The 244,094-nt window shown below is 40.3% G+C and overlaps 1 protein-coding gene and 1 non-coding gene across 4 annotated transcripts; both read right to left on the bottom strand.

Annotated features, from left to right (window-relative positions):
* Window positions 1-31,432: 31,432 nt before the first annotated feature.
* TMEM200A (transmembrane protein 200A) lies at window positions 31,433-240,900 on the bottom strand. 3 transcript variants are annotated; one of them, XM_089676299.1, is made up of 4 exons: window positions 240,705-240,900; window positions 238,822-239,174; window positions 78,667-79,768; window positions 31,433-31,565 (listed from the first exon to the last, which is right to left on the bottom strand). In XM_089676299.1, the coding sequence occupies exons 3-4, from the start codon at window positions 79,754-79,756 to the stop codon at window positions 31,507-31,509; spliced, it is 1,149 nt and encodes a 382-aa protein (XP_089532425.1). In that variant the 5' UTR covers window positions 79,757-79,768; window positions 238,822-239,174; window positions 240,705-240,900; the 3' UTR covers window positions 31,433-31,506. The 3 variants fall into 3 exon arrangements, with proteins under 3 accessions (XP_089532425.1, XP_089532423.1, XP_089532424.1); XM_089676297.1 differs by lacking the exon at window positions 31,433-31,565 and having other exon boundaries at window positions 78,253-79,768; XM_089676298.1 differs by lacking the exons at window positions 31,433-31,565; window positions 238,822-239,174; window positions 240,705-240,900 and adding an exon at window positions 236,298-236,487 and having other exon boundaries at window positions 78,253-79,768.
* Window positions 206,774-206,880, bottom strand: LOC149462838 (U6 spliceosomal RNA). The gene has a single exon (XR_016312569.1). It is a non-coding gene; the product is annotated as a U6 spliceosomal RNA (small nuclear RNA).
* Window positions 240,901-244,094: the final 3,194 nt, after the last annotated feature.

The raw sequence follows: 244,094 nt of genomic DNA, 5'->3' as shown, positions 1-244,094 counted from the left end.
ATTTATTAAACTAATTGTGTAACTGGTGAAAAAACACATTCACAGTTCTGTTCTGCGGACACTGTAAATTGAAGTTCATTCAATGGCTTATAGTAAATGACAGACAATAAAATGTGAACAAAAATAGATTTTAATATTATTTTTTTTTACCTAATTTAATTTTGTTTGAATAAAAATATCAGGATTATACAAGGGACATAATGCAGTTACATACATTTAGGCATTATATTCTTCATTACATGAGGAATATAGTATGTAGAGCCAAATGAATTTACATAGGAGACCCCACTCAATTCATAGAAACAAAGAATTGTGGCAGCAGATACATATAAAGATCTATTTAAAAAATCAATAGTGAAACTAAAAAGGATGTGCAAATGCAGTAATACATATCAACCAAACAAAATTCATGGTTTACAGATGTGACAGTGGTAATCGAAAACATGAAATTGTGCTGAACTTTTGCAACATTGTTCCTTGCATTGTAATTAAATAAAACCAGCAGCGTGACTTTGAGAACAGTTAATTAACCAAAAAAAACCCAACAGGAATCTTCTGGGAAATGTGTCTGTATGGGAAGATAATTACACAAGGAATATAGCATGTAAATATGACATGTTTTTATCTTTTTAGCTATAAAACTATATAGCAGTGGCTAATTAGTGAAAAAAAGGAACATTATTTTCCTGTTGTCCAAGCACAGCACTGGATGGGTTATGTAATAGATACAGCTCTACTGACAGGTGGGCCTTTTCACACTTCTCTGATCCTAGGCAATCAGTGGCCCTCACTGAGAAGATTGTCCTTCTTTAAATTGCTGCTCAGGGTTGCAACAGCTGCATGGTATATTTAGTATAAATTCTGATTTCTCCTAGGGTGAAGTGTAAATAAAGTATGTATGCTTTAAACTCAACTTGTGCTTAAAGGAAAATCGTACTACTAACATACATTGTATAATGTTCTATGTCAATGATTCATCCAATTCAACACCGCAATTTGGTTTAGAATTGCACTGTGATTTACCAATATTCCTCTTATGGGTGTAATATATTTTGATTAAAAAGCAGAGTAAAATCCCCATTGGGTTCTCCCAATCACTCCTCGGCCTGATCACCTAGAAAGGTGTTGAAATAAAAATAAAAAATGAATATCTAAGATGCAACTATGATCTCTGTACTGTATGTTTCTTTGCGATCTTACCTGATTCTCTTAAAGCTGTAACTTTTGGCCTTGGTCATTCTTAAAATTCTTAATAAAGGTCAATATTTAAAAAAAAAAAAAACAATCATGGTCATATAGCTGTATATAACTACCACTGATGAGCTAGGAAGGGAAACCTATGATGCAGAAGAGATTTTCTCCTTGATGAGATTTTTTTTACACATACCATAGCAGTATAAGGCCAAAGCATTTGTTGAAGATTAACATCTTTGGACTCAGCAGAAAGAAAGAGAAGAATAACAGTCAGAAAACATTTGAGGGTCTAGATGCAACAAGGCCAGTATCTGTAGATTATATACGGTACATAAGAAATATGAATATTTAATAAGTTATTTCTAGGGTGCCTTAGTATCAAGTAAAGTAACAATTTTTGGACTAGATGGGGCAGCAATACAAAAAATAGATCCGAAATATTTTTAAAGCAAAAATATATTTTAAGGTGCAGTGGCAGAAGAAGCCAATCATAAACATCACTGACATAATGTATGATATTTACCCAATTAGCCAGGCAGGATGGTTGGAATAAAGGACTTCCTATGGCAGTGTAAGCACTGCATTATGATGCAGCAAGATCATTTATGTATTATGTATTGACAAATTGAGTGAGCGGGGTGACCATGGATGAAGACGGTGAAGATTTATATGTATACATATTTTGGTGGCAGTTTGGTGGCAACACAACCTGAATGACTCCCTGAGCTCCAAACCTTTTTTGTCTTGAGTCTCTCGGCCATCGTACAGCCCTCTATTTAATTTCTCATTCATTTTTGTTTAGTGTGTGTTTAGTTATGGATCTGTTTTTGCTTTTGTCATATTTTGCATATTATTGGTTTTTCTATATTATTTTTTGTTGAATTATTATGTGTTAACAACTTCTTATGTATATATTTATTGTATAAAAAATTTTGATCGTTGAGACTATTTGAATATGTTGGATTTATTTGGAATGATTGTACTATAACAGCATAATGTAATGCCGTTTGACGATACTGATCCTATGTGACCAGATGCTTTGTGGACAGAATATTTTCTATTTTTCCCATTGTTGGTATTATCCTGACTGGTGCTCTTTGCATTGAGTAATTATGTATTTGGCAAATAGGGTGTTCTGATTAATAGGGTCCCTCCTGCCTACTTGTGTTTTTTGTTGTTCCATTGTTGATAACAGCTTTACTCCATTGTCCTGCATTGTGGGCTTCATTAAGATTGCCCTGATTCTTTTGTCAATTGACATCACGGAACGTATTGCGGTGACGTTGGATGTCATGACGTCATCACTATATGTCATTGGTGTCACTGCACATGTGTAGTACAGCATCAACACCACCATTTTGGTGGCAATTTACTGGTATTTAAGCCCAGTAGTATCAGTTTGATTCAGGACTACACTGGGGGAATGTGGGTGAGACCATTTTTCTCCCCCTCCCCTATTCCTGGAAGCAACTTTAACCTTCTATGTACCTTCACTTCTGGCGCACTTATTGGCTATTTAGCAACACTTTCCAACTTTACTGATTGTGGTATGTACCTGGGTGGATTTTGGGCATATATAGTTATAGATATTTTTGCAATATGTTGAACCACTTAGTTATTTTTAAGCTGATGTTGACTTGGAGGTTTTGAGAATACTTATTGCTGGTGATCCCCCCCCCCTCTTTGAAGGGTTCTAACTAATGATCAATATGGGGAGTAGGGGTGTAGTTGGGATTATTGGGGGTCACCACTGATCATTGTGCTCTGTAATTCTTTTGAATGATATTTCAGCTTTTCATAAGTGCATTCACAGTTCCTTTTGATTGGCAGTTGCTCCATACCACTTGCTGGAGGCCTCATTTTCGTGCAGGTGGGAGTGTCATGTCCCAAATACATTGCACTGACCATTTGGAAGGTCAACAATATCATCAACTGGTAAATGCTGTTAAGCCTTTTATTTTTATTGCCTTTCATGTATGGTCATATATCCATAATGTGTTCTTGGACCAATTCTTGCTTTATTGTAGGAACAAATGCTCCCTGAAGAAGAGGGCTTTGTCCCGTGAAATGCATTGGAATATATCAACAAAGCATCATTTCATATCTCAAGGCTGGAGCAACCTACCAATATGTAAACTGACATTTATGATGCTATCCTAATGTCCTAAGTATCAGTAACAATATGTACTGCAATTAGGCTACCATTTGTAGTTCTGTTCATTTAATACAACTGGATTTTTTATGACCCTGGATTTTTTCTTGCTCCACCAGTATGGTGGCTTTTTAACTTAATAAAAGGTGTTAAATTATTTTCTATTTTTGTTTCCCATTTTTTTATATAGATATGGTTTCATATGGTTTGGTACCTTTAAAACCCCATTAGTTTTTTCTTGTTAGGGCTATTTTTACTGCATTTCCAATTAGGGGTGTGGTACTAGTAAAACCTCTCTACAAGGATTTGGAGAGATTTTCTGTCCCACCCCACATATATTTGGTAATGATTTATATTCTGCCAGCTATACAGATTATTGGTTATGATGATGTAGTTTCAACATTTAGATAAAATATTCTCATTTGTACCATTCATAATGTACTACTTGACCTGACCTCTTCACAATGTTGACAGTAAAACTAGAACTAGATATACAGTATGAGAACAAAACTAAAAACAAAAATAATCTCATTGGATTACCTGTTGGTTTTTATGATTATTTATATGCTTTTGCTTGATGGGATGTGTGTACATAAGACTAACACAATGAACCTTGGAGCACTGCACTCACATTACATTAAAAAAAAAACATGCAGTGAAATAAAGATTCTAAAAATCATTAAATTTATGGAATTGCAGCTGTTTCACCCAATACACCATACTGTTAAAAAATTAAAAAAGTATGATACCATACCATTTGTGAGCATACCCAGAAACTCAAGTGCAGAAATCTCCCTAAAAATTTAAATAGTTTAGTGGATTATTTTTCTAACTATTATACCCCAGATTTAAATATAATTTTTAGAGGACTAATCCTTACTTTTTTCATTTTGACTAATAACAGGCAATCATTTCTGCAACTAGAAAACTGCACTGTTATAATGATAACCCCAAAAATGATGTTAAGAATAGCAGCCTCCCAGCACTGAAGACGTTGCTGAGCAGGTGTGTCTGGAGCATTGTACAGCAGATGAAGTGAACCCTTAGACCACAGTCATCCATTTGTTCTTTTTAAGGTTTTATTAGAAACCTTTTTAAAAGCAGATGAGGGAACATTTACATCTATAAGTGTTAACAGAGTCTAACTACAGTCCTTGGTTTTATAGAAAACAGCAGACCACTTGTATAATAAGGCAACTATTAGAAATTTTCATAATTATACACATATAAAGTACTTACCATTGTACAGAAAAATAGATACTTGTCATTTATATAATTTTGCAGTGTAGCCTGTTTTTCTTATTTATCTTAGCTGCCATCAAGGGTTTATGGAGATTAGAATGAATAGTCTTGTGCAGAATCACTAAATGAGCTCTGTCTGTTGTAGCACTAAAGCTGGCATTACACGTGTAGATTTTCGGATGAGAATATTCATAAGAAAAGTCATTCAAAAATTCTTTGAACATTCGGTGAATGGACGAATGTCGTTTGAAAATTGTCTTCTGTTTTTAAAATTCTACTTTAAAATTAATGTAATTTCTGAACAATAAGCACATACACTGACCGAAAATTCATTTGATCGAGAAAAGTTTTCCTTCCTGCTCCTTCGAATTTTTTTGTCACTGTTGTAGAAAACAAACATCAATCTGACCCCACTAACGATTAGAAAATAAAACGAATATTCTTGAAACGAAAATTCTCGCACAAAATCTATACGTGTATGGCCAGCTTTACTCTCACAGGAGAGTTGTTTCTTGTGTCCCCATTACAATGACTTTACAAACAGCACCACGTATTCTGACAAACCTGACCGGGTGGGGAATATATGTTGCAAATGTGTACGCAGTACCTCAGTGGCAAAAGAGATGTGAACAACAGTAATGATACAGCAAACAGCAATAACAAGAAATATACTGCAAATGGGTGAATAGTAGCAAGAATTATACTGCAAAAAACAAATCATTTTCATAGAGAGCAACTCCTCCTAAACCCTGTACTGGGGGCAACACTAGCTAGGGAGAGTTATGCACAATACCAGTTCAGCAGTCTGTAATATACTCTTTTCTGCAGGCCAGCTCATTGGGGCCGAACTCTTATTTCAGAATGCTCAGGATAATGTCCCTTTAAGCACTGATAAAGATAGTAGCTCTGTGATACCTGCAGACAGTACTGTTCCTCCTTTGTCAAATTATAGTGGGGACTGGCCAGCAGCCTCTCACCACTCCTGTGGTATCAAGTGATCTCCCCCTGTTTCCTGTTGGCAGCACAACCTGTCAGTGTCCGTGGTGTCCTTTCCCTTGATCAGGCAGCGAGCTTCATCAGTATCTGTAGCACTCTCCGGCTTTTCAGGATGTCTGGCGTTGCTCCTCTTTCCCTCCCAGGTGTGGTGGTCAATGGTCTGTTAGCAGCCTGAAGCACACTCAGAACATCTGAATGTTCTCTACACTCTTTTTCTACTCAGTCTGGGAACAAAAACACCATAGTTCTATAGTTTCTTTGTTTAGTCTACCAAGTCAGCTCAGTCTGTAAAGGACTACACCTGTCATGTACCTGGTTAGTGAGCCTGACATGAAGAGGAAGGCCTCTAATACAGCTCTGGCTCGAGGGATACTGGTAGTGAAACAGCAGATGCAGGAGCATGGCGAGGTATGAGTGCCTGTGATCAGTCCAGGATTGTGTATCAGTAGCAATCAGCAGGCAGGTGAAGCAGCAGGACAGGCTGAGGGCAGACAACCTGGCACAGATCTTAGCTGTCATCAGGCTATAGAAGTGCAACAGGAAGCAGGATCCAGATGCAGATTTGCAGGACTGATAAGCTGCAGTAGGCAGGACAAATGATGTAGGGTTAGATGAGCCGGGTCGGTAACAATTGGACAGATCAGGCATAGACAGTAGACAGCAGAGTAGTCGGGTCACAGGCCAGGTCAGCAGCGGAGGTTCAATCAGACAGAAACAGGAGGCAAAAAAGTAATCTAAAGACAAGCTGGGGTCAGGGCAGGTAGCAGACAAGCAGAGATCAGGAACAAGCCAGGTTAGTATTAGAGGTCAGGCACAGAAATCAGGAACACACTCAGAAGCTGTAGACCAAACAGCAATGAAGCAGAAACTACAGCTTGTTTAAATAGCCCTTTTGGTAGCAGCATTATTGACAGGTGCGCACCTGAATGTGCGAGAGTGCATGCACGCGTGCATCTGTGCTCCTATATCTAAGCCCATGCACATCTGTCTGGCCCGTTACTGTACTGCGCATGTGCATACTTATGCGCCCCAAACCTTCACCTGCACTATGGGCAAGCCTTTCCTGACAACACCTCCTACAATCTTCTATTCCTCCCAGTGTTTCTAGCAGTCCATGTCCTTTTCCTTCATGTATTCCTTTGAGTAGAGGGTAGGCTCAGCACTGGCTGTATACAGTTCCATAATAGCAGCCTCATCTTACAGCTGTGCTTGTGAATAGTTTCTGTCACTGATCAAATGCAGAATCCTGTCCATAGAAGCATTTGTTCATTATATAACTCTGCAACCAGAAACAAGGGCAGCAGCAGACACAATAAAACTGCTGCCACTCCTTTCTGCCAGCAATGCGGAGTGGGGCTACACCAGGGAAATGCCACCATACTACATTTTAAATATTATCAGTTCTGATAATATCTTAACATCAGTTTATGTATGAATGCTTTTAAAAATTCCTGTACATTAAGTAAGATGTAACTTATATTCAATGATCCCTAAAAAAGAGTTTTCAAGTTTTAGCAAAATAAAAAGTGGAAAACTCAAAAATACAGGAACCAACCAATCAACTTTTTAAGAGCTTTGTGGCAATCAGGGCCACTCTTACCTTGAAAACCTGTTGATTTCAATTACCTGAACTTCACTGGTTTGTTTTGAAGAGGTTATCTAGTACCTTATAAAGAGATCTTCTCTTGATTGGTATTCTGAACCTGTTGTAACATACTGGTGTTGCTTTCTTTCATCAGCAGCAAGTTCTGTAAGTATCAGATGTTCTTTTGAAAGTTCCTTACTACACATCTTTCAGTCTTCTAGTTATGAACCATATTTGATATAATTTTGAAAGATGTCCTTTGATATTCTTTGTTTGTTTCTATCAGCTGAACACTTTTTGCTTCTACATGTCTGCCTTACAAAAGCAAGAGATGCAGCATTTAAGTTTTCTTTTTATATATTTTAGTATAGTTAGTAAATTGCTTCTACAAAATTTCATGTTAGTATTTTGAAAACATAATTTCCTTTGACTCTACAGAGTTTTTAAAGCTAATGATTTATAACTGAATACAAAGCTGCAGTAATGAGTGACCTGATATGTTGCTTTTGGCACTGCTCAAAGTTGGGGTGAAAGTATATCCCTTTGTCCCAGAGCATGGAGTACAGGTTTATCCCAATAACAATCCAGAAGGCTAGTAAATGTAAAGAGGAAAAGATTATACCCGCCCAGATGAACAAACTATAAGGAGAGGTCTCAGCCTACATGTCTCCACCACACTGCATCAGGGCGTGTGGAGTGTGGAGTGGTGGAGTCATAAAGAATCAATAAGGATGAGCACTATGGCTAAGGGCCACAAGATATGGTTAGACCAACTGGATATCCAAAAGCATCAAATTATTGCCAAACGGACAAATATAATCCATTGTAGATAAACGTTTATTCAGTGATAAGGACAAATTATGTGACAGCAGTCAGTATAAAAACAGCTTGATAGAACAAAGTAGAGTATTCAGTGTGACTTCTAAACCATGCTGGTCGCAGAGGTAAATAGTAACATACCGGTTTTCTGTATGAAAGTAAAGGAAGCCCAAGCACACAACATGGAAATGGTGAATTAGTAGTGCCGCTATATGACCACTGCAGAAAACCGATCTGCTCCAGCTGACAGGTGGTATGAATTCCAGGGGCAACACAAGTGGGCAGCCGGCCTCCTGTCTGTGCAGCTGTGTTGGTGGAGACGCACACTGGGAGTGATGTCTAGGTGCATCGGGAGTGACTTCAGATGGAATGCAGACAACAGGAGCCATGGGAACTCAAACAAGCAAAGCTTGGTGTGTAGAGCCCTCTGGAATTGTGGTGGTTACCATGACAACATGTTTTGTACGATTGTGCTTTGTCAAAGTCAATAGGCAACTGGAAAGGACCGGAATTTTAAAGACCAACCGCGGAAGAGGGAGGACGTACTCACAGGGAGACGGTAAGAGTTCTAAAAGGCTCATACAGCAAATCCGTTGTTATCTCTGCCACACATAGCATTGCCCTGTAGTCTATTTTAAATGCACAAAACATAAAAATGAATACAATTATATAAATATATGTCTGTGATTACATAAACAAAAGTATAAGAAGAAATATAAAAAAACTCCTCCGTAAGGAAATATAAAAAAAACTCCTCCATGAGGATGTCGATGACAAAAAGCTTAGGGCGGTGCCTTTGGATGTGAGGTTCAGAATACTCCTGGTTCGTCTGCACGTAGCATGTGCATGTTTGGATGGGTCTGAGTCGCCTGTATTCATTACACATGCTGTCTATACTGGTGTCAGTCTGAACACCTTGCTTGTAAGTGCATTTCTTCATTAAAGTTTGATGCTTTTTAAAACATACTGCACCATGATTGTTCGCTTTTTTCTTTTGAGTGACGGTCTGATCATCTCTCAGTTTGGATACTAAATCACCTTTGGAGTGGATTTTCAACTCTGCAGCACATCATCTGTTGGAGTTCATCCCTCATTTCTTCAGTGTTGTTGTCACCATATTATTCATTTCTCCCAGAATAACAAGTACTATATGCTGGTTTTTCAACAATCAGCATATTACTCTGGTGAGTTCTATTTAACCATTTTTGGTGGTGGATTTACTTGGTGATGAATTATTTTGGACATTATTGATTATTTGAACTTTTGGACTTTTTTGTTTTTGCTGGATTTTATTTTGATTTAAAATATTGTTTCTTATTGTTTTTTTATTTATTTTTTTGTTACACTTTTGTATGTATTTAAGCGCAACCTATTTTTTTGAAACCCCAAGGAATTTGCTGAATGGCATGATGAGTCCATGGAAGGTTTTATTTTTTGGCACAAATGTTTGGAAAATTAAATTTTTTTTTAAACAAAGTTGTCACTTAAATGATATATTGCTCACATATTCCATGGCTATGTGTGGAATAACACCCCAGAACACAATTTGCTGCTTCTCCTGTTTTTTTTTTTGCAAGCCTAGCCACATACAGGCCTCCAAAATCCAATGGCCACCTTCAGGCTTTCAAAGGGTATGCCTATCACAGTTCTGGAGGCCCTAAAATGCCAGGATAGTACAACCCCCCCTCTCCCAAATGACCCCATTTTGGAAAGTAGACCCAACAAGTAATTTGATAAGAGGCATGGTGAGTATTTTGCAGATATTGCTTTTGTCACAGGGTTTTGAAAAAGAAAAAAGAAAAGAAAAAATAAATTTTTGTTTTCTTTCTTCATTTTCCAAAAACTTGTGGCAACAAATAAGATCTGCAAATTACTCACCATGCCTCTTAGCAAATAGCTTGGAGTGTCTACTTTCCAAAAAGGGGTCATTTTGGGTAGGGTGCTTTCATTATCCTGGCATTTCAGGGCCAACATTAGAAGCTTATGCCAGACATCACCCACTCTTCTAACCACTTGAAGAACAAGCCTATTCTGACACTTTTTGGTTAAATGAAAAACCATTTTTTTGGCTAGAAAATTACTCTGAACCCCCAAACATTTTATTTTTTTAAAGCAGAGGCAGTAGAGAATAAAATGGTGAGCGTTGCAATTTTTTATTTCACACAGTATTTGAGCAGCGATTTTTCAAACGCTCATTTTTTGGGAAAAATACACTTTTCTGAATCTTAATGCACAAAAACACAATATGTTGCCCAATTGTTTGATAAAATATAAAACTTGATGTTACGCCAAGTAAATAGATAGCAAACATCAAATGTTTTAAAATTGCACACGCCCGTGCACCAGCGACAAACTATGTATAATTTTAATATCAATAGGCGATGTTTTAAAAGCCTTTACAAGTCATCGCTTTATATTTACACGGGAGGTCTACTGCTAGAATTACTGCCCTCGATCTGAAGTTTGTGGTGATACCTCACATGCATGGTGCAATGTCTGTTTACATACCTACATGGGGTTGACGCTTAATTTTACATTTTTTTTAATTTTATTTTTACACTGTCCCTTTCTTTTTTTTTTTTTTTTAATCACTTGTGTTGTTATCACAGGGAATGCAAATATCCATTGTGATGGCAATTGGCAATGACAGATACTCTTTTTTGAGAAATCTGGGGTCTATTAGACTCTAGATCTCTCCTCTGCCCTTAAAGGAACTGATCATACCAGGATCAGTGTGATCAGATACTTTCTCATTTTAAAAATGGTGCTGTTAATATCTGAAATGATGAAATGTTCATAGCTTCAGGTATCTTAGACCATAAAGATGATTGCAGCCATTCTGGTCTCCCATCAGCTCTATGGTCAGCTGGCAGATCTGCTGGCTGCATTCTCGGATTCCCCTGTGGGGTGAGAGAGCTCAAGAAAACCGTGGAAGGCGGCAGGAGGGGGGAGGGAGTCACCCTGTTACCTGAAGAAATGATCCAGCAGCTAATTAACCACTAGGATTGTTTTTACATGAAAGCTAACCACCAGCTGAAAAAAAGATACCAGGATGATGCCTGTAGCTGCAGCCATATTGAAGGGATTAGAACTTGGATAGGGTAAGGGTAGTATAGGATACCCAAAGGTACCAGTACCTGATGACAACTTCCTGAGCTATTCACAAGCTTTTCTTCTCTGATGCAGTCTCTGTTGAAGTGCTAGCCAGCATCTCCATGTTGTACCACCCCAGACCATAGATGAACTCCCAGCAATCTGGAGACTTTTCCTGAGCAGGGTATCTTGCTCCTGTCCCTTTAAATGGGTAAACAGTCACTAGCAGGGTTTTACAGTAGAGTGCTCCTTCCCCTATCTGCCCAGGGGATCAGGTGTACTCACTCTCCTGTACCGCTTACGGGTGGCTTCTGCTACCAGGCTTATCAGCTGGGCTGCTCCTTGCCTACCATACAGGTGGTATTCTCTCAGGGAGCCAGTGTGTTCCAAGTTTTCCTTATTTTCAGCTCCAGGCTCACAGGCAGGCCCCATCTCACTAGGCCTCCTGGCAACATTCCTCCTCCATCCTCCCATCTTCTTCAACTCTCCTGCTCTTCCACCCAACTTCCCACAGTCTTGCTACTGAGCAGGCTCTAACACGTTAAGGGAGTCCAAGCCCCTTGCCAAGCCTTCTGTTGGGGATTGGCTGAGGTCCCTCAAGGGAGCAGCCAGCCACCCTTCAGATCCACCCTCTGCCTCCAAGGTGAAGCGTCCAATCAGGCTTGAGAAAGAAACGTCACGCAGTCCATCTGCCACTGACATCACATCCGCTAAGGCTCCTTCCGTGTTACATGCTGGTTTCCGCTGTTTCTGGCCGGCAATATTCTGCCACCCACTGACTGTGCCAGACAGCAAGAGCTTTGTACCTCTCGGAGCTTCATGGAGATGACTACAGGATATCTTTAACATTCAGACCCAGATGATCAGATATGCCTATCTGTCTTTTACATATGTGAGTTGCCAACTGACTTTTAATAAATGTACCTGTTTTCTCATACAGCACTTAGTCTGGTGCCCCCTTTTGTATCTTTACAGAGTTATTGTTTCGATTCATGGGGTGTTGCCACTGAAGCTGCATAGTCTTTCTTCATATGAATTTTATGGACACATGTTTATAGACTTTTATCTATAGACAATTGTTTTTAGTAGCCAGTAGCGTATTACTTTATCTCTCCAGCACCATCAAAATTATTTATACCTTTAATACAGGAAGCTCCTGCACAGAGGCAAAGTGAAGGAATTGTTTCATGATGGATTACTCCACAGATTTGGAAGGAATACACACAATTCAATTTAGTACATACATCTTTAATTTATAAAAACAAAGAATTTCTGCTGCAGATACATAAACAGATCTATTCAACAAATCAATAGCAAAAGTAACAAGGATGCACAAAATGCAGTAATAAATAGCAACCAAACAGAACTCATGCTTTTTTCCAGAACCAACAGTGATAATCTAAAAAAATAAATGTTTATGAGCTTTTGCAACATTGTTCCTTGCATTGCAATTATTGCATAAAACAAACAGTGTGGCTATGAGAACAGTTAACCAAAATACCAGGGATGTTCTGGGAAATGTGTCTATATGGGGAAAAAAACTGTTGAGGGAATACAACATGTAAATTTGACATGTTTATATCTTTTTGAATATAAGGCTATATAACAGTGGCTACTTTGTGAAAAAAGGAAACATTATTTCCATGTTGTCCTAGCACAGCACTGGAAGGGATAATAGATACAACTCTATTGACAGGTGGGCCTTTTCACACCTCTTTGATTCTAGGCAATCAGTGGCCCTCACTGAGAAGATTGTCCTTCTTTAAATTGCTGCTCAGGGTTGCAACAGCTGCATGGTATATTTAGTATAAATTCTGATTTCTCCTTGGGTGAAGTGTAAATAAAGGATATATCGTTGAGCGTAAAGGAATATTACACTACTAACACACTAATGGCCCGTATACACTATGCGAAAATTGTACGAACGTATTCGTCCGACGAACAGTCGTGCAATTTTCTGATGGTGTGTACATCATTTTCGACAGACGATTCTGATCTTACGAACGAAAATTAACGATGGTGCAAACATAAAAATTTTTGTAGTTTGTAAACAGAATGAACGATTTTCGTTTATTATGTACAGTTATCGTACAAAAAGAAGTGGATACGAAAATACCTTGCCTTACTGGCTGGATCACCGGGGAAGAACACCTAACAAAAGAAGACGGATGCGGCCACTATGTCTGAGAATTGTGGACCCTAGAGGTGTTGCCGGAGCGGTGGAGTGCAGGAGGAGTTCTGGATAAAGCTGCTGTCATTCCGGTTATATTGAGGGGATCTGCAGGAGATTGTCTGAATACTAGTAGAAAACGCTGGTTGGCCCTTGAGGTCATTGCAAGGAGGTGAGGGGGCACTCAGACCATTTTGGGATTTGTTTGGCACGCATGACACATCCACGTGTAAGAAGATTTTTCTCACCTGTGTGCTTAAAGTGGACTGATTCATCACCCTTTAGTCACCTATTAAGTGCGTGGCACTTTGGCACCTTGACATCAGTGATTGATATTTGTCATTCTATGTTATATACAGTCATGGCCGAAATTGTTGGCACCCTTGATATTTTTCCTGAAAATCAAGTATTTCACACAAAAAAGGTATTGCATTAACACATGTTTTGCTATACACATGTTTATTCCCTTTGTATGTATTGGAACAAATATAAAACAGAGGCAGAAAAGCAAATATGACATAATGTCACACAAAACCCCAAAAATGGGCTGGACAAAAGTATTGGCACCCTTAACTTAATATTTGGTTGCACACCCTTTGGAAAACATAACTGAAATCAGTCGCTTCCTATAACCATCAATAAGCTTCTGACACCTCTCACCCGGAATTTTGGACCACTCTTCCTTTGCAAACAGCTCCAGGTCTCTCTTATTGGAAGGACACCTTTTCCCAACAGCAATTTTAAGATCTCTCCACAGGTGTTCAATGGGATTTAGATCTGGGCTCATTGCTGGCCACTTCAGAACTCTCCAGCGCTTCTTTGCCATCCATTTCTGAGTGCTTTTTGACGTATGTTTGGGGTCATTGTCCTGCTGGAAGACCCAGGATCTTGGACGCAAACCCAGCTTTCTGACACTGGGCCCTACAGTGCGACCCAAAATCCTTTGGTAATCCTCAGATTTCATGATGCCTTGCACACAGTCAAGGCACCCAGTGCCAGAGGCAGCAAAACAACCCCAAAACATCATTGAACCTCCACCATATTTTACCGTAGGTACTGTGTTTTGTTCTTTGTAGGCCTCATTCCGTTTTCGGTAAACAGTAGAATGATGTGCTTTACCGAAAAGCTCTATCTTGGTCTCATCTGTCCACAAGACGTTTTCCCAGAAGGCTTTTGGCTTACTCAAGTACATTTTGGCAAACTGTAGTCTTGCTTTTTTATGTCTCTGTGTCAGCAGTGGGGTCCTCCTGGGTCTCCTGCCATAGCGTTTCATTTCATTTAAATGTCGACGGATAGTTCGCGCTGACACTGATGCTCCCTGAGCCTGCAGGACAGCTTGAATGTCTTTGGAACATGTTTGGGGCTGCTTATCCACCATCCGGACTATTCTGCGTTGCAATCTTTCATCAATTTTCCTCATCCGTCCACGACCAGGGAGATTAGCTACAGTGCCATGGGTTGCAAACTTCTTGATAATGTTGCGCACTGTGGACAAAGGCAAATCTAGTTCTCTGGAGATGGACTTGTAACCTTGAGATTGTTGATATTTTGCCACAATTTTGGTTCTCAGGTCCTCAGACAGTTCTCGTCTCCTCTTTCTGTTGTCCATGCTTAGTGTGGCACAGACAGACACACAATGCAAAGGTTAAGTGAACGTCTCTCCTTTTTATCTGCTTTCAGGTGTGATTTCTATATTGCCCACACCTGTTACTTGCCCCAGGTGAGTTTACAGGAGCATCACATGCTTGTAACATTCTTATTTATCCGCAGTTGTGAAAGGGTGCCAATACTTTTGTCCAGCCCATTTTTGGAGGTTTGTGTGACATTATGTCGAATTTGCTTTCTTTCCTCCCTTTTTTTGTTTTGTCCCAATACACACAAAGGGAATAAACATGTGTATAGCAAAACATGTGTTAATGCAATACGTTTCGTGAGAAATACATGATTTCCTGGAGAAATATCAAGGGTGCCAACAATTTCGGCCATGACTGTATATTTACTTAGGGGGTCATTCACCCATGCAGTTTGGACTTATTTATTTTTGCATGTATTTTTAGTGCTGGCTGTATATTAGTAGCACTGCACCATTTATATTTTATTTTGGATTAAGGTATTTATTGGTACTTAGTAGGTGCTAGCAGCTTTGTTAGGACCATCTAAGCGCAGGGGCTTTTTTTCACTACATTGTGAAGATGTTATGTTCCACCAAATTTTTGGTTCTAATCTGTAACATGTTCCCAATGCTGCTGTTGTTGATCGGTAACAACCCCCTCCTCTTTTTCAGAATTATGGGTAAAAGTTCCCCTACAGCTTTCACTTTTTAAAAACAACGTTTCTCTGCAATGTTGTTATGCCCAAAGGAGAACTTTAAGCCTTTCATAGAGTGGTCCTTCTACTGGCTTCACTAACTGCAATCACCATCCATATTTTATTGTAAATAAGGATAATTCACGCTTACATTCTCTAGATCATCAGTGCTCATGTGACATTTGGATATCTTACCTTATAAAACCAATCTTTCATCAGGCTTTCAGTTTCTCATATTCCTACAGTCCTTACATTCCCAATAATTACATTGAACTGCATCATGGAACATTTATGTGTGTATTTCCTTATTTTATACCTCTCTAGACTTTTATCATGTTCACACTGCATAAATAATCAATAACAACAATACAAACACATAGAAACATTAACAGCATTTTGCACATGTTTTTGTGTGTTTGTGCATGGGGCTTGTGGCTGCTGACCTAGGTCATTTTGACTGACATCTCTTACAAAAATTTTTTTTTTAAGAAGGATGTATGTACATTCATATAGCAACTGTGCTGGTGACATCTTGTCTACATCTGTAATGTGCATGCCTGTGAAAAAAAAATTGCACTTGTTTCTAAAAAGAGGAGATGAGAAGCTCCAAGTTTTGCAATGTGGAAAAAAATGAAAATCGATATTGTATTCACCAAATATGTTCTTGCTGTATTCTTTATTCTTCTTCACATGTGTTCATCACTTGTAATATGTTTCTACTTAACTTTTTTAAAACAATATGTGCATATGTGTATATATAATAAATATATATATATATATATATATATATATACATACACACACACCCATACCTATGCAGACAGCTCAAAGACAATTATTGGAACACACCTCAGAAAATCCCATGATGTATATCTACATTGATATGGACTGGGTAATATGTGAAATGAAGGATGCCCCACAATGAAAGTTATCAACCTACTGAAGTCATAAGCTTTTATTAACATTCAAAAAATAACTGGCTATTTTAATTAAACTTTTTGTACAAGGAACAAAACATGAATTTGTACAATAGTCGCACACAACCATTTATATGCAGATTTTTATCAGAATTATATAGTACAGTTTTTTGCTGCTTTAAACTTTATTTTGCCATTCAACTGCCCCAACACCATTAAAGTAGCTCATATACGTAATGCGATTTTGCCGAGCACTTTGTGTGAGCAAACGAGCATGGCCAATAGCAAGGGGTGCTAACCCCTCAATGATTTCACGATCCTCAGTACGTGAAATGTTTGCTGCCATTTCTGCTTCATTTTCAAAAGAGAGGCCAGTTATGTACCTGTCTGTATTCCTCCTTAGGCAATTGTGCAGTATACAGCAGCAGAGGACTAGGTTGTTCACTTTGTACAGTGCTAGATTGATGGAGGTGAGGAAAATGCGGAAACAGTTAGCAAATGCATTCTCCACCACCCTCCTTGCTCGAGATAATCTGTAATTGAAGATTCTTTGCTCAGTAGAAAGGTTCCTCATGGGGAATGGCTTCAGTACATTTTCACCCAACGCAAAGGCTTCATCAGCAACAAACACGAAGTTCATCCCCTCAATGTTTTCCTCACAGTTGGGTAGGTTAAAGGTTCCATTCAGCATGCGTTTTTGAAATTCTGTCTGGTCAATAACTCCACCATCAGAATTGCGACCGTTCTTGCCAATGTCAAGGTAGATAAACTCATATTTGGCATTTACCACGGCCATCATTATTATACTAAAGAAGCCCTTGTAGTGGTAGAAGTAGGAGCCTGAGTTTGCTGGAGGATTTATTCAGACATGTTTCCCATCTATAGCTCCGCCACAGTTTGGAAATTGCCACTCTTCATGGAATTGCCTAGCAACTTCCTTCCACTCTTCAGCATTGCTTGGAAACTGTAATCAACAAACGAAGAAAAAAAAACTGGTAAGACAATTTAAACAAAACACTTTAGGGTTGGCATTTACTGAACTTCATTAAAGGAATTCTTAAAGACATTATTTTACATAAAAATAATTGAGCATTAATGATTTATGATTTATATTGGGGCAATTAAAAAATGACTTGTACCTTAATGTATTCCTCCTGTAGAACTTTGATGATGGCCATGCAGGTCTCAGGAATTATTACTCCAAGGGCTTGTGGTGTAATGCCAGTGGTGAATTTCAAATCCTGCAGGTTTCGCCCGTGGCAAGATACCGAAGTGTGGCAATCAAACGTTGCTCCGCACTGATTGCCTCTCTGAGAATGGTATTCTGCTTGGCAATATGTGGCTTTACTGCAGTCAGGATTTGATTAAAGCAGCTGTCATTCATTCGCAAATAATTACGAAAATCATCTGGATTGTTCTCATGCAATTCTCTCAACAGAGACATGTGGGAATACTGGCCATGCCTAAGTAGCCATTTCTTGCACCACAACCTCCTTTTTGTCTTCTTCCTCTGTATGGCCAGAATTCCTAAACCCATAACGGCAATTGCAGTATCCTCGGAAAATTCAGATACGGTATCCATACTGTTCCGACAATTCATCCCAAACAATCCGTCGCTGTGGGAAAACCAATATGGCACCGAAAGGCGTGGCTACAGGGTCACACGTACATTACATCATTTCCGCAGCCGCGCTGCGGAGTTCATACGCAATGCCTTTTTATCGTACAATATTCTCATGCATAAAAGCACATCGCTTTTGACCAGCAGCGAGCGATCGATGATAACCGGACGATCGTTCGTCCGATTTTCGGATAGCGTGTACAGTGCATAAAAGAGATGAGCAAACATCTTATAATATTCTCTGCCAAGGATTCATCTAATTCAACTCCACAATCTAGTTTAAATATCAAATGTCATTTGACAATGTTTATATTACATTTTAATATGTATAATATGTTTAGTTGTTTTTAGTAAACAAAAAACAAGGAAAAATTCTTATTGGGTTCACCTAATCACCCCACTCGTGACTTAATCATACAGTGGGCATAGAAAATAATCACATTTTGTTGCTTTGCAGCCTGCAATGAAGACAGACACCATTTTTGTTTTATCCAGCTGCATTTGCTCAGTGCAACTTATAACATCCAAGTGAAAGATAAAACACCAACATGCCAGAAAAAATAATCACATTTTTCTTGCTTTGCAGCCTGAAATGAAGACAGACACCGTTTTTGTTTTATCCAGCTGTAGAAAACAAAAAGCAGGGAGAAATTCTTATTGGGTTCACCCAATCACCCAGCTTGTGACTTAATCATACAGTGGGTATAGAAATTAATCACATATTGTTGCTTTGCAGCCTGAAATGAAGACAGACACAGTTTTTGTTTTATCCAGCTGTATTTACTTATAACATCCAAGTGAAAGAAAAAACACCAACATTTCAGAAAAAATAAAAATAAAATCAAAAACAGAATTGGAAAAAGGATCACCCACCTCCTAAAAATGACTCGTAAACTCAGTTAGGTGTAGCTAATCACCTTTTCAATGGCACACAAAGTCTTTTTAACCAGAGTAAGACGCGGGAACCTGTTGCTGTAGGGCTGAGAGTGAGGGAGCCGAGCAGGGATGGACATACAGTGCTGGAGCTTGGAGGACAGATGACAGGAGGAGGGATGGGAGGGATGAAAGGGGAGGAGGCAACCCAAGCAGAAGAGGTGGTTGGAGAGAGCTCCCAGAGCAACAGCTGATAGAAGGAGGAGGACACAGCTGGAACCTAGAAGGAGGGAGTTGAGACACTGATGTAGAGGGGGAGTGGGAAGGGGCATGGTGCATGGTGTATGGCAAGGAGTGAGGCTATAGGGAAGGGCTGACAGGCCGTAGTGGTCTGGGAGTCTGTTATGTTGGGATTTGTAGTGCCATAGAGACTCTCTCCCTTCCCCCTCCCTCTTTTCTCTCTCTCTGCTCTCCTTCTCTCTCCCTGCTCTCCCTTTCTCTCCCTCCCTCCTTCCTTCCTCCTCCTCTCTCTCTCTCTGCTCTCCTCCTTTCTGTCTTTCTGCTCTCCCTCTTGCTTTCCCTGTCTCTGCTGTCTCTCTCCCCGCTCTCTATCTCTCTCTCCCTCCCTTTATCTCTCTCCACTCTCCCAGTCATTCTTAATGGGACCCTCGAGCATCTAATAATGAAGCACAGTTTCAGGAATGGAAACCAACAGGAAATTGCATGGTGGAAAAGCACCATGCAATTTCCCAGCCAATGTCATTCAAAAAATGTTATTACTCAGATAGGTACATTATCTATATAGGTGAATGTTAACTTATAGTCTGCCCAACTTTTTCTGCTCATCAGCTATGTTAGCATATTTTATGTGCAGCCCAAAACAATTCCTCTTCTTCCAATGTGGCCCTGGAATGCCAACAGGTTGAACACCCCTGGTATATACTGTATACTGGAATTTATGCAGCTTTAAAGCAGCTCTGACTTTCTGACTGCCTATCACATTTCTTGAGGTGCTAAAATGCTACGACAATACAAATACCCCCAAATGACCCTATTTTGGAAAGTAGACACCCCCAAAGTATTTGCTGAGAGACATGTTAAATCCATGGAAGATTTTATTTTTTGCCACAAGTTTTTGGAAAATGACCAAAAATATTTTTTCCTTTTTTTTTGTACAAAGCTGTCACTTACTGAAAAATTTATCACACATGCCGTGGATATTACACGCTAAAACACATTCTGCTAATTCTGCTTAGTATGCAGATACATGTGTGAGACGTTTTGGGAGCAACCTCATGCTTTTAATGCTGAGTATACATGAATGAAAAAAAAAGAGCAAAACAGATTCTTCCATTCGCATCAATCAATGTGGATGAAGACATTTCTGCCAGAAAAAATTAAAAAAGTACATGCCAAAGCATAGGAGCTACTGCCTGCTGACCACCCCAAGCACCTAATGCTGGGCATACAGTACATAAACAAAATAAAAGAACCTAACAGGTTTCTCCATTCACATCAATTGATGTGAATGAAGAAATCTCTGCCAGAAAAAAGTGAAAAGTAAATGTCAAAGCATTGGAGCTACCGCTTGCTGACCGCTCCATGCTCCTAATGCTGGGCATGCACGTTCTTTTTCTTTAAACTGTGGATGGAGAAATCTTCCCCTGCAGTGCTGCAGGCACTGACAATTGTATTCTGACAGCAGCACCCTGCTGCTGTCAGAATACACAGATCAGTGCTGCAGCTGATTTCTCGATTCTCGAAAGCAAACAACAGTTAACAATAATACACAGTAACAACTTTTTAGTAACTTCTTATTTATTTGAGTTACCTAGTTTACTTTTTTTTTGTATCTTTTTTGTAACTTAACTTTCAGCTTCCAGCTCTTGATTTTAGGGTCTCTCAAAATGTGATAGACAGTTTCCCGACTACCTAACATCTTTAGAGACCCTTTCAACTTCCAGCTCTTGATTTTAGGGTCCCTCAAAATGTGATAGACAGTTTCCCGACTACCTAACATCTTTAGAGACCCTTTCAACTTCCAGCTCTTGATTTTAGGGTCCCTCAAAATGTGATAGACAGTTTCCTGACTACCTAACATCTTTAGAGACCCTTGTTGTGCAGCATTGTGTGGACCCCTATACTGTGCCATGCCTTTCTTCTATCCCTGAACAAAAATAGCTCAGGGAGGAAGAACTGGCAAGATGCTGTGTGCTCTGTATACAAACAGACCCAGGGCTGTGCTGTGATTGGCTACAGTGGATCAGCAGGCTCATGGCCAAAATCATTGGCCGAAACCTGCTGTCAAACTTGTGCTGTAGACAATCACAGCACAGGTCAGCAAGGGCAGCTCACATGCATGCCACAAAACCAGGAAGTTCACCTCAATTTATAGGTACATTACGGTGCCTGGCTGTGCCACCCGCTTGCAGTAAATGTACTGTGAATGGGCAGCAAGTGGTTAAAAATAAATTAAATAACGTTTTCAATTTGTGGTGTTCAGCTACATTTATAGCAGTGAGAGCACTACATTATAATTCATCAAGGTCAGTTCTGCACTTTGAGAAATAGAGTGAGCAGGGTGCTCAGGGTTTAAACAATGTAATCTTTATGAATTGCAAACTATACTAATTGTTGGTTATGATGGAGACTCCTATTGGTGATCACTGTTGACTATGTTATAAATATATTTTTTTTAACATTTAGATAACTTACTACGTGGCCTTACCTCTCTTCATTTGTGGCAACATACTTACAGGATAGCACATATTGTCTACTGACTGTACTAGTTACCTTAGCTTGACATTTTTCTTTTCCTATAATTATTATTGAAGAATTGAGGAAAAATAAGATTCCAATACGTATTCACACAGAAAAAATAAAGCTTGACATTTTTAACTGTAAAACTACAGAATAAGAAGGCAATATATACCGTTGAACACAATTAACAACATAAATGAACTCCATAGGTTACCTGTTAGCTTTTAACTATGGTTATTTCCATGCTTTCTTTGATGCTAGATTCAACCCCAGTGTGTGTGGGTAAGACTAAGACATTGAAGCTTGGAGTATTGTCACCCACACTAAAATTAAAATAATACTGTGATCTAAAAACATTATATATATATCCCTGTATGTATATATATATATATATATATATACATACAGGTGAAACTCGAAAAATTAGAATATCGTGCAAAAGTTCATTTATTTCAGTAATGCAACTTAGAAGGTGAAACTAATATATGAGATAGACTCATTACATGCAAAGCAAGATAGTTCAAGCCATGATTTGTCATAACTGTGATGATTATGGTTTACAGCTCATGAAAACCCCAAATCCACAATCTCAGAAAATTAGAATATTACATGCAATCAATAAAACAAGGATTGTACATAGAACAATATCGGACCTCTGAAAAGTATAAGCATGCATATGTACTCAGTACTTGGTTTGGGCCCCTTTTGCAGCAATTACTGCCTTAATGCGGCGTGGCATGGAAACTATCAGCCTGTGGCACTGCTGAGGTGTTATGGAAGCCCATAACATGTCTCTTATCTTTCTCTTTGCAATGCCCCATAGATTCTCATCACAATTATGACAAATCACATCTTGAACTATCTTGCTTTGCATGTAATGAGTCTATCTCATATATTAGTTTCACCTTTTAAGTTGCATTACTGAAATAAATGAACTTTTCCTGACAATCCTCTCCAGGCTGCGGTCATCCCTGCTGCTTGTGCACTTTTCCCTTCCACATAACTTTCTATTAATGTGCTTTGATACAGCTCTTTGGGAACATCCAACTTCTTTTGCAATTACCTTTTGAGGCTTTCCCTCCTTATGGAGGGTGTCAATGATGGTTTTCTGCACAACTGTCAGGACAGCAGTCTTTCCCAAGATTGTGATTCCTACTGAACCAGACTGAGAGACCATTTAAAGGCTCAGGAACCCTTTGCAGGTGTTATGGCTTAATTAGCTGATTAGAGTGGGACACTTTGAGCCTAGAATATTGCACCTTTTCACAATATTCTAATTTTCTGAGATTGTGGATTTGGGTTTTTCATGAGCTGTAAGCCATAATCATCACAATTATGACAAATCACGGCTTGAACTATCTTGCTTTGCATGTAATGAGTCTATCTCATATGTTAGTTTCACCTTTTAAGTTGCATTACTGAAATAAATGAACTTTTGCACAATATTCAAATTGTTTGAGTTTCACCTGTATATACGGCTTTTTGTTTTCAGTGGGAACGTGGGGGAACTGAATGTGTATGATGGCAAGATGTGCTGTAGGGTCCATTGATGCTGGCTCCTGGGGGATCTATTGTCACTGGAGGGGATCTATTGTTGAGGGGGTCCATTATTGCTGGGGGGTATTGTTTCTGGGAGGGATCTACTGTTGAGGGTGAGGTATTTTGTTTCTAGCTTCTGGAAGGTTTAATAATGCTGGCTACTAGAAGATCTGTTGTTGCTGGTGGGGGGTCCATTGTTCCTTGGGGTTGATCTGTTGTTGCTGGGGGGTGTTTTGTTGCAGGGGGTCTGTTGTTGCTGGGGCAATCTGCTGTTGCTGGTAGGGGATCGATTGTTGCTGGGGAGATCTATTGCTGATGGGGGGGGGGGGCTATTGTTGCTGGCTGCAGGGGATCTTTTTTTACTGCTTTTCTTGTTATTAAAAAATTCCATGCAAATTACTTAACAGCACAAAATGATACTTGGTTTTGTTTTCTATAAAAGGGGCGGTACTGGGAGGTGATTCAGAAGTGGGAGTACCTGCACCTATTCTCTGAGAACAAAAAAGATATATATATATATATATATATATATATATATATATATATATATATACAACTTGCAAATGTCTTTTGACTGTAATGAATGAAATTCTGTATGACAATGAGTAATAATTCTTGTAATTTAGCAAAAAGATTATTATTGCTATGATGATGCTGATTAGTGGTTGCATACCTCCCTGATTTCGTGGGACTGTCCCTGATTTGGAACAAAGTACCTCTGTCTCTTTTTCCTCCTCATTTGTCCCTCATTTTGGTCTGATTTATATAGTTGTATGTAAAATGCACTATTTATCTTTTAGCGTTTCCCAGTGCTAAACCTTTCATCCAATTTCTAAGTTGTTGCCTTTGAAAATTCCAAAGCCAATATAAAGGAATAGTTGTGGTAAAAAAAAGTTTTTGTGGGTTTAACTAATCTTTTTTTTGTATAATTCTCCTTTAAGGGAGCGCTTCCTATGCCTACATGCGTTTGCTAATAGGTGTCCCTTGTTCCCATCTCAGAAAGTTGGGAGGTATTGTGGTTGAGTGATTTGGCTTGAGTTTTGTTTGTGGGCTATTCATCAAATCCATTGGAAAGTTTACAAATTGCAAACTACAACAGTTCTGGAGGTGAAGAACATTGTTTTCCAATTCACATCTGTAGACCTCGGCACAGATCCTTTGAGTTTCCTGCTACCTATTGAGATAATATTGCAACTCCCTTCTCATAGGCTTACCTCTCCATAGGCTATCATGAATCTATCATGAATGTTGCTGCCAGACTCATATACCCCAACCGTACAGCGTCTGCCACCCTGCTCTGTCAATACCTCCACTGGCTTCCGAATGCCCAGCGACTTCAATTCAAAATACTAACAACATAAAAAGCCATTACCATCTCTGCCCCGAGCTACATCACCAATCTTGTCTCCAAATATCAACCAAACCCCTCTCAAGACCTCCTTCTCTCAAGCTCCCTTGTCTCTTCCTCACATGCTCATCTCCAGGACTCCTCCAGAGCCTCTCCCATCCTCTGGAAGTCTTTACCTCAGTCTGCCTGGCTATTACCTACTCTGGCTGCCTTTAGGCGATCCTTGAAAACTCATCTCTTCGGGGAAGCCTATCACACCTCCAAATAACTGAACTTTTAACACTTTCATCAGATCATCCCCCACAGTTATAACCTTTTGCACCAGTTGCCCCATCCTATTATATTGTAAGCTCTTGTGAGCAGGGCCCTCTTAACTCTCTTGTATTTTATTTTATTGCAACTGTACTATCTACCTTTTTATTGTAAAGTGCTACGCAAACTGTTGGCACTATATACATTCTTTAACATACTAATATTAAGGTACTGCTGCACAATTTTAAGATTTCATTGACTACATGTTGAATGTGGCTTGCGCTTGCATCCCAGACATGTGGAAGCCAACTTCCCCAACCTTGGGCCATTGGTTTATTGGAGTGAATGAAATCAGATCCATGGAGAGCTCGACAGCCACACTTCATAATAGAGAGGACAATTTTAGGAACATTTGGCTTCCATGTTCAGCCTACAACTTTTTTTCTCAGTATGATATGGTATTTCAGACCTCTGTTGTGCATGGGACTTGATATGTGCAATAGGGACATGATCCTTAATATAGTATAAACACTAATTCTAATTAACCTTGCACAAGGGAGGGGCTGGGGGATGATAATTTGAGGATTTGAGGATTTTTCTCCCTTCCTCACCCCTCACATTTCACTACATTAACTCTTACCCAAACACACACTTTTTTGTGTTTTTCCTTTCTTTTCTCCCAATCCCCAATCTGCATTTTCACCCAATTCCAAATATAGTTGGGATCTTCCCCGTATATATTTTCACCTTGGTAACCCTGTCTTGGGGTATTGAGAAAAATAAAGTTGTACATGATGTTGCATTGCACATGTAGATTTAATTTAATCCAAGATCAGCATAGTTGCCATCGGTGCAAGTTCTGAATTTTAGCCCTCTTAACTACACCCTGTCTGATGTTTGGAGGTACCGAGTTGTGTTCTGCACCTCAGGAGTGTTGTATGCAGGGGCAGATTGACAACTCATGGGGCCCCCCAGGCAATAGGGGATCATGGGGCCCCTGTGTCCTTGCCCAAACTCAAAAAAGCCTATGAAAAAGGTACCAGGGGCATCTCATGGGACCCCCTACTGACCCCGGGCCCTCGGGCAGTGCCCGAGTTTCCAAATGGTCAGTCCACCCCTGGCTGTATGTTTCTAAAGTACACCCTAGTTTATGCCATTTTTTCTTCATTTGTTTGTTTTCTCTCCTGTTTGTATACTTATGTGACCTGTTGATGAAATGTCTATATGTGACTAATGGATTACATCAACTAATCATGAATAATCAATTCTAGCCATTTTCAAAGCTATTCACCAGGGAGTTGTAAAACAAAGGGCATAAGAAGCAGAGCACTGCTATAGGGGACATCTACTGCATAGGGGAAATATATTGTACAGTGAAGAGAGGGTACTCCTTTCTATGCAGCTTTGAGGGCGACTTGCAAATAACACAGGTTGCTGTCTACCACATGGTTGGAAGGTACCTTTAATCTATGGTGTTATGGAATAGTACAGTTCTCACAGATAATGTCAGCAACACCAAGTTCTGGCATCACATATTTTTGATTTTGTAACTTTTGGGGTTTTTTTACATTTACATTTAATTTGCTAGAAATAAAGCAGCACAGCCCCAATCTGAATCATGCCAAATTTACAAAAAGGCTTTTTAGGAGGTTTTGGCTGTGACATCTGTTTTTTTCAAACAGCAGTAATAGGCCTGAAATGACCAGTGAATTAGCAGCCGCAACAGACCTTAAAGGTGGCTAAAGCCTCAAACTTCCTACACATTTGTCAGTTTCAAAATTTAGTATAGTGTGTGAGGTTTTTTTCCCAGCACCACACTGCATTGTTTGAGTTTAATAAAATGTCAAACACTTCAAAACCACAGCTACGCATTCCCTGAACCTCCCTCACACCCCACATACTCAAAAATATGTGTCAGTGTGAGGGAGTTGCTATTATGTTATCCAGAATGCCAAATTGCAGCAACCATTACTCTGCACAAATAGCCACCTCTGCCCTCCACAAGCATGTGGAATGCCATGAAACAGCAGGATGCAGAGAAGGAACACTAGGAGAAAGGTTAGGGTGCTAGCAGTATAAAAAGAGTATTGTGGTGGTGGAGATGATAAGGAAGCTTCCAGCTCAGAAACTGGCCTTGCAGAGGTGATGATGGTAACAAGTTCTCTTGGCATTATCTGCACATGGTTCTCTGAGATAAATCAGATTTTTATTTTTTTCCTCAACTGTGTCTCTTAAATCTTCTGACAATGTAGATGGATGGTATTAATAATATAATGGAAAAATCTACAATGATATTTGAAAGGAGTTGAAAATCTCACTCAAGGAACCCCAAAAAAGAGAATAGGAAATAACACATACTGTACAACAGAGTCATAAAGTAGATGAGTGGAGAGAATTTACAGAAAATGTATAGTCAAAAACAGTATGTTAGGCCATAATTTCAACAGGAGAGGCAAAACAGGTTTTATAAGAATTCAAAATTAGAGCATGTTACTTACAAAAATAGCTAGAAATATTGTGCAGTCAATGTAAAAATGTAAGCAGATGTATTAGGCTGCCATTCAGTTTCACAGGGAGATAATAGACAGGTTTATAATCTACATATCCAAGTTAGAGTGAATTGTTTTACAGAAAAAATAGAAACATTGCCATGGGTCCATGCAAAGTACGATAGGCGTTCAAGTCAAGCCAGGACTTTTAATTTTACAGGCATAAAAAGGGATGCTAGCATGGCAATACTACAAAAGGGGCGGACTGACCATTTGGAAACTCGGGCACTGCCCGAGGGCCTGGGGTCAGTAGGGGGCCCCATAAGATGCCCCTGGTACCTTTTTCATAGGCTTTTTTGAGTTTGGGCAAGGACACAGGGGCCCCATGATCCCCTATTGCCTGGGGCCCCATGAGTTGTCAGTCCGCCCCTGTACTACACGCAGTATTAAGTGGCAAGTGTGTCCTATTACTGATAGGTGGTGCACATGTTGTGGGCCAGTCCAGAGAACGTTAATCAAGATGGCAGACAATAGTGTTAGTGCGTGCATGGAACAGCATGATATCTACAGAAGACTTCATGCACAGTACGGTAAAGAGACACTTAGCCTCAGTAAGACATTTGAATTATGTAGATGCTTCAAATTTGGCTATATATCTATCAGTGATGATCCCAGCTGTGGTGGTTCCCAGCCTACAGCAGTCATTCCTGTGAATATCCAGTGCATGGAAAGACTGATCCTGGATAATCAATGCATTACCTGTCATGAAACTGCACAAGAGACAAATCTTTCTGTGGGACCAGTGATCGCAATGATGACGAAGTGAAGCAGGCTGTCCTAGGATGGTTCAGGAATACTGATAAATCTTTCTATGCCAAAGCTTTCCAGGCATTAGTTAAATGCTGGGATAAGTATATAGATGTAGCAGGGGAGTAGGGTGAAAAATAAATTCAGTTTCCACTCCCTGAAATTGTTCTTTTATTATATAAACTCAAACGTTCCAGTTTGACTTGAACACCCATCTTACTTAAGAAATTTTACTAGGCTGCATTTTCACAGGGTGAAACCAGGCAGGTTTATAATCAATAAATCAAAAATTGGAGTGTATTATTTTACAGGAAAAAACACTGAAATATTTTAGTGTTCATGCACACTATGTAAGCAGCTTTTACTAGGTCAAAGTTTCTGTGGGACACATGAGAGAGATTTTAATGAAGAAATCAAAATTGTGTTTAATGAGTGTTTAAAAAAAAAGAGAAAGAAAAAAAAGACAAAACTATTGTACTGACCCCATGCAATGTGTTTACACACTTTAACTAGGCTGTATTTTTACAGGGAAGTCATATTTGCAATCAAGAAATCCAAATTAGACTGTGTTATTTCACAGAAAAAAAGCCAGAAGTATTTGTATTGACTCCATGTACAGTATTCAAATGCTCTTAATATGCCAGGGTTTCAGAGGGGAGAGTTGAGGCAGTTTTTAATAAAGAAATAAAATTGAAAGTGTACTATTTCAACAAGGAAAGGCATAAATATGCTACTGACTCAATGCACACCATGTAAACAACTTTTACCAAGCTGAAGTTTTACAAGGTGACACAAGGCAGGAGTATAACCAGGATATCAAAATTAGAGTGTATTTTTTCAGAGAACAAAACTGAATCATTGTTCTAACTCCATGCACGTTATGTAAGCAGATTTTACTAGGCCAAAATTTGTCAGGGTGGTACTTGGCAGGTTTGTAGACAAGTTAGAGTGTGTTGTTTATATGAAAGACAACAGAAATATTGTGCTGACGCTGACAGTATATAATCTTTTACTTACTTTAGCAGCTAAAATTAACAAACAAATACATAAACAAGAGCTTAGCCATAAAAGCTCAAGCCCTCTGAGCAAAATACCAAAAATTCCTAAAGGATTGCTCGCCTACTCACTTTATGAGTGACATACCTGCAATAAAGCATTTCACCACAACTAGGAAAGGGTAAAGAGGGTGGGAAATAGCTGAAAAGGATCAAGATGACCTGCTAAGGAAACTAGCTTCCACAAAATATTTTAAAGGTAGTTTTTAGACCATTGGTGACTTGAGATGTGCACAACATAAAAAAAAATTAATAGTTTCATATTTGTTTAAGTTAATCATTTAGTTTCAACATATTTGTATCGTTATGATTCGTTTTCAAAATTTGTTTTGTATATTCAGATTTGTTTTGCATATTCATTATTTTCAATCTGATTCGAATTTCAGGAGACAACTGTAATGGTTGGGCGCATTGGGACCATGAAAAACTGTATGTGGCAGCAATTTTGCTCAGTTCATCCTAGCCATTTTGTTAGAAAAAGAGGCATAGCCACAATGACCTTCCCCCCTCCCTTCTCCTTCAGTTTATACAATCCAGAACCTCCTAGTTGAATGCCAGACATCTCTAAACTGTCTGTTGATAGGACTAGCAGAATCTAACACCAATACACATCCCAGTGCCCTATAAAGCTGTCTGACTTACCTGCTTGAGTGACTGGAGTTTTACTAGATACCTAACATGCTCTTCCCCGTATCGTAAATACTGTCACAATACACATTCCTGAAAGGCTGGTTATCATCCAAGACTCTAAAACTTCAGTATATTTCATAACTCCAGAATTAATAACAGCACAATCAGAATAAGGACATATTCACATTTTAAATCCAAACGCCCTTATAGTAGATGATATGGGGAACCACTGGCACAGCTTATCGCTCCTAGGTAAAGCACACATCCCAAACCTGCCATATTTATATCCATTTCAAAGCTAATTTCATGCTGAACGATAATATGCAGATTAGCAGACTGTAACCTGTAGGTATTTAGAAATGTTAATACTTATAGAAAACTCTATCTGGGATACAGTCATAAGGCATACAGTCACATAGACATTCTAGGGCCACTCATCAGCCACTTAATTGGCCACATGGTCTTTGTTAACACCCCCTTGATGCCAAAGAAAAGTGGACTGCAACCACATTGGTGAGCTCTCGTGTACCATCAAATGAAGGAAGACCTGTCAAGTTATGAGAGCTAACATATCACCTTGCTCATTGACTGAAGTCTGCTGAAGCCAGGACTTGCAAGAATTTGTCATTTTTCACCCCTTTGTCTTGTTGTTGCATTGTTGTCTTTGTTTCTTTGCAAAATCTTTTTTTTTATTCAGCAAATATTTTATTCACACCATTTTGACCTCTTCATTATTAAACTCTTTTTTGAAAAGTGTTAAAACTGTCTCTAATGTACTAATACAAACTCAAAGAATCCCTGTCTCTTGAAGACTGTCTCCTGTAGTGTAACTCTCTGAATATACCTGTCTGTGGTGACAGTGTGTGTTACAAATGTTTACTCTAAAACCATAGCTGCTATAGTTAATATATATATAGTTAATATATATATATATATATAACCATAGCTGCTAAAATTGAGAATGATTCCTACTTATTGGTAAAAAAGCAGATAGAGGCAGTTTAAAGGGTTGATTGCTTAGTTAACTTAACACAGTGACAATTGCCCTCAGTCTCTTGCCACTTAGATTGGTTTCCACAAACTGGAAAATCTTTGTGCAGAGTGAGCCTGAGAGTGTCATTGTTGCGTATCAGTAACAGCGCAGCGTGTAGTTGACCAGTCATTTGTTACAGGTTGGTGAAAAGGGCAGTGGTTTGACACAGCGTTTGTCACAACAGCTATATTTGTTCTGTTTTATTCTATTCTAATCTTTTCTTATCTATTCTATTCTGTTCTTTTAATTTCTATTCTATTCTTTTTCCCTGCTATTCTATTCTTTTCTATTTAATTTCATTCTATTATGTTCTATTCTATTCTATACTATTCTATTGTGTTTTATTCTATTCTACTCTATTTTTTTCTATTCTATTCTATATAGCAGCCCACGTAAGAATCATCATCTTATTTCACTTATTTCAAAGTCTAATTCATTTTCTAATTCTAATTCAGATAATTTGTTTCATTATAATTTATTTTGGATTCATTGCACTATTATTGTGATTAGGAAATTAGGATGCATCTGAATAACGAAAATTTAGTCCGAATTTTGATTCGTAATGAAAACAAGCACACGTTTATTGGTGACAGCATTTCCCTCCATAATTCATCAGAAACTTCCTTAGTCTAGCAACAGCCAATCTGGGATGGCCTTCTGTGCATCTGAGGTGACCTTCTGACCTAGAAAATAGAAGAGAGAGAGAGAGGCCATAAATGATCCAAAGCAAATTATACATAATCAACTAACATAAAAGAGAATCAATAAATACTGAAGAAAAATCAGTGGATGGGGAAGGTAGGCAGCCCCATGTGGCCATGGTATAATTGCAGAGGCCCTAGCAATCTGCATTGCATAGGAGATGAAGTGAACTCTTATACCACAGCCATCCATCTATTCAAGGTTTCATTAGAAATTTTTTAAGACAGAGGAGGTAACATATCTTTTCTTGGCTACCCAAGTAAACCTTTACAGTTACATCTATAAATCTTAATGGACTTTAATTACAGTCCTTGGTTTTAATGAAAAAAAAAGCAGAGACTACTTGTCTATTAAGATAACTATTAGTAACTCTCATAATTACACGCATATAAATGTTCATGCACCTGTGAAGAAAATTAGATAATTGTCTTTTACTATATATTATTTTACTGAGTAGCCTGTTCTAATGTATATTAGCTGCTATTAAAGGTTTATGGGGCTTAGAAAAAATAGTCTTGTAAGGAATTAATTAATGATCGCTTTCCAGAGTCACCATACCATGTCCATTTTAAATATTATTGGTTCTGATAGGGTTCTGAATGTTGTATATATCTATCTATGTATGAATGTTTTCAAAAACTCTTCATGTACACTGGCAGCTCCAAAACTTGTGTTTAGGAGATTTTGATGTTTTTTTGCCAGAGCTCCTACACTCAACTCCATAAAAGCCTATGTGTCCATGTACACATAGGTTTTTAGCAGAGTTAAATAGCTGCCGAGTTTAGGTGAGGTTAAACGTCCCACTTTTGAATGCGGAAGAATTATGTTCAAGATATGAATGTTTTGACGTTGCGGCAAAAACACAGTGAGGGTAGGCTAGTGTACATGTAGCCTTACATAAAAAAGTTGTAGTTTAGATTCAGTGGCAGTCCTTGAGCGCTGGGTTTGTTGTTTTATTCAGGGGATTAGAACTAGGATAGGTTAAGGGTAGTATAGGATGCCCAAGGATACTGATATCTGAGGACAACTTCCTGGACTATTCACAAGCTTTTCTTTCTGGATGCAGTCTCTGTTGGAGTGCTATCCAGCATTTCCTTGTTGCACCACCCCAGACCCTAGATGAACTCCTCTTCATCCAGCAATCTGGAAACTTTTCCTAAGCAGGGGATCTGGCTCCTGTCCCTTTAAATGGGTAAACAGTCACTAAGAGGGGGCTAATTTCCCACCAGAGTGCTCCTTCCTCTATCTGCCCAAGGGTGCAGATGTACTTACTCAGATTCTCTCCTGTACTGCTTGCGGGATGGCTGCTGCTACCAGGTTTAACAGCTGGGCTGCTCTTTCCCTGCCATACAGGTGGTCCTCTCTCAGGGGGCAGTGAGTCCCAAGTTTTCCTCCTATCCAGCTCCGGGCTCACAGGCAGGCCCCATCTCACTAGGCCTCCTGGCAGCCTTCCTCCTCCAGCCTCAAATCTTCCTCCAATTCTCCTGCTCTTCCATCCGACTTCCCCACACTGAGCAGGTTCCAAAATTTTTACTGAAGTCCCAACCCCTAGCCAAGCCTTCTGTTGGGAATTGGCTAGGGGAAAGGTCCCTCAAGAGTGCAGCCAGACGCTCATCAGATGCACCCTCTGCCTCCAAGGCCCTCTCCTGAAAGCCTCAGAGCAGGGGGAAATTCGAGAGGGGCTGGCCTGCAGAGTCTCTCAGCCCTGACCACAATTTGATCCCTCTGGCTATCACACCTGAGCTGCTAACCAGCTCCTGACTAACCATTGGGATCTAGCTCACCCTAGCTAAACTAGGAGGGTGCTACAGCGTTTTCTAGATTTAGCATAAGAAGTGTAAAACCCATTAAGAGGGGAATAATACCCACCTGCTTCTGAGAGCTGCTTAAAGGCAATTAGGGCTGCTCTTACCTGTAGATTTAAATTACAGTATCTGAACTTTATTGGTGTGTTTATATGAGGTTATCTAGTAGCTTATAAAGATATCTTCTCTGATTGGAATTCTAATGTACTGATGTTGCTTTCTTTCATCAGCAAGATCTGAAGTGTCAGATGTTTTGTTGGAAGTTACTAACGACACATCTTTCAGTCTCCTTGTTATGAGCTAAATTTGTTATAATTTTGAAAGATGTTCTTCTTTGATATTCTTTAATTTGCTTTTTTCATCTAAAAACTTTTTTTGTTTTTAAGGCTTTATGCACACTAAGGCTTTTTAAAAGCTTTTTGCCTAAGCCGCATTTTTGCAAACGTGTTTAAGCGTGTTTAGACACACTTAGGAGCTCCAAGTGCATGGGTATTTATTTCATTGGGCAGACTATTAATTTATTCTGGCTACTGAAATGGAAAAAACTCTCAAGCACTAAACACGCTTAGAGCTTAGGCGCTTACGCACATTTCGGCACATTTTGGCATTTTTTTCTGCTAAAACACTCCTCTTTTGAATGCAAAAGTTATTTTTTTTCTGCCTCTAAACGTCACTGCCTCTAGACTCTAAATTCCTGTGAATTCCTAGGTGTGCATGGACACATAGGCTAACATAGGGGGGCACTCAGAGGCAGAAAAAAAATGTCAAACGCCTGTAAAACAGGTGTTTCTGAGCTCAGTGTTGCTGATCAATTGATTCCAATGGCACATGTTGAGTGTGGGCAGATACAAAGTAGTTCAATAAAAAGCAAGCAGTGTCCCCTACTGCTACATAAATCTCACCCTTTCTCCTTAAAATGTTACTAAACCCACAACAGTAAAATCAGTCTGTATATACAGTAAAGCATGCTTGGTATACTCACTGTGGACCCTAAGGGGTCATTACCCCACATTGTGTAAAAAGGCTGTCTTCTCTGATCCATCCCTTCTTATAGTATCTCCAATCCATCTGCTCTAGGAGTCACTCTGCACATGCTCAGTTTAGTGTGTATTGCACATTATTGGAGAATTGCATCAACATTCACATGTTCTTTCTGTGTCAAAACAACTAGGACCTGGCAGACATCTTCTTCTTTAAAAGCAGGTCCACCTGTCACATTTACAGCACTTGAAACAATTTGGCCACACTGTAAAATGCTCACTTTGCATGGGGGATATTTTGCTAATTAAATGGCATATAACGACCTAGTAAATAAGGTTTCACTTTCTGGAAAGATTACTGAAGGCAATGTCAAAGGGCCTTCAAAGTGTAAAAGAGAAAAATTAGGTGAAAGGTGAAAGTTAACTTAATATTTTCCAAGTTTTGCAGAAAATATTTTTTCCAAGTTTGTGGAGTAAAGTGTTTCAGTTAAAGTTTTTAGAACAATCACAAATGTCACAATCTCTTCCACACAAGGGTTTAAAGAAGATCTACTATTACAAATTCTTTTCCACTGTTCTGCTTATAATGGGGAAACATGTATATAGTATTTTGTCCCATGTAGTTATATGCTTTCTAAATGAAGTAAAGATGTCTGACCTGACACACCTTCCCGTTCCTCCCTTGCCTCTGGAAAGTATCAGAGCAAAGAGAAGCTGCAGTTTCCTTTCTTGCTGTTGTTGCATTTTCCATGCAGGGAGGGGAGGGGGGACAGGTCATAAATTCAAACCTACAGAAAGGAAGTACCTAGCTACATGGGACAAAATACTACATGTAACAGTAAAGAACAGTATAACAAATTGTAATGACAGACCTCTGCACCCTTGAGGAGAAGTTAAAACCGCATAAGTGGTTCTAAAAAAAATGGCTGTTATGTGTGCTTGAGGAGGAGGAGGAAAAGTGGGCAAGAGCAGCACCATAAAAAAGTAGCTGCTCTGTGAACTTGAGGAGGAGGAGTAAAAGGTTGCATAAGCAGTCCTCAAAAAATGGCTGCTCTGAGTCCTTAAGGAGGAGGAAAATTGTGTATTAGTACTTCAAAAGAAAATGGCTGCTGTTCACCCTTGAGGAGTTTGAAGATGAGGGCACCTTGGCAGTTCTCCAAAAAATGTCTGCTATGCATCCTTCAGGAAGAAGAGAAGAAGAAAGCATATTAGCAGCCCTACAAAAAAAGTTGCTATATGTCTTTAAGAAGGAAAAGGAAAAGTCCTTAAAAAATGGCTGCTATGCACTTTTAAAGAGGCAGAAAAAGACACATTAGCTGTCCCCAAAATAAAATAGCTGCTTTGCACCCTTGAGGAGGAGTAAAAGAAAAACATTATTTGTACAATTTAATTGCTCAATAAGAAAGTAGCTGTTATGTACTCTTCAGTAATAGGAGTGTGGGCCTTTTGCTGCCAACTTGTCTCATTGAGACACTGTTCCCACAGGCTTCACGGTATAGAGACGTGTTTGCTCATGCAAGTGGTACCCAAAGGGCTGGTACTTTTACCACAGCTGATATTCTGTAGGCAAGATGTGCAGATTACAACATTGGTGTTAAAAAATCCCATATTGCAGAGCTCATCCTATTTGCTGCCTATTCAAGTGCTTGCATACTATCCTGACACTAGCCAATTTCTACCAAACACACACCTGAAGTTCACATTTTGTATATGTAGCACCCTCCACGCCTAAAGTGCACATTTTGTATATGTAGCACCAGGGGTGGACTGACCATTTGGAAACTCGGGCACTGCCCGAGGGCCCGGGGTCAGTAGGGGGCCTTATGAGATGCCCCTGGTACCTTTTTCATAGGCATTTTTGAGTTTGGGCAAGGACACAGGGGCCCCATGATCCCCTATTGCCCGGGGGCCCCATGAGTTGTCAGTTCGCCCCTGTGTAGCACCCACCACGCCTGAAGTTCACATTTTGTATATGTAGCACCCTCCTAATTTAGTTAGGAGAGCTAGACTCCAATGGTTAGACAGGGGCTGAGCAGCAGCCCAGGTGTAATAGCCAGAATGTTGTCAAATTGTGGTCAGGGCTGAGAGGCTCTGCAGGCCAGCCCTTCAGGAGGCTGCGAGGAGGCCTACCGCAGGCCTGGAGCTGGACAGGAGGAAGGCTTAGAGCTCACTGGCACCCCGAAGGAGGACCACCTGTATGGCAGGGAAGGAGCAGCCCAGCTTATAGGCCTGGTAGCAGACTCTGACCCACAAATGGTATATGAGAGGATCTGACTGAGTATACCTACACCCTTTGGGCGGATAGGCGAAGGAGCACTCTGGTGGAAAACCAGATTAGCCACCTATCAGTGACTGTCTAGTTCTTAAAGTGGCAGGAACCGTATCCCCTGTTCAGGAACACCTTCTGATTGCTGGGTGAAGAGGAGAAGTTCATCTAGGTTCTGGGGTGGTACACTAAGGAGACGCTTGCTAGCTCTCCCACAGAGACTGTGCTGCAGAGAAGGCTTGTAAATAGTTTCAGAAAGTTGTTCTCAATTTATCAGTACCTTTGCACATCCTGTACGCCCCTAACCCTATCCCAGTTCAAATCCCTCAATGAAGCAACAAAACCAAAGCTCAAGGACTTTCTGACTCTGGATGCAAGCTTTTGTGAAGGTGTGCGATGCCTGGCTGTGCAGGACTATAAGGGTAACCAAAATTTCTAGCAACTCCTAAGAGGGTAGTGCTACATATATTTTAGGAATAATTGGGAATATAGGAATGTGAGTTTGTTGTTTTGTGAATTCTGTTTCAACATTTTATTTTAGGACAATGCAGTGCAGTACTACAAGACAAAGGATCTCACAAATTACTGCGTATGACCTGTTTTGCCTATGGTCAATTTGTATGCATTTGAGAGGTTTAGCTTAATCTGTTAGGAATACACTTTCCTATAGCTTTTTAATTCTGGTTTAATACCACTGCATTGGATTAAAAAACAGGCATCATAGCCAAAACTTCTAAACAGTCTGCAGCTCTTTAGACTGTAATGATTCAGATTGGGGTGCTGCTGCTGTGTTTAAGCAAAGCAAAAAACAAGCTAAAAAACATGACGCATCCAAAATGTGTGAAGCCAGAATATAGTGTCACTGATGCTGTCAGTGAAAATGTATGCTATTACTTAACATCACATGCAGCTAAAGGCGTCTCCCAAACATATAATTGAAAGCAGTATTAAAGCTAAAAGCAAACATTTATTATATTGCATCTTTCCCGTTCTTAAATATTATTGCTGAATATAATTTTCTTTTTTAGGCTTTCTTTCTTCTGTTTTTCATCTGGTGATCCAGACAGCAAGTCGGTTGTTTTTCAGAACTACAAGCTCTCAAGCAGAATGTGTCAGTTTACCTGGAGGAGACAAACCACTTAACACTGGCAGGTGTGGTTAAAATGATTAGCATTTATTTAATCATGCAAAACTTTTATCCCAAAAGGAAAAACAAGATTTGCTGTAATTGATTATAAAGTGTGAGCTGGAGTTTTGTTTCAATTTGTAAATGTATCTAAAAATGATAAAACACTGCTCCCCCCTCTATCCCCAGACTGACAATGCTGCTGCCTGCTGTGACACCTGTGCTCATTGATCCAGAGTTATGTCTCACTAATATTGGAGATGTGTTGTTGGCCATATAACCAGGTAAAAAACAGAGGGAAAAAGCCAAAGAAAAGAGAACTGATGCAGGCACCACATCTGATAATTGGTAAGCAGATTGAACAGGGAAAAAAAGAATAGATTCCCCCATCCACACATTCAAGGTGGATTGGGGAATCCTCCCTGCTGAGCTATTGTATTCTGACAGTGGGTAGATTTTTCTGCCATCAGAATACACTGATCAGTGCTGCTATAACCGGTAGTGCTGATCAAGCACCAAAAATCTGACAGGCTGGTTGTACTTCTAAAAAACCACCATGTCCATACAATCGACATTCAGCCATTCTGTGCTGAACATTTTGATCAATGTATGGCAAGAGTGATATAATAATTTGATAGAAACAGGACTACACACTTTTTCCAGCCAATAAAGTGTGGAATATTAATGGAAAGGGGGATTGGGGAAGGAAAGAATGGTACAGTATGTGCTACTCGGCTGGTGGGCAGGATTAAAGTAAATCTAGATTTTTTTTTACTGCATAGGCAAATCAAAATGTTGCTTTAAAACATGAATTACAAAGATTTTTTTTACTGAGTGAATAAGCCAAATGTTGTTTTTAACATTGCATTGGTTTTTATTTTTCTTTATGTGCCTGGCAATGATTTTTTTAGTGTAGCATTCTCCTAGACAGCTAGTGGGAGCTAGACATCAAATTGTTAGACGGGGGCTGAGTAGTAGCCCAGGTGCAACAGTAAGCAGGATCAAATTGTGGTCAGAGCTTGGAGGCTCTGCAGATCAGCTCTCTGAGACTTCCCCCTACACTAGAACTTTGGAGGAAGTTCTAGAAGCAGTGGGAGGAGGTAAGGAGTGGTTGATCTGCACTTTTGAGGGATCCTAGCCAATACCCAATAGCATGGGTATTGGCATGGGGTCAGGACAGCCCTTAAAAGTGACAGAGCCTGCTCAGCAGAAGGATACTTTGGGTGGAAGATGGAGAAGTGAGGCTGTTGAGCAGAAGCCTGGGTTTGAGCCCAGATGGGAGGGGGCTCAACTACAGGCAGGGAAACTTGAATGGAGGAAAGTTCAGGACTTCACCAGCCCCCATATTGAGGACCACCTGTGCAGCAGGAAAGGAGCAGGCCCAGCTAGATGGCCTGGAAGCACCCTGCAGCAGCACAGGAGAAAGACTGAGTGAGTAGACCTTCAGCCCCTGGGCCAGTAAGGGGAAGGAGCACTCTGGTGGGAAACTGGATTAGCTACTACCCAGGACTGTTTTCTCTTAAAGTGACAGGCCATGGATCTCCTGCCTAGGGATTCACCCAGAACAGCTGGGGTGGTACTACAGGAAATGCTGGCTAGCTCTCCAGAAGAGAATTTTGTGCTGTAAAGACTTGTATTGCCATTACCCTTGGGCATCCCGTACACCCCTTACCCTATCCTGGTTCTAATTCCCCTAATAAAAATCCCCCCCAAAAAACAAGCTCAAGGATCTTGTTTTTTTTTAACCAGCAGAAAACATTACAGTTGCGAGAAAAAGTATGTGAACCCCTTGGGATTACGTGGAGTTTTGCATGAATTGGGTATAAAATGTGCTCTGAACGTCATCTAAGTCACAACAATAGAAGAACACAGTCTGCTGAACATAATATTACACAAACATTAGATGTTGCCATGGTTTAATTGCACATAACATGTAAACATTCACAGTGCAGGGAGGAAAAAGTATGTGAGGCCCTAGCTTAATGACTTCTCCCAGAGCTAATTGGAGCCAGGAGTGAGCCAACCTTGACTCCGATCAGTGTGATGATATTGGATGTGTGGCTGACAGCTGTCCTGCCCTTAAAAAACACACACCTGTTTTGGGTTTACTGGTTTCAAGAAGCACTGTCTGATGTGAACCATGCCTCGCAGAAAAGAGCTCTCAGAAGACCTACGATCAAGAATTGTTGACTTGCATGAAGCTGGAAAGGGTTACAAAAGTATCTCCAAAAGCCTTGATGCTCATGTGTCCACGGTAAGACAGACTGTCAACAAATGGAGAAAGTTTAGCACTGTTGCTACTCTCCCTAGGCGTGGTCGTCCTGTAAAAATGACTGCAAGAGCACAGTGCAGAATGCTGCATGAGGTAAAGAAGAATCCCAGAGTGTCAGCTAAAGACCTACAGAAATCTCTGGCACATGCTAACATTTTTGTTGACACATCTACAATAAGGAAAACATTAAACAAGAATGGAGTACATGGGAGGACACCACGGAGGAAGCCATTGCTGTCCAAAAAGAATATTGCAGCACATTTGAAGTTTGCAAAACAGCACCTGGATGTTCCACAACACTACTGGCAAAATATACTGTGGACAGATGAAACCAAGATTAAGTTGTTTGGGAAGAACACACAACACTATGTGTGGAGCAGGGGCAGACTGACAACTCATGGGGCCCGGGCAATAGGGGATCATGGGGCCCGTGTCCTTGCCCGAACTCAAAAAAGCCTATGAAAAAGGTACCAGGGGCATCTCATGGGGCCCCCTACTGACCCCGAGCCCTCGGGCAGTGCCTGAGTTTCCAAATGGTCAGTCCACCCCTGGTGTGGAGAAAAAATGGCATAGCACACCAGCATCAAAACCTCATCCCCACTGTAAAACAAGGCAGAGGGAGCATCATGGTTTGGGGCTGCTTTGCTGCCTCAGGGCCTGGACGGATTGTTGTCATTGATGGGAAAATGAATTCCAGAGTTTATCAAGACATTTTGCAGGAAAACGTACGACCATCTGTCCGCCAACTGAAGCTCCGCAGAGGATGGGTGATGCAACAGGACAATGACCCAAAGCATACAAGTAATTCAACAAAACAATGGCTGCAACAGCACAGAATACACCTTCTGGAGTGGCCCAGTCAGAGTCCTGACCTCAACCCGATTAAAATGCTGTGGCATGACCTTAAGAGAGCGATTCACACCAGACATCCCAAGATTATTGCTACACTGAAACAGTTTTGTGAAGAGGAGTGGTCCAAAATTACTCCAGATCGTTGTGCAGGTCTGATCTGCAACTACGGGAAATGTTTGGTTGAGGTTATTGCTGCCAAAGGAGGGTCAAACAGTTATTAAGTCCAAAGGGTCACATACTTTTTCCTCCCTGCACTGTGAATGTTTACATGTTATGTGCAATTAAACCATGGCAACATCTAATGTTTGTGTAGTATTATGTTCAGCAGACTGTGTTCTTCTATTGTTGTGACTTAGATGACGTTCAGAGCACATTTTATACCCAATTCATGCAAAACTCCACGTAATCCCAAGGGGTTCACATACTTTTTCTTGCAACTGTAATGTTTTCTGCTGGTTAAGAAAAACAAGATCTCCATACTGCCAAAGGACATCAGAAAGCCAAAAGACCCTGGTATTTTCATGTTTGAGTGACAGATGAATGAGCAGTTCTCATACTACTAACCTGTTTGTTTGGAGGAGCCTCAAAAATGTTTACCCATTTCAAAACACCAGTAGCCACTGCTAATGGCACTGAATTTAACCTGCAGTATGGTGTTGCCATAGGCCTTGGGTTTATCTGTCTTGTGGCCTAGTGTCTTTTAAACCCTATGTAGCACCCTCCTAGATAGGTACTAGAATCTGTATAGTTAGGATAAGTATAGCTGTGTATCCCTGTTTAAGTAAACAAAGTTTGGTATTCTGCTTAACAGAGTGCTGTAATTGAATAGCTAGGACTGCTCATGAAGCTCTGATGCTATTTAAGTTTGTCTTGAGCTCCACCTGCCACCTGAAACATAGCCGCATTCCCAGCTGATGCTCAGTCTGCAGGGTCAGTCGATATACAGCACAGCATATCCAACCCTACCATCTACTGTCTGTCAGCCGCCTGAGGGGGAGAGGATTGCTCCTGTCCAGGGGCGGACTGACCATTTGGAAACTCGGGCACTGCCCGAGGGCCCGGGGTCAGTAGGGGGCCCCATGAGATGCCCCTGGTACCTTTTTCATAGGCTTTTTTTAGTTTGGGCAAGGACATAGGGGCCCCATGATCCCCTGTTGCCCGGGGGCCCCATGAGTTGTCAGTCCGCCCCTGCTCCTGTCTGTCAAAGGGAGGCACAGCCACATCCCCAGCTGCCACTCAGCCTTTAGAACTAGTCTGCACACCACACTGTTTGCCTGATCCCATTCACTCCTACCACCAGAGGGGGAGGAGTCAGCACACCGCACCCTGACTGCTGAACAATTCACTCCAGCCAGTAAGCGGTCATCATAGACTAGGTACACCTTGAGCATTGCACCAGCTTATTCCACCGGCCACCAAGCTGCTACAGGGGATCAGTGCATCCCACCCTTCCACCACCACGGTTCATCAACTTGAGTCAAGGAGCTGGTGAGCGGGTCATTAACCTAATTAAGAGTTATCTACCTACAAGAGTCATATTCCACTCAATTTTCTTTGTTTTTGCCTGGCTAGCCTGCAGTGACTTTGCATCTGTTCAGTCCATTGCCCTGTACCTTGATCTACAGTATATAGCCCACTACACCACAATGTGTGTAGGGGAAGCTATCTTTCTTCAAGCATGCCAACAGCACAAGGTTCCCAATGCATTTGGCAGATGATCCATATTGAGGACTGTATATAGTTAATTAATTCAGTTTTTACTGTTTCACAGTTTCAATTTGCAGAGAGGGAGAGAGCCTAGGTCTAGCCCACCCATCATTGGTACTCCCAAACTTCTTAGCTCTATATTCTTGGTACATTAACTATCTGTTGTTTGTTGTCATACCCTTGTGGGGAAGCTACAGTTTATTGTGCACGTGTAAAAGTTCAATTCCTATTACTGTGCACATTGTCAGTGAATTGAACACGTTACTACCTACTGTATGGTTATACTGTTTACACATACTTCTCAAGAGATAAAATACTGTATGCTGTTACCTACAGTATAGTCTCAATTTTGATTACAAGGTGAACTTAAGGTACTGCAAAGTTTGCAAATCCAAGTTGCCAAAGGTGCCTGAGGTGTCTGTGGGGTTGAGGTCTGCCACAGAGCAAAGTGAGAACAGAGGACCCAACACTATTTGCAGCTTCTGCGGGAGTAGCGCTAAAACAGAATCCCTGCTCTAAAGGGTCCACCAGCCAGAGCTACAATACAGTAGCATTTAGATTTGCAATATATAAAGTGCCTCTTACAGTATGCAATGACAACATTTAAGACTAGTTGTAATGTGTTCCATAGCTAGTTTGAACTCATTCATTATCAAAGCATAATTGTTCTTGTTGCCCTTAGTTTTAAAGCATATTCCAGACTGCTGTAAAATGTACCCATGCAGTGCGCTCCTCCTAAACTGCATAGGTTAAGTGGTTGTTTAGTGGGGCAACAAGACAAGTTATGCTTTGATTTTTGGGGGCTATGGCAGCACTAAGTCAATCTACTTTGCTCAACTTGTCTCACACTATCCCAGGGAGTAAAAAAGTATGTTTTCTGAAATATTTTAATATTCAGTTTGGGGACACAGTACTGTATATACAGATCAAAATATGTTTAACCACAATAAAAGAGGTTGATTTGAAAAAATGTAACTAAAAGATTTTGCTGCTTTCATCCTAATACATTTGCATGAATGCATTTATTTTCAATACACACAATACAACCTAATTTACATTTGGGTTAGGTTACATTTATTCTTATTGTCATGAAATCTGGGATGATGTTGCTATAAGATCTAAAAATGGCTTTTTCAATGAATAATATTTGACTATGAAAAAAATCTCAGTACGCTTCATAAAGCGTATCTCCTAAGAATTCAATAATCTTCAAAGATTTATTTTACCATCACTAATACTATCTGATAAAACAAAATGGAGTCTCTAAGACCTCATTCACCCACCTAATTGACAAACTTGCAATTATATTTATTGTATATGCATTTAAAAGACATTTCTAAATGCATAAACAGAAATAAGGTTTAATGGTATAAATCAGACTTTGTTTACCTGCCCTTAGGTGAGCCCAGGTGTCTGTGTTAAGAGAAAAAGGAATACTGTGCTTGCAGTGTCAGATGAGATATCCTGAACTCATGTAAAAGCATGTAAAAACACTGTAAATGTACATGAAAGTTTGTAAACACACGATAAGGCAAACACATAAAAATGCAGGGGAACTTGATCTGGGAAGCATAATGCTTGTTTATATTTTTTAGATAATTCCTCCTGCATTTGAATAACATAAAAGCAAATGGCTAGAGTGACTAAAGCCTAATGGCGCAGGCATATCCTCACTCACCTTCACATCTTTAGAAAAATTGTAAAATATATTTCCAAACTGTCATGCCATCATAGCAGCGTCTAGAAAAGTTAACTTGGCATGTTGTATTATAATAGATACAGATGCCTTGCCAGGTTCCCTATAGTGAAAGAATATGTCATATTGGTTTAGGTTTCATGTTTTATTAAAAAATCAAAAAGAGCCATTAAAATATATATAATAATGAATATGCGGGATATACATTTAACGAGTTCTGAAATATACAAATGCCAGACAGCATGTTACAAAAATTGAAAATAAGGAAAATAGATTGGTAACCATTTCAAGTTAATGACAGGTTGAAAAAAATATAAGACCAATATTGAAAAAAATATTTAATCAGTTAAGGACCTAGTATTTGGTACATCCAAAATTCCATTTTATAAAATGGAAAATTGTTATCGGATACTTACCATAATTTTCCTTTCCTGGCCTATCCCCATGTCAGCACACAACAAAATCCATAGGACCACCTCTTCCTAGCTAAATAAAAGACAACCCCTCACCAACTGAAGTGTTTGATAACCTAAAATGCAACAGGCCACTAGGAAGGAAGTCCTGTGCTGAGGTGAGGATAGGCCAGGAAAGGAAAATTATAGTAAGTATCTGATAAGAATGTTCTGTTTTCCTGGCCCTACTTCACGGCAGCACACAACAAGATATAAGTAGCAGAATAAATGGGCAGGAGAGGACACATGAAAAGAAACACTGATAATCAAAGAAAAGCTGCTAAAAACAAAAAGAATTTATGTCTCTTGTTCCAAACTTTAGAGAACTTGCTGACCGCATATCTAGCTGGTAAAGTTGAATGAAGGCTGCACAAGAACTTAAGCTAGCCTTCAGTATACTACAGTATATCTTTCACCAAAATCCTGGCATAGCTGCCCCATAGGCTGCAACCCCTCTGGTCAAATGAGCTTACATTTGCTCCGAACCAAAAAGGCCTACTTCCTGCATGCCAAACTAATCACCCTGGTAACCCAGCAGACGGTGACTCTTGAGGACCTGATGGTAAAATGAAAAGGTTGCCCACTCTCATCACGTCTTTGACCTTTTCAAGTACACTCTTAACAAGTTGACCATGTGTAAGGAACTGAAGGTTTCCTGCTGTGACTCTCTCTGTGGGATTGCCTCCCAGTTTTCCTGAAAACTGGATACCACTATGGTATTGAGCTTTGGAAATGGACGTATTATCACTATATCTGGTAAAAAGACACACAAGGGATCTTTTCAGGTGTTGCAATCTAAAACATCCTTCTGTCTGAAGCAATTGCTGTCAGAAGAACTAGTTTTACAAGGAACCTCAATGGAAATTAAGCTATTGGAGTAAAGGGTGCCTGCAGAACCAAATCTAAGTCCCATGAGGAGAACAAGGATTTCCTTGGGGGTCACATATGGATTACTGACTGCATCAAGCAACTTGTCAATGGTCCTTCCACCAATCTGCAGCCTGAGAAAGAGGATAAAGCAGAGATCTGTACTTTAATAGAGTTGTATACCAGACCAACCTCTAGTGCCAACCGTAAAAATGTCCAGGATATTGGCTAGAGCTGGGGACACAGGAGAGAAATCTTTTGCTGAGAAAAAAAAAACAAAACTCCTTCATACTGCTACCTTTCCCTGGTCTTCTGTGCCACTGACAGGTATGATGAAGTCATATCTGCACAAAAAATTAATCTCTCACCAAAAAAAAACAGGTACACTGTCCCATTAAGCCCTGACTGCTTTCATCCACTTACTCCAAAAGCAGTAGCAGGTAAGCCCTTCCAGGGGAAGACAGGAGACACAGAATCAGACTATCAGACCTTCAGGAACACACAGCACAGCAACCAAGTCTTCATCTCAGCAGACAAAACTGCAGAGAGAGGAGCAAACCCAGTTCCTCTGGCTTCTAAGACTGTTTATGCTGTTCTTGGTGACTGGCAGTCATTATCACATGTCGCCTATCTTCCTGTCCCCTATGACATCATCCACAGGTGCTTTCACCAGGAGAGCAGTGCAGCGTGCTGCCTATACAAGACAGGAAAACCCCAAATGGAGAGGCAAATGGTGATATTGCAGAGCTTACTAATATCACACCTGTACAATACCAGTGCTGTTTAAGCAATATTGCCTGCGCCCCAGCACACAGGGCACACAGTTTCAGGAAGGTTTACTTCCAACATTAATCTTCCAACACCAGGAGAGGCTAAACCTGGAGGGGTAAGTGTGGCGGGGATATACTTGCAGCCACCAAAGTATTTACCAACTGCAATCAACAGGTAGCATGGAGCGTGGCGCTCTGAGAAACTAATTGTTTCTGTTTTTTTATTACACAGGAGATCTTAGGACCAGTTCACACTAGGAACCACACAGGAATGTGTTGCATTCTACTGTGCAATTCTCATACTGTTCACTGTGGTGTGATTTTAGCCCATTCATTTTATGGCTACTCGGACTTTATGTTTTGTGATTTTTATCACAGTTTATTTGGGGATTTATTGGATATATAATTGCAGGTTGAGTTCTCCTACATGTGAAAACCATCATCTTTTGCTAGAAAACAACTTAGACCCCTTCAAACATTTTATATATATATATATATATATATATATTAGCAGAGGCCCTAGAGAATAAAATGGTGGGCATTGCATATTTTTATGTCACACAATATTTGTGCAGCGATTTTTCAAACTCAAATATAAAAAAAACAAAAACACTTTATTGGATTCTAATGTACAAAAACACAATATAATACCCAATTGTTTGGTAGACTATAAAAAGTTATATTCCTGTCTGAGGACATTTATAAACGTAAAGTACCTTGGATGGGAAGTGGTTTTAAAATTTACATTTTTATCAATACAAAAACAACAAAAGACATGAAAAATTCAAAGTATGTAATTAAAATAATGCAATGTTTCTAATACCATCAGCTTCACAATTGCCTGATACCTCTGAAAAATGCCTCCTATTTTCTTATACATATTGTATTTACTTATAATTAATATGTTAAAAAATTGGTAAAAACATGATCACACTTATATGCTGCAGGCCAAACCATAAAAAGAGTTTCTGATGCAACTGGTAAGCAAAGCCCTCCTTTCACCCACTAAGCAGGGAATTTCAAGGGGGAAAAAAATAAAAGGTCAAACTCTGAGACTGTAAAGATTGTTACCAGATACTCACACTAATATAGTCTAATTTGTACTATACTGTGCAAACCCATATATGCGGCCGCGCAGGCCGTGTTTTGCACGGGCACGACAGTCGATTCATTTGAATGGACTCCCATGCCCGTAACATGCAGGGAAGAAGTCCCTGCACTTTTTCCGAAAACGCAGCCCACACGGGAACCTTGGTTCCCAGTACGGTTGCAGTTTCCAGTGCGGGCAACATGCCATTAGAACTAATGGCACCTGCCCGCGGGTCCGCATTTCTCTGTGCGGGTGATGCGGTTGCACAGATTTTCATGCGGACCCGCACAGATGTGAACCTAGCCCAAATACTTGTACTTGTTGAACATTGATGACATAGTGGGAAAGTATGTGAGGAAGAAACCAGAATTAGTTTTTATACGAGCCACCTTGATGTGCGATTAGGTCACTGTTTGGGTGATAAAAGATCTTACCCCTGTTAAAATAAGCTAAGAAATACATTCCCTGTGTGGAACATGCAGCCAATGCCCATGGGTTTGTGAAGGGGCCAACAAACCATCACCAAATGGAGGAATACCAATAAACATTACGTTTATTGTCAAACTGTAGGTGTGCTGTACCTAATATGTGCTATTGGTGCCTTTTTTATAGGTAAACCAAAGGACAATTTCATAGGCGTATCAATGACCACGCATATCTGATAATAATAAAATGAGTACATTTGTGAGTTATCATGGGGGCTGTTATCATAATTTTGATGCATAGGTGATTACATTTTATGCACTAGTTCATATTCAAATCCACAAAGAGGTGGGGATTTAGACAAATCCTTCTTATGTAGTGAAACTGTATGGATGCAAATTCTGAAGGCTGCAAATGTACCAGGATTCAATAGGACCCTGACGTACAAACCATTAAAAAAACTATGTAAAAGTATGGATTAGATAAACATGGTGCACTGATATTGTCACAGCGACATATGAAATGTAGGATAAACTGGGGAGTTTTGTGAAATTTAGTATGTATCAGAGTCCTGCATAAATATCTCACCCAGCAATTTTTTGGTACGCAGCTTGTACAGATGTAGGCAGGTGCAGTCTACATTCTCAATTGTAGGTTGCACTCGTCCACAATGGTAATGCAGCTGGGGGGGGAGAACGTTAAGAGAAACTGAGCTCACTATGATTTCCTCTGTCCCCTGGAGCAGTGATCCTGTTGGGTGCGTTGGATCCAGGTGACCCTAGCAGCCATCCTGGGTCACGCAGAGACTTTTTATGTCCCTGTCCCCAGGTTTTGGTGCCCATTTTATAGGTGGATAGTGCAGGGACAGGACACCCATCTGTCAGGGACAGTACTAGCGGTAGGGAAAGGTTCCCGAGGAATAGGGAAAGCATAGGGCCTACGTCTGAACTTTAGATGGCTCCCTTTTGGATGGATCGGCCAAGCAGCTTTCCGCTCACTTGGTCCCTCGCTGTCTTCTGCCTTCACACTGCTGACTCCAAGTATTGTAAGTGCCCAGTTTGGGTAAGCTTCCTTGCCAGGCTTGTCTGTTTATAAGGTATGCAATTCATGTGTTCTTTGTGTGTACTGCACACGCTGCACCTACCCAAAATAGTACTATGTCACAAGAATTATCTGTATGCTTAAAGTAGTGAAAGTACAATGATATAGACAACGTATAATACAATTATAACTATGCAGGAATCATAATTGATTTTGCTTAGTTTCAGTCATTTTTTTTGCCAGGTTACAAAGTTTTGTCGTGTAACCATGTATCTCTTCTTTATAAACAATGGGAGGCGGGTACACCCTCACCTTGTAAAACAAGGGGGGTGGCGGATCATGTAACACACATGCTGGCAGTTCAGAGTTACAGGACACTGTGCAGACACAGTCTATGATGCAGGATATGATTGAACAGGAGGCACATGGTGCATGAGACAAGGTTGTGATTTAGAGGGGTTTGTGCTCCAGAGGCAGGCTGTGATTGGTTGGGGGTGGCGGGCTTGGCGGGTTTTTGGTACATGAAATACAGGTATAGAGCATGCATACAGGCATGTTGTTTGTCTCCATAGCATCCTGTACCTCTGAATGGCCAAACAAAGAAAGCAAATTGATCACAAAAGCACCGATCAGCATCGGTGCTTAGTGCAATCAATTTACAACAAGGAAGAAAGGTAATTGGCAGGATCAAACATGTGCTTCAAACAGAAAAAGTCCAGGTTACAGACTATGATTTATAAAATGTATACATATGTGAACACACACAGCAAAAACAGAAATAATTAGAGTAACATACAGTTGTGTCCAAAATTATTCAACCCCCAATGCTGTAAAGGGGTTTAGGGACTATAGTGTACATTTGGAATTGTATTCAGAATCAAATCCTACAAGGACGTTGTAACTACCCAAATGCAACTAAAATGACATCAATTGTTTATGTAATACAGTAGTAAATGGTTCTTATGTGGTTTCTTCATTGCCACAATTATTCAACCCCTTAAAGACTACCACTCTGAAGAACAGAGGTTCATACAGGTGCTTTCCATCAGGTATTGAAAACACCTGTGGATGTCACCGAGCAGCAATCAAGCATAATAAGCACCAATTAGGCAGCTTTAAAATGACTGTGATACTCAGCTCCTTCTAGACATTTACTGGTGTGGTTACAAACATGGTGAAGGCAAGAGAATGGTCCAGGAAGACAAGAGAAGAGGTGATTTCTCTTCACAGGAAGGGCAATGGCTATAAGAAGATTGCAAAGATGTTAAACATACCAAGAGACACCTTAGGAAGCATCATTCGCAAATTCAAGGCAAAGGGCACTGTTGAAACGCTACCTGGTCGTGGCAGAAAGAAGATGCTGACTTCGACTGCTGTGCGCTACCTGAAGCGTAGAGTGGAGAGAAGTCCCCGTGTGACTGCTGAGGAACTGAGAAAAGATTTGTCAGATGTGGGTACAGAAGTTTCAGCCCAGACAATAAGACGCACACTGCGTAATGAAGGCCTCCGTGCCAGAACTCCCAGGCGTACCCCCTTGCTGTCTCCAAAGAATAAGAAGAGTCGACTGCAGTATGCCAAAAGCCATGTGGACAAACCACAAAAGTTGTGGGATAGTGTTCTGTGGACTGATGAAACAAAATTAGAACTGTTTGGGCCCATGGATCAACGCTATGTTTGGAGGAGGAAGAACAAGGCCTATGATGAAAAGAACACCTTGCCTACTGTGAAGCATGGTGGAGGGTCAATCATGCTTTGGGGCTGTTTTGCTTCTGCAGGTACAGGGAAGCTTCAGCGTGTGCAAGGTACCATGAATTCTCTTCAGTACCAGGAGATATTGGATGGAAACGTGATGCAGTCCGTCACACACCTGAGGCTTGGGAGACGTTGGACCTTTCAACAGGACAATGATCCCAAGCATACCTCCAAGTCCACTAGAGCATGGTTGCAGAGGAAAGGCTGGAACATTTTGGAGTGGCCATCGCAGTCACCAGACTTAAATCCGATTGAGAACCTCTGGTGGGACTTAAAGAAAGCAGTTGCAGTGCGCAAGCCTAAGAATGTGACTGAACTGGAGGCCTTTGCCCATGAAGAATGGGCGAAGATACCCGTAGATCGCTGCAAGACACTTGTGTCAAGCTATGCTTCACGTTTAAAAGCTGTTATAACTGTAAAAGGATGCTGTACTAAGTACTAAGATTGAATGTCACTTGGGGGTTGAATAAAACTGATAATGCTGTGAGCACAGAAAAGACATTTGTGGTTATTTCATTATAACTGTTATGTTATATTTGTCTGACCTACAAGTGCCTCTTTAATGTAAATGTAAGCAAGATGACTGAATGATCAAAAGCAATGTCAAACTGGCCAAAACACTCAATTTCAGTGGGGGTTGAATAATTTTGGACACAACTGTATACTTTAAATTTGCGACAAGTTCTTATGAATGCTGAAGGTCTCGGCCATGGAGTCTTTGGCACCATGGTAATTGGGTGATGTACATTACCTCTTCAAGCAAATAGGGGGCCATATAGTTGCAGAGGGGGGCCTCCATATTTGTATGTCTTTTGTTCATTCATTCATGAGTTCATTCTTCCCTCTTGATGTAATTTAGCTGCCTGATATCAGGAGCATCCCACTATAGGTTATGTCCAGACCTTGCCGAGCCGGTCCCCACTTTGAGAGCCTGAGCCAGCCACTCCCACCCCCTCTGGCGCTGCAGTGAGCACCGGAGGGGCAGAACATAGAGCGAAGAATGACAGTCACAGCACTGTGTTCAGAGCGGACCTGAGAACCGAGAAATCTTTGAATGAGAGTAGTGGGAGCAGTTGTTTATTTGGATTATTTGTATCTAATTTAATTTTAGATATAAATCGCAGTGGCTTTTGTTCAACTCTCCTATTTTTCTCCTCCTGCTGCTTCCTGCCTGGCCGGTGTCAGGGGGCTTTGCTCACTAGTTACATGTACTCCTTTTATGGCTTTGGCCTGCAGCAAGTAAGTGTGATTATGAATTTATTAATTTTTTGAACATTGGGCTGTAGTATATGGCAAGATTATTTTCTTTAATCCTTCTTTTGAAAAAAAAAACCTTTTCCATGTACTTATTTGCATTTATATGATATTGTATATAACCTTTGTCTTCCTGAGGAAGCCAAAAGCAAAATGCCTGTCTTTCATTGTTTTGTCTGAATGTACATAGGGGATGTGGTGCCTGAGTCAATTATCAGTCCAGTCATAATAGGTTAAAATGAATCAGATTGGGTTGCTGCTGCTATATTTAAGCCAAGCTATATGTAAAAGTAAAAAAAGCCAACTACATATCCAAAATATGTGATGCCAGAATACAGTGCCACTGACACTGCACATGAAAGTTGTACTCTCCCGTATCACCTCTTCATTATAATAAACTTGATGAGTATCACTGTTCAGCTAAAAATGAAATAATGAGTGCACCACTTGTAGGTATGGTTAGCTGATTAGATTGATACTTGTGAAACAGCCGAGTGGTTCTTGAAATTAAAACATAAATAGGATCCCTCTCAGTTAAAAAATACAATTGAAATACATTATGGGTATAAATTTAGTTCATGGAGCCTCATAGTATAACTTTGATGGGGTCTGGAACAATACGGTCATTGAGCTTAACATAGATTATTACCAGATAGCAGTCCTGTCAGCATAGTCAGTACACTACTACACACTAGTGTTGCCAGGGAAAAGCAGCAGTGCAGAGAATTTAAATTTTATAATCAATTTTTCAACCAATTATTCTGTCCTCAGTAGCTAACAGGGGCGGACTGGGGCCCCTGTGTCCTTGCCCAAACTCAAAAAAGCCTAGGAAAAAGGTACCAGGGGCTCTCATGGGGCCCCCTACTGACCCCGGGCCCTAGGGCAGTGCCCGATTTTCCAAATGGTCAGTCCGCCCCTGATAGCTACTAACTTTTTTTAGCATCGGCTATAATTTTTAGGTGTATAAAATAATAGGCCTTGATGAAAATTGTAATCCTCTAACAATCCTCAGGATTGTGTTAGGCATACAGGGTTAAAGAATATGTAAACCCAACATTTCATATTCCTGGTATGTGCCTGCTGTACCATGTACTTGTATGAAAAAGTTTCCTGTTTTCTTTGTACTGCTTTCTTTGTGTGAAATACCTGGTGTTCCTGCCAGTCTCTCTGCTTTCCTATTTAAAACTGACCACACTAGATGGGAGAGCACACTGTGATCAGTTTTCTGGCTGTGCTGGAAGCTAATCCAATGATCAGACTTGTTCTGACATGCCCCCTCTGCACAGGCATTCACTGGGAAGATGATTGTGCTGCTCTTTTTCCTCCCTGAACTCCATACACAGCTGAGAACTGAGGGTATTTGGTCACTTATAAGAGAGATTCTTTTCCCCTAAATAATTTATTTTACATTTAGCTTCCACTGCTTTGCTCTTCCAACAATGCCAAATTATGTTCCATGTTATAACTTCCTCCAGGAATATCAGACTTATCTCACACCTTTGTGTCATCCGTAAAACAACTCACAGTACCTTGCCTACCAAACCTTCTGTTATATCACTTGCTAACAGGACGTAAAGTGGCTGTAACAGCTTGAGGGTTTTTTCTTTCATGCATTCTATGCATGAAGGTAAAAAACCTTCTGTGTGCAGCAGTGCCTCCAGCCCCCTCAATACTTACCTGAGCCCCATTGAGATCCAGCGAAGTGCACGAAAGCCTCAGCTGTCCCGGGTATCTGCCTCCTCATTGGATGAGACAGCAAGCGGGAGTCATTGGCTCCCACTGCTGCCAATCACAGCCATTCAGCCAAGGAGGAGAGAGGAGGTGGGGCCAAGTCATGGCTCAATGTGTGAATGGACACCTGACAGAATGGAGGAGCCAGGAGAGCCTGCAGGGGACCCGAGAAGAGGAGAACCCAGGCTGCTCTGTGCAAAACCACTGCACACAGCAGATAAGTATACCATGTTTGTTATTTTACAAAAATAATTAACATTTAGTATCACTTTAACACAGAACCTTGTGGTACACCACCAGTGACAAGTGTCTGTACTGAATTACCAACATTTATCTCACTCTGATATCTATACTTTGGCCAGGTGCTAATTTAATTCCTAGCTAGTACAATCTTTTTTAATGAGATAATGGAACCGTGGCAAATGCTTTGCTGAAATCAAGAAAGGTTAGGTCCACAGCACCACAGTGGTCTAAAACATTTGTGATATGCTGTAGTTAAAAACAAATATAATCCTTCATTTTAGGAGTGATTCTTTTACTTTTACTAAACAGTTGTCAAATTCACTGGTCTGTGGGAATGATGAGCTAAAGTTTGGACCGAACCAATGGGAAGCTGTCACATGATAGTTGGCCACACAGATAACAAAGATACTGGACTGCTGGTGATATCATTGACCTTATATGGCCACACAGCCATATTTGGTCAATGACATTGTCCAACTATGGTCATAGGGCCATATTAGGTCAATGATGTTACCAACATCCCCACTCTTTTTTCATTCCTGACTGTGGGGCTAGGAATTCCATGTTTTATTGCTGAATCACCAGGTGAAAATGAAAGAAACAAGCCTTAAATAAAAACAAAACAATGTAACAACTACATCTAAGAAGTGGTAATCTGCAATTTAATACATATTTATTTTTGGGTTTAAAACCACTTTAAGCCTTGAAAGAACCAGATCATTCGTTACCTCGGTCTTTAAAAACACTGAAAATGAACCTTCACTGCTAGAACCAATATGATCCTCCAACTTGTTTTTGTTAGTGAAATTTACTTCTGAGAAGTTTTAATTTTTCTGATCCCTTAGTATTCTTTCTTCCTGTCACTGATATACTGTACCTCATACTGGATCTTAGTTCTGTCTTTGATACTGTAGACCACAATCTTTTACTCTCTTGACTTGAAACCATACTTGGAGTCTCAGAATTGGCTTGGAAATGGATTAAATCGTATCTCACTGATCGCTGTCACTTTGTTTTTCTTGGTGGATTCCAGTCTGATGTTGGTCCACTCAACTATGGTGTTCCTCAATTTTGGGTCTCTTACTTTTCAGGATTTACATGTTTCCACTTAGCCAACTGCTTAGATCACATGGGCTCAATTCTCACTTCCATGCTCATGACACTCTGATATACTGTACATCCACGCTATACCAGACTCTACTTTGGCTGCTTCTCTCCTATTGAACTGTATTTGTGATATAAAAACTTGGATGGCCCACAATTTCCTTTAATTACACTGTGACAAGTTTGAAGTCATGATTATTGGCACTCTCCCCTCCATAAATTATGTAAGGCCAGTTCTGGTTAGCCTATCTATCGATGACACCAGACCAAATCTAAATTGAAGAATCTAAGGGTGATATTTGATGCTAGTTTAACCTTTGATCCATACATGTGCAAAATGTTGCAAGAACATCTTTTTTCCACTCGTCTGTATCCTACACTATCATACACTGTAGCTAAAAAGCTGATCCATACATTTGTGTTCTCCCGAATACAGGAATGCTTTACTCGCTGTTGTACCTAAATCCACTATTAATCAACTTCAATATGCCAGAATCCTGACTAGGTCTGGTACAAGTGACCATATTACCCCTATCCTAGAGTCCTTGCATTTACTATCCATCAGGTTTTGCATAGACTTTAAGATCCTCTTGCTCAACTTTAAGGCTCTTCATGGCTTGGCATCCCATTATCTCTGAACTTTTATCAACTTACTCCCCCTCTCGTAACCTCCACTCCTCAAGTTCTGGTCTTCTGTATGTCCCCCCTACTCACACTCGATGGGATACACTTCTGCTATGCTCCAAAACTCTGGAATTCACTTCCAAAGAACATCAGACAGTAATCTTCTCTAAACTCATTCAAATCAAATCTAAAAACTTTTTTCTTCAGACAAGCTTCCATCTAATTGTCCCTTTTTTTTCTTTTGTTTTATCCTGTGTATTTCTATGTAAAGCACTTTGGGAAGCTACCTTTTAAAGGTGCTATATAAAATGAAGTATATTATTGTTTTTATTATTATTGTAATTATTCTTTAAAAGCTTGGTCTGCTTTCTTTGCCATTTCCTCCCTTTTTGCACTTTACTAGCAATGATAACATGTTTGACCTCTTTTCTTTGTTTTTAATATTGTTATTTTTTTAGTATTTATTACTTCTCTGTTAGGTACACTTTCTGTTTCCTTTTATCTCCTAAATGCTGAGTTTTTTTGTTACCCTTTCCCCTATACTATCCTACTCACTTCTGTAATGAACTGTAATGGTTTTCTTTTACTAAGTTGCCTGATATATAATCTAGTTGCCTCCAGGATGGTAGACATTAGTAGTGCCCATTGATTATTTGATTCCCGCCATTTTGCTCCAAACCTTTAATTCATCTTTTAGAAATAGACCCATTAAAGCAAACTTTGTCCTTTTGAAATCTAAAACTTTTGTTTTAAGAGAAAATGGGGTGGGAAGACCCAGAGGGTTTCAAGCAGCACATTTGTTCCAAATGAATGTTCATTTTATACTTATCTGAACATAAATGACAAGTCTATATCCCCTCTTTCCTTATCCCTGGACATAAGAGTTGCAAGCTCACAAAGCTTGTTACTTAAACAACTAGCATTAGTGTATATGATGTGACAAACACTGCAATCTAATGTTGGAATTATAGTACTAGAATATTTACCTGCATTAACCACCCCATCAGCCAAGTCCTTAGAAACACATGCCCTCACATTTGTATACTTTAAATTTCTGCACCTGTAAGCTCATCTAGACTTCTAAATAAAATGTATCAACAGCTTCTTTATCTCTCTCCCAACCCCAGGTTGTGTAGAGGTACATGGACTGCAATGGCTATAGTTAGGCCAATGAAAAAGATTTGACCAGCTAGTGACAACTACAGCCCACAATTGCTTTGTGCGCCATGGTATATAAAAAAACACATTTTCTATTTTTTTGTATTGGTTCCTAGAATGTGCATTATATATAGAAATTGTAATATTTCAGTAAAGAAAAAAAATGATATCAATAATTTTATTGGCTGTACAGTTTAAACATTTTTTTTTCAAAATAGCAAACATATTAATTACATAGAACATATAGATATAGAAAACTCTCTTAACAAAATACTAAACAAAAGTAGTATAATACATTATGTTCTAGGAAAAAACAGCAAATCCTAAATGCACAGCAAATACTGCCCATAATGTACATTAGTGCGTGGAGCCTGTATTCACTTTGATCATTCAATCATTTTGCGCAAGGGAAATTGTTTTTTTTTTTTCCTGTACATAATTGGATGATTGAAGTGAACACATTTGCCTGGCTAAATGAAATTTCCTGAACCTTTTACTACTTTAGTAATTCAGTTTAGTTAAATCTGTGTTTGCTTTAAACATCCCAGTACAGTGAAATAATTTTTCTTTAGTAAAAAAGTAATTTTTTTTTGTTTTCATATACTTAAGCTGGCCATAGGTGGTTCAAATCTCGGCCAGTTCAGCAGGGACCAGCCAAGATTCAAAACGTGTTTGGGCAGGCTGAATGTATCCAAGTTGATCAATAAATCAACTTGGTTACAACCTGCCTGTCGGATTTTACATGTGATTTATTGTAGCAGCTATTATAACCGCTAGCAGAAATCACTGTGTTCTCACGGCGGGGGCAGTTCCCCCCTGCCCCCCTATCCCCACCAGAAGGAGACCTCAATGGCTCCATGAACATGATTCCCTCATCAACACTGACTGTGTTGATGAAGGAATCAAGTGATTTTTTTTTTTTCCATCTATGGCTCCATCTATGGCCGGCTTAAGTCATATGATAGGGATACAACTTAAAAATGTACAGTATGGGCTTCATGGGGTATTGCAAAGTGCAATGGTGATGTGTAAAGTGCAATTAACAACACCAAGCACTTTACTTTAGGTGGGTTTAATTAAGGAATAGCTGACATGAATGGATGCTTTGGTTTTTTGCACTTTGTACATTACTGTTTTTAATATAAATATTTATATGTAAATATATAAATATATTTTTTTCTTAATTTTGATCTCCATATATTTTAACTTGATCTTATTATTTTCTTAGTTTAAGAACAGTTGTTTTCTTTAAAAAAAAACCCATAGACCACCCTCTCATTGGGCATAACTGGTCAGTAGATAGCTGGCTGGTTCAAACACAGAAGAGACACTATCACATAGATTGTTATGTATACACAATGGCATATTAATGAGACATTGACATTCTTGCAATATCCAAAAAAGTCCAAATGTGCAAACTGTACAGTTTGTGATAAGGCTATATGGTATCATTTGTAAGTGCCTTCCGTAAAAGTAGATGCACTATTGGTGGATTAAAACTCCCAATGTATATTAACGAAATATAAAATTAAAAAAAAAGAGAAAAAATACAAAATAGTACATATAGTATACTCAGCAAAAAGACACCCTCATTTTGTGCTTTGACTTTAGTAGCAGGAAACAGGTTTCAGTTTTTTCACAGTTTATCATATTAATAAATCACCATTAAATAGCAAGCAAATATAAACACACTATGGGGAAATAACAGATAAGACAGCATTATGTATATAAGTTAAATATATATTGCACAATTTTAAATATAGTTACTAAGGCAGCAAGAATGTAATTATATGTACAGAACTGTGCAGCCTAATGCTGTGGCTGACCATTCCCTCCCAGTATTATGCGCTGCCAAGTAAATGGAAGTTGATGCAAGACCCAACTTGCAATGGTCAAAGTAAAAACCTTGCCTATTTTATCCCCTATGCCTATGACACAAATCGCCCAATTTTCAAATGCTATGAATGACTGATTCAAAAGGTGTTAATGAAATATAACATTTATTGCAAATAATACTGATTTACCTTACAACGAGTATTTTGTGGAACTTGGTAAAATACATCTGCTTGTGTTTAATGTCAAATGTAAAAAGGTAAGGAGGGCATAATCACACAAAGAACATTTGCTTACAATGATTTCACTCTCGCAGTGCTATCAGATAAGAGGTTCTTCTTCTAAAAGATACCATGTGATGTAATTATATGTATGGTCCTGTTTGTGCATCCATGGATGTATGGCCGCTTAAAGTATACATAAACCCTAACAATGTACTTCTCTTGTTTGCTCCATTTTGGTCTGTTTACTAGACCATTGAAAGAATTTTGTTATATCTATTTGACAAATGCAAAAAAAACAAACTATTGACTTCTGTTTCTCACTTAGCCCTCCCAGTTCTTGGCCTACAGAATAATTAACCTTAATTTTGCAAAGATCCGTGTGGGTAGGGCTGACAAAACTCAGTTTACAAAAATGTGTGTGTTGTTAGTTCACAACAGGCCTTGGGAGCTGACTGCATGTCTGGCAAATCAATGGGTAATTTCCTGTACTTGCATGGTATTTAAGGGAATAAAATACAGGAAACTGTTTGTATTGCACAGATATACAGCATGCAGGGGTGTACTGACCATTTGGAAACTCAGGCACTGCCTGAGGGCCTGGGGTCAGTAGGGGGGCCCATGAGATGCCCCTGGTACCTTTTTCATAGGCTTTTTTGAGTTTGGGCAAGGACACAGGGGCCCCATGATCTCCTATTGCCCGGGGGCCCCATGCGTTGTCCGTCCGCCCCTGACAGCATGTCTTTAATTATTTTGCTATGACATACATTTTAACCACTTGAGGTTCGGAGGATTTTACCCCTCCATGACCAGGCCATTTTTTGCTATTTGGCACTGCACTACTTTAACTGGTACTTGCGTGGTCATACAACACTGGTTTATAAACAAATATCATTTTTTTCCCACATCATTTATATAATTTTTTCACAAAAATAGAGCTTTCTTATGGCGGTATTTGATCACCATTGTTTTTTTTCTTAATTTTTGCGATATAAACGAAAAAATACCAAAACTTAAAACATAAAAAACTATATTTTACTTTCTGCTATAAAACATATCCAACAAAATGTTTTAAAAATCTAATTTCTTCATAAATTGTGGCCAAAATGTATTCTGCTACATTTTTATGATGAAAAAAAAATCCAAAAAAGTTTATATTGAATGGTTTGCGTGAAAGTTATAGCACCTACAAACTATGGTATATATACTGGAATTTTTATTTTTTAATTATTTTTCGTACTACTAATGGCGGCAATCAGCGACTTATAATGGAACTACGATAGCATGGAGGGCACTCTGATACTAACCGGTAATGGAGGGAACTAACTGCCACTGACATCACTAGTGACATTAATACAGTGATCAGTGATAATACTATCCACTGTCACTGTACTAATGACACTGACTGGGAAAGGGTTAACATCTAGGGCGATCAAGGCGTAAATGGTAAATGTGTGCCTAACAATGCGTAATGTGTGTAAAGTGTGCTGCTTTTACTACTAGATCTCTCTAGTAGATCTCTCTCCCCTTTGCAGGGATGAGAAACTGGCAGATCGCTCCCTCTGTACAGAGCTCTGGGTTGTTTACCAACACAGAGCTCTGGCTGTGATTGCACACAGATGATCAGCATGTCCTGGCTATGCATCAATAGCCAGAACTTGCTGACAGGCTCCCGCTGTGTACCGGGGTGCGTATGAGCATGCCCTAAACTGTGAAGTAGGCAGCAATGTACGGGTACATCGCTGTGCCTACAGCAGCCACTCACCCGCAGAACATTGCGGGCAGCCAGTCACCAAGTGGTTAATATAGTATGGATTCATAAAGATTAAATGCACATTTCTTAAATATGACACCAGGAGTGCTTTAAATTGAGGTCTTTCTACTATTAAATAAAAATATTTGTTTTAATCTTTATTCATCCTTTGTTGCATCTCAAGGCTTCATATTCCCTGCAGCCTCTTTGCAGCCACACCTACAGTATATCCATGTACCTTGTACATGCATGCATTCTCAGATGGCTGGATAGCATTTATTGCATTGGATTTCCTGATGGCAACAGCTGACCATGCCTGTATATTGTCTGTTAAATAAGATATTTGCCATTTCCATTGGAAGCCATGTGACAAGGTGACAATGCAAGTCCACAATTGGGAGAAAGTGACAGAGCGCTGTCACCCCATAACAGGAACTGTCTGAACAAGAACCTTAAAGGCAGTATCATGAATGAATATGTAAATCCAACATTTCATATTCCTGATATGTGCCTGCTGTACCATGTACTTGAATGAAAAAGTATCCTGATCTCTTTGTATTGCTTTGTATTGCTGTTTGTGAAATCCCTGGTGGTCTCTGCTTTCCTATTTAAGAATAAGTTCACCTTTCGTAACATGTTACATGTTACACCCATATCCAGGGTGTAACATTTCACGTTACAATCAGACCAGCCCCTGCTCCTCCCAGATCCCCACTTTGACAGCTAGCTGTCAATTTTTTTAAAAAATGGCCAAGCGGACTACGCCCACACGGCCCGCATCACTCATTCACAGCCATCTGTGATTGAGAGACTACAAGTCCCGACAGCCTTAGCGGCTGTCAGCTTGTAATCCTCAATGAACTACCATGGCACTGTGAAGCACCGTGATAGTTAATTTACTCTTCCTGTCAGTATATCTGCTTGCTCATTCATCCCGTATGGGCAAGCAGATATACTGACAGATGTGCAGGAGATCTACATGGAATCAGTGTTCTGCTGATCACTGGTGCAATAGTTTACAGGCTGACCTGCAAAAAATGTGCCTTTATTATTTTTTTCTAAAAGGTGAACTCATCCTTTAAAAATTGACCACACTAGCCATAACAGCAAAGCGTTGTCAGTTCTCTAGCTGTGCTGGGAAATCAGGCTGCTCTCCTCCAATGATCAGACTTCTGCTGACAACCCCCCTCCCCCCCATGCTCCCTTGAACATCCTTTCACTTGGAAGGTCAGTATCCTGCTGTTTCTCCTCCCCCAGTTCTTATGTAGCTGAAAACAGAGGGTATCTGATCACTTATAACAAAGAGGGAAAAGGTATATATAATGTTTTTTTATATCTATACACAAATGTTTTCCCTTCAATTCTACTTTAAAGTGAATGGGTTGTTTTACAAGGTGAGGGATTACAATCACTTTAAGTATTATTTTAAAGAATTTTAAAAATATTGCATATTACCTATGAAATTGCATTGACATGTTAAAGCTTTTATGAGATTTTTTTGTGTCTGGGTTCACATCTAATGAAATTTTATAATTTTTGTGATATTTTATATATTTTTTTACACTCTATACAGTATACACAATCTTTATTTTAAAAAAAGATAAATATTGCAAGAGAAAGGATTGTGAGTAATCTAAAAAGAATGAGCAGGAGCTACCTCTCTTGACATTTGAGTGAAACTTTGGATAACAAAATCCAATAAGAAATGAGTCACTCACTGATATGTGTATGTAAATTTTACCTTGACCTACTGAGCCCTGGTAATAACTGGCTTTTTACAACAGGCATATAAAAGGCTACAAAATGAATGCACAATATTCTATATTTACCAAATTAAAACAGTAAAAATAAATTTTAATGTTTTTATTTTTTAAGTTGTGACCATAGTAAGGACTAAAAATATATATAAAAACCAGTAAACATTTCCTTTAACGGCTTAGGGGGTTAGTTACTAAAACTGCATGGTGCAAAATCTGGCGAATCTGTGCATAGAAATTAATCAGCTTTCAGGTTTTATTGTCAAAGCTTAATTCAACAAGCTAAAGTTAGAAGCTGATTGGCTAGCATACACAGCTGCACCAGTTTTAGTGAATCTCCCTTCAAACTTTTTCCAATGAGGCCCTAATATTTCAAAGCCACATTTTGATGAAGGTGTCATTAGTAAAACGACACTTAACGTTAAAGTGATACTAAACCCAGGACCCTGCATTCACTATGTCTGGTCTCCTATAGTACACACAACATGGAAATTCAATTATTTTAGTAAATATAAACTGCTAAATACCTTTTCTCATCAACAGTTAGAGCAGTCTTGTGACTTCAGAAGAGCACTGGTTAAAGCTTGTAGGAGGAGTTTTCTTTCTGCTCTAGGAGGATGTGAAACCTCTGACCCTCTCTCTGCACAGAGCTGATCACATGCACTCTCCCAAGAAAAAAAAAACCCTCTCTAGCAATACACACCAAACTGAGCATGTGCATGTGACTACGGATTCAGTCTGTATCAGGTGGTCATTTCAACAAGAGGAGGGACAAAGAAGGGTGGATCAAACGGCCTTATTACACAATGCAGAGGATTATCCCCTTAGGTTCCACAATGAGTATAACAAGCATGCTTTACTGCATATACAGACTGATTTTACTGTTGTGGGCTTAGTAACTTTAACTACCGAACTAGCCAACAAAATAAAAAAAAGGTAGGTTATCTGTTGATCAATCACAATGTTGGGGAATACGGATAGGACAGTATATCTGCAAAGATGAGATTAGTGAAAACTGTGTGGGTATGATTGTATGAGAGCTCAGATGAAGAATTGTCATGCTGTCATACAATCTCTGAACAAAGATGAATGCTGGAAAAGAACTAAGGCTGCTCTATAATATTCTGAGTCATATTCACACAATCCTATCATAACACCTTTCCAAGGATCAGAGAATTTTCAACAGAATAGTGTTACATTTTTAATCTGTCATACAGAGCAGTTTAGTGACTGCATAATACATGCTTTCTGTTAATATATATTCAAAAATACATATTTTATCAAACAATCAACCGAATTTATACTTTATGGTATAACTAATTAATTTTCCTTTTTTCTTTATCCAGAATTGCAAATTTATTAATTAAAAATATATTCATACCAGTAAATTAGAAACAAATCTCCATATGTTATTATTATATACCTATTTGCTGTATGTTTTTACAATAAATGCACTCTTCTCAGCAAATCTGAATTTCACAGTTTATCTAAAAACTTTAAGAGAGTGGCATTAGCACATTATAATAAAATAACACCTTTTCTGAAAACTAGAAACAGAATTTTACTTTCTTTTATGTGCTCAAACATTTGTTAAAAGAAAAAAAAAGCAATTTTTTCAAGCTGGATTCCAGGTAAACAGCTAAATACACAGTTCACATAATATTTTATAAATTGGACTGTTTGCCAAAAATATTTTAATTGTGTTCTGCTAGTCCTGTGATCCAGACATCCCTGCAAAACAGCATTGACCGGTTAATGACCTTGATTTTCTCTATTGCAGATAAAGAAGAACTCAATTTTTTTTTTGCTATATAAAATTATTCCCAGAACGTATAAACATAAAGAAAAATAATTTCCCTGCAATATTAACATCCTGTACAACACTGTGGGCGAGATTTACTAAAACTGGTGCATTGAGAATCTGGTGCAGCTGTGCATGGTAGCCAATTAGCTTCTAACTTCAGCTTGTTCAATTAAGCTTTGGCAATAAAACCTGAAAGTTGATTGGTTTCTATGCAGAGCTGCACCAGGTTTAGTAAATAACCCCCAATATCTTGCAGACTCATAGCTCCAAGGTTCAGTGCCACATTATTTCAAAGTGCAGACCATCATAGACACACCCCTTGGTGGTGTATCCAATGTTGGCTTGGGCTTATATCACAGAATGACATTTACACAGCATTACATAAACACCATTCTATGTCACAGTAAGGACCAGGGGTGGACTGACCATTTGGAAACTCGGGAACTGCCCAAGGGTCCGGGGTCAGTAGGGGGCCCCATGAGATGCCCCTGGTACCTTTTTCATAGGCTTTTTTGAGTTTGGGCAAGGACACAGGGGCCCCATGATCCCCTATTGCCCAGGGGCCCCATGAGTTGTCAGTCCGCCCCTGATAAGGACCACCCACCACTAATTCTAGGCAAGAAGAAGGAGGATCTGTGACATTACATGATTGGCTGGAATAAAGTTGAATTTAAGGTATTATCCACTTTACTAAAATAATTGTTATTTTTGCTTTCCGTGTCTTCAAGAGGTGATTTCAGCTCACTTCCTGCTCTTTTTGACACCCATCAAATAGAAAGTTGATGGAAATTCCCAAAATTTTCAACACAAAAGTAAAGCAACCATGATTTTAATACTTTCCAAATCTAACAAAAGTAAAAACTCAGGTACAGATCAAAATTATGCATAAATAAAAATGATAAACTTTTTTATGAAACAATTTTATTTTGAGAGTATTTACATTATCATAAATGTTTTATATGAAATAAAATATAAGAAATAAGCAATTTGTTCACAAGTATACTCCAAGGCTATATAAAAATATCTATAAGAAATGTGATAGCAGTAGCAGTCTTTATTATCAAATTAATAAGAAGTTGAGAACTGCTCTGAAAAAGTCTTATTTAATGGAGAATTACATAAAACTCCAAACCCAACCAGGTGATTCAAAATCTTACAGGACATGTATAGTATTTTGGTATGGTATCCCAGGCAATAATTTAAATTGTTTTAAACTGTTTTTTGTTCCTTTTTTTTATTAGGCAAAAATAAAATAGTGCATTTAAAAAAAATATTTGCAGCTTGCAGCCAGAAACAGGTGAGGTTTAAGCAAGGACATCAGCTTAATGCAGGGTCAGGTAATAGTTGTATAGATTGTATTGTAGACTTACTCACAAAAAAGGGTTATGCTCCCACTTGGCAGAGATAAGTCACATTGACCCATTTGTGAAATATTTTTTAGGTTATTTATTTGTAAAATAGAAATGCAGTTAAAACAGTAATAAAAATGCAAACATTTATGCAGTAGTAAAAAAATAAATACAGTTAAACAAAAGGCAATATACTTTCTCTCCAAGGGTTACTATATCTCACCCCAAGCTCCTGCAGCTCCCCAGTATGCATTAACTGGGGAGTGACAGCATCACATATATATACGTTTTGGCACAAAGACAGTTACTGGTCACTAAATATGCTTCTTAAAGTGGAACTTTACCCATAGCAATTGATAAAAAATAATGTTCTTTAGCAAGGAATATACTGTACATTCCCCATTAATAACTAAGCTACCAAAATGAGTGTGTGTTGTAAATTGCCTCTAGTATTGCTCGTTTCTTCTTGCTGGAGGCTGCCATTTTGCTGAAGCCCAGATCACTTGAGCAGCAGTAAATCATAAAGTGAAAGTAAACCCATTGATTTAATGGTTTGAAAAACATTGTCATTCCCAGAATGCGGGGATTGATAACTGTGACATTTTCTTGAGTCCTCATGCAAACTGTTAAACCATCAAATGGCTGGTGTCATAACTGATCACATGTGCAGCACCATGGCAGTTGCAGATCAAACAGAAGCAGCTGCCTTGGCTGTAAAGGATAGGAGGGTGTAATTCCACTTAATTCCTGTTGTCAGCAGATCGGCCTCTACAATTTCAGCAGTGCCTAAAAATGTCTAAAAATGGAGAGCAACTGAGCATGTGCAGAGCAGGATGAAACAGTCTATTACTTGATTTTAAACAGTGTATGCACTTTAATGTGTTACATAGCTATACCTGCAAAAGGAGTCAGCCTAAAGTGATCTAGCTGGATTAAATTTTCTGAGTAAAGTTCGACTTTAGTATATTTTTATCCACTTGTATATTTTTTTGCTAAATTTGCTATAAAAACATTTGTTCATATTGTGTATAGAGCAGTGTTTTTCAACCTTTTTTGTGCAAAGGCACACTTTTTTCATGAAAAAAATCACGAGGCACACCACCATTAGAAAATGTTAAAAAAATTTACCTCTGTGCCTATATTGACTATATATAAAGTAATTCTCTTGAATAGGAATCAAACACAAAGAAATTATTTTATAATTACTTTATTATGAAATAATAAAGTATTTTATAATTGGACCCGGGGGCCGGACCAAGAGTAGATGAATGATGTGTATGTGTCATCCATAGTAAGTATAGTAATATTCCCCCATAGTAAGCATAGTAATTAATCCCCCATATAGTAATTCATCCTCCATATAGTAATTCATCCCCCATAGTAATTCATCCCTCATATAGTATTTCATCCCCCCATATAGTATTTCATCCCCCCATATAGTATTTCATCCCCCCATATAGTATTTCATCCCTCATATAGTAATTCATCCCTCATATAGTATTTCATCCCTCATATAGTATTTCATCCCTCATATAGTATTTCATCCCCCATATAGTATTTCATCCCCCCATATAGTATTTCATCCCCTCATATAGTATTTCATCCCTCATATAGTATTTCATCCCCCCATATAGTATTTCATCCCTCATACAGTAATTCATCCCTCATATAGTAATTCATCCCCCATATAGTATTTCATCCCTCATATAGTATTTCATCCCCCCATATAGTATTTCATCCCTCATATAGTAATTCATCCCCCCATATAGTATTTCATCCCCCCATATAGTATTTCATCCCCCCATATAGTATTTCATCCCTCATATAGTAATTCATCCCTGATATAGTAATTCATCCCCCATATAGTATTTCATCCCCCCATATAGTATTTCATCCCTCATAAAGTAATTCATCCCTCATATAGTATTTCATCCCCCACAGTACTATTCCCCCCCCCCCCTTCTAGTAAGCCAAGTCCCCCGTGTCAATTCACTTACCTTTTGCGTTCCTCTCGCTGTCTTCCCGCGCCGTTCGGGTCTTCAGGGCGGACTGTGAGAGGAGCCTAGCTCCCCTCCCCTCACGTTCGGCACGCTGCCCCGCCTACACACATCCTGACAGCCACATCCGCAAGCCGGATTAAAAGGTCCGCGCGGACTTTTGGGGCTGCCAACCGAGAGGAGGCAGGGGAGCGGCCGACCGAGAGGAGGGAGGGGAGCAGGCGCCCGGCACACAGAAGAGCCGCATTAGACTGGGTAAAGAGCCGCATGTGGCTCGCGAGCCGCGGCTTGCCGACCACTGAATCATTAGATTCTAATGATTGGTCTATTTGTGAGCCGAAGCCACATGTTACAGATGAAATTGGAATTTTTCCCACGGCACACCAGACAATATCTCACGGCACACTAGTGTGCCGCGGCACAGTGGTTGAAAAACGCTGGTATAGAGAATGCCCAATTATTTTTTTATTTTTAATTTGCTTTTTTGACTATCATAGGAAAGTCTGTTTAAAGTGGAACTTTAGTCAGAAAATTAAGTCTTGAAGACTGGCCCCTTTTGCAGGTATAGCTATGTAAAACATAAAAAATAAGTGCCTATATGGTTTAAAATCCATCAATACACTGTCTCACCCTGCTGTGCACATGCTCTGTTGCTCTCCATTATTAGGCATTTTTAGGTCTCGTTCACAACATACATACAGAAGAACTGATGGAAACTGACGCACAGATTTCACGTGCCGAGACCTCAGCTGTCATGCATGCTGCAATGAGTTTTATACATGTTGCAGATTCCTGCGCAGAAAAAAAAATCTGCATTTGATGCTATTGTTGTGGTGTGAACAGGGATATGTAGAGAACAATTTTTTTTTTTGGTGCCCTTGCAGAACGTGTGCAGAAAAACTGACATCTCTTCACTATGGTGTGAACAAGCGCTTAGGCATTGTGCCGAAAGCCCAATCTGGTGACAGTCTAAAGATTAAAGCAGAACTAAACCCATTGAATGCCGGCAATGCTCACTGTCACATTTGCTTGTGTTCTCAACCAAACTGTCAAACCATCAAAAGACTGGTGTTATACAGTAACTGATCATATGCACAGCACTATGTCAGTTCCTGATCAAACAGATGCAGCTTCCTTGGCTGAAAAGGATAGGAGGGTTTAGTTCTGCTTTAACTGCTGCTCAGGGCACTGGGCTTTAACAAAATGGCAGCCTCCAGCAAGACGAAATAGGAACAATGCTGGAGGCAATGCACAGCACACACTAATTTTGGTAGCATAATTATTAATCTGGAATGTATGTTCATTGCTAAAGAACATTTTTTTTTTAAATAAAGTTGTTATGAGTAAACGTCCACTTTAATTTCAGCACTGCTATTTAGCTACTTTTGGTTCTTCCACAATCAGACCTCACCCCAAAGCATTTTAGTTAGCTACAGTTATCACAGTGTCTCATGCATGTGAATTACAATTTGTGGCCTGGCTTTGATGATTTTAATGCCACTTACTATATTAAATACCAAAGGTACCCTGCACCATTACATCCATTGCCTGGTAGGGTCTTTCCTTGTTTCGCAGTTTGTGAGATGGGTCTAAGCAAACAATGAGTTGCGCTTCTAATTGGGATACCCTATTGCAGATCAGGAGCATGTTGGGAATAACCTATCAAGTTAACAATTACCAAGGGTTCATTTTTCTATTGAAACATTTTAAAATTATCCCTGGTGATTTGTCACTCTTGGAGTCAAGACTTTGCAGGGAACAAAGTTTATCAATTTATAGCATAAGAACCTTCAGCAGTACTGAAAGCAGAAAAAAAACACGTCCACTTAAAAGGTATAGGACATTAGCTAGTTTTCACATTCTTTTGTATATGGAAATAGTTCCATTGGAATAATCAATCAGGGACTTATTCAGAAACAATTATATGTAATACAGCTATCGCATGGAACTACTCCTTTTTCTAGATCTAAAGTAGACCAGTCATTTTCCATATTAGGAAAATACCAGATTGGCTTTGTAGGAGCTACCATAGATAGCATGTGCTCACTTCCTCCATTCTTCCTCACCACACTGACACTCAATGAAGTTTTTTTAAATACTTCCAAAATTTGAGAGAATCCATGACACTCTCCCTGCCATAATGCACCACTGGATGCTTGGGTGGCCAATCACCAATCCCAAACACCATGACATGGTGGTGGGGAGGTGCATGCTAAGTTCTGTGAAGCTTTGGACTTTCTGGAATTTGAAACCTGCACAGGACTATAGAAAATTCTCCACACTACCATTTGTTAAAAAGGTCTAATACTGCACAGGGGTTTTGTGATGCTCAGAAAACAGATTGGGGTGGTAGAAGAGTGAGGGTAAGGGTAATACAGCTTGCCCATGATGCCTCCTATAAAGCTAATGTGTTACTTTGCATACAATGGGTAAAATATGAGGTTAATTTAATGCTTATCATCCAGTGATTTGATAGGACTATTTATTAAGGCAGCTCAAGTAATGACAATGTTTAGTAGGGTAATAACTTAGCAGGCTGCATTCTTTGTTCAGTTCACATTAACAAAAGACAATTGGCTAATAGAAGTTGTATGTTTTATATTATTTTTATAGCACTAAATAAGTCTGAATGAATTTATTATTTCAGAAAGAATAAATTGTGAACCATTAAATCTTGAAATGAGGATGTGACAATGAAACAATTTTTTTTTTTAAATGAACCAACCTTGCAGGTATCCAGGAATATTAGACAATTCACAGCAGAGCCTGTCTGATCCCTAACCTTCATAACTACCCAAAATTCTATTTATTTATTTTTTATTAACAAAGCAGAAACTTAGCGAGTATAGGAAAGGTAGGAATCTTTTTCGGATTACTTTTTCACAATAAAGTAATGAACAAGAAGGCTACTTTTTTAACCAGTGTTTGCTTTTAATAGTGGTAAGAAGGTATGAGCCAAGTGTAGTCCTTTATTACATCTGTGAGGAAGGGAATACATTCCAGTGATCAGCAGCACTGGGTTAATGTTTTTGAGTTTGAGCCCAAATTTTTGGTCTTCCCTCTTGCATTACCAGCCCAGTGCTGAAATGCCTACTGGTTTGTACCAGGATAGCACAGCATACAAGCGCTCTCTTGCCATGTGGGCAACAGCCAGAATGCCTGATGACTTGTGCTGACCCAAACGTTTTAGGTCCTGTTGTCAGCAATTATTATACAGCCCCCAAAGCCTCCAAAGAGAGTAAGATAGTGTTCTAAGTTTTGGTGCTTACCCATGAAGGACAATATTCTTTGGACCGACCTCTAGTAAGAGAATTATTTGGTGTACTTTCACTCTTTCTATCTTATATTTTATGCATTGACCATTGCATTTAATACTTTTTACACTGATATTTTCTAATAGTTTTTTTTAGAGAAATATCAGATGTGGCAGATATTGTTTTTTTTTCTGGGGGGCTGGGGGTTTCACTAGGGAGCACAAATGTGGAAAGAAGCTATATTAGCATAATAGCAGTGATCGCTAACAGTCCAATGTATCTCCAGTCTCCATGTATTTCTATCTCTGACTGTCTCCTGAAGCATGTCTCCAGTCGCCAACAACACTTGTCTTAAATTCACAGTCAGTCTCTCACCATCCCCTGTAATATACATACAGAGGTTGATTTACTAAAGAAAATTACACTGTTCACTTTGCAATGGAAGTTGCACTTTTCATGGGAATTTTCCATCTTCCAATCATGTTCATGTTTTTTTTCCTGGGGAAAATTCCCATTCAAAGTTCACAGCCTACTTGTCCTTAGTAAATCAAACCCACAGTCTCTTAACATTTCTTGTAGCATGCCAGAGTCTCCCTTATTGCAAGTCCACATTTTTCTGTAATAATATATACACTGAATATTATGGGTTGCCCTTTGGTAATGTCAATGTCTTGATTCAAGGCCCCCTACACCAAATAAGTTGAGCCTCACTGTTTGAGGGGAATGTTGGAAGTTACCTTTAAAAATGCATGGACTTAGAAATATCCACTCATTGTGCTGATTCTGCATTCTGTTTGTGCTGAGTGTATGAAAAAGAGTTTGAATGTGGAAATCTTCCAGCAGCTATTCGTCAGGCCAAGCTTTAGGAGAATGTTTGATGCATTCATAGTTTATCTGCCCAGAACCACTTTTTTCATCCAATAATTTATATGGTCCCTCCATTTCTCACATACAGAATGCTTAATGTAATAAGAATGTCAGTTCCAAAATGTTTTTCACAGCCACCAATTAGATTCAAACCTGCCTTAGAAGTCCGAATGTGACTGGAAATAGGAATATACGCTATATTGCCAAAAGCATTGGGACGCCTGCCTTTACACGCACATGAACTTTAATGGCATCCCAGTCTTAGTCTGTAGGGTTGGCCCACCCTTTGCAGCTATAACAGCTTCAACTTTTCTAGGAAGGCTGTCCACAAGGTTTAGAAGTGTGTCTATTGGAATGTTTGACCATTCTTCCAGAAGCACATTTGTGAGGTCAGGCACTGATGTCCGATGAGAAGGTTTGGCTCACAGTCTCCACTCTAATTCATCCCAAAGGTGTTCTATCAGGTTGAGGTCAGGACTCTGTGCAGGCCAGTCAAGTTTCTATACCCCAAACTTGCTCATTCATGTCTTTATCGACCTTGCTTTGTGCACTGGTGTGCAGTCATGTTGGAACAGGAAGGGGCCATCCCCAAACTGTTCCCACAAAGGTGGGAGCATGAAATTGTCCAAAATGTCTTGGTATGCTGATGCCTTAAAAGCTCCCTTCACTGGATCTAAGGGGCCAAGCCCAGCCCCTGAAAAACAAGCCCACACAATATTCTCCCCTCCACACACTTTACACTTGGCACAATGCAGTTAGACAAGTACAGTTCTCCTGGCAACCGCCAAACCCAGTCACGTTCATTGGAATGCCAGACAGAAAAGCATAATTAGTCACTTCAGGGAACACATCTCCACTGCTCTAGAGTCCAGTGGTGGTGAGCTTTACTTTATGTAAGGCTTGAATGCAGCTTCTCAGCCATGGAAACGCATTCTATGAAGCTCTCTACGCACTGTTGTTTTGCTAATCTGAAAGCCACATAAATCCACATAAAGTTTGGAGGTCGTTAGCTATTAACTCTGCAGACAGTTAGCAACTTCTGCGCACTGTGCGCTTCAGTAAGCGCTGACCCTTCTCTGTCATTTTACGTGGCCTGTAACTTCGTGGCTGAATTGCTGTTGTTCCCAGTTGCTTCCACTTTGTTACAATACCATTAATAGTTGACCATGGAAAATTTTGTAGCAAGGAAAGTTCACGTATGGACTTATTGCACTTGTGGCAACCTATCACAGGACCACTCTTGAATTCACTGAGCTCCTGAGTGTGACCCATTCTTTCACAAATGTTTGTAGAAGCAGCCTGAATGCCTAGGTGCTTGACACCTGTGGCCATGGAGGTGTTTGGAACACCTAAATCCAATGATTTGGCGGGACGTCCCAATGCTTTTGGAAATATAGTGTATATGGCCATGGCCAGGCTTTATTATGTACACATCTAGCTCTCTAGATTCTGGTTGCTGTGGATTACTGAGAACTCCTGAGTGAAATACCTGATTTTAGCACAGTTTGCTAAAAGTAACATTAGCAGCTCACTGATTGGTTTAGGTTGTGTCATATAATTGTTCAATAACAATGTCCATGTAGCAACACTCCTATCAGTAACTTTGTCTACAATATGTGAAACAGACTATAGAGTACAGAATAAACACACAACTGCTTTGGTAAGAATGTCTTTGAAAACAGTAAATGAAAGGAATAGGATTTCATTGTTATTCTTCTTTGGCTTACACAAACCAAACTAAAGACTGTTTATTATTAATGTAATTCATTTGGTCACAATATGTAATTTCTGATAGTAGAAAAAATAATATATACACCTTTATATCAATATAAACACTTCTAATGTATAAACAGCTATTAGACATTTCAAAAGATAGCTAAATTGACAGTAGCACCTATAGAAAATAGAATTGGGTAATACTCATAAACATTTAGCATTGAATGCTTCTCTATATTTACATATAGTTAAAGTGAATTTGTAATTTGCCCAAAGTGACAGGTTCACTTTATAGTAGGCAGAATAAGCATGCTTTATTTACCCTCAACTCAAAGGGGTGACTACCATCACCATCATCCTAATCTGCTACTAGAGACCGGTATTTTCAGGTATGGGGGAACATGTGGCACCCTACCATTCCTGGTCTCCAGTGTTCTTGGTCCCTAAGGGGTCAATCATCTGACCCAAAAACAATCATGTGAGAGTGAAGCAACTGAGGAAACTTTGACTTCTGAGAACGTCAATACTTACTCTAGCTGTAGCAGCAGCTTAGGGATTTGTGAGAGCTTAGGCAAGAGATACGTACAGTCTTTTCCTCAGCTAGTAATGAAGACTTTTACATTTTAATATTTCATTGTAACTTTGCCTGTATTATTAATATGATGCTAACCGTGTAACACTGAAAATGTAAAGATGCAAAAGATAGGAATACATAAAGGCAACTGTTCATAAAAACTACAATTACAGTGCATTAAATACATTAATAAAAGTATTGTTATATTTTTGTTAACCCTTTTCCCTTATGTAAGAGAACACACAAGGGGCAAAAATGCCTAGCGCATTACCCAAGATTTATTGGAAGATATAAACAAAAGCAAAATGTATACTCACAAACATCAAAAGTAAAAAGCCTGACACGAATGACTGATGGTCAACCAATGTAGTGGGTTCCCAACTACTGGCAGTGTCGGCAAGTTAACGCGTTCCTGAGGAAGTGAACATGTCCCAGAAATGTGTCAGCTTGCTGACACTACTAGCAGTTGGGAACCCACTACGCTGGTTGACCATCAATCATTCATGTCAGGCTTTTTACTTTTTTGTTTGTGAGTAAGCATTTGGCTTTTATTGATTTCTTCCAATAAGTCTTGGGTAATGCGCTAGGTGTTTGCACCCACTGTGTGTTCTCTTTCAGTTTGTGTTTGGATTCCCGTCTGAGGAAGGCTGCACCGCCTAAACACTAACCCAGAGGAATACTATCTCTACTATATATTCCAGTCCACTGACTTTGATTTTGAGCGTTGGAGAAGTTGTTTGTGTACTTTCCCCTTTTGTCCAAGTACAGGGGCTAGGGGTACAAGTATATATCTAGACAAAACCTTTTTTTATTTTATTTTGGATAGTGTGGGGAAAGGTTGGACCCTCTGTCAGGTTTTTATTTTAGTTTATGTCCCCATTGGTAAGATTTACCATTCTTTTTGAATTGGTGGCCATTGTCACTGAAAAAGATAATAGAGGGTTGTCCCTAGAACAAAAGGAAATCTTCCATAGGGGACAACCTATTCTGGGAAGAGCATTCCAAGAGAGAAATTCCTCTCAATTAATTTGAGAGATGTTATCTAACTTTCTGCTGTATCCCTGGGACAGAAAATGAAAGGAAAGTTCTCAAACGGTACACAGATATTATAAAAAAAAATGGCAGATGTATTAGATGTACTACACTTCCCTACTCTATCCAAAATTTCAAAAAGGTTTTGGCAATACATACTCTTTAAGGTTAAAGTTATAAATAGGACATGGGTTACTTCACAATTGTTTTAATGTGTTCCTTAAACAACAAATGGAATTGAAATTATATGTATTCAAATATAACAAATGTCCTCTTTGTTGAAAAAAATAACTTGCTTTTTCACAAAATCTTCATATTTGAAGTCTACGTTTGGTCAAAACCTTTTTTTTCTTTTATTAGAACAATGAAGTGTCTTTTGTGCTACTGTCTAAAGGTTTAGTCCTCTTACCCCCCCTTCCCCCTCCCCCCATAACTGCAGCCATATTCTGCTGGCACTGAGGGGGTTAATAGGAGCTGAGCATGTTAAATGCACTTATCAACTGTGCAGACTATGCCTATCCATTCCACCCCTCCACCACTTATAGACACTCTACTACATCTCCCATGAATGAAATGCAATCTGTTAATGAATGGAGGTGGACCTTTCATTCATCTTCTGGTCCTCCATTCATAGAGCGTTTTTCATCCAAGGAAGCTATAGTAAAGCTTCTATGAATGGAGGAGGTAGACAGAAAGGCCAGACATTATTGTCACTCTTAACAAGTGCATATGACAGGTCCCTCAGATTGTATTAATCCTGCAATACCAGAAGATTACTGTTGCAGGGATAGGGGGGATCAAAGGATTTCAGCTAAAACCTCAGCCAGCTGCACAAGGGACATATCTAATTCACTGTAAGTAGGCTTTAACACAGTGGAAATGACTTGGGACATAAAGCTGTTGCACATTTCTTAACCTTATGTAAATCATAAGAATTTTTGTTTTTGCATCTATAAATAGCTTATTAAATTCATAAATGCTGGACAATTGCAAGTGTAACACAACCACAGAGATGGATGTGCATTTGTCTTGTTTGTCTCTTCTTGAGAAATATCACTTTAGCCTGAATGGAACATGTGACAGGTGACATAGGGGCAAATTGCTTTAAGATTATGTTTTAACTCCTTGTAAAAAAGTGCTTGCGTGAGAAGGGAGTATTATTAAGAATAACTCTTAAAATCATGGTGGTATGTTATATTTTAACAAAATACATATCTTGGTATGGGTTTTAAGAATCAACAAGACAGGAAAGAGTAACCAGATTGTACCCCCCCCCCGAGGTCAGCAAAGTTACCCATAGCCATCCCAACAAAAAACACTCCTGTGCTGATATCGACATATTGGATAGTAGCATCAATTGTCTACTATGCATATTGGATGATACCATCTATGGCAGGCCATAGACGATGCAATTTTCTTTCTTGCAAGAAAGAAAATCACAAGATCCCCTGAACACAGTGATAACTGCTAGTGGCCATAGCCGTTGGCAATAATCACATGAAAAATCCAACATGCTGGTTGCGCCTAAGTCGTGCAATAATTGAATTGGGTACAATCAGCCTGCCCATAGATGGTTCAAATCTCGGCCGGTCCCTGCTGAACAGGCCAAGATCCAAACCATATATAGGTGGCTTAGGTCTACTACCAGACTGGTATCCATTATTAAAAAAGAATAGACTCTTGTTCTTTTGAATCTTACAAAAAAACAGTAAATATGGGTGGCAGGCTAGATCCAACAATATTTAAAGATATCCAAAAATCAGTAAGAACATAATCTGCTCAAACTGGTTTCTTCTGCTGATAAGCCTTACACCATAAACTGTCCAAATAGCTAGAAAGCACAAAGGCTAATGATGAAGAGCAAAGTACAATAAGCCATAGCAATGAACCAAATTTAAAGTCAGTATCATTAGTTAAGGAGGATCCTTATTTTGGGTTAAAGTGAGCCAGTTATGTAAAATCTAAATATTTAGTCTTATTATAAATCTGAAGGCTGAAAGATATATATTTACAGTATCCCTTTATTTAGCTTTACTTATTTAGCCGGAGGATGACTCTGGAGGAGCTACGTATCAGAAGTGAGAAGCCCTGTGAATTCTGACTGTCCCATCAACTGGCTGAACTCCTGGTAATAACACTTTCAGGAAAATTAATAAAAAGTGTCAGAAGCAAGTTTAATCTTAACTAGTTCAATAGTCCGTAGCAACTAATTAGCTTCTATCTTTAATTTTTTTTCTACACAGTTTAGAAAATTAAAATGCAAAAGCTGATTGAATGCAATCCGGTTGAGACAAAGTTTGTCTTAGACACTTTTATTAACTCCTGCTGTGGTGTTTTGAAGTTCCTATGCAGCTTTAACAGTATAAAATGCAAACTCTTTTAGTTCTCAACATTTCTAACCCTATGTTATATTGAGTTATGGTATGTAACACTGGCCTGCACACTCAGGAGACAACATGCTATCAGCATAAAGTCAGGGAGAAAAATAGCAACAGTCAACCTTTTAAGTCACTTTGTTTTTATGTCACCTATGTTTCATTGTGTCAGATCTAACTATTTTATATTTAAGGCTATGCATTTATGATAATTTGAATGTTTAGATTCTTGCATGAGTGTTTTCTTTTAAGGGACGTGGTCTGTAGAACAATTGCATTTTTATACAGGTCTCTAATACATCACAATGATGGGCCAATAGGAGTGGGAGGAGGTGGGAGGAGTTATTCTAATGGCACTTACATTTTACAAAGAATATAATGGCAAATAAATGTTCTCCCATTGTTTCTTTACAGCTGTACTGTTCACAGCATCATCAATAATTTCATAAGGAATGACTGCTCCTTAAAATGCTAGATGCTTCAACTATCCATAGGTATGAGATGATTGCTGCTTGATTTACAACATAAGATAAATTAATTTGTGTCTGTGGGGCAAGTTGTGACCTCAGCCACTGGCCAGTCAGTTTCTGGAATAAGATCAATTATTCTAAATGAATTTTATAAACAATTACAATTGTTTCCCCTGGATAAGGCTGGCTCAGGTATGTCTGTCTGCAAGCTTAGCCAAAATGATTAGGGTAAATCAAACCAATAATCCACTAATGATGCTTGGTAATCTGTCATTCACAGAGCTGTGAACACAACATTGGAATTATCATCGGATGAAATCATATATGCTATTGAGAATTTCCTGCTACAGGCCTGAGAACATAAACAAGTACCATTAGCTCTATACTGTATATATATATATATATATATATATATATATATATATATATGTATATACAGTAAATCAACACATCCAAATTATATTTTATATGGGAGTTACAAGTTTTTAGTTAAATATTAGAATCTTGTTTCTGATGTACCCCTCTTAAGGTTATTACTTAAAAACTCATCATGTTCAAAACTTAAGTTATTGTGTGATCTTGATATCATGAGCAGTTTTTCCTTATTAGTGAAGTCTTTTTTTGCTGGAGGGGCCTGGGGTACAATCAACCTGTCCATTGGATCTTCTTTGTTCTCAAGTTTCATGTACCCCTTGCTGTTACTGCGGTCAAGCCTTGGCCAACTTGGATGCTTTCTTTGTTCAGCTTGAACTGTAAGTGTAGAAGGACCTCTGTCTAAGTCTAAAGATTTAGAATGTGAAGATAAAATATGCAAAGAAGTGTTGGATCCAAATTGTTTTGGAGCAGCACCTGGAGATAAAAGCTTACCATTATTTTGTGCAGGAGCTAAAGAAGAGTCACTTCTGAGTGGTTCCATAATAGAGAAGCTACGTGATAAAGGTGTATTGGGAGGTTTATATTGTTTGTTTCCATCATCTGGTATAGGTAATGCTAATGAATCCATTGATACTTTTCTCGGCCTGCTACTGCTGGTTTCTGAGTCTTCTGTAATGTTATCTATATCAGGCTCATCAATGACACAGTTATTCAGTTTTATTACGGGCAGTGTGAAAGCATTGATTGAAGATGACACTATGGACTTAGTTTCACATTTTTTTGAGCTGCTATTTTTATCATCTCCACTCCTGTTAGAATGACTATGAAGGCCAAACACTGAGCCTGATCGTTCCATAAGAAGCGGAGGCAGAAGATTAGTGAAACCTTTGCTCTCCCTGGGAAAGCTGTCTTCATCATCAATAGAGCTGCAACTCCTGTAGCTTCCAGGAAAAGATGCAATAGTATTGGCGGCCAATTTGGATGCACAAGGATTGTCAGAATGACGGAACTCAGCTTCTCCATAAAAGCCTGAAAAAGCTCCATTTAGATGTTTCTGTTCTTTGATCCTCATGCTATGAATGTCTATAACAGTTGAATATATATCCCTCATATGAATAACCTTTGTCTCCTTATCACGATTTTCATGAAGTATAGCATTAGCACAAATAAAGATAAATATTCCAATACCCATTGTGAAAGGACCCAACATTTTCATTTTCTCAGAATGCAGATGCTGCTCAAAAAATCTTACCATCATCCCAGTTTCTCGAAGTATTTCTGTTTTATTAACTTCTAAAGCAAGCTCTGGTGTTAAAAATGTGTCTTTTTGAGGCCAGTAACCAAGCACTGCCATTGCAATTCCTGCCACAGAAATCAAGACCCCCAAAATTAAGAAGAATCCAGAAGGAGAGTAAAGTCGAATCTTCCCTCTGACGATCACTACATCTGCTCTTGGACGACGTCTTACAGGCTTTTTCTCAGGTGGTGGAGATGTAGGTCGGGAAAGGAGGTGATGGGATCTGGCTGAATCTTGCCTTTTTAAGGCTGCCAGTCCTGTTATAACTCCACCAGTTGCTATCATAGTTCCGCAAGTCTGAAAAAGGACAAAAGTAAAAATATTTAGGTTTTTCTAACCCAATATTGCAGAAAATGGAAAACAGAAAATCCTTTAAAATAAATGAGTGAAACACATATTAGAAATAATAATGATATAGTCTAGTTTTCATAAAAGGAGATAAATTAATATATATGTTTTATAATGCAATCAAATCCATTGTAAAAGTGTGATTACTTTCTTTTTATAAATTGGATTGAAATAAAAAGCTATTTGTGAGAAATATACAGATCTATAAGTACATGTACAATGTTCACATACATTTCTAGACTACGCAATGGTGCATAATTAAAATGCATAGGCACGTAGCAGTATCACAATTCTCTGACACTGTAGGCAGAATTAAGTGTCTGAAACAAGTACAAAAGTATAAAAGCTAACTGTGTTCCAGCTGAGGCAACGTTTGTCTCAGACACCCTTTGTTAATTCCTCTGTGCTTAAAACACCCATGATGTTGCAAGTGATTCATCATAGGCAGGGCAGTGGATGGGAGGATTCTCCGGGGAGGTAATTTGTAGCTTATGAGCATTGCCTGAACAAAGTGAACAGAAGATGAAGCTAACAAAGTAGGTGGATAATGGAATAGACAGTGTTGATGATGGAGCCTCCAGTAGAGGAGAAATATGGAGCCCATAGAATTGGCAGACAATGAGGCAGGCAGAAACAGAAGAAGATGGAGCCAATAGAGGGAGTAGAAGATGGAGCAAACATAGTAGGTAGAAGATGGAGCAGACAACACTGGAGGTTAAAGAAGCAGATTGAGTTGGTAGAAGATGGACCCAACAGAGTTGGTGCAATATGGAGCATACAAGGTTGGAGGAGAATAGAGCATAGATCAGAATGATTGGGTGTAAAATGGAGCAGTAAGAGTGATGAAGATGACACAGAGTCAGTAGAAAATATAGCCAATACAGTTGCTCAGAGATGAAACAGAAAGAGTAGATGTGGAATGCACAAGGTGGGGTTAGCCTGATATGGAAGTTGGACAAACAGCAGGATTTTAATTTACAAACAGAATAGCAGAAATAGGAGTTACAGTGGTGCTCAAAGCTTGCATACCCTGGCAGAAATTGTGAAATTTTGGCATTATTATTGAAAATATGACTGATCATGCCAAAAAACTGTCTTTTGCATTAGACAGGGCTATCCACTTTCTCCACTGCTTTTCGCACTGGCGGTTGAACCTTTAGCTATGGCAATTCGTTCCCACCCCAATATCCATGGTGTCTGTTGTGGGTAACAGGAACATAAATGTGCTCTATTTGCTGATGAAGTTCTTATGTACAGTATATCACTGCATCTCAAATTACCATACCTAATCTACTGTCTCTTTTACGCCAGTTCTCTCACCTTTCTGGGCCATCCTAAATTCTCAAAAAATGACAGCTCTTAATGTTTCTTTACCCTCTTCAGTGGAACAAGCTCTCTGGAATACTTACAATGTTCAATGAGCACACGACTCCATACCATATCTAGGGATCCAGTTACCCACTTCTATCAGTTCTCTCTATCAAGCAGACTTAAAAAACTTAGAGATGATTTCTACACTAAGCAGATTACTCCTTATCTTGGTTCTAGATTACTCCTTATCTAGGTGAGTTACAACATTTACAGGCTGAAGTTCTCTGCTTTATTTGGGGCAATAGAAGACCTTGGATGAACAAAATGATGTTATATGCCTACAAGCCGAGAGGTGGGATTGGCCTCCCAAACGTCCATGCCTATTGCCAAGCTGTGCAATTCGCTCAATTGGCCGACACCACTGCTAAAGGGACTACTCCTTTTTGAGTTTCTATTGAAGCTCTTTCCTGTCACCGTATTGCCATTGGCTCCCTATTATGGCTTCCTAACAGGGTATGCCCTCCTATATTATGCTCTATTTTATCATATTCTTTGGCTGTCTGGGATAGAGTGCATCACCGTAAATCTCTGTATTCCCCGCATACACTTTGGCTCCTGTCTTTTGCAACCCGGAGTTTTACCTGGCTTGGTACCTGCATCATTTAAATGGTGAATCAATAAAGGGCTGTTAGGGATAGGAGACTACCTCAATGGGGATCGTATCTGTTCTCTGCAGCACTTTAGAGTTACACTACATATGCCCTCTAACAAGAACTTTAGGTATAATCAGAATGTCTCTTTTATCCGCTCTAAGCTCAAATTGTTAGATGGGCCACTTATGCTTACAGCTTTTGAACTCTCATGCCAAACAAGGGGTATCATGAGGGGTCAGGTCTCTGCACTAAACACTCTCTTCACTGATCTTCACTGACCCTTATATGATCCAGTGGGTGGGAATGGGACCTGAATGTCACTTTTGACCTATCTGATTGGCAAGATGTTGCCTTCATATTATCTAAAGTATCCATCAACCCTACCTTAATTGAAGTGAACTATAAAACATTACTACGGTGGTATTTGGTCCTTACTTGAATCGCAAAAATGCACTCCTCTGTTTTACCACATTCTTTCCGGCATTGCAGCCAGATGGGGATTATGTACCACATCTGGTGCCAGTATCCGATGGCGACTAGATTTTGGATCCGCCTGTTTAATTTAATCAATTCAGTGATGGATGTGAACATTCATAGATCCCCGGAGACAACCTTTTTTCATAAATTTCCTGAGTCCCCAGAAAATCACAAAAATTAATAACTTATATGTTGTTGGTGGCTAGAATTACCATAGCCGAGTATTGGAAAAAGTCAGTAATTCCACTTGACTATGTCAAGAATAAACTCAGCTGGATTATGTTTAACGGCAGACTCACCTGTATCCTCTGTAACAATACTAAAAAGTTTGATTTCCTATGGAACCCACAGATTCGGTATATTTCCATTCCTTGATGAGCCCTGGTTTGACCCTCTGTCCTTCCTCATCTGTTACTCTATTACCTCTACTCTTCCCTTTCTTTCTTTTTCTACTATATGTGATTGGTCACAACTTTGTGGTTTTACGATGCTCCTAATGCCTTAGATGACAATGACTTTGTCTGTAGTCTCAAACTAGTGACCAGTGGTTTTTCCCTTTATCCTATGTCTCATATGTCTGGCTTCCCTCATGATTCCCATCCCTTTTCCCAATCCCACCACTGTGTTAGTCCTCTATAGTACATTTCGACATGTTATTGCTACGGATTTTTTTAGATTGGGTTTGCCTTCTTCACACTAGGGTGCTCCGGTCTTCAATCACCTGATTTGCATTACTATAAGTGATTTACTCTCCTTTTGGGCATAGATTAAGCATTGCCTCAAACGTTTTCTGTTCAACCCATGTTCACTTTATCGCTCTGAGACTACTTATTATGTTGTGACTTTTGTTCAACCGTTGTCTCTGTTAATTTCTAAAAAATCTTTTTTCAATAAGTAACATTGAGATACAAAAAACTTTCTTTTATTTAAGGATAGTGATCATATGACATAATTTTATTATTACATAATTGTTTGTCTCCTTTTTTTTTTTATTCCATAAAAGTTTATTTAGAAGTGACAACATGTTACAGGAAAATATAAAGAAATGCACACACAGCATCAATCAGGCCATAGACACAGCTTAAACCAAAATACAAGACGAAACAACATGGTAGAGTGCGACACTGTGAAAAACATAAGCATGTCAAGGTACGGCAGAGATAGGCCTGTAGTACTCAAGTTACACAAATGTACAATATAGAAGGTAATCACAGCTTACTTCCAACAATTGAGTATTGGCGTACTGGCCTAAGCATGGAGGAAATGAACCTTCGGAGTCTAAACCAAAAGCAGTACGCTATCATAAGGCTAATTGAGCATCGCAGTATAAGAGAAGATGTCGTGAGTACCATTGACTACCCTAGAGGAGATAAGCTAACCATATACCAAGTATTCCTGAATGAGACGAAGACTAAGCCTGATCGAAGACTGAGAGCTTGTCGAGAAAGAAAGAAAGAAAAAAAAGAATAGAAAGAAAAGGACAAGAAAAGGAAAAGAATGGGAGTCATAGTAGAGAGAGAGGAGAGAAAGAGGAAGAAAGAGAAAAAGAAAAAAAAAGAAAAAAAAAAAAAAAAAAAAGAGGGGGGGGGGGGAAAAGGGGGAAAGGGGGGGGGGGAGAGGGAGAAGGGGGGATAGAGGCAAGAAAAACAAAAAAAAAAGGGGGGGGGCGAAGCAAGGGAAGCGAAAGGTCTGGGCTGCGAAGTTTGTGTCAATATAGCTATTGGAAATCATAAATGAGAGTGTCAAGAACTTAAACACTCACCAAAGCTAAGCAGGCAAATATAAATTATCGGAAAGGAGGTCATAACCACGCAGATTATGAACGAACCAAGGGCATAACCAGAGGTATGGCTGAGCTCAATCAGGTATCCCGACCCATGAGAGATCTGAATTCAGGGGTAGTTACAAAGTGGGTCCAGCAGGCCCAAACATGTGAGTATTTAGTTGGCATGTCAAGTGCAGTCGCAATCAGTTCCTCCATTTCCGCCACTCTGCCTACTCGATTGAGCCAATCGCGTATAGTTGGGGGGTGAGTGGAGCCCCACAGCACAGGAAGACAGAGTCTGGCTGCGTTGATCATATGCATAGCTAGGGACTTGAAATATTGACTCCTAGGAATGGGGGTATGATGAAGCAATAGCTGAGCAGGAGAGAAAACTATGGGCAGAGTGGTCACTGAAGTCACCAACCGGTGAACCTCCTGCCAGAATGGATGAATAAGTGGACAGGACCACCAAATATGTAAGAAAGAGCCATCAGGTGTCCCACATCTCCAGCACACGTCAGGGACAGATGAGTTAAACCGATGAAGTCTGGAGGGAGTACGATACCATCTAGTGGCCAATTTGTAGCCATTTTCCTGCGTCGAAACATTACTCGAGCAGGTGTGGGAGTACCTAAATATGCGGTCCCAATCCGACTCAGATAAATCCGTCTTTAGGTCTCTGTTCCACGCACGGCAAGAGGGGAAAGAAGTGCAAGTCCTGCTGTCCCCTAGGAGAGGATAAATCTCAGAGATCAAATGCGTCCGCGGTTCGGATTTAGAGCATAAGGATTCAAATGGAGTAACAGGGCGAGTCCAATTATGGCGGGATTTATGGAAAAGCAGGAAGTGTCTAATCTGAAGAAAGGCCCAGAGAGGGAATTCGCGGATATTCAAGCTAACCTTCAGCTCCTGTAATGATTTCACCTTGCCTGAGTGAATAAAATGTTTTACTTGAATCTGATCGTGTGGCCAATAATTTGATAAAAAATCCTTGTGCAACCCTGGGGGAAAATCTGGATTCAGGCGTATCGACGTCAAGGGACTAGGAGAGTCCGAAATGGACGACGTTTTACAAGCCTTGCGGAAAACTTCTAACGTGGGACCTATCAAAGGATGGGAGAGGAGAACCTGAGGTGTGTGTTTCGGCAATAGCCAAGGGATCGATGGAAGGGGAGTGGGCGAAAAGGCCTTCTCCAAAAGGACCCAGGCTTTGGAAGCAGAATGAATGTGCCAGTCGACTATGCGGGAAAGATGACACGCCCAGTAATAGCGGTGTAGTGTTTGTCTCCTTTTTAAATCATAATCATTAATCACCCAAATCACCCTGATCAAAAGTTTACATACCCTAGAATGTTTGGCCTTGGTAAAGACACACAAGGTGACACACACAGGTTAAACTAACAAATAAAGATTAATTTCCCACATCTGTGGCTTTTTACAAATAGTGTCTGTGTATAAATAGTCAATGAGTTTGTTAGCTCTCAGGTGGATGCACTGAGCAGGCTAGATACTGAGCCATGGGGAGCAGGAAAGAACTGTCAAAAGACTTGCGTAACAAGGTAATGGAACTTTATAAAGATGGAAAAGAACGCAAAAAGATATCAAAAGCCTTTAATATGCCATTCAGTTCAATCACTTATTAACATGAATAAGTGGAATATTGATACCAAGCCAAGGCCAGGTAGACCAACAAAGATTGCAGCCACAACTGCCAGAAGAATTGTTCAGGATACAAAGAAAAATGGTTGCATAGTACAATATAAGGAGGAAGAAAGCACTGAATGGTATACAATCAACCAAGACAACAGTAGCAATGGCTAAACAGCTAATTCTACTGATTAATAATTAACACATGAGAGTGGAGTAGACTTCAGGTCATTTATCAGACGACCAAACCTAGATGTTGCTGTGAAAATGAAAAAATGGCGCCTCTGGCAAACTCATACAGATGCAAACAGTGAGATGCAACCCGATATGACAGATAAAAGTAAAGGGTCACCAAAAGGATCCAAGGAGCCAAATAAACCCTCCCCCCAAAAAAAACTTTACGAAAATATATCGCCATGTAGGCTGGGAATACTGGCAAGAAGGCAGCATAAAGTTGCATATGTAAGTCTCATGACTAATCACAGGAAGTGGAGGGATGAAGGGGATTGAGGAAGACAGGAAATGGAGGAGGGGAAAGTAAGGGAAAGAAAGGAGTGCGGAAGAAAAGAATGAGACCAGTGGCCTTTAGCTCACAGAAAGAAAGTAGCTTGGCTGAGAATCAGAAAAGCAAGGCAGAAATGTTATCTCTCTCCCAGGGCCAGGTGTCGGTGGGTGAGTCCTGAGGACTTTAGCCAGATTGTGAAATCTCCTGTAAACAGGCATCAGTGTAAAGGTAGCATTGCCACAGTATCTAGGTGGCCTGAAAGGCCTTTGCAGCATTCAACAACTGAATCGTTAAGGAAGCCTTGTACTTTTTGATGTGATATTCCATGAGGTGCAGCAGACACACCTCCGGACTTTCCGCTAAATCAATGTTCGTCAGATGTTTAATGGTGCTAGTTACTGCTTGCCAAAATAGTTTAATTTTTGGGCGGATCCAGATAATGTGTAACTTCATGCCCTGGTGTGGTTGTTTTTACAGAGCACACCATGACAATACTTGAACAAAAATGAGGTGCATGGTTGAGTTGCAAGAAAGAATCCTTTACTGCACCACTGTAGGTCTCAAAGAACTATCATGGTGCTGTTGAGTGCTCTAGGTAGTTCATTGAGTCAGTGTATGTCTGCCTGCTCATACAAGGTACAAGTAAACAGATACACTGACAAAGCTGCAGGAGTCCTGCATGGCACCTAAAATCTGCTGATCACAGGTGCAATGCTTTACAGGCTCCAAGTAGAAAAAAATAATAAATGCACATTTTTTTTCATCTGCAAAAAAGATGAGCGTTTATTTATTTTTTTTAAAGGTAAATTAATCCTTTAATGAACATCATCTCTTTACTTTGTAACCAATTTCACTTCCAAAACTATAAGCCAAATTGCGCACTCTAGAGTCCCTTTTAAAATGCCTCTTTTATGTAAGTTAACAGAAGATTTCAGCGAGCACAGTCCTTGGAATTTAAATTTTTTAAAAATCTGCATATCTTCCTGTGGAAAAGGCAAACAGAGCAATGGTCAGTGCATTTGCCTCTGAGGAGTACTGCATTGCAGCAGTAGTTCTTACCTGTGTGCTAGAGAATGTGCTATGTACATTATAGTATCACAGACAAAGTGATTTCTGTCCCAGAATGGATTTACAGTGAAATAATATAATAGACTTACTAATTCATGGTAGGATTAACATTGTTTTACACATTGCCTGTTACCATTTTTACTGTACTTTGTGAAAAGGTTTCCAATAAATGGCAATGATCAGCGGGGAAACTGAAACATTGGCTTTTACTACACGATGTGGCTACAGTTCTACAAGAATACAGGTGAATCTTCTATCAACAAAGTCCCTAATTTTTTTCAGTTAGTTGTATCTATATCATATTCTTTGTTTGCATTCCTTAAGGGTAAGTCCACTTTCACAGGAAAAAAAAATAAGTAAAAAAAATATAGCATATACAATTGCAGCACATGTCTTATTGTTATTGAATGTATTAAAAATTACTTTTCCTTTTCAATCATCAGCTCTGTAATTATATGTAAAATGCAATGCAATATGGCTACCTAGAAGTGTTCTGAACACAAAATGTGTATAGAATGTCCCCCAGCAACATCATTTCCTGCTTGTGTGATTGGCTCACTAATTTTCCCAAAAGTCTGCACTAAGCATGCGTGGCTAAAGATGGCAGATGTTTGAAACATCAACTCCGCTCCATTTTTGTTTTATGACTAAGGCATGAACGCAGGCTAAATTTTACACCCACTCAGATAAGTCAGGCGCACTATTGGCCAGCAAGCTTACTCCTCAACCCCGCCGAATGATAATACCCAAAAGCAGACAATCTGATGGATCCGTGCTCAGAATCCCCAAAAGATTATGAAACTTTTTCACACCTACTACACCACCTTGTATAAGGAGCAATAGATGATTTTATAAAAGATTTGCCCTTCCCGTCCATTTCGGTCTCTCACCGTGAAACGATGGAAGGTGATATAACGTATAGAAGAGGTACTGTAGGTAATAAAACAGGTCAATGCATCCAAGACTCTGGGCCTGAATGTTTTCTCAGCTTCTTACTATACGTTTGCCCATTTTTTAGCACCTCATATAATAACCTTCTTTGCTGCCCTACAGGATGAGTTTCATCTGAACGAGAATTTAAATAAGGCCCATATATGTCTCTTGCCAAAGCCGGAGAAAGACCACAGCGATGTGGCTAATTATTACTCATTATTGCTCATCAATACAGACTTAAAATTACTGACAAATATCTATGTTAACAAGCACAATACATTTTTGGCAAGATACATTCATGTGGACCAGGTGGGTTTCTCCCAAGATGACAGGCCGCAGACCAGATCCACCATGCCATAGACCTTATATCTTTATTGCACTCCAATTGGGATGGCTTCAGAACCAGAGAGGGAATGTTGCTGTCTTTGGACCTGCATAAGGCCTTTTACTCCCTGTCTTGACCCTTTCTGTTCCACATACTATGGAAGTGGTATTTTGGACCTAAATACCTTACCTTGCTTAATGTCTTATACTCAAATCCCTCAGAACATATTCTGGCCTATGGGTGCAGGTTGGACCTATTGCATATCAGGATGGTAACCAGACAGGGTTGCCCCCTTTCACCCCTCCTCTTTGTAATGGTGATCGAAATGTTGGCTGTCACTATAAGGTCTAACCCCAAAATCCATGGGGTCCTTAATGAGGGAAAGGTTCATAACTGTGCTTTGTTTTGATCTTTTAGTATTTGTTACGAACCCTATTACAACTCTACCCAATTTATTCTCTCTTATGTCCAGTTTTGATGATATCTCAGGATTAACGGTAAATCAGTCTAAATCAGAGGCACTAAACATAAACCTGTCAATGTCTACTTTAGCTTCAGTACGTGCTTCCTTTCCTTTCCACTGGTATACGCAGGGTCTCCCTTATCTCGGAGTGAAGCTCACGTTTTATATTTCTGCAATATTTCAAGCCCATTACACCCTTCTCTATTCTGCCACAATGAGGGATTTACAAACCTGGCAACACAACACTCTTTCCTGGAAGGGCAGAATAACAGTGTTAAAAATTACAACTCTCCATAAAATACTTTTTTTCAGTCCTTACTGATTCCAGTACCACTAGTACTATAATCTCTAATTACCAAATGTATCTGGAGCTCTGGGTTGTAGGGTAGCTCACTCTACACTGTATGTATTTAAATAGAGGGGAGGTGGGGGGAGTTCCCCATTTCCTTGGCTATTATAGAGCCGTACAGTTGGGCCAGCTTTACCAAATTGTTTCTACAGCTTATAAACCTGATTGGGTAAGGCTGGAGTAGCAAGCTAGTTCTTTGCTCTCCATTGACCTTTTGTTATGGTTATCCCCTAGGGAATGTAGGATAATTCTTAGACCCTCTCTTTCCCATTTCCTAAGCCTCTGGACACAGTGTGCAAGATATACCCTTTGAAGTCACCACAAACTCTTTGGTAAACCCTGCTTTGTCCCTGGACAGAACCCTCAACATTTTGCATGGTGGGTCAACAAGGGCCTTTAAAGAATAGCCCACTTTTTAGACCACAAGGGAATTAAACAGCTTTCTTATTTCCCGGAGACCTTCTGGCTTTGTCAAATTATCCATTTTTTAAAGACATTGGGTCGAGATCAGGTAGACATTACCACTAGGACTTCCTATGAGCACAGGTGTCTACGCTACCCAGGCATGTACGCCAGCATTTTGGAGTTATACTCCCTGTTTGCAGACCAAGGCACTAAGCTTCATTACCAAATGGCTTGGGAATTGAAGCTAGGGAAAACCATAGAGCAGGACGTCTGTTCCCGATGGTCAACCATGGTGCACAGAACACTTCCCTGGCGGAGGTGAATTACAAAGTGCTGTCCCATTGATATCTTGTTCTGACACATTTGGCTAAGATCTAACCTGATGCCTCACTGCTATGTTTCAGGGGGTGTGGCCAAGAGGGCACTATGTTCCACTTTTGGTGAACATGCCCCAAGGTTCAATGGATCCAGACCAGAATATTCAATTTACTTTATTCATTAACTGGACTGAATATCCCCAAAAATGCCAAGACGGAGCTATTCTCTGACCTTTCGAGCGAGGTGCCCAAATATCTCAGAAATCTAGCTTTCTACATCTTTTCGGCAGCCAAGATCACTGTGGCATGAGTGTGGAAAACCCCTGTGGTCAATCATGCACTAGTATACAATTTCCTATATTATGATCAATGATAAATTGATCAGGATCCTCCAGGACAAACAGCACCAATTTAAAAAGATATAGAATCCCTGAATCCCAGATATCTCTAATCCCCCTAATGGCCTGGGGGTCGGTAGGTGGGAATGGGGTGATCAGTCTCATTCTTCACTTTTCTTTTATCTCTTTTTCTCCATTCTTCTTTTGTTTCTACTATCTGCCTCTTATACTGATTTTTTTATCAATGTATTGGTACAAATATGAAGGATTCCCTAGCCTAATATGGAGGTTGTTGGACATCGGGGACCTTACATGGCTTTATGGTAATTGTTCATTCTTTCTTCACATGTTTTAGCTCCATTCCATACAATGTGTAATCGTAAGATATTTTGTGATACTAGGAACTCAACGTTATCTATTTAGGCATAGCTGGGACCTCTCTGCACTATGAGTGAGAATCACCCTACTCCTTGTGCGCAGCTGACTATGGTTTATCATCTCCATGGTGACAGGCTGCTGCGTGATGAGTAAAAGGGGGTAGGATCCCTTTTTCTGTCTTACGATATGATACTGTTATTTGACATCTACCTTGTTGGCATCTGTATCATTCTGTCTTGAAAAACTTGTTTTCAATAAACTTTATTGAAAAAGAAAAGTGTGCACTAAGATACAAGTTAGATTTCATGCATCCACTGCAAACAAATTTCATTTTTGGTGAGATACTCCTGAAGAGAAATCCTGTCAAAGGGATGCAGATGCAGCAATTTTCCTCATTAAAGCCCTGCAGGTGTAGCTGCTGATTGATAATTAGTAACCACTCCCATTCCCATTCATTTTGCACTCAGACAAACATCTATCGCTTTCTTCAAAATAACAAGGTAGGAATATTCAACAAAGTATGTTAAAAGTTTTGCAATGTATATAGATCACTCAGAGGGAAATGTTTTTTTCTCAACAAAAGTGGAGTTACTCTTTAACCACTTCGTGTCCGTACACTTTTTCCCCCTTCCTGTCCAGGGCAATTTTCAACTTTCAGCGCTATCACACTTTGAATGACAATTCCGCGGTCATGCAACACTGTACCCATATGAATTTTTTAGCATTTTTTTGAGACAGGTAAAGCTTTATTTTGGTGGTATTTATTCACTGCTGGGATTTTTATTTTTTTTGCTATGTAAATGAAAAGTTCAAAAATTTTGAAAGTGTTTTCTTATAAAATTTAGCAAATAAATAATCTTTCATCATAAATCTTGGCCAAAATTTATTCCGTTATCTAATTAGTAAAAAAAATAAGCCAAATTCGTTTATAACCAAAAATTATAATTTTTAAACTTTTTTTTACATTTTTAATTTTTTTATATTATTATTTATGTTTTTTTTTTTACATACTGTCACCCTAGCAGTACAGTGTCACCATGGTGACACTGTACTACTTGTGGGGGGTGATGAAGATTTTTTTTTTATTTTTTTTTACAGTGATTGCTTTTACACCCATATAGGATGTAAAAGCAATCATTTTCCTTTCTCTCTGTCTGCATTCTTGCAGCCATTGAGAACTACTGAGTGAGCTGTGATTGGTCACAGCTTGCCACATGGTACAAGGCTGTTGTGAATAGCCTTGTACCATGTGATCTCTGTGATCAGTCACAGATTTCACACATAGTAAGCAATGATATCACAAGTGACATCTTGCTTACTACTTTGCATGTGATCACTGATTGGCCAATTAGTGATCACATCACCAGGACCTCGTACAGAGGTCCCATCTGATGATCGGTGTTTCACTGTGTCCGGAGGACAAAGCGGGCACCGGATTGCGGTGCTGCCCACTCCCAGGGAGCGCGCACAGCTAGAAATGGCGGGTGCCGTTTATGAACGGCAACCCACCCCTGGAGTGCCACCGCCCTGCCATTTATAAACAGCAGGCGGATGGCAAGTGGTTAAAGATATTTAAAATCTCTCACAAAGAACATAGTGTCATCTCTGACATGTCTTCATCCACTTTTTTTCTCTAAAAAGATGGAGCCTTCGTTGTTCAGGCATCATTCGGGATCTAAAGAACAGAGGTATATCGCTCAGGCAAACAATCCAGATCAATCCACAACAGATGCAGGCTCTGGCTCGCCACCACGCATGATGCAATAGGAAGAAGGGTCAGCCGCACACAGGAGGATAGATGAATATAGTGTGTATTTATTGATCCATAGGACAAACAAAACACCAGGACATGAATACAGGACCTGTTAATGCATTTCACATGCTCTCGTGCTTAATCATAACGAAGAAAGCAACAAAAGTGCTGTCTTATATAGGTGTTAATTAGTAAAGAACACCTGTCCTAATCAGCACTCCTGAATCCTGAGGATACGCCTACTAATACATTGTAACAAAACATATAAAATCATTGTATCAAAAATAGTGATCTCAGAGAACAATAAGAAAGGAGGAAAAGAAAAAAAGGAAAGCAAAGTGGAATAAAAGGAGAAACAAAGAAAGAAAAAAAGAATAATGGCTAAAAATAATTATGAAAAAATTATAAATGAAAAATAGAATAACATACACAAACACAGATAAAAGTGAGTAAACATCCCAAGAAGATATGGGCTAAGAAGCCACATTTGTAAATAATCAAAATTTAAATAATAATATATACTTTTTTGGGAGGGGTTTTCGTACGCGTTTTTTGCATATATTATTATTTAAATTTTGATTATTTACAAATGTGGCTTTTTAGCCCATATCTTCTTGGGATGTTTACTGCTTTTATCTGTGTTTGTGTATGTTATTCTATTTTTCATTTATAATTTTTTCATAATTATTTTTATCCATTATTCTTTTACTTGGCTGGAATTGGGCTTTAAAAGAAATGATTGATAATGATGTAACTATCATAATATGAATGTTTAATGATTTAATGATTATACATCTTGTATAAATAATACACTAAATATACATGTTTAAGGCTGACGTAAATTCTTAACATAACCTGTTTGATTTTTTCAAACTGAAGAATATCTCAGTCCATTTTTTACAGTAAATACTAATACATCACTCATTTCCTAAGGGCTTTATACTGTTGCTGAAAATGGGATGTGGTTGTTCTTCCTCTAAGCTAAATGATAAAAATGACTGAAGATGGATTGTCCAATATTACTCGGTTTGTTTGCGTGACTAGTATGTTTCAAGCATTACCCTGATGATCAAGTATATCTATAGACTTATTGCTACTTCATGTAGAATATTTTATTACTGCATGATGTTGAAAAACAGATACAATCAATATTCAATATCCTCATTATCATCTCCACTTCAGCAATCCCTTTCACCTTTAAATGTTCAGAATTATATATCAGCTGAACCGTGAACAACTCTTATGAATCATGATTAATTATACTAGAAGGTCAATAAACAAAGCCAGATACTTTCCCTTTCTAACCCACAATAGAATAATCTCACATTTTGCTGTGGGCACTATTTAGTGTTCTCCTGGATTTATTTTTTTTAATTGAAACAAGAGACTCGCTGTTTATAAGAGCTGGGGGCAAGAAAAGTGTTTATTAGCCCATGGCAGCAAATAAGATTCCAGCTGTAATTTGTCTAGGGTAAACTAGAGAAAGGCTACTAAATATAGAAGTGGGAGTAGTGATAACCTGAATAATAAACAACCATCAGAGCAAATTATTTCAGTGTGAAAGTGTATCAGAGTTGCTGTATCAGTCCAGTTCAGGAATATGGAGTTCAGTGGCAGGATCCAAATTATTGCAGGTATACATTGAGAGGAATTTGCTATGACTGGAATAGAGATTTTGTAGCAGTTTTTCATGGCAACCAATCAGCTTCTATTTTTCATTTTCAAAGCTTAACTGAACAAGCTGAGGCTATAAACAGATTAGTTACTATGCACAGCTGTTCTAGATGTTATATCATCCAGTTTTAGTAAATTCCCCCCATTGTGTTACCAGACATGACTCTGGTTTACTTCCTAGTGTTCAGGATCTCCTTACTGCACCTCCCTATGGGACAGCAGCACCGGAAGTCTTTCGTTGTCAAAGATAGCTTCTTGTCTATAGAAAAAATTTGTCCAGGAAGGTTGTACAAGGTGTACAACACAATCAACGAAGGTTCCTTTAAAGATGAACTCCAAAGAAATGAAACAGCTACTGTTTCAGTTGGGTTCCCTCAAACTGCAAGGGCTAAATTTTTATTTTTTCCTAGAGTCCCCAGAAGCTGCTTCTCTAATTCACTTTTGATGCTCTGTCCATCACCTGGACATCATCACATACATTGCAGAACCAGCAGTCTTGCATTAAAAGTGGGAATGCTGAGGACCAACCTACAACGAAAAGCATGAGATGGAAGAAGAGAGCACTGACTGCCAGGTGAATGAGGGATAAGGTAAGTAAAAGTGCTTTATCATGGTACCCTAGACAAAAACAAGCAGTGTGGGATGAGTCCCATTGCAAAGTTAGTTTTTTAATTTTCAATTTAAAGGATAAGCTCACTTAAAAAAAATGTCCATTTATTGCAGATACAAAATGTGCATTTTCTATTTTTTTTAGCCTAGAAAGCATTGCACCAGCAATCAGCAGATCGCTGGTGCCATGAAGGACTCCTGCAAACCTGTTAGTGTACAGAGAAAAAACTGATCACCTGCCCAGGTCTATAACTGGCTTTTTAAACAGTGAACATGGGGGGCTGTCACTACGTGAGAAAATTTCCAAATAAGTAAAAATATCCAGTTCAACTTGCCAGCCTACCCCAATCTAATATCGGCTTTTATTGGCAAGGAACAAGGATATGTACATCTTATCAACAAGGGGGATAAGAAAAGCCAGTTCAAACTGTCAGCCAGTTAGCCAACTATCAAAAACCAAATTAACCTGTCTGGAAACATGCGTTTAAAAACAGGGGTTTAGTTAGCACACATTTGCAAATACATACGTAAGCCACAGAGCCGCGTCACGGCACCCTGAGTATCTGTGGTCCTAACTCTACAAGTCTAAAGAGTCCTGACAGTGGAGGCACATGCATTTAAATGGATAGAAACAAGGGCAGATAAACATGAGGGGAGCCCCACCCTTCATTAAAAAGGTTATGGGAGCGCACCTGACACCCAGCCTATTGCACAACGGCAGCTAGGGAGTCCAGTGCACCCACTGAACCTACAAAGCATACAGAGAAAAAACTGATCACCTGCCCAGGTCTATAACTGGCTTTTTAAACAGTGAACATGGGGGGCTGTCACTACGTGAGAAAATTTCCAAATAAGTAAAAATATCCAGTTCAACTTGCCAGCCTACCTGTTAGTGTACCTGTGTGCCCATACATCCCATACGGGCAAGCATATACAGTATGATAGCAAGATTCAAAGAACTACCACAGTGCTCAACAGTGCCTTGGTAGTTAATTGACAGCTACAAGTCGACAGCAGCAAAAGCAGTCGGGACTTGTAGTTCATTTATTCACATAACTTTGTGAATGAATGATGTGGCCATGTGGGCGGAGCCCTGCATGGCTGCTCTGTTTTCAAAAATTGACAGCTAGTAAAGGTAACTTCTACCCATACTGCTGTTACAGGGAGAGAGGGCAGCAGTGGCACATAATATTCACATGCAATATTTCATAGTTATATCAACAAAAATATGTATTTTGACAATTTAATTTTTTTCCTAGGTCAAAAGAATAACAAAAAAAGCAGTGACTCACCACTTTATGAGTACATCCCGGGGGGAGTTGCACAGCACAAAAATATATATTTTTTTACCCCTCTCTAATTGACTAAAGGAGGACAGATTGATAATTTTATCAAACAAATGTTGACTTGGCTTGGTTAATAAACTGTGCTCACTTGATTACATTTTTACTGCTCTTGCACATGATTGGGCATTCACAGTAAACACCTTCATCTTGTATACTAAGGGAACATGTGCCCCCTAAATAACACAATGTTTTTTTTCTTACATTTTTTTTTACAAATATGTCAATGTAAAATAACTTCTACTGTCATAATTAAAATTTACAATTAAAGCTAAACTCCAGCAAGAACAAAAAAAACATGACAACCTAATATGGTGATATAGATGCTGACCATGTCCTTGGTAAGCAATCTCTCAAATAGTCCTTGACTGACTACAATGGTGGCATGTTGGCAACAGGACCATTTGGTGGCATGAGAACTGGATCATACCAAAGTAAATTGTGACCGTAATCGCTACTGGCGTGGTGGGAGATTAAATAATTATGAATTATGTAAATATATGGATTGTTAAAACTTAATAAAAAAAAGGAAAGGGGTAACCGATTGAGATTTTTTTTTTCTGGATTAAAATGAACATACCATTTAGACCTATATAAAACATGTCAACAAAAGCTGGACAGTGTGATTGTCAGGCAACATTTTAACAGACATTTTTATTTCACAATCTCCTACACTAAGCTGAATTGAAGAAGACATTTCTTTCATCATTTTTTTATTAAGCGATGTGTAAACAAGTCAGATTTCTGTTCATGGAAGCTCTTGAGCAAGCTCCATACTGGGACTGTCACAACCTCCAGTTGAGGTTTCTGAAGAAAATACAATGAAGGTTTTCACTGTTTTACAGCTTTGATGTTTGCTGTTCCTTGACCCCTGTTGTGATAGGCAAGAATCAGCCACCAGTAGCTGCTATTAGGCTTGTTCCTTTCTCCTCATTTTGTTCTACGTCTCCAGCAGCAATATAATATAATCTCTTCAGTAGTGTACAGAGACAGATATTTTAGGATATATGTTACAAAAAGGTCATATATGTGTCATTTTGCTCTTGTTAACTGCTTTCTTTAACACTGCTGCATTTAGGCTAATCATTATCTGAACTTAATATCCGGTATGTCTTTGTAACATGACCCCATTTATAACTGTTACTGCTTTGCTTTGAGATACTAAATACAGTAAACCAGTAAAACACTTACATAACACATTTTAAACAGATCAGGTAAATTCTAGGAGGAATTCTAGGGAGCGTGTGTTCCAGTGGCAAAAACAACTGGTTCAGTATTTAAATGATTCATGCTAAAACATTTATTATATCTGGCAAAGATTGTTTAATCAGAATACCAGATGAATACACTTATACAAAAATAAAAAAAATGAAAAGTTGTAGTGCCAGACCTATTAAAGATATTGCAAACAGTAAGTACTGTATGTAGCTGAAAACAAAGTCAATTATTAATACTAAACTCAACATAAATCACATAAGCTTTTGAACCACACCCAAATCTCATTGCTCCAAAGTCAGCATTGTGGTCCCTCAATTGATGGGCTTGGCTGCTGGAGCCCATTCCAGCTCCATGCACATGCTTTATAAAGGAAGGTCTCACTGCAATGATGTCACATCTTTCAAGATCTTTATTGAACTGACAGTGCACATCCAAGTCTCCATGTGAGAAATCCACTCATTTAGGAGATCTCTACAATTAAGTCTAGATGGGTGAAACACGTTACAAGGGTGGGTCTCTCAGCTGGGGCTTAGATGTGCGCTGTAAGTTCAATAAAGATTTTGAAAGCTTTGATGCAATGAGAGTGCAACTTGCCTTTACAAAGCTTAAATAATGCAAGACTCAATTCACTATAAAAGCTTTAAAGTGTTTTTTGCTATAGTAATCTTTATTTTACATCCATGTGATCCTTATTTTCAGCTTATGAAAATAACCATTGTTGTAGCTTTGTGAATTAAGTCTGCAGTCTATATAAATTCTGCATAAACAGTTTTCAAACATGGCTGCACAAATGATAACTTGACAGTGCAACTTGAGAAAAGTAAGGTGTAGGGTAGTCATATCTTAAATATTAATTTGTTAAAATTTTGCACTGGGCAAAAGTTTTATTTGCAGAGAAACTAATGTCAATAACAGATTAATCAGCTTGGAAAATCTCATCTGCTGCAGACATGAATAGAGTTTCGACATGCTCGTAGGCAAAAAAGGACAAAATTACCCATTGTACACCTCTTTGTATGAGGATCATACAAATACAGTGGGGGACATTTCTCAATCCTGCAACAAGGCAAAGCAGTGCTAAGGAGGAGCAGTGAGATGCATCATGAGTTATATTGAGGTTAAAACCCAAACCTAAGTCACAAATTCCTCCTTTGGCTCCTCTAACACTTCATAATTATGTGCCTGTTTAGAGTGTAAATCTGTCTCATCTACAGTAATAAATCTGTTTTTTGAACTTTGCAAACTGTTGCACTTGGCTGCCAAGGAATACAAACACACAGATCTATTAACCTGCCACAAATACTTTATTGAAGGAGACGCACATGATAAATGTGTGAGGAGGTGCAGCATTGTGCGACATCAGTAATCACACATTTTCATTTGCAGTAAAGAGAGCTTGTATTAAAGTGCATGTTTAAACTTCACAAACAACACAGTGGGAAGGAACCCGGCTGGGAAACTCACAGATGTAACAGCAATGTATAGTGGCGTAGGTTTCAGATGCACCAACAGCGCCTGTTTTTAAATGTAGAATGTGGCCTGTCTGGTCTGCACCCAAAAGGGAGGATTCCTGAAAAGATAGCATGTCCTTATCCTTTCCCTACTCATTTAGAACCTTTCCCTACTCACTGTCCCTGTCAAATGGGTGACCAATCCCTACACTGCCCACTTCGCAGAAATGCAAGCCAAGCCTGGGAGCCAGGGTCTTAAATAGACTCTGCCTGCCCCAAGAGTCACATGCACATGTTCCTTCTGACTTCCTCTCCCTCTGCAATTCAGTTGTGGTTGAGCGCCACCCGCAGTACAGAAAGTTGACTGCCTACAAATGCATAATAGTATATACTATATATACAGTACATACACACACATATATATTGTATATACATCTACATTTTTCTTATTTCCTGCTATTCACTATTCATCTATTCTGATGAGTTAAGGCACAGACAGCACAAATAAAGGGATCCAACAGCACAGAACAGTTGCCTGTCTCCTCCGTTCACATTCTGCTGCTATTAGAAACTCAAAAGCACAGTGGTATGAAAAGAAATAATAAAAACGGAGCTGTTTTTTCACAGAACGCCTGACAATGCATTGCTTCAAATAATTTAACTAGAGCCCACAAGCTGTTTTTCAAAGCTTTATTTACAGCATTCATCTTCCATTCCTAAACTTATATCTAAGATTTAAGCTAAACTAGATTTGATATATATTACCATCACACTCTGAAATAAGTCTTTTACATTGAATGTAATGTAGGCAGTACTCACACTACAGAAGTAGTGACCCTTTCTTGAAGCAGAACTCCAATCAGATATTTATATAAACACAAATTATTGCAGATATGTATTCAGAAAAAAAATTGGCCTATCATTTTCCCCTGAACAGAAGAGCATAAACTGGGGGAGGAAGGGGCAGCACATGTGCTAATAAGGAACACGGTGTCTATAGGTGAGAAATGTATTTTCTTAGTCTTCAGTTCCTCCATCACTAGGTGCAACCTAGCTGTACTAGTAAACTGCAGTCACCAACTTGGCTTTACTGGGCGGCAAGGCTGTGAAAACATCCATTATTTGATGGGTAGGACTGTACATTTGTATTGCAACTGAATATTTAGCTGTTTGCATGGAGTTGTAGCTGTTGCAGAGAATGTGCAGTACCACAAAACTCAATCATTTAATACAGTAACTAAAATGTGGACAGAAAAAGAATGTATTTGAGCAATAGCTAATTGTTTTCAGATTTAAAGCTGAATTCCAAGTATGGATGTTTTTACATAATTACCCAGCCCAGCTTGCAAAGTGTTTTCTGATTTGATGAGGAGGAGTGGTGGGACAAGATCTCATCTAAAAAGAGAATTATTTTCATTCATTCTGAAAATGCACAATGCAGCAGGGCAGCAACGCAGTATAGGACCCGGAAGCTGGTCTTTATCACTGAAGCATCAGTGCCTACTACAATGATTTAGAGCTTCCAGAGGGATTCCACAGGTATGATACATGCATAGTTACATTGGTCCAACCTGAACCATTGTAACTTTGTAAAAATACCCATACCTGGAATTATTTTATTTAATGTGTTAAAGGTAATAATGCTTTATGTAATTAATCTGCTCAGATTTAAATAAAATCACATCTGGTACACTTGCAAAGAGCTGCCTGTAACCTAAAAAGTATTTAATCTGCTTGAATTTCATCTGTTTCCTCCTTTCCCCTCTCGAAATGCTGACATTTAAAAAGAAAAACGAATAAAAACCTTCTGTTTTCATTACTTACCTTATTTTAGACACAGTGATACCATCACTGGGTCTCTATGCTTCCTGATGCAATGGAGACCGACAATGACTGGTTGGAGGGACTGTCAATGCGCTGTATATCGCTTCCTAAAACATCTCAGCACTCCACCTCGGTACTCTACCAAGAGCTCCCAGTCCTGGTGCTAGATCTTCTGCAAATATTAACCACTTCTCACCCAGCATATAGTAATATGAAGACTGGGCAGGAGTTCCCTGGTTCCAGGAGGACATCAAATGACCCTCCCAGCCGTGTGCCTCATGTATACTCTAGAAGCCGTTCAGTGGCTCAGTCGGTTACCCACTGTGTCTGCCAGTCAGCGTACTGGGTGCCCCGGTATTGTGATCATTGTGACCAATCACAGCGATCACATGACAGTTTTGCACAATGAATGGCTTTCATTCATAGCCATTCGTTGTGTACTATTATGATGATCTCTGTAATTCGACCATGTGATAGCTGTGGCCAATCACAGCTATCCCAATACAACATAATGGCTATGAATGGATGCCATTCATAAAAATTATTGCTTATAACAGTTATATAGTTATTGCTTATAACAGTTATCATCACTGTTATAAGCAATCATAGTGTTAAAAAAAAATCCTGATCACCTCCCTAGAGTATTACAGTGTCACTATGGTAACACTGCTCTGGTCACAGTATGTAACAAAAATAATATAAAAATGAAAAAAATGGTTAAAAAAAAGTAAAAAATTAAAAAAAATGTTTTTAATGTACTGTCAACAGTCAGTATTCCTGATCACCGCCACAGCATTCATATGATCATGCTGTACTGCTCTGGTGACAGTATGTAAAAGAAATAGTGAAAAAAATATTTATTTTCTTAATTTTTCCCAAAAAATTACAATTTCAAACTTTCCATGCCTTCTATTAAATACCTTAGCATGTCTACTTTACACAAAGGGGTCATTTGTGGGATATTTTTATTGTCCTGGAATTTTAGGACCTCAAGAAATGAGACAGGCTGTCAATACATCAGGATTAATTAATTTTCAGATGTACTGTATATACCATACAGTAGTTTGTAGACTCTAGAGTAAATAATATACACTTATTTGTGCCAATAAAATGTAGAATACATTTTGTCCTAAATTAATAAAGAAAGATTATTTATTTGTAAAATTTTAAAACAGAAACAAAGAAACAAGTGTTTTTCCAAAATTTGATAATATTTTGTTTATATAGCAAAAAAACAACAACAAAAACTGGTGATAAAATACCACCAAAGGAAAGCTCTATCAAAAATGTAAAAAAATGATAGAAATTTCATTACTACTGTAATTGGCATTCAAAGCGTGACAGCGCTGAAAGTTGAAAATTGGCCTGGGCAGGAAGGGGGGGGGGGGGGTCAAGTGTCCAGTATTGAATTAGTTAAAATGCCCTAATGGATTAATGTCACTCTTGAGGAATGGGCATTCCTACCCAGACAGTTTTTGATTACAACCTGCTTTAAGTAACATCCATATAAGATAAGAAGCCTCCATGTTTAAAAGAACTGAAATCCAGTGAATAAAAGGGACAGGTAGGTCAGAAGCAAGAAGGCTGGAGAGGTAAGTGATAGGTGATGCTGGATGTCCTCTATACAGAAAATGCGGCAGGCTCTATTTGACTTGCTGCAGCTTTTAAAGCAAACTGTGAGAAAATATGGAGGAAAATCAGAGTAAACAATTTCAGTACAGGAGAAGAACCTGTAAAACTTTGCACAACTGAAGGTAAGGTCAGAGTCCAGCTTTAAGGTTCCTATCACACTGCCTTGTGCAGTGTGCTCACGGTTTTCATGTAGGTTACCCGCGCTTTCCCATAGACTTTGATTAGATCAGGTGTTTTTGGTGCGTTATTTAAAAGCACAGCAAGAATGCTGCATGCAGGAATTTTGAAAAATGCACCAAAATGTCTGTTCTAATAGATGTCTATGGGAAAGTGCAGGAAACCCGTACTAAAACCACAGGTGCAATTAGCTGTACCCACGATGTGGGGAAACTGCAGCAGGGCAGTGTGAAAGCATCTTAAATTAAAAGAGGCATAAAAATACTTCATACTAAACATATATTTTGTATCATTTGAATGATTAGAGTTTGCCCTAAATATTTACACTTTGTTAAATTAAGTGCCAACGCAACACTTCTGTGTTTCCAAGAAAACCTACACAGATTGCTTAAGCAGATGTGTTGGCAGCAAATGAAAGGAAGATTATTTATAAAATAGAAATAGTCATGACTGTTTTCTGTTCAGCACTCATGTAAATAAAATAAACCAAGAAATGGCATCTTACTTTGATAATCCAAAGTGGTACTTCATTTAATTTCTTATATTTCCCTGACCAATTGAACTGACAAAAGCAGACAGTCATCAGAGCTGATCACTGCAGCCTTGTCCTGTGCAAACCAGGATGGGTTAATGATTTTTTTTTTATTTGCATGTTTGCCTGCTACTGGTGCTGCTTCTATACTGCAGCTCCTCAAAAATAAATAAGTAAATATAAAAAATTAATAAAAAAAAAAGAACAACAAAAAAGAAGGATATATATTTTTGTGTTCCTTTCCAGCTTTCTTATACTGTGACTTGTCCAGCGGTGCTGTTCCAAAATGCCAACAGTGAAAGGAAGCACAAACTGTAGAACATGTTTCAAGCTGTGATTCAGATTGCAGAACAAAGTGGAAGAACTTTAGCAGATTTTATAAGGTTCTTTCATCCCCAACTATGAACTTTCTTTCAGCTGCTGGGACATATTTTCTTTTTTATTCAAAGGAGGCACTGTCATAGCTCACAATGAAGTAACAATTACACTCACCGGCCATTTTATTAGGTACACCTGTTCAATTGCTTGGTAACACAAATTGCAAATCAGCCAATCACATGGCAGCAACTCAATGCATTTAGGCATGTAGATGAGGTGAAGACGACTTGCTGAAATTCAAACCAAGCATCAGAATGGGAAAGAAAGGGGATTAACCTCCTCGTCGGTATGATTCTTTCCGATTTTTTGTGCTGAAAGCGGTACCATTTTTTTGCATGGAAACATGTAGTTTTTTATTGTAGACTGTAATTTTTAGGAATAACTCACTGAAATCTGTCCGAACAAGAGTCTAGTAAACATTCCGGATATGATAAAACTTGAAACACGAAATCATAAATTATAATTTAAAAAATAATCATAAAAAATAATAATATAATAATAATACATTTAATTCAATAATATAATCAAACCAAAAACACTGAAATTTGAAATACAGAGGCAAATTCTCACATCGCTGAGCAAAGTCGCAAAATCGTTTTCAGTGTCTGATGACGAATTTCCCCACGAATCATTATCACTCAATTCTGCAAGTGGTTCTGATTTATTATCGTGTTCTAAAACCGCTTTTGACGTAAAGGGGGAGACTTACTAAAACTGGTGCACACATAATCTGGTGCAGCTGTGCTTGGTAGCCAATCAGCTTCCAGGTTTTATTGGCAAAGCTTCATTGAACAAGCTAAAGTTAGAAGCTGATTGGCTACCATGTACATCTGCACCAGGTTCTGAGTACACCAGTTTTAGTAAATCAATCCCATAGGGACGCTTTTTGGACGCCATGGACTTTTCTAAGTTTCCAGGCAGAAAGAACAGTCAAAATGCAGGCAGGGCACAGGACAAAGCAGTAGGGACAAAATATATTTGAAATGCATTGAAACAGCAAAAATTACATTTTATAAAAATTTCAAATTTCCCACCGGTCCGGCGCCCGTACGTCCCGACGTCACAGGGACCGAAACACGGAAGCCGGATGCCGGCATCGGCCGGAGGAGATGGCCGGGGACGCTGCAGGGGACACATCGCGGGAGCAAAGGACAAGGTAAGTGCTGCGGGGACCCCCTGAGGAATGCCGCATGGTAAGCCCGAGTGTAGCTCAGGGTTACCACTCTTGGTATTGAAATTTTACCCCGAGCTACACTCGGGAAAACCGCTAAGGAGGTTAAAGTGACTTTGAACATGGCATGATTTTTGGTGCCAGATGGGCTGGTCTGAGTATTTCAAAAACAGCTGATCTTCTGGATTTTTCATGCACAACCATATCTAGGGTTTACAAAGTATTGGTCCAAAAAAAAAAAAAAATATCCAGTGATTGGCAGTTGTGTGGACGAAAATGCCTTGTTGATGTCAGAGGTTAGAGGAGAATGGACAGACTGGCTCAAGATGATAGAAAGACAACAGTAACGCATGTCAATATGGACCAAAATCTCTGAGGAATGTTTCCAACACCTTGTTGAATCTATGCCATGATGAATTAAGGCAGTTCTGAAGGCAAAAGGGGTCCAACCCGGTACTAGCAAGGTGTACCTAATAAAGTGGCCAGTAAGTGTATATGTCAATGGACTGTATGTTAGGATAGTAGTCATTTTCATTCTGATTGCAGTTCCCCTTTAATGCTCTAATTCTACTGTACTTCAATTTTCTTCCTAGAGAATATTATTTCTTCTACAGATTCGACTTGTCACTTTTCTGCTTAGCATTGATATCCCCAGTGAAATGGCTATAGTGGCCAAGTACAGCTATAAAAGAATCTTGCTGCCTAACATAGAATTGCTTTACTGGAAATATTTCAAGAATTACAAAAAAGGTTCTCAAGAGCTATATTTTCATTAATCCATATGGCCTTATCCAGTGCTTATGACACAGTCAGCCCATTTTTTACAGTAAATGTCTCCTAGTAAGTTTCTCATATTGATGTATCTGCAAAACCTTTCAGCTCAATTATTTTAGAGTAATTTTAAACCATTCCTTATTTGCTGTATAGTTGGTGTACGGACCATCAGAACACTACTGTACACAGAATTCAGAGTTTATGTAATTATAACGTAGTTCCAGGCAACAAGGGAAACCAATCATCAAGCTACTAATGTCATCCAGCAACCACTGCAACTCTGCTGCACTCAGAAAGTTCTCTCATTGTACCTTAAGCAGAGTAAGGTTCAGAATGGCCCATCGGTCCTCTGGTGTGTCCACCTGTTACATGCAGTAAAATACCGCTGCTGCCAGCCTGCCATACTTTCTGTAATTGACAGCTTACTAAGGTGTCAGATACAAAACCTGCACCTCTGCACAGCTCTAGAGAAGACACTCACCTCTCCTGAAAGACATAACTTTACCTGGCAGCAACATGTGGTTTCAATGTTCACTTGGCTGGCAGTGTGTTGATGCCCAGCAGGGCACCTAGTCACTGCCCCTCTCCTGCTGCCAGCTTTAATGTGCTGTCCAGCCTTCACCTCCCCCTAGCAGTCTACAGTGCTTTAGCATTCTTAATCCTCAGCATGGGGAGGACTGAGGGCACCACCTCTGACTTACTTCTTATACTTTCTGCCCTTTGCTATGCCACCCAGTAAACCCTTCATCTCACTCACAAGCCCACCAAAGCCACATATGTCAAATTGTTGGCCAGGAACTGGAAGAGACTTAGTGGAAAAACTTAAGAACTTCAATAAGTGCTTCTGAAGTCTCACAATCCATCCATTGTTGCAGGCTAGGACATATTAAGAAAGCTCATTTCAAGATTTTGATTGGACAGTGACCCTGTCACCAAGCCTGAGCAGTGAAAGAATAGCATTTGTACATATTACCTCTCTAGGGGCCACAAGAGGTCTTTATTATCAGGTACTAAATTTCCAGGTGTCAAACACCTGTTCTCCCTCCCACATGCCATATTGTCAAGTCAATGTTTTATAATTGATTTATTTATTTAAATCACCATATTACTATATAATTTAAAATTTACTGTATGTGAACTCTTACCTTGCAAAACAACCCATTCAGTTTAAAGTGGAACTTTAGTCAGAAAATTATGTTGTGCTAGATCACTTCGCACTGGCCCCTTTTTCATGTATAGCTATGTAAAACATTAAAAATAGGGGCCTATACTGTTTAAAATCCAGTAATACACTGGGGTTCATTTACTAAAAATGGAGAGTGCAAAATCTGGAGCCAATTAGCTTCTAACTTCAGCTTGTTCAATTAAGCTATGGAAAAAAACCCTGGAAGCTGATTGGTTTTTATGCAGAGCTGCACCAGATTTTGCACTCTCCAGTTTTAGTAAATCAACCCCACTGTCTCAGCCTGCTCTGCACATGCTCAGTTGCTCTCTATTTTTTGGCATTGTGCCAAAATTGTAGAGGCTGTTCTGTTGTCCATCTAAACTTTGATGCTGCTCAGGGGCTCTGGGCTTCAGCAAAATGGCAGCCTCCAGCAAGAAGAAACAGGAACAATAAGAGCAATTTGCAGCACACACTGATTTTGGTAGCTTATTTATTAATGTGGAATGTATGTTCCTTGCTAAAGAACATCATTATTATCAAGCTGTTATAGGTAAAGTTCTGCTTTTAAGGAGAAACGAAAGGCAAGAAAGGCAAAACATTTGTGTGTGTGTGTGTGTATGTATCCAAATCATTGGATCCAGGTTTTTCAATCACCTCCATGGCCACAGGTTTATAAAATCAAGCACCTAGGCATGCAGACTGATACTACAAACATTTGTGAAAGAACAGGTTGCTCTCAGGAGCTCAGTGAATTCAAGCATGGTACCGTGATAGGTTGCCACCTGTGCAATAAGTCCATCCGTGAAATTTCCTTGATACTAAATATTCCACGGTTAACTGTTAGTGGTATTATAACAAAGTGGAAGCAACTGAGAACCACAGCAACTCAGCCTCAAAGTGGAAAATTACAGAGTGGGGTCAGTTCATGCTGAAGCGCACAGTGCGCAGACGTTGCCAACTGTCTGCAGAGTCAATAGCTAAAGACTTCATGTGGCCTTCAGATTAGCACAACAACAGTGCATAGAGAGCTTCATGGAATAGGTTTCCATGGCCGACCAGCTGCATCCAAGCCTTACATCACCAAGTGCAATGGAAAGCGCCGGATGCAGTAGTGTAAAGCACGCTGTTGCTGGACTCTAGAGCAGTAGAGACATGTTCTCTGAAGTGACGAATCACGCTTCTCTGTCTGGCAATCCGATGGACGTGTCGTGGTTTGGCGGTTGCCAGGAGAAGGGTACTTGCCTGGCTGCATTGTGCCAAGTGTAAAGTTTGTTGGAGGTGAGATTATGGTGTGGGGTTGTTTTTCAGGGGTTGGGCTTGGCCCCTTAGTTCCAGTGAAGGGAACTCTTAAGGCATCAGCATACCAAGACATTTTGGACAATTTCATGCTCCCAACTTTCTGGGAACAGTTTGGGGATGGCCCCTTCCTGTTCCAACATGACTGCACATCAGTGCACAAAGCAAGGTCTATAAAGACATGGATGAGTGAGTTTGGGTGGTGGAGCTTGACTGGCCTGCACAGAGTCCGGACTTCAACATGATAGAACACCTTTGGGATGAATTAGAGCAGAGACTGCAAGCCAGTCCTTCTCCTCCAACATCAGTGCCTGACCTCACAAATGCGCTTCTGGAAGAATGGTCAAGCATACCCATAGATGCACTCCTAAACTTTGTGGACAGCCTTCCCAGAAGAGCTGAAGCTGGTATAGCTGCAAAGGGTGGGCCAACTCAATATTGAACCCTATGGACTAAGACTGGGATGCCATTAAAGTTCATCTGCGTGTAAAGGCAGGCATCCCAATACTTTTGGCAATATAGTGTATGTATATATATATATATATATATATATATATATATATATATATACTGTAAATATTGTTATAAATACATCTCTTTTTTCTTTTCTGTTATAGATGATCATGCAATCTCTGTTCCCAGTTGTATAAGAGGCTTAGAGAGGTGGGGGTGGAGAAACAGCAGGACACTAATCTTCCCAGTGAATGGTTGTGCAAGGTGGGGGGAATGTCAGAAAAATTCTCGACCATTGGAGGACAGGCAGGCTGTTCTACCAGCACAGCCAGAAAACTGACCATGCTAGGATGGATGTGCTCTCATGCCTACCATGATCAGTTTTAAATAGGAAAGCAGGGGAGAATGGCAGGATCACCAGGTATCTCATACAAAGGAAGAATTACAAAGAGAATAGGATGCTTTTTAACACAAGTATATGGTACAACAGACAAACATCAGGAATATGAAATGTTGGTTTAACATATTTTATAATCTCTATAGTCTTCTCAATAGCTGGTCACAGCATTGGTAAATGTATATTTGGCCACTATCAGACCATTTCTTCTGTTTTAGTATGATGCTTCCACCCTGCCACTCATCCTTTTTGATTTTGTGTTTTACAATCATAATATAATGGACTATGGGCCATTGTATGAGGGGTGCCCAAGTCAAATTGGGACTTTTAATTTAACAGGTATAAAAAGGGATTCTAGCATGGAGGTACTACATGCAGTAGTGAGTGGCAAGTGTGTCCTATTACTGATTGATGGCGCACATGTTGCGAGCCAGTTCCAGAGACTTTTAATCAAGATGACAGAAACAATGTTGGTGCATGCATGGAACAAGTGTGGTGATGAAGTTTCTTGTGAATGAAGGCGTAAAACCCATGGACATCTATAGAAGATTTCAAGCACAGTATGGTGATGAGACACTCAGCCGCCGTAAGACATGATGTAAACATTTCAAAGATGGCCGTACATTCGTCAGTGATGATACTGGCCATGGTGGTTCCCAGCCCACAGCAATGGGTTTTCCTGTGAACAACAATCACAGCCAGTGATAAAATCGGGAAAGGGAGGGAACGGGGCGGAGCCAAGCCGTGGCTATGTGTGTGAATGGATATGCAGAGTTGTGGCTTGGGAGCACGCCTGCTCGGGTGCTCCCATAGCAAGCTGCTTGCTGTGGGGGCACCCGACTGGAAGGAGGGGCCATGAGCTCTGTCAGGGGATCTGAGAAGAGGAGGGTCCAGGCTGCTCTATGCAAAACCACTGCACACAGCAGGTAAGTATGATATGTTTGTTATACTAGTATCGCCTTAATGAAAGAGGCATAATGGTCACTTTTAAAATGGTTCACTGCATACAAAGATTGGAACATTTTTCAGAGAGAACCATTATTTCCTATGACCAGAACAAGCATATGGGCTAGATTATGAAGAGTATTGCATGATGTACCAGTAATCTAGCTGTAGTCAGGCTGGAAATTGTATGCCGCTATTAGCTAACATTGGAAATATGATGTTTGCCTTTATAAATTTGCTGAGCATAGAGCAGAGTGGAGTAGGGTGAATCTGGGTCTATAACAGCACTTCAAAGTGTACCTATATCCAAAAGGTTTATTTTAGTTTTGAATAGAAAAAAGAAGGGTTAAAAAAAACTACCAGGTAATTTGTTTGCCGTCTGTGAACTCCTTCCTGTCCCAGAGATCCAACAGAAAGTTAGAGGAAATCCCCAAAGTGAGGGGAATTCCCCTCTTAGACATTTGTCCCTAAGATTTCCCTCAGCAACAGTACAAATACAGGGGATACAGACGGCAATAAAAACCTGTAAAGAATATGGAAGACAAAGGCACCAATCCAGTGGTAGAAGTTCAGAACAGGCTGCATTTTTCCTCAAGTAGATACCCCACTGTGTTTCGGGAACTACAGGGATTCCCCTTTATCAGGGTGTTAAGGACTTTGTATATCAGCTGCTCCAGCTCGAGTTCAGACTTTTACCAGTGGATTGGCGCTTTCAATCCTTCAATTTCTTTCCCTGAATTCACAGGGACCAACCTAAAGGGTCCTCAGGACTAAAAGAGTTGCCTACCAATCTCCACATGCCTATCATCACAAACTACAAGACAGCAAGCAGTCCAACTACTTTCCCTAATATAGAAGGGATAAAAATGTGACAGAAGGTCTAGACACACAAAACACAAGATTGTTTTGCCTAGAGATACACTTTGTTTGAAAAGACATAACACTACAGAAGGAAAATAATTATTGGTCTCTCCAAGCTCAGTACTCAACCCTGATCTGTTAAACTGATTGGCTATTTACAAACTGCAAGTACTTACCTTGGGTTTATAGACTGTTATCTGCTGAAATTACAGTGATTAAATATTCAGGCACTGTGCAATTTCAAAGCAAATTGAAACCTGGGTACGAGTATTCATAATCAGTGTGAACACGATACAATAATGTACAATACTGAAAACAAGGAAAAAGAGAAAAGAATTGGAAAGCTGCCTGTGCAGCTAAAAGCCATAGAATAACCGCATGTAGAACATTACTTGAGGCAGCATAAAAAAGAAACAATTTATGTCTTGCCAAATTGTGTCAGGCTCAGCGAACTCATTTTTGCCAGTGTTATTGGTAATAGCTACTTAGGTGACAAATGACTTGCAAACTGAGCCAAATTTTTAAAACCATTATCGAGAATTCAAACTGATTGTTATACCACTTTTATCAAATCAGTGTCAATGTCCGCTATTTAGTCTACTACAACAGAATTACTTTGCAATTTATTGCATATTGTTTAGTAGCTGTCAGTTCTGTACATGATCTGAACTATTTGGATCTCAGGTTTAATTGCTGTAAGTAATTGATTATTTTCCTTACTGGTTTTGACAAGCAATACACAGCACTTATCTTTCCAAAATATAACACAATGAAAATATGATTTCATTTCACATCAGACACTATGGTCATACTTGAAGGGAAAAGACATGCTGGCAAAAAAGATGCTAGCCCCAGATTTGTGCAAGATCCATACTTTTCAAGGCCATGTAGAGTAATAGTGTTTATACACTATTATTACTGCAAACTGAACACTATTGTGGAATGATCAAGGGCAATTATTCTGTTCTATTATAACAGTGCTGATGATGATTAGTGGCCCAGATGAGCTCACCTCAACAATCTGTTTTAGACAAACTGGACTTTTAACAAACATTAGAATTAATAGATTTCTGGTCTAGGTTTGTCCAATTTTTCAGTGTTTATTTACTGTATGTATAGCTACTATACGTTCTATTAGGATCATCAAAGACAGGGAAAGTAGCAGGTAAAAGTTTGTCAACATCCCATTCATGTCCAAATCTACTTTTAGTACAAGTAGCTTTGTGCGGAGCTTAAAGAGGCCCTATCATGTCCCTCAACAAATGCAATTGGCACTCTCCTGCAATATATATAAGGTTGTATACTCACCTCTCCACCAACCCATATTTCCCACCTGTCTCCATTCCAAAGATGCAGCATCCATAAGACTACCCTGCATTCCTCTCTTCTGGAAGTACCAGATGCCTATTTCCCCACCATTCTGTGGCTTAATCTTGTGACCCTTACACCACAGGATACAGCAGTGACTTAGGAGGCAGAAGATGGACAGGAATCTGATCGTCCTAGATGTGTTGAATGCCAAAGAATTCAACAAAGGCTGCAGCATTAGCCAACTTCCATGGCCTCTGTTGGAATGGTCAATTGTCCAGTAGAACCCCACACTGGTATAGGGGAACATGTGCCCTTATATCAAGATGCAGTGTTTGAGGCTCAGTAGTCAAACGCCAACCCTGTGTAAGCTCTGACACCATCCAGCCACGCTTTTTGTCACTGTCTTAGGTAAGGAACAAAACAGAGGCTACAAATAAGGAGGGGTCCAGTGGGCAGCACAATAAGTGCCAAAGGGACAAAAGTTGAGTCCACAGCCTGCTGATCCAGATGGTCTTGCTAAAGGACCCTTTTAGAACCATGCACATCTGATTTGTTAAGGTTTAGTCCAACCTCCTGATGACAAACTTACTAGGGACTGGCCTGTCAAAACAGGTTGAGTTCTCAAGTCTAATATTCTCTACACCCCTGACACAGCACTCTGAAGCCTACTCAACAGAGCTTAGCAGATAATGCGACTTGGGGAACTCTTGAACACAGAGGCCTCTACAAAACATTTTAAATAAATCAGATCTGTTAGGGAACACATACAGTACCTCTGTATATATACTATTTATTTTACGTATTATTGTTAATGCCCTAAAGGTCTCTGTCTGCCTTCACACATTTACCAAGGTAAGGGAAATATGAAGTACATTATATTGTACATTGGGAAAATATTTCAGAGCATTTATTAGGCAAGTGTCAAAATGCCTGGCTGTCTTAAAGATTGACAAGTTTCTTGTCTTTGGCACCCTGTATAAAGGCAGCAAGCTTATTACTGCATGTTCGCCGTAAAACTCTCATTTAGTACTTTAATTACATACATATTCTTTGAAAGTAAAATGGTATTGGAATGATTTTGTCATGTCAAATAAAATGTATTTCAATTCCTTTTTTTTATTGGTTTATGTAAGATGTGAGGTACAGTACATGTATAGGCAGGGGAAGAGATTGGAAAGGCTGGGAAAATATACAGCTATTTGCCAGCATTGGAGGTATGGTGATTGCCTTTACAGATTTGCTGGGGTTAGAGAGCAGAGTATAGTAGGATGAATCGAGGTCTTGCTATAAAAGCACTTCAAAGTGTATCTATACCCCAAAGTGTTTTTTAGTTTTGAATAGAGAAAGGAAGGGTTAAAATATGTACCAGGTAAATTGTTTGCTGTCTTTGAACCTTTGTGGAATTTTCCCTCCCCTTCCTGTCTCAAAGATGCAGCAAAGTTGGAGGAAATCCCCAAATTGAGAGGAATTTTCCCCTAAGACATTGGGACATTGGTCCCAGGAACAGGTGCCAACATCAAAAGATTTCCCTTTACATCTTGTTCTGGGTAAGACCTTTGGATTTCTCGTCACTTTCTTTCTCAGCAGCAATGGTCAACAGTACAAATACAGGGGGGCACAGACAGCAATAATAACCTGGAAAGAAATTGAAACACAAAGGCATCAACACGTTCATCAAGGTGTTGAGGATTTGTATATCGACTGTTCTAGCTTGAGGTTAGACTTTTAGGCCTTGTGCACACTGGATGTTTTCAACACTGCTGCTAGGGGCAGCTGGCAATTTTTTCTGCCTCTAAAGATGTAAGATGTAAAAGTTTTATCCAATCCCAAGGAATTATGTCAGGCCTGCTAAAAATCAAAACAGCAAATTGAATATTAAAAGTGTTAAAATAAAAGCTATGCTAATTCTACTTACAGTGTAACTACTTCAATTTAAAATAAAAAAATATTCAGTAGATCTCTACAATACATGACCATATATAGATGTTCTATCCTTTTAAAGACCCCACAAATACAAAAATGCACATGTTTAAAATGCATTCAACATTTTTGTGGACTAAATGTTGTCAGCCCTGCTTAGTATCTTTTGCCAAACTACTCACCACTCTCATTTTCAAATCTCTACAACATAAAGACTAATCATTCTGTAGTCCATATGAGCCAGGAGGGTTAAGTCGCCTCTTTGAATTAACATAGGACACATTCACAGGACACAGGAAAGCTCAAAATTTCTGAACGGGTCAAAACAGTAATATTGTAACAAATACTGTACTTCCAGTGAAAGAAAAACAAGAAATACATAGGATAAAACAAAGGAAAAAAGGGACCATTAAGTGAAAGTTTGTCTAAAGAAAAAAGTTTTTAGATTTGATTAGAATGAGTTTCGAAAAGATGAATCTCTGATATCTATTGAAAGTGAATGTATTTAGGAGAATAGCAGGAGAAGGCTCTGTCTCCCATTGAGTGTAGGTGAGTAAGGAGGACACACAGAAGAACAGAATTTGATGTAAGTTGATAAAAGTTCAAAAAGATACTGGGGTGCCAAGCCATGAAGAGCCTTATAGGTGAGCAAGAGGATCTTAAAGTCTATGCAAAACTTGATGGGAAGCCAGTGCAAGGAATCCAGGATAGGGGTAATATGGTCACTTGTACCAGACCTAGTGAGGATTCTGGCAGCAGACTTTTGTACATATTGTAGTTGAGTACGTATTGTAGTTGTAGTAGTCAAGTCAGGAGAACACAAATGTATGGATCAGATTTTCAGCTACAGTGTATGATAGCATAGGACACAGCCAAGCTATGTTTCTCAAGTGGAAAAAAGATGTTCTGACAAGGTTTTGTACCTGTGGATCACAGGTTAGGCTAGTGTCAAATATCACCCCTAGCTTTTTCAATTTAGACTGAAGCTCAAGTCATAGATAGATAGACCACCAGGACTGGCTTTACACAATTGATGGGGTTGCCAATAAGCATGAATTCAGTCTTATCACAGTTTAATTAAAGGGAATTATGGGCCATCCAAGAATACAACTTCAGAGGTGACCTAATGTATTGTATTGCATCGTCTTGGTCACTCAATTTTTTTTCAGACAAATTCTGTACTGATTAAATGAAAATCATTGGTTTTGGTAAGTAATATTTTTGTGCTAGTCCTTTCAGATAATTTCACATGAACTGTCGTGGTAGGCTCTCGAATGTTGCCTACTAATGATCAGATTATCAGTCAGTCCCTCTGAAAGCAGTATTTTTCCTGTGTATTAGACTTTGGTTGTGGGCTGCGTACTGTTAACAGCATTGTTTTACTCCTCCACTTGGGCCCTTCCTCACACATGGCTCAATGGGGTTTACTTTCTGTGCTCTTTGTGATCCTGTTTCACCACCAATTACTGCAAATTGCTTTCCCAATAACCATGACTATTGTGGTCCTAGAAATTTTATGTCTATAATAGCAGAGATATATTCATCGGCTGACTTGCTTTGTGACCCATCAGTCAGCACCTGCCTACTCCATGTGCCCCCACCATCTGCATATTCACACTTGCCATTACCATATACGTTAACATAAGCACCTGGTAAGGAACTGTATCAACGGGTTCTTCTTGATCACAGGAGGGTGCAATCATTCATATTTGACCCAAAGAGAGAGAAAACTGGTGCACACAGAATCTGGTGCAGCTGTGCATAGCAAACAATCAGCTTCTAATGTCAGCCTGTTCACTTAAGCTTTGACAATAAAACCTAGAAGGTGATTAGTTAATATGCACAGCTGCACTGGATTCTGTACACACCAGTTTTAGTAAATCTCCCCCCAGTATGTCATCGATTTCACCTTTAACACACATTCAGATCTGCTTAATTTCTTAACATTTAGGTTATCCTGTTTCACCTTATGGCACTATTCACTGTTTCTGTTTCTATGTCTATTTTCCTCTCTGTAGTAGTTTTTCCTCCTTACTTCCACCATGCCTGCTCTCCTCAATAGTTATTTTAGTCTAATGCCATCCATATCTGTTTTCTTCTCTAATAATTATTCTCCACTTGCATCTATGCTCCCTCACCATTCTGGAATTCACTTCTATCTGTACTTGCTCTCCTTCCTTCAGTGGTCACTCTTCTTCATTGCTATTCAGCCCGCTCTTCTGTGCACTTTAATTATTCTCCTCCAGTTCCATAATTTCCAATCCACCCATTATTCTCCTGTATTTTTATCCGAAACTGAACTCTTTGGTCAGTCTCCTCCAATTTAAGCTATACTTGGTTTCCTTCACTATCTTCCATTATCATCCCAGCCAGAGGTAGACTGACCATTTGGAAACTCGGGCACTGTCCGAGGGCCTGGGGTCAGTAGGGAGCCCCATGAGATGCCCCTGGTACTTTTTCATAGGCTTTTTTGAGTTTGGGCAAGGACACAGGGACCCCATGATCCCCTATTGCCCGGGGGCCCCATGAGTTGTCAGTCCACCCCTGATCCCAGCCTATTCTCTTTCCATCTATGATCACTCACCACCAAATTCCGTTCTTGCTCAATCTCTTTTCTGGTAATTTTCCCCCCAATTCTATCCGTACCCACTCTCCTTTCCTATATTTTTCTCCACTTCCACCCTAGACAATTCTCTCTGTGCTTAAATAAGCACACATTTGCAAGTACAGAAACAATGAGTTTAAAGTATCAGAAGGCAAGCATAAATACTGATGTAAAATAATTTGCAAACTTGTATAAAATTAGTAAAAATAAGATAAATATCTATAGTGCAAGTGCAAAGGGGTTGATAAAATGTGCCCATAAAAAAGTTCCTTGTAAAAAAGATTGAATATGCTTACCCTTTCTATTGTCCACACTGACTAATGCCTTTGTAAATGAAGAGAAATTTGCCCTGAAGACTTCAGAAACTGACACTTCTGATTTCTTCTGATCCCCTGCTGGGCTCAGTTGTTCCTACCTCTGACCTTCACAACACTACAGAACACAGTAGTTATGTAGCAGTCACTAGGAGTAACCAATGAACAAAGCAGTGGACCAGCAATCTGACAGCACCGGAAATGTCAGCCTTTGAGGCAGCAATTTTTCTTTATTACAGCACAAGCAGCACAAGCAGTGAAAGTATTTACTATCATCTTCACAGGAAATATGTTATAGGCACTTAAACCCTTTGGGCTCCAATGGGCTGATTCACATGAAATAAAGAAAATAACAATAACAAGTTGCTGCCAAGTTTAACTTTTCATTTCATAAAATGATTAAACAAGAATTATGATTGGTTGCTTTGGGCTAAAACTCCAGTATTGTTCTGACTTTGATTCCTGCAGTTTTAATGGGTAAATGATGAATGTGTTTACAGTAGATATCCAAAAAAAAGGTTATCTATGTTTAAAGTAGAGTTAATCAAGCAAAAATATTTCATCTTGTTTCATCTTTTCTGTGTGATGTGCAGATCACTAGAATTAAGACAGCTGTGCAGAGCCATCCTCCTTTAATACCATTAGTGCTTGTGGCTCCTAAGGTAATCATGTCTTTTGTCCCCCGCTGTTACATCCCCCTCCATCATAGCTACCCAAGCCATTGAAACTCTATCAAAAACTATAATTGCACAACTGTAAATAGAATGCATAAAAACTTTTTTTTTTTGATTGGAGAAACACATAGTGCTTCTGGGAAGTCAAATCCTAGGAGTATTCTAGGTAAGTGACAACTGCAGAAAGAATAGGGATAGGAATTGGCAATCATGGGTTAAGAACCATCAGTGGTCATTCACAGCTGTTCTTACACCATTGCAATCACCCTTAAATGGTGGCAAGGCTATAAACATTTAAATATTTTACATATTTTTAAAGCCTAAGTTAAGTTAAAACATTACAAAAAAAATCATCACAAGGGACTGTACGTACAATCAATATGTACTAATGGTTGCAGATTTAGTTAAAAGCTTCCATCCTCTGATCAACCCAAAGTGGTAATCTTCTGGAGCCATGGGGGTTTGGGGGTTAATAGACCCAATCTATGAATAGAGGATGACTGAGGGTTCCGCCTTCTCCATTCATAGATTGTTTTGCCTTCATAGGAGATACTGTATAGTACAGCTTTGGTTGTGTCTGAAAGGACAGGTATAGTCGGCATTCTTGATGAATGCCTATGACAGGTCCTTTCTCTGTTAACCCACACAGCATTGTAAGAGTACGACTGCGGGGGTGAGTATGTATGTGTTTGGTTTTATCCTAAAACTAATAAAAAGTTTCTAAAAGAACATCCCAGTCACATCTACAGTATGTACATGATTGGTATGTTGCAAATGAAACTCAATACCACAAGTGGAACGTTATATGTTCCATTTGATCTAAAACGGATCTATACTCAAATATTAAAATGATGAAAAATAATCTATCAATAGAGGATGTGCAGATCAATGAAAGATGTGCCTTCTCCATTCATAGAAAACTTTTTATTCATTCATGGTAGCTATAGTATGGCTTCTATGAATGAAGGAGGGGCGGGAAGGGCACTCTGAGCTGTTAATGAGTGCTTATGATAGGTCCCTTGACTCTGTTTACCTATGCAGCATTGTAAGATTATGGCTGCGGGGGGGGGGGGGGATTGCGGTTAAGAGCAAGAAGATGTCAACTAAATCCTCAGCCATCACCACAAGGGGCACTTCACATTGATTGTAAGTATCATTCCTTGTGCTGATTTTTTTTTTTAAGGCTTTAACCAGCAGTATATATGCTTTAAAAAATGACCCTCATTGACCTATGCAGCTGCTGGCACTGTGCAGATACTTATCCTCAAAATTATCAAGATGTGCAGTGAAGTTATCCAAGCCAGTCCTGACCACTGTACTCTACACCTTATCATGTGTACCTTCCTTTGTTTACATTAAAGTATAGCAGGGTGGAAAGTTACCAAGTCACTGCTGGGAGGGGAGTGCAGAATGGGCTAAGCAGCTCAAAGGTAAAGTTCCTTCTGCTGTATAATTTGAGGATGGATTACGCCACAGTGCCCACAGCTATGAAGATGTGTTAAGCATATGGAAATATTTAAATGTCTATAGCCTTACCACAGTTTTACTGAAAGATAGCCCTACACAATATTTAAGGATCACCACAATACCTCAACACAATAAGCAAATTTCTCATCTTGGGTATATAGGACAGAAAAACTACATGCTGGAAATAATTTGCCTCCCTTAGTACTCATAGCAGTAACAACATTATAATGCAATGGCAATTTACAGAAAATGCAATTATAATAAATATTTATTCTATTATCATACTGGGTGTTTGCACATACCATGAAAATGGACTTACTTATGTAAACGCTTTTCTTTCCTTTTTGTGATGCTGCACACTGTTTATGTTATTATTTAGAGGTTTTGTATATTGACCTTTTGTTGCTGGCTGTCACCAACTCTCTAATGCTGACTTTTGTCCTTGTATTTGCCTTTATTAAATGACCAGTTCATAAGAAACAAAGTAGAAAGCAAAAAATATAATTTGCAGTATAAAAATATAATAATGTCTACAGCTCTATATATTTTCTGACTATAATGAGAATTTCAGCCTTATGGGGAGTTCTAACAAGCAGCAAATGTTCTTGTTTATTTTTTTCTATTTGTGATAAGTGCATTCAGAAGTTAGCTTGTTTCTTTTCTGCTTATTTTTCTTATGCTTATAGACACCTATCCGAACAGTATTTGAACTGCCTCCCACACATGGAACAGAGCTAAATTACCTTTATCATTCTCAGTACCGCAATATGTGCCCCCTGTCATCCATTAACATAAAGGCTGACGCCCCTACAAACAGCTTGAAAGGGTGATATGCATAAAGAAATGCTAAACTGAAACAACAGCTTACAGAAAAACAAATGTATATAGTGAATGATTCATCAATAAGGGTCTAATAATGATTAGAAGCTTGTGCAAACAAAATGCTTCTTTTTCCCCCTCCAAGCCAATATGACAGGTGTTGCTAGGTAACCCAGGTTCATTTCTCTCATACCAAAGCACAAAAGCTTCCTTTCTTAGTTTTCTCTCATATATAAATATCAGCTGGCTATAGTGCTCTCTATTAAAATGTAATTCATAAAGCCATACAGAGAAGCCTGTGGAGCAGAAAGGTATAGAAATCTCTTCTTTCCAACAATCCAGGTCAGAATCAAGTTATCTGGATTTTCTCCTTTGAATTCTATGGGAGTTGAACAGCATAAGTGTAACTAACATATTATTTGCAATATATACTTTGTAAGCTTTGATTTACCACACACTGAAGACTTATTTAAACAGCAACTCCAAGCATTCAGAGAGCTTTTGAAGCTATCTAGTAAATACAGCAACTGTACTCAAAGAAAAGTTTGCTCAGTAGTCCGTATTCTAAATTCTGCTAAATCCCACTCAACTGCATAATGGGTCAGTAGAAGGACTGTTGAAATATATTTCCAGATGCCAGTACTGATTACCTTCCTTTCTCCGCTTCCTGCATTACCAATCACATTTAAACATCCAAAGCAGGTTTAAATTCTCATTGGCCTCAGGAAGAAACTTCTTAGTAATGGCATTTTATTTCTAAGAGGCACCATGGTGGCCTGAGTGGGTGTTCCAGCATCATCAGCAGGAATGTTCCAAGGTCACCAGATTAGTACCTTTAATAAAAAAAAGCAAAACATTTTCCTCCCTTAGTAAATCATATATATATAGAGAGTCATTATTGAATCCTAAACAACATTGTTGAATACAACTTCTGTGAGTAAATGTGTGCGTTATGTCCTAACTGACAACTTAAAGTGACCAATATTGCAGAAACCCTAATATTAGATCCTACTTTCTTATAAATTAGGAATCCACTTACTAACTGAAGCTGTCTTGACTCTAAGCTAGTAAGGCAGCTATAAAACCCTCACCATACTTCACAGTTTGGATGAAAAGTTTGTACTGGTATGCAGTGTTGTTTGAACACCTAACATTGTGTACATTTATAAAAAAAAATCCCATTTTCATTGTTTCAAAAATGATCTGGAACATCCAAATGGTCTTTAACATCAATGTTTGAATAATTGAATGATTAGTGACTTTGATGGCTATCAAAATCTTCAGTACTTGCATTGTTTAATGTCAGAAAGTATAAAAACAGTTGTACTACTTAGCCTTGGGCTTTCACCCACACTGCACTTGAGGTCATGCTACAGCACATACCAGTTCTCGAAAGTGCTTCAATGGATTTAGACACATGGGGGTTGATTTACTAAAGGCTAATAGGATGTTCACTTTGCAAGGGAATTTTACTTTATCGTAATGAATGTGGAAAAAATTCACTTTGTAAAGGATACCCAGTCACATGCAAGGAAAATGAAACACAGGATTTTTGATAGCATATGTTTTGATGATGGAAGTCAGCAGAGCTTCACCTCCTTTGATAAAATTCCCTTGTAAACTGAAAATTATCTTTCAAAGTGAACAACCTATTTGTTTTAGTTTAAAAAAAAAAAAAAGAAATCAGTCTGTGTCTGATCAAAGGTATTGTTTGTCTGATATCTCTTTGGCTAAATTGCAATTTGTATTGCTTTTTAAAAGGACTTGGACTAGAACTTCTGATTATGCCTGCCTCACCCAGCTGTCTGACATTGATTTAACTTTATATTTGACCCCTAGTGACACATTAGGTACATGTACCCCATGAGAGCAGATACTGATTTTTAATATCAAATTATTGCATAGTAATTTTATGTATGCCTATGTTTACTTTTAAAATGGAATCCCACTTTAGATGAAATATGTTCTGTAGATGGACAAACAAAAATCTGAATGGACTCTCTGGGGAAAACAGACACAAGACCATCTAGTTCAAGCAATAGAAATAAATGAGTGAACGAATAAATAAATAAAATAAAATAAATAGAAAATATAAAACCTCCATGTGCAGAACCCTTTACCCACAGTTGATCCAGAGGAAGGGAAAAAATCCAGTTTCAATAGCCAAAATGTTCTGTGTATGGCCAGCATAATGGCTTACATTCAAGAGAAATATAAGTTTGATACTTACTGTAGCTGGTTAGGAAACCACCAATGGGAATGGGCAATCTCCAATTCCCATATTTATTTCAGGGCACTGAATCACTGTAACTTCTACTAAAATCATAGTCATGAAACTAGTACACTATATACTTTATATGTAGGAAAGTGCCAACTGGCTTGAAACATCTAAATTAGGTACAAACGTGTAATCTAAATACTGCATACAGCAAGCATACTTTGCAAATCACCTTTCAGTCAAGATATAATGATTGATAATTTAAAAATATATATATTGAATTTGCTTATTTTCCAAACCACTGTGGAACACTTAATTTTTGCAGAAGGCTACCTCCTACCCTGCAAGTGTTCAGCTTGACAACAGCAGCTTTTTAAAGGCAGTCACCAAGGGGTCCCAGCTGCATCACAGTTCATAGCTTCAATTCATATTTGGGGAATTGTAATAAAGACAAGTATGGGTAAGGTTATTTTCAATTTCTCAAAGAGGAAACGTTTTCTTGGGAGCCCTTGTTCGATGAGTCATTTTAAATTTTCTGCATGGCCAAGTAATTTTCCTGCTTGCACTTATCTCTCTTCTGCTACTGAGCACACAATACTATGAACAAGGGAAAAAAGGAAAAATAGCGAGGCCAGATATCTTACATATCCTCAGCAGGGACTCTTCTATTGATGAGATGTGAATAAAAAACAAGATTCATGTGTTCTGTCAATCAATAATACATTATAAATTGTTCAAAATACAGTATATCTAAAATGGATAAGGGTCTTTCAGAGAAAATCACACACTGGGTGCTTAAGTGTGAACTGATGGGAGAAATGAATGGTTTACCACAAAGAAATTCTGTTTCCCCAAAACAGCACTGAAAATCATGGCAAATTAACAATGGTGAACAAGAGTATTAAACAGTAGGTGCATTTATTAATTCACAACAAAGAGGTCTAAAGCAATACCACCAGGGTGATTATATACTCATGATTCTACATGTTAACATATGTCATTATAATATCAGAAGACGATACGTTGTGCATAGGAGACTTACTAGTGAACCTTATTTACATAGTACTTATACTGTATTAACTGTTAATATTTGCATTGTAAAATTGCAACAGAACCACAGAGAACCTGTAACCTGAGAATTGAGCTCTGCTGTATTTTGCGCACACTGCTGGATTATCTCTGTGCTTCTCACATCTTTCCCAACCATTGCCCTTGTTAAGGTACCCATACAAACTATTGCTTTTTATGGACAAGGAAAAATGACACACTCTCTGTGGATTACAAACATCCTCAAAAGCACATAACTTCATAAGCAAACAAATGTTTAATCATGCGCTTAAAGTACCAAGACTAATCTAAATAGCTCTCAAGTCTTGGTGCAGAGTAAAAGAAAGATATTGTGGGTCACAATGACCATTCATTGTATAGACACAGGCATGAATAACAGGCCTATTCAGTAAATTGTGCTTATTTTCAGTATGTAATAGCACTATTTAGTAACAATTCAGATTTTTATTTGCAGCCAAATCTCAGAAAGCTAGTTTCTAACTGTCTGATGTGGCTTTCTGTGAATTTCGGTATATATTTGCCACACCAAATAAACCTGTCAGTAGGCTCAGTGCAGAAACCTTGTAGCAAAGATAAGGATCTTTATTAGAAACGTATCTGTAATTTTCAAATCTAATTGACATCAGCTGAAAATATATGTCATTTTTTTAAATAAGGATCCTTGTTCTGGTGGGTTAGTTTTGCAAAACATGCCTGTGTCAAGCAACAACATATAGTGATATATAATAATGGATACTAGTCAATGGTGTAGTAATAATGGTGTAATGGGCTGCTTGGTGTTGTGGTGGAACTAAAGTAGGCTGGGTGGTGAGATTGGAGGCATAAAGTGTCAGTGTGATGATAGCCGGTTATGTGAATGGGGCAGAGTTGTATTGGTAACAGAGTGGACTGCGCAGTACTGTGATGTTTCATATTAAACAGTGATGAAAACACTGTAGCTGGCAATAAAGCGGTAACAGGTTAGTGAATCAAGCAGTGTGGTGATGATGGATGAAAGAATCAGACAGTGTTGCGGTGTCAGTGGAGCAGACTGGACAATGTGTTACTTGTGACAAAGCATATCAAATGTCCCATAGGCTTGCCTATGCCCTTCTGTTTTGCTAAAACAGAATAGTAAATTATTTTAATATTTGAATATTGTCTGTAACATGTACAAACATAATTTAATTGAATACAGAGGTGTTGTGCTATATTAATCATTATGAGAATTCACTTTACTTCCCTGATGAATTTGTTTAATAAGAGAAAAGAATTGAATATATTTAATATATAAATACAGTATCTCACAGAAGTGAGTTCACCCCTCACATTTTTGTAAATATTTTATTATACAGTATCTTTTCATGTGACAACACTGAAGAAAAGACACTTTGCTACAATGTAAATTAGTAAGTGTACAGCTTGTATAACAGTGTAAATTAGCTGTCCCCTCAAAATAACACAGCCATTAATGTCTAAGCTGCTGGCAACAAAATTGAGTACACCCCTAAATGAAAATGTCCAAATTGGGTCCAAAGTGTCAATGTTTTGTGTGGTCACCATTATTTTCCAGCACTGCCTTAACCCTCTTGGGCATGGAGTTCACCAGAGCCTCACAGGTTGCTACTGGAGTCCTTTTCCACTCCTCCATGATGACATCACGGAGCTGTTGGAGGTTAGAGACCTTGCGCTCCTCCACCTTCTGTTTGAGGATACCCCACAGATGCCCCACAGATGCTCAATAGGGTTTAGGTCTGGAGACATACTTGGCCAGTCCATTACCTTTACCCTCAGCTTCCCTAGCAAGGCAGTGGTCGTCTTGGAGATGTGTTTGGGGTCGTTATCATGTTGGAATACTGCCCTGCAGCCCAGTCTCCGAAGGGATGGGATCATGCTCTGCTTCAGTATGCCACAGTACATGTTGGTATTCACGGTTCCCTCAATGAACTGTAGCTCCCCAGTGCTGGCAGCACTCATGCAGCCCCAGACCATGACACTCCCACCACCATGCTTGACTGTAGGCAAGACACACTTGTCTTTGTACTCCTCACCTGGTTGCCACTACACACGCTTGACACCATCTGAACCAAACAAGTTTATCTTGCTCTCATCAGACCACAGGACATGGTTCCAATAATCCATGTTCTTAGTCTGCTTGTGTTCAGCAAACTGTTTGCAGGCTTTCTTGTGCATCATCTTTAGAAGAGGCTTCCTTCTGGGACGACAGTCATGCAGACCAATTTGATACAGTATGCGGTGTATGGTCTGAGCACCGACAGGCTGACCCTCCAACCCTTCAACCTCTGCAGCAATGCTGGCAGCACTCATACGTCTAATTCCCAAAGACAACCTCTGGATTTGACGCTGAGCATGTGCACTCAACTTCTTTGGTCGACCATGGCGAGGCCTGTTCTGAGTGGAATCTGTCCTGTTAAACCGCTGTATGGTCTTGGCCACTATGCTGCAGCTCAGTTTCAGGGTGTTGGCAATCTTCTTATAGCCTAGGCCAGTGATGGCGAGCCTTTTTGAGCCCGAGTGCCCAAACTGCAACCCAAAACCAACTTATTTCTTTCAAAGTGCCAACACTGCAATGAAACCTGAATATCGAGCTTTTGGTTTAGAAAAAAAAACTCGTACAGTAGTGCAAACTAATTAACAGTACAGGGATGACCAGAGACTGCGGACAGTACAGGGATGACCAGAGACTGCGGACACAGTACAGGGATGACCAGAGACTGCAGACACAGTACAGGGATGACCAGAGACTGCAGACACAGTACAGGGATGACCAGAGACTGCAGACACAGTACAGGGATGACCAGAGACTGCAGACACAGTACAGGGATGACCAGAGACTGCAGACACAGTACAGGGATGACCAGAGACTGCAGACACAGTACAGGGATGACCAGAGACTGCGGACACAGTACAGGGATGACCAGAGACTGCGGACAGTACAGGGATGACCAGAGACTGCGGACACAGTACAGGGATGACCAGAGACTGCGGACAGTACAGGGATGACCAGAGACTGCGGACAGTACAGGAGATGACCAGAGACTGCGGAAAGCACAGGGATGACCAGAGACTGCGGACAGTACAGATGACTGCTGACCTTTGGGGAGGGAGGGGGAGCGGGTACCTGAATTTGACAGGTACCCGCTCTTACTTCCGCAGAGTTTTTTTTTTATCTTACCTGTTCCTTTATCCAGCCGCGCGCTGTCTTCCCGGCTTCTGTAGTGTGGGCGCTCGTCGGACAGCTGGATGCCCAGTGCGCATGCGCGAGAAGCGCTGCGCTTTGTGATTGGTCTGGCGGCTTCTGGGATCTGTCATGTGTCCCAGGTACCGCCTTACCATTCACAAAGAGCACTGCTTCTTGCGCATGCGCACTTGGGACCCGGCTGTCACGCACACTACAGAAGCCGGGAAGACAGCGCGCCGCTGGATAGAGGGACAGGTACGGTCCCACTGCAGAGCTGAACGGAAATACCGGACCGGCCGCTCTATATTCGCTCCATAAGACGCACTGACATTTTCCCCCCTTTTTTGGGGGAAAAAAAGTGCGTCTTATGGAGCGAAAAATACGGTATTCTCCTGGCGTGCCCACAGATAAGGCTCGGCGTGCCGGCTGTGGCACGCGTGCCACGGGTTCGCCATCACTGGCCTAGGCCATTCTTATGTAGAGCAACAATTCTTTTTTTCAGATCCTCAGAGAGTTATTTAAAGTGAGGTGCCATGCTGAACTTCCAGTGACCAGTATGAGAGAGTGAGAGAGATATCACCAAATTTAACACACCTGATCCCCATTCACAAGTGAGACCTTGTAACACTAACGAGTCACATGACTCCAGGGAGAGAAAATTGCTAATTGGACGTGTACTCACTTTTGTTGCCAGTGGTTTAGACATTAATTATTATTATACAGGGTTATACACTAATGGCTGTTTGTTGAGTTAATTTGAGGGGAAAGCAAATTTACACTGTCATACAAGCTGTACACTCACTACTTTACATTGTAGCAAAATGTCATTTCTTCAGTGTTGTCACATGAAAAGTTCGAATAAAATATTTACAAAAATGTGAGGGTGTACTCACTTCTGTGAGACACTATATATACAGTATATGGGACATCCCTCCAAATCATTGGATTCAGGTGTTCCAATCACCTACACGGCCACAGGTGTATACAGTCAAGCACCTAGGCATGCAGACTGCTTCTACAAACATTTGTGAAAGAATGGGTAGCTCTCAGGAGCTCAGTGAATTAAAGTTTAATAAATCCATCTGTGAAATTTCCTTGCTACTAAATATTCCACGGTCAACTGTTAGTGGTATTATAACAAAGTGGAAGCAACTGGGAACAACAGCAACTCAGCCACAAAGAGGTAGGCCACATAAAATGACAGAGCGGGGTCAGCACATGCTGAAAAGCACAGTGCGGAGAAGTCGCCAACTGTCTGCAGAGTCAATAGCTAAAGACCTCCAAACCTCATGTGGCCTTCAGGTTAGCACAACAACAGTATGTACAGAGCTTCATGGAATGGGTTTTCATGACTGAGCAGCTGCATCCAAGCCTTACATCACCAAGTGCAATGCAAAGCGTTGGATGCAGTGCTGTAAAGCACGCCGCCACTGGAGCAGTGGAGACTTGCTTTCTGGAGTGACAAATCATGCTTCTCTGTCTGGCAATCCGATGGACCTGTCTGGGTTTGGTTGTTGCCAGCAGAAGGGTACTTGCCTGACTGCATTGTGCCAAGGGTAATGTATGATGGGATTATGGTATGGGGTTGTTTTGCAGGGGTTGGGCTTGGCCCCTTAGTTCCGGTGAAGGGAACTCTTAAGGCATCAGAATAGCAAGACATTCTGGACAATTTCATGTTCACAACTTTTTGGGAACAATTTGGGGATGGCCCCTTCCTGTTCCAACATGACTGCACCAATGAACAAAGCAAGATCCATAAAGACATGGATGAGTGAGTATGGGTAGTCCTGACCTGAACCTGATAGAACACCTTTGGGATGAATTACAGCGCTTCTGGAAGAATGGTCAAACATTCCCATAGACACACTCCTAAACCTTGTGGACAACTTTCCCAGAAGAGTTGAAGGTGTTACAGCTGCAAATGGTGGGCCAACTCATTATTGAACCCTACAGACTAAGACTGGGATGCCATTAAAGTTCATATATAGATATATTGCAATTCCTCTAGAAGCTGGAAATCACTGTCTAAGAAACCGCAACTACAGTGATTTTCCCTAGCTTCTTTGCTCTGTGCTGAATGGCTACCCCGCTGATTATAGTACACAGGAGGTCTACAGCTTGGTACGAGTGCCATTCAGAGGTCGCTTTGCTCTATCTCTATAACGGTTTTCTCTGATTGGACGATGTGGACAGTATATATATATATATATATATATATATATATATATACACACACACACTCATGCACACACACACCTCTGAACCACTTAAACAAAGATGTAGGCTTAACTTACATGGCTACATTTGTCATAGTGGTGTGCTCAGTTAGCAGTGGAGACTCCAATAGGGTATCAGAGGTAAATAGCAAAAAAAAAAAATGCTACATAAGCTCATAAGCTTTTTTTAAAAAAGCTTTTGTAACTATTCTCAGTAGATAGCATCATGTTCCAATTGGCTCCAACTGGCTCTTCTGCTTCTAGATATAAATAAGGACTCATTTTCTCAGCTGAAACCACAAGTTACCTATCCCATTGCTAGAGACACCAGTTCTGGGTGTAAGACCTGCATGTGGGCAGAGCTTAACACTCCCAAAGTGGGGACCCTTCGCAAACATGCTTGTTAATACACAGGAAATCAGCATTAAGGCCGCACCCTAAAATAAGAGCAAGCCGTTTGCCTTGTACATTTCCACTGTAACACTCTAAGCACTTCTCTGTAAGCACTCTTCCTGTGACACTGTACACTTTCTCCTCTTCTACGAATGCAGCATTTTGAGTTGGACACGATACCACCTCTCTCCCAGTGACTATGTGAGAATCCTGCCACTCTGTCAGCGTGGACCTTTGTTGTGAACAAGCTTAATTCTTTAGTGGATCCACTTCTCACTCTCTCCTTCTTCCCGTACCTCCAGGCTAGGTGCATAATTTCACTGTGCCACAATGTTGGTCCAGAGTATGGGATACTGGTCATTGGGGGGGATTCAGCTTACTGACCCCCTAACTATCAGAGTTACCATCTCCCAAGCCAAGTACAAAGAACCCACTGACTGGCTGCTATAACATTCTCCACCACCCCTATTTACTCATGGCAATGGTATGTGAGCCATATTGCACGCTAACTCCTCTGCATGGTTAACCCTTGCATGGTAGCCCTCTCTCTCTCTTCATCATCCTATTTTTGTTGTACAAGCCCTGGTTCCTTGGATATGCAATTACATGCATCCCTTTTATATGAACGTCAGACCAGACACCTTTGAGTTAACTTGGAACTTTTACTGAGAAGGATTCAGTTGACACAGCATACGTTTCTTCACAGTTAATTCTTCCTCATATAGACTCTCTTTCCTACTCAGGCTGTTTTCCTAACCAACAATAGTAAAATTAGGAAATAAGAGGCTCATAAATAACGTGTATCACTAAAACGTACAGTATCTGCCCAGTAACCAAACATCAAAAACAAGGGGATGTGAAAAGGGATTCACAGAAAAAGCGATTACATTATGGACAGAAAGCGATACACAGAGTTACTCAAGAAATTATGCTTTATTACACAATGCATATGTAGACATTTAAGGTAAATACCTCAGTTATCCATCACCTCAAGTGAGACAGGAGATCAAGATATGGCCTACAATCAATTAAAAACAGACGTCATGACCGTTCTAAATAGTAAGGTGCTGTAAATATAGTGACAAATAGTCTAATATATATGCAACACTGACACAATGGTTATACCACCATGTAGGGGGTGTTTCAAAAAATTGTACCAAATCGCTGAGCATAAAAATGCAGTATTAATGCTGATCATAAGTACCAATGACAGTGGATACGATAGCCTAATAAATAACCTAAACAAGTGTAGAATTTCTGAGGAGAGAATCTACCCCCACAACCACTAGTTGGATAGTACCAAATCAAGTAGTAGTTATAGCAGGCTTAATGAGGCAAATATAGGTGGTGAGATTCCAAACAGCAGAAGTCATGTCCACAATACTTGATAAGATGAACTTAATAGCCGTGAAATTGTCACCATGTAACTTCCACAATGTAGTAGAAATGGCAGGGCCCTGCCAATGTGTAAAGGAGTTCTTCACCGCAACGTGCGGGCTAAACACCTCCTTTATACTGATACTGTGACGTAGAGTACAGGAGCATCCATGCCTGGTAATAAACCTAGGGTGCTGTGCACCTTTCAAGTTGTGTAACATGATGTCCCCATCCTGCAATAAATAAGTGACATATTGAAAGTCAGTGAGTTTGTCACTTTAGGTAGAAAGGCAATGGCGTTGTTGCACCGTGTTTCCTTTTAGATATGCTGTGTATCACTCACCACCCATGCCTTAGGTGATATTCTTGCAAGGTCTCTCTCATCAGGATCACTGCCCATGGTCCTGGAGGCAGCCGCCACCATCGGGACTAGAAGCAGGCGGGCTCTGCTCCCATCCTGGTACTCGTACAGCCTGGTGAACACCGAATGCCAGCGTGTATTACAGCATCCCCTGCAGGACTATGTGTATGGTGCCAATGCATCTGACTGGAAGTGACGTAACTGACGTGTGATGTCAACAAGTTTTGCCGATGGGCGTATCTTACTCAGCTTCGTCAGGACCAATGAGATGCCTACCTCACATGCATTATTTATATTAGGCTTGTAAATCATCTGGTGGCAAATTAACTCATTGGGGAAAAAAACTAAAATAATAGAGAGAAAAACTGGTCAAAGAAAATAGATAAATAAATATACAGTTACCTGGCTCCACAGTGGGGAAAAGATATTCTTATATTCAAGCAATATCATTATAATGGAGTTCTTAATAACTATTTTAATCACCCAAACTGGGCAAAAGGCGGAATTACATTACAAATCTTCATATTAATTTATTTTTGCAAAAATACTTGGAGGTCAAGTTCAACATTTAACCCTTTAGGGAATAAAGTATCAAGTTTATATATCCAATGTTTTTCACGTTTTAAAAGTTCAAAATCACTTCTTCTCTGCGGGAAATTAAGTGTATACATTCCTTTGACTTTAGTACCCTCTAATTTACCTCCATGGTATTTTGCATAATGTTGAGCTAAATTACTCTCAGGATCATTCGATTTAATGTCTCTAAAGTGTTCACCTATTCATACTTTAAGCTACCTTTTAGTTTTACCAATATACATTTTTTTACATGGGTTAGTCAACATATATAGTACTCTAGCTGTAGAGCAATTTATAAGGCTTTGAATTTTAAAATGAGCCTTATTATTCGAATCAGAGAATCGGTATGATCTACAAATTTACAGATCTGACATTTTCCACACCTAAACATCCCTTTGGTGCATGACTTGAGCCATGTTCATTGTTTTAATGGCTGATAATCTGAGTTAATAAGTAAATCACCAAGATTTGGTGCTCTCCTTGCCCCCAATAAAGGATGATCACCCACAATTCTACCTAAATTGGGACATTGCGTAAGAATGTCCAATGTTTTTCAAGTACGTGTTTTACTTCCCCCCATTGTGCTCCGAATTGGGTTATCATCCTAACCGGTTGTGGAGTCTGTTTACCTAAACTGTCTTCCTCTTTTGGAGATAGTAGCGTTTTCCGATCAATTTGATATACTCGTTTTCTTGCCTTCCTAATCTGAGAATGGGAGTATCCACGTTCCCTTAATCTTTTATAGAGGTCATGAGCCTCTAATCTGAAATCATTAATGTTGGAACAGTTTCTGCGACACCTCAGAAACTGACCAACAGGTATCCCAGTAATCAGTGAGCGTGGATGATAGCTCCTTGCCTCAAGTAGAGTATTAGCTGCAGTTGGTTTTTTGAATGTTTTAGTAACTAACCCATCACCCTCAAGTCTAAGGTCAAGGTCAAGGAAGGAAATTTGCCACTTATCAAAGATATACGTAAGTCTGATGTTTAAAGGGTTATCGTTTAACTCCTCCAAGAAGAGTTTTAATTCCTCCAATGACCCTCTCCAGACAAGGAACACGTCATCAATCTATCTCAACCAAATTTGAACATGAGTGAGAAACATATGTGACCTGTAGACAAATTGTTCTTCCCAGAACCCTAAATGCAGACATGCATATGCCGGAGCCCTAGGTGCTCCCATATTGGTGCCTCTTACCTGTTAGTAAAAGGCATTATTAAATTGAAAAAAATGATGATGTAGAGCAAAATCTAATAACTCGCTTATAAATTCATTTTGTCCACCCATTTCTGGATATGACATATCAAGAAAATATTGAGCTGATCGTAACCCACATTCATGTGGAATAAATGTATAAAGTGATTCAACGTCTACTCCAACCAACATAGAATCTTCATCAATTTTTAAATTCTGTATCTTTGCTAATACATCCTTCGTATCTTCTACATAAGAGGATAAATTCGGAACCATATCCTTAAGAAAAAGGTCAATATATTTTCCTGTCCTCTGACCTTGTATCGCAGAGACTATAGGCCTTCCTGGAGGATTGACCAAATCCTTATGGATTTTGGGGATAATATTGAAGGTAGGATAAATAAATTCCTCAATCCTAAGATACTCATATTCTTTTTTTGTTAATAGGCCGGCCTCTTTACCCAGTGCCAGAGTGGAGTTTAGTTTTTTAATCATAATAGGAAAGGGGTTGACACTCAATTTGCGATAAGTAGTAGAGTCACCTAACTGGCGTTTAACCTCCTTTACATAGTTATGTGCTATTAAGATTACAACATTACCACCCTTATTACTCCTTTTAATAATAATATTTTTAGCTTCTTTTAATTCTCTAAGTGCTCTTCTTTCCTTTTTAGTAAGGTTGTTACCCAATGGCATTTTACATTCAAGATTTTTAAGATCTGCTGCTACAAGATCCAGGAATACTGCAATCCTTTTATTAGAACGTATTTTAGGCATTTTTGTTGATCTAATAGTTAAATTAACCTTTCTAATCATATCCAGATGACTGTCCCCTTCCTGATCATCTTCATCACACAAACTCCCCTCTTCCGCCAGTGACATTAGCATTTCCAAAACTTTGTTGTCCTCCATGGGTGTATCCGAGTCTAACTCATTTAGTATTTTGGGTTTATCATGTATCAAACTTAGAAACACCTTTCTCAAAAATAAATTAACATCCTTAAAGACTTCAAATTCATCCATGGGGACCACCGGGGAAAAAGACATTCCCTTGTTAAGTAATGTAATATGTTCATTTTTAAGTGGAAAATCTGCCAAATTAATAATTTTCCTGTCTTCTGGGTTATTTATAACTACCTTCTCTGACTCCTTGTCCTGCCTTTGTCCTCCTGTTGTTTCTCTTTTAATGATTCCTCTGCTGTAACATGAGTATAACATGTGAGCATATGCAAAAAATAGAAACTTTTCTATTTTGTACATACACTTGTGTGCTAATACTTGTGTTTACGATAGCATTCCACCCGGCTTCAGGGGTGGAGGAAAGATACTGGTATTTATGTTGAATGGGCTCAGCTGCCTGAGTGCAAGAGATATTAAACTTTACATTTTTTGTATGTATAGTTCCATGAAGACTGAGATTAAGCTCTCTAGTCACTTTTGCAGCAGTTGTTTTCCTATTCCAGGTTACAATCCTGTGCAATGTCCTTTTGTCTCTTTTGGTCAGTTGACCACGTCAACAGCACTTATTCTTATCAGACAATGTTTTCCTGGAAAATGTATATTTCATCATAACCTTTGATAATGTACCTCGCGACACCGCAAATTAATTGGCAATTTCAGTCACAGAGGCAGGGTTACTGTCAGAAACCAGAGGGTCATATACAACCAACCTGATATGCCCCCCTTCCCCCCAAAACACAGTTTACCATGCTTCAATTATAAATTAACAAAGTCAGTCAGTGATTGGTACAGATCACTTGTGTTCATTCAGAAAAGAAAGGGGCTGGTAAATGTGACAAATTTACCAGACCCTTACCTCACTCTCCATCCTGAAAGATCCTATTGAGTCCTTGCAGCTGCTAGTGGGAAAGAAAGGAGGGAATCTGGAAGCACTGCAGGGGTGGGGGCACCCAGGGGGGACTGGGAATCATGGAAAAACATGTGGTACGCAGGGAGGGTGATGGGCGCGGCAAGAAGTGGGGTACAATTACTGGAACTGATCTTTTGTATGGTTCTCTCCAGGGCAGCAGAAAGCCAGCCGGAGGGAGAGAAGAAGAAGAAGCCAGCTTTCAGCAGCTGCAGAGAGAGCAGGGGATCGGTTCCAGTAATTGCCCCCCCCCCGACATGCCGATCACCCTCCCTGCCCACATCTGATTCACCCAGCTGCCTGAGCCCCCCTGGTAGTAGGTGCCCCATACAGGACTGGTGTTACCCCCTTTATCCAGGGCTCTGCACAGAGGCACTAGCTAAATGGACACCAACAATTTGCCCTCTTTGAAGTTCAGTAAGCTCTGACATGACTCTATATTACTAGCAGCACATGCAGTAAATTACAAAAGTAAGGTTTCCCACCTGTTAGCTAGGTGTCTCACCACACAGTGGAAGCAAAAGAGTGTAAAATCACTTCTTCTTTTAATGTGAAACATATTGTCACTTTCACACCTGCAAATCCTGTAGTGTTTCTGTTATTTTGTCCAACCCTGTATATATTTATGGAGGCAGCCTTTTTTCTGTTCTTATTTCACATCTCACTGAAAACAGTTGGCTGTCTGCTATAATAGATGTAGTCACAGACCATGTAATCTAGTTTGCCTAGACTGGCAAAGTGATTTGGTAATAGATTGCCATACTGATTCATACAAGGTGTGAATTTGCATGCTAGATCTATGAAAAAGTCATAGATTTACAAGTTTCCTGTCAGTTCCATAATTCAGAGTTCTGCAGAAATGGGCCACTACAGGAACATCAGTTTTGCCATTAATTGTGAATGTATATAGGTTAATTTTCTGTTGCAGGTCTTGTCCTCTTTCATCTTCCATACATCGAACAAGAAGTTAAATCTATTCAGAAATTCAGAACTTTGAACTGTGGCCTAAATAGAGATGTAAATTGTATGTGGTGTTATATGTTTAATTCAAATTGTTACCTGAAAAAGAGGCCTATTTTATTATAGGCTTTTGATCAAAGGTATATAAGCATTCCAAAAAGACTTTCATTATCACCAGCATGCACTTAGCTGCAAAGTGTTTTAGGACAAACTCTAAACCATGTGTCATTTCTCCAATAACATTAGCAAGTCTTAATCTCTATCTGTAAATCCTAAATTTTCCAAGAGCTAATACTGTTCATGTGTTGGAGAAAGAACAAACACGTCTCTTTAAAGATTGTGTATAAATATGTGACCGTCAGATCAAGCACTGTATCATGCATGACAAAAAAAGAATAAATGTTTTTTAAAGCTTGCATTTTTATTATTTTGATTTGGCCAAAAAAGAGGCTTATTACTTGTTGCCCAAAGTAGCTAGTCAGCTTCCAATTTATTTCATCTGTGCAACTAAAAACAATAATTCTAATAGGTTATTATAAGAAGCAAGACGTTTTTGTTGGCACACTTTTCAAATCTAAGTTTCAAAAGCTATCACTTTATCTCTTTACTTTCTACTTTCATCAAATGCTAAAATTGTACACTGTTCTGTCGCTATCATGGTAGCCTGAACTAAAGCTTTCTCTGTGCAAGCACACAGCAATCTTAATTCAATGTTCAGAATATCAGGAGCACAAAAAAGGTGAAAATGTTATAATGTCATTTAACCATACAGCTTTCAAACAATACAAAAGTATCAGAATTGATTTTTTCTGTTTTCATTTATATCTAATTATGGGTATGGATCCAGATTTATGTAGGCAAACTATACATAAAAAAAATGGTGATGCAAGTTTTGAACTAAGAACTGATTCCTCAGACAAAGTGCAAAAGAACAGAAATGGTATAAATACACAGCTAAATGTTAAACAAGTCCAAGATGTACATGTTACGGCAACAAACTGGTGGCAAAGCACCAACTAAAAGAGATATATGCATGCTAGAGCTAGAGCTTCCTCTAATGTAGAGTAGGCTGCTAAGTATATTTATTGAGCTCCACTGTAATCAGAGGAGCAGGGGTTGATTGTTTCACAAGCTACTGCTCTGTTGCTTCCCTGTCCTCTAGAGGATTCTAGAACCATAGTGAGACCAACATCTAGAGTCTGAAAACATTTTTTTTAACACCACTCAAAAGTGAAACCTTGCTATGGAGCTAAAATATTTAGGTGGACCTTACACCCCCTGTAAATTACTCCATACTGATATTTATTTTTTTTAATTCTTCCAAACATTTCCATTTTTTTCCAAATAAAAACCCATTTTCTTATGGCTTCAAAATTTCTAGAAATTTTATATATCTAGTGGTGTGGATTTCAGCAAGAGCCAATTGATGATCCTGTGGGTGTGTGAGTAACTGACTCCAGTGCTGAAGAGTAATGACTGTGTGTAACTTTAAACTCTAGAAGGAGTACAAGTCACCATCAGCATAGAGATCCTGTGGGTCATTCCTTGTTTTGTACAGTGTAGCCAGAAGTGAAAAGTTCTCAAGTTGTTCATTTACATAGTTTATCCGGGTATCCCATGCTTCCTGTCTCTACCCAAGTTCATTGTTCCCCCCAAAAGAAAACTCAAAGAGAAACCCCTGGACTGTTCTTTGGAGCCAGTGGAAGAGTGCAGGAAATGTTCTGTGCCTGGTTGTGTGTGCTCTAAGGGGGGAATAGGACCAAATTCCCCAGCGACTCATAAAGTGGTTCTTCAGCCTTTTTGAAGAAAAAAAATGGAAAGTCAGTAGCTACAAAAATTGTAGCTGCTGAGCTTTAATAAAAAAACACTTACCTGTCCAGGGGTCCAGTGCCTGCTAACCCGAACAGCTTCTTTGTCGGCCTTTGGGTCCCCATTTCTGCCATGTTTACTGTGGGCAACCAGCTGTGATTTCTTGTGGCTTCACAGTCAGCGGCTCACTGCCCATGCTCACTGGGACATGGGTGGCATCCCATAAGGTTGTGGGTGGGAGGAGAACCCCCGGTGGATTGCAGCAGTGATCAGGCAAGAAGTGGGAGTGGGTACCAATCAAAACCAGGTACCTGCTCCCCCTCCCCACAAAAAAAGTGACAGAAGGGGAGGGTTATAAAAAGGAACATCCTCTTTAGGGAAAAAGGACATGGACATGACCGATTTGTTTGCTCAGTCCCCCAGTTTGAAGAAAGTTTTATATTTGACAAAGTTAGGGGGGGTGGCACATTCGACTTTGGTGATATCAGGGGATGAATACGTTTCTCCAGTATCCACTGGATGTTTTTTTTTGTGATACTGGATTCGGCCTGCAGAGCCAATCCTCATTTCAAGAACATGGATATTTTGCTCATTTTTAGGTGACCCTGGCAGTGGAAGATCCTGTTGTGCAGGGTATGTGTATATATGCTGTATATAGTTTTGTAGAGTAGATACAGTAGGATGTGTTTTTCTGCTTGCTTCCAGGGATCTGAAGGAGGATGACATGTCAAGATCTGACCACTAGGTGATCCCACACTTAGTAGGGTTCATGGACTTTCAAACTGCATTCTAGCTTCGGCTAATCTTTGAGCTGATGCTCTCCTCTGCACTCCTGTGAAATGTTATGCACTAATGATTTGTCTAGCCAGTGGTAGGGCACTACCTAGTATATTTGTAAATAAAAGCATCTTGCCAGACAGCCAGGCACACAGCATTTCCTGCACTCTTCCACTGGCTCCAAAGAGAAGTCTAGGAGTTCCTTTTTGTTTTTTTTATTGGGAACAATGAACATGGATAGGGATAGGGAGTATGGGATAACCAGTTAAACTATAGAACTGAACAACTTGAGGATTCCTCACTTCTGGCTGCACTATACAAAACAAAATACAAATTTCTGCTGTGTGACACTAAAACTGCTTTTGCCAGACATTTTAACTAATTTAGCTCTTGTACCTGTATGTACTGTATACCCCTTGTGGACAAGAGCACTTTTTGCATTTCAACTATGGGCCTGGTTATTAAGTGATATAGTTTATTAATTAAACATAATCATTTAAGATAACAAAGTAATACATACATTGTTTTTTGGGTATAAACTAGGGTTTGTTTTCAAAATACTGTTTTAAACTATTATTTTACTTTCTATGTATTTTATAAAACTGATGTTTGTGTTACAAAGTAAGGCAAAGTTATTTGAAAATGAATTTTTTTTAAGAAAATACAAATAAAAAAAAAAGAATATAATAATGAAAAATATAGAGATCGGCAGAAAAATAAAAGCCAAGTGGCGAAGAGCAGGCAGATGTTAAGTAAGGCTGCTTAGGGTTAACTAAGGGTTAAAGGGATTTATACAAGAATACATGTTACCAAAAAAATATATTTTATACGTGTAAGGTTTCTTTAACTGATGACATTTGTAAATAAAAGTGGTAAATACAATGAAACAACAATTTCTATGTGTATTTTTAATGACACTTGCAGACTATTGATTATTCATCTTCAAACGTTATGTGAAAAGATTGTAAAGAAGATTTTTCATCCAAAAGTTTGTTGTTACCTCCCCACATTATGGGAGTTAATGTCTTTCTTTTTCAGAATCCTGCTTGGATCATCAGGTGATATTTGAACATTATCACTGGTCATGAGAGATCCTCCTTTTTCTGGTTAATCATTACAATGCTTTACCCTTTGTTACAATATAGGTTACTTAATCAACTCTCTATACTGGATATTGTTGCCTAAACTCTCTCCTGCTATTGTACACCCTTCTACTCCTCCTTGGGTAGCTATAAACTATATATAAGATATCTAGCTATACTGTATATACAAAGTCCTCCTCCACAAATATGAATGGAAAAAAATGAATGCAAAAGATAGTAGTGTACTTTTTTTATGAAAGCCCGGTATGTCATTCTTAATGGGTGAAATGTTTAAAGTGGGTTTAAAGGCTCAAGAGTTTTTATTTTCATGCATTTCATGCATGATAGTAAAAAACCTTCTGTGTGGAGCAGCCCCCCCAGCCCCCCAAATACCTACCTTAGCCCCATCTCAAACCAACGATGTGCAAGAGTGCCTCGGCTGTCCCAGGTTTCTTCCCCCTCATTGGCTAAGACAGCAACAGAAGCCAATTGGCTCCCACTACTGTCAATCACAGCGAGCGAGTCAATGAGGAGAGAGTGGAGAGCAGGACCGAGCCACATCAGTGTGTGAATGGACACACAGAGTAGCAGCTCAGGAGAGAGCCTGATTGGGTGCCTCCATAGCAAGGTGTTTGCTGTGGGGGCACTTGGCAAGAGGGTGGGGCCAGAAACGCCAGAGGGGGTCTTGAAAAGAGGAGGCTTGGTAAGAATGACATATTTGTTATTTAAAAAAAAATATGCCTTTACAATCACTTTAAACACTGCTGCTCAGGTGTGCAAAATCATAGCATAATGGTAAAGCTCAAAGTGGACATACTAATTTTACTTTAAGAGGGCTTTGTTCCCCTTTCAATGCATCATTGCAACACACATTTGGAGAAGAATGCTTTGTGTAAATGGTTAGTGTAACATTAAGCTAAGAGTAAGTCAGGCTGACAAGGGTACAACTGCAACTGCGACTTTTCACAGGCTTGCAACCAATAAAAACTGCAATTACAAAATTACGTTGCATTGTGTTCATTTATGTGAGCATTTGATGCTAGTGCTGTGAACGTAAATCCAGATCATCCAAAGCCAATTGTTTCAACCTTAATCTGGGGGGATATTTGTATTTAATTTTTTAGGATATACACTGTATTCTAATTTATTCTATTTTTTAGCTCTTTTTTTTTTACTTTTTTTGTTATGTCACTTTTTCAGGGTTGTCTGGATCCGGTCAGTGGAGACAAGATCCTTTTCAACAGCAGATCACTATAGCAAACATCTATTGTTACAGGGAGAGGCTGGACAGAGCTGTAACAGCTTTATCCAGGCATCTACACTTACAGGAAGTGCTGTGACATCACTACACTCACAATGTAAACGCATCCACAAGTAACTCTGGTCTTGACTGCAAAGCATGTGTAAGGCCCCAAATGGATGCATTTAATCTTTTATCTGGGTGGTAAGAGGGCAGTAAAACCATGGCTTAACAGCCTGTATTTTACCTCTTGCCTCCACTTGAATGGCCACACATGTGAAAGACGGTCACATACTTGTTAAAATATTAACAAGAATGGATACACTGTACTATAGATAACCAAAACTGTAAATATTTTTTACACAGAAGTATCTGAAGCAAACCTAAATATAGTAAAACAAACAGTTTAACCCTTGATAAAAGTAGATTTAAATTCAATCACTAAAATCTAATATACGTTTTCACACGGTAATGCTATTGCAAAAGTCATTTTCAATATTTTTATGACTGAAGTTTTTATTAAAATAATACTTGGTAACCCTACCAGAAAGATTTTTTCTTTCACTACCTGTCCCAAACCCCCCTTCCAATCCCTCTGTCCATAAACACTTGTTTTTTTATTGTTTGAAGACATGTTTTCCCATTGCCCAACGGATAAAATTCAAAACATTAACAATAACATGTAAAGCCATTTATAACTCTGCCCCAAATTACATCACCGATCTTGTCTCCAAATATCACCCAAACCGTACTCTCCACTCCTCGCACGACCTTCTGCTCTCTAGCTTCCTTGTCTCCTCCTCCCATGCTCGTCTCCAGGACTTCTCCAGAGCTTTCCCCATCCTCTGGAACTCTCTACCCCAATTTATCAGACTATCGCCTACTCTGCTCACTTTTAGGAGATCTCTGAAAACCTATCTCTTCAGGGAAGCCTATCCTGCCCTCAGCTAATACTGGAATCTTCTACTCTTCCTACCAGTCCATCCCCCACAGTTATTACCTTTTGTACCACTAGCCTTTTTTCCTAGATTGTAAGCTCCAAGGAGCAGGGCCCTCCTATCCCTCTTGTATTGAACTGTATTGTTGCTGTATTGTCTCCCTTTATATTGTAAAGTGCTGAGCAAACTGATGGCGCTATATAAATCCTGTATAATAATAATGTTTTGGGCTTTGTTCCTTTCCCCCATTTCTGTTTACGTCTGGTCAGGAAGGAATAAGACGTAAAAAGGAAAAAGCTAAATATTGTCAAGGAAGTTTTGGATCCTTGTGGTCTCTGTTTTGTTTGATTATCATTTCTGTTATTCTGTTTATTACAGGGCTTGCGTATCCACATTGTTCTATTTATGTGTAATCCTGCTGTTGCAGTAATGTCATCATGGATTCTGTAAGTACTGTTCCATTTTCTCTATTATCTTGACAATAAAAGTTGTTTGGATTAAAAAAAAACAACCACTTACTTGGTTCCATGTCACCTCTCCAGTGCTGTATTTGGCTCCAACGTCCTTTCTAGGGTTGCCACCTCATCCCTTTAAAATTGTACACATATTAACTACACAGGTTCTGAGGATAATTAAATGCAGATAAGGCACTAAATGAGTTTAATTGCCACCTTAATCAGCCACAGAACCTGTGTAATTAATATTTATTCAGTTTTAAAGGGATGAGGTGGCAACCCTAATCCCTTCCCTCACTTTCAATTTTCACTGGAGAAACAGGAGCCAGGGAAATCCAACAATGCACAAAACATAAAAAAACAAAGAGGGCACAAATGCCTAGGGCATTAACCTTGACAATTTTATTAGAACATATAGTAGACAATAGATATACTCACAAGTCTTGTGAGCTATAGGCATGTAAATGTATAAATCACACAGTGTAAGAGTCAGCTCTCCACCTCCACCTGGAGACAGGATGACCAAAAACAACTGGCATGTTTCGGGGACCTATTCCCCATCCTCAGAGCTATGATTAGCCATAGCTCTGAGGAAGGGGATTGGGTCCCTGAAACACGTAAGCTGCTCTTTATCATCCTGTCTCCAGGCAGAGGTGGGGAGCGGACTCTTACACTGTGCACTTTATGCATTTACATGCCTACAGCTCACTAGACTTGTGAATATATCTATCGTCTACTATATGTTCTAATAAAACGGTTAAGGTTAATGCGCTAGGCATTTGCGCCCTCTTTGTTTTAATATCTTTGTTTTGCACTTAAATGTATGTAACATTAAATAAACTCTTTAAAGACAGTACCATCAAAAGATAACCTTGTTGCCACCCCCCCCAAAAAAAGATCAATATATATATATATAATCATATATATGTGTGCAATATAAACATTAAGAGTATAATTAATCTAGGTCTTACTTCAGAGTTCTAAATAGTGGCTATTAATTCCTGCATTTAAAAATTAGCATTTCAGTATAACTAATCTTTATTTAATAAGGCCACAAGGGGAAACTGAATCTGTATTCACCTTTCCCAATGTAAATTTATATCAGAAAAATAGTTTAGGCCAGGGTTTCTCAACTAGGGTTCCTCCAGAGGTAGCAATGAGCAATTTGTGCCTGTCATATAAGTTCACACTGACACCATCGATCTTTTTTGCTATCTGTAACGAGGAAATTCTTCCCAATGAGCACATGTGTAAAGAGCATCCTTCTCACTGTCCGTCACATTAATGTATCATGAGTTGTAAATATAACAATTTTTAGCAGGGGTTCCCTGAGACCAGTAAGTTATTTCAAGGGTTGCTCTGTGTTGAAAATGTTGAGAAAGGCTGGTTTAGGAATTACATACTAGCTTTATTCTAGGACACCAGAGACCCTCCAAAATCAAGTGAGGAACCCATTTACTCGTTGACTTTGGATAGACAATATGTTATTTAAATGACTATATCATAGCCATAAACCAAATGTGCTTCACAGTCGCTTACTACTTAGCATGCGGTTGATTCAATATTGTAGATTTTACATTTTATTGCTTTAAAATCTGGTTGCTAGGAAATAGTATAATGAGATCATGAAAGGCAGTTATAAGAAAATGCATATTAAGTCCTTGTATTGTTTTAGCAATATTTCTTAAATACCGTAGGAGCAAGATACAAAATGATTTCATTGAACTTAAATAGTCTTTATTTCCTAAACTGATAATGAATATCGTACAGCTATTGATTTTAAGGGATAAGTTCACCTTTTTAAAAAAACATAATAAATGCACATCTTTTTGCAGGTTAAAAAAAATGTTGCGGGTTCATGTTCATTGTGATTGGCATTGAATTTACTTCAGGGGACATTTATTTTTTGGGTTTTTGTTTTAAATAAATTACTTAAAAAAAACTGTCTCTTGGTTTCTATTCACTTTTCACTACCATGTACCCAATACTCATTCACATGGGGGGGGCTGGGATTTGAGGGCCCCCTTGTTAACCACTTGCCCTCCAGAGGATATACCCCCCTTCCTGACCAGACCATTTTTACAATATGGCACTGCGTTAGTTTAACTGACAATTGCACGGTCATGCAACGCTGCACCCAAATGAAATTTACATATTTTTTTCCCAATAAATAGAGCTTTCCTTCAGTGGTATTTGATCACCTGTGCGTTTTTATTTTTTGCGCTATACAAAAAAAAAATACTGACAATTTTGAGAAAAAAACTACATTTTTGAATTTTTGCTATTAAACATGTCCAATAAAAAAAATGTTAAAAATCTAATTGTCATAAATTTAGGCCAAAATGTATTATGCTACATGTCTTTGCTAAAAACAAAATCCCAATACATGTAAATTAATTGATTTGTGTGAAAGTTATAGCATTTACAAATGGCAGTATATATACTGGGATTTTTTTTATGGCTGCGATCAGCAACTTATAGCAGGACTGAAGCGGGCATGATAAAAAGCACTGACACTGTACTAATGGCACTGGGCAGGAAGGGGTTAACACGTGGGGCGATCATAAGGGTTAACAGTGTGCTGTTTTACTAGGGGCTGTGTCTCTGTGCTTCATTGTAAGCACACTGCTTTGTATGGCTGTGCTGTGCACAGCCATGCAAAGCAGTGTGCAGGATCTGACAGGGGAGAGAACTGTTTTTGTTTACAAACAGTTCTCCTCCCCCCGTCGGATATGCTCGGCAATCACTGGCCACGGGTGAGAAATCACCTGCTGGGACCTGGTGACTGACAGCCACGGCCATGCCCCCTACCTGGAGATGCAAAATCATGTATATATATGTGATTTTGTGCACCAGTGTCACCGTATAGCAGTACTTCTGCTATAGGGTGGACGGGAAGCGGTTAATGGTCACCCCGACACCTCGACATCCGCCACCCAGGGTTGTGAGGAAGAGGCCCTTGTCCTCATCAACATAGGAAGAATAGGCACCCCCCATGTTGGGGAAATGTGGCCTGTATGGTTCAGGAGGGAACCCCCCATTTCCTGGTGCTGGAATAAGGTTCTGGTATTGATTTTGGGAGGACCCCACGTTTTTCTTTTTAATTTTGGTATGAGGCTTGCCTCAAAATCCATACCAGACCCAAAGTGCCTGGTATTGATTCATGGGGGACCCCCATGCTGTTTTTTTTTTTATGTAGGCATTTGTCTGTCTACATTCTGCTCTCAGCAGGGAATCCAAGATTAGACTTGGCTGCTGAGGACGCGGTATCCACCCATTCCTTAACAGTCAGCTATTCACAATGAATGTGTTATGTATCTAATGAATTTTATAATGCAAATGAAACAAATGCATTCATTTTTCTCCGTTACAGCTTTTTTCAGATTCATTGCAATTTATTTCTATGTCTATTAGAAATTCAGATACATCCAAATCTCTGAAAACAAACATTTTGTCCGAAAAACAAATAAAAATTAAACAAATAAAATATGTCTACCGACAACAGATGAAATGCCTGGGTGCTAATGTCACTGATAGGCCTACTATTGAGCATTCATTGTTGCTTGGCCCTCCTCTCCTCAGAATCTATTTGCTAGGAGCCGATAATGCCCTGAGAATAGGTAAGTATATACATCTTCCTTCTATAACATATTTCTTAGGAGGTGTTAGGAGGGGGATGTTAGCTTAAAGCTTAGTAAAATCTAGGCTACAATTCCACTTTAAGTTTTGACCAAACTGTAGCTTTTACCACCCACATTCCCAAACATACGCACACCAAACACATACACTCCTTCCATTTTACTGTCAAAGATTTTACCAAACATACCTAAGTCCCAGGTGTCAAATAATGAGCAGGACCCTTCCTCTTTTTTACCCAAAGTTGGCAGTGCTCAATGCTACAGAAAACTGGTGCATATGTTGTGAAATTTGCGTGACACTCTCTAGAGCGTTCTCCTGCCCAAACTACATGACAAACCCTTAGGGGGTGTGACAATGATGGCCTTGGCTCCCAGAAAGTGGGAACACTGCCTAGGTTTGGGGGAGGATGTGGATATTCGCACTGGAATATGGAGAGGATGAGTGGTGTTTTGAGAACATTTATTAAGCAGCACTAAAGAAGCAACAAGTAGATCGACCTCAGATTACACACATTCCACTATTTACATTTAACTAATCCCATTGATATATATTACACATAAATGAAAAATTAGATTTATAGATTCCATTTCATGTCTGCTTCTGAAGAACCTTATTACTACACTTCTCTAATTACTTTTAATTATATTGAGCTAGGAAATACAATGTGTTCATTTTATGCAAGTGCCTACATGAAACATGTTAAAAAAACAGGGATAAATGTAAATACCTATATTCAACAAACAGCTGGCATTGACCTACATTTCTTGTATCATTCGAACACTGAGCATTAAAGCTTTAGGGGATTGTAGAAATACCAGCCTTCATCATTGGATTAAATCACACCTCCCACTCAGAAAATGATGCACTGAGACAAGATTTAAGGTTAGACTCGGTACAGTTTTTCATTGTATTGTATCTGCTGTGTGCTATGAATTGCACACATTAAGACACAGAAGCAAAACTATCAAGTGATATTTTTATTTTAGCTGACAACAAAATATATTCATTTTCCACTGAAATAATTATATGATTTCCAGTGATTGCTTGTTTTTCATTTATTTGCCTTCCCTTTTATTCTTACCTCCCCCACTGTGTTTTTTTTCCACTTATATGTGCTATTTGGAATTGACTATACTTATTTTTGCTTAGGTTTTTTTCTATTACAGATGAGGTTATTATAAAACTATTTTGCTGCTTTGTTCCATAATAGTACACTAACTTGAGACCCACAGCTGGAAGCTCAATTAAATATGTAATGCAGATGTCACCTACATGCATCACTTTGGCAGAACTACCAGCAAGCTCAACAAAATCCATACTATATAAATAATATAAGCAATAGAAAATGTAAATGTTGCCAGAACCAGTGCTTGATACACACAGAACAGCAAGATCATTTATGTCAGTGTATTGGACAGTGTAAAGCCAAAATAATTTTTTTACTTTAAAAGAGTGGTCAATGGTTAACACTAGAGATGAGCGAATCGAACCAGGCGAACCGGAATTCGATACGAATTTCAGGAAAAATTCGATTCGCGTCGAATCCTAATATTTGCCTACTTCGGGTGCGCGAATCGGATTTTTCCCGATCAGCCGGCAAAAGTGTCCCTGCAGAGAGCTCCGCTATTTCTGACAGTTCTCTGACAGAAGGAACACATGTACAGCGGTTGAAACATTGTATCTATTTGTTTCCATTTAGGATACAGATGTTTTTATTCGGAAACAGATGTTTCAACCGCTGTACATGTGAAGGAGCTGTCAGAGAACTGTCAGAAATAGAGGAACTCTGCAGATACACTTTTTGCCGGTTTGGAATTCTTATTTTCATCCTACTTCTTCTTCTTCTTCTTCTTCTTCCTCTTCATCCTCATCCTCTTCTTCTTCTTCTGAGGATGAGGATGAAGAAGAAGAAGAAGAAGAAGAAGAAGTAGGATGAAAATAAGAATAATTCCAAGCCGGCAAAAAGTGTGTCTGCAGAGCTCCTCTATTCTGTAGATACACTTAGAGGAGCTCTGCAGAGACACTTTTTGCCGGCTTGGAATTATTCTTATTTTCATCCTACTTCTTCTTCTTCTTCTTCATCCTCATCCTCATCCTCAGAAGAAGAAGAAGAGGATGAGGATGAAGAAGAAGAAGAAGAAGAAGTAGGATGAAAATAAGAAGAATTCCAAGCCGGCAAAAAGTGTATCTGCAGAGCTCCTCTAAGTGTATCTGCAGAATAGAGGAGCTCTGCAGATACACTTTTTGCCGGCTTGGAATTATTCTTATTTTCATCCTACTTCTTCTTCTTCTTCTTCTTCATCCTCATCCTCAGAAGAAGAGGATGAGGATGAAGAGGAAGAAGAAGAAGAAGTAGGATGAAAATAAGAATAATTCCAAGCCGGCAAAAAGTGTATCTGCAGAGCTCCTCTATTCTGCAGATACACTTAGAGGAGCTCTGCAGATACACTTTTTGCCGGCTTGGAATTATTCTTATTTTCATCCTACTTCTTCTTCTTCTTCTTCATCCTCATCCTCATCCTCAGAAGAAGAAGAAGAGGATGAGGATGAAGAAGAAGAAGAAGAAGAAGTAGGATGAAAATAAGAATAATTCCAAGCCGGAAAAAAGTGTATCTGCAGAGCTCCTCTAAGTGTATCTGCAGAATAGAGGAGCTCTGCAGATACACTTTTTGCCGGCTTGGAATTATTCTTATTTTCATCCTACTTCTTCTTCTTCTTCCTCTTCATCCTCATCCTCTTCTTCTTCTTCTGAGGATGAGGATGAAGAAGAAGAAGAAGTAGGATGAAAATAAGAATAATTCCAAGCCGGCAAAAGTGTATCTGCAGAGCTCCTCTATTCTGCAGATACACTTAGAGGAGCTCTGCAGATACACTTTTTGCCGGCTTGGAATTAATCTTATTTTCATCCTACCTCTTCTTCTTCTTCTTCTTCTTCATCCTCATCCTCATCCTCAGAAGAAGAAGAAGAGGATGAGGATGAAGAAGAAGAAGAAGAAGAAGTAGGATGAAAATAAGAATAATTCCAAGCCGGCAAAAAGTGTATCTGCAGAGCTCCGCTAAGTGTATCTGCAGAGCTCCGCTATTTCTGACAGTTCTGTGACATTCACTCCATACAGCGGTTGAAACATTGTATCTATTTGTTTCCATAAATGGATCCATTTATGGAAACAAATAGATACAATGTTTCAACCGCTGTATGGAGTGAATGTCACAGAACTGTCAGAAATAGCCTAAGAAATAGCGGAGCTCTGCAGATACACTTTTTGCCGGCTTGGAATTCTCCTTCTTCTCATCCTTCTTCTTCTTCTCATCCTTCTTCTTCTTCTCATCCTTCTTCTTCTTCTCATCCTTCTCCTTCTTCTCATCCTTCTTCTTCTCATCCTTCTTCTTCTTCTCATCCTTCTCCTTCTTCTCATCCTTCTTCTTCTCATCCTTCTCCTTCTTCTCATCCTTCTTCTCATCCTTCTCCTTCTCCATCTTCTCATCCTTCTCCTTCTCCTTCTTCTCATCCTTCTCCTTCTTCTCATCCTTCTCCTTCTCCTTCTTCTCATCCTTCTCCTTCTCCTTCTTCTCATCCTTCTCCTTCTCCATCTTCTCATCCTTCTCCTTCTCCTTCTTCTCATCCTTCTCCTTCTCCTTCTCCTTCTTCTCATCCTTCTCCTTCTTCTCATCCTTCTCCTTCTCCTTCTTCTCATCCTTCTCCTTCTCCTTCTTCTCATCCTTCTCCTTCTCCTTCTTCTCATCCTTCTCCTTCTCCTTCTTCTCATCCTTCTCCTTCTCCTCATCCTTCTCCTTCTCCATCTTCTCATCCTTCTCCTTCTCCTTCTTCTCATCCTTCTCCTTCTCCATCTTCTCATCCTTCTCCTTCTCCTTCTTCTCATTCTTCTCCTTCTCCTTCTTCTCATCCTTCTCCTTCTCCTTCTTCTCATCCTTCTCCTTCTCCTTCTTCTCATCCTTCTCCTTCTCCTTCTTCTCATCCTTCTCCTTCTTCTCATCCTTCTCCTTCTTCTCATCCTTCTTCTTCTTCTCATCCTTCTCCTTCTTCTCATCCTTCTTCTCATCCTTCTCCTTCTTCTCATCCTTCTTCTCATCCTTCTCCTTCTCCATCTTCTCATCCTTCTCCTTCTCCTTCTTCTCATCCTTCTCCTTCTTCTCATCCTTCTCCTTCTCCTTCTTCTCATCCTTCTCCTTCTCCTTCTTCTCATCCTTCTCCTTCTCCATCTTCTCATCCTTCTCCTTCTTCTCATCCTTCTCCTTCTCCTTCTTCTCATCCTTCTCCTTCTTCTCATCCTTCTTCTTCTCCTTCTTCTCATCCTTCTCCTTCTCCTTCTTCTCATCCTTCTCCTTCTCCTTCTTCTCATCCTTCTCCTTCTCCTTCTTCTCATCCTTCTCCTTCTCCTTCTTCTCATCCTTCTCCTTCTCCTTCTTCTCATCCTTCTCCTTCTCCATCTTCTCATCCTTCTCCTTCTCCTTCTTCTCATCCTTCTCCTTCTTCTCATCCTTCTCCTTCTCCTTCTTCTCATCCTTCTCCTTCTCCTTCTTCTCATCCTTCTCCTTCTCCTTCTTCTCATCCTTCTCCTTCTCCTTCTTCTCATCCTTCTCCTTCTCCTTCTTCTCATCCTTCTCCTTCTCCTTCTTCTCATCCTTCTCCTTCTTCTCATCCTTCTCCTTCTCCTTCTCCTTCCTCATCTCCAAGGGCATTTAAATTAAAGGTACAGTGTTCTGCACTAATTTAAAGGCTCTATGAAGCCTAGAAACCCTTTTTATAAGTTAACTTCGTAGCGAATAAATTCGCATCGAATCGAATTTCTTCCTGAAATTCGGCGAATCAGCCGAATCGAATTTTTGAATAATTCGCTCATCTCTAGTTAACACCTCTGTCATTTTTCTGCTTCTTCTCTTGCTCTCTGTGTCCCATTGGATACATTTATTTACATTTTCTGGTTCAGGCACACAACTGGAAATTTGGAATATTTATCATCTATTCCTATTCTCAACTGTAAATGTTGACTTTGCCATCACTTTCCTGGCCACTGAAAAAATAGAGAGAGTCTCCACTCCCCAGCAAAGACAACAATTACTGGTGGTGTGAATGCTGCTGAGAGCCATGCAACAAATTCATGAAGGTCATGCGACACTTTAACCAGTTCCTGCCTGCCCACAGTAAATTTACTGTTAACGGGTGGCACAAGCAGGCTGGATCACATACATATACAGTACATAATCCACAAACAACACAAAAACAGCGCAAAATCTAAAATTAAAATAACACAAATAGATAAACATTACATTTATAATAAGTGTCCAAGAAAAAAATATATATATAAGTCCTTATTCCCATCAAAACCAATAAAAAATCAATCAAAAATCTTCCAAATGTGCTTCCACCTATCCACCACGTGAGAAATAATGTTGACCGCACTCACCAGATGGAGGTGAGTAGTGAGCCTTATAGGATATAAGGGATCCTATAACCCCTCCAAAGGAACTCAAATCTCCTTCTTCACCCTGCTATGGTATAGCCCTCATCTCCACTCTATTTCTCCATGGATTCCTCAATAGTGCGCAGAGAAAAAAACTACATAGTGTAATACTGCCACTCTATATAAAATATAAAGATAGAATAAGGCTACTCACATGTTTAAATAAAATTAAAAGCCTTGTTTAATAGCCTCAATGGCTTCAAGATAACAAATTTTCAGAATGTAGATATAGGGATCTCACGCTTCTATAGTCACTGCAGAGGATGAACAGTCTTCCACCTCCAAGATGGCCGCTTGAACCGCATAAGCCGGCGTGTATTCCAAACACCGGAAGTGACGTTAACCAGAATGACGGCGGACCGGAAGTGCGGTCAACATTATTTCTCACGTGGTGGATAGGTGAAAGCACATTTGGAAGATTTTTGATTGATTTTTTATTGGTTTTGATGGGAATAAGGACTTATATATATATATATTTTTTTTTTTTTTTCTTTCACGGACACTTGTTATAAATTTAGTGTTTATCTATTTGTGTTATTTTAATTTTAGATTTTGCGCTGTTTTTGTGTTGTTTATTATTGGTATTTTTTCACTGGTGCACAGCTGCATAATCATATAGTTTTTTCTTTTTTTTTTTGGCGCTGGGATATATACTTTTGATATACATAATCCAGCCGGTTTCAGGTTTGGGCTGTGCATGTGCTAACCCATGATGTCACTGGCTACAGCGGAATTTTGTCAGAAGATTCCAGCCAATAATGTATGGCTAAGAACTGCTGATCAGCAGTAGCAAATCACAGCACAGAGTTCTGTGTTTAAAAACACTCTGAGCTTTGTACACAGATCAGCAGTCTGTCTGCAAAGCAGGGAGAAAAAACAGCCAGATCTCTTAGTAAAAGCAGCACATATTACACACACTTGTTAGGCACACAGTTAACCCCTTAATTGCCCCTTCCCAGTGTCAGTTAGTCAGTTAGTGTACCTCCCAGCGAGAGTCTGTTAGCACCAGTCTACCCTCCACACTATCACAGTCTCACTATAAGTTGCAAATCACCGCCATTACTAGTAGAATGTGATAGCTGCATAAATTCCAGTATATATACCATTGTTTGTAGATGCTATACCTTTCAAACAAACCAATTAATATACACTTATTTGGATTTTTTTTAAAGAAGACATGTAGCAGAATACATTTTGTTCTAAATGAATGAAGAAATTTTAGTTTTTTTAGTTTTTTTATTGGATATGTTTTATAACAGAAAGTAGAAAATATTGGTCTTTTTTCATTTACATAATAAAAAATAAAATAAAAAATGCAGTGGTGATCAAATACCATCAAAGCTCTATTTGTGTGAAAAAAAAATGACATAAATTTAATTTAGGTACAGTGTTGCATGACCAAGCAATTTCCTCCCTTCGGGAGGTCAAGTGGTTAATTAGAAATACTGACACTTGCAAAGACGTATAGTAAGACCTAATCCATGATGCTAATTATGGATACTTGTTCTTCAAAAGTTGACCAATAATATATATATATATATATATATTTATATATATATATATATATATATATATATATATATATATATATAGTATGTATGTACTATATATATATATATGTATATATATATTATGTATGTATACTGTGTATATATATATATATATATATATATATATATATGTATAGTCTGTATTTAGTCTATATTTATATAATTTTGGAATATCTACTCCACCATGTGCGCTGCATGCAAACAGTTCTATCACAGTAGTGGCAGTTTAAAATACATTATTCTAACACATATGTGAATCTGCCGCATACATGGCCTGCAGCCTATTTCATTTGAGATATATAACACTAAAATAATTTATTTACTACAGTATATGATGTCATAGTATTTATTATTTTAACTATACTGACATTTATTATATTATTTTACGTTATGCTAGTTTTTCTGCCTGCCATGGTTACTAACATCTGGGTTCCATCCTTTCTGCTTCAGAGAAGGTATATAACAAGGCACCTGTCCAGACATGTTTAGTAATTAAAAGCATCATTGGCATGTTCAAAGCAATATTTTGGTGCCAGGGTAAGTCTGGTAGTTTCGTAGTAAACAGGCAATCAACAGTTGTTGACATGCACTTGGTTTCCTAATGTGTCCATACAGGAAAATACTATCCCTGAAGCCTTAATGATGACAGTACCCAAGCCTCTGGAAGCAAGCAGGGCAATTTCATGCACAAATGATTTCTGTGCATCTATTAACTGGCAATTTGCAGAACAAAATGTACAAATGCAAAGCATAGCAAGGCAAAATAATCTAAACCCATTCAATGTACTTTTAATGTAAAGGCACACTTCATACAATTTTCTGTTAGCACCATTTCTATATATGTTGACATATGGGAGAAAGAAAAATAATACAAAATTATACAGCATAGTTTCCAGACATGTACGGCTAAGTATTACCTTTTTTTATACTTTTAAAAAAAAGGCAAACGTTTAATTCTGTGCAAAAGTGTAGTTTTATTGTTTCTAATTACTATGGGCCACATAACTGTTAACATGTATATAACATTATTAGCATTGCTTGAAGTTTTTGCTCAACTTGCAGCAAGTATAGGTACAACAACATCATCTTTATAAAAAGCATTGTCATAACATCTTAAATAAAGAGTTAAATATCTCTAAGACAACTGAAACTCTAGGGTAAACTTGGAAGCCTCTGGCTTGACCTCATTACATTCACAAAACAAGTCTACAGATTTGCTGGTCAAGGTCAGCTGATATTCTTTACATAAACTGTTATGATTTGCAAAATCAGCTACAATATGTTCAAACAAGCTGTTCTGCACATTCATCCTATTTGACACATTCTGTGCCAGCACAGCTACACGCAGATATGTCATTTACCACCTTAACATGTTTCTGTTGTGATTCGTCTTGCAATGTAGTAGCTGCTGCCTTGTAACAAATGATTGTGTGACTTAGTTCTGGACTATGTAGGCTTGCCTCTGGACTTTTTCCATTTCAATTTAACGGAGTAAAAGAGTAAACATAAGATCAGGCTGATATCACTGATTTTTGTTAAGAATTCTTGGGCAAAAATAAACCAATAAAACAAAAAATAAGACATAAAAATAAAGAAGCTATTAAGAATATTTTACACACATCATAAATGTTCAGAACATTCACATCCCATGCAATATAATTATTAAAGATTTTATTTATTGTATTATTTCCATTAACTTGTTTAGGAAGTAAGGACATGAACAAGGAAAGTTTTGAGTAAATAAATAAATAAAATATATCTGGTGAATAAAGTTGGAAGAGCCAACTTTAAGGGAAGGAATCCTCTTTTCTGAAATGTGGATGGCTGTGTTGCCTTACTATGGAGAGAGCATACAGAAGACGAGAGTAATGATACTGCTTGTGAAATACTGTATGTCAGTGTTATTTCTGGAAACAATTGATGGAAATCACCCTGGGAATAGTATTACTGCTTGCTCTATTATTATTATTATTATTACTACGAGTTTATATAGCGCCAAAGGGTTTGCTCAGCGCTGTACAATAGAGGGGGAACAATACATGGCACAGTACAACAACAACAAACAACGTACGAGGGGTAAGAGGGCCCTACTCTTTCGAGCTTACAATCTAGGTGGGAGGGGGTAAAGGTACAGTAGGAAGTGGCTGAGGGGAATGAGGGGTGGGAGGAAAGAGGGAGAATGGCCGTTAGGTGAGGGTGGGGTAGGTTTCCCTGAAGAGATGGGTTTTGAGGGAGCGCCTGAATGTGAGGAGGGAAGGCGACAGTCTGATGGATTGAGGCAGTGAGTTCCAGAGGATGGGGGAGGACCTGGAGAAGTTCTGCAGTCGTGCATGGGAGGAGGAGACCAGGGAGCAGGATAGAAGGAGGTCCTGTGAGGAGCGAAGGGTACGGGTAGGGCGGTACTTGGGGATCAGGTTGGTGAGGTAGTCAGGGGCAGTGTTGTGAATGGCTTTGTAGGTCAGGGTTAGGAGTTTAAATTTGATGCGTTGGGCAATCGGGAGCCAGTGGAGGGAGAGGCAGAGGGGGGTGGCAGAGGTGGAGCGGGTGGTGAGGTGGATGAGTCTAGCCGCTGAGTTCAGGATGGTCTGGAGCGGAGAGAGCCTGCACTTGGGTAGGCCAGTGAGAAGAGAGTTGCAGTAGTCAAGGCGTGAGATGATGAGGGAGTGTACTAGAAGTTTGGTGGTGTCAAGGGTGAGGAAGGTACGTATCTTGGCAATGTTGCGAAGATGGAGACTGCATGTGTTTGTGAGTGATTTGACATGCGGTTGGAAGGAGAGGTTGGAGTCAAGAATGACGCCAAGGACTTTGGCTTGCGGGGCGGGAGTGATAGTGGAGTTGTTGGTGATGATGGATAGGATGGTAGGATGGGGGGGGGGGGTGTTGGCATGGGGAAAGACGAGGAGCTCGGTTTTGGAGAGGTTGAGCTTGAGGAAATGTAGCGACATCCAGTCTGAGATGTCATTTAGGAGGTGAGTGATGCGGGCGGAGATAGTGGGGGTGAGGAGAGGGGTGGAGAGGTAGATTTGGGTGTCGTCAGCGTAGAGGTGATAGTTGAAGCCGTGAGAGTGTATGAGTTTGCCCAGGGAGGAGGTGTAGATGGAGAAGAGAAGGGGTCCAAGGACAGAGCCTTGGGGGACCCCAACAGAGATGGAGAGGGAGGGGGAGGTGGCACCATTGTAGGTGACACTGAAGGAGCGTCGGGATAGGTAGGATGAGAACCAAGAGAGAGCAGTATCTCTGATGCCAAGGGAGAGTAGTTTATTAAGGAGGAGGGGGTGGTCAACTGTGTTGAAGGCCGCAGAGAGGTCCAGGAAAAGGAGGACAGAGTAGTCGCCCTTGACTTTGGCGTTTAGTAGGTCGTTAGTGATTTTGAGGAGGGCAGTTTCAGTGGAGTGTAGGGGACGGAAGTCAGACTGTAGAGGGTCAAGGAGGTTATTGTCTGTAAGGTGGGAGCTTAGGCGATCATAGACTATGCGTTCAAGGAGCTTGGAGGTGAGTGGCAGCAGGGAGATGGGTCTGAGGTTGTTGGGGTCCGCGGGATCCAGGGAGGGCTTTTTGACGATGGGGGTGCTATGCGCGTGCTTTAGGGGGGAGGGGAATACAGCTTTCTGCTATTGTTAAACAATACCTCACCCCTTCAAAAAAATCTCATTGTAGAAAGAAAAACCTACAGTCAAAAGTTTCAAAAAGTACAATTTTGTAAAATATATTTAGTATAGGAAAAAGCCATTAGACTATTAAGAGATAAACAGCAGCTACACCCCAAACTGATAAAGGTCCTCAGAAGTTGCTCTGATTTAACCCCCCCTCACTGGGGACTATCAACAATTCCAGAGCTGCAGAAGAATGAAACATGAGAATAACTATATATCACATAAGGGCAGGCATAAATACATACATATGGACAACTACATTTTTATCAATTGGCGAGATGTACTCTGCTGAATTTTTGGAAATCACCATGAATTCAGATTGCCTATAAGAATGAATAAGGCCACAGCTAGCATGTGCAGTACGAAAAGGACCCAGCGAGGACGTTTTCCTTACAAAGGCTGTGTGAACAGGTGTGTCCCTTAATATTCCATTCACACTGTTTCCAGGAGATCCCTCCTTCCACTACTCCATAGTCCTTCCTATTACCACTTCACAATATCTCCATTACTGCTTCACAGTGCCTCCAGTCACTACTCCATAGTCCTTCCTGTCACCGCTTCACAGATGCTGTAATCATTACACAGTCTTCCCGGTCACCACTCCACAATATCGCCATTACAGCTTCAGAGTGCTTCCAGTCACCACCCCACAGTCCCTCCTGTCACTGATCCACAAATGCTGTCCCCATTTCATAGTCTTCCCTGTCACCACTCCACAGTCACCTCATTACCACTCAACAGTTCCTCCTATCACCACTACACAGTCACAGTCCTATCACCATTAATACCACTCCACAATATCCCTGTTACCACTCAATAGTGCCTGTAGTGACTGCTCCATAGTCCCTCCTGTCACCACTCCACAGTCTCTCCTGCCACTGCTCCACAGTCCCTCCAGTCACTGTTCCACAAATGCTGGCACCATTCCACAGTCTTCCCTTTCTCCATCCCACAGTCCAACCTATCACCACTACACAGTCCCCATATTACCACTGCACTGGCCCTCCAGTCATCACTGCATAGTCTCTCCTGTCACCACTCCATATTCCCTACTGACACCACTCAGCCCTTCAGTCTCAGTTCACAGTTCCTCCTATATCCACTCCACAGTACCTCCTGGTCATCACTCTATAGTCTCTCTAGTCACTATTCCACAATCAGAGGTGCAACTTGAAGGTTGTGGGCCCCGATGCAAAATTTGACCTGGGGCCCCCCACTACCACCCACCACTTCCACCACGCACCAACATACTTGAAGTTATTTTAGATCTTTATTTACATACTGAGAGGGACATTCAAAAGATTTTGGAGAACCTGTCCCCATTTAGTTATACCTCTCCAATTATTTTGAATACTTGTAAGCAGACCCCAGTGTAGAATGTAAAAATGCTTGTAAGAATATATTACAACCTTTTACTTCCATCTCCCCAGTGAAATCATTAAATTCTGTTTCTTCTCCTCTCCTATTCTCTCTCCTCCTCTCTATCTCTCTCCCTCCCTCCCTCCCTCCCTCTCTCTCTCTTTCTCTCTTTCCTTTTTGCTCTCTACTCCTTTGCTCTTGATGTCTCTGTCTCCTAAATTCTCAAACTTTACTTCTATCTCATTCTCTCTTTCCAGCTTTCTCCCCCCCCACCATCTCTCTCTTTCCATTTCTCTCTCTCCCCTTCACTCTCTCATTTTCTTTTTCCCTTTTTTTCATCTTCATTTAATCTCACTGTATTAGTTCAGTCTTGGTTCACACCAGAAACTGCATGTGGTATGCATAGTGACACTCTGCAGTTCCTATGCAATTCACATACAGTTCTGTTCAGTGCGATCTCACCCCATTCATTTTGAATGGAAAGAAATTGCACCGTACAACAAGTAGTACATGCACTACTTTTTAAAATGCATTGCAACAAAAGTACCATGCGATCTGGTGTAGGCAAACACTCTGCACTTGTGACCTGTGTTTGGAGTGTCATTAACTTCTTACTGACACCCATTGCAGATCGCAAATGGCGTGTTTTTTGCTTGCAGTGTGAATTGCACAGGAACACACAGCACGTTCCTGAGCAATTCATTTGCAGGCATGGTGTGAACCAGTCCCGGTTTTTTTATGTGTTCATCTCTCTCTTTTGTCTGTATGTAAAAAAAAAAACAAGTTTGGCTTACTGCGCACCGAAGTACATTTCCATTACACATGCTCAAATTATACAGGCAGCCAGTGTCCTAACCATTCCCAGAGCACTTTGCAGGCAAGACTGTAGTGTCCATAATGTGAAATTTAATGCTGCTGTCTGGTGAACATTTGCCATATGAACACATTTTACCTGTCTGTACAGAGTTTGGACTACAGAGCCTGCCCAGGGCAAATTCTTGTCTGCCCTACACTGAGCACTGACTGGACAGCCCCAGGAGATGTGTCCAGTTCTAGATAAGACATCACAGGGCATATGAGGAGGGGGCTGGGCAGAGGGAGAATATATATTGCATGGGGCAAGATTTCCTGACAGGATGACTAAGGGGTGGAAGTTAACTCTTTCAGCAAAGTAGAAGGAAAACAGCACATTGTGATATACGGGAAGATTCTGCTTCTGCTTTAACCCTTAGACGCTGAGCGCACACAAATATGCGGCCTCTAGGCATCTGGTCCTTGACACTGAGCGGTCCCATATTTGCGTACCATTTGAAAATGTATATGTGCTGAGAGAGCACACCCTGCTCGCTCCCAGCACATATGTCCATAGCTCACGGAAACGGCCCGATTTTCCCTTGGGATCGGGAACTTTTCTGATCATGTAACCGCCATGACAGCGAATTACGGCAGTCACATGACCCTAGAACCCCGCCCTGCCTCCTGGCTTTGGAAACCTCTTAAAGGGCCAGGAGGCACTGGCGCAAAGGGGTTAAAGAGCAGCAGGTGACAGGCAGTCCCCAGGGCCCCCTGGAGCAGGGGCCAGGTTGCAACTACGACTTCTGCAACCCCTGTTGTTATGCCAGTGTCCACAATCCTTCTAATCACTGCTCCACAATCCCACCTATCACTGCTCCACAGTCCCTCCTGTAATTGCACCACAGTCCCCCTGTGTTGCCATGGCTATTTTATAGCATAATATATGGAAAATGCATAATTTTAGCTTGAAAGCTGGATTTTCTCTATTCAATGCTAATTAACCTATTTGACTGTTCATGGAGGCTAGTAAAACAGAAGCAATGTTGGCAAGAAACAGAGGATGTAACAAAAAAGTTGACACAGCCATGTACTGGACACACAGGACTTGAGAGGAATGTCCATAACAACTGAAGAATTAAAGCGGAGTTCCACTCACCCTACAAAAACTGTAGCTGCTGACTTTTAAAAAACAGCCACTTACCTGTCCCTCAGTCCCGTGGTGTGTCCCCCGCAGCCCGTTTCACCGGCCATCCTGTATTTCAGGAGGCTGGCATCTTCAGTGTGGGTACCCACTGCACATGCGCGAGTAGCGCTGCACTTTCTGAATGGTCCTGTAGTCTTCTCGGACCTCTCATGTGTCACAACAGACTCCAGGGAGGGAGGACACCTTCTGTTTCCAATCGCCTAGGTGATTGGACCGGAAGTCAGAGCGGGTACCAGTCAAATTCAGGGAGCAGAGGAGCAGTCCTTAAAGCGGAACTTCCCCTTTTGGGTGGAGCTCCGCTTTAAGATGGAAAGTCTGTGCCAGAAAGGACTGCACAAAACCAAAGAAGGAACTTCACCTGGGGATGATGCCAGTGTCTGATTTATGTAATCATTTGAATAGCCTGGTGTCCTGGTTGCCTACAGAGATGAAGCCACTATAACCCAAGATAAGTGAACTTTTTAGTGTACACCTTTATTACACTAACCATTGTCAATGCTTATTTGCTAGGAACGTATGCATGAGGGTGTTGTATGCATTTGTGTAATTGTGTTGTTTTCCTACAATTTTCAGTAGTTTGTGTGTACAGCATTCTTGTTCAGTAAAAACACATTCTTGCTTTACTGCAGTGACCTAAATGATACAAAGCAAAACACCCCCCAGTCAATGTTCCAAAGTCCTTCTGATCACCACTCCACAATTCCTCCCATTGCTGCTATATATTTCATCCTGTTTGGAACAGGAATATTTGCTAGTCCTCATTATATAGATTTAATATAATTTTCCATTTCTCAACAAAATACTCTATTAAATTCACAGTTTGCACGTTTTAATTTATTTCCTGCATTACAAAATTCTCTGCAGCCCTTTAAAATTTACAGTGTGATGCATAAAATAGAGAGGAAGTTTGGAAACATTCTGAAAATTTATTATGAGAGAATATATAGACAGGATATACAGTATATACAGGTCTGTTACCAGCCAAGGGCTAAGCATGACCTCAGTATAAGTAGTGAGACATTGCTATGAAAAACATTAGTTTAAAAATGATATATGCACATTCACAAATAATGAATGGCTGCAATAGGCACTGTGCCCAACCCAGGTTATCATCTCCCCATCTGTCCTTTGGAATAAAACGCAAACCCCATACAACATCACACAAAGTGCTGAAGCCTATAAACATTGCAATGCTGGAGATGATAAAAAAAAGGCAGTTCAAAGCATATTTTTACCTGAAAGTGTAAAATTTTGCAGAGCATTTGCAGCATGACAGTGCAGTGTCTGTATATTACACACTGGCAATCTTTCCGAAGGAACACATTTTTGGTGTTGGAAATGGGGCACAAAGAAACGAGGGTCTGCCTCATAATCTCTTCCTCCTACATATTGACTCCTGGATCCAATTTGATGATTTCTTTTAATGAGCAAAACCAACAAAAAGTAGATACAATGCAAATATGATTCTAAACTGATAACAGTGATATAACTTCATTAGAGTATTGGTATTAAACACTAGAGTAATGGAGCATCATGAAAGCACAACTGCTCTAAATTTACACTGATGCAGACCTGTCTGGTGCGAGTCCATTCTCCATGAAATTTCATTGACAAGAGAAGATAGGTCATACACGGATGACATCACTCAAGTTTATTCAGCTATACAACCAATGCAAATTGTTTCTGCCTGGAGATCACCCATCTCTGACATGTTCCATCCTTATGGTAAATGTGAAACATGTCAGAGAGGGGCTGCTTCCAGGCAGGGAGTTGGATTAGTTGTATAGCTGAATAAACTTCATTGAGCCAAGTGATGTTATCGGTGTGTGGCCTTCCTATTTTTGTCTATGTACTAGAACAGGGTTCTCCAAACTTTCTAAACAAAGGGCCAATTTACGATTCTCCAGACTTTAAGGGGCCAGGATTGTGGCCAGTGGGAATAGATAATACCGCAGGCTTGGTGGTCAGCGAGAGAAGGAAAAAATTACCAAAATGCCTATCACTGGTATTAGTATGAGGAATAGTTCCCCCATCGTTGGTTCCAGTGGAGGGAGTAGTGCTTCATTGTTGGCGCCAGTGGGAGGAATAATGCCTCATCATTGCTGTCAGTGAGAGCAATCGTGCCCCATCATTGGTGTCAGTGTAAGGAAAAGTGCCCCAAAGTTGGAGTCAGTGGAAGGAAAAGTGCCCTATTGTTGATGTCATTGGAAGGAATTGTGCCCCACTTTTGGTACCAGTGGTAGGAATAGGGCACCTTAATTGGTGCCAGGGAGAAATAGCACCACATTGTTGGTGTCAGAGAAAGAATTTATGCCTCATCATTGTTGTCAGTGGAAGGAATAGGGCCTCACATTAGTGGAAAAAGTTGTATCCCTAGGGCCGGATAAAGGCAAGCAAAGGGTTAAATTCAGCCTGCTGGCTGCAGTTTGGAGACCACTGTACTAGAAAAATGGTTATAAGGCTAGTTTGCTTCACAATGTACGCTATTTCTACAATACTTTGGAACCTACCACCAGATAATGTGGCATCAGAATAACATAACAATTACTGTGATATGGCTGATATTCAAGTACAAAAAAAGCCATAATTACTATGTTCAGTAGTTATGTATTTTAATATTCTGTCTGTTTTTTAGGAATTGTTTGTCAATTTCTGTATGGTTGGCAGCCCTGATCTAAACTATCCCTGACTTGAGGATAGAGGAAGTAGGGCCAAATCAAAGTTTTACAAGAAAATTTAAGATTGAATTTATATTAATTATAATGTAATTATATTACATTCATTTTGACACGTGTTTTTCACCTTTTGGATTTTCCATCACATGCGCAATTGGATTTGTCCTGCTTTATGGTATGTTTACTTTAAGCTATCTACAGATATAAAATGACAATTTAATGTCTACAGGTCCCATGCACAACTGCCAACCTACTTGTCTTGGCAAGAGTAAACAGTCTGGCAGGTTAGAGGCCAGTCTCCATCACTACTTGTTACCATCATAACCTGGCAGCCTGATTATTCCTTCTTTTTCCCTTCACATTAACAGGAACATTTGTTCGAACAGAAGATGCCTGTTGTGACAGAGCTGCATGCTGTTGGTGCTTGTGGATGGTCAGTTCGTGAATCCATAGGCACCTGCTGGAATTTATTTACAATTACAGCAAAGCATCTGAGTTTTGAGTTTGTTCTATATGCAGTGCAAAACAAAAGAGTCCAACATTATGTGTCTGCTTTTCACTAAATGTGACACACAATGTTGCAGGCAAGCACATTAAATAATGAAGAGATCCAAGAATTCCAGTAAAAGATAAAGATGCTGTAAATGTACCTTTAGAAGTGAGATGGCATGTCATTCATCTTCTACAGATAGGCACTCGATAATATTTCAGATATTTCATTTCCTCAGATGTACACATACAGTATTATCAAATGCACATCTTCAGTAGACAAATGATGAACCGTAGCAAGAATTGGACTCAGTATTGTGACAACTGAGCAACTGCAGCTTACTTAAAAATGTGAAACAATTGCATATTAAAGTGTATATATAACCAATATACTTTTCTAGTTTTGGATAGAGTAGGAGTTAGAACCCCTGTGGGTTGTTACTGCTGTCTATGTATCCACTAGGGAGACTACTATACAAAAATAAAAATTTTACGTTGTCATTGGAACAAGAGTAAAGGGGAAATCTTCCAACAGTGACATCTGTTTGGGTAATAACTGTCTAAAAAGGTAAATCTCTCTTGCAAATAATGTATCTCACGTGTTATATCTCCTGGAAAGGAAGTTACAGGAAATTTCCTCAAAGGGACACAGACATCCAAAAATGTACCAAAATTTTTGTTCTATACATACACATTAAGGGAGAAGCTGAGGAAGTAGAGGTATGCAAACTTACACATTCTTATCACAAAGTTAACAGAGCCATTCATAAGAAGGGCAAGAAATTATGTGCAAGAAGTTAATAGAGCTTCATGCTATAGAGATGCCAGGGGATTCACTGTCTGAATTTGTTTTGAGCCCTTTAGAAATTGGTGATAAAAAAAATATTAACTATACCAGCTGTCTGCTGCAATTCTTCATTAAAAGTGAATATAACTGCACATAAAAGCTTAGATTGGAGTCGTTTCAGCTCCTACCTCCATGTGCTGCATGCATCAGGATAACTTTCACTGTCCCACTCTAAATGCTGTGATCTGTGTTTTAAAATCTATGCTGCAAAACAACACTGTTAATTGATATAAATTGTTAACCCCATTGGGATTACTGAGTTCCATCCTGCTCAATGATGAAGAAATCTTTTGCTAGTCCCTAATTAAAACAAAACACATCCATTCCCCTTATGACTCCACAATGTGCCAACCTCACACATCTCCACTTGCATTCCTATCTCCCTGCCTAGCAGACCTTTTTTTGTTAAAGTGTAATTAAACCCAAATCTTTAAAAACTATCAGAACATGCTGTATTATATTCTGTGCATACTTACTCAGGCACTATGGGATTTGTTTTCTATATTCTACAAAAAAAGTGGTTGATCTTACTGTTCATTGTCCTTCCTTGCTTGTCTGTGTCCCCGTTGCGCCTGAGATTTTGTAGTTCAGCTGTTGCCACGTCTGCTGAACATGCTTCATTTCCTCCTTTTTCTTGTCTGAGCAGCTCACGTGACTATAGTCACACATGTGGGCGTATACACTCCAGATAAATGACATCCTACTCCCTCACTCGTCCCCCACGCCCACTAAACAACTAAACACAATGGAGGCAGGATATTGGATAAGGAGGCATCACCTACCTGTAATTTTAAGCACAAACAAACAATAGAAACAGGCTGAAGGGGTGTGAAACATGCGGTGATTGGCAGAACCTCCTTCTGCACCATGCTGCAGAGGTCTATTGTTATGGGGGGTCTATTTGTTGCTGGGGGTCTATTGTTGCTGGGGATCTATTGTTGTTGGGGGGCCATTGCTGCTGGCTGAAAGAGATCTATTTTACTGCTTTTTTTGTTATCATTAACAAATTCCATACAAATTACTTAGCACCACAAAATGATACTTAGTTCTGTATTCTCTAAAATGGGTAGTACTGGGAGGTGGGTAGGGGGTGGAACCAAGTAACTGTGCTCAGAGGTAGGTAGGAGGTGGAGACAAGGGGTGATTCAGAAAGGGGGGGTTCCTGCACCTATTCTATGAGAAAAAAAGCCCTAGATAGATAGATAGATAGATAGATAGATAGATAGATAGATAGAAAAAAAAATATGCCTGAGCTAAATGTCTAATTAGAGCCTACAGTAATTGACAGTTTTTCTGCTAAAAATGAAAAGACCGCTACAGAATGGTTTTCATTCAAGTACCCTTGAACTTAATTGAGATGTTACTATCTAGATGGTATTTATGCTATGTTATTGTCAATCTGAACCACTCATGTTCAGCTATTTTAATGCAACCTATACAAAACAATTGCAACAGAAAAGCACAAAATAGCCTAACCTGTGCTGTCAGCTTTAATACATATCCAGGAATTTCTGCAAACTCACTGAAGAACAACAAAACTGATGACATAACAGAAGTGGTTTGTGCATATCTTCTGACACTACTTTTTAAAGAGACACTATAAAAGCTTTCAGCACTCACAAAATTTCTCTTTCAGTTTTTATTAATATTAAGACCTGCATAATGTGCATTTGCAATGCCTGATACAAAAATGAATTAGCATTACAGTTATTTTAATGGAATCTATTTCAATGTGCTGCTAAGACAAGTGTACCGCTACCCTCGTGAGGGCCGCTGTGTTGTGAGTATCCCTAAGCTTTCCTGTGCACAGCCAGGCAACTGCTATTTTTACACAGACTTGCATCCAAAGACAGTGACAAGTCCATCAACTTGGTTTTGTTGTTTTACTAAGGGGAATTCAACTTGGACAGGGAAATAAGGATTATGGGATGCCCAATTCAACTTGAAATAATGGAAGGGGACACTTCCTTCTTATGTACAAAGCAGATCCTGGACTGTTCTTTTCCTGAAAGCTGCCGAAGATCTCCCAGATCAAGGATAAAAGGATTTAGCTTAATGTTGTCCTTGGAAAACTTGCTACGTGTGGCAGTCTTTCCCCTTGTAGAACCCAAAGTGTGCTGCTGTACTCAGACTGTCTTCTTTTCCCCCTGCTGCTCCAGGCCTGATCCCTTCCACACCTCTCCTCGGAATGTATCCTCCTGAGCCAGCCTGAGCCCAGCCTAGAGGCCAGTCCCCCCCAAACCTAGGGGACCCATCCTAGACTCCAACAGTCTCAGCACTCCATCTTCCACCCGACTTCCCTGTCAGCCTGACTCTCCCATATTTATAGACCAGTCCACCACTCTACCACAGCCTACAAACCTGGGAATGAAGGACCCCTCCCATGAATATGCAGATTAGGCCTCCACCCCTCCTTCTGACCGACCTCTGGAAGGTTCTATGATCCTCAAGAGTGAGGAGGAGGTGATAGAGCCACAACCTGTAGAGTCATTCTGCTGACCTGCAATAACCCAACCTTAATTACATGGCCTACACAATTTAAGCAGCACACTAGAGGGTGCTACACAAGTATGGTAATGAAAAATGTCAGAACTAGAAGTGAACAGGAGCCTCAAGTCTTTTAAAGTCAATAGAAACAATCATGAGTAGTATACATCTTCCAATCCCATCAGAGAAAACATTTGTCCTTGAAAAACTCTGCAGTACCTAAGACTTAATGACATCCTTACACCAACCTTAGAACATATATCTGAAACAAAGACAAAAACCAGCCTAGTGCATTATCATAAAAATTACTTAGAAAATTCACTTCCAAAATACTCACAAAGCGTACAACTTAAGCCATATAAAACCAATCCAGTACAGATACTCAAAAAATGCCCATCTACAAGGACAAGGCTTATGCATTTTAAGATCAGTGCCTTTCATCAGGGCTAGCCGAGAGCTATTTATTAATCTATGTATTCGTTCACTGGATGCTCTTTATATGCAGTATTGCATATTCATATTTATATGGCTTACTGTGTATAGAGTATTATCATTATCTTTTGATGTATGCATTGAAGGCTAGTCGAGCAATCTGCTTCGATTGCTGCTCGACAAATGTTAACACTTTTTGTTTTTCTTTGTGGTGCATCATGGCCCCTCCTTTCTTTAGGGGTGGGACTTACATTCAATCGTTCCTTCCAAGATGACTATTTATGTACTGCTATAAGGATGTCTCAGTTAGCTCTGATGAAGAGGGCACTGCCCTTAAAATTCATAAGCCACACCCTTGTGGTTGGGCTTTGTCTGAGTATCCATACTGGATTGATTTTATATAGTTAGTGTTACATTGAGTGTGAGTATGCTGTTAGGAGCCTGACACTGATTCCATGTGATCTTCACTCAAACTCTGAAGTCTAAAGCTTTCCACATACAACTAGAGTTTCAAAGCAATGCATGTACGAACATTCATATGAATATGTGTATGAAAATTCTCAGTACATCTGACAGCTTAATCATTCTAAAGTACTTAAAAAATTTGATTTTAACATTCATTTTTGGAATGAATGGACTTTACCGAACGAAACCCACTTTCATTCACCAAATTTAAATTTTAAAAAATTTGAAACAAAATTCTACTAGTGTATAGCCAGCTTCAGTCTGTGCTCCCTTAGCTGGTTTTACTGGTCTGCTACATGATAAAGAATCAAGAAGACAATAACACAAGGACTTCCACCCCACCATTTTGCTACCCAAGGCTCCACTTTATTTGGCTTTTCATTTGTACAATGCAGTGCTAAAACCCGCAAGCCTAGGATCATTAAATAAATAAATAAATAAAAAATCCAGTACTTATACCATAGTTTGTAGGCTCTATAGCTTTCATGCAAACGTATTGGGATTTGTTATTTTATCAAAGACATGTAGCAGAATACATTTTGGACAAAATTTATGAATAAATTTGATTTTTTGATTATTTTTATTGGATTTGTTTTGTAGCAGAAAGTAAAAAAATATTGTTCGTGTTTATTTGCTTATATAGCAAAAAATAATAAAAAGTCAGTGGTGATCAAATATCACCAAAAGTGCTAAATAGCAAAAAATGGACTGGTCATGGGGGGGGGGGACTCCGGAACTCAAGTAGTTAAAGCTAAAGTCTGCTCCTCATATATTTAGCCTTCCCTGGTTATTCTACCCCATCCCCCCATCAATGTGCTAATGAAATGTTTAAATGAAGCCTCTCCATTTTCACTACATATCCTATTTTAGACCAAGTAAGATCTCATGACCCATCACTGGGTGCTTTTCCAGGCAATGTAGACAGATCATGGCCAGTGGGAAAAGCCAGTAAGGTGCTGTACATGGCTTCCTGAAAAGATCACAGCACTCTGCCTTAGTACTCCTCTTAAGAATCCTCAGTCCCGATGCAAGCAATGGACGGGCTTTTGGGAGATGTTGCAAATATCAAAATGCCTTTTTGGGTGAATGGAGGAGTAGGTATCCATGGGCAACTTACTAGATATTTCAACCCAGAGTGCCTTAGATAATGTCCACATGTGATGCTGAACCTCAAAGTTTGAAAGAAATACAGTGAATGAAAGGTGCAGGCCAAGGACAGTAAGGCTGGGGAGGAAATTTCTAGATGATACTGGATGTCCTCCAATCAGAAAGTGAGGGGAGCTGTATCAGACTTGCTGCAGCTTCTAACACACACCGCTCACAGTGTGCACAAAAATCATAGTAGCAATTTCGATATAGGAGAATAAAAGTTCCACGAGAAGAGAATATAATTCCACGCCTGTATAAGTGTGGAAGACTAAAGGGAAGAATGGAGTTTAGCTTTAAGCTGAGATTTGGCCCCACACAGCAATAGGTTGTTCTTTGCTAAGTGACTCCAGTTTACAGGAATTGAATTAATTCTTGGCAACATTCAAAATACATGTTTATAACAGGCAGCAGTCTTTCACGCACAAATACCAAGAGAACAGGCCTCATTATAGACAGCTACTAAAACAGCAAGACAATAACAAAAACATGAATAAAATATTTGTGCACGAAGTATAAATAATTCCATTATTAAAACTGAAAGCTGATACTAAAAGACAGACATTTCATGGATTATTCCATCTAAAAATGCACCCACCTTTTTTTTAAAGACGCAATCTAAGAGGCACGGTCTAATATAAATCTAATGTAAGTATGGGAGAACACGCTTTTTTAGTGAAAAAAATTAACAGTGGAATCGAATAAATCAGTGGCTATTACATGTCTTAAAGTGGAACTCCAGACACAAAAATGTTACTCAAAATATATACCTAATAGTCAAAAAGGATATAAATCCATTTAGTGAAAGCCAAATGCCTTAGCAGGTCCAGATATTACCTTGTTAAAGTAGCAATGATATAATCACTGTGCTGTACATAGCCTTTGCAGAGAGCAGAGTTGTGGGAGGGGCCTAGCAAACCTGTCCACTACAGGCAAACTGTAGAGAACTAAAGCAGGGGGCAGAGACAAGACCAGTCACCCTGAACAAGGGAGGGAGAGCAGCACTGAACGGTCTTTATTACAGGAAGCCCAGAGACAAGGTTTCACACTGGATTACTGCATATTTCTGGTAGAAATACACAAAGCACGCCAAGATTCAACTAAGCATACACAAGCCTCTTATACTGTATTTAGACAATATTTGCTTATCCCAGAGTTCAGCTTCAACCTAATGACCCAAATTAAAAAAAAATAAAAAAACTGTACTGGAACCCAACAAGTTAGAAACAACATTTTAGAAAAGCCATACAAATACAAATTACCTTGGCTGTTTAACAACAAAGACAAACAGTAAGGATATTTATTTCCATTCAAATTGAGTTTTCAATGTTTTCTCATTTGTAAAGCAGAAAAATGAAAAGCAAACACATTATTAATTAAACCATAATTATAGTTCAAATCAAAACCAAGAATATTTTCCGGAGAGTCATTCCAATGTAAATTACCTATTTAAAGCTGAACTCCAGGCAAATATCAAAGACAAACAGTGAATGAATGTATCCCTGTATTCATAATACATCAGTGACACTAAACTCTGGTTTAAAATAATTCTATTCAAGTATGCATTATTAACTCAAAAAAGTTCCTCCTATTGCTCTGTTTCCTCCAAAGCTAGAAAATTCCTTTATTTCTGCTGCTGTGATCTGACTTACTATTAGAAGTTGTCTATGGTTGTTCTCCATGTTTCCAATATACAGTATGTGGGACCATAGATATCCTCTATTACTTGTTTCTGGGATGGACTAGAGCCCTGGTACCCTTAGGGCCGCAGGCGGCACTTTGGCATATGATGTGCAGTTGTGAAAGAGCACACAGGAGGGTGCAAATGCCTAGTGCGGGTGTCGGCAACCCGCGGCTCCAGAGCCGCATGCGGCTCTTTTTCATCTTTGCTGCGGCTCCGGAGCACACTGCCCACCAGGTGACAGGCAATAGGGTTTCAGTGGTCGGCAAGCCGCGGATCGCAAGCCACATGCGGCTCTTCTGTGTGCCGGGCGCCCGCTCCCCTCCCTCCTCTCGGGCGGCCGCCTCAAAAGTCAGGACTCTTTTAATCCAGCCCGCAGAGCGTGGAACATTAGCTGTCAGGATGTAGGCGGGGCAGCCAGGATGTAGGCGGGGCAGCGTGACGAACTCCTCTCACAGTCCGCCCTGAAGACCGGAACACAGCGCGGGAACACAGTGAGAGGAACGCGCGGAGCAAAGGTAAGTGAATTGAGACAATATGGGGAATTAATTACTATAGGGGGGATGAATTACTATGGGGGATGAATTATTATATGGAGGATTAATTACTATGGGGGATGAATTACTATGGAGGATGAATTACTATAGGGGGGATGAATTACTATGGAGGATGAATTACTATATGGGGGATGAATTACTATGGAGGATGAATTACTATATGGGGGATGAATTACTATGGAGGATGAATTACTATATGGAGGATGAATTACTATATGGGGGATGAATTACTATGGGGGATGAATTACTATAGGGGGGATGAATTACTATATGGGGGATGAATTACTATGGGGGATGAATTACTATATGGGGGATGAAGCTAACTGCACGATCCTGTATATAGCATTAAGGTAAGAAACAATATATGCAGTGTCGGATTTGTTTTAAATGTTGCAATGGTTTTGCGGCTCCCAGTCTTTTTTTTCCCTTCGGAAACGGGTCCAAGTGGCTCTTTATGTCTTAAAAGTTGCAGACCCCTGGCCTAGTGTAAGGTTTATTGTATAAAAAACATACAGCAAAATGAATACTAACAAAAGTAAAGTATATAAAGGTGTTGCATAACACCAAATTGCAATCCAGTAAGGTATTAGCATGGCCAAATACACTTTATCAGTGCGCCGGCAAGCTGACACATTTCAGGGGATACACCTTCTTCATCAGAGCTTTTTAGCTCTGATGAAGGGGGTGTGTTCCCTGAAATGTGTCTGCTCACCAGCGCCGGGATACAGTGTATTTGGCCATGCTAATACCTTACTGGATTGCAATTTGGTGGTACACAATGCTGTTATGATTTACTTTTGTGAGTATTCATTTGGCTGTATGTTTTTTATACAATGAACCTTATTGCACTACCATTGATGGTTCACTGCACTATGTGCTGGAAGTGTTTGTGTGTTATATGATGTGTGACCCTCGGACCTCAGCAGTCTATAGTGGGAACATTGATTAGGGTAATAGCAACAATCTCTACTTGCCACATGTCACATGCTCTTAGTTTCATATTGTCTTCTGCTCCATATCCCAAGCCAAAAATGTAGCATGTCCACACTCTCTGAACCTCACTTCCTTTATTAGATCTGTAGTTTCTGACAGTTCTCTCAAGCATTACATGTATTAAACATTATGTGTTGCCCTTTGGTGATTTCAGGGGTTGCATTTGAAGCCCCCTTTCGCTCATATATTGACAACCATTGGACTAGAGACTATGGACTATTGGATTTGCAGTCGATAACTTGATAAATCGCACTTCAAAATTACTTCAAAATTTCCTTTGCTTTCAGTTTTGGATTACGATTTTGAATTACCAACCGTTCTATTTTGGAATGAATAGGCTTTTCCAAAAGAAAATCACATTCACTGTTAGAAATTTTTCAGTTTAAGAAAAAAATTTCCATCCTGCTCCTTCTAATATTTTGATCACCGCACTCAAAAACAAATGTTGATTTGATTCTACTAATATATATAAATGGTACTGCGCAATGGTAGGGACTGCTGCTAACACCTATTACTCTCTAACTAGAATGTGTATTGGAATAAAATATAAGGGTGTAGCGCTGTTCCTAAAATTTAGGAACAGCGCTACCCTTATATTCTTGATCCTACTAATGTTTATAGCAAGCTTAAATTGTATTGTTACTAAAATTCAAATTTCGATTTCACTGCAAATCAATAGACTAGCCCTCATCCTTAACCACTCCCCCCCAGAAAGGACTATGGGCTATGATTCCCAACCTAAGCGAAGATATGTCACCAGCGCACCAAGGACTCCTCAAAATGGGTCCAAAGCTTGACTGATGAAGGGGCCCTGAGTGGCTCTGAAACTGTGCTTTTGTGTTTAACATGTGACCATAAAATAAAGCTTTGGACCCATTTTGAGGAATTCTTGCTGTGCTGGTGACATTTCTTCACTTTTATTGTCTACAGTCTCCAGATTGTGGTCACTGCAGCACCCAGCAATACTTCAGGAACGTGTGCCATCAGGAACAGCCATCTTCAGGAACATGTGTGTTGAGAATAATGAGATATGACTCCCAGCCTGACTTTACCTTCTCTATGTAAGAGGCAAGACAGCGGAGCCTGATGAAGGAATAACTGGGTCACTGAGGACAGACTGGTACTGACTTTTTGTTCACAGATTACACAACGGTGACTTGTTTATAAGCTGAATAGTTCATATCTGGCAGCGTTTTCTATGAACATTGGCAAAGGAAAGGTTTGCTTTAAACTCAGTATGAAAGCAATGGTGCCTTCTTTTTTTTGTTTGCTCATATGCAGATGCTAACATAAAAGCAGCCTTGTGCCTGTACAAGGACACAAAATAAAATATGGCACCTTGAAAGAACTACATTTCCTTCCCTTGCTCAGCTCCCATAGTGATATAATCTTTTAATGCATCTCGCAGTTATGGGGATGACCAGCAAATCCTAAACCACAGATATGACTCTATCTTACAACCACACATTTCATTCTGAAGCAGCTGGAAATCTGCAGTTGAAGAGTCAGGTAGTGATTTATCCTTTTATAATGAACAATTTACAACACCTCATATCATTGTTCTTCAACTGGTCTGCCATGGCATTCATAGCTTTTGCACAACTGCCACATTTTCCAACATTTTTGGAGAAAAGTATTACATGCAGCAATGTTGCTACACCATTAAAGCATATCTATGGTCAAAATATAAAATTATGTGTTCATTTCCACGCTGTATTTCAAAATTTTCTAGCATACTCCTATTTACTTGAACAATATTGACGTTTGAAAAAGTACTTTCTTGAAGATCCCCACACATTTTTTTCCTTGAATTATGTGGCACATATTCATTGTGTCTTGTGCGTAGGCACTGCTGTGTCACACATTTCACAGAGCCTGCCTCTGAGGATCTGAGAGTAGGAGATTCAGGAGGCGGGGTCAGTACAGGAATCACTGTTTGTGGCAGCAAGCTACCATGGGGTATGTAGTCCTTATAAATGGAGAGGAAACAGCAGGGGGGAGCTTACATACATGCAGGGAATCCAGGAAATTGTGGAAAGAGTGACCAGCAGACTGGCAGGAATCACAACTTGAAATTAGATTTTTCATGTTAACTTATATTGGATAGTCAAAACTAACTATTGTCTGCATTGTTGTTACAATGCTGATGTTATAAAATGAAAGTGCATGCTGTGACCATAGAACTCCTTTAAGCCAAAGGTTGATAATTAAAGGTCAATCTAGGCATTGGCGATTTTGATGCTGGTAAACGGCCAGTCTGTATGAAATGGCTCCCCTGAGCCAGTGAGATGTCACTCCCACACTACCTTATCAATAATTTTAATGCCCAAAATGTTCAGTTAGAGCTTTAATTACCTGCCTCAATTGACAGTCACTTAAGCTTCAGCATCTCCCATCGCCCCCATTTGTTATTTTGAGGGTCTGTCCCTTTTTGAAAACCAATTCCCTGTTTGCTCCTCAAATGTTCCTCTTTCCGGTTTGATGTAGATACAGTCAGAACAAGAAAAATACTATTTAAAGGGTTATTTCCACCTTTATTGATATTTGGCAAATATTCCCATCCCCAAGAATTAGAGTGTCTTCTAGATTACTATGTATTGTTCCATTTTGCAAAAAAATGCTTAGTTTTTCAGCTGCTCATTTTATTGCCCTCTCCTCTCCATCCTACAGTTTGCAGGACATACCGAATACTGGATGCATAGCCCAGGAAACTCACAAAAGAACACTTGGATTTGTTCCTTACTGTCAGGAGCATATAACGCTCCTGTTCCATGGCAGGTGCTGGTCAGCATCCTGGTTTTTGGCTGAGCTGCACTCTCCCCGTCTGTCTGTCCACAATACACGTTTAGGAGATATTTACAGTACCTACAGGTAAGGCTTATTATAGGCTAAGCTGTAGATACAACTGAAAAAGCGACTTTACTAATGCTTTAATAGCTTCCTTTATTTTCTGCATAAACACAACTTATATCCTTATACACATTAAGGCTAAACTCCAGTTAAAGTGATGCCATACAATAAACTAATTTTCCAAATACACATCCACTACTGCTATGCATTGTATGTGGGGGACCTTTGGGGGGAGGGAGATCTGTGTGTTTTTTTTTTTAGCAAGCCAGCAGGAAAATGTCATTTGGTATAAGATTTGTTTTAAATTGTCATTTAAAATGCTTTTTTTTTAAATGTCCCTGCTGCTGTTTTGTAAATGTTGTTGCCACCGCAGCCCTTTATGTACTTGATAGAGATGCACATCTTCACAGGCAGGATTAGTGCACCCCCAAGGCATGTTATTTAAGGGAATTGGGTATGTTTAGGCTTCATGTACCCGAGTCTACCCTGACCACAGGCGCAGGAATACGCAAATCGTGGCAAAAACGCAAAACATTCCTATCCTGAATGCGATTCTTCCGCGTTTAGGAGAGGGAGGTTTAAACTACCTAAATGCAGCAGATCTTAAACTCTGCTAAAAGCCTATGTGTACATGGACACAGAGGCTTTTATGGAGTTGAGTTTAAGAGCTTTGGCAAAAAAATGCCAAAAGCTCCTAAACTCGAGTTTAGGAGCTGCTTGTGTACATGAAGCCTTAATGTTTCACTTTAACCCCTTCACGTCTAAATTTGGGTTTGTATTCAGCATCCACGTTTTGTAAAACCTTGCTTGAAGCAAACCCAGGGCAGTTTGACTGATCGCTAACAGTGGGAACATGGAGAACAAATGTAACCACCCTCTAATAGAAAGTCAGACGAATTTACAGGAGGCTGGGACCTCTTGCTCTAAGAATACCTACATGCATAGAATTTTTTAAAACTAGAAATTAGTGTCACTTTAAATTTATTTTTTTTAATGCAACCAGTGTAAAGACCTGCATTTGATTTGCTTTCTTGCAATTCCCTATACTTTAGCATTCAGATTAGGTGGAGGCTGGATTATATGCCAATCAAGTGTGTTGCATGCAAATGTGGTGACATGGAACATGCTGATAGGAGAAGAGAGCAGATGAAGAGAAAGGTGAGTTCATGACACTCATGCTGTTCTTTCCAGTCAACAGGCTGGGGATTGAGAGAAGACCCCATTGCATCTCTCTTTTAGTCTATAACTGTAACAGAAAAAGGGGCATCATCTGCCTGGCTTTGTTGTGTGGCAATATTGTGTAAATCTCAGAACTGGATGGACAGAATACATTTACTTTGGTAGGTAAAATAGCTCCCTTGAAGTTCAGCTTTAAATCCCCTGCTTTTCACCAATCTCCTTTTAGTTAAAGTACCATACTCTAACACATAAATGTTATTCCACATAAACCCACTGCTTCTTTTTATAACTCTTATGCAAACAAAATATGGTCTCTGTCTGTAGTACTTAACAATGAGAACCTAAAACAGCGAGATGAAATATCGGCAAGGACCTTCTTATATATAATTACCAAGGAACTGCTCAAGTGGAAGAGCCACAGCAAACACAGAAAAGCCTTCATTAATGGCTTCTGTAAAATGTCCAGAAATACAGTGTGAATGAAATTCTCTTACTGCTGCAAGTAAATGTTTAACATATCAGAAAAGTTTGTTAAAAAAAAAAAGAGACTGCAGCTAGCGATTATTTATCTAAGACGTGTTTACGATACAAGGAAATGGAAGCCATTTCTCTACTCTGGAAGCAGAAGTTTGACATAGTCTGGGAATACACTGGCAAAGCAAACACGATTTGTGGCTCTGACCACCCACATGCAGAGCATGCTGTACAGACACATATTAATTTGAAAATGTCGTATGCTAAGTTAATTGAACACCTTTAAAATATAATGTGATAAATATAAATTAATAAGGCATTGTAAAATGAAAATGAAAATAATCTAATCTTATTCTAAACTACGGAACAAAAGTGTCACCTCGAAAAGATTAATTTCTCTATTGCTTCATTTCAGAATTAGCATTAGCCAAAATGCTCAGCTGTACGCAACACTGCACTGTTCTCTTCCGAAAACAAGTAGATAATATTATTTGTTGCTATAGCTAAGCCTTGTACAAGAGAAAACTTGAAGTGCAAATATAGGAAGATTTAAAACACAACCATTCACTGTGCATTCACTAAGAAATACTTAAAAATGTCTGAAATAGTAGTTCAATCGTCTGTCTTTGTACTAGCCTCTGCATACCAGCATTTACAGTGCCTTGAAGGAGTATTCATACCTCTTGAAATTATCCACATTTTGTCATGATACAACCAAAAACATAAACGTATTTAATTGGGATTTTATGTGACTTGAGACTGGGGCAGAGGTTCACCTTCCAGCAGGACAACGACCCCAACATACAGCCAGAGCTACAATGGAATGGTTTACATCAAAGCATATTCATGTGTTAGAATGGCCCAGTCAAAGTCCAGACCGAAATCCAATTGACAATCTGTGGCAAGACTTGAAAATTGCCGTTCACAGACACTTTCCATCCAGTGTGACAGAGCTTGAGCTATTTTGCAAAGAAGAATGGGCAAAAATGTCACTCTAGATGTGCAAAGCTGGTAGAGACATCCCCAAAAAGACTTGCAGCTGTAACAGCAGCGAAGGGTGGTTCTACAAAGTATTGACTCAGGAGGGCTGAATACAAATGCACACTTTTCAGATATTTATTTGTAAAACAGTTTGAAAACCATTTATCATTTTCCTTCCACTTCCCAATTATGTGCCACTTTGTGTCGGTCTATCACATAAAATCCCAATAAAATCCCAATAAAATCCATTTACGTTTATGGTTGTAACATGACAGAATGTGGAACATTTCAAGGGGGATGAATACTTTTTCAAAGCACTGTAGACTATGAGATGAAGAGGCAGCACTGTAGTCCAATCAGGTTATACTGCTTTGCAAAGTGATGTGTCATCAAATGGAGCTTTCTGATTGGAAAAGAGCCTCATAAGTGAGCAGCTGTTCCTTCACTATCCAATAACATTCTTGGCCAACCTTAAAGTGGAAGATCATGCTAACTCTAACTATTCTTAAAAAACATTCTCCTACCTATTCTGAATTTCCTGCATTAAAACGATCTGTGCATACCTTTTGTTTATCTAGTTCAGTCACATGATCTAGCAGCTCTGGCTCACCTGTATCAGAGAGCAGCTGCTGCAGCTAAGAGAAGGGATCACTGACAATGGCTGGGCCATGGCAGCTTATGCATGATGCCACGGTGCCTGTAATTCCCAGCTGTTGTCATGCGCTTACAGAGTGGAGCTGGAGGTACTGGATCACATGACTGGCCTGGACAGGATTAAAAAAAGGTAAGTACACAAATATTTATTTCATACAGAGTATGCAAGATAGGTAGGAAGAGGGTGGTACAGAATGTTTTTAAGAATAGTTATAATTAGCCTTTACTACCACTTTCAGGACTTTGTATAACATCCAACAGGGAGATCTGAATTAGAAAACTAATGTGGGGTACACACAGGAGATTTTTTTTCATTCAACCCAGCGTGCTGAACGGAAAAAAAACTGAGAGGTTACCGCACTAAGTAAGCAATGTTAGTGCTGCGATTTCCCCTGCTGACCTATTGTGTACTGACAGGAGCACTCTCCCCCCCCCCCCTCCCTCACCAGAACACACTGATCAGCGCTCACAGCCAGTGGCTGCAAATATGCCAATTAAATTCTGGTCCTCCACCATGTCTGTTTGACAAAAGGTGGTCAATATACCAGCTTCTGTTGGACAGACTGCTGTACACACTGGCCAAATGTCTGCTGGTTTCTGTTCAACCAGCCGATACTAGCCCGTGTGTACCAGCTTTAACTCAACATTCTTTTTTTGACGTTCATTCATCCAGAGTCAGAGAATCCTATGACATCACACTGACCTCACACCTCCTCTTTATTGGCCCCAATAAAAGACAGTTTATCTGCCAAAGGGCTTAAGAATGGTACATCTGTGAATATCTGCAGGCAACAGTGAAACACAATAAAGGTTCCCTGAAAGTTTTGAGAAAAGCTGCTGTATAGATGTTGGAAAGCTGCTGTTGATATGACTCTTACCAGGAGATCTGAATTAGAAAACTAATGTGGGGTACACACAGGAGATTTTTTTTCATTCAACCCAGCGTGCTGAACGGAAAAAAAACTGAGAGGTTACCGCACTAAGTAAGCAATGTTAGTGCTGCGATTTCCCCTGCTGACCTATTGTGTACTGACAGGAGCACTCTCCCCCCCCCCCCCTCCCTCACCAGAACACACTGATCAGCGCTCACAGCCAGTGGCTGCAAATATGCCAATTAAATTCTGGTCCTCCACCATGTCTGTTTGACAAAAGGTGGTCAATATACCAGCTTCTGTTGGACAGACTGCTGTACACACTGGCCAAATGTCTGCTGGTTTCTGTTCAACCAGCCGATACTAGCCCGTGTGTACCAGCTTTAACTCAACATTCTTTTTTTGACGTTCATTCATCCAGAGTCAGAGAATCCTATGACATCACACTGACCTCACACCTCCTCTTTATTGGCCCCAATAAAAGACAGTTTATCTGCCAAAGGGCTTAAGAATGGTACATCTGTGAATATCTGCAGGCAACAGTGAAACACAATAAAGGTTCCCTGAAAGTTTTGAGAAAAGCTGCTGTATAGATGTTGGAAAGCTGCTGTTGATATGACTCTTACCAGTCTAGTACTTGACACATGCGTAATACTTTTCTTGTTTAATGGGAAAACAAAAGGAACACAGAGAGAGGAAATTACATCATAACCATGTAGTTCAGAAAGAGTACAATACATTATTAAAGCATTAACTCAACACTGCCAGCTAGTGGAAGAAACTAATGATCATTAGTATAATATATGAGAATGGCATTCTAACACCCCTTTCATCAGCTACTTCTCATTTAATTCCCAACATCTTTCAGAATTCTCCAAACTTTGGCTTTGGCAGTGATTGCAAAGTATAAAAGCACCCCACTGCTTGCCTTTGTCATAGCATCCACAGCTTTAATCCACATTTGCTTCTCATGAACAGGTAGCTTTTTGCATTTCTCACCATAAAGCTGGTTAAGGCTGTGTTGCTGAACAAACCAAATGACAAGAATCCAAATGAGATGCCCTTATTGAATCTTAGAGATTTTCTGATTGAGGTTGCAGGCGGTTCAGTTTCTTCATTCTCAGTGGATAAAACACTGCCGCCGATTTCAATTTAAGTATATTCTCTTACTTTTTCTGCAGTACTAGTGGGTCTTATTGCTCAGACTGTCACTTAGATGGTGCTGACTGTGCCACTTCATGAGACTTAGGTGTTACATTATTAATTACACCTCTGCTGATTGTTGCCTCTTTGAATGCAGAATTCTGTAACCCTTTTGAGACTCATTCTAGCCAAGAAATATACCTTCCTTAGCACAATGTTCCATTTTGTACACTTTTCCTTCAAAATTTGCATGTGTGATTTGCCTCCAAAGATTTTAGGAGAGATTTACTAAAACTGGAACACTCAGAATCCGGTGCAGCTGTGCATGGTAGCCAATCAGCTTTTAACTTCAGCCTGTACAATTAAGCTTTGGCAATAAAATCTGGAAGCTGATTAGTTTCTATGCAGAGTTTTACCAGATTTTGCACTCTCTGGTTTTAGTAAATACCCCTTCTTTGTGTTTGATGATGTGTTTCAGATCAGGCTCCTATCCATTTCATAGCTCATATGAAGTTTTCTCTGTTGCTCTTCCAAGTAAGCAGCTTCATTAGAATAATTTATGTTTCACCACTTGTGAACTCTGTGCTTTTATCTGTAGTATTTTAGGCATTTTGCCAAATTAAAATGGAACCTGTTTTAATGTCTGTTACCTGTCATAGTAAAGGCCAGTGCTTGAGGCTATAAATGCCTCACACCGCAGACACTCTGCTTATTACAGCATTACAGCTTTAGGGAGTCAGGCCATCACAGATTTGCATCATCCAGTGCTGTGATAAGATCATCTTGACAGGTTCTGTTTAATATAACCATTGTTCAAAAAAAAAAAATGTAGCTCGCTGTAGTAAGATACACAGAACACTTTTTTAGCATTACAACATTTAAACCAATCGGAAATACAAATTAACAAATAATAGTACCATATGTACATGACAGAAGGAGTTTGCATATGTATTAGGCAATGACCTCGCTTGGACCCTTCCAGATGCTTTAAAAATCATCTGATCAGACTATGTTCATCATCAACCACGTAGAAATCTGTAAGCATTTGGTTACTTTAACAAATAAAGTTAGACAGCGGAGGAGTGTTAGCTGACATACTTTTTGGATGTACATCTAATGCGTACATGAAAAGATGATTGAGTCATTTTTATATACGACTACAAACTGAAATGCACTATTCAGGCTAATTCTTTATTGCCACTGTAGCTTTGTAAAGCATATACTGTATAGCTCCACTAGGGTTATCTAATCTCCAGAAATTTACAGACATACCATAAACATGTAAACTGATTTTCAATACAGTCAGTGGAAAAATATAAATGTCTCTAAAAGTATTGATTTCTTTTCCTGTTTTTAAGAAGAAGCCAACCAGTCTTCAGAATATAGTATGGAACTCTGCAGTGCGTTGCCAAGCTTCCTGTGCCTTGATTTTATCATATATGATGGTATTGGATTTATACCAACAGTTATTTTGATACTCCTGTAAAAAGATTTAAATGTTGGAAACAAATTTTGGTTTGTCAACCTTAGTTCCACCAAAGGTGATATGCAGTTATTATGTTGCTTAAACACACTAATGCACAAGAAACAAAGCAAGTCACACAGCAAAACTGATGTTATAAATGTTTGTTGGCTATGTCTTTGTACAGAGTTAAAGTGTTACTAAACCCAAGACCCTGCATTCACTATATCTGGTCTCCCACAGTACGCACAACATGGAAATGCAATTATTTTAGTAAATATAAACTGCCAAATACCTTTTCTCATCAGCAGTTAGAGCAGTCTTGTGACTTACATCAGTGCCCAGCAGAGCACTGGTTCAAGTAGGAGGAGTTTTCATTCTCCCCTGATTATCCTATGAGGCTGCAGGACCCCTGACTCTGTCTGGACAGTGCTGATCGGCCCTGTGCTGATCACATGCACACTCAGAAGCACAAAAAAACCTCTATATCAATACATACCAAACTGAACATGTGTAGCTTGCCCCCAAGGCTCTGTTCTATCAGTGGATGGATTGGGAACAATAGCAGAAAGGGAAGATCAAAGACAGGATCAACATCCTTTTTACACAATGCGAAGGATTAACCCCTTAGGTTCCACAGTGAGTATAACAAGCATGCTTTACTGCATATACAGACTGATTTTACTGTTGTGGGTTTAGTAACACTATAAAGTATAAGTAGATATAAAACTTTTTTTTTAGTTTTGGATAGAGTGGAGAGGGATTAGAACACCTGTCAGTTTTTATTGTTGTCTGTGTCCCTGTTAGGGAGATTCACCCTTTCTATTTGTCCTATTTACAGCAATCAAAAGTGAAAGTAAAAGAAAATCACACATTTTGGGTTGTCACAAAATAATAGAGGGAACTAAAAAGAAATAAACATAAATGAACAAAGCAACATGTCTTTTAGTAAAGAACAAAGAGAATTCCCACTCAGTCCTGTCCTTGTCAATGTTCAGCTACATAAGGGCTACTTTATCATAAAGACATTCATCTCAGCACTGCAACTACTACAACTACTATATCTCTGTGGAAGTAGCCACTTGACAGGGGCAGGACTTTGCTTCCTCATGTTAGAACAGCCCCTTGATGAGTGGTGATTTTATGACTAATGGAGGAAAAATATGGAAACACAGTTGCATGGAATGAATGGAAGATGCTTGTCTGTAGGTCCCTAGGGACATCTTTTCTCATTTTCTCTCCAGCAAGCCCTCATCAAAACAATGAGCAGCACAGAAGTGGTATCACCAAACCTCACTTCAAACTAATAGTTTCAGGCACAGTGCCTTTCACACCTAAGATATAAACCTATAACGCTTATGTCACAGGAAGTTATCTGCTAGTTTTCAGGCGAAATTCCAGTCAAATGTTACATTTTCAGGATACTACTTAGGCACAATTAAACCGAAGTTCCACTCAAAAGTGGAAGCCCCGCTTGTTTGCCTCCTCCACTGCCATATTTGGCACCTTTTAGGGGGGAATGGATACCTGTTTTTGACAGGTACCCGCTCCCACTTCCGGCTCAGTTTGCCGTGGTGAAGTGAGCTGGAAGTTCGGCCCCCTCCTTCCTCCTGTGGTCCTCTGGGAAGCTTCACAGGACCAATCAGAATGCGCAACGCGACACACGCATGCACAGTGGGCACCCGGCTGTGAAGCTGCAAGCTGTCACAGGTCACAGCCTGGTGCCCACAGTTCTAATGCCGATGCAGGGGAGAGAAGGAGAGAATGGACGGCGTGGGTGAGTACATTGCTGGACCCTTGAAAAGGTGAGTGTGTGTTTACTTAAAGACAGCAGGTACAGTTTTTGTAGCTGCTGGCTTTTAATAAATACAAAACTGACTGGAACTCTGCTTTAACATTTCTAGATGTTCCCACTTTTTAAATTTAGGCCCCCTTTAGAATCTCCAACAAAGGTGACAGTTTAAAAATAGGTCTTCCAGTTACACATAAAATATATAGGTTGTCATTTAGAAAGCTTTGTTACTAAAAGTCATCTCCAAACACCTTAACTGTTATGGATTTTCACTACCATTATAATGCGTGAATTTACATGTTTTTAAAATAATTCTTTATTGCTTTATTTTGATTAAAGCATAAGCCAACAGTACATATTTGTACTTGTTCCTAGTCCCTAGGTCTGGCACCATTTTACTAACAAACGTAGCATTGTTTGCTTAAAGCCTAAGTTTAGTTGAACATTTTTTTAAATTTCCATTAGCACAAGAGACAGTTCTTACTATGGGAAGCGTCTCTTGTGCTGCTTTAGTTGAAATCTTCCATCCTCCAATCCCCCCTTACTGCCACAGCTGTATTATTGGAAAATGAGGAAAGTATACAAGAAAGAAAAAAGAGGAAAGAGAAAGAAAGAGATAACAAAAAAGGATTTGGGAATGGGGGCTCGCCTTCATTCAGATAGGTTAGGAGGTCACAAGTAGTACATTGAAGCTCTGTGAAGACACCCAGGGTTTCAGTGTTTTCAGGAATTTGTTGTAAGACTTGTCCAATATTGCAGTTAGTTTATCATTTACCATTGTCCCCATAACTCTGTACTTTGCCTTACTGAAGTTGAGGGTAGGTGTTTTCGATACATCTTAATAATCAAGGAATGAATTTGCCCCATCTAGAACTTTTTAAAATGGCTTCCTAATTCACAGGGCTGCGAGTCTGGATATTTAATACTGAACATGAACCGTAGGTATGGCTTGAGACTCTCTTGCCCCTACCTTATCTCACCTCCCTCCAGTGGGTGCACCCATCCCAATATCATTGACACAAGTTCCTTCCTTTATTAAAAAATGTTAATTGCCTATGACTCTTTTTCACTCACCTACCTTCCTGACCGAACACCTGGCTTACTCCCTGGGGACACTGGTTGGCCTATTTCCAACTCAAGGACTATTACCACACCCTACAATGTAAAGGCCCCTTGCATAGAGCTCTTACCTCCTTTGAAACGTTATGCATGCAAAAAGAATGCTCCTGCAATCTCTGATTCTATGCTTTACACCCTCTTTCTTTCATATATATCTCATGGCTTGCCTTTATACAGTTGTGTTCAAAATAATAGCACCCAGACATCACTAACCTAATCAATCACTGTTTTTGGTAGAAATGATATTTCTACATGGCAAATAATTTACTAGCAGGTGTAGTAGAGTAATAGAAATCCAACAGACCCAACAGTCATGACATGCATGCTGCTGATTCTGTGTAATTGAATCACTAATTGAAAGGGGCATGTTCAAAATAATAGCAGTGTGGAGTTCTATTAGTAAGGTCATTCATTCTTTGAAAAACAGGTGGCAATTATTGCCCTTATTTAAGGAAGGAAGGCAGCAAATGTTGTACATGCTGGTTACAGTGCATTTCTCTCTGAAATTCTGAGGAAAATGGGTCGTTCCAGACATTGTTCAGAAGAACAACGTAGCTTGATTAAAAGTTGATTGGAGAGGGGAAAACATATAAAGAAGTGCAGAAAATGATAGGCTGCTCAGCTAAAATGATCGCAAATTCTTTAAAATGGCAACCAAAACCTGAAAGACGTGGAAGAAAGCGAAAAACTACCATTCGAATGGATAGAGGAATAGCCAAAATGGCAAGGACTCAGCCAACAATCAGCTCCAGGAAGATCAAAGAAGGTCTAAAGTTACCTGTGAGTACTGTTACAATTAGAAGACGCCTATGTGAAGCCAAGCTATCTGCAAGAAGCCCCCCGCAAAGTTCCACTGTTGAAAAAAAGACGTGCTGAAGAGGTTACAATTTGCCAAACAGCACATTGACTGGCCTAAAGAGAAATGGTGCAACATTTTGTGGACTGATGAAAGTAAGATTGTTCTTTTTGGGTCTAGTGGCCGGAGACAGTTTGTCAGACGACCCCCAAACACTGAATTCAAGCCACAGTACACTGTGAAGACAGTGAAGCATGGTTGCGCAAGCATCATGATATGGGGATGTTTCTCATACTACGGTGTTGGGCCTATTTATCGCATACCAGGGATCATGGATCAGTTTGAAGACATCAGAATACTTGAAGAGGTCATGCTGCCTTATGCTGAAGAGGAAATGCCCTTGAATTGGGTGTTCCAACAAGACAACGACCCCAAACACACCAGTAAACGTGCAACATCTTGGTTCCAGACCAACAAGATTGACGTCATGGAGTGGCCAACCCAATCCCTGGATCTTAATCCAATAGAAAACTTGTGGGGTGACATCACAAATGCAGTTTCTGAGGCAAAACCAAGAAATAGAGAAGAACTGTGGAATGTAGACCAATCATCCTGGGCTGGAATACCTGTTCACAGGTGCCAGAAGTTGGTTGACTCCATGCAACACAGATATACAGCAGTTCTCAGAAACAGTGCTTATACAACTAAATATTAATTAAGTGATTCAAAGGAAAGCAAAATCTTCAAACATTTTTCAGTTTATATAGTGAATGTTTGAGTTTGTAAAGAAGAATACAAACACTGCAATTTTTTTGAACAGTCTAATATTCACTTTTCTTCAATTTGTTTAGAGGAACAACACAAATTTGAGATATTTTTCTTCATATTTTGATTTGGAATAGAATGTGTAGTGTTTCCAATGCATTTGTGTGTATGGAAATAAAAGCTATTAGAAGGATTTTGAGCTTTATTCACTTTTTTCAACACACTGCTATTATTTTGAACACAACTGTATATGGTGGAATGAGAGAGGGAACTAGAGATATACTATCTCTAAAGATGATGTTTCTAAATCGTATATACTGATGCATAAACTCTTCATGGCAGTAGAGAACATTTTTAAATACTTACTAGATTAAATTGCTGTCCTCACTTGTTACACTTCATTCTTCTTCATGTTTCTGGAACTTACAGGAGTTGTCATACCCACACAGGCATGAATTTGCAGGGGTTTTCATACCCACACAGACATGATGCTCTACAAATGGTGGACATGTGCTGCCTTCTGGTTTTTGATTTTAGGAGATAAATGATCACCTAACCTTAGATGTAAAGTATGTAAAGCTCCACAGATTGCCCCACTTTCCATGCTACCTGACACTATAAGCCAGGAAAAACTCTTTTTTTTCTCATATCAGCCAGCAAGGATGCCTACCCAGAAACACTAGCTCTCTTCCTCAGCAATACAAATCTTTGTGAGGACACATGAGGGTTTTGGCTGTTACTCAGCATTGCCAGTACAGAGCATAGAAAAGAAGAGTAGAAAGCAGCATTTTCACTCTGAAAATTTTTTTAAGGCATTTTCAAGCAAAAATGAATCACAAACATTATAACGTATACTGTAGAAGGGCAGGACTATAAAGACATACAAAGATGTAAGACTTCAGTTGGATTTAAAAGACCTCAAAGCAAACGAAGATTGTCATCAGCTGTCAGTGGGGTTCACTGATGGCGGCTGAATGTAAAAAAAAAATTGGCCGGCATTTAAAAAAATAATTAAAATACAGCGTGGGGTCCCCCCCATCTATACCAAGCCCTTTGGATCTGGTATGGATTTTGAGGGGAACCCCCACACCAAATCTAAAAAACAAAATTGCCTGGGGTCCCCTCAGAATCCATACCAGACCCTTATCCGAGCATGCAGCAGGTCAGGAAAGGGGGGATGAGTGAGCACCCCCCTCCTGAACCATACCAGGCCACATGCCCTCAACATGGGGGCGGGGCCACCCAGTGACATCCCGTGTGTGACCCGCCCCTTGTGACATCTTCAACCGGGGCATGCTGGGTCAATTATGTCACACGGGGTGGGGTCACATATGTGATGTCACCGGGTGGCCCCACCCTTTACATATTTAAGAACTGTCAAGACAGCGGAGCAGTCAGATGGCTGGAGCCAGCGTAGAGAGTGAAGCCTTTTTTTTCCTTTTCTTAGCGGCGGCTGCAGGCATCGTGATTGACGTTGGATCTAATTCAGGGGACATTCTTTTATTTTCCTTCTTTTTATTAAGGACTTGTCAAAGACTGCCTCCTGTCTTTTTCCACACTACAGTTTTTTTTCTGTGAATGGGTAGCTGTACCATGTACTGCATATTCATTCAGATGGGGGGGAGGGTATCTGGGGGACTCCTTGCTAAAGGGGACGTCCAGATTCCAATAACCCTTCCGCCCGCAGACCCCCACAACCACCGGCCAGGGTTGTGGGGAAGAGGCCCTTGTCCCCATCAATATGGGGACAAGGTGCTTTGGGGTGGGGGTTCCCCTCAAAATCCATACCAGACCCAAAGGGCTTGGCATGCATGGGGGAGGGACCCCACGCTGTTTTTTAAATTATTTTTTTATTTGCCGGCAATTATTTCTTTTACATTCAGTTTTCAGTGTGGAACCCTGCTGGCAGCTGAAACATTAACACATGGTTGTCACTACTAAAATACCTCATGACTTGATAAAATAACTCATGCAGTATTTGAGTAGAGTTCTTTTAGTTAATTCAATCTTTTTTTTAAAAAATGCTGTGCGGTATCCTACCACATACTCAGATGCGGTAAGATACCGCTTAGTGAATTGTGCCCACTGTCCCAAAACCAAAACAGAAAGTGAGAGGATCAGGGGCGGAATGATCATCCGAGCACTTGGGCACTGCCTGAGGGCCCGGGGTCAGTAGGGGGCCCCATGAGATGCCCTTGGTACCTTTCATAGGCTTTTTTGGGTGTGGTTTGAGCTTGGGCGAGGACACAGGGACCCCATGATCCTCTATTGCCCAGGGGCCCCATGAGTTGTCAGTCCGCCCCTGGAGAGGATATTCCTCCACAGTGAGGGAATTCCTGGCTGTCACCAGGGCCACCAGAACTAGTGTTCTTCTAGAAATCCTCCCTATTCCTGTTCGGAAGACAACCCAGGACTTTCCATCTCAGTAATAATCGTAAACATAACAAATAGGGTGAATCTCCCTAAGAGATAATCTAAAATAAAAAAAGTTGCCTTTATACTTTAAGGTTGCTATATATATCTCGAATTTCTTCTGATTCCAGCTCAGTCAGCCAAAATGCAAGCCTTGAGTGTCCCTGATGACACTACTCAGCTCAGCAAAAGTAAATTATTCAGTCAACTTCTGCAGAGGAGCAGGGTGGAAAATTGTTGGCCTAACAGTGACTGCACCCAAACAGAAGCAGCAGCTGTTTGTGTATTCTGACAGCCACGGGTACCAGCTGTCATAATACAATATCCGGTAGGGGAGCTTTCACCATCTGTGCTGTCTAGCATGAATGGAGGATCTGCTGCAACAAAAGAAACCTATTTGTGTATGGCCACCCTTTCTAGGCAGTTTGATAAGAAATGAGTCACTGTTTTGTGGATGTATTCCAGTTCTGTAAACAATTGGTTCTTTAAAGCGGAGCTCCACCCTAAAGGGGAACATCTGCTTTAAGGCCTTGTGCCTCGCTCTCCGTTAAGGATTGGCACCTTTGGGGAGCGTGTACCCTAGGTGACTGGAAGCAGAATTTCTCCTCCCTCCCCGTAGTCTTCTGGGACATGTGACAGGTACCAGAAGACTACAAGACCATTCACAAGGCATAGCGCTACTCGCGCGTGTACAGTGGGCACCCTGCTGTGAAGCCGCGAGCTTAAGTACCCACACTTAAGATGCCAGTGCCAAGGAGAGAGGACGGACAGTAAAACCAGCTGTGATGAGGACACCGCTGTATCGTAGGACAGGTGAGCGTCTGTTTTTTAAAAGTCAGCAGCTACAGTTTTTGTAGCTGCTGACTTTTATTTTTTTAGATTTGGATCCGCTTTAAGCACAGCTGAAATCTTAAATGACTGAATGTGTTACAAACAGACTACAGTTCTGTAAGTTCTGACTGTAGAAAATAAAGGAAATATGTACAAAACCAGTATGCACTCCTATTAAGGAATAAACCATGAAAAGAATGCACTCCAGTCCATTGTAGGGGTTCATTCTCATGGGATTTCAAGCTTTACTATGTACAGTGATATCACCCCCACCTCCCTCCTTCCCAAGAAGCATTGGAAGCTGAACAGAGACATTTTTGTTCTTCGCTTTTTTAAAATGTTTTTAATTATTTTGTATGCAATCTGATTTTGTTGGATATTGGAATTTAAACAGAAACCAAATGACCAATGCTTTAGCACTGGTCACATAACTGGTCACCAGATTAATTTGGAATAAACAGTTTACTTTTATACAAATTATGGGCAATAGGGTTCACTTTAGTTACAGGTTGGCACATTTCAAGTAAAACTGTGTTCAGAAATAAAATGTAAAAAGGAGAAATACAACTGTCAAATAGGCAAGCCATAATTATCAACCACAAAATAATTAAACAATAGGCTAGAATGGTAAAGGTGAACTTTAGTACAAATACAAAACAATCACCTGAATTTTTGGAGCCCCACCTTTCCCCAAAATTTCCTTACACATTCATGCATACAGTATATCCTGTTAGCATGCAAATATTGAGTGTAAAAAATGGCAATAGCAGTTATACCTGGTTAAACAGCAGAGAATAAAGCTAGATAAAAAATGTCCAACCAGATCCTGTCTACCGTGTTCAGATCCCAGCCCACACATTGTGATATTCTGAAAAACTAGCTGGTACTGCACAAGGACAAAAAGTAGAGCAAAGTGAGGTTTTGAGAGAAAAAATGCTGCTTTCTCAAGATAGACAAGCTTGCTCAAGGAAGGGGGGTGTGGGACGCCAAGTAGGTGAAATCAGATTTAGCAATCCAGAGCATTTTCTATCTATAAAAGTTTGATGACAATATCTAAAACATAATTAACTACAGGTTCTCTTTTGTTTTTGCTGTCATTAGAGCTGATGTCATAATTCTCTGCTTAGTTTCAGCAATTTTGTTCTGCCTATGAGCTTGAAACACTGCACGTCTACCTAATTATGCTAACAAATCCTAGTATTTATGGTAACTAAAGTATATTAATCCCTTCACTTAGCTACCAGGCTGAATCTAGGATGACCAAAACGCAGTAGCAAGTATATTCTAATATTCATTTTGTAGACTGTAATATGACAGGACAGAAGCTAGCACGCACTTTCTGTCTAGCATATATTGATTCTTCCATTAACATAAACCATGCCAACATATAAACAGTGAAAAGCACTTTACATTTCAAATACAAATATAACAAGCCAACGTAAATGATCAGAGCACCACATTCACATCATAATAAATGAGGTGAGGAACAAATTAACATTCTTCAACTACTTATATAGTCATAACAGCTCTAAGAATGAGTATTTTGATCTCCCGTTTATGAGAACATGATTTATATCAATGGGAATATAAGCTTTGCACTTAATTAAGTGGTTCTAAAGGTAGAAGATTTACTACCTTAATGCATTCTATGCATTCAGGTAAAAAAACCTTCTGGGTGCAGTTCCCCCCTCAGCCTCCCCTCCCCCCTTATACTTACCTAAGCCCTGTTTCGTTCCAACTATGTGCATGAGAGCTACAGCTCTCCCAGGTCTCTGTCTCCTCATAGGCTCACACAACAGTGAGCCAATGAGGAGAGAGCGGGAATGGGGCCAAGCTGTGCTCTGTGTGTGAACGGACAATGTCCATTTACAGGAGCATGACTCTGGAGTGAGCCTGCACGAGTGCCCCCTTAGCAAGAGGTTTGCTACAGGGGCACTCAACAGGGAGAGGGGCCAGGACCGCAATTGGGGGGACCCAAAAAAGAAGAGGATTGGGGCTGCTCTGTGCAAAACCACTGCATAGAGCAGGTAAAAAATGCCAACCTTTAGAATTACTTTAAGGTCAAATGAAATGGAATTACACCTTTTCTGAAAGCTTTTTTAAACTGTTTATTTAGACATGAAAAAGGTCATACTTAACTTCCATCACATTTTCACTTTAATATTTCCTAATGCTATGTAGTACATATTTTTCAACCCCTTTTCCTTATAGGATCTATTAAAGTGTTACAGTTTAGCTTTCAGTGTTGGGAGATCAACTCTTGTAGTTGTTATTTTTGTGCATTGAGCCCTGAGACTGATCCACTACTCTAAACCCTCCTCACAGTATCTCTCCCTATAATTCTGTCATTTAACCTTACCCACGCTGTCATTTTTAACATTAAGGCCCCTTACACACAGAGCTGTCTAGCTGCTGTATGTCCCTCCCAGCGTTTTAGTGCAACCAGGATGGACAGGTGCAGCATCCAGCCCTGCTATCTATAGACTATCAAAGTCTATGGCTGGGCTAAAAGCAGTATAGAGTTGTACCTGTGGGAAGGGCTGCTGTTAGAAATCATGGGGCCCCATACAGCCAACCTGATAGGCCCCTTCCCCTCAAAAAAAAAAACACATTTTACTGTGCTTCAGTTATGAATGAACACAGTGAGTTATCAGTACCAATCACTCATTGAACTGATCCCCTGTATGGCTCTTTCTGAAGCAGCTGAAAGCCAGCAGGCTTGGTTCCAATAATTTCTCCCCTGCTGTGCTGATTAACCTCCTTTCCCACATCCAATTCACCCAGCTGCCTGGGCCACCCTGCTGACCTGGGCCCCGTACAGGAGGACTGGTGGTACCCCCTTATCCTCGGCCCTGCCTGTGGGAACATTACATTGCCAGAAAGGAGGCACAGCGCCTAGACTCCCTTGTGTGTAAGGAACTTAACACTTACAGTAAAACTTCCTGTAATAGTAATGCTTACATTAGCCCTTCTGGTAACCTTAACAAGAATCCTCACATTAACTGTTCATGTAACCCTAACATTAACCCTCACACCAACCCACCATGTAACCCTAACACTAACTCATATGCTAACTCGACCTGTAACTATAGTATCATCTTTTCCTTATGTAAACTTACAGTGGTAGTAAAGTCAATTTTTAATGTTTTACCTACAGGTAAGCCCATAATAAAGCTTGTCTGTAAGTATTGTAAATATCTCCTAAACGTGCACCGTTTAGGAGATATCTACTTGTATAGTAGCCAACGCATGCGCTCTGAAGAAACGACATACCCATGCCTTCCCTTCAGAGCTGTGCACCGTAAACAGTGACTCTGGCGCACATGCACATCATTGCAGCTCAGCCATTCAAAGGACCAGAGCCTACGAGCCCGGAAGGAAGACTGGGTGAAAATGAAAGCCTTGTTTCCATTTCCATTTCCATGTTTTCAAATAATGTGCTAGTACGTGATGCCTTGCAGGGAAAAAGTTTTTATTTTCCAGTTTACTACCGCTTTCACTTTTTGTCTGCATACTCACCTCTTCTACACCAAATCCCCCAACTCTAAAGACCAAACCTTCTAAACGATACTGGTGCTGAAGTCCTGATGCCAGGTTCCGCTGATTTCCTTACAATATGTTTTCCAATTAGGTAAATATATTAATGCAGTCTGTTCAGGGATGCCTGTTATTAAAGAAACCAGATCTCTGAATGGAGGGAGTTGACCTTTCAATTATCTGCCCAATCTCCATTCTCAGATTCTGTGTCATTTTTTGAAGTTGATGGTCATTGTATAATTTACCCACAACCATCTGAAGCATGCTGGGTTCTTTGAGTTTATGTGCCACCATGAATATAATACACCACTCAAGGAATAATAAAATAAACCCAAATTACTGATGCATACAAAATAAAAGAGAGGGTCGTGCACAGAACTATAAAAAAACTTAACAAGATCTATGTCTTTATGTCTTATCAACAACAGTAATAGTAGCCATCGGTGTATCTGAATGAATATTCAAATTGATATACATAATAATCTCCAAACTGCAAATATATAAATAATTAAAAAGTAAATACTAAACTATACAGGGTATAATTTTAGCCTTGTGGGATATACTGGAGTTTTGCCTCATAGCACATTTTGGAAAAACTCTCACTTGTCTACTTACTTTCCTGAGCCCCATCTCAATCCAGTGATGTGTACAAGAGCCTCAGATGTCTCTACCTCCTCATTGACTGGGAAAGCAACAGCAATGAGCTAGTTAGGAGAGAGCTGGGGCTGGGGCCATGCCACACCTGTGTATGAATGGACACATAGAGCAGCGGCTTGGGAGAGAGCCTGTTTGGGTGCCCCCATAGTAAGCTGCTTGCTGTATGGCCAGTTGGTAGGAAGGAGGGGCCAGGAACGCTGGTGGGGGACCCAAGAAGAGGAGGATCAGGGCTGCTCTGTGCAAAACCACTGCACAGAACAGGTAAGTAAGACAAAAATCTGTCTTTACAATCACTATAAAGTATATTTAACCCACTAATGAACATGTAGTATATTGTAGCTTATCAGACCCTATATGTGATGGTTGCATTCATTTTTTTTCCAGTATTTAACACACTTCCTATGTACATGACAGGGCTTAACATTTTACTGTATTTATAGAAAACCCATACTGTCACCGTAGACTATTTGCTCTTGTTTTTGAGAACACCTCTCTCCTACCTTATCTCTATAACATGGTGGGAGAGTTTTGCAATTCACAGATGAACAAGTCAGGGCTGTAAACGCTGTTTGAATTTTCAGTGCAGCATGGGTACACTGAGCGCTGATTCACACCAGGATCACACAGGAATGCGTGCCGCATTCCCCTGCAATTCCTGCACAATCCTGTGCTGTGAGATTTTGCAGTCCATTCTTTTGAAAGGGTTTCAAATCGCTCCGGGAAGAAGAAGAAGTAATGAAGTATCATGTAATTTGGTGACCACAAATGCACTGCATTGCAATCTGTGTTTGGAGTGCTGTTAATATTATATTGGTGTCCGTATGCAGATCGCAAGGGTAGTGCTTTTGAATGTAGTGCGGGGAATGTGCAGGTGATGCGCCTTTCGCACACCACATCCTGGTGAGAGCTAGCCCTGAGGTTTTAAGCACAGGAAGTTATGGGTTCACTGGATTTGTGACAGGATTAACAGGTATTTCTCTGTGAAAGATGTACATAATATGTTTTTTGTCCAGATAAACACTTTGATTACCTTTATGTTGATATGTCTGAGGCCAGTATGCTGTACCACTATACACCTTAGTCTTTAGAAATCCAGCCACTGAGCAGAAGAGAACACACACATCAAGTATAGGCCTGACCATAAAAACTAGAGAAAAGGAAGACCAAGGGATCATTTTTAAAATCAGGATATTTTAGATTTTACTCAAAAGTTCATTCCATCATGGTCACCCTAGGACAAGGGGTGTGTTAGGACTACATAACACTGTGTTACAACTACATAACACCTCCCTCTCTTTTCCACAATGATGGGAGATGTTTTGTAGTCCACAGATGTAGCAGGGATGCTAACTGATAACAGTCCAGAGACAGAGTTTACAGGAAGTCATCGGCTCACAGGATTTCTGGCTGTATGAACAGACAGACAGATCAAATACAACACATTCAAAGCTATATTTAACAGACCAAAAGGAAGCAAACAAGAGAAATGTATTGTTAGAGTTTAAATACACTTCGATCTTGTCAATCACTCTATAATATGCATTGCAGTTATACTGTATAATATCATATTGTATGAAGAAATGAATCAATTAGAACTAAACAAAGAGAATTTCATATGGTTGCATATTGTAGACAATCACATGCAGTTTAGCAGTGGTAAAGTAAACATGAAGAAGGGAATCGCAACAGGCAGTCATTTGCAGTATAGCAGCTGTACTGTAAACATGGGGAAGTGTCGTTTCCTAAATGTAAACCTTGACAACTTTGTTAGAAACCAGGTGGTCTTAAGGAAAGACAAGTGTCAGGAATACTCATCTATTCTCCAACTGTGCGAGGCCCACAAGGTCCCTTGCCAACGCTAGTATCTTTTCTCTGTTGGCCAGATGCCAGTCTTCAGCCGTCTTGGCTGGCAGATGTTGGATGACTTCACAGCTGAATACAGTAGGTAAGAGGTCTAATTGAATAAACCCTGTTACCACATCACAAGGAGGGGGTAATAACATATTGCAGGTAAGTTGCACATAACTCTACCAGTCATTTAAAAAAACCAACACCATGTAATAAATAGGAGTGACCCAGATCATAGTTTTGTCATGGAAATTTTGTATTGTTGGTCGAACTTTAAATGTGTCATATATTCGTGTTATTCATATGTCTCTCGTGTGGCTTAATTAAAGCTCTGAAGGCTGCAATTGGGCCATGCGCATGTACAATGTATGTATTACAGTACTCAGCTTGGTAATGGATGAGATGGCAGATCTGCGCTTATAGACCGGCGTGTATACCACCACGGCATTCCATGCGAATGCTGCTGTCAGTAGACCGTGGGCCTGTATCCACATATCAGCAGCATGGTACCACGTGGGCTTCATAACGCAATGCGCAAGCGGTGTGAACTCCACGTGTAGGCTTATGCATATCTTACAACCCATTACCAACTTGAAACTGTATCTTGGATGGATGTGTTTTAATAAAGATCGTATCGGGCCCATCCAGGTACAGACTGATATTTTTAGGGAGTGCTTGTGCAGAGAATTTTACATACCAATAGAAGCTAGTAGGACAAGAAATATGACCTCAGATGGTTCATAGGGGGGAAGGGGAGGAAGTCTGCTGACCTCAGAAGGTTCATGGGGGAGGACCAGTGATAGATAATAGCAAAGGCTATGCTCCAATTGGAATGTACATCCTCTGTATAGGCAATCCCCATTGTATTGTTCGGTGGGAGGGATTGACTTTATTCATGTGGGGGGCATGTGTGTATTCTTAATAAAACAGAGAGCTGAGCCTAAAATCAGCCCTTATGTGGATTGCAACCAGCCTTAGAGTGTCGTGTGATCATTCTAGGGTAACGGAGCTCCATCACCTACAAATCAACAGGACCAAAGTATTTGGATGGGCAGGAATCGTGTAGTTTGGCTGCAGTCGTGGTAAGCGAGATTCACACAGCTTTATGGGGGATTTCTGCGCATCCAACTGCGAGTACTCACGGTAAGGAGAAATTCGTTAAAGCGAATTTCCAAGACAGTTTGGCGAGCCTGGTGGATACTAACGCGTATTCTTGCGTAGCTAACCTAGAACGAGGGGGGAATGGCCATCATGAACTAGCAAAAAGTATGCCGGCACATTTCAGGTCTCTCTGCCATTAAGAGGATCGCTTTTTGCGTGTTCGTGTGGCTGATTTCGCTCTCTGTTAGCTAACAAGAAATACCGCTTGGCAAGGACCTCATTTTTTGTCCTAAACTCTTGATTTGTGGGTGAAAAGACGAGGGTTTGTCTCTGCTGAGAGCAGCAGGGGGGTGGGTTTGGTTGGCTGGATTTGGTCAAGTTTAAAAATCTTCCAACCAAAAATTAAACGGGTATATGTTTTAGTGGGTAAAAGTTGTTGCATAGTGTTAGGTAAGTATTTGTGGGCTGTAGGTACTGTGGTAATTGCTCTACCCCCTCCACGTGAGGTAATTATTACAGTGCTGAAAGGCTTAGGTTAATTGTTAACTGTTGTAAGATCTCTGTGTGTATGTGATCTGTACAATGTTTTGTGGTACTACTGCTCCCAGCAAGCATGCAGCAGGGGGTCCTTTCTGTTACATGTGCATGTTAGTGTGATATGTTGGTGTTTTATGTCCGTTCTGTGATTGTGCCCAAATTGTGTTGTATGTGTGCTTCATATTGTTGTGTAATTGTCCAGTGTATGTTCTGTCTAAAAGTCTGTTTTATGTAAGAGGCAATTTTGAGGCTAGAATCTGCCATGTGCTCCTCTGTGGGGGGTCATCTTCTTGACTAACCACATGGACTCTTTTTGTTTGGTGGCCATTTTGTTGGCTACCATGTGCTTTCCCTGTTGGTGGCCATTTTGTTGGCTACCAAATGTGCAGTAATCTCTATGCAATGTGCATGAAGTTTCCTATATGCATTTGACCCATATTGTGTTTTTAATCCAAATTTTTTACAGTTTAAGTTGTTTGCTTTTAGCTTTAAATTTGCGTATTGCCGGCCAATTTAAAGTGTGTTAAGCGAGTTTTCCCTTCACGTGTTCCACATTTAGTGAGCGCGGTGTAGTCTGGGTTTTTGCACATAGATTTCTTGTATAGTGATTATGTTTTTCTTGTGTTTTTCCTGTTAAAAGTAGTTCCTTATTGTAAAGCGGGTTTGTTTTAAGCTGCTGTGTCGCGTGTTTCACGTCCAGCAGACTTTTTGTGTAAACGGTTCTAGGTGGTTGCAGTAAAGATTGCGTGTATAACGTGGATCGTTTAGCGGTGCTGATAGGAGTGATTTTTGCGTCAGCAACAAGGTTACTTTTGGCGCAGTTTTTCGGTTTACCTCTGTGTAATTGTTTTACTGTGAAACGTCCCGTGTTTTTCATAAGGATCCACTTTGTCCTTTTTAACAGTTTTTCAGGTTGAAAAAGGGTTTTTCTGTGTGTATTAGGAAAGTTTTTTTCTTTACACAAATTTCCTAAAGGTCAGTTAGCAGGTTTCTGCCCAACCAGTGACCCCTAAGTAACATCCAAGAACCCCTCTTTTTGTTTTGACTTGTGTTAGCTACTGTGTGCAGGGAGAGAAAAGCCACTTTCATCATTGTGCGGTGTGGCCTGCCAAACACAGTGGGTGATGAGAGCCACATAAATTACGCTGTGTGAGTGGGCGGTCCAGGGAAGTCCTGGTCACCACAAACACTTCGGGTGGTCAGGATCACACAAATTGCGCTGTGGGAGTGGGAGGTGTGCTCTCAGTCTGACCGCCACTTGATGCGCTTCGGGTGATCGATAAGTATCACATAAATTACGCTGTGCTGGGAAAGTGGTGGAATCAGGCCTCTTGGTAGGATCCCACCGAGTGCTCCAGGGGGTAAACAGGTACCCGGACGCGGGATATATACCAGTGACTAGTCACGATGGGCAGTAGTCAGTCCATGAAGAGAGAGGGGGAACCAGCCCTCTTCAGGGTAAGGACAGCTGCACAACTGATGAAGGTGAGTTTGGGGGGGAAGTCTACAGAACCCCTCAAAAGGTGGAATAAATGGTCGAAGGGTACCAGATGGGAAATTCCCCGGGAAGGTACATTTGACGCATGGAGGTGGGAAAAATTCATCTCTGAATTTGAACCACGGATGCAGGCGTCAGAACTAGAGATCGCACAGCTATGGCTTCACAGGTCAATCCGATTAGGGAAGCAGGGCATACATAAACTGGTGTCTGTCCGGAAGAACCAGGTGATGTATACCTGGCCTCCAGAGGGAATAAAACAGGAGGATCCAGTGTCAGAGGTGGAGGAAGCTCTTTCAGGGCTGACTCTACTAAGGCAGGCAGGATCAGGGTCTGCTGGGGTTCCCCAACAACCAACAGTGGCTGAGATAAGTATAACTGCACCTGTCTCTTCTGTTAGTGACGTCACTCTTGACATACCTTCTGTGTCTTCTGTCTCTATGCCTCAGCCTCTGCCTCTACCTCTCCCTTCTCCCTGCTTCACCCCAGCTCCTTCTGTTTCCAACTATGAAGCCTACTCAACAACCGATTTGCAGACTATCTGTGAATCAAGGGGAATAGACACCCGGTTAAAAAAACAGGGCGGATTGCATCAAAGCGCTACGAACCACTGATCAGACCCCTGCCCCCCAGCTATACCCTGATCTGAGGGACCTCAAACCTGAAGGTGCAGTAAGCGAGGTGGTTAATCTAAGCCCACCGATGAAGCTGGGTCAGCCCTTGCACTCTTCCCGGACCGAGGCCTATCCAGTCAGGGTGCAGCAATTTGAAGGTCCTCCCAATGCACGGGGGGAACGGACTTTAGGGGAACGGGTAGTTTGGCATGTCCCCTTCACCCCGGCAGAGATCCGCACTATTCTGGCTGAGCTCCCGGACTATCGAGTCAATCCGAGAGGATTTGCTCGAATGTTTGGACAAAACCAGTTCAGCTATGGTATGAGCGGGTCAGATTGTGCACAGATCCTACGGGCAAAGGTGGGCATGGAAGTGGCCAGTACAGTGATTGCAGGGTGCTCTATAACCACGCATGAGGAGATGACTTCAGGGGGCAAAGAGTTCTGTACACAGCTAAAGGCAAAGCTTCCAGAAATGTATGGTGCTACCTCTACTACGGACATGATGAAGCTCACCCAGGGTCCTAATGAGGAAAGCGCCTGCTTCTGGCGCCGTCTCAAGCAGACGGCACTGGATGCAGATCTGGAAGTTGGACCTGATGCTCCAACTGAAGGGGTAAAGGTGACCGCGACGCACATTCTGTTGCGGGCCAAATTTTTGGAAGGCATCGATACTAAAATTCGGGAAAGGCTGGTTCTGGCCCGACCCGAATATAATGAGATGTCTATCCCTGCTATCCTTTCCACTCTTGCGGCAATAGAGAGGGAAATGGATAGAAGAAAACAAGACAAGGCCAAAGTTCTTATGTCCCAGACCCCACACGAAAAACCAAGGGATCTGGGTCACAGGAAGGATAGGCCCCCACCCAGGTGCTTCCAGTGCCACCAAACGGGGCACATGAGGAGGAGCTGTCCCCAATTACCTAAAGGTCGGTGGCAGTTCATTCCTGATGAGTCCTCCGCCCCTATGACCACCATGGTAAGTAACTCCTATGAATTCTCATAGGAAGTTGACAAATCGGTGTCGGCCCAGATCCATCTTTTTCTAGAGGAATTAAAATATCCCCTCCCTTGCCTCACCGACACCAGTGCAGCAAGAACGGTCCTGCGAAAACAGGACATCCAAGGCAAGGTACCCCTCTCAGGGGAAAGCCCTCCTAACCCCTACTAACCTCACTATCAAACGATGCACTATTCTTAACCCAGCTTCTCTTCTTCCTGTGTCGGAAGATGAGAAGGGGGGGGAGGACAGCAATGACAGTGCTGAATTTTGCAACACGACTAACAATACTAACACCTCTTCTGCTAACATGTCTTCTTTGTCCACTACTAATCTCTCTTCCAAAGGACACGACTGCATTTCTTTGGTGGAACTGGAGTCAGCGGCGACACACCCCATATCACCCCGAGAGTAGCGGTAAGGTTGAACGTCTTCCGATACCCAAAAACCTTGGCCTGAGTGTCTCCCCATTGCCCCCTATTCCATCCGGAATGCCCCTCGGCAACCACATGGGCTGTCACCCTACGAGGTGTTGTTTGGGGGACCTCCCAAAACAGGGTTGTACTTTCCTCAACAGTTGTCGTCTTTGCATTCACAGCTTACAGGTTATGTGCAATCTCTGCAACGGGAGCTGCAGAAGATACACCATCGGGTTCGCGAATCGCTCCCCGATCCAAATACAATAACAGGTGTTCTTTCTATTGAGCCAGGTGATTGGGTCGTCCTAAAGAAACATCAAAGAACCGGACTCGAGCCACGGTTCACCGGACCATACCAAGTCCAGCTGACGACACCTACCTCACTCAAGCTCGAGGGACGAGACAACTGGGTGCACGCAAGCCACTGCAAGAAGCTTCTCAGCTACACCAGAGAATGAGGGGTGTCATTTTCCTTTTTCTTTTTGTTTGTATGTCTTACATGTGTGTGAACGGAGGAAAAGATGGCAGATACCCCAACCTTTTATTTAAAATGCACCTACGTTTAGCCAGAACCGCCAACAAAACCAACTGTTGGGTATGCTCTAAGCCCCCACCCAGTCATCACATGTCCGCAATGGCCGCTGTTCATGCCCTATATGACATCCGCGTCGGCATGAAAAAGCAAGGGACCCCTGGTCAGCCCCCACGTAGACATTTGTCGGTAGAACTTAATGACACATTTTTAGCAGGTAACATCAGTTTCAGCACCAATATTAGCTCTAGCTCCTGTAGGGCCCTCGTCAGTCCATTATGGGTAACTGGGCAGCTAGGCAGCCCTCAGGTGTGCTTTAACATCAGCTTTGGCACAGGTAACAAGTTTGTTGGGACTACCACCTGCGAGGGAGGTATAACTGTCAATCTGACTAACCAGACTTCCTTTCTGAGTAACCACACTGACCGACCAGACCACGTGTGTTGGAAGGACGGATGTGATGTGCAGACTGAGGGAGCAATCCCCCAGTCTGTGCAACTGTTGCTCAGTGCCAGAGGCCGAACGAGGAACTCCTCCTGTTCTGCTCTGACAGGTCCATACTATTTTCTGTGTGGTTCGGCAGCCTATAGAACATTCCCCCAGAACGCGAAAGGTTCGTGTGCCCTCATAAAGCTAGTCCCCGCATCCTATGTAGTGATGGACCATGAAGAGTTGATGGTCCACAAGAAGGTAAGGATGGCAGGGAGAGTTCGCAGGGAACTGTTCTCTGAGGGCGACCAGGCATGGGCTTGGTTCCCCTCATGGACAGGATGGGGAATAGAACTTATGAAGCGCCTGAACAATTTTTCTGTCATCGTGGATAGTATGTTTAACGAGACCGTAGAGGCTGTCAGAGAAATTGCCCAAGAACAACGGCAGATGGGAATTTTAGTGCTTCAGGAGAAGATGGCCCTTGATTATCTTTTAGCCGCCAAAGGGGGGTTCTGTGAGTTCATCGGAGAGGATTGTTGTACTTGGATAGAAGACACCGATGACAAGGTCCAGGCCCATATGGACAAAGTTAGTGAACTACAGGGAAAAGCTAGAGCTATAGCTAGTGAGGGTTGGAATCCGTTCAAGGGTTTGGGAGGATTGGGAGATTTCCTGTTCTCCATCGGATCTTGGTTGAAGGAAGTGGGAGTGTATATCCTGATGCTTCTCTTTTTCATCTGCCTTTTATATGCCGCGGTGAGATGTTCCTGTTGCCTCATCGACCGTGTAAGCCAAGCTCGGGCAGACGACCACATCTCCATGCCCGCTCCGGGGATCCCACTCCAACCACTGATCGGAGGAAGACCTCACCAACCATCCACCTTCTCTACAGATTACGTCCTGGCTTCCCTCTAATTTATCTCTCTGAAGACCACATTCTCCAAGACCTTCAAGCAAGCTTCAAGCCTCATCATGGTTTGTGTCTGCGATTTGGAAAACTGTCTGGGTCGAGACCAGCCTTGTGTGGCCCCGTCTGCAGGGGCAATTTGAGAATCTGTTGCTGGATCTCCCCAGACCACCGTGGGATCACAAGCTTTATTCATACCACAAGTCTGTTTGTGGTTTTTGCAAGAGCCTTCCTGTAGTGAAGGTTCCAACGCTCTTGAGGATCATCGCTTCAATCAAGCCTGTTTGCGTCGAGTCTGCGTCGGGTCTTGTTGTTTCAGGTACCCCGTGGAGCTTTATTCTCAGGGACAACTACAGGAACTCTTTGAAGTTTGAGACTACACCCATCAAGCTGAAGAAGATCAAGAAGGGACACGAGGAGAATATGATAAAACAGGAGGGAATGTCATGGAAATTTTGTATTGTTGGTCGAACTTTAAATGTGTCATATATTCGTGTTATTCATATGTCTCTCGTGTGGCTTAATTAAAGCTCTGAAGGCTGCAATTGGGCCATGCGCATGTACAATGTATGTATTACAGTACTCAGCTTGGTAATGGATGAGATGGCAGATCTGCGCTTATAGACCGGCGTGTATACCACCACGGCATTCCATGCGAATGCTGCTGTCAGTAGACCGTGGGCCTGTATCCACATATCAGCAGCATGGTACCACGTGGGCTTCATAACGCAATGCGCAAGCGGTGTGAACTCCACGTGTAGGCTTATGCATATCTTACAACCCATTACCAACTTGAAACTGTATCTTGGATGGATGTGTTTTAATAAAGATCGTATCGGGCCCATCCAGGTACAGACTGATATTTTTAGGGAGTGCTTGTGCAGAGAATTTTACATACCAATAGAAGCTAGTAGGACAAGAAATATGACCTCAGATGGTTCATAGGGGGGAAGGGGAGGAAGTCTGCTGACCTCAGAAGGTTCATGGGGGAGGACCAGTGATAGATAATAGCAAAGGCTATGCTCCAATTGGAATGTACATCCTCTGTATAGGCAATCCCCATTGTATTGTTCGGTGGGAGGGATTGACTTTATTCATGTGGGGGGCATGTGTGTATTCTTAATAAAACAGAGAGCTGAGCCTAAAATCAGCCCTTATGTGGATTGCAACCAGCCTTAGAGTGTCGTGTGATCATTCTAGGGTAACGGAGCTCCATCACCTACAAATCAACAGGACCAAAGTATTTGGATGGGCAGGAATCGTGTAGTTTGGCTGCAGTCGTGGTAAGCGAGATTCACACAGCTTTATGGGGGATTTCTGCGCATCCAACTGCGAGTACTCACGGTAAGGAGAAATTCGTTAAAGCGAATTTCCAAGACAGTTTCATGTGCCTGAGGCCAACATGACAACACTGAAGATTTCTTAAGCAAACATAGAGATCAAGTCTTTGTCATGCCGTTTTCATTCTCAAGTAGGTAGAAATTGAACAATATGACATCTGGACCCATTGCTTCATGAAGAGGTATGTAGAAGTATAGTACAGGACATGGAATTTTTAGTCATTAATCATAGGTTACCTTCCAGTGATTGGACTAGTGAAAGCGCGCTTTATGATAGGTCAGTTTCTTGGACATGAGATTGTAGGCCAGGAAGAAAATTAAACCACAAGTTCACCAGAGCTTTTCCTGTGAATATTAGGGATCCCTGGGACTGGAAACAATACAATGCAGTACATGCCTGAACCTGAAGACTGAGAGAGCCAAATCTAGCACCCCCCCCCACCCACAACAAATCATGTAGAATATTACCATCACACATGTTCCTGGAGATGGCCTGAAGTAAATGGGTGCTGTAGCAACTGCCAGCTGGAAACTGGTGTCAACATGAGTCAAAGCATACTGTGGATCTTGGAAATAGCATCCAATTAAACTTAGGAAAAAGGCAATGAGTTTCCAGAAAAAAGAAAAGTAAGTGTAGGGGCACCAGAAAAAAGAAAACAGGCAGTAGGCATTCCATTAACGCCACAGAGGTAAGAAGGTCCCAAGCGATGACCAGCCTGCTGGTTGTAATGCAGAATTTTATACCCAACAGAAGGAGTATGGGACTGATGCCCCCACTGCCACAATCCCAGGGAAAAGATGCAGCAATCAGAGTGAAGGTCTGCCAAACTAAAGGTGACCGAGACCCAATGTCTGAAAGTCCTGAGATCATTATTAGGAAAAGTTTGCAAACAACTCCATGCTAGCAGATACTCCATAAGACTGAACCTCCCCACATATCAATAAATCCAAAGGAATATGGTACACCACTGCATACAGAGGAAAAGGCAGACTGATCACAAATCACACAATGAGAGTTGACTGACCTGGGAAGATGCCACACCAACAAGGCAGACCCACAACCCAACTGCAGAGTAGGCAAGATAAATGACCAAGTGAGAACAATCAAGGCATTCATGCAAAGGAGGAGCAAGATAGCCTTTGACCAGGGCCCTGGAGCCTATCTCACTATGGGCCACAAGTGATTGAATAACAGCAAAGATGACTCACAGACCGACCGAAGAACAGAAGGGGTTAATGGCATGGTATGAATAGGTCAAATCAGACCAGTATACAAACAGTATGCAAGTTAAATAGTACTATCATGAAAAAATAGCACTCTACATGCAAGGCTCGGGCAGCCCTCCCCAAGGGGTCCATCACCCAAGGACAATAGCAATAAACTGAGGCTTGCTGGAGTGGGAGAGTATATAATGGTGGTGTTCCAGTAGGCTTCTTTTTTGCCAGTGTCTAATCACCTGAAGGTAATTGCATTTAACCCATGGCTAATGACTAAGGCCTCGTTCACACCAACGTGCATAACAACTGATTGAAACTGACGTGCAGATTTCAGTTACATAGACAAAAGTTTACATCAGTTTTCATGCACGCTTCAATGAGTTTTATACATGTTGCAGATTCCTGCGCAGAGAAAATGTGATACCAGTGTTGTGGGGTGAACAGGGCAAATAGAGAACAATTGATTTCTTTGTGACCTTGCAGAAAAACTGACATCTCTGCTCCATGGTGCGAAAGAGCCCTAAAGATTCTGTGCCTTCTACTGTACGACTAAGAAATATACGTGTCAACTAATATTCCCATTACAGTGAGAGATATAAACTGCAGAAGTGGGCTCCCTTCTACATCCACCTCTTTTATTCTGTTAATCCAATTAACTGCTATAGTGCATAAGTTCTTCGCAGGATACCGTCTAACGATATACTCAGGGCTGTATTTAAACCAAATTTTGCCCTAGGCATACCTGACTAATGAAACCCTTTGTGTAACCTGCAATTATTTTTAATAAAAAATAATGATAGAAAATCTTATTGGAGACAGCATGCTGTCACGCTGTACATAACACAAAACAATGAGAGATGGTTTAATGTATCTCAACTGTAAAGATCATACTGACACTTTTCACACCTTCCTGCACCCTCTTTTCCTTACAATTCTCTTGCTAAATTACCCAGCTATATCCAGAAGTAGCCAGAGGAGAGAAAATAACTTACCAAGATACCACAGCCTGTTAATTGTAAGGCATGGTACTGCCTCTTTACCCTGCTGCCCTAGGCACTGGCCCTGGAGTCCTGTATTGTGTATACGTCGTAGGTTACACTAGGGCACTGGTAGTCCACCTATTTATAAGCTGTTATTTCCTAGGCAAAGCAATAAACCTTCTCTCTATGCTCTATTATATACTGTCACACATCATCTCATTTGCATTAGCTACAACTTCAAGGTGGACCCCTATGACTGGATGCCCAGGCAGCAAGCTTGCCTAAGCTTCCATCATATGGTATGCAACCAAATGTAACAGGTCATTGAAAGTTTCTGAGCTTACATAGAGTTGTGAAATTAACAAATCTACAGAGCACATCCTTGCCTCCTTTAAAATCTGGCATTCCTGTCATTTCTACTGAAATGTGAGAAAAAAATATAACCTACATGAATAAAGATAGAAATATGCTTTCCTTGATTCATACCTGTATTTCAGCTGCATTACTCTGAGGAATAGTGAGTGACTCCTATTTTCTATCAACAGAACATTTGGGGAAATTGTACTGTTACAATTATAAATGTGTCAAAAACATTTTTAAAGAAACCTTAGTTGCCAGGCACTGTACGGTTTCAGCGTTTAACTGATCCAACCTCCGATTATCCATTTCTAATAAGGTAGTGTTGCCTTCTTTATAAGTAAATAAGTGCTGTTCCAACAAAAAATCCATATTCTTCCCAACTATTTTCATCAACTAAAGGCAAATATATCTATTATTAATTTTCCAGAAGTAACTACATTATACAGCGAAAAAGCAAATTCCAGGTACAAAAATCAAGTAATAAAATATAAGGGAATAAGAGCACATCCTGAAGAGTTATAATTATAAAAATTTGGGCCCTAGATAAAATACGTTTCAGCAGTACCACTGACGAAGCATTAAGGGGCCCTAAAGGCACAAAAGAGATCAGGAGGTGTAAGTCCAAAGCAGGGGCAGACTGACCATTTGGAAACTCGGGCACTGCCCGAGGGCCCAGGGTTAGTAGGGGGCCCCATGAGATGCCCCTGGTACCTTTTTCATAGGCTTTTTTGAGTTTGGGCAAGGACACAGGGGCCCCATGATCCCCTATTGCCCGGGGGGCCCCATGAGTTGTCAGTCCGCCCCTGGTCCCAAGTATTTGAACAAGGATATCAACTATTCGAAACCGGCAGTGGGTTTAATGAACTGAGGCATAACTAAAAATAGGGGTGGAAAAAAGCAAAAGAGAGAAAAAAAAAGAGAATATGATCCTGGGGGTATGAAGTGTATAATGGAGCAGAGTAAGGAGAATGAGAATTGCATATTGAGGAATTAAAAAAAGCCAGACTGAAATGTCCTGCCATTCAACTGTCAGGGGGTGTGTTAACTGAAGACTGAGTAGTTCCTGAGCGAGGGAGGAAGGATATGATGGAGTCAGAGGAGGAGAACTGGATCCAAAAATACCAAAGATTCTTGAATTTGTCAAAAGAGTTGCAGTCAGTCACTGTCATTTCTTCCATGAGCATGAAATAGTTGACTGTAACTATCCATTGTGTAATAGGTGGTGTAACGTGGGACTTCCAAAAATGTCTGGCAACCGACTAAAAAAATGTGAAAGACTTTGTTTTTATGATGCGATCGAACACGGGAGGATGGATAGCAGGGCAATTTCAGGAGAGGGAGTCAAGGATTTGTTGTTGACCCTGTTATGGATTGAAAAGTAATCGAGTCCTTGTACCATTGGGAGAGGATCTTAACATTTTTCTCACAGTCAATTGTGAAGATACCGCGACCCAGCTTAGCAAACCATTCCCTGGTGTAGATAGGTAGTGCAGTATTAGAAAAAGATTGGAGCAGCTTGTATAGAGTTGAGTTTGGATGCCTGCATATCTCCCCAAGATAGCACAGTTTTTCAAATTCCATGACGGGATGAGAAGTATAGTTTCCCACAAAATGCTAGGAGATGGGAATTGGCAAGCCAGTCACCCAGGCATGAAGTCTGTAAAGAGGGGTGTGAGGACCCTCCTTGAGACTGGGAGAGAATACAAGCAATGGGGCAGTTGGATCAAAGGTACGGGCCTACAGAACATTAGCCTATCTCCCGAGGGAGGGCGAGATTATAACAAATATGAAACGCTTCACAAATTTGCATGTTATCCTCGCACAGGAGCCATGTTAATCTTCTCTATATCGTTCCAATTTTAGTATATGTGCTGCCGAAGCAAGCACCCACTGTATCTTCATTAAATCAATCAGTATAAACACAGACCTCAGATATACAGAGGAAATGGAGGAGAGGGAACAGCTTGCCATGGGCGATGGTCCATATCCACTGAAAGAAGTACTGTCCAGATAACGCAGAAGCGTATCGGAGGCTGCATGGACACACAGGTATTATGGGAGTGTACAGGGTGCACTATGAGGTTCTAAAAGAGACAACCTGCACTGGGGTGCACTTACAGGATCATACAGTGGAGCCTTGGAATCACTAGATGAGACAGAAGTGCTGGGGCACTCTTGGAGTCATGGGCGTAAAGGACACACTGGAGTCACTAGATGGCACAAGATGTTCTGAGGTAGGCTTGAGCATTGGGGTGCATTGGGCCATACACTTGATGACCCTGGATGCTTAGCAGTGCACTTGAGTCAAGGAGTACCATGAGCACACTAAGAGACATGTAGTACCCAAAGGCTGGAACAGAGGACTGATGAGGCACAGTCACAAGTAAGGCCTGCAGCATGGGAGCTTGGCTGAAACATGGCAGCATGTTGCTCCTATACTGAGCCATAAATCACTTTCAATTTAAGGCAGCACTATTCAGAAGAGCTGTTTTCTGAATAGTCATTTTATTAGTTCAGGAGATCTGTATACTGAGATCTGTATACTGGGCCAGTGCCCAGTATGAAACCCAGAAGTGCTGGCAATCATGTGCCAGGGAGAAGAGATTCTCCACTGCACTGATAAGTGTGACACAGAGTACTGGATTAAAAAACAGAATAGGCAACTGGCAAAAAAAAATACAATCAAACCAGTACAAAGTACTATATAAATATTGGGTACACCGATTGGATGCTTTCACTGGTTAAAGAATATGTAAACCCAACATTTCATATTCATGATATGTGCCTGCTGTACCATGTACTTGTAAGAAAAGGTATCATGGTCTCTTTGTATTGCTTCCTTTGTGTGAAATCCCTGGTGTTCCTGCCAGTCCCTTTGCTTTCCGCATTAAGCAGGAGAACACACTGTGGTCAGTTCTTTAGCTATGCTGGGAACAAAGTCTGATCTCCTCCAATGATCAGACTTGTCCTGACACCCCCTCCCACACCCCCACACACACAGCCTGTCACTTGAAAGATCAGTGTAATGCTGTTTCTCCTCCCCCCCACTCCCCGCTCTTCTGCAGCTGAGAACAGAGGGAATGTGGTCACTTATATAAAAAAGGGAAAAAAAGGTAGTTAAATTTTTTTTATATATATACACAAATGTTTTGCCTTTTGTGAGGGTTTACAAACACTTTTTAAAATAGAAAGAGTGCACATTAGTTAACATGGTTCAGGTGTGAAACCATCCTGGAGCACAGAGTGAATGAAGGCCTCTGCACAGTGTTCCCCAGGTAACAAAGGCTTTAGATAACCCCTGCTTAAAGTCTTAATCTGCTATACCGAGTGCATATTTAAAACAATAATGAAGGTAAAATGGGTTAGGTGAGCAGAGAAAAACAAAGACCAAGAGTGGGGTTTGAAAAGCTCCATTTCATAAAGACATCAGAGCCTAGCTTTACACTTGTCTTACCAGGATATCCTTGAGTTAATTTCTACACTATCTTTGTCTTTTTATTTGTAACTTCTCTCTTCTAAACTTCAAAATATTTTTAACATAAACATAGGTTTATATATGTCCTTATCTGATGCATTTGGATAAAAAGTATACCCTGAAATTAAAATGAAAAAAGTGTTAAGGTTGGAGTCCTTGAACACGATGTTCCTATTGTGTATGTTTCCTTTTCAATTCTATGTAGAAATGGATGCCAAATATTAAGTCAGGATGTGACAGTCATTGCACATATAGGTGTTTAGGTGTTTTGACATTGGTGACCAGTAAAATGGAGATACCAGAGCTCATGTGTAACAGCGTCTTTTGTCTTTACTACAACCAATATGGTGCCCATAACTAACATATGCGCAGTGGCCAAGGCAGGACTTACAGTTTTTACAAGCATTTTAATGTACTTTGTGGATGGTCCTGCTGTGTTTTAAAACCACCAACCAAGCTGCAAAGGGCAGTGGTGCTGGTACCTGGAGCATGTGCTGAAGTTGCAAGTTGATTATGCCATTAGGTTGCTACTGCCCATGTATCAATATTTAATATCCAAAGACATTATCATGCAGTTACCACCACTGCAACTGACACAAACTCTTTTACTTACCCCCCTACTGCACCCGACACACATTCCTGCTCCCACACTATCACTTCACCTGATTGACACTCTTCCTCACACCATTTCAACACCTGATATGTGCTTCCATAATTGGCCCATTTAATGAACAAACATAATATTGCTAGTCATTCCAAAGGAGAAAGATGCTGCATACCCAATAGGGACCATGCAGAGGGAGTATAGCTACTGGATGGCACCAGTACTTATGTTATAAGTAAGGAAAATACGGGGGTAGTACGAATGTTTAGTATCCTAGCTTTCTATATATGACCTTAACGCAAACTCCTTCTGCTTTACGTACCATAAAGAAAACATTTTGTTCACAGAAAGCCAGTGCTCCCATGGTTTGGGACTACTGGAGAAACCCAATTTAAGATGAACTGCAAATGCAGGCAGATATTTGTAATGTTTGGCTTTGGTATTTAGTGGTGCCACACAGTTTAAAGACAATCCCACTGGAGTTAAGTACAAAAGTGAACTACCTTGACATCTAAGGGAGACCCATGTCAACAGAGATGGTCCTCCAACTGCCTGTCAAAATCTTCAGTTTACGGTCTCCTGGGTATTACAAAAACTCGGGCTGTCAATTTTCCAAATAACAAGCCCCTATGGTTGACACCTGTCCCTCCTACTATAACCATGCCTTCCTATTGGCCTCAAAATGTGATGGGTGGTTCTAAACGTCAGTAGGAGGGATGGGGTTAAGAGGAGGTGGGCTAGAGATCTATCAGAGACGTGATTGACATTTTAACAGTGGTGGACACAGTGTTGGCATGGTTGTCAGGAGGAATCACAGTGCTCAACAGGGGTACATGCTACCCGACACACCAGGAAGTGTTAGATAGTAGGGGTGTCCAGGGCAGTGCAATAGAGGGGAGGTTTAACACAGAAGGTTAGCATTAAGCTGCTATTACAGGCAGTGGTGTATTTAGGTTTCGTGCTGCCCTAGGCAACACAAAAATTGGCTCCCCTCCCCACGAGAGCCTGACAGTGACCAACAACACCCCAGCCCCCCCACCACCCCCACCCCAGAAAGCCTTCCACTACCACCGCCCTCCATACACTGGCAACTCCCCCCCACCCCGGCAAGAGATAACACTCACCTTCACAGCTCTGGACATCCCCGGGAACAGGAGTCAGGCTCTGCATACACGTATACACCATCAAGCAGCCCACAACCTCTCTCAGATCCCACCTGGTCTCCGTGCTGCGTGTGTCTCTTCTTCCTTTCCTTCTTTTGGGGGATGACGCTGCCCCCCCCTGAAAAATGCTGCTGCCCCCCTTAAAAATGCCGCCCTAGGCAAATGCCTTGTTTGCCTTGTGGTAAATACACCCCTGATAACAGGGTACTGAAGGTTTATTTTTCTTTATGTCCTGACAAGGTCACTTTAATTATAATTTCACTAAATATACATTTGTGCTTATCCATGATGCCCATGAAAATATGCTAAAAAGATGAGCTACTTTTTCTGGAAAAAGCCTTGTGTTTGCATACATAGGTATTGTAAGCAAGCTCTTCCTGGCCACCAATAGAGGGAATGATTTAGAGACCCGCTCTTAACTGAACGGAAAGAGCAATCTACTGAAACATTTTTACAGAGCTCAACAAAATGTACTCAGAGCTAGGAGGCTGCAGGCAGTATTGTCAAATACGGGACTTCTCTTCGATAATGCTAACACATCATACAGACATTTTTTTTCAGAAGTTGCAGGCACAAATACAAATGTATATTATGTTTAACTAAAAGGCAGGTCTACAATGTACTTTACAGCTAAATACATAGCTAAGATATATAAACACATTGCCTATTTAACCAGTGGCATCACTAGGGTTGGTATCACCTGGTGTCACTCCCCCCCAATAATTTTTTTACCCCATTCTCCACAAATTACAGACTCCCTTCCCTCAGTACACTCCCCCCTCCACAAAGTATAGACCACCCCCCTCCCTCAGTACAGACCCCCCTTCCTCATTGTAGACTCCCCCCCTCAGTACAGACACCCTTCTTCCCTAATCATAGACCCCCTTGCTCAGTGCAGACCACCCTGCCAGTCCATGTCCTCGGTATAGATGTCAATACAGGCCCCCTCTTAGTACAGACCACCCCTCCTTGGGTTTCCCCTCCTCACCTTAGTACATACTCAACTCCCTTCCAGCCCCCTTTTCCCCAACATAGAATTGTTCAGACCTCCATAAGTCTTCCTAGGCTCTGAGGGCTCTGTGACACAGCCAGAGGGGATGCTGTGGTGCACATATAACAGGCACTTACAAAAAACATTGGCAAGCAGTCATTGAATACTCATTATGCATTTCCTCTGCAGTCTTCAGGCAGCTCACCTTATGCAGAGTCTCAGCTCCTCACTTTCTGAAATCTGGACATTGCACTCCACTCAACCTGCCCTATCACACTGTGTCACTGAGGAAAATTATACTCAAAGGGCCCGGGCCCACTGGGAGCCTTGCCCTGCATCCCATGACTGTACCAAACACAAAGCATTATGGGAATTGTAGTCCATCCCTTGCCACAACGTCCCGTCCTGTCTACAACTCCCAGTCGACCCAGGCCCTCTGAGTTTACTTTTCCCCAGTGACAAAGTGTGACAGGGAATAATGTGACAGGGCAACTGTAGAACAAACAGTGGGCACTCCAGCCTTGTGCATTATCCTCAAATAATATATTTTATTGTTAAAAAGTAGTAGGTAATATACTCACAAACCAACAGGTACATCAAAGTTTATTATAACACATCAGCTTCAAGTCCTCGATACATCACATCACATAGAAGGACAATATGGGGTTTATTTACTAAAGCTGGAGAGTCCAAAATCAGACTCCCTTCTGCATAGAAACCAATCAGCTTCCAGGTTTCATTGCCAAAGCTTCATTGAACAAGCTGAGGTTAGAAGCTGATTGGTTTCTATGCAGAAGGGAGTCTGATTTTGGACTCTCCAGCTTTAGTAAATAAACCCCTATGAGTCCGACATGCTAGCGTGTTTCGAGGGCCTTTCCCTCTTCCTCAGAGCCAAAGGACTTATGCCTTGCACCAACACTTAACCCTCTGCTGACTGGCCTATGGTCAAATGACGGCCGGGCGAACACTTTGTCTCTCCGGGAGGGCAATATATGACGTCTTTCCCAGATTGCGCTTTGCGAGTGCCCGCAGGGCCACGTTGTGGTGAGATCTGTCACCGGCCGTGTATCCCCACATATCTACTTCCTTGAATTCTGTGACGTGTATTCACCCTGTCCTCTGTGTAGGTACTGACAAACACAGAGCCTGCCTTCTGGACTATACAGGTTCTTAGAGGGGGAGTTTCAGAAGAGGGGTCAGTCCAAGGATCACTGCTTGCAGGCAGCAATGTACCATGGGATTTGTATTCTTTAGACACTGAAAGTAAATAGCAGAGGAGAAGCTGCAAAGCATGTAGGAAATCCAGGAAGTTGTGGAAAGAGATGGCCAGCAGACACGCAAAACTCATAGCATGAAAGGAGATTTTTCAAGTAAACATATATTGGATTGTCAAATATAACTATTGTTCATATTGTTATTACATTGCTGATGTTATAAAATGAAAAAATATGAGGTAACCATAGAATTTCTTTAAAGTGGAACTTCACTCTCTCAATCAACATGGACTATATTTAATCCTTATGCTGCTAGCATTAGTAAATTCATAAGAAAGTATAATATATGTACTTGTTTTGAACTTTTTTTTTTTTTAATTTCTTAATTTACTTCCTGGTTTCCATGCCTTGGCAAATTGTGTCATACATCCCAGCATTCTTCAGGAGGGGAGCAAGGGTTCTCAGCTCAGCCAATGTCTGAGCTAAGGGCAGATTTATTGCAGGAAGTAAAAGCAATATGAATCATCTGACCTTACTCAAGATGGCCACGGGGGGGGGGGTGTTTTTCAAAATTATTTCTCTGCAAAATAAAGCATGGAGGCATGGATGAATGGGGGAGTTTGCTTTGAATATCAACAATGAATTAAATAGCAATTTTGGTTTGCGGTACTCAGATACAGTGCAGTTCCACTTTAACTTCAAGAAGATCACTTTAAAATCCATTTAAAAACGGTATTATTATTAGCACATATGCTTTTTGAAGTAGCACAGAAGTGGGAACTTCATCATATTGCAGCACAGACTGCGTATATGAGTCAAGGAAGAAACAGCATCAGCTGGCATTGTCTGCACAATATTGAAATATTGGGTTGGGGACGACTTACACAAATACTGCTGCAAATATTTTTGAGACTCAGTGTTACAATGCTATTCAATTCAATTTCACTCATTTACTCAGTAAATTCAAAACAAAGACGTGCATAAGACTTTTACAAAATACAGAAGATTTCCTTTTGACATTTCCCATTACAGAGAGAAATAATGACAACAGTAAAATGAACCAGCCACAGATCTTATTACGTGATGCATGCTGCGTGCGGCAAGGTGACACCACACAGAGGACAGACAGAGATTATTTAATTTTCACTTTAATATGGCAAATGCATTAACCCAATTAATCAAAAAGCTTGTTCTGAAAGTTTACAGACAAATATGTGCTAATGGTATTTGCTCAGGATTTGTGTTAGAAAGCACTGTATCTATTCACATATGAAAACACTGTTTGTGAAAATGCAGTACATGTAAGTTAGTTTTATAAATTAAAAATCTTTAAAATCTTCCCTTGTGTCATTGTATCAAAGATAAATTGACACAAACAAAAACACTTTTTTTCAATTACGTTTTAAATTTTACTCATATTATTATATAATCCCCCCTCTTAAAAAATACAATCTTACAAACACATCGAGTATATGTATTTACAGTATATTTCTATACTTAGGTCAACACATGTGCATATCCCTTGCTTTATTGATTCTCACCAACCCTGGGTTGGAGCAGGAGGACAAAAAAAGACTTGCCTCCATCTAAAAGCATCAGCAATATTTTCCACTTGCATAGGCAAGTAAGATGTCCACCCACTAATCCATTTACTTTATTAAAAGAAAAAAAACTGATTAAAAACTGCTGTCTTGCACCTCTCTGTCTCTTGTTGGAGCAAAGTATCTAGGAATCTCATTCTATAGAGCTGTACAAACTGCTGGTGCTATTGAAAGCCATAATAATAATAATAATAATAATAAAAAATAACAGAGCTGTGAATCTGCTTTTTAAATGTGTAGCACCCTGCTAGGTAGGTTGCTAGAATGTATTTAGTCTAGTTTAGTATTAGTGTGGTCTCCTGCCTAACAGGAGACTGATAGGCAAAATATAGGTTTTCTTCTTAACAGGAAAACTAAAATTGTTTAGTGAGAAGATCCTGTGCGGCTCACAGTGCTGCTGCTGGTGTGATTGGTTACTCTATATCTAGATGACCTTGAATGGTTCTGGATGAACACGACTGACCCATGCAGATCAGCAGCATGAATATAGATGCAGTTCCATCCAATTACAAGGAGTGGTGCCCTTGAGCATGTTGGGCACTAGTATTTATATTCAGTGAACACATGTGATCTGGGTTCTTCTTTCTCTTCCTCTGAGAAGGGAGTTCCAGCCAGGGAGGCTTCCAGGAGGCCTCAGGTGGGCGGCCCAAGGACCATAATGATGAAACCCAGGGTGATTTTGAGAGTTGACTGAGGCTGATGTCTACAGATCCTGTCTTGTATCATGGAGGAAGGTGACCTCACAAGGGCCTTGTGAGTACAGACTGTTCTACATAGATGCTTGGACTTGCACTGTTTAACCCCCTCGGGACTTACATAGTCAGCTGCTGGTTGTAAGCTAGAGGAAATACTGGTTGGTGTCCAGAAGAGTAACTGTCCACTAAGTTCTGCATTTCTATAGAGGTACTTTGCTCCAGTCTTTTTCTACTACATAGTTCCACTTGAGAAAGCTGTCTTCAATCGTGCATAGTTTGATTCAGAGTATCCCACTATATCCCTTCCCTATCCCAGCTCTAAAAACAAAATAAAACAACAAAAACTACAACCTCTAGACTGATCATTGGGAGTAATGAGAGGAAGTTGTGTGGCTATAGGAAATGCTGTGTGCTGTGGGAACTACATGTGTGTGCCAGTTACACCTTCTAAACAACTTCGGATCAAAGTTTCAAAAGCTTTACTAAAAGTTCCAAACAGTACTACTTCAAACAAAGTGCAGTCTTTCTCTAAGGACACTAGTCCCTAACCCAGGCTTGTGGCTGCCCTAGTGTACCAGCACAGGAAAGAGTCCATGCTTGGCTGAGTTCATCTTGGCAGTATACAGCAGCTAATTTCCTCAGGGAAGACTACAGTTCCCAGCAGTCCCCCTAGGTGGTGTACAGCTCCCAGAAGCAGACGATCATCTGGAAACAGGAATGGGACCTAACAGCTGGACTCCGGACTCGGCTTCTCGGGAGGTGAGAATGCGCCTGGGACCCTGGACCTATGTCCCTTTTATATCCACACAGGACTAGTGGGTCAGGCCCTAGAAAGCCAGCGAAGAAAGACCCAGAAAATGACAGCACAACATTAACTCTAACCCTCCCTATCAGGGCAGTATAAAAACTAGCTACAAGTAGTCAAAATGCCTAGAAGTTTTTACCAAACATTGACTGCAGGTTAATATTTCAGGTTCATGAATTTCAAATGACAATTATCGATCAGCAGTGAATGTTTGGTGAAATCACATCCACCCCTTTATAAATGTACTTGTTCCATAAATGACACATTGTTCATCTATATCTAAGAATATTTTCAAATTAGGGACTACTCATACTGATTCATCTGGGTGCATTCTATTAATGCACTCCCATCATGCTACATGCTAACCCAGAACTTGATTAGTGGATCACTTAAATCTGCATGTGCAAAATAGTTTAAAAGTTTTAAACATTATTTTGTCTCAAATACAGTGGGGCAAAAAAGTATTTAGTCAGCCACCAATTGTGCAAGTTCTCCCACTTAAAAAGATGAGAGAGGCCTGTAATTGGCATCATAGGTAGACCTCAACTATGAGAGACAAAATGAGAAAACAAATCCAGACAATCACATTGGCTGATTTGGAAAGAATTTATTTGCAAATTATGGTGGAAAATAAGTATTTGGTCACCTACAAACAAGCAAGATTTCTGGCTCTCACAGACCTGTACCTTCTTCTTTAAGAGGCTCCTCTGTCCTGCACTCATTACCTGTATCAATGGCACCTGTTTGAACTTGTTATCAGTATAAAAGACACCTGTCCACAACCTCAAACAGTCACGCGCCAAACTCCACTATGGTGAAGACCAAAGAGCTGTCGAAGGACACCAGAAACAAAATTGTAGACCTGCACCAGGCTGGGAAGACTGAAACTGCAATAGGCAAGCAGCTTGGTGTGAACAAATCAACTGTGGGAGCAATAATTAGAAAATGGAAGACATACAAGACCACTGATAATCTCCCTCGATCTGGGGCTCCACGCAAGATCTCACCCCGTGGGGTCAAAATGATCACAAGAACGGTGAGCAAAAATCCCAGGACCACACGGGGGGGACCTAGTGAATGACCTGCAGAGAGCCGTGACCAACGTAACAAAGGCTATCATCAGTAACACACTACGCCGCCAGGGACTCAGATCCTGCAGTGCCAGACGTGTCCCCCTGCTTAAGCCAGTACATGTCCCGGCCCATCTGAAGTTTGCTAGAGAGCATTTGGATGATCCAGAAGAGGATTGGGAGAATGTCATACGGTCAGATGAAACCAAAATAGAACTGTTTGGTAGAAACACAACTCGTGTTTGGAGGAGAGAGAATGCTGCGTTGCATCCAAAGAACACCATACCTACTGTGAAGCATGGGGGTGGCAACATCATGCTTTGGGGCTGTTTCTCCGCAAAGGGACCAGGACGACTGATCCATGTACAGGACAGAATGAATGGGGCCATGTATCGTGAGATTTTGAGTGCAAACCTCCTTCCATCAGCAAGGGCATTGAAGATGAAATGTGGCTGGGTCTTCCAACATGACAATGATCCCAAGCATACCGCCCAGGCAACGAAGGAGTGGCTTCGTAAGAAGCATTTCAAGGTCCTGGAGTGGCCTAGCCAGTCTCCAGATCTCAACCCCATAGAAAACCTTTGGAGGGAGTTGAAAGTTCGTGTTGCCCAGCGACAGCCCCAAAACATCACTGCTCTAGAAGAGATCTGCATGGAGGAATGGGCCAACATACCAGCAACAGTGTGTGTCAACCTTGTGAAGACTTACAGGAAACGTTTGACCTCTGTCATTGCCAACAAAGGATATATAACAAAGTATTGAGATGAACTTTTGATATTGACCAAATACTTATTTTCCACCATAATTTGCAAATAAATTCTTTCCAAATCAGCCAATGTGATTGTCTGGATTTTTTTTTTCTCATTTTGTCTCTCATAGTTGAGGTCTACCTATGATGCCAATTACAGGCCTCTCTCATCTTTTTAAGTGGGAGAACTTGCACAATTGGTGGCTGACTAAATACTTTTTTTCCCCACTGTAGATTTACTATTTATATTAATGGGTGACTGCCAGAGAATACATTTTCATTGCCTAGCCTTTCACATTTTTAAGATGTTAATGATTATTTTAAAAAAATGAATGAAAACTCACTCACGGGCCGGTTTACAACAGATGCAATCCAATGCGTTTTTTTCTGCATCAAACATGCATGAACAGTAGGTTATATACAGTTGCAAGAAAAAGTATGTGAACCCCTTGGGATTACGTGGAGTTTTGCATGAAGTGGGCATAAAATGTGCTCTGAACGTCATCTAAGTCACAACAATAGAAGAACACAGTCTGCTGAACATAATACTACACAAACATTAGATGTTGCCATGGTTCAATTGCACATAACATGTAAACATTCACAGTGCAGGGAGGAAAAAGTATGTGAGGCCCTAGCTTAATGACGTCTCCCAGAGCTAATTGGAGCCAGGAGTGAGCCAACATTGACTCCAATCAGTGGGATGATATTGGATGTGTTGCTGACAGCTGTCCTGCCCTTAAAAAACACACACCTGTTTGGGTTTACTGGTTTCAAGAAGCACTGTCTGATGTGAACCATGCCTCGCAGAAAAGAGCTCTCAGAAGACCTACGATCAAGAATTGTTGACTTGCATGAAGCTGGAAAGGGTTACAAAAGTATCTCCAAAAGCCTTGATGTTCATGTGTCCACGGTAAGACAGACTGTCTACAAATGGAGAAAGTTTAGCACTGTTGCTACTCTCCCTAGGCGTGGTCATCCTGTAAAAATGACAGCAAGAGCACAGCGCAGAATGCTGCATGAGGTAAAGAAGAATCCCAGAGTGTCAGCTAAAGACCTACAAAAATCTCTGGCACATGCTAACACTTTTGTTGACACATCTACAATAAGGAAAACATTAAACAAGAATGGAGTACATGGGAGGACACCATGGAGGAAGCCATTGCTGTTCAAAAAGAATATTGCAGCACGTTTGAAGTTTGCAAAAGAGCACCTGGATGTTGCACAGCACTACTGGCAAAATATACTGTGGACAGATGAAACCAAGATTGAGTTGTTTGGGAAGAACACACAACACTATGTGTGGAGAAAAAAAGGCACAGCACACCAACATCAAAACCTCATCCCCACTGTAAAACATGGCGGAGGGAGCATCATGGTTTGGGGCTGCTTTGCTGCCTCAGGGCCTGGACAGATTGTTGTCATTGATGGGAAAATGAATTCCAGAATTTATCAAGACATTTTGCAGGAAAACGTACGACCATCTGTCCTCCAACTGAAGCTCCGCAGAGGATGGGTGATGCAACAGGACAATGACCCAAAGCATACAAGTAATTCAACAAAACAATGGCTGCAACAGCACAGAATACGCCTTCTGGAGTGGCCCAGTCAGAGTCCTGACCTCAACCCGATTGAAATGCTGTGGCATGACCTTAAGAGAGCGATTCACACCAGACATCCCAAGAATATTGCTACACTGAAACAGTTTTGTGAAGAGGAGTGGTCCAAAATTACTCCAGATCGTTGTGCAGGTCTGATCTGCAACTGCAGGAAACGTTTGGTTGAGGTTATTGCTGCCAAAGGAGGGTCAACCAGTTATTAAGTCCAAAGGTTCACATACTTTTTCCTCCCTGCACTGTGAATGTTTACATGTTATGTGCAATTAAACCATGGCAACATCTAATATTTGTGTAGTATTATGTTCAGCAGACTGTGTTCTTCTATTGTTGTGACTTAGATGACGTTCAGAGCACATTTTATGCCCACTTCATGCAAAACTCCACGTAATCCCAAGGGGTTCACATACTTTTTCTTGCAACTGTAGGTTCCAATAGCTTAGTTCACACCAGTGCAGTGCATTCCAAAACATTGCTTTTTTAAATGTTCTGCAACTCAGCATTCCCAATCTACAGGATATTGTGAATAATACATACTGACATACATACCTACTGATGAAATATGCTAATTGTTCCATATCTCTCCTGACCAACTCACAAAACTCAAAGATTTTTTTCTCTAATTTCATAGCTGCCAAGGTCCCGCGTCACTTAGTGGCCAGTTATCTCTTCCCTATGCTATCCAAAACTGAAAATAATAAAAGATGTACCTATTCCAACTAACATACAAATTCAATGTAAGAACAAACCTACAGAACTTATCTCGTTCATAACCCGGGGACTGCCTGTACTCACCTGGACCCAATACAGCAAAATATCGTTGACAAGGCCGCGGGACCGCTTTTAAATTTTTTTAAACCGGACTAACACATGTGTTGTGCACTCTTCATTCAATTGTATGGAGAGTTTGTACCCTACTGAATATCTCGCTGGATCTGGAACTGCTGGAGACAGGGGAAGCTTTAACCACTTTACAACCGCGCTATAGCCGAAAGACGGCTACAGCGCGGTGGTCCAGTTCTGGGAGGGCATCATATGACATCTTCTCAGAACACGACCCTGCGTGCCCCCAGCGGCGCGCCCCCTACGGACACAGCTGATCACATGACTAGGTAAAAGGCCAATCACAGCGGCATTTTACCACGTGATCAGCTGTGTCCAATGACACAGCAGATCACAAAGTAAATACATTTGCCGGTTATCGGCAGCACTTTACACACGCTGTGAGGTACTGCCGATAACTGGCAAATGTCACAGAGCAGATCTGCACTGGTAATCAGGCCACCCAGCAGTGCCACCTGCTAGTGGCTAGCAGTGCCACCCATCTGTGCTGCTTAGCAGTTGCACCCAGCAGTGCTGCTCATCAGTGCCCAGCAATGCCACCAGTCAGTGTCATTAGTCAGTGGCATCAGTCAGTGCCCATTAGCGCTGCCTATCAGTGCCCATCAGTGCCACCTATCAGTGACCATCATGCTGCATATCAGTGCAGCATCATCAGTGCCACCTACCAGTGCCCAGCAGTTGCACCCAATAGTGCCCAGCAGTGCCACCCATCAGTGCCCATCAGTGCCGATCATCAGTACTGCCAGTCAGTGACGCCAGTCAGTGCTGCCTATCAGTGACCATAAGTGCCTCCAATCAGTGCCTGTCAGTGCCGCCTATCAGTGCCCATCATTGCTGCATATCAGTGCAGCAGCATCAGCGCCTCCTTATCAATACCCACCAGTGCCGTTTCATCGGTGCCACCTCATCAGTGCAGCCTATCAGTGCCCATCAGTGCTTCCTATCCATGCCACCTCATCAGTGCCCATCAGTGCTGGCTATCAGTGCCCATCAGTGCTGCCTATCAGTGCAGCCTCATCAACGCACATCAGTGAAAGAGAAAAATTAACTGTTTGCAAAAAAATTTTTTTCCAATTTTTTGCCATTTTTTGTTTATAGTGCAAAAAATAAAAACCCCAGTGGTGATTAACTACCACCAAAAGAAAGCTCTATTTGTGTAAAAAAAAAATTATAACAATTTCATATTTGTACAATGTTGTATAACAGCGCAATTGTCATTAAAAGTGCAACAACACTGAAAGCTGAAATTTGTCCTGGGCAGGAACAGGGTAAAAGTGCCCGGTAGGCAAGAGGTAATATAAATGTCACTTCATCAAAGATGCAGTTATACTTTAGAGAGCCAGTGAGTGTACTCTTCTATTGACACTTGAAAAGGCTCCGAAAGTTAGGACCCTGGACCCTCTAAGATGGGCATTCCATCCATTTTTCATGTGTCTGTTGATGGATGAAAAATGGATGCATTCATATGGGCAAACTGATGTTCGTTTACATCAGTCTTTCGTCCACTTCTGTTTAGGTCCTTTTTTTTTTTTTTTTAAGTCTGCATTTTTGTTCTACCTAAAAACAGAAGTTGACAAAAGACGGATGTAAGCGGATGAAAAACTGATGTAAATGGAAGAAAAACGAAATGGAACTAAATATAAGTTGGAAGGGATGACACCCATGTGAAAGGGGCCTTACAGTTCACAGCTGTAATTTAACCCCTTGGCGCCGGTGCCTCCAGGCCCTCTAAGGGTTTCAGAAGCTGGCAGGCGGGGCGGGGTTTTAGGGTCATATGACCGCCGTGATTCGCCGTCACATGATTGGGAAAGGTCCCGATCGAAAGAGGAGATCGTGACCTTTCCGTGAGTACCGGACATGAGTGCTGGGAGCGTGCAGGGCGCGCACTCTCAGCACATATGTTTTTCTTAATTGCATGCAAATGTTCGGTCGCTCAGATGCCAGGAGACCGCACATTTGTGTGTGGCCAGTGCGAAGAGGTTAAAGTGCATTGGTTACGTGACTCAAGGGATCTAGCCCTGGTCAATATGAAAGTATTATTAGGTTGGTACTACACCAGTAGATTTGGCTTTACAAGCTTGTGCCAAATATGACAGATTTCAGTTTTAAGATACCTACAGATAGGCAAACATCACCTGAGCCAGCTGACATTGATATCGTTGTGAAGCAATCAGAATTTCTATTGGTACCCTGAGACTGCTCTGTCCCTGTCTCTGAATTGTGTCCCTACCTTTTCACCCTTTCATATGAGCTGTCTATGGAGACTTCAAACATCAGTTTCAAGAAACATTCCACAGGCATATTCCACTGTTGTTACCATCAACAAACTCGCCTAGTGAAATGCCATGCAGCCGCATCTATAATGCATGAGTGTAAGTGGCTGCAAAGAGATTGCAGATGATCAGCAGCACTATGAATGTGGACAAAAAAAAAAAACCAAGTATCTTATTTTCTAAAAATGCTAACAGTTTATAATACACAGTGCTTTAGCAAACTTAATGTCATTCTATTACGGTTTACATCTACTGTAAGCATAAAATGTATCATGCCTGCTGACTTCACATGCTCTCACAGTCTCCTTGTATATTAAAGTACTCCTAAAATTGTTAAATATCCACCAGATCATGACATTTCCTTCCTCTTCAGGGGAAAGATATCTCCACTGGAATTCCTAGATTCACCCAAATGTTGTGGTACATATACAGCCAATTGACAGTGTCCATTTTGGATCATTCAACAAGGAGCGCAATTGCAAGAAAATATCACATTCATTAGTGAGAAATTGGGTACACAAGATAATATTATAGTTTCTATTCTTATTAATATACAATACAGGAGAGACTGGTAAACCATAATTAGTGACTTTGTTACAAAGTGTACATCTGTTTTATGAACCAAAAAGGTCAGTTTTACTATTTCAAATTAATCTTGCTGAGGGCAAATTGAAAAGGGCAGAAATGTTTTAATTTCTAATATCTGACATAAAAAAATGCAGTAATAGTCTTCATTAGTGGACTATCACTTTAATGTTTTAAGTATATTCATAGAACATAGAAGAGTGAAAGCAGAAAAAGACCAGGTGGCCCATTAAATCTGTTTTTTTTTTGTTTTTTGTTATAGGACCTTTTAACTTATACTTAGGTATATAGCTATATACTGTATATCTCAAGCATGTTTAGATGAACTTACCTTCGAAACATAGAAGACTTAAACATAGAAAATTGAGGCTGCATTCATACTTTCTGATTATGAATCACAGGCAGAATCGCTGCGATCCTGCCCGTGATTACAAATAACACTGCAATTGTGGCAAAATGCATGAGTGTTTGGATGCCATTCATTTTTAAAAGCACTTCAAACGCGGTGCAATTTTACTGTGATCGTGGCAAAACGCATTGCACAAAGTGTGTCACCCAAAAAGGTGCAGGACCTTTTTTTGGGCATTTGAAGTGCCATTAAGAATGAATGGCACTCCAACATGCATGGGGCGTTTTGACATGATTGTAGTGCAATTTGGAATCACGGGCAGAATCGCAGCAATTCTGCCTGCAATTCAAAATTGTGAAGTGTGAATTCAGCCTAACTTCCCTGTTCCCTGTTTATAACATCAACTCTAACTTTAAACTAAATTCATTTAACTTGCTAGGACGGTGATATAACTGCCTCACTGCGAGGCGAATCAGCAGAAAATATATAGGGCTCTCTAGCATAGCAATATTTGTAGGAGAAGTTGCAGAGACAGCTGGCCTGAAGTAAGAGGAAAAGCAGGTCCCTTGAGTAACAGCCCTAAAGTACATTAGTTAAAAATAAAGGCCAACTGCTTTATGCAGCAGGTGGCGAACAAGGCTCAAATACCTAAATGATATGGTAGTTACCGAAAAAAGAAGAGATTCCTGAGTTCAAAGAGAATATTACAAAGAAGCGGTAAGAAACAATTTCATGAAAAATAGATTACAGGGCCATTAAGTTGTTGATGTGTATAGATTATTTTTGAAGAATAAGGAAATCGTTTAGTGTCACTTTAATTTCAAGGCTAACACAAGGACTTTTACAAACCACAAGGTGTCTAAATGTTAACACTTTTGTTAACCTAAAAATGTTATAGGCAAAGTAATGTGATGATGTAAGAGTTCCTGTGACCCACAATGCGAAAAAAAAAGCAGCTTCGGGGGACTGGTCATGCAGCTGGGAAGAACTCTGCGGGAGCAAGGGTTATGGTAAGTAAAACTGCTCTTTATGGTACCCTGGGCATAAATAAGTATTTAACCCTTCTAGTGCAGGGGGAAGGTGAACAGGGCAGCACTTCAAGGGTAACTATTGATTTTACCTGGGTTTCACTTAACCCTATCTACCTGTTGCAACGATCCAAAGACAGTTTATCAGATGAGCCACATCTTCCGCCATTACATAGGTCTTGCACATTTGACTGGTAATTTTTCAGTTCTTCCTGTATTTTAGCTTTAAATGTTTCAGGTTACCATTACCAGATGTTACTAAGTGATGAGCTTGCTAGGTGCCAATTGAGTTGGCTGTCAATGGAGTATGTCCCACTCAATGGAAGATTGCTATGTTGATCTAGCCATAGTACCACAGGCTGCATTTACTGCTCTATTTGGCCATATACTGTATGAATCAGTCAAAGAACAAATTGCCAACTTTGGTGTTCATGTTCAGGTTTTACTTAATAATTTCCACTTTAGTAATCATGTGGAATAGGAAATCCAACATGGACACCAGTGCATTGGTCATTAATCCTACCAGCAGTTCCTTTGCTGGCCCCCTACAAGTGGTATCGTGCCAACTCATTTTAATGCTTGTTCTCGGCCACTGACTCATCTAGCAGTGAAAGAAGGTGAAAAATGTCAACTCTGCACTTTTTTAAAAGAAAGTCGGCTTATGCATTTTGTATTCTGACAGGCTCCCTTTAACACCTAAGGGCAGTTAAAAAAAAAAACATAGAAAAATCAGCACAAACATATAGTCAGTAAGATGTGTCTCCTTTGCTGATGCCTCTTCTGTGAAATTATCCTCTTTCCATGACTCCTGCCGCTGTAATCTTCCGGTGTTGCAGTTGTTAATAGAACTAAGGGGCTGTCTCAGGCTATCATCAAGAATGCCCAACTATGCCTGCCCTTTCCATCCAGTTCTTCCATTCATAGAAGCTGTACTACAGCTTCTATGAATGAAATAGGCTCTATGAATGGATGATGAATAAAAGGTTTACCCCCTCTATTCATAGATTATGTTTCATTCATAGAAGCTTTAGTAAAGATTCTGTGAAGAGAACAGCTGGGTGGATGGGGAGGGGGGCATGGTTGTTGGGCACTTCTGTTGAGAGCTTATGGCAGCCCCTTATTTCAGCAGTAGGGGTGGTTGGGGAGGAAAGCACAAGGGACATATCCTATTGATTGTAAGTTATATCACGTATGCTGATTCTTCCATTTTTTTAATATATATATAGAGTGTACTACATACACATTTTTGTGAAATGGGTATGTGTGAATTGCACTCGCTTCTATAAAACAGGGTAAGGTATCTGTGCTGTATTGCTATCGTCTGATGGCCCAGCAAGCAAGCTTATAATATAACAAAATAAAACTTGCGATGTTTAGATTTAAGTACCTGTAAATTCTCTTTCTCATGAATGAGAGATAAGAATTGTTCAATGAAAGTACCACTTGATAATCCGGGCCTTAGGCCATACAGGAAATGCAAAACCCCATTACCCATAACAAGTATTTAAAGTCTGCTTAAAAGCTGTTTAAAACCAGAATAACCATGTTTTGGAAAATTGGACCTTATGCCTAACTCGAATAAATTGTGTTTGCTTTAATCGTAACCTATTTTCATCCAATGACTTCCTTTCAAATTACAGATCCACTGTTTAGCATGAACGTTCTAGCCAAATCATTACAGCAAAATTATATTGGTTTAGGCATCAAAAATAGCACAGTCAATTTTAGACAGTGTGTGTCACCTAGATACTGCTGCTATATACTGTGCGAGAGGCTGTTTACCAGATTACACAGCAATCATGCTTTTTTCTAATTTAAATAAGTGACTGACAATTAGAACACATGGTTATTTACCATGGTAATATACAAGACAGCTTTAAAAAGAATAATGACAGTCCGAGTTCACGCTGCTGAGCTGCGGCAAGGAGTGTGTTAGTGTGTGCTTTAGAATAATATGTGAAAACATTTTATGCAAATTAGTGCACTGGGGTGCTGTTCATTCTTAATAGCACCCCAATTCACCTTGTCAACATGTGTGTTATAACATATCATAATGCTTAGCAACAAACTATTGTACTACTATTGTGGTGGACTGGGCTACGAAAAACCGTCAATTCACTTTTTATGTTGCATTTGGTGCTTTGAAATGAATGGTTTGGCTTAAAAAAAAAGCCTGTTAAAGAGGAAAATCGCTTTGGAAAAAAAATTAAGTCAGCAGCTACAAATTACTGTATAGCTGCTAATATTGTATAAACATGTGCTTACCAGTCCAGGGATCCAGCGCTGTCCTCTCCTGGGCCAGTTCTTGGCCGGTCTTCAGGTCCACTTGGATGTGGAAAGCAAGCTGTGACTTCCCGATGCTTCACATGCAGCTTCCTACTGTGGATTCATAAGTAGCACTGTGCTTTCTCAATGGACCCACAGTCTCTTGGGTCAAGAGGTTGCAGGCAAGGGGGAGGGGAGCTGAACCTCTGCCGGCCTATGCGATCTAAGTGGAGGTGGAGTGGCTGCCTGTCAGAAATAGGTACCCTCTCCAACAGAAAGAAAAACCTCCAATAATGGTAAAGGATGGAGAAAAAAGCTGAACTTCCCTTTCTTTAAGTGAAGTTCCACTTTAATGTGCCGCATAACACTCAATAATACGCATGTGTTAATACACAGCAGAAGTATAAATTCAGTGTAAAAATATATTTTTGTAGATAACGATGCTAAAGCTGAACACTAGGATTTTACATAATTATAGGGAGGAAGCAGGGTGTAACTATGATAGGAACATATGTGATTATTATTATGATTATTATTATTATTTTTATGCAGGATTTACAGGTATATAGTGCCAACAGTTTGTGCAGCACTTTACAAAATGAAGGCAGACATTACAGTTACAATTCAATTTGGTACAAGAGGAAACAGAGGGCCCTGCTAGTTAGATCTAATCTAGGAGGAAGGGTTGAGTGATACGAAAGGTAATAGCTGTGGGGGGGATGAGCTGATGGAGGAAGTAAAAAGCAGTTTACTAGTTAGAAGCAGGATAGGCTTCTTTAAAGAAAAGGGTTTTCAGGGATCGTCTAAAGGTGGATAGATCAGCAGCTAGTCGGATGGATTGGGGTAGGGAGTTCTATAGGATGGGAGAAGCTTGAGAGAAGTCCTGCAGGTGAGCATGGGAGGAGGTGACACAGGAACTAGAGAGCAAAAGGTTTTGAGACCAAGTTGGTGATGTAGCTGGAGGCAGAGTTGTGGATGGCTTTGTAAGTTGTTGTTAGTATTTAGAATTCTATTCGTTGGGCGAGTGGAAGCCAGTGGAAGGATTGGCAGAGAGGGGTAGCAGACACTGAATGGTTGGTAAGGTGGATGAGCCTGGCAGCAGTATTCATGATGGACTGGAGGAGGGATAGCCCATGTAAAGGTAAGCCAATGAGGAGGGAGTTGCAGTAGTCCAGGAGAGAGATAACAAGGGAGTGCATTAGCTTTGTGGTGTCATTGGTTAAAAAGGGGCATATTCTGGAGATGTTGCGGAGGTTGAGGTGGCATGATTTAGACAGGGATTGGATGTGGGCCTGAAAGGACAGTTCAGAATCCAGGGTTACCCCTAGTACCCTGAAATGCGGGGACAGGTTGATAGTTGCACTATTGATCTTCACCGAGAAATCAGGGGAAGAGGCACTTGGGGGAAGAAATATTATGAGCTCAGTTTTGGATAGATTGAGTTTTAGAAAGTGGTGTAACATCCAGTCTGATACGCCTGTTAGTAAATCAGTAATACATGAGGAAACTGATGGGGTGAGCATAGGAATAAAGAGATAGATTTGTGCGTCATCAGCATAGAAATGGTATTGGAAATCATTGGAAGCTATCAGCTATATGCTATACTGCTATACCCTTTATATAGCATTAATGTGAACTTAGAGTGGTTATAAAGCGTTAATTACCTTAATGAATTCCCTGGATTAAGGTAAAAAAATGTTTAGGTATGAGTATCTCTCCCTCCTCACCCCCCCCCCCCCCCCTTTATATTTTTCTGAGCCTCCACTCAATCCAGCTCTGTGCCCATCTGCAGTGGCTCTGTCTTCTCTCCTCACTCTCAGAGGCTTTGCTGAGTCAAATCCTGACAAGGGATTGGAGGGCGTGGCCAAGCTGTCTATTTGACGCAGGGAGCAATGCTTCAGATCGAGCCCACATGAGTGACCCCATAGCAAGTGGCTTGCTTTGGGCTTGCTGAGTAGGAGCCAGGAGCCCCAGCGAGTAACCTGGGAAGAGCAGGTTCGGGGCCACCCTAGCAATACCATTGCACAAAGCAGGTACATACAACATGTTTTTATTCTAAAAAAAATCCATGACAATCACTTTAATGCTTTCTGTGCAGAATAAAGTAACGTTACACTTTCCTTCAGATCCTTTTTTGCTGCTTTTTGATCCAAATACACCTTACTTTAATTGTTTAAATATAATAATAAGTGCTGCTATACATTCATTGGTATTTCCGTTTTAATGTAATGTGAAGGCTGGGGACTGACCTACTGATGACTAGAGTGATAGAGACTGGCTTGCCAAGGACCAGATTCCTGAGGACAGAGCCAGAAGAACTACAGACAGATGAGTGTCCAGGACAAGATTTGCTGGGTATTAGGACTGTTGAGCGATTGCAGCTGTACTGAAGCTACCACTGTTTAGCAGTTTAGAAGAGAGGAGACTGCCTATTTGCCTAATAACTTCAAAAACAGATCACTGCATGCAGCCTTAAAGGGATGGTAATTAAGTGTACCACCGTACACACTGGGTCCCACCGTTAGCCAGCTTAGGTTTGCAGGTCAGGCACCATACAGTGAACAGCTGCCTTCCAGGAAATGCAAAAGTAAAAAAATGTTGATCCTTTATAACTACTTTAAGTAGTCTGGTGCCTATTTCCTATATGCTAATATAGGAAAGTAGGTGTGTCAGAAGAGACTAAGCAGTCCTCAGAGTCATGACAAAGAACAGAAAACCCATCAAACCAAGCAGCTCCACCAGGGGTATGCACTGCTGTAGCTATGTATATACCACACCTGAAGAGAAGAGGAATTCTTAGGGCGCATCTGCCTTGGAGACCAGTGTAGGAAGACAGTGAGAATAGGCACTAAAGCAGCACTTCCAGGAGTAGAAGCAGACTCTGGGCAAAACAGAAGAGAAAGAAGGCACTTCTAAGTGCAGTACATCCATATGTTTATTGGTAAAAATTGTTAACACCGCTTACAAAAGACGATAAGGCTTAGGCATATAGAACGTCAATTCAGGACACCTGTCACTTTCCTGGAGCTCTCTGTGCCATTCAGCAGCAGCAGGGAGAGCTCAGGTGCAACTCTAAGATGGCCACCGCTCTTCCTGGGCCGTCGTAAAATGCGTGCCGTCCACGTGGAACGCACATCCTGGAAGTGATGTCAGTGGTGGGCGGTGATGCGTTTCGGAGCATGTGTAATATATCCATCATCAAGACTGCCTTGATGAAGGAGCTATTGCACATGCTCCGAAACACGTGATTCACAGCGGCCCAGGAAGAGCTGCGGCCATCTTGGAGTTGCACCTGAGCTCTCCCTACTGCTGCTGGATGGCACAGTTAGCTCCAGGAAACAGTGACAGGAGCCCTGCATTGACGTTCTATATGCCTGAGCGGTTTGAACCGTTTTTACCAATAAATATGTGGATGTACTGCACTTGGAAGCGCCTTCTTTCTCTTCTGATATACCATACCAATGCCCCTGGAACCTGGAAACCACTAAAGTAGATACTGCTATTCCTGTGATCTCCACTTGCTTTTGGGTTCCGTGGTGGTTCCAGCCTGATGCATTCTGAACAAAGGAAGTCGGCTGCTTGGCATTATTAGAGCATATTTGACATTTTCTGAATTGGATGAGGTGGAGGATGGGGCAGTGATGTCCCGCTCTCCACCTCGTCCAATCACAGAATGCTTTGTATGTATTTAGAAAATGCAAAGCATTGTTTGAATGCTGCTGAAAGGCTGACCTCCTGTGTTCACAATGCATCAGGCCGGCCGAATAGCATGGGACCTTGAAGTAAATGGAGATCACTAAAGTAATGGTATCTTCTTCTGTGATTTCCAGCTTTCAAGGGCATCAGCCAGGTATGGACAAAGGTGGGCCAAAGTAATTATGTAAAAAGCATTCTTTTACTTTTTTTCCCTAGGTAAATTTACATAATTCGCACACCCCTTATATTTAGTGCAAAATATAATCAAACAAGTTTGTTGATTAAAATGATATTACATTCTTGAGACTTTTAGGTTACATAGCCAAATGATAAAGCTCAAAGTGAATATATGCATTAAGTTTAGAACTGCTTTAACGCTACACTGCAACAGACATAGGGGAAAGAGAAAAATGTTTGCATAAATTGTTAGCATAAAATAAGATTAATTTGGTTCGACAGGGCAGAGATTATACAAAGGCCACTTTTTCACAGGTTAGTGAAATGCTGAATATTTGAATGATTGTGAATGATATTGTGTTCACTTATAGGGGAGGAATTTATTTACTGAATTTTAGGAGAGATATAAATATATATATATATATATAAAATTATTTTTCTAGTTTCAATGTTTTAACACTTTCTATTGTCTCCATTGACCAGATCCAGACACCCCATTCAGCCTTGCAGTAAAACTTAACTTCTAAAAATGATTGATTGCTGGCTGAGCCAGCAATAGATCACTAGAGCAGTGATCAATTGCAGCAGGGACTCTGGAGATGCTGCATAGAGCTGCAAAAGCTCTGCCCCACCCTTCTTACTTAGAAGAATTGTTGTGATATAACTCATGATGTCTGATCCTTTCCAATGTAAACACACTATGGAACCATTGTGTGATCTACTATAAGAGAGCTTATGGAACACCATGTAGCAAGATCCAAAGGCCAGGAACTGATCATTGATGGCTGCTGGTTCCAGTTCACAAATCTACTTGAAAGCACAAGGAGGTAAGTGAGCGCTAAAATGGCTAAGCTGCTGAAACACCAAAAAGGTACCAAAAAAGCCTTCCAAAGCATTAATATAAAAATGGGTGCAGCATAAATATATATTACACACAATGAAAAGTGTCAAATGCAATAATCACATGAAACCTTAAATAAACAAATGAAACAATATCACAATATCCAGTAAAATATAAAGTGACTAGTGTGCAACAAGGTGGTATTGTATGTAATAAACCATGAAGTGATTGAGTGATGACGTAAATCTTTGTCACTGTGAAGTGACCACTGGTGCTAAATAAAGTGCCAATATTATTGGTTAAATGTCCATAAAAGTGATCTATGGAAGATCCAGTGATGATCTTCAATTGCTGGTGATCAATAACATCTATCCAACGGTATGGTGATGTGGCCGGTAATATAAGAATTGCGCACTCACCAGATGCGCAATCAAATCACGCATTTAGAGATATACACTCTCAGTGGGTCAGCTGGAGATCCCTTTAAGGGTATGTATGGTCTGGTCTGGAGTTCCCTCACTGCTTCCTCTGCTGTCAGCAATACCTCTGCCGTCCTCCTAATGCAGCTCTGTGGGTTGTTAAAGCTCTCCGGTCTCCTCTCCCCGCTGGCACTACCAGGCTCTGTTACTTGCACCCAAGAGAATTGCTGAGACTGGGTGCTATTTTAAAACAAAACTGAGACAAACAGCTACTGTCCCTGATTTATTTTAAAATGGCACCTTGGAGTGCCTTAAGTCCAACTCTATATACAGTATGTTTTTGGCTTTGGCTAGAGTAGTGAAGAGTTAACTTTTCAGGCTTTGATTTCTGTCTGTGACTGGACTGGAGGAATTTTTCCTTAGTTCCTATCCCTATGACACCCGTACAGGGGGTGCAGTTGTCACTGGAACAGGATGGCACAGACAGCAAACAAAAATGTTCAAACATTTTTAGCCTGTATGAAAAATATGATTTTGTTTTAATCTGTGTCCCTGTTGGAGAGATTTCCCATTACCGATTGTCCTGACAGAAAATAAGGAGAAATACAGAGACAGCAATAAACAGAAGATGGCCAGCACTACAGATTGCAGCTTGTAGTAATTGCTGAAGACCCTTGTGAATCATATAAAAGTGGTGGATTAGTAGATTTGTATTTAATTCACATCGATCTTCAGAAAATACTACAAGCTGAAATCTGGAGTGCTAGTCATCTTCTCTTTATTTGGGTTTAAACAGCATCATTGGTCATCATGTACTTACTACTAAAAAAAACAAAAATACAATAAAAGCCTGACAGAGGCTCTACGTCTTCACCCCTATCGAAAACAAAATATTTTTTACCTGGAACTGGGCATTATAGCTTAAAGAAAATGTAAACCCAACAAGTCATACTCCTGATATGTGCCTGCTGTGCCATGTGCTTCCTTTGTGTGAAATCCCAGGTGTTCCTACCAGTACCTCTGCTCTCTTAAAAACTGACCACACTAAGCAGGAGAGCACACCATGGTCAGGTCTCTAGCTCAGCTAAGAACTCAGTCTGCTCTCCTTCAATGATCAGGCTTGTGCTGAACCCCCCCCCCCCCCCCACACACACACACACACACAGCCATTCGCTGGGAAGGTTAGTGTGCTGCAGTTTCTCCTCCGCTAGGTCTTATGCAGCTGAAATCACTCATTCATGTAATCACAAAAAAATGGGGGAAAAGGTGTATATAATGTGCTTATATCTATACACAAATGGTTTGCCTTTTATTTCTATTTGAAACTGGGTGGGTTGTTTTACAAGGTGAGAGTTTAAAATCACTTTAATTCTAGGAATTATTTGGATTGCATATTTACATTGGTCCAGCGTGGTGCAATGCAAGTATGCATAATGCATACTGAAATGATTACAGTGTCATTTCGCTTGAGCATTCTCAAATTCATTCACCCCCTCCCTTTTATAGTCATACCCTGTTACTGTTTAGGATTGACCCATTTCTGAGTTATGCAAAGTCTGAACCTCAGTCTGAATGCTGTCTTTTCTACATTATAAAAACTAATATTGAACACAAAATAAGTCTGTCTGCTTTCGCTGGAAAAGCTGTAGCTGTTCTAAAATCTAGGGGAGTTGTATTTGTGTCCAATTGAAAGTGTAATACTTTGCAAAGGTTCTTTTCATGTGAACATTCTTTTCTTGAAATTATTTTTCTGCCCCATTAGGAACTACTACAACTCCGAAAGAACTTTGAAAGAAAGCCAGTGGGTCAGCATAATACCAGGTAATTAGTATTTTCAGAAGAAGGTCAGAAATGGCAGTTATGACAGGATAACTTCAACGTGAGATGCGGAATTACTTCAAATTGCATAGCAATCTTGCTTTTAGTAACTTTTAATTTTAACCACTTGTCTACCGGGCACTTTCACCACCTTCCTGCCCAGGCGAATTTTCATCTTTCAGCACTGTCGCACTTTGAATGGCAATTGCGCGGTCATGCAACACTGTACCCATATGACATTTTTATCATCTTTTTGCGACAGATAGAGATTTCTTTTGGTGGTATTTAATCACCGCTGGGTTTTTTATTTGTTGCTAAACAAACCAAAAACAACTGAACATTTTGAAAAAAATAACTTTTTTTTCTCAGTTTCTGTAATAAAATTTTGTAAATGAGTAATTTTTTGCCTTCGCTGATGTGCGCTAATGAGGCTGCAGTGATGAGCACTGATAGGCTACACTGATGGGCACTGATAGGCAGCACTGATGGGAACTGATGAGGAGGCACTGGTAGGTGGCACTGATGGGGATTGACAGGCATCACTGGTGGCATTGACAGACATCACTGATGGGCACTGAAAGGCAGTACTCATATATGGCACTGATAGGCGGTACTGATATGCAGTACTGACTGGCACTGTTAGGTGGCACTGTCTGGAACTGTTAGGCGGCACTGACGAGCACTGATAGGCGGCACTGACTGACACTGATAGGCGGCAGTGATGGTTGGCACTGAAAGGCAGCTCAGATGGGTACTGATATGTGGCATTGATGTGCACTGGTAGGCACTGACATGTGGCATTCTTATGCACTGATGGGCACTGACAGGTGGCATTGAAGGACACTGACAGGTGGCACTCATAGGGCTACACTGATCATCAGGACACTGATCATCAGTGCCCTGATGATCAGTGTAGATATCCCCTCTGAAGTATGCCGATTACCATCTCTCCTCTCCTCACGAGCTGTCAATGTGACAGCTCGTGAGGAGAGGAATGCAGATAACCGGCATTTCCTTACTTACATGCGATCAGCTGTGATTGGACACAGCTGATCACATGACAGAGCCAAAGTCATCAGCTCTTTCCGCTGATCGGTGATCCACTGTGTCCTAGGGAGTGCACATGCGCAGTTAGAGTTGGACGTCATATGACATCCTCCCAGAATGAGAGAACCGCCGCGCTCCCGTCTTTTCCTTCTATGGCGGGCAGGAGGCGGTTAAACACTGTTCATGCACTGCTTCATATGCACAAGTCACCATACAAAGTATTGCTGGGATGTTCCTTGCCTTCTCAATACTGGATGTATCACTTTTGTGCTCTCAAGGCACTTGGGGGTTTATTTACTAAAGCTGGAGCGTGCAAAATCAGGCTCACTTCTGCACAGAAACTAATCAGCTTCTAACCTCGGCTTGCTCAATTAATCTTTGGCAATAACAGGAAGCTGATTGATTTCTATGCAGAAGTAAGCCTGATTTTGCACTCTCCAGCTTTAGTAAATAAGCCCCTTGATGTAAAAGTTTTGTAATTAACCAATTCAGGCTCAGTGTAGTCAAGCACCCAGTGTAGTAGATGCTGCACCTTATACTGTATCATTTTAAAACAACCATGAAGGCACTGCTGTCACTCTTCACTTCCCCTTTTGCCCCTTCTCTATTTTCCCACTAAGGTCACAGTCCAAACACAGGCCCTGGGTATGTATTCTAAAAACTGGATCATAGAATATTGCATATGTAGTACAAACATACTTGATGTGTATTGGTATTCCCCCACCCAGGCTCAAAGAAAGTAACAGCTGTAATCTAATTGGCTGCTGTGGATAACTTTAATATGGTTGGCTTCTGTGTGTGTACTTCTTTCTTTGGTTCTTATAGCCTATCTCTGGGGGAAAAAATCCTCCTTTACAGTGGGGCTGCCCCTGCACTGCAAGGGTTAAAAGCAGGGCTTTTTTTCAGCGGGACCGTGGTGCAACGCAGTTCTGGCACCTTCAGCACTGATTATATGTAATGGCAAGGGGTGCTTGGGTGTGCTGCAGTGCTTATTGATACTGGCTGCTGGGGAATCTATTGTTGCTAGTGGGGATCTATTTTTGCAGGTGGGTCTATTGTTGCTGGGAAGGTCTATTGTTGCCGGTGGGGGATCTATTGTTACTGGGGGAGGGGTCTTATGTTGCCAGGGGATCAATTGCTGCTAGGAGGGATCTATTGTTGAGGGAGGAGTCTGTTTGTTGTTGCTGCCATGGCCTATTGTTTCTGGGTGTGGGGGGGCTGTATTTTGTTGCGGGTGGTCCATTGTTGCTGGGAGATCTATTGTTACTTGGGGGGTCTAGTGTTGCTGGCTGCAGGGGATCTATTTTATTACTCTTCTTGTTCTCAGTAACAAATTCCATACAAATCACTTAACACCACAAAATGATACTTGATTCTGTATTCTCTAATAGGGTTGTACTGGAAGATGGGTAGGGGGTGGAACCAAGGAACGGTGCTCGGAGGTGGGTAGTGGTGGAAACGAGGGTTGATTCAGAAAGGGGAGGTTCCTGCACCTATCTATGAGAACAAAAGCCCTGGTTAAAAGAAAACTATGGTGAAAGCTGATAGTGGGCTAAATCAGCTGATAGCAGGCTAAAGGCAAAGCCCGCTAAACCCCACTGTTGCCTTACATCACAGAGCCGCTCCAGTATCTTGACAATAATGTCTGGATGCCTGATCGGCAGCTTGCTCAGCTTCTCAGCGGCCCAAGCCAGCCTCCCCTGCCCCCTCTCCTGTCCGGCACTCTAGTAAGCACTGGTGGGGCAGACCAGAGTGAGAGGACTGACATTCACCTCTCCCTGCTGGTAGCAGACCAAGAACTGATTGATTAACGCTCATGTGATCACTCAGTTATTGGACTTAAAGCTGGAAGGGGACAGCCACAGCATCAGATGATGCAGCAGCATACAAAGAGTATGTGTGTTTGTTTTTTTCTATTCCAACACTTCTCCTTTAAATGCTTATTTAGCTCTAGGGTACTGGAAAAAGCATTTTCACTTACCCAATCCACTGCTTCCCTAGCAACCAGCGCTCTCCTCTTCTCCTCTTCACTTTGGTAGTAGACTGTCCCTTGGCATTCTCAAGACTAATGCAGGGCCATGGACCCTGCCTTGTGCTTGATGACATTAGAGGGCATACAACAGCCGGAGCACAGAGAAGAAGAGGCTGTAGGGACCAGTCTAGCAGTGCGGAGGAAGCCTGTTGGAGTGGAGAATTGGGTAAGTAAAATTGCTTTTTCCAGTACCCTAGACCTAAAAAAGCATTTATCCTTGCCATATGGGAGCAGCGCCACTGCCAAGGAGGAGTTTTGTTTTCCTCAAAGAAAGGGTTTAAGAACCAGAAAAAGACATATACTTTAAATGCTGAATTCCAAGATTAGCAAATATTATGTGTTGGTGTGAATTGTGTATTTTTTTCCAGATCTGTGCAGTAATCAAGTGCAGAAATAATAAAGTCTGGTCACTACTGCTCTCTTTTTGTTCAGGGTGACTGGTTTTGTATCCACCCCCTTCTGCATTTTTCTACAGGTAGCCTGTATTTGCTGGACCTATTGGGTCACCCTCCCACAACTCTGCTCTCTGATCAGGCTATGTACAGAAAGTGCCAAGGCCACTGCTGCTTTTACAAGCTAAATAACTGGGCTTGCAAAGGTGTTTGGTGCAAACAAAGTGGATTCATATCCTTTGTGGCTACGGAGTTAGAATATTCAAATTATAGTTTTTGTGTCCGGAGTTCAGCTTTATAAATCAACTGCACTCAGTTTTGCTAGTATGGACCACCTTGCATCCTTACTGTCTTTCATGTGCATGTATATATATATATATATATATATATATATTATTATTTTTTTTTTTTTTTGCAAAAGACTATTTATACATATGTACCCAACACATTTCTAAACGCTTGCTGTTTAATGGTAAATGTTAAGGAAAAGCTACAAAATGAACACATCCCACCTTTGTCACTATCTATCATGATAACCTTCCTGCCCCAGAAAATGAATTCCTGGCATCTGTGGTCAGAGACCAGTGAAGTGTAATTCCATTATTAAATCTCTACACACATTCCCAGTGAACTATAAATAGCACATTATTATTTCATATCATAATACCTGAGAGTGCAGCTAATGAGTCTGAAGAGATGGTATTACACATTTATGTCCAGAAAACTAAATCCTTGACAAAGTGATCTTTGATTCCATAGTCAGACCCTGATTATATAATATATATATATATATATATATATATATATATATATATATATATATATATATATATATATGATTTATGTATATGGTATATAAATATATATATATATATATATTGTCTGAAAAAAAAATAATTTAGATAGTATATTTATAAATTACCTAAATGTACTATCCAAACGTATTATATACTGTATATAGACAGCATATACAACCTGTGGCTTTGCATGTACACACAGCAGCATATAAGCCTCTTGTACACTGATTCCTAAAAACATTCTTAGGCATACAGTCATTTTTTACTCATGTAGATGCAGACCATTGTTTTTAGTGTGCTTGTACACACAGGATACATGCGCTGTGATTAGATTCATTTCTGGGCAGTATTTCACAAGCCTATAAGTGCAAATACGTGCATTTTGCGTTATCTATACTGCTTATCCTTGCATTTTTAGGAACAAATTTTCGGTCAGAAATCGGATGGTCAAACATCAGTATTATGTGCAAGCACCCATATAGTTATGGGTAGATTTTAGTTGTTCCAGAGCAGTTGGCAAGATACATGTTGAATATCAGCAAATACAGTAATACAGTGGGGTAGATTTACTAAAACTGGAGCACTCTGGTGTCTGGAATCTGGTGCAGCTGTGCATGGTAGCCAATCAACATCTAACTTTAGCTTGTCCAATTAAGCTTTGGAAATAAAACCTGGAAGCTGATTGGTTTCTGTGCAAAGTTGCACCACATTTTTCACTCTCCAGTTTTGGTAAATAACCCCACTAATTGTTCTGTGCTTGAATAATAAGGTATAACTCATAGCAACCAACCACTGTTCTTACCATAGAAGATGTCATTGGCTCCTATGGGTTACACAGCACTCAGCCCATTAATTTTGCTCTTTGAACTACCTTATTATGTATGTTCAAACATGTCTATGAATGTAAATGTTGACACTACATAACCTGCTGGGAAATGACAATTCCCCAATGCTTGTGTGCTTCCTAGAAATAGATTCTTGATGGAAAATGTACTGAACTGGGTTGACCTCTGTTCCCAAGACAAGAAAAGAACTACAAAAGCCAATACACAGGGGCAGAAGTTCGCCGGTTTCAAGCGTCCTAGTCTGCTACCAGAAAACTTTATCTGAAATTACTTCTTTTCTTCAGAAATGATAGAAAATGTGATAACAGTGTGGAGCTTTGCAAGCCGCTTCATGTGTTCCCAAGTGACACTGTGCGGTATTTAATTAGAAAATCACATGGTGTCACTTTGTCATGTGTTCTGCGTTCTTTGACAGAATGAAGCAGGGTAATGGTCTCACCTGTGCGAGTGGCAAGGCACCCTCCTCTCAGCTGGTTCTCTTTGGCATCATGGGGTGTTGGGGCGTTCCTAGCCTGAGTCCTGACACATGTTTCCCGCAGGTGCAGCACCCTGCGAGTGGTTGCCCAGGATCAGTCTTTTCTGCTGGGTTTCAGCTGGGATTCATGCTTGCTGAACATTCATTATCCATGATCCAATGGCCAGACACACTTCACTCTGCCAGAAGATAGATATGCAGATCTTGAGCTGGTGATATCCAGGTAGAGCTTCTCAGCAAGGGTTAAAGAGCAAAGGGCCCAATGAAAACGCTCAGTCCACTGTGCATGTCATTAACTCCAGAAAAAGAACATGTTCCTTGGGGACAGAAAACAGGAAATCAGCTCTAAATAAAGAAGTACGGACAGGCTCTGTCACATCACCAGCTCTATTATTTAGACTACACTAATGCATGCATCTAGGAACCATGTATCTATCTATCTATCTATCTATCTATCTATCTATCTATCTATCTCTCAATCCATATCCATCTATCTAACCATCTATCATACTGTCTGTCTATCTACAGTATCTATCAATCTATCTATCGATCGATCTATTCATCCATCCATCTATGTATCTATCTATCCATCCATCTATTTATCTATCTATCCATCCATCTATTTATCTATCTATCTCTCCATCCATATCCATCTATCTAACCATATGCCTGTCTATCTACAGTATCTATCTATCTATCTATCTATCTATCTATCTATCAATCCATATCCATATCCATCTATCTAACCATCTATCATACTGTCTGTCTATCTATAGTATCTATCAATCTATCTATCTATCTATCTATCTATCCATCCAGCTATGTATCTATCTATCTCTCCATCCATATCTATCTATCTATCTATCTATCTATCTATCTATCTATCTATCTATCTATCTATCTATCTATCTATCATCTATCTGGCATCCTATTTGCAGTATCTATCTATCTATCCATACATCCATTCATATAGATAGATAGATAGATAGATAGATAGATAGATAGATAGATAGATAGATAGATAGATAGATAGATAGATAGAGGTGGATGAAAGGATAGACAGATAGATAGATAGATCGATAGATATGAATGGATGAATAGATTAGATAGATAGATAGATAGATAGATAGATAGATAGATAGATAGATAGATAGATATACTGATAAATAGATAAAGTGCTATAAACATCTTACTCAATATATTTCTATGCCTTTATTTTTGTATTAAAAGTAGATGTAAACCTTAACTAAGCAATACATCAAAATCTTGTATATCAACAACAACAGTAATTTCTTAAAAAAAAAAATAGTTGCATTCTGCTTTTCTTCATCCTTTATAAATCCCAGTGTTGCTGATCCCCTGCAGTCTCTTTGCAGCCACTTCATGTCTACATGCACTTGTATGCACATTGCATGCCAGTTCACAGAGCGGGTTTGCCGAAGTTGATAACAGGAGGACAATGCCTGCTTAATTTGTATTAAAACAGCCACTTGTAGTCTCCGGGAAGCCTGTGTGACGGGGAGGTGACACAAGAACACACTTGGGAGACAGGGACAAAGCACTGTGTCACCTTAAAACAAGAAGCGTCTGATCATGGAAAGATCACCAGATATTATTTTACAAAAACTGCAGATTTAGAAATATTAAAAATAACTCATATGTGTTAATGCTTAAATAAAGGTTTAGTAATTGGGTTTACAACTCTTTTATCCTTCTTGCATACTGCATTAAAGAGAAGCGACTAAGTTTGTACAATTGATATAAGCAGGTGGCAGGTTGCATAAAGTTGAACAAATGATTTGACAAGCAGGTAGGAGACAGTGATGAGAGAGGAGTGGTCCACTTACCTGTTGTGTGAGTTTGGAGGTGAGTTCAGAGTCCAGGGGACATGTCCACCCTCCTAGGGAAGCTGAGCTGTGTGCAGCCGGTGATCCCCCATCGTCCTCCTCCATGTACAGTAATAGAGTAGAGCTTTCCTCTCCTGTACTGATCATTGTATGTAGAGGGAAGAGGCAGAGAGGAGGTGGAGATGGACTGATAGGAGGAGCAGCAGAGGAGGAAGGGAGAACTAGCACCCACATCAAGATAAAACAAAGATGTGCTGCTCTCTTTCCTGGAAATTCAAGTCAAATATTATTAATGAGCGCTGCCTTTGAAAAAATAAAAATAAAAAGTTATTAGTAAACACTGTTATCCTCATGGGTTGTTGTTTCCTGTGATTAACTGAGAGCCACATTAAGAAAAGCACGCAGCTTGATAGGAATCATTCCCTTTTTTTTTTTAAATATCAAACTCTTGCATTATTTTAAATAATAAATTGTCTAGATAGAGCCTGTCAAATATTCAGCTCTTGCTCTAGTTTTCATACACCACCTACAGGGATGAATACATCAAGCAGTAATAGTAAATGCATTTGAAGCGCAGTCGTTGGAATATTTTTTAAATATTAGTGTACAGTGTGTTAATTAAGGCTTTAACAGGATATGTTACTAAGGTAACCAATCCATTCTCCTAGTTATTAGCAGTACAGTACATTTTTTATTAAGGTAGATATAAACTCAGGCACTATAATCTCATGGAAGCTTTAAAGGCTCAAGAACAGGGGAAGTTTGGTTTGTAGAGCGTTAAAAACTGTCATTTTTGGGTGCAAGAGAAGCCCAGATGCGGCAAACAAACTGCTGGCAGCAGCATCTAAAAATCAATGATAGGCTGAAATGAGTGGTGGCTGTATTCAGCTGGAATCTGTTCTGAGTGCTACTTGTGTTTAGCCCCCATTCACGCCCATGAGACTTGTTGTGCGATTTGACAGTTCAAATCGCATGACAAGTCACACCCTATTGTTCACAATGCAGCCGTTCTAATTGGTGCGAACTTAGTAGTTCCTGCACTACTTTTGGCAATTTCTGGTGCGACTTGCATGAAGTCACACAGATATCTTACTATTCGCACACTGACATGCAACTTTGAAATCATGCAGCTTTAGGTGAAGTCGCACTATTTCAAAATCGTATTCAGTGTGAACCTGGGCTTAGGGTCATATGAGGCGTATGTGCCAAATGCAGGAATTCCGACTTTAGGGCATACGTCCATGAGTGCCGCTCAGAACAGCGTCCGGCCAATGCATATTTCAGCATTGATTTTGATATGCTGCTGACAGCAAGCTGTGCACGCCACCTGTGTCTGTCTTGCATCCCAAAATGCTGTGTTTTTACACTGAAGTCCAGCATTTAAAAAAATATACATTCTTGCAGTGTGCCCCCTCTCACCCCTGCATTTAATGGGTTAAATTCTCATTAAAGCAGAACTAAATCCTCTCTTGTATTAAAAGAGGTATAGACTCCAGAGAGAGAGAGATATCATATTACCCCGGTACAATCATTAGTAAGACCTCATCTGGAATATGCAGTTCAGTTTTGGGCACCAATTCACAAAAAGAACATTGGGGAACTGGAGAAAGTACAGAGAGGGCAAACAAACTGATAAGAGGCATAGAGGAGATCAGCTATGAGGAAAGATTAGAGGAACTGAATGTATTCTCTCTTGAGAAGAGGAGATTAAGGGGGGATATGATCAACATGTATAAATACATCAGTGGTTCATATAGTGAACTCGTTGTAGAGCTATTCACTGTGAGGTCATCACAGAGGACGAGGAGGCACTCTTTACATCTGGAGGAAAAGAAATCTCCAAACACTGAAAGGTTTCTTTACAGTGGGAGCTGTGAAAATGTGGAATAGACTCCCTCAAGAGTTGGTTCTGGCCAGCTCAGTGGATTGCTTTAAAAAAAAGCCTGGATTCTTTGTTAGATACACAGAATATAACTGGATACTAACATTTATAGGTAAAGTTGATCCAGGGAATATCTGATTGCCTCTCGGGGTATCAGGAAGGGATTTTTTCCCCTGTAGGAGCAAATTGGATCATGTTTTGTTGTGTTTTTTTGCCTTTCTCTGGATCAACTGTGGGTATAGGATTATAACTTTTTTTTTTTAATGGTTGAACTAGATGGACTTTTGTCTTTTTTGTCAGCCAGACTAACTATGTAACTATGAAACTATGTAAACTGTATCTGAGCACCATAAACCAAAAATGCTATTGAATTAATTTTTAATATTCAAAACAAACTCACCCATCCATCCATGTCTACATGCTTTTTTGTGTGGAAAAATCACTTTGTAACCCCCCCCCCCAGTATTTTGAGCCATGGCCATCTTGAGTAAGGGCAGGCCATTTATGTGGCATTTACTTCCTGAAATAATCTGCCCCTCATCCAGGTAAGAAAAAAAAATTCCCATAAAGACTCCTGGGATGCATAACATCATTTTGGCCTAAACCAGAAACTAGGAAGCAACTGAAAATATGTAAAAAAAAATAGTTTAAAACAAGTAAATATAATCTACCTTCCTATTTTCTAATGGTAGCAGCAGAAGGATTAAAATAGAGTGGAAGTTCATCCAAAAGGGGAAGTTCCACTTGTTTGCATCCTCCCCTCCTCCACTGCCACATTTGTCACTTTTTGGGGGGAGCAGGGACCTGGTTTTGACAGGTACCCACTTCCATTTCCGGTCAGATGTGCCATGGTGATCTAATCCAGAAGATCGGCCCTCCCCTCCTTCCCCCGCAGCCTTCTGGGACACTTCACAGGTTCCAGAAGATTGTGGGACCATTCACGAAGCACAGTGTGCTTTGCGCATACGCAATAAGAACCCATCTGTGAAGCCGCAAACTGATGGCTTCCCTTACTTAAAGTGTTACTAAACCTAGGACCCTGCATTCATTCTATCTGGTCTCCCACAGTACACAGAACATGGAAGAACAATTATTTGAGTAAAAATAAACTGCTAAATAAATTTTCTCATCAGCAGTTAGAGCAGTCTTGTGACTTCTAGCAGTGTCCAGCAGAGCACTGGTTAAAGCTTGTAGGAGGAGTTTTCTTTCTGCTCTAGGAGGATGCAAAACCCCTGACCCTCTGTCTGGACAGTGCTGATTGGCCCTGTGCTGATCACATACACTCTCCCAGGAAAAAAAAAACTCTCTAGCAATACACACTAAACAGAGCATGTGCAGAATGGCTACAGTTCAGCCTGTCTTATCAGGTGATAAGACGTTTACCTTTGAACAAGAGGAGGAGCAGAGAAAACAGGATCAAATGGCCTTTTTTACACAATGCAAAGGATTAACCCCTTAGGTTCCACAATGAGTATAACAAGCATGCTTTACTGCATATACAGACTGAT

Source organism: Staurois parvus, unplaced genomic scaffold, assembly GCF_062004578.1.
Source record: "Staurois parvus isolate SC_StPar_1 unplaced genomic scaffold, SC_StPar_1.0 ptg000165l, whole genome shotgun sequence".
NCBI classification, from domain to species: Eukaryota; Metazoa; Chordata; class Amphibia; order Anura; family Ranidae; genus Staurois; species Staurois parvus.
This window is presented reverse-complemented; position numbering and strand designations above follow the sequence as displayed.

What these genes read in the sequence shown, in the direction of transcription:
- TMEM200A (XM_089676297.1), bottom strand. Translation starts at nt 79,756, where the DNA reads ATGATAGCAACTGGTGGAGTTATAACAGGACTGGCAGCCTTAAAAAGG.